At 37.4% G+C, this 288,358-nt stretch overlaps 3 protein-coding genes and 1 pseudogene across 5 annotated transcripts; 2 read left to right on the top strand and 2 right to left on the bottom strand.

Moving 5' to 3' along the window:
• Nucleotides 1–96,052: 96,052 nt before the first annotated feature.
• Nucleotides 96,053–214,225, top strand: LOC149815609 (alpha-glucan water dikinase, chloroplastic-like). Its single transcript, XM_089989342.1, has 33 exons — nucleotides 96,053–96,097; nucleotides 98,843–99,178; nucleotides 114,679–114,720; nucleotides 114,798–114,907; nucleotides 114,985–115,063; nucleotides 115,151–115,242; nucleotides 115,345–115,498; nucleotides 115,670–116,011; nucleotides 116,143–116,250; nucleotides 116,434–116,532; nucleotides 120,609–120,743; nucleotides 120,871–120,956; nucleotides 122,286–122,420; nucleotides 163,641–163,803; nucleotides 163,877–163,966; nucleotides 164,045–164,230; nucleotides 187,362–187,424; nucleotides 187,655–187,717; nucleotides 187,848–187,907; nucleotides 188,007–188,159; nucleotides 188,253–188,336; nucleotides 199,129–199,305; nucleotides 199,408–199,514; nucleotides 199,758–199,971; nucleotides 200,078–200,181; nucleotides 200,397–200,532; nucleotides 200,778–200,903; nucleotides 201,156–201,266; nucleotides 209,126–209,224; nucleotides 209,451–209,624; nucleotides 209,696–209,788; nucleotides 211,153–211,268; nucleotides 213,888–214,225. Exons 2-33 carry the CDS (start codon nucleotides 98,891–98,893, stop codon nucleotides 214,090–214,092), a joined length of 4,194 nt encoding a protein of 1,397 aa, XP_089845468.1. The 5' UTR covers nucleotides 96,053–96,097; nucleotides 98,843–98,890; the 3' UTR covers nucleotides 214,093–214,225.
• A 29,511-nt stretch (nucleotides 214,226–243,736) lies between these two features.
• Nucleotides 243,737–246,027, bottom strand: LOC149815608 (chaperone protein dnaJ C76, chloroplastic-like). The gene is made up of 6 exons (XM_089990676.1): nucleotides 245,633–246,027; nucleotides 245,295–245,469; nucleotides 244,836–245,028; nucleotides 244,602–244,708; nucleotides 244,299–244,497; nucleotides 243,737–244,043 (listed from the first exon to the last, which is right to left on the bottom strand). The coding sequence occupies exons 1-6, from the start codon at nucleotides 245,725–245,727 to the stop codon at nucleotides 243,916–243,918; spliced, it is 897 nt and encodes a 298-aa protein (XP_089846802.1). The 5' UTR covers nucleotides 245,728–246,027; the 3' UTR covers nucleotides 243,737–243,915.
• A 4,274-nt stretch (nucleotides 246,028–250,301) lies between these two features.
• Nucleotides 250,302–263,430, bottom strand: LOC149815607 (TMV resistance protein N-like). Of its 2 annotated transcripts, none has more exons than XM_089989646.1 (5): nucleotides 262,847–263,430; nucleotides 253,051–254,173; nucleotides 252,666–252,962; nucleotides 251,248–252,585; nucleotides 250,302–251,139 (listed from the first exon to the last, which is right to left on the bottom strand). In XM_089989646.1, the coding sequence occupies exons 1-5, from the start codon at nucleotides 263,326–263,328 to the stop codon at nucleotides 250,636–250,638; spliced, it is 3,744 nt and encodes a 1,247-aa protein (XP_089845772.1). In that variant the 5' UTR covers nucleotides 263,329–263,430; the 3' UTR covers nucleotides 250,302–250,635. The 2 variants fall into 2 exon arrangements, with proteins under 2 accessions (XP_089845772.1, XP_089845773.1); XM_089989647.1 differs by having other exon boundaries at nucleotides 252,699–252,962.
• Nucleotides 263,431–276,780: 13,350 nt separating this feature from the next.
• LOC149815606 (uncharacterized) lies at nucleotides 276,781–278,432 on the top strand (annotated as a pseudogene). The gene has a single exon (XR_016427952.1). The product of XR_016427952.1 is annotated as an uncharacterized LOC149815606 (transcript).
• Nucleotides 278,433–288,358: the final 9,926 nt, after the last annotated feature.

The raw sequence follows: 288,358 nt of genomic DNA, 5'->3' as shown, positions 1-288,358 counted from the left end.
GGTTTTAGGGTTTAGGTTGTAGGATTTAGGGTTTAGAGTTTAGGATTTTTAGGTTTAGGGTTTAGGGTTTAGGGTTTAGGGTTTAGGGTTTAGGTTTTATGGTTTATGGTTTATGGTTTATGGTTTATGGTTTATGGTTTATGGTTTATGGTTTATGGTTTATGGTTTATATTTTATGCTTTATGCTTTATGCTTTATGCTTTATGCTTTATGCTTTATGCTTTATGCTTTATGCTTTATGCTTTATGCTTTATGCTTTATGCTTTATGCTTTATGCTTTATGCTTTATGCTTTATGGTTTATGGTTTATGGTTTATGGTTTAAGGGTTTAAGGTTTAAGTTATAGGGTTTAGGTTGTAGGGTTTAAGTTATAGGGTTTAGGTTGTAGGGTTTAGGGTTTAACGTTTAGGATTTAGGGTTTATATTGTAGGGTTTAGGGTTTAGGGTTTTAGGGTTTCTGGTTTCTGGTTTAGGAAGTTACTGCGACAACGATATGTCTTTGTTTGTCTTTGTGAACGATATCGATATATAATATCGCAATTGACGAGATTTGTGTTTTAGGTTTTTGGGTTTTTGGCTTTAGAGATTGGGGTTTAGGTTTAGGGTTGACAAGCTTTGTCTATGTGAACGATATATCCTATCGTAATTTATACAATGACTGATTAATAAAAGGCAGAAAACTAAAATAATAAAAAAATTGAGACAATATTTAGAATAAATAAAGTAAATGTAACGCCCCAAATATTTAACTTGAAAATTTTGGAATAAATTTTTTTTTAAACAACAACAAAAAAGCTTTATTAAATTCTTAGTCAATTTATTTGGGCGGGTTACAAGTAATAGCACAGAAGCAATAACGGTAACCTCTTAGATTGAAATATTACAATTCATAATTTACATTTAATGAATTATTACAAGTCAGAGTTCCTCAGGACATCCAAAGAAGATATGGTCACATGGCACTGTCGCAGCGACGACCGCAATTGCTCGTCACTCAGTTTCCTGAAAAACATTAATTCAGAAAGGGTCAGACTACCACGTCTGAGTAAGAAGCATAATATCCATATGAATGTGCACAGTGTCACGTGTACAAGTATATGTGCAACATGTTTAGATAGAACTAATAACCATTTAACAAGTGATAAATGTACAAGTCACTAAAGTCAAGTATTTCATGATATATTCCATCAACGTCAAAGCATGATACATCATATGCATGAACCATATTTATATAAGCAATAACAACTTTGGAACTAATGAGGATGTACACATGACTTAACTAAAGCAATTCATGTAAGATGTGTATAAAGCACAAACATCAATGTTCAACACATCATTCATAAGTTATCACAATTTCCATGTAACGAAAAACTAATTTGAATCATGCACTACAGGAGTCACAACTTACTCCAACAGTTTCAACATCAAGCAGTATGCAATTACTTGAAGATTTTTCTTAATGCACTGACTTTATGTTTCATCTTGTTAAATAACCTGTGGGTACGCACATGCATTCAACATCGTAGCGGACCGAGACCACACGAGGGTCTATTATTTTATAACCTGTGTGACTAGCTGTACGGATATCCAAAAGGGACGGTTCACGACCGAGAAAGTACTCTCCAATGGCTAGAACTAGAATTAGGATGCACCTTGTACTTCTGTAGAAGACTTGGATCTACCACATAGGACGAATTGGTAGTCCTGGCCCCCTAACTTCGAGGACTGGGGACCGGGTGAGACGCCTAGCTCTCACAAAAACAAGAATGTCCACGAAGCTTGTACCACCTACTCTCTCCAAGGTAGACCATGGGTCCAGTAACATACACCGTCTTTCAGGTGTACCAAGAATCCTGGGAAAACCAGTAACATATACCGTTTTCAAGTATACCCAGTATCCCAAAAAAATAGTAACATATACCTTTTCAGGTATACCCAGAATCCCCCAATTTTATTTTATGTGTGCATATTTTTTCATTCTTATTTGTTTGGGTCTAGTAACATACACCGTCTTTCAGGTGTACCCAAAACCCCACACTTGTTTTATATGCATATTTCATACTTTGTTTATTTCTTGGTGCGAGTCATTGCACCACAGGGGATTTCCAAAATCCCAACCCATACTCTGAGTGATCTCAGTGTATGCACATTACCCATCGAATGCCCAATAGGCACCAACCAAAATTTCTCAGAATTTTGGCTCAACTCTGAGTCGGGTACTTAATTATACTTTCAACATCTTAAGGTTTGATTTTTGAGCTCGGGTGTACGTTTCGTACCCCACTGATCATGCACTTATAAGGCATATCTCAAGTATAGCCTTTCATAAGTGCCTGTATGGCACTATAACGGTCTCGCAAGACCGCAAGCTCAGTCTTAGGCCTTCACATGATCATGACATGACGAATGCTCTTTATTAAGCGAATATTTGCGGAACAAGCATATATCAATCGACACAGAACATGTCTTAACATTTACATGAAATCATAATTCAATTATATGCAATTCACTTAGCATCTTATGTGCCCATTTGGCACCACAAAGATTTTTCATGCTCAGTTCAATTTGTATTATCGTACACTCATAGTGTTTTTCAATTATGCAATTATAACAAAAATATGTATTTACCAACAAGCCACATACAAAACCATAGGCAATGTGACTACATCATTGTTATCTTGTTCAATCCTCAATACGTACATTCTTAATACGTACAACCATGTCCCAGTGTGTGTGTACACGGTGATAGGAACAACCATTTGAATTCTCATATTAATTTAAGTAGTCGAATAAAATGAGGGTATGTATAAAATTGAGGTCTTTCAACCCGACTATGATCTAAAGTTTGCATAAAAACCTTCATTGCTCAAAGAGAGTTATTATATGTATCTTTATACTCTTGAGACCATAGTCGGGTTGCAGCGAGTCATCAACATGTAGCAATCTCGCTTTAGCTAATACTAGGCATAGGAAGGTTTCTTAAAAACCCAAATATGAATATATATATATATATATATATATATATATATATATATATATATATATATATATATATATATATATATATATATATATATATATATTTGAACCAAACTCAGGTCAAGTTTAAGCATTTCCAAGTCCGACTTAAGCAGATATAAGGTAATTTGGTTTGGTTTCATAATTACGTTCGAATGAAACTAAATTAAACCAATCTAGGAATTTCCTATCTTCAAACCTGAAATCTACACTTAATTTGGTCAAGCAGTGTTTCGTCGTATTTGGGTTCGGGTTTGAATAAACAACCTGAATTCCATTATCAATCGGATATAAAGCTTCTTTCCAAACCAATGTGATTATATATATATATATTTAAGGTTAAGCTGGTACCGCAGAAAACCCCATAGAGATAACACGTAGTGCTATTCCGGTTTGCAGCACCCAAGCCAACCTAACGCCTTACATTGACTGTGAGCCAAAAACATGACAGCACACAATCCGAGAAGAGTTGATAGAGTCCCATGTCATGTTGGTCGGGCCGATCAGGCATGGCTGATATATCCAGCCTAAGCTACCATGTTGTGCAGCCCGCAGCCCACAAACAAGCGGAGCCTCTGTTGGTTCTAGGCAACCGATATCAGGCTGGATGAGCTCGACCACCATGATCAAATCTGGTCAGCACCTCATTGAAAAGTGAATATGACCCCAGTTCGAGTCGGCCCTAGTCACAGCTTGAATCGACGCAAGCTTTACTTGATAACTGGATTTGTGCCTTCAGCTACTTGATCCAGTAGTGGAACCATTACATGAATAGGTACATCTAGAACCATCATGCAGGTCAACACTTATAACTCATCTATATGAAGCTAAGTTCATATAAATCTAGGACGTCCATGTATATGCTAGTAAACAATCATCTGGTAGGTTTATTTCTAATTTCTTATAAAAGTGGCATGAATTGGACTGGTATGTCAACCCTTCATAACGACTGTGATTACAAAAAAAACAAAACAATCCCTTAAATAAAACTGGTACCTACTTTTCAAATGAATTCAACCAAACCACAATACAGAAATTATATCTTGTGGCATAAAATTAACACAAGATGCTGATAAGTATATGCACAACTAAATAGCTGATATCTCTATACTACATCACAAGGGAATGCAATCGTTCTTTCAAAAGGGAGACAACATGCATTGTTGAGAAACTCTATTTTGATGTCACATAATATGATACACTGTCGTATTTGATTTTATATAATATGATAATATGTATTCTTGAAAAATGTTATATTATGACTGGATATGTTTTGCCATATATCTAACGAGTATTTGATGCAAGGATATCTCACTCAAAAAGGATGGAGACCTTTTGTTCAAGTACAACTATGGTGCAATCATACTCCTTGAAGAAAAAGCTTGATGAGCCATGCATTCCTAAAGACCATCTAAAGAGATCGGCTACCTCAAGTTGAAGATTTTTTTCTTCTTTAGAGTCATATGTAACAGAACCTTCAGAAGCATGCATATTGCATATTACATACTCATTCAGAAAAGCTATTTCATAAAAGTATACGATAGTTTCAAAAAGCTCCTTTTTTGAAAACCAATAATTGTACCTTCTTACAAACCTATATGGAAAAGGTATTTTGACATGATATAATTCATGATTTCAAAAAGCAATAATTGTACCTTCTATCATACACAAGACAACTTGAAAAGTAATGATTTTAAAAGTAGGAAAAAGACAAAACATGGAAATCGGCTACACAAAGAAAAACAAATATAATACTTGTTGAAAAGACTTTAGTCACCTTTTTAAAGAAATGATTTCAAATGTGTAGGAAAAAGACAAAACATGGAAATCGGCTACACAAAGAAAAACAAATATAATACTTGGTGAAAAGACTTTAGTTACCTTTTTACAAACCCATAGAATGTCGACTTACTTGAAGTCATCATTCTCTTTGTATAGCATTAAATACCTCCTGTAAGAAATCCTTGTTAATATCCATCTCAAGAATGTCGACTTGTTTAAAGTCTTCATTCTCTCTGTAGACATTGAAAAACACATCATAAAGAAAACTCTTGATATGACTATGTACAAATAAATATCTCAAAGCATTTATTGTACTTACACTTATTTAAAGTAAAGAAGTACTTATGTATCACAAATCATTAATTAGGATAAAGACAAAACTACATGTCAACCTACAATCCAACGTTCAATGTACTATTGTAAGAAATAGACTTTTTACATCAAATATATATTACCTAAAATATTAGAACGACTATTGTACCCTGTATTTTACTTTTATGGAAAGAAGACTTTTTCGAAAACCCATAAATTTGGTTTTTGAAATGACATGACATTTCACATCTCAAAAAGACTACGATTTCAAATAAGTAACGACTACTTTTTTAAAGCTATATAAACACACTCTATTAAACTATTTCAACAAGAAATGGATATGTGAGCTTACAACGAGAAAAATTCCTATTCGATATTTGAAAGAGAGCCTAGAAAAAGAAAGAGAAAAGAAAGAGAAAAAGTCAAGAATAGCTCTTTGACAAAGAGTATCTTCTAAGTGAAAAGAACAGAACATTCTGAGAATTCTTCATTCGTGCATTCATATCATTCTGAAGGTTCTATATGAAGTATTGTAACTTTCTGTTATTAACTGTATTCCTTCTTTGTTGAAAGAAGTAGACCTCTGAGAAAGAGGGTGTTGCCCTTTTTTGTTGAGAGAAGAAGACCTCTGTGAAAGAGGGTGTTGTCCTTCTCTATTGAGAGAAAAAGACCTCTGTGAAAGAGGGTGTTGTCCTTCTCTGTTGAGAGAAGAAGACCTCTGTGGAAGAGGGTGTGCCCCTTCTCTGTTGAGAGAAGAAGACCTCTGAGGAAGAGGGTGTTGTACTATTTATCCGGTGACTCAGATGTTATAGTGGAAAGCTCAAGTGGTTTGCGTGGGGACTGGATGTAGGTCAGGGTTTTGACCGAACCAGTATATATTCTGTGTTTATGTGTTGTGCCTTTATTGCATCATATTTTTAATTTATCGATCTGTTTAGTAATTCCCTATTCACCCCCCCTCTAGTTGAATTTCATTTGGTATCAAAGCAGGTTTGCTGGTTTCGACATAACAAGTCCTCCAGCACAAATGACATCTACCTCCTATGCTCGTGATATTGAAGGTCAACACGCATCTCGTCCTCCTTTCTTCAATGGCTCCAACTATGGATACTGGAAGTGCAGAATGACTATATTTCTCAAGTCCATAGATTTTGCTATATGGAAAATTGTTAAGCATCCATACACATCTCCATCCACAGACTATATCTTATGGTCTAATGAAGAAAAGAAAATGACAAATCTAAATGCAAAGGCTATGAATGCCTTATATTGTGCCATTGATCAGAATGAATTCAATAGAATATCTATATGTGAATCTGCTTATGATATTTGGCATTCTTTGGAGGTTATTCATGAAGGAACCAACAAAGTGAAAGAAGCCAAAATCTCATCTCTTGTCAGAAAATATGAGTTGTTCAAAATGAACAAAGATGAACCCATCACAGAGATGTTCACCAGATTCACCAACATCACCAACGATCTAAAATCTCTGAGTATAACCCACTCTCAGACAGAAAAGGTGAAGAAAATCTTGAGATCTTTCACAACTGATTGGGAAAAAAAGACTACTGCTATTAAAGAAGCTCAAGATTTGTCCAAGCTTACCATGGATGGTTTAATAGGCAATCTTATGGCCTATGAAGTCCACATGAAGGAAAGAAGGGAAGAGGAACAACTTTTAAAGAAAACTCTAGCCTTCCCAGCCCCATCTGAGGATGAGGACTCAGAAAAAGAAACTGAGATTGCGCTACTCACCATAAAATTTCAGCGCTTTATGAGAAGGAACCGACTTCCAAATAAGCACAAAGAAAGAAAAGACCCAAAGGAAGATTCTATGTGCTACCAGTGTAATAAGCCAGGTCACTAAATACGTGACGGTCCTCTTCTCAAAAGAAAATCCAAGACTGAGAAACCAAAGAAAAGGTTCTTCAAGAAAAAGGCTCTGCATGCTCAATGAGATGATTCAGAACCATCCACAAGTGAAGAGTCAAATGATGATGAATCAGAAACTGCCAACATGTGCTTCATGGCAGAAAGTTCTATAAGTGAATCCCTTGATTTCTCCTTTGAAGAACTTCAAAATGCTTTTCAGGAACTTTTTGAAGAATCAAGGAAAACGATTTCCAAAAATAGACATTTGAAATCTGAGAATCTAGAGCTCATTCTGAAAAATGAAAAACTCAGTATTGAAAATTCTGTGTTACAAAAGAAAAATCTTCTTATTACTTCTGAAATCGCTTCTACTAGCTCCAAGACTAAAAAACTGCAAGTATAAATTTCAGAATTAAAAAGTAAAACTGAGAACCTTATGAAAACGGTTTTCAAGTTTACTAAAGAAAAAGAGAACTTGGATAAACTCCTATCCTCTCAAAAAGTCTCTTTCTACAAGAATGGTATTGGTTACTCTCATTTCAACAAGCCTTCTTGTATGAATCAAAAGACCACTTTTGTGAAAAGTTCTTCTGAACCTAAAAAGGAGTACTATAATTTTAATTCCTTAAACTCCTTTAAAGTTGTAGACAAACCTAAATCAAAATGGATTTGGGTTCCAAAATCTAACAAAAAGGGACCCGACTGGGTACCAAAAAGAAGTTTTACTTAATGTTTTGCAGACTCCAAAAAAGAAGAACAGATGGATACTAGACAGTGGATGTTCAAAGCATATGACAGGACATCCAGACCTTTTTGTTGTTCTTCATCATAAAGAAGGAGGAACGGTCACCTTTGGAGATAACAACAAAGGTTTGATAATTGGTATTGGTAATATTGATAAACCTCTTATCAAAGACGTTCTTCTGGTTAAAGGCTTAAAACATAACCTTCTAAGTATTAGTCAAATGTGTGACACAGGTTATAATTTTAGCTTTAATCATGATGCTTGTCTTATATCAGACACCAACGAGAACATCATCTTAAAAGGTAGAAAAAGAAATAATATATATGAACTATACCTAGAAAACATCATTGAACATTGCCTTATAGCTAATAATGACACTCAATATTTATGGCACATGAGAATGGGTCATGTCAACTCCAAATACATGTCTAAATTAGCTAAAGATAAGTTAGTACGAGGGTTACCCAAAATATCTTTTAAAAAGGATTATTTTTGTGATGCATGTCAACTAGGAAAACTATCAAAATCATCTTTCAAATCAAAAAATATCATTTCAAGCAAAAGACCTTTAGAGCTTCTCCACCTGGATCTTTTTGGTCCTTCTAGAGTAGCTAGTCTTAATCACAATAAATACGTTTTTGTCATTGTGGATGACTACTCAAGATTTACTTGGGTAATATTTTTGAAAAACAAAAGTGACACGTTTTGTGCAAAAAATTACAAAATGAAAAATCTTGTTCCATTGTAAAAATCCGTAGTGACCATGGAGGAGAATTTGAAAATAAACTTTTTGAAAATTTTTGTAACTTGCATGGTATTTCTCATAACTTTGCCTTTCCTAGAGCTGCACCTCAAAATGGGGTAGTAGAAAGAAAAAATAGAACCCTTCAGGAATCTGCTAGAACTATGCTTCAACATAATAATCTTGCTAAATCTTTCTGGGCAGAAGCTGTTAATACTGCATGCTATATATCAAATAGAGTTCTTATTAGACCCTTATTAAATAAAACTCCCTATGAATTATTCTATGACAGGACTCCAAGAATAGACTATTTTAAAGTCTTTGGATGTAAATGCTTTATCCTTAACACAAAAGATAGCCTGGATAAATTTGATGCTAAATCTATTAAAGGCATATTCTTAGGATATTCAAGTCATAGTAAAACTTATAGAGTTTTTAATAAGAGTTCATATACTATTGAAGAATCTATGCATGTCAGTTTTTGTGAATCTATTGATCAATCTGTTCTTAAACAGACTAACGATGATGATGTTGAAAGTACAGATTTATTCCTAGATAACACAGCCAAATCTAATGAAGATGATCATCAAAGAACATTTGTCGAAATCAAAGATCATCCTCAAAAGCATATTTTGGGAGACCTGACAAAGGGGGTTCAGACTAGAGCTCAGCTAGAACGGATTGCAAATATGGCATTCATTTCTCAACTTGAACCAAAGAAGATTGATGAAGCCATCATCGATGAGTTCTGGATGCTAGCCGTGACTGAAGAACTGAATCAATTCCAAAGAAATGAAGTTTGGGATCTTGTACCAAGACCAAAGGATCATCAAATCATTGGGACAAGATGGATCTTCAGAAACAAGCTAGATGAAACAGGTAATGTTATAAGAAACAAGGCAAAACTAGTAGCTCAAGGATACAACCAGGAGGAAGGTATTGATTTTGATGAAACATTTGCTCTTGTTGCTAGACTTGAATCTATTAGGATGTTTTTAGCATATGCAAGCTATATGGATTTTAAACTTTATCAAATGAATGTTAAAAGTGCCTTTCTTAATGGTTTTATAAATGAAGAAGTTTATGTAAAACAACCTCCAGGCTTTGAAAATGAACTATATCCAGATCATGTTTTCAAACTAAAACGTGCCTTATATGGATTAAAACAAGCACCTCGTGCTTGGTATGATAGACTCAAAACCTTTTTATTAAAAACCGGTTTTTCGGTAGGCAAAGCAGACTCTACTCTATTTGTAAAAGTTGTGAATAGTCATACCTTAATTGTTCAAGTTTATGTGGACGATATCATCTTTGGATCTACTAACAGCACTCTCTGTGAAGAATTTTCTAAGTCCATGCAGAAGGAATTCGAAATGAGTATGATGGGAGAACTCAACTACTTTCTTGGACTGCATATTAAGCAAACCAAGGATGGAGTTTTCATCAATCAATCCAAGTATGCTCATGAACTTCTAAAGAGGTTCAACATGAACTCAACAGCTTCAAAAACCACTCCTATGAGCACAACCACTGTTTTGGACAAAGATGAAGATGGTAAGTTTGTTGATACAAAGGTATACCGAGGTATGATAGGATCACTTCTGTATTTAACTGCTAGCCATCCAGATATTATGTTCAGTGTTTGCTTGTGTGCTAGTTTTCAGTCAAATCCAAAAGAATCACATCTCAAAGCTGTAAAAAGAATAATGAGATATTTAAAAGACATAGTTGATTTTGGATTATTCTATTCAAAATCCTCTACATTTGATTTAATCTCATACAGCGATGCTGACTTTGCTGGAAGTAAATCTGACAGAAAAAGCACAAGTGGAACATGTCATATGCTAGGGCACTCACTAGTTTCATGGTTCAGTAAGAAACAAAATTGTGTATCCTTATCAACTACTGAAGCTGAATACATTGCTGCTAGCCTAGCTTGTACACAAGTTATCTGGATGAAACAAACTTTGAAAGATTTTGGTTTAAATTTTGAAAATACAACTATTTTCTGTGATAATACTAGTGCTATAAACCTATCTAAAAATCCTATTTTACACTCACGAACTAAGCATATTCAAATAAGACACCACTTCTTAAGAGAACAAGTCTTAAACAACATAATTAAACTCGAATTCATACCCACTAATCAACAGTTAGCAGACATCTTTACTAAACCATTAAAACATGAAGACTTTACACTAATTAGAAGAGATTTAGGAATATGCAAACTAAGTGACTTATAATTAATCCCACCTACTAAGACTTATGAGTTCTATTAAAATTTTATTTTATTCGATTTCATTCTTATCTATTTCTTATATTTATTTAAAAACAAACAAACAAACTATGTTTCTATATTCACGTATACTCTAAACACTTATAAAAACACATTCATCATGACACATTCTTTATGTCTTTCAACTTGTCATCTTTCAAGTACACATCTATAATGACTCCTTGTCCTATTTCCTTTCACTTATATCCATAAGAACTAATTATATTAAGTAAAAGCTATCATGACATTGTTCACATCACTCATCTCATAACACTTTTTGTTATTTTTGTCATTTTGTGAAAACTTCTCTTACAATAAGTTAGTTCACCTTCAACATGATAACATATTCTTCTCAACTTGCCTACGTAACTTAAACAAGAATAGTATTTTATGAGAAATCTTGCTTTTCAAATTTTAGTCAAAATCGAATGATTATCTTTTTAGTTCTCTTTACCTTCTTCTAAAGATTAAGTTGTTGTATTTCACGTATAATTTTACTATATCGTTTGTTATATCATATATTACGTACACTCTATTTCTATCATGTCATCATTCACACCTCTTTATGAATAATTATTATTTTCAAAAACTTGTCCACCATTCTTTTTCTTATGTACTATTTAGTACCACACGTTTTTTGTCGCTCTTCATCCAATACAAAGTGAATCTCCATCCGTGACCATTATACATTTAAATTTATCGTTTTCAAAAACCATGAACTCCCTCCATTAAAACCATGTCCTCTTAGCCAAGCATCAATCATGACTTTATGTCATACATCAAGTGATTGTTGTCCTTTATAATCTCTCTCTCTCTCTCTCTCTCTCTCTCTCTCTCTCTCTCTCTCTCTCTCTCTCTCTCTCTCTCTCTCTTTCTCTTTCAAATTCGTATATCAACTCATCTATCTTTTTCACTCTCCAACAAAAATTCTTCTCAAATAAGAAATTATTGCATCCCTGCTTGTCCTATTCCGAATTCATCTCTCACGGATTTTGTATGCTTTCATATAAAGTAACATAATATTTGGCTTAAAAGGTTGTTTGTTTTATTAGGCCATTATTTCTCACTATACATCTTTTCTCACATCTCTTCATCACACGAAACTCTTTAAAATCCTAGTCTAATAAGATAGTCCATATGCATCACATGACACATATCAAACTTCGACAAACTCTCCCATAGTAAACCTTTCTCTATATAGAAAACTTCAAAAACTATGTCCTTCTTAACATACAATACACTATCATCCAAAAAAAAAACTGATTTGATTTGTCATTCACAAGCCTCTTTATTTCCAACTCACGCATTTCCTCTTTCAGATAAAATCTAAAAATCCTTCACTTCCAATGTCATTCATTTTTTATCACCATTACTTTTTTCCTTCTATTTAATAGATTGATTCATCTCTCGCCAATTCCCCACGAATATCTCTATTCTCTTACAAACTACTACTCCTTCCAAGCTCTTCTCTCTTGCTCGTTTTTCCTAAGCTCTTGCAATGGCTTTCTCTTGCACATCCGACTTACTCCAAGCTTCGGAGTTGAGATTTCCGGATCTCATTCACACTTATCACTCCATAAAATCCTTGACCATCCTACCAGGCAGTTTGGTTCACCTTGAAGCCTTTCCAGCTTTTGACTTACAAACTTCTCTTTCCGAACTTATTCATGTTCTAGCCTCTCCAAAACAAATGCCCATCTATCCTCATCTTATCAAAATATTCTACACCAACCTTTCTATCGACCATGATCACTCTTCTATCACTTCCATGGTACATGGAAAATTTTTCTCCTTCGACATATCTCAGTTAGGCAACATTTTGAATATTTCTTCTTACGGTATTGAGCTTCCCAACATTGTTCCTCTCGACCACTCTGTGTTTCAGAAAATCCTCCTCTCCACTCGCTCCACTCACTTCCCATGGCATGAGAGCAATCTCCAACATCATGCTCTATTGTTGTCCAAAATTCTTTCCTCCAATATCGTCCCCAAGTCGCCCTCTAGAGGATTTATTGCAAATGAAGTCTCCCTTCTTCTTTATGCCATCTTCTCTACCTTTCCCATCAACTGGTCCAGTGTCATCTTCCACAACATGATCAACTTTCGTTCCTTTAAGTCTCTTCCCTTCGGATATTTCATCACACTCATTCTTGAATTCTTCCAGATTCCTCTTGCAACAGATGTCGTCTACTACTAAAACAATATATTTGATGACTCCTCTCTCCATGAAGAAGAGTCCTCTCACCTAAACTTTGACGACGAAGGCCCTCAAGAAGAAGATCAAGCAGCAACTTCTGACCTTGACATCTTCTCAGCTCTTGTCAATGTCCAGAACACCCAGGATCTCCTTCTGAAGAATCAAGCTTCACTACAACTCGGCCAAGATGCATTACTCTGAAAGTTTCACCCTTCCTCCGGATCAAAATAAACTCTTTTGGACTGTAATAACTTTACATTATTTTGGTTTAACTTTATTTTTTTTTTGTCTGTAATAACTCTGCTTACTCTGATCCCTTCTTTTTTGTCCATGACAAAGGGGGAGAAAAACCTATCTCCATTATTGGAGAAAAATACTCGTCTTTGACATTTTTCAATATTTTTATGATAGTATTATTTCTATGCATAATGTCTTTTTGACAGGGGAAGCATATTTTGTCATCATCAAAAAGGGGGAGAATGTTGAGAAACTCTATTTTGATGTCACATAATATGATACAGAACAAAAACAAGAATGGGGACCGGGTGAGATGCCTAGCTCTCACAAAAACAAGAATGACCACGAAGCTTGTACCACCTACCCTCTCTAAGGTAGACCATGGGTCCAGTAACATACACCGTCTTTCAGGTGTACCCAGAACCCTGGGAAAACCAGTAACATATATTGTTTTCAAGTATACTCAGTATCCCAAAAGAATAGTAACATATACCTTTTCAGGTATACCCAGAATCCTCCAATTTTATTTTATATGTGCATATTTTTTCATTCTTATTTGTTTGGGTCTAGTAACATACACCGTCTTTCAGGTGTACCCAAAACCCCACACTTGTTTTATATGCATATTTCATACTTTGTTTATTTCTTGGTGCGAGTCATTACACCACAGGGGATTTCCAAAATCCCAACCCATACTCTGGGTGATCTCAGTGTATGCACATTACCCATCGAATGCCCAGTAGGCACCAACCAAAATTTCTCAGAATTTTGGCTCAACTCTGAGCCGGGTACTTAATTATACTTTCAACATCTTAAGGTTTGATTTTTGAGCTCGGGTGTATGTTTCGTACCCCACTGATCGTGCACTTATAAGGCATATCTCAAGTATAGCCTTTCATAAGTGCCCGTTGCCTATAACGGTCTCGCAAGACCGCAAGCTCAGTCTTAGGCCTTCACATGATCATGACATGACGAATGCTCTTTATTAAGCGAATATTTGCGGAACAAGCATATATCAATCGACACAGAACATGTCTTAACATTTACATGAAATCATAATTCAATTATATGCAATTCACTTAGCATCTTATGTGCCCATTTGGCACCATAAAGATTTTTCATGCTCAGTTCGATTTGTATTATCGTACCCTCATAGTGTTTTTCAATTGTGCAATTATAACAAAAATATGTATTTACCAACAAGCCACATACAAAACCATAGGCAATGTGACTACATCATTGTTATCTTGTTCAATCCTCAATATGTACATTCTTAATACGTACAACCATGTCCCAGTGTGTGTGTACACGGTGATAGGAACAACCATTTGAATTCTCATATTGATTTAAGTAGTCGAATAAAATGAGGGTATGTATAAAATTGAGGTCTTTCAAATTCGAGCATTTATGATCTAAAGCTTGCATAAAAACCTTCATTGCTCAAAGAGAGTTATTATATGTATCTTTATACTCTTGAGACCATAGTCGGGATGCAGCGAGTCATCAACATGTAGCAATCTCGCTATAGATAATACTAGGCATAGGAAGGTTTCTTAAAAACCCAAATATGAATATATATATATATATATATATATATATATATATATATATATATATATATATATATTTGAACCAAACTCAGGTCAAGTTTAAGCATTTCCAAGTCCGACTTAAGCAGATATAAGGTAATTTGGTTTGGTTTCATAATTACGTTCGAATGAAACTAAATTAAACCAATCTAGGAATTTCCTATCTTCAAACCTGAAATCTACACTTAATTTGGTCAAGCAGTGTTTCGTCGTATTTGGGTTCGGGTTTGAATAAACAATCTGAATTCCATTATCAATCGGATATAAAGCTTCTCACCAAACCAATGTGATTATATATATATATATATATATATATATATATATATATATATATATATATATATATATATATTTAAGGTTAAGCTGGTACCGCAGAAAACCCCATAGAGATAACACGTAGTGCTATTCCGATTTGCAGCACCCAAGCCAACCTAACGCCTTACATTGACTGTGAGCCAAAAACATGACAGCACATAATCCGAGAAGAGTTGATAGAGTCCCATGTCATGTTGGTCGGGCCGATCATGCATGGCTGATATATCCAGCGTAAGCTACCATGTTGTGCAGCCCGCAGCCCACAAACAAGCGGAGCCTCTGTTGGTTCTAGGCAACTGATGTCAGGCTGGATGAGCTCGACTACCATGATCAAATCTGGTTAGCACCACAATGAAAAGTGAATATGACCCCAGTTCGAGTCGGCCCTAGTCACAGCTTGAATCGACGCAAGCTTTGCTTGATAACTGGATTTGTGCCTTCAGCTACTTGATCCAGTAGTGGAACCATTACATGAATAGGTACATCTAGAACCATCATGCAGATCAACACTTATAACTCATCTATATGAAGCTAAGTTCATATAAATCTAGGACGTCCATGTATATGCTAGTAAACAATCATCTGGTAGGTTTATTTCTAATTTCTTATAAAAGTGGCATGAATTGGACTGGTATGTCAACCCTTCATAACGACTGTGATTACAAAAAAAACAAAACAATCCCTTAAATAAAACTGGTACCTACTTTTCAAATGAATTCAACCAAACCACAATACAGAAATTATATCTTGTGGCATAGAATTAACACAAGATGCTGATAAGTATATGCACAACTAAATAGCTGATATCTCTATACTACATCACAAGGGAATGCAATCGTTCTTTTAAAAGGGAGACAACATGCATTGTTGAGAAACTCTATTTTGATGTCACATAATATGATACACTGTCGTATTTGATTTTATATAATATGATAATATGTCTTCTTGAAAAATGTTATATTATGACTGGATATGTTTTGCCATATATCTAACGAGTATTTGATGCAAGGATATCTCACTCAAAAAGGATGGAGACCTTCTGTTCAAGTACAACTATGGTGCAATCATACTCCTTGAAGAAAAAGCTTGATGAGCCATGCATTCCTAAAGACCATCTAAAGAGATCGGCTACCTCAAGTTGAAGATTTTTTTCTTCTTTAGAGTCATATGTAACAGAACCTTCAGAAGCATGCATATTGCATATTACATACTCATTCAAAAAAGCTATTTCATAAAAGTATACGATAGTTTCAAAAAGCTCCTTTTTTGAAAACCAATAATTGTACCTTCTTACAAACCTATATGGAAAAGGTATTTTGACATGATATAATTCATGATTTCAAAAAGCAATAATTGTACCTTCTATCATACACAAGACAACTTGAAAAGTAATGATTTTAAAAGTAGGAAAAAGACAAAACATGGAAATCGGCTACACAAAGAAAAACAAATATAATACTTGTTGAAAAGACTTTAGTCACCTTTTTAAAGAAATGATTTCAAATGTGTAGGAAAAAGACAAAACATGGAAATCGGCTACACAAAGAAAAACAAATATAATACTTGGTGAAAAGACTTTAGTTACCTTTTTACAAACCCATAGAATGTCGACTTACTTGAAGTCATCATTCTCTTTGTATAGCATTAAATACCTCCTGTAAGAAATCCTTGTTAATATCCATCTCAAGAATGTCGACTTGTTTAAAGTCTTCATTCTCTCTGTAGACATTGAAAAACACATCATAAAGAAAACTCTTGATATGACTATGTACAAATAAATATCTCAAAGCATTTATTGTACTTACACTTATTTAAAGTAAAGAAGTACTTATGTATCACAAATCATTAATTAGGATAAAGACAAAACTACATGTCAACCTACAATCCAACGTTCAATGTACTATTGTAAGAAATAGACTTTTTACATCAAATATATATTACCTAAAATATTAGAACGACTATTGTACCCTGTATTTTACTTTTATGGAAAGAAGACTTTTTCGAAAACCCATAAATTTGGTTTTTGAAATGACATGACATTTCACATCTCAAAAAGACTACGATTTCAAATAAGTAACGACTACTTTTTTAAAGCTATATAAACACACTCTATTAAACTATTTCAACAAGAAATGGATATGTGAGCTTACAACGAGAAAAATTCCTATTCGATATTTGAAAGAGAGCCTAGAAAAAAAAAGAGAAAAGAAAGAGAAAAAGTCAAGAATAGCTCTTTGACAAAGAGTATCTTCTGAGTGAAAAGAACAGAACATTCTGAGAATTCTTCATTCGTGCATTCATATCATTCTGAAGGTTCTATATGAAGTATTGTAACTTTCTGTTATTCACTGTATTCCTTCTTTGTTGAAAGAAGTAGACCTCTGAGAAAGAGGGTGTTGCCCTTCTTTGTTGAGAGAAGAAGACCTCTGTGAAAGAGGGTGTTGTCCTTCTCTATTGAGAGAAAAAGACCTCTGTGAAAGAGGGTGTTATCCTTCTTTGTTGAGAGAAGAAGACCTTTGTGGAAGCGGGTGTGCCCCTTCTCTGTTGAGAGAAGAAGACCTCTGAGGAAGATGGTGTTGTACTATTTATCCGGTGACTCAGATGTTATAGTGGAAAGCTCAAGTGGTTTGCTTGGGGACTGGATGTAGGTCAGGGTTTTGACCAAACCAGTATATATTATGTGTTTATGTGTTGTGCCTTTATTGCATCATATTTTTAATTTATCGATCTGTTTAGTAATTCCCTATTCACCCCCCCCCCCTCTAGTGGAATTTCATGCATATCATTCTTCCTAAAACGTTAGATCAAACTATTTTCTCATTCTTTTTTTTTTCCAGATCAACCCTGACCAATACCCACCGTTGAGTGTATGTGTACAAGATCTATGACCACGGTGGGTGGTCGATTGTTTAGTACAGGGGTATAGGTCGAGTGGTCTGACCTATGCCTCCGGAAATTTGTGAGCAACCCGCTTGCACTTTAATAATCAGGTTCTTACGGTTATGCATCAAGGAAAATAATAACAACTCAACAGGGACATGCACGCTGAAAGGCGCCCGTTCATGATCCGATGACTACCCGCAGAAATTTAGATTTTGTATCACCCGGATGAAGGCAAATCTCATTGGATCGGGAAGAAGTGTAAGTTTATAACTACATTTCAAAGTATACTTAAATTTCTAACAGATTCGTGGTCGTAGGCGTTGGTCGTGTAGTATAGTCTACACATGACCCGGTTGGGTTTTCATTATTCTAGGAACAAATTTAGGTCTGCACCATATGTATAACTATACAGATCCTCAAACCCCTAGATCTGTATTTTTACACGTACCATGGTGCTCGTGAAGCCATACACAAAAATTCCGCACCAACCAAATCTATATGTATCATGGTATATGTAATTTGATTGTCCAACATATATACCTACCGCATAACACTATGCACAAGCATAAAGAGATTATGCCCCTACCTTGTTGAAGACCGAAGGAGTTTGCGAGAGTGATTCCTCTTGCTCCACACGTCTCCTTTCGTCTTTAGGTTCAGCATCAACAAGAAGCGAATATAGAAAGATGGCGATGGCGATGGCAATGGCTGGTGTAGATCCGGATTTGAGGATGAACGTTCGACAGCCCCGCACCACTTCTTCGCTGGAATCAATGGCGGAGTGCTCGATTAAGGTGGATCACGCGGCTGGCTGGAGAGATGAAGAGTTTTATATGGGAGATGAAGGGTTTGAGGGAAAAGGAGAAAACGTGAAACCAAAGAGGGGAGGGCGAGTTCCAAGGGACCTCTTTGTAAACCCACCAACCGTTCATACCCAAGAGCCCTTAATTTTTTTTTCTTAATTATTTGGTTTAATGCCCACCATTTTTTTTCTTTGAATTGGTTGGTTGGGCCTCCCATTTGGGAAAGACGCCCAGCCCTATCCTTCATTGTGCGTCCCCCCCCCCCCATTTAATCCTTCTTAAATGGGGAGGTGAAACGCCACTTTCTTAAAACATGTGTCGCCCTAAATTCTGGATTCATGAGGAGTTACAAAAAAAAAAGATTTCGTTGGTTTATTCTGTAAAAATCCTAGTGCACAAAGGGGATTTGAGCTGGAGACCTTCTCAGTACGAGGTAACGAGCCCCACCAGTGTGCCATACACAATTTCATTGCATATCTTTGCAACAAAATTTTATTTAACCACTTATAGACGTCTGGTGGATTTTTCCAAAAATGACGTCTTATGTATTTATTTCTTTTTCTCTTAGTAATCGACCTCCTTCTCCCAATTCTAAAATCGTACCTTTTTTTTTAAACTTCCCTCTGCCCATTTCAAGGAGCCTTCCTCTTTACTATTTTAAAACCCCCTCTTAATTGTCGAATTAGTGGAAGGGCCTTTCCAAAGGAAGATTTTTTTTTTTGTAAAAAGTATCCCTGGCACACAAGGGGACTTGAACCAAGGTTCTACTCCCTAAGGGGCAACAAACCCCACCAGTGTGCTATTTTGAATTTCGTTGCATATTCTTGCAACGTTAATTTATTTAACCTTTAGTAAGGTTTTGGCGGAAATTCCAAAAATAACATTTTTGACAAAGAGACACATTTTTTTTCTAAAATTTGTGTGAGTGTAGTTCATGGGATTTGAACTCAGGTTGCCTCATCACTAGGCAATACACCTCACCACAACACTGCTTCTCATCTTGTTGCACTATTGGCCATGTTTAATTCTTTTATATACGAATTGATTTTTTGACGAATTTCAATTACGAATTGTATTTTAGATCTTCTGAATCTTCTAACTAGATTTTTGTCTCTTGATCGAAATTCAATCATATTTGGATCCATTAAAATCCAATTGGATTCTAATTGGGTTTCGGATCCGTCCAGGATCCGAATCTGTTTGTTGTACCCGAATCTAGATACTGGATCCATTCTATCCAGTTTGGATTCAAGATCCATTCGGATCGACTCCATATCATTTTATCATATTTATTTTCAAGGATTTTATCCTTTATTTAGTTTGATAATTATCAAAATTTTGCGGGTTTTACAGTAAAAATTGAGGTTACTTCTTAAATACAAATCGATTTATAACTTGATACTGATTTAAGTGATAGTTGAAAATTGATTTCACTGCAACGATTTGTCCTAGTGTGATTTGCTTTGATGAGCTTTGTCTATGTTAATGATTTGTCCTATCATGATTTATACAATGACTGCTAAAAGATGAAAAAGAGGATAAAAAAATAAATCGACATGATGTTTATTGATAATGTGAATGATGTTCCTATCACGCTTTGTCAATGTGAATGATATATCAAGAAAAACCATAAATAAATCAACATGATGTTTAGACTTAGTAAACTACAAATTGAGACTTAGTTGCAAATCGATTTCATTGTAATAATATGCGCTATCGCGATTTGCTTGATATGTCCTATCGCGTTGACTAGTTTTGTAAAAGGCAGATAAAATGACAATGCAATTTATTTGCTCACGCTTTTTGAAAACTGGCAATATTTTCTGACATATCATGGTATGTGAAATGACGTTTCCTTTATATATGAATGACACATCGCACAAGTTCAGGACGGTGTCGCTTCGCTTTGCTTCATAAATAAGGAACAGACAAAAAAATGTTTCCTTTATAAACAACTTGTTCGTGAATTGAATATATAACCTGCTTCATCGTAAAGGGGGTATCGATGCGAGGAAGGAGAAGACGACAACTACACAACCAGCGATGGTGAATCAGAGATATATTTTCTAAACCTCATGATGAGTTTCTTTAAAATTTGTCTCTTTTATAGCGTATATTTGATTTGTGTTGTGTATTGTAGAAAGGAATTTTAATATCGTTTCTTGAATATTCTGTTAATGTCAATGAAACATCCACACAAAGCGGTGCCCAAAAACTGAGCAATGAACTCCAAGATAACATCAAACGGTTGCAAAACGAATTTGCAGAAAGAAACACTATCAATAATTTTGTACGTATGAAACCACTATCAGTTATATATTATGTATGTCATGGATATGTATGTCAACACGTGCATATTTGTTGCAAACAAACTATATCTGATTTCATCGTGTATATTCAAAGCAAGGCAACATTCAATACTAAACGCATTGTCACCCCTTATTTCATAGTATATCGGTTCTCTTATATGTTTATTTTCTTTTTTGATTTACTCTTGTTGCTTCATGTTTTAACCTTACTATTATCACTGTTTCGTTCAATAGAGTTTCGTCCGCTGATTTTCATACTCCATTGGATTTCAAGATGGACTACCATACTGGGGTAACAATGATCACTGCGAAGACTTTTGGTCAAGTGAAAGGGTAAGTGAAGAAACCACTTGTCTAAGGTTTAAGCATAACAGTCCTAACACGATTTGTCCAATCGATTTATAAGATATTTTATCGATTTACAGATATTGATTCCTACACTCTGGCAAACTGTTCAGCATTGGGTCTTATACATGATGGATCTACAGAAAAAATGAATATGGTCCTACAACTCATTGGTCTTTTACACTGGTGTAGATTGTGGTATTTTGCATTTTGTAAGTTTTCATCTATAAGGGTATCGTATCATGTACGGTGGTCAGGAATTTACTTGCTTTTGCATTAATCACACATGAGATTCATCAAAGATGTTTTGGTTGTTGACATTGGCGAGTGGAGGTTTTGCTCCGCACACGATGCTCCTTAACAAAATAATGGTGTCGATTGTGACGTATTTATAATGAAGTATATTGAAGTAATATACAATAGACGAGAACCTGATTTCGATGTTGTATGCTCTTTATTATGCTCTATTATTCGAGACTCAATTTATGTATTGATGTCACATTATATTTTTGTTGCAGGATGATATACCTGGATTTCACAAAAAAATATGTGAAAAATTGATGGAGTTTCTAATTACGGAAGAGAAAAAAACTCAGTCGGCAACAATATCTAGAAGACAATGAACGACGCGACCCCCCAAGTAGTAATACGATGTACATCGACTTCTAACAGATTTTATAAACTGTACAACCAAAATTTGTATACAAATTTTGTAAGACTTTGTATACAAATTATATAAATCTCTCTGGGTTGAAATAAATAAAATTTTAATTTTACTAAACACGCCAATAAGTTGGACTTTTATTAATAGTAAAGGCAAACCATTGTTATGTTTTCCCTTTGTAAATGAAAATTGTAAAAGTGATTAGCGTTGTGTATAGTGAAAATGTGTTATTTTCTTTAACGTGACATTCTTTAAGTGTAGCACACAAATGTCACTGAACAAATCATTGTAATGATCAGCCTTCATAAATTAAAATCGAGCAAGCATTTATATAAGTTTGAAATGATTTGCACAAATATTGATAAATGGCTGAAACGATTTGCAAAAACATTGACTGTGCACTTTTACAACAATTTGTACTCATGCACAGTGCAATTTTCATTCAGTTGTACCATCGCGATTTACACAATAACGTATGAAGGCTACGTCTATGTCAACAATATTTCCTAATCGCTTTTACGGGTGATTAGGGTTTAGGTTTTGGAATTTGGGGTTTAGGTTTTAGGTTTAAGGATTTTGGGTTTTACTTCAACGATACAAAATGATTTCACTTCTTAAATACAAATCAATTTCGTTCATAAAAAACAAATAAAATATATTGTTCTCGTTGTAACTTCGTAACTACAAATCCACATGATTTACAACCACACTCATATACAAAAAATATTAGTATTTAGTTACAATATGTATGGGAGGACATTTCTGTCAAGCGCATATCTATCTTTTAGAGACTCCCATTTTTACAGAAGCGATCACCAAAACATCTATATTGTTCATCGTCGAGTTCATTTCCTACTACAAAGTGATTCTATGTGCAGCTGAGGATACATCATCTCTAAGAAAATGAGCTCATTAGTAATGGCAGCCCACTGTACTATTTTTCTCGGACTGAGGTTGATTCTTAGAGACTCTAGCAATGGTGCACTCTTGAAAATATGCTTCACAAACTTCATCAAAGGCGTTATACCGTATGTGTCATGAAGTATATCGAAGATTAGGCAGTTGTTTTTTCAACTGTAAAGTATGGTTTGCAAACAATAGAGGGTCCAGCAGTAGGAATAGATCAAATAGATGGACATCAGCATCACCCCTATCATGCAGAATATCTGTGCTTGCTTCGATATGGCGGCAACGATTGAAGATGATTATGGTCGTTATACAAATTTTTTCTCACGGCATGAAACAACTACGTTAGCAGCATCAAACTCCATCTATTAAGCACAGGTAGAAGGAACACAAAAGAAGAAAGAATAATACAAGGAAGAAGTAGAAGAAAGAGAAGAAGAAGAAGAAGATGAAGGCGGATGAGAAAAAAGAAGAAGAAGAAGTTGCGCTGCCGCAGAAAAGAAAGAGAAAAAAAGGTTAAATAGATTAGGGTTTTAGACCTGGACAATGGGTCAGGTTGGGTCAGGTAGGTTTTTATATATAGATCTATATTAGGGTTTTATATTTTGCAGGGTTTTATGCACTTGTACACAAATCGACATGATATTTAGACTTAAAGTACAAATCGATTTACGTAACAGTTGCAAAACATTATGAGTAAATCATGATATTACATATCGATATCATTCACATAGAAAAGCAAAGACATATCATTGTCGTAATTAATTCATAAATACAATTAGACATCCCAATAATTACCTACTGGTGATGATATTTGTTTTTTTGATGATGATGGTAATGTATTTTATCTAAGCCAAACCATTGTGGTTAGGTAAAAAGGACTAGATTTTTTCGTAAATGATTATGGTTGTAAATCACATTAATTTGTAGTTTTAAAGTTACTGCGACAACAATATATTTTTGTTAGTCTTTGTGAACAAAATCGATTTGTATTTATGAAGTTACTGCGATAACGATATGTCTTTTGTTAGTCTTTGTGAACAAAATCAATTTATATTTATAAAGTTACCTCGATTTTTATCGTTGAATTATTCTCGATTTGTTCTTTACTAAGTCTATACAACGTGTGGCTTTGTTTATTATTTTTCTTTTTGGCCATTTATTAATCAGTCATTTCGGCCATTGGTCATGATGTATTGTAACTAGATACTAATATTTTTGATAAATGAATATTGTTGTAAATAATGTCAATTTGTATTTAAGAGGCTATGCGATGACGATATATCTTTGTTTGTCTTTTTGAACGATATCGATATATAATATTGTGTTTTACTCATCGATTTATAATTATTACTAAAATATTATTTTTGTATAAAACATAAATTAGTATCATGCTATAAATCACTTCAAATTTACCTCGATTTTTTTGTTGAACTTCACGTTGATTTGTAGACGAGACAACGATTTGTCCTTGCACTTTTATTGCGATTTATACTCATGCACATTATGATTTTCATCCAGTTGTACAAATCATTATACACATGGCAAAATATATTACAAATCGATAAGGAAATGCAGCATAATAACTTAAAAATCGATATTAACAAACAAAACAATATCACATAAATCAGTATTATGTTATTACAACCACGATTTGCGATACATTACATATACTGAGTGAATGGATGATACCGAATGGGTAGAGGTCCTCCCATATAATATGGACGATACAGTATATGTATAATGATTTGTATATGTGAAGGCTAAATGAGACAACGATTTATACATGTGAATGATATATATTACAACGATTTATACATGTGAAAGATACATTATTAAATAGAATTCACATGTGATTCCTGTGTTCCATAGCTTTTTGGATGAAGCCATTTTCATGAACGGTGATTCACAAAAATATTAACAATTCTATTTTATGGCTCATGATTCATGAAAATGGCTTCATCCAAAAACTTTTTCTTAATAAGACCATCCAGTGGATAAGCATATTCACCTTCTGTTTTGTTAAACTTTTAATAAATCCGATAATATGGAAATTGGGTCATGCAAAGAGGCATAACAACTAACTTTATGGTAAGACTTAAACAAAATTCACACATGATTCCTGTGTTTCATAGCTCGCTTTTGAATTGATCTGAGTGTGTCATGAAACAGAACAATATAAGACACTACATTAAGTTTCACAAGAAATGCAAACATCCTTCCAACATTGATTACATACCAAAAGATTTATAAAACTGAAGCTATCATTCCGGAAAAACTGGTCAGGAGGATTGAAGGTCACAACGTTGGAAATTACGTTTATAGGGTATTGTTGTATGTTGAAAATTACACAAGTTAGATATTGATAAGCTGCACGTAATGCAATTTATATGTAAAGCAATATAATGTATTACATACATATTCCATAGCTTTTTGAATAAAGTCATTTTCATGATCCACAAAACTATTATCAATTCTATTTTTGTGGCTCGCAATTCATGAAAATGGCTTCATCCAAAAACTCTTTCTTAATAAGACCATCCAGTATATAAGCATATTCACCTCCTATTTTGTTAAACTCTTAACAAATCTGATAATGTGGAAATTGGGTCATGCAAAGAGACATAACAACTACCTTTATGGTAAGACTTAAACAGAATTCACATGTGATTCCTGTGTTTTATAGTTCACTTTCGAATTGATATGAGTCTGTCATGAAACAAAATACTATAAGACACTATATTAAGTTTCACAAGAAATACAAACATCCTTCCAACATTAATTACACACCAAAAGACTTGTAAAACTGAAGCTATCGTTCTGAAAAAATTAGTTGGGAGGATTGAAGGTTACAACGTTGAAAATTACGTCTATAGGGTATTATTGCATGTTGAAAATTACACAAGTTAGATATTGATAAGTTGCACATAATGCAATTTACATGGGAAACAATATAATGTATTACATACATATTCATGTGAAGGGTTTGGTTGCTTTTGCTTAGAGGTTGGTTATTTCTTAAACCTTTACTTACTAACCAATTCTAGTGCACCCTTTGTCCTCCGATGACTGCGATCGGAGGCAGATTTTCTTTTGATACCATCCGCTAGGTGAATTTTTCTATCATATTCTATAATATTCACTCCTGACTTATTGAAGATAATGTTTACACTTCGGTGCAACTTTTTATGAGTGTTAAGAGAAGCTTGATTTTCACCTCCATTGTTCGCTCTTATTTTCTTGGACTGGTCTTCATGAGCTGCAACAGACTGATGGTGAATCAACTGCACATTTTCAAGTAACTCCCTTGACGCTTTTCTCATGCATACATTGGCTTCTTCACTTTTTGATGTCAAATCTGTAATATGCATAAGTGATCTACATAATTGTTGGTAATAGAAGGCTATGCGACACTTCTCATCAACACCAGATTGACTGACATTATTTGTATCCATCAGTTCAATCTTTGTTTGTCTCTTTCATCTTCACATTAAATATGACTCATGTATTTCTTGTATCTTCTCTTGATTAAGTGTCTTTAATTTATGATGACATAAAATACCTTTGAATTCATATTTTTTTTACGTACATTCAACTGTTTTGTTGTCAACATTGTACATGACATGCGCTTTTTGCCTTTTCTGATGCTCTTCGCCCTCCTATACAATATGGTATTTGTGCATATTCTCGATTTGCACATGTCCTTCTATGTTGCAATTCATGACCCGTATAACATCCTTCTTAATTCATTCAAATATAGTTAGTATAGACAGATCTGCAGGTCGCATCAATATTTTTATGTCCAAAGTTACAGGGCGTGTATTGAAGCATTTCACATCTTGTTCAAGCTCATTCTGTCTAAAATCGTCTATAAATAATTCATATTGTTCCATGAAGCAAAATATTGTTAAACATGAATACAGGGTTTTCTTCAGTGTGACATGCATAGATTCAGCTCTTTGTGTGCTTATCATACCTGCATAAAAGTATTGCTTCCATATGCCAATGCTCACTTCTTTTTTTCTGCATATAAATTTTGTAACCACGGACATTCTTCAAGGTCGTACATCTCAATCATTTCCTCACAATCAGACATAAAGGTGACATCGTCTACGCTCTCAAGTACACACCTTGTAAACTTTTTGTCAAACCCTGTCTTCTGATTAAATATGTGTCATATGTTCTTTGCTGCATTTTGAAAGATATGCTACAAACATAGGCGATGATGTGCATCTGGTCATACATGAGACATTGCAGCTGCAATTGCGTGATCACCATCTGTAAGTACAATTTCAGGTTGCTTCTCATTCATTGCCTGTGTAAATACTCTGAACAACCACTCAAAAGTTTCTTTGGTCTGGTTATATAAAAAAGCATCGTCTAATATACAACTTTGTGAGTGATTGTTCACTCTGACAAACTACACAAATGGCCACTATTCAATATTAATCTTTACTATCGTATAAAAAACAAGCACATCATTGAAGCATTCATAATCTACTCTTGACTTTAAATCTACCCATAACATATTCACAGCATATCCATCTTCATCTACTTGCATTGCACTAAAGAAACCAGGGTCAATGCTTGATTTCTTTTGTAAGTAATAAATCAAAGAACATATTTCTACATTCTTTGTGTTATCTGTCCTCTTCTTTCTCAAGTGGTTTCTTAGATCCATAGGTGTGAATGATACGTTCTAGCGACCACCATCTATGTGCACGCACAAATTGTACGTCTTGGTACAATGCTGGCATTATCAACTATTTCAATAATTGCAACATGCGCTTTAGTTACTTTATGATGTGACATTAACATAAAAGTCATAAATGAAGCAGATAAATCATGGTTATGATCACTAATTAAAGTATAAACTATATATTTCTCATTCGGAAGTCTTCTTAACACCATTCTCGCTTAACATCCACATCTTGAATCTGACTTGCTCCTTGCTGGATTTCCACTTGACTTCTTTCAACCTTCCTTAAAACAAATATATGTCTTTCTCACCACGACACCCTCTGCATTTTTTGACCAAGAATACCTTTTAACACTGAAGCCAAGTTTTAAGGCATAATCATTGTAAAATTTATATGCAGCTTTCTTATTATTAAACTGCGTTCCTTATACGAGAACAAAGTCAAGTGTACTATCATGCTCATTCTCAGTGTCTGCACCTTTATCAAGTGTACTGTTATGATCGTCTACCTCATTATCGAATTATATTTCTTCTGCTGGAACATTCAAGTCAAGAGTGAATCCAATGCATGCACCCTTCTTATCATGTGCATCATTAGTGCACATGTTCACTTCTCCATGACTTTCCAATGATTGATATAGATCATCTTCATTGCAACCAGGTGATAAGTTCACCATTGTCATAAGCAAGATACCATTTTGCGTTAAACGAATACTAATAAGGTTAAGCAAGTCAAAGAAATGATTGAATGAATCACATTATAAAAACAACCACGATTTCTTATTTGCTTATACCGTGCATCGAGTTGTTACTTACCATGCCAATAAAAGAAACGATTTGTCGTATATGTGTTAACGATAGCGATTTAATTATATCTACAACGTTATGAAGCAATTTCAATAGAAATCTTTAAATGAGCAGCGATTTGAATATGAAAATCGTCACCACAAGCGCACAATAATGTATTTTCGCACATACACGTTTTAAAATTCTTTTTACAAATATCTTACAAATCGATACTAGAAAATACATAATATCTTACAAATCGATATACATATCACATAATATATTACAAATCGATACGACACTTCAGCATAATAGCTTACAAATCGGCACTACAAAACACATAATATCTTACAAATCGATATACATATCACAAAATATATTATAAATTGATACGAGAATTCAACATAATAGCTTTCAAATCGACACTATAAAATACATAATTTCTTATAAATCGATATATATATCGCAAAATATATTTCAAATCAAATAAGAAATTCAGTATAATAGCTTACAAATCGATATTAACAAACAAAACAATATCTCACAAATCGGTAGTATGTTATTAAAACTGCGACTTGTGATACATTGCATATACTGAGTGAATGAACGATACCGGATGGGGTAGAGGCCCTTCCTTGCATCTGTAAACAAGCATTCTTGTCAACAGGTTCTAGCATCTTACAAATATTGTTAAGTTTTTAATCGTTGAAAGGACAAGATCGACCTGCAATAACAAAACAATGCTTTAATGACACTCACGATGACATGCGTTCTTCAACAATAGCATGATGACATGGAAAGATACTCACGATGCCTTAATAGCGCTTGTTGGAATATTTGTGCATCATTGATTTCTTCCATACTACCTAACGACAACGAAAAATAAGAGGAGACTGTAAAAAGAGATGGTCAACAAATGCCCCTATGATGCCCACCAATGATTGAATCAGTCGATCGCGAACCTGAAAATGTTTTGTAACACAAGGCATGAACGAGAAGGCGACAATGTGTTGTAACACAAGCTAAAAACCAAGGCGAGAACCTGAACTCGAGACGACAGCAAAGGCTGCTCCGACGACAATAAATGACGGTAAAGGGTGTGTCGTCAAAGAGAGCTCTTGCTACAGCAGATGGGATGCAAAAGTTTACTGCTTATGGTGAAAATAAAATGTTTGGACTTTGAAGAGTTAACATCATCCTTGACTTTCTGAATGAACATTTTTATCTTTTTCTCGAACCGTCGTTTCGTTATTTTTTGAATGAAAGATATTTTTGTCATTTTGTCGAACCATTGTTTCATGGCTAGAATAACAAGAAATGATACTTAAGTCTTTGCAATCACACAGGATTCCGATGCTAAGTGATGCCGAAACACATATGAGCTCCAAGAGCTCTTGTAAGTGACGCTCTTTGGGACCCCAACAAGCAAAGAATGACGCTCTTTGGGACCCCAACAAGCAAAGAGTGCGTCTTTTGGGAGAACACACAACACCCTCCCGTGAAATCTGCAACCGAATACCTTAATTGTCCTTGGATTTTGTGGTTTTGTGTGAAAGGTTTTAATTCCCTTCATAGCGTGGGCTGTAGTTGGTGATTCTTGATTTTCATAAATCTGCAATCGAATATCTTAATTGTCATTGGAATGCAGCGGATACCTTGATTATCTGATCAAACCGAATCGTCAGCAAATCCCTTGATTAAAACGTTGTCTTTTACTACAGCATCCCTACTCACAAATGCAAGAGCCCAAAATGAATCGTGATCGACAATTGTGGTTTTGTGTGAAAGGTTTTAATTCCCTTCATAGCGTGGGCTGTAGACTGTAGTTGGTGATTCTTGATTTTCATAAATCTGCAACTGAATGCCTTAATTGTCCTTGGAATGCAGCGGATACCTTGATTATCTGAATCGTCAGCAAATCCCTTGATTAACACGTCTTTTACTACAGCATCCCTACCCACAAAGACAAGCCCAAGATGAATCATGATCGACAATTGTGGTTTTGTGTGAAAGGTTTTAATTCCCTTTCTGATAAAATATGGACTTAGATCTTGTTAAATATGGTCCAATCAGATTGAAATCCGAAGACAGATGTGGTTGATCTGACCGTTTACTAGCATGAGGCGTCCGCCCTGTAAAAAGACAAACTTCTAGGCCCTCTCACCTCCATTATAAAACCCAGACGGTGAGTGGAAACTCAATACATAGAGAAGGATTTGTTTCCATTTCTCACTAACTGATACCAAGCAATGGAGGCGAAAAACAGTGGAAGAGGAGAAGGGTCATCCTCATCAAGGGATGAAGGATGGGAGTTTGATGTTTTCATAAGTTTTAGAGGAGCCGACACCCGCAAGGGTTTCACTGGTCATCTCCATAAAGCCTTAGTAGACAAGGGTATTCGTGCCTTCATAGACAGTGAGGACTTGGAGAAGGGAGAGAGGGTGGATGAGCTATTTGGGTACATCGAGAGATCCAGGCTGTTTGTGACCATCTTCTCCGAGCACTATGCCGATTCGAAATGGTGCTTGAAGGAGATCGCGAAGATCGTGGAGTGCGGAAGGCTGATCATTCCCGTCTTCTTTGATGTAGAACCAACCCATGTTCGTAATCAGACAGGACCTTTTGAATCAGCATTCACAACTTACCTGAATAACCAGACATTGGAACAACAGGAGGTCAATGGATGGATGTATGCGTTGAGGAGAACTGGGGAAATTTCCGGGTACAATCTCATGACAGACACAGATGGGTGAGTAGCTTCTCTCTCTCTCTCTCTCTCTCTCTCTCTCTCTCTCTCTCAATGCCTTTCTGGTCAACGAGCCTACTACGTCGAGCACTGTTCAGGTTAGGCTGGTGTTTGCTATACCAAGATCAATCTCGAGCTTCTGACAAGCTGAGTCTAGCCTTGTTAACAAAAAATATTATTTCCATCCTTTTTTTTAGAATAAAAAAGGAAAAATATTATTCTTCATATGAATACATTAGGGATGGAACACCCACTGACTTTCTTTATATATATATATATATATATATATATATATATATATATATATAGTTGGAGTCTAATGATACCAGTGGTTTTGACTCAATCTAACCTTATAGATGTATTTAACATGCTGGATTTAGCATAAATGGACTCTTGGATCATGTGTTTTTTGGCAAAAAAAAAAATAGTAGTTAAGAAAAATCACTATATTCATAGCCGCTGATTTTTAGATCTCTGAAAATACCTGTATACAGGTGGGATTCTGGCATTCCAAAAGCCTGTTACCACTAAATGAAACATGTACATCATCACATCTATGGTGTTAATTAGATGTGACAAGAAACAGAGTGAAGCTTTCATAGTTTGTTTGTATTATATTTATATATAGGGAGAGTGAGGGACACACGCAGGAGGTGGCCAATGGGCCAACTAATAGAAGTGGCTAAGAGAGAGATAGCGAGTGTTGGATAAAGGTAACAGAGATTCATTGCTTAGCCATAGGGTCTCACAAATGAAAATTCAAAAGTCACACGATGGTGGGTGCATAAGAAATTCACTCGAATTCGAGTTGGTTTATTTACAAAAGAAATTCAAATTTGAAATTGAAAATCATAGAATTGGAGTCTAAACCTACTGAGCCAAGCTCAAACAGGCTCATTTATAAATGAATGCATTGTTTTAATGTTGAAAGCATTTATTCCTATTTATCTTTTTTTTAATTGCTGGGGTTAGGCCGAAGTTGCTACTTTGTTTAATTGTCTTGTGGCTTTATTGGCAGGCACGAGGTGAAGCTGATTCAGCTTATTGTGGAAAGGATATTAGATGAAGTATACAAGGCCCCTCTCCATGTATCCAAATATCCTGTTGGTCTTGGTTGTGCAATAGCTGATTTGATGCAACTTTTGAAAATTGAAGAGGTCAAAAAGGATATTGAAGCTGATGAAGTAAGAATGATTGGGATATGTGGAAAGGGCGGCATCGGAAAGACAACCCTTGCCAAAGCTGTCTACAATATTTTGTTTTCCAGATTTGATGCCTGTACCTTCTTTGAAAATGTTAAGGAGGAAGCGAATCAAGCCAATGGACTCATCCGCTTGCAAGAACAGCTGCTTCGTCATGTCCTCAACGAAAAAGAAACAATTATCAGGAGCATTGGTGAAGGTGTCGCGGAAATAAAAAAAAGTCTTCGTTATAAGAAAGTGCTTCTGGTTATTGATGACGTTGATCATGAAAGCCAAATTGGTGCACTAGCAGGTAGCCGGGTTTGGTTTCGTACTGGAAGTAGAATAATCTTCACTTCAAGAGATAAGAGTGCATTATCTCTAGCTGGAGAGAATCTAGATGGTATCTATAATCCTAAAGAGCTGAACGACAAACAATCCCTCCAACTCTTTTGTTGGCATGCATTTGGGAAAAGTAGGCCGACAAGAGAGTATACCGAGTTTGCAGAGGAAGTTGCATCTATTGCTGGTGGGCTACCCTTGTGCCTAGCAGTATTTGGGTCACATTTCTTTCATATAAAAAATCCCGAAGAAGGGAGAGCGATGTTAAAAAAGATGAGAAAAGTTCAATATAAAGAAGTTCACAAAAAGTTAAAAATAAGCTACGATGACATACAGGTGAATTTCAAATGCATGACCACATTCGAGAGATGGGTAGACAAATCGTGATAGATGGTACCATTACAAAACCTGGAAAGCGGAGCCGGTTGTGGGAAGACGATGTGACATTGAGGGTTCTTAAAAACATGCAAGTAAGTAAAGAGTTTAATAACGCTTTCATTTTTTTTCCTTCAGTTTTTGTTCAAGATTTTGAGTCTACTTTGTTCAAGAAACAGGCTTTTGGTTAACTTAGTAGCTTGATATGAGTCGTTGATCTGTATATCACATGGTTAAAAGTCGGGTGTCTTCTTAATTAAAATAAGCATTGGTGATGTGAATATGTGAACCAACTATGCAGTCGAGATTTTCGTGGTAGGGATTGGTTCTTGGATCGTATTTTTTATAAACCATGAAAATATGATACAGGTGATTCCTTGTATATCAATCACGACAAACACATATACAGTGTTGGATTTTCAAAAACGTACCATAAATATCCACTTCACATGGTTGGTTTGCGTACTCTCATTACTGTGTGCGCATTTCTTTTTGCTAAAAATCAAAAATAAAGTCACATGGATTTCCCACATCCTATACTGAGGCTGATTTGGCTTTTTCATTTTAGGGTACAAATAATATTGAAGGTATCGTTCTCCATCTAGCAGAGGGCACCACCAGAAAATGTTTGAACACAAAGCAATTTAAAGAGATGCGTAATCTCAGACTACTCCATATGAGTCGTGCCACACTCGAAGGACAATATCGTTATTTTCCTAAGACAATAAAATGGTTGGAGTGGAGGAGATGTCCCTTGGAGTCATTGCCAATAGGACTTGATCTGGAGGAAGTTGTTATCCTGGACCTGTCTTTTGGCAACATCACCCAAATTTGGAATCAACAAAGATCAAGTGACATGATGAATCCGTCTCCAAACATTTCTTCTGAGGTTAGTTATCCATATAACTTCGACAGATTGAGAGTCCTCAATCTGGAGTCATGCAACAATCTCATCACTATTACAGATTTTACTAGCATGCCCAATGTAGTGAAGTTGATATTGGATGGATGTGTTGGGCTGGCTGAAGTTCATGAATCGATTGGCCATCTTAGGAGCTTGGCTTACTTGAGTATGCGAGGTTGCAGTGGTGTGAGGAAACTACCCGATAGTGTTTGCCAATTGAGTTCTCTTGAAACACTTAACCTTGTTAGATGCTCCAAAATTTCAACTTTGCCTGAACGGTTGGGAGATTTGACATCACTAAAATCCCTCATCCTTGGTTGGACTGGCATATGGTTTTTGCCCGATATTGTTTGCCAACTGAGTTCTCTTGAAACACTTGACCTTTGTGAATGCTACCAAATTTCATCTTTGCCTGAAGGGTTGGGACATTTGACATCACTAAAATCCCTCATCCTTCATGGATGCACCAAAATAAGAAGAATTCCAGAATCCATTGGGCATTTGACCAACCTCCAAATACTCGATGTGAGTTATTGCCGGCAATTAGAGGCTTTGCCAAGTTCGATTGGCCATGCAAAGAATTTGCGAAAGCTCTATTTAAGTTTTTCTAAAATTGGAGAGGTGCCCAATTCAATTGAATCATTGAGAAATCTCCAGCAATTACATATTGATTACTGCTATGGTATTACGGGACTCCCTGATGCTTTTGGAAGCCTTTCGAGTTTGAGGGTGCTGAAAATGGGTATTCACAATCTCAAAGTGCTGCCTCCTAGTTTTTTCCATCTGCACTCGTTGAAGGAATTGATTGTCTGGAACTGTAACTGGTTACAGGGGAGAGAAAGGATTGATTTTAGTAATCTGTCGTCATTAACTACATTAAAGATCCATGCGACAAATTGTTGCAGCCTACCAGTAAGTTTGGATAGCTGCCCTCAGCTCCAGTTACTGGAACTAATTGACTGTGAAAGGCTGTGGTCTATCCCTCCACTTCCGTCGTCACTGTTTTGTCTCTACGCAAGTGGTTGCTGGGATTTGAGAACAATCTCAGATGTCTCGAATTTGAGAGCCTTGAGTATATTACATTTGGAAAATTGTGCGAATCTTGATGATGTTCCAGGCCTTGAAAATTTGAAACGCCTGAGAGAGTTGTATCTTGTAGGACGGAGAAACCTTCCCAATGATCTAAGTGACAGAATAAAGGTAATAACTTCCTTGGCATTTGGAAAAGAAAAAAAAACAGTCCCGTGTTGGTTTTACTTGAAACATGTGGGTGTTACTCATTGATTTCCTCATTTTTGTTCAGGAGGCAAGTTTTGAACATTTGACAGCGTTCGCAATTTCAGGAAGCCTGAGGCTTTCTCCATTCGAGCGGGAAAGGATGACTTTCGTCCTTCCCAAAGGGTTGAACCTAAGAATGGTTAAAGTTAGGATAACAGGAGACTTCCATGAGCAGCAGGAACCAACTGGTCTTATTGAGTTCATGGAGGATGGCCGTTTGATCTTTCAGACTACCGTCAAAGGCGAGCCTTTGAGCAAGAGCATACGGAGTGATAGAATTCTCTTCGAATTAGGAGAGGAGGATGAGAATGATGAGATAAGGAGGGTAATATGGAATGGAAATGAATACTCCGTGATGATGCATGTCCACTGTGGCCTCATGATAGACGGTTTACTCACAGTTGGCATCTCTGATTGGGATGTATTTGAATATTAGGTGCAATGTATGATTGAACACTTTTAAGTGTGCTGCTGCACCTGATCACCCGTCATCTATGGAGGACATCCTGTGAGATGTGGGTCCAACAGTCGGGTGGTGGATGATGAGGTGTAGCAGCATACTTAAAGTGCACAATCCTGTTGCACCCCCTATTGGGGCCAGTATCTTGAGTTTTTGCATCAGGTTCGGTATTACAATCTTGTTGTGCAACATGATTGCACCTGTCCCGAACTCTCACTTGAGGAGCCCTCTCTAATTAGGATAAATGGCAATTCTAATATGTCACTACATGTATTTTGGATCAGGAAGGATAATGGTTGGTTTAGTTCTGTTTTGGAATTTAGTTAGATTCTTTTTCCCAAATATAAACTAATTTGAATTGTTGTGCTTGGTTGTAGTTACAGACCTTTATGCGTCATCAGATTGGTGTCTATATCATTAGCCACGAATCTTGTTATCCAGACTTTCTAGGCCTGGAAAATGTCATTAACAAATCAGAAATCTTGTTTGTTTAATAAAAACATTTAAGAGATTTCCATACATTTTAATTTAAACACTTAAACTAGGAAGCATCTTTAGTTCATGAAACTTTGCTTTATTTTCGTTGTTTTTTGTCAAATTATGTGGTTGGTAGGTGCCTGTTCTCAACATGAACCATTTCTTCTGTTGTTTATTAAGCTTTTAAAAATTAAATTATTTTCTATTTCAATAATTTAAAAATGATTGGTCAATACTTGATGTCATGGTTTGTTTTACTTTCGGAGCTTTAAATATTGGATTGCATTTGTATCAAAATTTTAAGAAACCCAGTCTCGATTTCATGAAAATCAGTATTATATCACATTCGGAAAGCTCCCGTCCAGCTTTGTGAGCATAGTGGTAATTTTTATCGATTTTCAAGGACAAATATGACATGAAAGTTATAGTTGGCTAACTTTACGTTGACCAGGCTCAGTTAGGGGTGGCAAAATTTGACATGACTCGCCAACCCGCTTCTTTGCCGGGTTCGGGTTTGGCTTAAATGGGTTTGTGTCGTAAATGGGTTGACCCGCCTAACCTGACATGATTGCCACCCCTAGACTCAATCAATCCCCTAAAATTTTTCTTTATTCAAACCATAACCTAAGTATATATTGGCCTATAAATGAAATAAATTTTTCATTAGGGGTTTATTTAGAAAAAGAAACTAGCTTAAACAACTAGATTGAAAACCTAATCAAACTAAGAACTAACCTAGTTAAATGTTGGATGGGTTTTGAAGGTGTGGACTTGGTTTTTACCCAAGGTCCAAACCCTTATAAGCACCACCATGGGCTAGCCATGGTTTTGGCCCATGGTATTCCAAAAGGGAAACGTGCCCCCCCCCCCCCCCCCCACCCTGGTCTCTCTACTTGGCCCAAAACCAAGTGGCAAGCTCTCTTTTCCACTTGGCTGCACCCTATCACCTCTACCCCCTATAAATACCTCCTCTCTTTTTATTTCTCTTATTCTAAGTTCAAAGCTCCCCATCTCTATTCTCTCTTCCCCCTCTCTCTCTCTAGAGTGGTGTCACTCTTGCGGTGGTTCACTATCTTCCTCTTTAGTCCCCATTGCCTTGATTTTTATGCTTAACCACTAGGTTAGAGAGAGCCCTCTTAGACCTAACTCGATTTTGGTTAGGCCTAGGTTTGACCAAACTCACTACTAGGTTTGGACCTAGCTTGCTTGGCTCCATTGTCCTCCACCAAAGTTAGGTTCTGCCCAACTTAGCTCCCAGTAAGACTCGATTCCATCAACAAAGTTACGCATTTAGAGGAATCATTGAAGCTACATAGTATTTTTAGAGGAAAATTCTCCTGAGTTATTTGAACAATTTTTTACTCTTTTTGATAAGCATTCAAAGGTAGGATTTTTTCTTATCAAATGCTCATAAAATGTATAATATTTGATATATGTAATTAAATTTATTCAATTATTTCTTTTGAATATTTGCACCATCATGACTTCACAAAATAATTGATCGGTCACTGTTATTTTCCAGAAGTAAGGGCATTTTCCAAACATTTTACAAGTAATGAGTGATTTTCAAGAAAATAAATATTCTCAAGAAAAAATAAAGTATTTTCAAAGAGATAAATACTTTCAAAACATTCACTTTACAAAAAATACCACCTTGAAAAAAATAAATGATATTTTCAGATAAATATTTCACAAGTATCTTGCAAGGTAAGAAATACTAGATAAAGATTTCTAAAAGAAATAGACATTTGGCTTATATTCTTTATGAAAATAACTATCCTTGATTCTTATAAACTCTATCCATACATAATTCACAAAGGGTATTTTGCGTAAACAACATAGATAGTTCAATAATACTGAGTTTGAATTTGTGAAACTTTGAGGGCCATAGTAACGACCTTTATTTATAAGCATACAGTCAGCTCTAAGAATAGAATCAAAGTTCAAGGAACCTCTGAGATTAAATCTAGAATACTTGTAGTGTGTGAAAAATATAATAGTTGGGATCCGCCTAAACAGGTGAAGTGCTCAGAAAGGTCAAAAGAACTAAAACAACACTAAAAGATAGAATAATTCATGCACACACTTAAAGTGATATCCGCTTTCACAAGCGCAGACTCATATATATAGAGATATCACTGAATGGGAAAAAACATATAACTGTGTCATAAAATATTGGCCAACCAATTGAGGTATGCAAGTCATCAATACCTTGGAATGCCCATAAGTGTAACGACCCCAAATTATACCCTTTGAAAATGCAGAATATTTTTTTTTCAATGCAGAGACCTTCCCAGAGATTCGGGGTCCTCACAGTTCCAATTTTCATTGGATAGCCCAAACACCACAAACGAACTTGCAACCATCATCCATAAGAACCAGAACAAATCCTTTATTTATGAGTAAATTTCAGAGACAAGGTTTTGTTCGACTAAAAATAAAGCAACAACTGAAAAAGTGATATCCGCTTTCACAAGCGCAGACTCATATATATAGAGATATCACTGAATGGGAAAAAAATATAACTGTGTCATAAAATATTGGCCAACCAATTGAGGTATGCAAGTCATCAATGCCTTGGAATGCCCATAAGTGTAACGACCCCAAATTATACCCTTTGAAAATGCAGAATATTTTTTTTTCAATGCAGAGACCTTCCCAGAGATTCGGGGTCCTCACAGTTCCAATTTTCATTGGATAGCCCAAACACCACAAACGAACTTGCAACCATCATCCATAAGAACCAGAACAAATCCTTTATTTATGAGTAAATTTCAGAGACAAGGTTTTGTTCGACTAAAAATAAAGCAACAACTGAAAAAGTGATATCCGCTTTCACAAGCGCAGACTCATATATATAGAGATATCACTGAATGGGAAAAAAATATAACTGTGTCATAAAATATTGGCCAACCAATTGAGGTATGCAAGTCATCAATGCCTTGGAATGCCCATAAGTGTAACGACCCCAAATTATACCCTTTGAAAATGCAGAATATTTTTTTTTCAATGCAGAAACCTTCCCAGAGATTCGGGGTCCTCACAGTTCCAATTTTCATTGGATAGCCCAAACACCACAAACGAACTTGCAACTATCATCCATAAGAACCAGAACAAATCCTTTATTTATGAGTAAATTTCAGAGACAAGGTTTTATTTGACTAAAAATAAAGCAACAACTGAAAAAGTAAGAAGAACTGAAACAAAAGAAAGAGTTATTTTGTCCCCTGCTGAAGCTGTCAAGACCAAGTATGACTCTCATCCATTTCCAGTAGCTAGTCCAACCTCATTGTTCACCATTTTCTGTGAAAAACCAATAAAGTAGGGTGTTAGAACCGAAATTCTGAGCACAACTACTTCTAAAGAAATCAGGTGAGATAAAGAACATGGATAAGATTTTATGTAATGATTTGAGTGAGTGCAGATATAAAAATTTGCAGAATTTAAATAATCATTAATGCAACCAGTTACATATGCTAAGCAGGAAGAAACAGTTAGGCATGAGCATAGACAAGAACTAAGTAATAAGATCTTTCAGCATGCTTCTTAGGAAGTAAATAACATACACCCATCATTTTACCATGAATTAAAAAACAATTCATTTATGCATAATCTAGTGCATAGCAGGAAAATGCATGATTATGTGCAATGCATGATTCCTTTTTGTTATCTTTCATTTAAGTTTCATCTTTCCATATGCATGCCCTATTAAATGCATACAACTTTAAGTTCCTCTTTTCTTTATTTACCGTTGCCCGCGGATACACCAAACGGGTATAATCACCGAGGTCAAGTAGGTTCCCAGGATAGCTTAGCACACAATTTATATTTTATTACTAGGTTTCAACTTAGCTCTCGACTGAATCATCTTCGGAACATTAGACTTCTGCATCTAATGTCGGTGACACAAGGGACACCCCACGCCCACATGTGTCACTTCCTTGGTACCATAAACAATAGTTGTGTCAAACATACCACTCTCGGGTAAAGTGGTGGACTCTCCCTAAAACCGTGGCTAAGAGAAAGAACCTCAATATCGGGTTCAGGGGACAAAATTACATCACACGGAGTTTTTGTATCCTTACAGTCTCCCCAACACCAGATCTCTAAGATTCTCATATTCTAGATAAGATATCCCAGAACGTATATTACATTGTTCTTATTATATTTTTATTAAAGTTAGTTCTTTAAGTTTGCAACACCATATGCAAAAGTAAAGTGAAAACCCGCATCCTCCCTTGCAAGGACCCATACGGGACTCCAGCCCGTATAAACAACTAGAACAGTGTATTAGTGTGCCATACCAACTTATGTGGTTTAAGTGATGCAGTTAAAAACATAAGTGAAAGGAAAACATACTCACGACTCTCCAGGCCGATGATGGTCCATTTAGGCCATCGATGCATCACATAATAAAACCAAGTAGTGTTTACTCATTACACTATGACAATGGTGCAGCATGTGCACTCATGCAACCAAAACCCAACCATATGCATGTCATTACTCAATCATATGCATTTTCACTATGTGTGTTACCTACATCATATACGTATATTAACCAATGCACATTTCTTTTGAGTGTGAGTGTACATGTAAAACTTCACATTTCATTAAGCATACATGCTCAAGAAGAAAATCAGTAACTGAGTCATGCTCGCATTCATGACTTCACAACCAGTATCATGAAATGCAAAAATAACATTTACCAATTACCGGGCAGAAGTGTAAGCTTTGCCATATACTAGGGAAGTTAGTCGGGCTTACCAATCCCAGACCCGCCAACCTCCTAGCTAGAAATATAGTCAATTCAACTCAACCAACACATATCAACCAACCATGTTGAAAGGACATAGATTTTCAGGAAAGAAAATACAGTTTGTATAATGCCAGTAATACTCTCGATGCCACCACATATTAAACAACATATTAAAAACCATATATCCCCATCAGCTATTCACATGATAACCAAATGAATGTACCTTAGTCAAATCATGCATCGAACATTAAATAACGAGAATTTTCACTAGAATTATACATAATACAACGAAATATCCATTTAAAACGTGGTTCAACAACCATAGATGTTGATTTCAGGTGAACAAGTTCACGACTAGGTATGACATGTAAAGCATTATGGTTTAATGTCATTGTCTAACTATATTATGTACTGTATCTACTTGTCATTTATTCCTACATTCTGAAACTCGATTAACAGAAGGAAAAATCTTGATTTTCAGAACATCAGTCAATGCAAAGCATGTCAGATCATAACATAGCTACTTAAATTTTACACTGAAAGGCATATCCGCAAGGAAAGGACAGATTCAGTCCTTTAACAGATCGAGTGTAAGGAGACAGTAAGAAAATATGCCATAAATACATTAGTAAATAACTCGTGACTGATTTCACAAGAACTGCAAGTTCGACCTGATTGAGATATCCCCTTTATATATATATATATCTATATATATATATATATATATATATATATATATATATAAGATGAACAAAACCCTTCTGTTAGGAAAAATCTGAAATCCACCATTCCCCTTTTTTTTCAATAGATGAAATCGGCCAACATATATTAACACATGTAACCAACAATAGAAATCGAAAACCCCCAATCTGGTTATTCAACCACGATAATCGAAACTCAAACTGGGTTTACCCGATATTACAGTCGTATACCTCCCGATTTCGAAGGCCAAGGTCGAAAATCCTCAAATCTGGGGTTAACCAACACTAAGAGTCAAAAAACCCCAATTCTTGGCAATACCCGATACTTAAAATCAGAAAACCCCATCCCTTTTCTTCTTTCAGAATTTTGAAATCCCCAAACTCTAAGGGATTTTCGACAGCATAAACCCCTCCTCTCAAAGGATCACACAAGATCAAGACCCATCTTCGATCCCTCGCCCAAAATCGTTAGAAGCACCATACCTTTTTTATGATTTTTTTGGCGATCGAAGACTAGAGACGCGAGTACAGGGTCGGCTGAAGTCGCCACTCACTGCTACCGTGACAGGGATGCTCGTCGTGGCCTTTAATGGCTACTGGTTGCCGTAGTTCCGGCGACCACCTCTTCTCCAGTGCACGCCCAATCGACCGAGAGAGAGAGAGAGAGAGAGAGAGAGAGAGAGAGAGAGAGAGAGAGAGAGAGAGAGAGTGAAGAGGGCGAGACCCCCTCTCCACTCCCCCTTTATCGACTCAAACCCCCTCCCCTCTTGTCGAGAGGCGCGGGGTCGGTTACGCTCTGCGTAACCCCCCTGCCCCTTTCTTTATCTGGCAACTTCAGTTAGGGTTCTCTCTCAGAACCCTAACCCCCCTCTTCTTTGCTTCAGATTTATCGGGCAACCCTTATCGGGTTGCCCCTTTTTTTTACTCTTATGCTCGTTACATAGGGTGTGGCCTGGGTTCGGACCCGAGATCAGGTAACCGACCCCGAGTGGGGTTCGTGTTTTACCCTTTTATATGGATCCACAAGGTTGATCCGGATGGATCCAACTTCGTATTAAGTTTATATATACATATATATATATATATATATGTATTTATTTGCTTTAAATATTTATTATTTTTATTTTTATTATTAGTTTTATTATAAATGTGGATATAAAGACCACTTTATGGGTCCTAGATCCGAAATGTGGATCTGAGGCCTAAATTACATATTTCGTAATATAAACAAAATTTATTAGCGATTTTTTTTTTTGGTTTTTACAATAAGAGGCAGACATAATAATAAAACACTTACAAGAAAGAAAAACTCTATGTTCTCTATTCAGATCAGGCTTTCTTTTATGATCGAGATGGTGCGAGATAAGGGCAACATTTAAAATCAAGAACTTTTAGGATCCCAAAACCACCTTAGGATACTTTTTATATTATTTTAAATCTTAAGCCTTCTTGAAGTTGTAAAACTATTTTTGAAACTTTGATATATAAAAATATGTAAATTTTGTTATGAAAATTTTGAATGTGCTCTGATCTCTGAAAAGTGTTTTTCCATCACTTGTCATCTACCGAAGTCATTCGACATGAGCATCAAGTCAAAAAACTCTGTTTTCTACTTCTTGAGAGTTTGAAATAAAAAAATTCATTTTTTTATGTAAAAATCTTGGGTGGACGGTTTTTGGGCATGACAATATATATAGGCTAAAAATAGGTCTTATTGCTTACCAATATAACCTTTATATAAAATTGAAGGGTAGCATAATTTTGACAGAATCTTGCTAATACACCATCAATTATAAGAGAATTCCTACATTATTTTTTATTAATATATATATATATTGTTTTATAGGGTTGTTTAAACATTTGAATTCATGACTTTGCTGATCAATCACAGTTTGCTACCTTGACAAATAATCGGGATTTTATGAAGAATTTTCATACTGAGTTTCGCTAATTTTTGTTTTAATCTATGCCAAATAGATACAACTGTAGACATGGGGATATCATGTTTTCAATATAACTTGCATATAAAAAGATACGGAATGAGAGTCAAAATAGAGTATCCCTGCACATAGGGCAGTCGAACTCAGGATGCCATGGAACCCAATCACATGGCCAGTGTTTTCAGTGGAGTCCACAGCCAGTTGTGGAACCCATTAACGCCCAATGATTGGTGGGCCTCTTTTTCATCCCTACTTTACAGGCCCTAGCCAGAAAGTTTGGCCACATGTACACGCTCTGGTCTCATTTTTGGATTGGACCTAAACTTTTGCCCATGCACACTTTGGAAATGGTTTGGTTCCTCACGTAAATATGAAAGCATTCATCGATACAGCTTGACGTTATGAGAATCCCACTTGCAAAGCTCACAAACTCTTATCGTGAATTGGCACTTGTTTGTTGGTAGGGATATCAACTGGTCAGACATCTGACCCAAATCTAAATACTATTAGTCGGATTGGGTAGCCAAATCTGGATTTGGGTTTGGTATTGAGTTTTAAAATTGAAACCCGACCTGAATCTGATTAAAGTCTCAATCCAACTAAAACTTGAACCCGATTAAGTGTAAATATTGTGTTTTAAGCTAGTCGGATTTAGATTTGGTTTTAACTTTTTCCATTCAACTTTGATTCTGAATCCAGACCTGATTATTTTTGTTTTATCTTTTTTCATTTGAATCCATCCTAAATTTGACATGCAGGTACCCACTCTCTCTAAAGTGAACCATGGGTCCGGTAACATACACTGCTATCCAACGTACCCAGAACCCGGGAGTCCAGTAACATACACCACCATGGTGTGCCCAGAAACTCTGTGAGAAACCAGTAACATATACCCTTTTTCGGTATACCCAATTCTGACGCAATTGTCTTTTTTTATTTTCTCATTCATTTTATGCACGGATCTAAATATCTAGCTTGATAGTATCCAAATCCATATCCCATATCTGGTACACTTTTCAGGATCCATCACTAGATTCGTCTAATAAAATGATTCAATAAGAAACTATCCAAAATATATATGCATCAAACCATGCATAATTCCACATAACCAAGATAAATAAAATTGAATAACATTAACTAATATGAAATGACAAGTATATCCCTGGGCACATGTAATGCAATCGAATAAAATAAACGTTATCAAATCTCATATGAATCCAATTCATATGTATCATGCACAAATTTTATTTGAATCATAACTCGGTTCATTTTATACCATGAGTTTTGAGTAAAAAACAATTCCAAACAAGATCTCAATACTAGATCCATGTTGAGTTATTTGCTTAACATCCAAAATAACCTCAAAAACTCATAAAACGACCAATTCAAGTATAATAATAGTTCAAGTAGGTTCAATATATTCAACATAACCCAATAGCATTACCTGGATCCAAACTATTATAACTGGATCTATCTAGATCCCTACAGGTTCAACTATATTCAAATAGTTTTACTAGATCCAAACTGATACAACTGAATCTATCTAGATCTATATAGGTTTTACAAGATCTAAATTTTACTGGATCCAATCAGGTCTATGTCACCTTGCTAGATCCAAGCATCTGATCTAATACTAATTAGATCCAATCTTGATCAAAACATCAGATTTAATGGATCCTAGTCTAGTTAAACTTAATTCATAAAAAATGGATCAACACTGATCTATATATTTATATGATCTGAAACATGAATATCTAATAAAATATATCAAATACAAACTGCAATTGTATACAATATTTCAGGATTCAAAAACAGATGCAGGCTAAAAATCCAATCTATTTTATACCAGGGTAAAGATCCAATCCAGATTATAACGGGATATAAGCAAACCGAACCAATCATGAGCTTTTGGAATTTAATATATATAAATTTTATGAATATTACCTCAACTGAATATCAAACTTGTGAAAATAATCTAAGATCCAACAATAGATCCAAACTTGTCTGGATCAAACATTAGGAGGTATTCTGCAAGCTTGAGATGCTTTTATGCAAAATAAGAAAAGTTAGAAGGCAATTCAAGAAAAAAACAATAAATGAGAACACTAAAATAAATTTTAGAACTTTTTGAGTTAATCAGAACATTGTAGGTGCTTTTCTATAATTTTAAAAAAGTTCTGTTATGAGTAAATCTTCAAATTATAACCCCGTCTTTGATATTTTCTAAAGAAAAGCTCTATTTATGGAATTATCTAGAAACAAAGGCCATTGTTCTTGTAAACTAGAGAGGCACAACAAGAATAATCCAAATAGAGCAGAGGCATTATGGTAATCTTGTAAAATAGGATACATACATGAATTATCAAAAAATATAAGGGCATAAAAGTAAAAGAAAAACACATTTAAAATGTATGAAAAGCAAAAAAAAAATAAGGGTCAAGTTTAGCAAATCATTTTTTTCTTTTTTTCTCTTTTCACCCTCTCTCATAAAAGGGGACACTACCAAAGGGGGAAAAACCTTATAGAGAGGAAGAGAAGGTGGGGGTGGCAACTGCCACTACTACCTTCGCTGCAAGTTCTGACAACCGCGTGGAGGATGTCATGCAAGCCCATCCGGTGGAGGGGTCTCCATCACCTCTGACGATTCTAGTACAACCACCGGACAAAAGGGGGGGGGGGGGGGTCTCCACCATCTCTGACTACTCCACATGGCTCTGGTAGCTCTGCTGCCCCTCATCTGAGCACCACCACCGTCTGCGGCATAGGGCACCACTTTGGCACCTCGCCACTCATCAACCGAGCACCACCATGGTTGGGTGGGTCTCCTCCTACCTTGATGCCGGCAACAACTACACGTTGGGACGTCTGTACTGCCTCAAGCAGCTTCACAGCTCTCCAGCACTTTCCAAGGTCGTTGTCAGCGCCATTACGGTGTCTGATCGTCGCTTCCTCCACCATTGACCTCTTGTTGACCATTCGGATCGACCATCGACCCACCAGATCGGCCTTCTTCAGCACGTCTGCCAAGGCCAACACGTTAGTGAGGGAGCTTCATGGTCTGTGTAGCGACAATGGTCAACGGCCGACGAGGGTGGACGTGAGGCATATGTTGAATGACTTTGCGTTCAACGTGGCTAGCTGGCCAAGCGGTTGCCAGAAAGACGTGGTCTGCTTGTGGCGGTGATGGTGAGGAAGCAGTGGCCTTCCTGTTACTCAAGTGTTTGGACTTGGACGGAAGAATTCGAACCATGAAGAGGTAGCTTCAGGGTTGAAAGCGTTTGTTGTGGGCTAGCTTGTTGAGCACAGCTGGAAGGGAGGCGGCTGAGGAGGGAAGCAAGACTTCATGGACATGCTCTTGTCCGTTGTCGAGGCGAAGGACTTTGACGCCATCATCAAGGCCACCGTTTTGGTAAGCACCATTGCTACAAGTTAAAATTTTGCAAGATCGTGAATTTAGAATTTCCTCTATCTTTGAATTTCGTGTCTCATGAAAAACTGAACAGATCCATCCTGAAATCTCTTGATTTATAGAGGCATCCTTCTTTGGAATTGACTTGGGTTTGGTCTAAGTCGGTTCTTTGCAGAAAATGTGACACAACATGGTTTTGCAGGATATAGTATAGTTAACCCCTAGGATCCACATGACATCCATCTCACTTGTTTGGGCCCTCTACTCTTTTGAGTTGATGGGTTCTTATGCTCGGATCGCTTTAGGAGCAGGATTCACATGAACTTCCTCTCGTCCCCAACAACACATCCTAGTTTCTTCAGGTGCAAGCTTCACAGAGACCCCCTACTGCAACGAAAAAGGAGCTTTTTCAATGCACAAGGAGCTTCAACTCTTCTGATTTTTTTTTCTTTTCGTTGCCTCGTGCCGATAGTGAGAACCGCAGGACAGCCATTAGGAAGACACGCCCTTCCAACATCGAGCCTCCCTCCATGTGTCTCCTGCATCTGCTACAGATTCTTGCATGCAGCACCATCGGCCAAGCCCGACGATTTTGGGGTTTTTCGACGAGGCCAGTTCACGTCTGCTGCCACCGCCCACACCAAATGTTTGGCCCTGTTGGGTTTCAGATCGTGGTGTGCACAATGATGGCGAGTATCAGTTTGACAGAAGAGAAGATAATTGGGTTGTGATTAACCGACATGCTTCGGAGGAGATCACCTGAGAGGAGATCACCTCAGTGCACATATCATATTGATAATCATCTTCCTGCTCAGGTTAAGTTGCCTCCTCGGATGAGCTAATTTCCAACCATAATTGTCTTATTGGATTCTCAAACATGTTGGAGTACTGGGTCTGCCATTATTTGAGTCGCTCATAACTCTAGGGCCTACTACGTAAGTGGGTTATAGGATTGTTGGCCCACCAGTCTGGGTCATTGGATCCTCTCGTGAGATATAATAATACACTCTGGATTCAATACATGAATTCAACTTTAAATCTAATACCTGGATCTAATATATGAGATGAGTTTCATGTTTGAGACCTACTGGCCACATTGGAGCCATACTAGGATCCAATTATTTTCACTTTTTCTTAACTTACCAACAAGTTTATGTCTGTTTAATAGGATCCACGAAGGAAGAAGAAGAGTGACAATGGTGGCAGGCAAAGAAGAAGAAAAAGGACAGTGGGGGGAGAAGAAGATGACGATGAGGAGATCAGAGGGATTGTTAGGAAGACCTTGAAGCTGGAGCAACCATTATTGACTTTGATTAAGCAGCCTTTGTATCAGATCCACTTTTGTACATGTAAACATATTTGGATATTTATCAAATTCGGTAGGAAAAAATCAAAACCATATCCGCATCCGATTGTAATTCGATATGGTTTTGACTTGTCAAATGCCACTAAAAGGCATCAAATTTGGTCTGATATATTGACATCCTACTGGTAACATGGATACCTAAGTTCTCTTCTTTCAATCCTTCTACAATGTTCAAATGGACCACCGCAGGCTGGGTGCCCACCCGCCCTACGAATTGTGGGGGCACTCTATCTTCCAAATTCTTGACCATGAAGGAAAACACATGACCAAGCTTTCTGAGTTCAGACCAACCAGGAAAGCATGCACATGCCATCCCAATTCACACCAACCCGTTCAGCAGGTTGATAGCACCAGACAACAACCCAGTTACCATTTATGACGCTTGACTCATTTTCAACCACTAGACGCATAGAGATGAAAACAGGTTGGATTCAGGTAGAATTGAGTGGAAGGAGCTATATTCAACTTTATGAACTGTGAATCCAGAAGGGGAGTCCTATAGAAACAAATGGCATGGAGTGAGATCAGATCCTTATTATTTTTTTAACAATAACAAATTCAGGAAAAAGATGTTTAACAGGAACTTCACAAAATAAAAGAAAAGAATTTGTCAGGTTTCACCCCAAATAAAACTTGAACTGCACGCAAAAATGTTTTGACCAATAATAATTCAAATCCAAGAAAATCCAGTCATATAAGTCTAAACTGATCCAAATGTTCAACTGGAATTTTTGAAACTGAATACAAGAAAATTGTACTTGAACCTCAGTCAGAAAACAAAATGAACCATATCCAAAAAATATGGTAGGTAGGTCTTTTCTCTTCTAATTGGTAGGTCAGCTTTAATTTTTACTGTTGAAAATCAAGCTTGCCTTGACTCGACAGGAACACAAACCCGAGCATGATATACATGAGAAGATAATGGGCAGAGCCCAAACAACCCAAACTCAAACTTGTTTGGTCTGTTTGCCAAACTGCTTACTTCTTGGAGCTTGCTGATCAAGTTTCAACATTGAACCGATGTCTCAAATCTCGGTATCCAAATTTTCTCAGCAATCTATCTGGATGTCCAAAAACAACAGGAAAAGTGAGCCTTTTAAAATTGAAAATTTTAAGAAAACACATAAAACCTAATGAAAATGTTTTAAAAATATAAAATAAAAAATGATTTTTTGGAAAAAAAATAAAATGTTTTTAAGGAATGAAGAAATAAGTTTGGAAAAGAGAAAAAAAATGAAGAAACTGGGTAAAGAATGATCACCCTTTCTAGATAAAATGTTAATATCTGATTCATATAACATTAAAATCATAATTTCTCAAAAAGCAGACCATAATTTGAAAATGCTTTGACTAGGGATGTCAACAGGTCGGATCTAGTTTAGACCCAACTCGGTCCGAACCAGGATTTGACTTTGAGGTGTTGGTACCGGGTCTAGACCTAGTTTCAATAAGATCCATCATAAGAAAAACCTTACCTGTGTCTTATAAGGATTACTTGAATCATACTGGGTCCATACCTGGTAAAATAATATTTTTTTATCTTTTTTACATTAAAAATCAGATATCATAATCGACACTCGAGTCGGATCTAGGTCTGGTATGAAATTTCACAAACCATACCCTAGCTACTCCATATACTAATCAAACTTTATGCGCTCAACCCAGATTCTAATCAGACCTTCTTTATCACGAAACCCTGACCTTATAGGGTTTGGTACGGGTCGGGTTCGTGTCAAACCTGACCCATTGACACCCTAGTTATGACCCTTTTTGGATTTTACTCTTTGAAAATAGTGTGATTATATCATCATAACTTTTTAACAGTTTTAACAATTTTAGGACAGTGGGCTCTATTGAAGTTGATAGCAGTTAGCCAGATATGTGTGGTTGGTCTAAAAAATAGATTCATTTAAACAAATGGACGAGTCAGCCTCAGACAATGAAACCAAGTCGAATCAAATAATTTTGGAGTCATTCAAACCAGGCTCAGGGAGCTTGTTTTAGCCTATATAGAGCTTTGGACATTTTGCTTATATGATGAAGAAACTCTTTGTTCTCAAATCCAAGAGGTTGAGCCATATATACTTCTTCCTTTAGATATTCATGCAAAAAGTCATTATTGACATCCAATTGATAAATTTTCCACCCTTAACCAGTGGCAATAGACAGAACACAAATTATGGTGGGCTTAACCACAGGACTGAAGGTTTCGAATAGTCGACTCTCTTTTGTTGATTGTACCCTTTGGCCACTAGTCTGGACTTGTATCAAGCAATCCTACCATCAGTATGACATTTTATTTGAAATATCCATTTGCTCCCAACGATATTGAAATCATTGTTGGGAGGGACCAACACCTAAGTTTGAATTTTGTATAGGGCTTCTATCTCTTCTCTCATGGCTTGGACGTCCCACTTAGGGTCTTGGAAGGCTTGTTTGAGGTTACAAGGTTCTTTTTATTCTTGGGAGAGTTCAGCAGAAGGAATGGAGTGAATGCTGGAAGAAAAAATACTTAGGTTTCCTAGTTTTGTCTTGAGACCTAGAGATCATGGTATGAGTCCGAATGGAAAACTAAGTGGTGAGATCTACCACAAGGCTTGTGCCATCAGTTTGGTTTAAGGGATTTTAGACTGATGGTTCGTGATCTGAAGAGGATTTATCAAGTTCGACCGCAACAAAGGGTTCAACAGACTTAGATGCAACATGAGGTTCATGAAGATCAGTTTCAACATTAGGATCATATTGATTTTGCGATGCTTAAAACTGATTTTCAGACTCGTAGAATTGATGCTAAAAAATGGTAGTGGAAATGGATGCAATATGTAGTATAAAAGAAACACTAGACTTGGTGGGCAACGAGAAGTCATTTTTGGAGTCCTAATTAAGAAACCAAGCATTCACTGCTATCAATTGTGGGCTCATTTGATCTTGCATATAGAAAATTCATCTCATCGAAGATGACATGATGCGATATAAAAACCTTTTTAAAAAATGGATCATAACAAATAAATTCCTTGTGGCAATTTCCATAACCAATAAACACACATGGCCTGGTCTTGGAAAGCAATTTTGTTTGATTATATGGGACAAGATGCGGGTAACATGTGCACCCAAATACCTTAAAATAGTCCTATTATGGAGTTCTTTTGAAAATCAACTCAAATGGAGATTTATTTTTAAAATTAGATCCCCCATACAAAAAATTCATCTCATCAAAGATGACATGACAAGATATAAAAACCTTTTTCAAAAATGGATCATAAGAGATGAATCCCTTGTGGCAATTTCCATACCCAATAAACACACATGGCTTGGTCTTGGAAAGCAATTTTGTTTTATTATATGGGACAAGATGTGGGTAACATGCGCACCCAAATACCTTAAAATAGTCATACTGTGTAAAAACCCCTCCGGCAAAGTCGCCGGAGGGGATAAGCTTAAAAAAAAAAAAAATTGGAAACTGCGGTTTCCCCTTTGGGGAAACCGCGTAACGGAGAGGGGAGGATAAGCCTCACCCCCGAAATCCGCGGGAGGGTGAGGGTTATCCTCACCCTGCGTGAGGGTTATAAAAACCCTCACGCAGCCTCCCTCCACCGCACCCAAACGAGCGGCAGAGGGAGAGAGACAGAGAGTGAAGGGGGAACGAGAGAGAGAGAGAGAAGAGTCTTACCCGGCGACGGCGGCAGCGAGGTAAGCTCCACCTTTCCCCCATCTCCTTCTTCGGCTGGAAGCACAGAGGGCCGGCAGCCATGGCTGCCGGCGAGTTTCAGTAAATGAAAAAAAAAAAAAAAAAACAGAGTTAGAGGGGGGGAAGTCGGCCGGCCCCTATGGCGGCCGACTCCGACGGCCGGCATCCGGCGACCGACCAACACCAATGGCCGGCCCCGGATGCCGACCCAGGTGGGTGGATGCAGAGAGAGGGTCGTCAGGGGCCGACTCTCTGCCACGGTATTCGGAAGGGGCACAGCCCCTTCCGCCCCTTTTATCGAGGGGACCGGTTCGGTCCGGTCACCCGGACCGAACCGGGTCGGTCTGGGCGCGACCCAGACCGAGCCCACCGGTCTGGGTCGCGCCCATACTGGGTACTAAAAAAAAAAAAGGTTTTGGTTCGGCCTGGGTGCGACCCAGACCGAACCGGGTCGGTCCGGGTCGCACCCAGACCAAACCGGGTTGTGAGAGTTGGATGAACCGGCTCGGATCGAACCGGTTCCAGCCAAACCGGTTCAAGCCGAATCGGTTCAAGCCGATTCGGTTCCAGTTGAACCGGTTCAGGTCGAACCGGTTTAGACCGAATCGGTTCAAGCCAAATCGGTTCAGGCCGAACCGGTTCAAGCCAAACCGATCCGGTTATTTGTGGGTTCAGGCAGAACCGGTTCAGACCGGATTAGATCTGTACCGATCCGGTTGAACCAAGGACCAAACCAAACCTTTCGGATCTGGATCTGGGTTTTTCAGTTCGGACCCAGTTCAATCTGGACCTCTCTCAGAACCAGATCAACCAGGTCCAGATCTGATTTGATCAGTCTCAGATCTGGACCCAGTCTGATGATCCTGGATCCAGTCAGACAGGTCTGGATCCAATCAGACTGACCAGGATCCAGTCCAGCAGGCCCAGATCCAACCTAGCTTTCCTGGATCCAGTCGGGCTATTCTGGATCCAGTCAGAAAGGAACGGATACAGTTCAGACCCGGTGAGACTTTCTGGATCCAGTCAGCAGTTTTGGATCCAGTCATGAGAAGGATCTGAATCCAAACAGACAGGGTTTGGATCCAGATCAAGATTGGATCTGAAAATAGTTTCGGATTGGCCCGAAATCCGAAATGCGTCATAGATCCATTTGGATCCGTGAGATCCATTTCAGTAAAATGGACATAGCTTCGCACTCCGAACTCGGAATCGAGCGAGGTTTGGTGCGTTGGATTCGTATTAAAGAGAGGAATCCATTGGTTTATGAACTTAAGTCAAAATAGTAATACAGAAACCGTGGTTTCTTTAATAAGATTCGGGAGGGGTATTTTGGTAATTTTAGTAAGAGGTTTATGAATTAATTCAAATATATTGCTTTAATGACCAGATCCTATTGTTAGAGCATCTTGAGACTCACCTTCGGTGGAAGTACAGTGTTTGCACTTGAGGTAAGGGATGTTATAAGTAATTCTAGATGTGAATAAACCCTTTACACGTTGCTTGTTATCGTAGTGCTATAGGGATCATGTGATTAGCATGATAGCTTTGTGTTAGACCTTGACATGCATAAATTCTATGCTTGACAATTATGAGTTACTTTAAATACATGTTTATTTTGAGATGCATGTTAGTGTTAATATGTCATGCATGATAGAAAGAGATTGTGTTTATGATTGCATGTTAATTGAGCATTTATATCATGCATTGTGATGAGATTGAGTTTGATTAGAGTCTCATTTAATTCATTCATGTGGTGTGAATGGATATTTAGAGTTCAGCATGCAGTACCTCTTAAATCCCGGAAGTGGCGACCTGTGGCAAGGGCTACCTAGTTCGCGGCCAGAGTGCAGCCACCATGGAGAGTGGGCCGCCGGTGATTTAATGATGTAGAGACACTACATCATTGCGTGCTAAGTGAGAGCGGTGTGAGTCCTAACGTCATCATGAGATTGAGAATGAGATTGTTGTGATTAGTCATGACACCACTCGTGAGGGAACGAGTGAACTTTGAATTTGAGAATATTGTTCAATGTGTGAACTTGGCTATGACTTAGGATTTCACTCACACTGGTTTGAGACTCTAGAGGACCATGGATGGTTAATAACCATCATGTTTAGGATGTAGCATGAACCATGCCGAGATTGAGAGCTTGATCCCCCGGCTAGCTACCGGTGGGGTCCCCGTGGTGGTTCACTGCAGTGCCTGGTGGTCTGGGGACCACTGGGAGTGTATGGTTCATTGTCTGGCCAACATGTAGAATTGGGGTGTTCTACAGGGTTGTTACGCCCATAGATGGCTATTACCGGTATAGCCAACCTAGTGATAGTTGTGTGAAAGAGAGTAATTAAGAATGATAATGGGGGAAATTAAAATAGACAAATATGTGTGGTGTATCGAGAATTAAAATAAGACTAGGGGCTTAGAGCCCACTACAGTTGTAAATTGTTTATTTACTTATGATTATCTCTTACTGGGTTGTAGACTCACCCCCATTTGTGTTTAATTACAACTGTAGGTTCCAGGTATTAAATCAGTCGCTTGTGAGCAGTTCTTTTTCAGTCTTCAGCAGAGCAGTGGTATATTTCTACTTTCCTTGTCATTGAATAAGATGTAATTGTTTTAGTTATTATGAATGATGAACAATTGTAAGAAAAAGTTTGATTTATAAGATTGAAATAAAAAGTTTTTTTTTAGCCACGTTTTCACTGTGTAAGCTTTGCACTCTTCCCTCTGGGAAGTAATACCAACCGAACTCGGACTCCTGAGGTCCCAGATCGGGGTGTTACAAAGTGGTATCAGAGCCAGGTTTACACAGAAAACTGTTTATCATTCATAATAAGACTCAATGACAAGACGTAAGTCTCTGCTTGAATAATGCACGTTAGTGATTAAATTATTGTGTAATTAGGAATGGCTAACAATCAAGGCAACAACGAAGTCCCACAGGCTCAAGACCCAGTTGAGCCTCCCTTTGTGGGAAGAGATGAATTCTTTGCCGCAATGGAAATGGTTACGGGAGTCATCACAAGCATGACTCAGGTGGTTAGAGAGTTGACGCCTCAGCCACCTCCGATCTACATAATTCTCGGGGACCGGGATGGTTATCGTCTGAGCTACCCGTTCACTACTCAGGGGCCACATCCTCCACCCTACGGGAGGAGGAATCGCCAATGCAACTGTCAGAGAGAGAGGGTTGCACGTGGACGAATGGGAAGAAACCAGATGGCGGCACGAGGAGGCATCGGGAGAAGAGCATCTCCGAACACCAACTTTGTGCCTCGAGGAGGTTTTCGTATGGCGAGAGGACGGGGACGACATATGTCCCGGGCTAGTTATATGGCGACCATGAGTGGGGGAAACCAGAGGGTTCCACCTCCATTCAATGAGCTTCTGGCTGAAGAAGCTCAGAGAGCGGCTTTCCAGGCAGCCGAAGCAGCTCGGCAAGCAGCGGAAGCCAACCAAGGTGACCCAGAGTTTGGACAAGGGAGAGAAAATTCATAAGAGAGAGGCGAGAATGAAGATCTTACGGTTGATCCTACTTCACCTACCTACACTCTTGCTTTACCCTAATATGACTTGAATACTTCTCCTCCGACCCACCTCCAACCAATGCAAAAGAGTAACATGACGATGAATTGAGGAATGTCAGATGCTTCAACTGCCAACAGATGGGGCATTATGCTAATGATTGCCCACAGCCTGATAGAAGAAACAACGCGCCACCAAAGCCGAGGCCAGCAGTACCAGGTCGCGCCTATGCGACTGCTCTTCAAGAAGCTCTTACCAACCCTGATGTGGTTGAAGGTACACTTCTTATTTCTGGTGTTCTTGCACGTGTGTTATTCGACTCAGGAGCCACACATAGTTTTACTACTTCAGCTTTTGGGAAAAGGTTGTCAGTGGCACCTTCTCGATTGAGCATCTCTTACTTAATAAAGACACCTATAGGAGCAACCACTATTGTGGATACTGTGTATCCTAATTGCGCTGTAATAATTAAAGATCGCGAGTTGCCTGTGAACTTGTTGCAACTCGACTTCAAGGATCTAGATATTGTTCTAGGCATGGATTGATTGTCAGACCATCATGCCACTATCGATTATAGAAGAAAGAGTGTCAGCTTTCAGATACCCCATACTCCAACTTTCACATACCAGGGTGTTAGAAAGTTGCATAAGCCAACTGTCATATCGTGTTTGAAGGCCAATATATATAAAAAAAAAAGGATGCATGGGATTCTTGGCGTACATGAAAACCTAAGAGAAAGAAGATCTCTCAATATCAGATGTAGACATAGTCCGTGAATATGATGATGTCTTTCCAGAAGATCTTCCAGGTCTCCCTTCTGATCGGGAGACTGAGTTCCAAATCAATCTAGTTCCGGGAACAACACCCATTTCGAAGGATCCCTATCGGATGGGCCCTGCAGAACTCAAGGAACAAATACAGGAGTTATTGGAGAAAGGATTTATTCGACCTTCAGTATTTCCTTGGGGTGCTCCAATTTTGTTCGTGAAGAAGAAGGACAAAACACTACCATAAAGAATAAGTACCCTTTGCCGAGAATCGATGATTTGTTCGATCAACTGCAAGGAGCAGCATGCTTCTCAAAGTTGGATTTGAGATCATGTTATCATCAATTGAGAATTAAGAAAGAAGATGTGGCCAAGACAGCATTCAGATCAAGATATGGCCATTACGAATTTATGGTCATGCCTTTTGGTCTGACCAACGCACCAGCTGCCTTCATGGACATGATGAATAGAGTTTTCAGACCCTATTTGGACAAGTTCGTTGTGGTATTCGTTGACGACATCCTCATATACTCCACCTCGAAAGAGCAACATGAAGAGCATCTGAGAATTGTCCTGCAGACATTTAGAGAACATAAGCTCTATGCCAAATTCTCTAAGTGTGCTTTTTGGTTGGAACAAGTGTCCTTTCTTGGACACATTGTTTCTAAAGACGGGATTATGGTAGACCCTGCAAAGATTGAAGCAGTCACCAATTGGTCAAGACCCAAGAATCCTACTGAGATTCGCAGCTTTTTGGGTTTAGCTGGTTACTATCGAAGATTCGTTGAAGGATTCTCGTTGTTGGCGGCTCCTATGACGAAACTCACAAAGAAAGATGTAAAGTTCGAGTGGAATGAGAAATGCGAGCAAAGTTTTCAAGAGATAAAGAAGCGTTTGACCACTGCTCCAGTGTTGGTCTTACCTTCTGGATCTGGAGGTTTCACTATTTATAGTGATGCCTCTCACAAAGGTTTGGGTTGTGTTTTGATGCAACACGGAAAAGTGATAGCTTATACATCTCGTCAGCTCAAAACGCATGAAGTCAACTACCCGACGCATGATCTGGAGTTAGCAGCAGTAGTTTTTGCCCTTAAGATATGGAGGCACTACCTCTATGGCGAGGAATTTGAGGTCTTTACCGACCATCAAAGCCTTAAGTATCTGTTTTCTCAGAAAGATTTGAATTTGAGGCAAAGGAGATGGTTGGAATTTCTGAAAGACTATGATTTCGAGTTAAAGTATCATCCGGGTAAGGCGAATGTTGTCGTTGATGCTCTTAGCAGAAAGACAGGAGCTCTAGCTAGACTTGCAGACTGGGAGTTATTTTCTTCGGTGGCTCATCAGAAGGCAGAAGCTCAATGTTTACCAGGTCGATTACTATTCGTGCAAACCACATTAAAGTCAGAATTGTGGGAGCAGATTAAGGAAAAACAACCCTTAGACCCAGAATTAATGCAAGTAAGAAAGAAGATTTCAGAAGATGAAAGATCAGAATTCAAAATTGATGATCAAGGACTTATTAGATTTCGTCAGAGAGTGTGCATTCCTAAGGACGATCAACTTAGAAAACAGTTGATTAAAGAGGTACATCATTCTAGATATGCCATTCATCCCGGTAGCACCAAAATGTACCGAGATCTGAAAGATACGTTTTGGTGGAATGGTATGAAGAAAGACATTGCTGAGTTTGTGAGCAAATGTCTAGTATGTCAGCAGGTGAAGATTGAGCACCAAAGACCAGGCGGTCTTTTGCAACCACTCCCCATACCCGAGTGGAAGTGGGCAGATATATCAATGGACTTCGTCTCGGGGCTTCCTAAGACGAAGAATGAGATGGATTCTGTGTGGGTGATTGTCGACAGGGTAACTAAGTCAGCACACTTTTTAGTTTGTAAGACAACTCACTCGTGTGATCAACTGGCTCAATTGTTTATTAGAGAGATTGTGAGACTTCATGGAGTACCAGATTCAATTGTTTCAGATAGAGACTCGAAGTTCACATCGCGATTTTGGCAAAGTTTTCAAGAAGCTATGGGGACACAATTAAAAATGAGTACAGCTTTTCACCCTCAGTCAGATGGTCAGTCAGAGCGAACCATTCAGACCCTCGAGGACATGCTCCGGGCATGTAGTTTGGAGTATAGTGACTCGTGGAATGATATTTTGCCATTAATGGAGTTTGCCTACAACAACAGCTTTCAAGCAAGTATAGGCATGGCTCCATTTGAGGCATTGTATGGTCGACGATGTCGAACTCCTTTGTGTTGGGATAAAGTCAGAGAAAGGAGACTGTTAGGACCAGAGATGGTTCAACGAATGGCAGATCAAGTGAGATTCATTCGAGAGCGTCTTCTCACAGCACAAAGTCGTCAGAAGAGTTATGCGGATAAAAGACGTCGTGAGTTAGAATTTGAGCAAGGTGATCACGTGTTTTTAAAGATATCTCCGTTTAAGGGAGTAATGCGTTTTGGTCGAAGAGGAAAGTTGAACCCCAGATATATTGGACCTTTTGAGATACTTGCGAGGATTGGTCAAGCAGCATACCGGTTAGCTCTACCACCTTCCTTATCTCGAATTCATAACGTGTTCCATGTCTCCATGTTACGGAAGTACGTGTCGGATCGCTCTCATATATTGGATACAGTTGAGACTGTATTAGACTTGCAAGATGATCTGAGTATGAGAGAAAAGCCCATCGAAATCCTGGATACGAAAGTTCAAAAGCTTAGAAACAAGGAGTTATCCTTGGTTTTGGTCAGGTGGAGCCATCACAACAATAAGGATGCTACTTGGGAGCGTGAATCAGATATCCGCGAGCAATTTCCACATTTGTTTCCAGGTAAGATTCGGGACGAATCTTCTTTTAAGGGGGGTAGAATTGTAAAAACCCCTCCGGCAAAGTCGCCGGAGGGGATAAGCTTAAAAAAAAAAAAAAATTGGAAACTGCGGTTTCCCCTTTGGGGAAACCGCGTAACGGAGAGGGGAGGATAAGCCTCACCCCCGAAATCCGCGGGAGGGTGAGGGTTATCCTCACCCTGCGTGAGGGATATAAAAACCCTCACGCAGCCTCCCTCCACCGCACCCAAACGAGCGGCAGAGGGAGAGAGACAGAGAGTGAAGGGGGAACGAGAGAGAGAGAGAGAAGAGTCTTACCCGGCGGCAGCGGCGGCGACGGCGGCAGCGAGGTAAGCTCCACCTTTCCCCCATCTCCTTCTTCGGCTGGAAGCACAGAGGGCCGGCAGCCATGGCTGCCGGCGAGTTTCAGTAAATGAAAAAAAAAAAAAACAGAGTTAGAGGGGGGGAAGTCGGCCGGCCCCTATGGCGGCCGACTCCGACGGCCGGCATCCGGCGACCGACCAACACCAATGCCCGGCCCCGAATGCCGACCCAGGTGGGTGGATGCAGAGAGAGGGTCGGCAGGGGCCGACCCTCTGCCACGGTATTCGGAAGGGGCACAGCCCCTTCCGCCCCTTTTATCGAGGGGACCGGTTCGGTCCGGTCACCCGGACCGAACCGGGTCGGTCTGGGCGCGACCCAGACCGAGCCCACCGGTCTGGGTCGCGCCCAGACTGGGTACTAAAAAAAAAAAAAAAGGTTTTGGTTCGGCCTGGGTGCGACCCAGACTGAACCGGGTCGGTCCGGGTCGCACCCAGACCAAACCGGGTTGTGAGAGTTGGATGAACCGGCTCTGATCGAACCGGTTCCCGCCAAACCGGTTCAAGCCGAATCGGTTCAAGCCGATTCGGTTCCAGTTGAACCGGTTCAGGTCGAACCGGTTTAGACCGAATCGGTTCAAGCCAAATCGGTTCAGGCCGAACCGGTTCAAGCCAAACCGATCCGGTTATTTGTGGGTTCAGGCAGAACCGGTTCAGACCGGATTAGATCTGTACCGATCCGGTTGAACCAAGGTCCAAACCAAACCTTTCGGATCTGGATCTGGGTTTTTCAGTTCGGACCCAGTTCAATCTGGACCTCTCTCAAATCCAGATCAACCAGGTCCAGATCTGACTGGATCAGTCTCAGATCTGGACCCAGTCAGGCAGGTCTGGACCCAGTCTGATGATCCTGGATCCAGTTAGACAGGTCTGGATCCAATCAGACTGGCCAGAATCCAGTCCAGCAGGCCCAAATCCAACCTAGCTTTCCTGGATCCAGTCGGGCTATTCTGGATCCAGTCAGAAAGGAACGGATACAGTTCAGACCCGGTGAGACTTTCTGGATCCAGTCAGCAGTTTTGGATCCAGTCATGAGAAGGATCTGAATCCAAACAGACAGGGTTTGGATCCAGATCAAGATTGGATCTGAAAATAGTTTCGGATTGGCCCGAAATCCGAAATGCGCCAGAGATCCATTTGGATCCGTGAGATCCATTTCAGTAAAATGGACATAGCTTCGCACTCCGAACTCGGAATCGAGCGAGGTTTGGTGCATTGGATTCGTATTAAAGAGAGGAATCCATTGGTTTATGAACTTAAGTCAAAATAGTAATACAGAAACCGTGGTTTCTTTAATAAGATTCGGGAGGGGTATTTTGGTAATTTTAGTAAGAGGTTTATGAATTAATTCAAATATATTGCTTTAATGACCAGATCCTATTGTTAGAGCATCTTGAGACTCACCTTCGGTGGAAGTACAGTGTTTGCACTTGAGGTAAGGGATGTTATAAGTAATTCTAGATGTGAATAAACCCTTTACACGTTGCTTGTTATCGTAGTGCTATAGGGATCATGTGATTAGCATGATAGCTTTGTGTTAGACCTTGACATGCATAAATTCTATGCTTGACAATTATGAGTTACTTTAAATACATGTTTATTTTGAGATGCATGTTAGTGTTAATATGTCATGCATGATAGAAAGAGATTGTGTTTATGATTGCATGTTAATTGAGCATTTATATCATGCATTGTGATGAGATTGAGTTTGATTAGAGTCTCATTTAATTCATTCATGTGGTGTGAATGGATATTTAGAGTTCAGCATGCAGTACCCCTTAAATCCCGGAAGTGGCGACCTGTGGCAAGGGCTACCTGGTTCGCGGCCAGAGTGCAGCCACCATGGAGAGTGGGCCGCCGGTGATTTAATGATGTAGAGACACTACATCATTGCGTGCTAAGTGAGAGCGGTGTGAGTCCTAACGTCATCATGAGATTGAGAATGAGATTGTTGTGATTAGTCATGACACCACTCGTGAGGGAACGAGTGAACTTTGAATTTGAGAATATTGTTCAATGTGTGAACTTGGCTATGACTTAGGATTTCACTCACACTGGTTTGAGACTCTAGAGGACCATGGATGGTTAATAACCATCATGTTTAGGATGTTGCATGAACCATGCCGAGATTGAGAGCTTGATCCCCCGGCTAGCTACCGGTGGGGTCCCCGTGGTGGTTCACTGCAGTGCCTGGTGGTCTGGGGACCACTGGGAGTGTATGGTTCATTGTCTGGCCAACATGTAGAATTGGGGTGTTCTACAGGGTTGCTACGCCCATAGATGGCTATTACCGGTATAGCCAACCTAGTGATAGTTGTGTGAAAGAGAGTAATTAAGAATGATAATGGGGGAAATTAAAATAGACAAACATGTGTGGTGTATCGAGAATTAAAATAAGACTAGGGGCTTAGAGCCCACTACAGTTGTAAATTGTTTATTTACTTATGATTATCTCTTACTGGGTTGTAGACTCACCCCCATTTGTGTTTAATTACAACTGTAGGTTCCAGGTATTAAATCAGTCGCTTGTGAGCAGTTCTTTTTCAGTCTTCAGCAGAGCAGTGGTATATTTCTACTTTCCTTGTCATTGAATAAGATGTAATTGTTTTAGTTATTATGAATGATGAACAATTGTAAGAAAAAGTTTGATTTATAAGATTGAAATAAAAAGTTTTTTTTTAGCCACGTTTTCACTGTGTAAGCTTTGCACTCTTCCCTCTGGGAAGTAATACCAACCGAACTCGGACTCCTGAGGTCCCAGATCGGGGTGTTACATACTGTGGAGTTCTTTTGAAGATCAACTCAAATGAAGATTTATTTTTAAGATTAAAGCTTGATAACATGTTGATAATGTGAACCGCAAATCAAAAAGCATCATCCCAAAAAACCATTTTCATGGAAGCAAACACTATTAGAATCATACTGATTTCAAGACATGCTTACACTTTCTTTCAATAACACCATTTTGCTTAGGTGTGTGAGGACGTGAAAGTCATTTTTTAATTTTATGATTTGCCAACAAATCTGAAAAACTTTTACTTAAGAACTCACCTCCCCCATCATTGTGAAAAATCTTTATTCATCTTTTAGTTTCATATTTTTTGAGTAGAAGAAATAACCAAGAAAATCGAGAATAGTCATCCACTAAGGGAAGATGATATCTGAAACCTTCTCTAGATAAGCATGGTGCAAAGCTCCACAAATCAGCATGAATCAATTCAAGGGGCTGAGAGGCATGAAATTCAACACATTTAAATGGTAATCAATGCATCTTTGCTATCAAATACATAGAACAAAACTAGATAATTTGCTCTTCTTAAGAGCCAAAAATTTATTTTTCTCAAGAGTTTTGAAAACATTATTTCCTGGACGGCCAAGCCAACAATGCCATATATTGGTTGTCACTTCCTTTACTTTGGTTGAGAGATGAACCTCTTTGTTGTTGCTATCGTGATTTTGAGAAATTCCATCCCACACATACAAACTGCCCCTACTCGGTCTTCTTTTGAGGATGGTTCCTCTCTGCAAATCCTTAATAATAAACTCATGACAAGCAAACTAAAAAATACAGTTGTTATCACGGGTGAACTTAGCCATAGGCAGAATGTTCTTTTTAATGTTAGGGATGTGCAGGACCTTCTTTAACATAAAAGAATTTAAGTTGGAGTTGAGAATAATTTTACCAGTATTAGAAATAGGTAGATTTGCTCTATTCTCGAGAGCGATAGAGTCATTTTCTTGGTACTTTTTCTTATCAACCATGCCTTGATCATCACCAATCATATGATTTGTTGCTGGTGTCAGGATACCAAGAATCATCTTAGGGGAACTTAGGGTCATAGTAGCAAATTCCTTAGGTATGTCATAGCACGTGCAGTGTGGTTTTTGTGACCACAAAATTGACATATAACACGATTATCATAGGATGTGTTAGAACCTTGGCTGGATCATCCTTTTTTGTCATGAAAATTGCTTTGAAATTTTCTTTTGAAGCCTCTACCTCTTTCTCCACAACCCCAAAAATTATTTTCGTGACCTCAGCCTTTTTGGGAGAAGAAAGCAATTGAGTTGGCTTCTATTTGATGGGGTTGTTTTGGTATCAATATTTTCAACCTTTTCTCTTGAGTGGAAAGCATGTCAAACACATTGACTGGTGGGCATAAATAGTTGTAATAAAACTTTTGGACTCAGTTGGAAGACCATAAGTGTATACACGACAAGATCTTCATCCTTACCTTTTCACCAATGGCACTTAATGAATCGGCAATAAACTTGACGTGGTTGAGTTAATCAACCATGGATTTTTCATCTTTCTTGACATTATGTAGGTCTCTTTTTAACACCTTCGATTGAGAAGAGTATGAATGCTCCAATGCGAGCCAAGTCTCACGAGCAGAAAAATGAATAATTTGGCCAAGAACAGGCTCAGAGACAGTAGCCTTGATCCAATTGAGAGCCAACTGGTCGGCTCTTTTCCAAAGCAAGAAACATGGAATGGAAGAGATTGCTCACCTTGAATGGCAACCTGATTCAGGGGAGGGAACAATCCATCAATATATTTAATTAGGTTGTGACTGTACATAACTAATTCTATCTGCGAATGACACAACAGATACTTTGAGCAATCTAATTTAATGGAGACCAGAATTGAAAAGGCATTTCACTAAACTGCTCGAGAAGGAGACAACAAGAAACTTGAGGAGAGACTTGACCCGGCCATGAAAATGCATTCAGAAACTTTGAGGTTTTTCTGAGTGCCTTGATACCATGTAAAATCAGAAAAATCATGATTAACACAAACAAATCACATACACAGAGCAAAGAAGGATTAACGTGGTTCGGCTAATGTCCACATTTTTTTTCCTACTTCCTCACTATTCTCATTCTTATTTTTCTCTCATACAAGTTCTCCTTAGAGTCTCACCTTATATACATATATTAAACTTTACATGTAAAGGGACTCACATAAGGTAGGTAACATTAGTTACCAACATTTAGTGAATGTAAGGTCATCTTCGCTCCTATGGAAACATAAGCTTTCTTATTGTACAAAACACCCTTGATGATGTACCTCTTATTTTCTCCTCATCCACTTTCCTTTCTCTTTTTTTTACCATGATTGACGTGCTGTCATTTTGCTGAAACTTTCTCAATTGAACATTCACATGTGGCTTACCTTTTTAAATATTGCCATGCTGCTATATAACCTCTCATTGTTGCCTTGTTGTGAATAACCACTATCTTCAACATTTCAATCTTCTTATCATGGCCAAGATCACATTCATCCTTCCTTGCATGGATGATAGCATCAACACCTTCCTTAGCAAGGCCTTCCTTCTTAGCAACACTTTCCTTAACATTTGGAACCCCAATCAATCGGATGTTTTTGTTATGACTTTTTCTAAAGCCTTTTCCACCAAAAGTGCATGGCAACTTGTTAGAAATGAAGGATCCAGATTTCCAAGCTCTAAACTTATATGGTGTAATGAACTTTGTCCCACGAGCTGCGAGTGTGCCTAAATTTGCCATAGAGCAGGATAGACTTTAAAAACTTGGTTATTTCTTACCTAGTAGATGTGCTTTCTGTTTACAAGCAGAGGAGACTTTCAGCCACCTTTTTTTTGGCAGTATGTTGTAAGCCTTTGGTAGATGCAGAATTCCCTATCTTGATATCAAGTTGAACTCTCAAAGTGGAGCAGGAATCTATTTCTTAACAAGATTTACAATGCATGGATTTTGGCTTTCCAAGTCGTAGTCTGGCAAATTTGACTTCTTAGAAACAAGCAAAATTTTCAAGCAACTCCAAAATCACCATCTCAGCTCATATCAAGTTGTTTCTATGTAAGTATATTATAGTTTGATTGTTTATGCCTGCAAGAATGATAATGGCCATTTTTTGTGTGCTGGCTTAGTCATGAAAGGAAATGATTTGATTATGCCAGAAACAGAGGTTCTCAATGACATTCTTTAACCTGAGGATATCCAGTTTTAGAACATTGATGCGTTTGCTGCTAATAAAAGATGGATTGGTTGGATAAAGAAGATTGCAACAGGGCATCAAGGATTGAGACCAGCATTTTCTATGGTCAGGTTTTTACAGCTTAGACCTACTTACAACTTTAGGAATCCGAGCATTCTTGTATGTGAGCTTTTTTACTGTATTTCTTTTGGTATGGAGCATGTTCAATGGAAGGACAAGTAGGGATGGCAGTGGACCGGGGCGGGGGACAAGGTCTCCACCCCCGCCCCGTCTCTAAAATGTAACCTTCATCCCCGGTCCACCCCCGTGACGGGGGAGACTTTGGAGCTCCACCCCCACCCCGTCTCAACATTCTAATCCCCACCCCCGCCCCATCCCCGTCCCCGCCCCATCCCGTCCCGTCCCATCCCCGTTTGTCAAATTGCATCACTCTTTGATATTCTACAAAGTCTGTCCTAAGCAATATTACACTCTGTCATAATAATGCTTATTTTCATGAGTGGCAGTGCGACATTACCAAGGTTTTGAGTGCGACATTACCAAGGTTTTGAATGGATCACGAAAGGTAACCTTCTTAACCATAAGCATCTCATAGGATTCCAATTAAACTAAAAGACCTTATTGTGGATTCAAAATATATGATATCCAACAGGGGTATCATGTGTTGGATTGGACTTCCACCTAAACTGTGATCCATTGAATTCTCATTTACAAGAATGCTCATCTCAAAATCTAAATGCACCCTGCGAAAAATCCATATGAGGATTTCTTTCCCTAACAATTCATCAAGCAAAGCTCTGTTATCACAACTATTCAACATTAATTGGAAATCTAACCAGTGTCATTCATAATTTTCAACATACAGGAATGAATAGGATATCACTTAGTCTGAGCTAAGCCAATATCAGAGTAAAATAAAAGTTCTACCTTTCCATATCCCAACATCCTCTTCATTCTTCTGGTTTTGGTAAACCGAGAGCAAACCATACAAAATAACCACCCAGACGCAATACTCGATTCAGCTCCAGCAAAAGTGCACCACCTGTAGGTACATGCAATCAAGTTTTTGTTTTGGTAGGTTAGAGAGAAGGCAAGTGCAAGACTGCAAGTATTCAATGTGCCACAATGATACATTGCTTCTTTCAAAAAATAGACTAAAAGGAAAGAAAAACTTTCATTGAAAAACAAACAGCAGGAGGCTGACAAGTATACAGCAAGTCTTAGAAATTGGGATGTAAACAGTTCAGATTCGGGTCGGATGTAGCCAATGCCAGATCCAACTAACCAGGCATTGGCTAATGTGAGTTGGATTTGGATTTAGATGGAGAAAAGGTAATATCGATTCTGATTGAATACATGTATTAGGATTCATATATCCATAAAATTCAGTTAAGAAATTCTAAACTGAATTAAAATCCAGTTATTAATCAGATTCAGTCTTCTTTACCAAATCTGACTAATTGGTGCCAAAATCGGGTTGGATGTTGGATAGCATCAGACCCATTGGCATCCCTACTTAGAAATCATTCACGTTAATATTTCAGTTAATGATAAATGAATTCATCCACATGGAAAACAGGAAGCTGATAAGATAGGGGTGGATCTTGCACTTTGTATGTGGAACTGGTCCAAATAGTTTTAGAGATAAGTCACATGAAAGCATTAGCTAAGAAAAATGAATTTATCTGCATGACAAATAGAATGCTGAGAAGATTGGGGCAGTTCTTGCACTTTGTAAGATTCCAACAAGTATGCAAATATGTTGCACGGTACAGAACTTTGCAATTCGATGTTGTAGTCATACAACAGTCAAACTAAACAAGGAATATGAGCTTGAATATTCACATCCATTTGCATGATGTTGCTGCAATCATTAATGATGTTGAACATGTTGTCTCCACTGATGATACATAACCACATTACCCAAGAACAATGGACCAAAATTGTCATTCTCATCACCTAAGCATGCTGTGGTCAGTACTTGCTTTAAAATAACATGACATCTTCAAAATATTCTCAATGTTTGTTATTATAGGTCTACACCATCAGTTTTTCATAATCACCATACTTTAAAATATCATTATCACAGTTAGAGCATGGCAGCAATCTAGATCTAGTCAAGAACGATCCTACACTGAACGGTGTTCTACAATCTATATTGCTATATTTTCAATGGTAGCTAGTCATCAAATCTCGTTGTGATTTCATCTTTCATCCTAGCCTTTCCACTAATTTCATATGTAGCCATTAAAAATATAGCCATTTTGTAACTTGTTTAAATGAAAGCAGACTAATAAAGTCAACAAGAAAGAAAGTAGACCAAATAAATTGCACTAGCAATGTATTTGTTCCAAACATAGTGTCTTCCTCTCATTCAAACTGAAAGAAAGAAAGAAAAAACAAAAACCATATATTCTAAGTTAGTATCTGAGACTTAATATATATCCTAATCTTCATTATCTACTGTAAAACATGATTGGTGTAACTTTTGAAGTTATTTGAGAATTTCATGCCCAAGAGGCTTTAGCAGAGACTGCAGGGAGGTTTTGTGATTGATAATGCCAATGTCATGTGAGCATGATATGTTGGAGGTATCCTATTGTGATCATGTGCAATTATGCCTAGGCAGTCAGGGTTTGAATAATGGTAGCAAAGCTTGTGATGTGGATATTTTCAGAGTTCTTAGAAGATATCCAAACAATCTTGGAAAGCTATGTCAAAAATAATTTTATGAATGTTTGAAAATGTTCCCATATTTATGAATATAAGTGAGAAAGTTTGATGAATATAAATGTGATTCTTGAATATAACAGTAGATAGAATGATTCTTGTAATAAATATATTTTCAATTTATTAGAATGTTGCAACAGAATTACATAAACGAGTGTGATCAAGTATTACATTACCTGCATTGAGCAACAATCTTCCCTTTCCCCATCTTCAAGTCATTTCTTACAACCAAGACCTATGGAATAGTCAAATGCACTATATCATTAGCTGCAATACAACATTAAGTGATTTTGTTGAACATCAAAGAATTACCATTAGCTCATTAAACTCTAAATATCATCAACATTGATAGCATTTGTATCTTCTACTTTACTTTCCTATGAACCAAACAAAATAGATTTTGTTAACAAGTAATAGTAGCAGATAAAAGGAGTAAAAGAATAAAATTTACCACATCCATATCTTCTAAGAATGTGTAACATTGTGGATCCTTCGATGATGATGAACCTATAAATAAAAAAATAATGCATTAGTTATACATTATAACATGAGCATTCACTAATTATAAAAAAATGAACTTTCATTACCTCGTGCTTCAGCCCACAACCAATTTTGAGAGCACATCAAAGCCTCTACTGTAGTTGGAGGAAGTTTACTACGATGTGGATTGATCACCCTTCTACCTGTACTAAAAGCAGACTCTGAAGCAACTGAGGAGACAGGAATGGCAAATATATCCTTTGCAATCATTTGTAGAAGAGGATACTTGGGACCACTTGACTTCCAAAATGATAGTATATCAAAATCTGGAGTTCTTGGCATCATCCCATCTTTTAAGTAATGTTCCAATTCTGATCTCCCACATGCTTTTTCAATATCTTTAGATTGTATAAACTTATCAAAGTCAGAAAGATCATCAATTAGTGGACATTTGGATCCAATATTTGATTGTGGAGGAGGAGGAAAAAGTTCAGGTTCATTGGAGTTGTTTTCTTGTTTTTCATATTCACTAATCAACTCCACACAAAGATTCTTAATCCTCATAATTTCATTTAAAGCCTCATTGTCTCCATAAATCTTCTTGTAATAATATTCCAACATGCTCAACTTGTATCTTGGATCTAAAACAGTGGCCACTCCCATAATACCATGGATCACACTCCAATACTTATTAAATTTTTCTAGCATTCTAAGCGCCATGTTTTTCACCACATCTTTTGGATCAATTAGCCACTTAGTCATCTCAACTCTAATCCCACAAATAGTTGGAAAGTAGGCATTTGTTGTAGGATACTTTGTACCTGAAAATAATTTTGTTGCACGATGAAATAACTCTAATTTCTCACAATTGTCTTGTGCCACCTCCCAATCCTCTTCCGTCGGACAACGCTTGTAGTGGAGATCTCGATATGTCAAACGAGTAAAAACATCTTTATAAAGCAACGCAGTTTGAAGCATGATAAAAGTTGAGTTCCATCGAGTTTTAACATCAAGAGCAAGTTTTTTGGTAATTGAAATATGCATTTGATGAGCAGACTCTTCAAATCTTTGTATTCTCATGGGAGATGATGTCCAATAAGCAACACTATCACGAATTCTTTCAATTCTTTCCCCAATCACATTCAAACCATCTTGGACAATCAAGTTGAGAATATGGGCACAACAACGCATATGAAACAACCGTCCATGTAATATTAATGAACCAAATGGAAGTTTATCCAATAAAATATCTACAACTGCATCATTAGTGGTGCAATTATCCATCGTCAAACTTATCAACTTTCTATCAAGGTTCCACTCAAACAAACAATCCATCAAACACTCTGCAAGAACTTCTTTGGTATGTCGATAAGGTACATATAAAAACTTGAACATAATTTAATAAGGTGATTACATATTGATATTGCAAAAACATGTTAGTAAGAATTGAAAAAAAAATGATTGACATTTGACAAGTACCTTATGATTCGACTTTGCAATCTCCAAGAATTATCAATGAAGTGTGCAGTGATAGCCATGTATCCCTTCTTTTGATTGGAAGATGTCCACATGTCTGTAGTGATGGCAATTCTACTCTTAGTTTTTTCCAACAATTTTATTGTCTTGTCTCGTTCCATATTATAAATTTTGAAAATATCTTTCTTTATAGTGTTTTGAGTAATCATTTTGAACAAGGGTTGAAGAGTATTAGAATATTTTCTAAACCCATAATGATCAACCATACTAAGAGGATATTCATGTAGAATAATCATCATAGCAAGATCCCTTCTTCCAACATCTTAAACAAATTGTCAATTCTCTATTGTTTTTTCGGCATTCACTGTAGCATTGTTTGTAGCCAAAATATATTGCTTCATATTATTATGCTTAAGCCTAGGACAGATCTTAATATGATCATACAAATGAGTAGTTCCAGCCTTGGCACCACCAACAAGACATTTATGACAATGATTGCACTCTGACTTATCCTTTCCACCAATCTTTTTCCTAGTGAAATGTTTCCATACAACTGATTTATGCCTACTTGTCTGTTCAAGTGCAAATCTACCTGAATCAATTGATTGATCTTCATTATCTTCCATTGAAACATGGTTGCTATCAACTGGTGTAACCAGAGCTTGAGACATACTATGTGAACTGGAAGGTTGAGAACTTAATTTATTGGTTAATGGTTCTTCCTTTTCCATATCAAATTACTGGCCACCAACTTATAGATCTACAAAACATTCACAAAAAAGAGACTATCAACAAATTTTCAGACTGCTTATCAAATATGAACTTTAATTGATTTATCTACAATTAAATTTTATACAAAAACAGAAACAACTTGAACCAATCGAAACCAACCAAAATTGAAATGCAAGAAACAAACAGAAACAGTAGCAACTTGAACAAATATGACCAATATGGAAAAGAAAATACTAATTTGATAAACCAATATGGCACGGTTAGACATCAATATGGCATTGAATTATATGCATGTCTACTTGCAAAATTAATCCGGTTATACCAGCCTGCAACACACACCCCGCACCCCATCCAATTGAAAGAATAGCCTGAACTAAGATTCTGAACAAAGCAATATCATTGATGAAATTGTCATTTAAAAAAAAAAGAACAAGAACCATTCTATTCCAGTAAGCTCTCTTTTTTTAACTGTCCAAATAGCAAGCACGACATGCACGTTGGTTTCACCTACAAGATTGCAAGTGCAAAGATTTCCATAGCTACCCAACAACCAACGGATGAAATCACGCACAAAAAAAGTACTATTGCAAAATTCTTTGTCTGCAAGGGTAACAAAAAAAGTACTATTCAAATCTCTTTGAGTCACACCATCATGACATATGCCATAAATATTATGCACGAAGACAACCAAATACACAACGACAATTATAAACAACGCCATTCTTATCTTTCAAAAGATCACCAACAATCATAAAACAATGGAAATCAGCCGAATTTTCAATCTTAACATAGAATTCCAAGATTGATTCATCCATCCATCAGACAAAAAAATGATAAAATTGACGTGATATTAATCCTTTCCGTGTATCCTTAGTTTCCTTCCCTTGAAATTAACATCAACCAAATACTAACACCCTACAAATGAGCATAGCAATCAGATCTACGCATGAACCTGAAGTTCTGGATCCAGCGACCAGAATATCGTAACATCAACAGGAATCACACCGATACCAGCAGAAAATCCACATCAAACGACTCTTCTGAAATCAAAAAAATGCATGGAGAATCGAGTTGCAACCAAATCACGTAGTCAACACAAATCTACTGTACACAACAGATACAAAACTCAACCACAGACCCGTAACAAGACGATACAAAACCGATAAACGATATTTTAAAAACCCTAATTCCGCTATAAGAGTTCCGGCACAGATCGGCTTAGAAAGAACGAAACGATATCACAAGCCTAAGAAAAGCGAAGCAAAGAAACAGGAAGACGGTGAGGAGAGGGGTCGGCGACGACGCTGCTCCGACGATGCAAGGCCACAGACGGGGAAAGGAAAAAGAAAAGAGGGAGGAGATGGCACCACAGAGGAGGCTCACGGCAATGGCACAAGGCAGCGGCAGAGATGGAAGGAGGGAGTGATCGTGTCGGCCAACGGTGGTCGGTGTCGGCAAACGGTGGTCGGTGTCGGCCAACAGTGGTCGGCGACGGCCCGACTCCAATGATAATGCGGATGGGGAAGGGGAAGAGGCGACGGCCCGGCTCGACGGCTCTAGGGTTAGGAAATTAGGGAAGGGAGTTAGGGTTAGTAAACAGTAAGAAAAATATAAAGGGTTGGGGGCGGGGATGGGGCGGGGCCGGGACGGGGATGGGGCGGGGCCGGTACGGGGATGGGCCTGGGGCGGGACGGGGATGGGGCGGGGCGGGGCCGGGACGGGGATGGGCCGGGGGCGGGGATGTGCCGGGGCGGGGATAGGGCGGGGCGGGCCGGGGCGTGGCGGGGGAACGTGCCAGTCCATCCCCGCCTCCACCCCCGGACGGGGATGGATTTTAACCTTCGTCCCCGCCTCCATCCCCGTTTCATACCCTCTATCCCCGGTCCAAACGGGGCGAGGCGGGGCGGGGCCCCGCTTTCCCCCGGTCCACTGCCATCCCTAAGGACAAGCCTCCTCCTGAGTGGCCATGTATAAGGAGGAATCAACACTAAATTGCTGAGGGCTGCAGGGATTTGGCCTTTTCCCCAGCATGATAATCAAGGAAAAAGATTAGCTCATTTCTATAGTTGAAGCTCATAACAAGCCCACGCTAAATGAGTTATTGATATAGACTGTTTAGAAAAAGAATGCATATCTCAAAGCTGGAGTAATAGGATTTATCTAAACGTATTGAGACAAACTCGAGCTGGTCCTTTTACAAAGAAAAATACATTTTTTAAAGCTATCAAGTTTATTGCTTGCATGATAGGCGCTTCAACTATCTATGGTACATTACGTTATGTCATATAAAAATATATCTAAAATATATTCATCCCTAATTAACAAGCCTAAGCAGAGTTATTCTGAACATTTGTTCTTGTTCGGCTCACCAAGCCTATTTCACGAGTTATTTACAAGCCAAATCATGAGCAGGTCGTATTGTTTCCCAAACCTAATTGTAGGTTCGACATGTATTGATTGGTGCAGGCGTTAAATGCCAACCATGCTAATTCGAGTCCTAAGGGCTCAATACACTTGCCAATGTGGGTTGGCTCAAAAGCATCCAAGTTGAAGAACATCACAAGTTCGATATTGGTAGTTGGGTTGTTCAAACTTGTGTCTTTAGTTACTCGTCAATTAGGACCATGGTACAAGCTTGGGACACGTTCTCTTTAAGTTGCAACATGTTCATGTGTCATTAATAGTCATTATGACCCCAATGCATTCTTTGACTGTTCATGGTTTACTTAAAATTGATGGTGACGGTTACTAATGTACTTTCCAGTGCAAAAAAGTTATTGAATCATTGGTAGACAATAGTGGTCACAATTATGTGATTTTTTTAATAATGGTAAATGTTCAAGCTTTTGGAATGGTAAAATTTCACATGCAGGTTTTGTCTGACCAAGTTAGTTTTTTTATCATAAGAAAATTCTAGTCTTTACAACTCTATTGTAATTTACATGATTGAAAATAGTATGGGCAGAGTTTAGATTTTGTCTTAGGTGGTTATTTTAGAAGTAAAGTTGTTTTTGTTACTTAATCGGATTTTAGATATTTTATTGCAATGATTCAAATTGAAATATGTTTAAATACCTTGACGAAAGGAATTAATACATTTAGTTGAATAAAAAATAATGGCTTAACCAAAGCCAAGTATGAATTATGAATTAAGAATAAAAATATTCAATCTTATTCTTCTATTGATTTTTGTAATTAAACTCATGAGTTTTTTTTTCTTTTTCTTTTTGGTTTTAAGTGTTTTATGATAGGTCTGAACCGCTGGATGTGTTTAGCATGCTCAATTTAGTGGTAATAGACTCTTGGATCATGTTTTTTTTACCAAAAAATATGTTTTTCTGAGCCAGAAAAAATTGGTACCTTCATAGCCATTGATTTTGGATCACCGGAAAAACCTGTATACAGGTCAGATTTCGACGATCCAAAAGCCGGTTCTCACTAAACAAAACCTATAGATCACATCTATAATGTTAGACTTGAGAAAAAATACTTAAAACTATAATTTTTTAATGGGCCTAACAAGATCTAACAGAAAATGAGGCGAACACACACACACACACACACACACTATATATATATATATATATATATATATATATATATATATATATATATATATATATAGAGAGAGAGAGAGAGAGAGACTACAACGTCACGGGATCTCACGAGCTCATCAAAAGTTACAAACTTGAAAAAAGAACAAGCAATCTTATGAGTTAAGCAAGATGTTCAAACTGGAGCTTGGATGGAACTCATACGACTTGTGATGACAAAGTCCTCGAGATTCTTTACATCAGCTACTACGATTTTCGATGCGCACAATGTTCTAAAAAATTCACTCAACTCAGACAATACCCCTGTATAGGTTTGTCTAACATGTCATGGAATGCCAGGGGTATCAATCGTTGCATAAAGATATGACAATCATGGCTCTTCAACCCATATAACTGTCTATCGTCAATCTTCGCAGCCCGAGCAATGTTAGAGACATATTCATCTGAAAATCTCAATTGTCTCAACCATTGACATACATGTTTTATTTGATCAGGTCCAAGCACGTACTTTGCCTTTGGTTTCAGTACTTTGCCATTATACTCTTTGAGTTCCAATTCTGGTCTTTTACATATTACTTTTAAATCCATACGGGCTTTCAGATTATCCTTCATTTTCCCTTTAACATTCATTACTGTATTGAACACATTATCAAACACATTTTTCTCCACATGCATCACATCCAAATTATGTCATATCAATAGGGCCGACCAATACGATAGTTCCCAAAAAATAGATTTCTTCGTCCAATTGCGATCCTTCCCAAATCCACGGAAGGGTGTTGGGCTGCGGGCATCTGTTAATATATCTGGAAAGTATCGCAATTTTCTTAGAATCTCTATGCCAGACAATCTTATGGATGAACCTTCCATTTCAGTTGTACTTGCTTTAAATGCATTCTTTTATCGTTGGAATGGATGGTCGCTGGGTAGAAATCGACGATGGCACTCAAACCAGCAAGGCTTCCTTCCATGCGTCAATCTAAAAGCTTTGGAATCCTCCATACAGTACGGACATAACAACCTCCCATGTGTACTCTAACCAGATAGCATATCATATGCAGGGAAGTCACTGATTGTCCATAGAACAGTGGCCTTTATGTTGAAATTTTATTTTTTGTGGGCATCATAGGTGGTAACATCATTATCCCACAGTACTTTTAGTTCATCAATCAATGACCTTAAATATACATCAAGATTTTGGCCAGGTGGGGTCGGACCAGGGATCAACAGAGACAAGAAAAGATTTGGATGTTTCATACACAAGCTTGGTGGAAGGTTGTATGGAGTTACAAATACTGGCCATCATTAGTATAGAGTTGATCTACCCCCAAATGTATTAAATTCATCTGTACATAAACCGAGTCTAACATTTCGCACTTTCATTGCGAAGTTCTGATGAGTACGATCAAAGTGCTTCCAAGCTTTAGCGTCAACAGGATGCATGATCTTGTTTTCATCGTGTCGAACTTTATTTGCATGCCATCTCATGTGTTTAGCTGTCCTTGAAGACATATACAATCGTTGCAATTCAGGAGTGATAGAAAAGTAGCAGAGCGACTTGTATGAAACTTCCTTTGATTTTGTGCTACCATTGCCTCTTGTCTTTGGCTTGAACCAAGGATGCCCACATGACGGGCATGATATGTTGTTTTCTTGCTCCTTGAAATACAACATGCAGTGATTTGGACAAGCATCAATCTTTTTGTACCTCATACCTAGAGCGTTGACCATAACTTTCGTACGATAGAAATTTTGTAGCAATTTCTCATCTTTGGGCAACATACTATTCACAATCATGCACAAACGGTCAAAACATGATTGACTCAGATTATACTCGGACTTCAAATTCATTAGTTGAAGAACTGCAGACAAGATGGTGTGACTCTCACAACCGTTCCAAAGTGGCTCGTCAGTATCTCTAAGTAAATCATAAAATCTACTAGCTGCATCGTTTGGTGATTCTTCATCTACGACAGTTCTTACATCACTAGAACTCATAGCAGAACCCAATTCTGTTCTTGCGGCATCAAATATCAAATCCATATATGGATTATCGTGCACCACATTCACCTGTGCATCAAAATTATTTCTAAATTCTTCTCAATGAAACGTCCAATTCTGATAATTACTCACAAAACTCTTCCTGTATAGGTGATATCTAACGCCATGAGGTTCTACAAATCGATTATTCTTACAAATCTTGCAGGGACACCTAATCCGACCTGTGGGATCCACTATACTGACACTTGCCGTTGCAAATTCAATAAAACTTTCAACACCATCCATATATCCATGCGATAACTCATTGTCCACTATCCTACGGTATATCCATTCATGGTTTGCAGTCATTTTCTTATGATATTACGAATAATAACCTAACCAATTAAAAGAGAACCATCAGAATGTTATGATAAAGAAAATATCAAACTTATCATGCAATATATGATGTCATACAATAACAAGAATTATGATGCATCTATTAATAACTTAATATTTTCATGTGCAAACTATTAATGCCACGATACAATCATTTAAAGCATGCTTTCATTATACAATTTCACATGGAAGTCATAATTAAATTGAAAGTAACTACATGCAAGCATGAATACAATTACATCAAACATTGCAATACATCGTAATCATTCATATCAAACAAATGACAAATATGTACCTACAACAAACACACTTCAATATTCCACTAACTACTATCATGCCTAGCATGGACTCCGTACTCCAAAAATAAGAACACTTTCATATTCATACATTAAAATCATGCTCAGCATGATCTCCGAACTCCAACAAAGCAACCCTAAATATCAACAATTAAGTGAGTGTGTGAACAATAAAGTGTTACATCTAATAAATTAAATAACATGTGATACACTTGCATCACTTACTCACCACGGGTATTTACCCGATTTGCATTGTTTTTGTCACGTACTTACCACGGGTGGCTGAGCACAAGCTGGTTCCGTTGAGAAATCTGCACAAAAAAATATTGTTTTAAAATGAAGTCACAAAAAAAAAACCCGAGGCAAATGAAAACATTTTGCATAGGCCTTAAGAAGCTCAGTACCCAATGACCAATCGAAAACCGCAGGGGGTCGGCCCCCTGCCTGTTCCGGCAGGGGGTTAACCCCTTGCTGGAAAGGGGGTTGACCCCCTGTCGGAATAGGCAGGGGGTTAACCCTTTGCCGGAAAGGCAGAGGGTCGACCCCCTGCCGAAAAATGCAATACAACTGAACCCCTTAATACCTGTCTCCGGGCGGCGGTGAACGGCGGGGCCGGCGGACGGTGGGGCCAGCGAACGAAGGGAGCGGTGGGAGCGGGCAAACGGTGGGAGCGGGCAAACGGCGGGAGCGGGCGAACGACGAACGGCGGGAGCGGGCGAAAGAAGAAAAGGAAAAGGATTCTGGGATTAGGTATATCGAAAATTAGCGACGGATTAATTCCGTCGCTAAGCCGTTGTAAATCAAATTCATGGACATAGCGACAGAATATATTCCGTCGTTAAATAGCGGCGGAAAAGTTTTTGTCGCAAAAAAAAGTCGCTAAATAGCCAGACATAGCGACAAAATATTCCCTCGCAAAATCCGTCGCTAATTAGCGATGGATTTTGCGAAAGGATATATTATGTCGATATTTTCGTAAATTTTATTTATTATAGCGACGGATGTGTTTCTCTCGTTAATCCGTCGCTAACTAGCGACGAAATTATTCTGTCGCTAATCACCTATTTTCTTGTAGTGTTTGGTGTGCATGTTCCTTTCATTGCCTTCTTTTAAATGATGTAGGATGTGAAGTGCTTCACATTCTCTCTTATTGGCTTGCATTTCAAGATCAAGTCCATCACGGTCATTCTACAAGTGAGTTTTTTAAAGTGGTTTGGTTTCTCAGTCTGCTTGATTGGATTTCATAACTATCCCTATGTTTCTCTATCTTTGCTTCTTGTTCGGCCTCTATTCTAGACTCCATTAGTTAGTTGATTTACTTGTAAAACTTTTAAAAAATATACATGAGACTCTATTGAGTTAATTTACTTGTAGAAATCTGAAAAATCAAATCTGATGGTCGCATAATGGAGTTGCAGCATATTAACCCAAGGACTAAGTACCTACATTTTCATAACTTTGTATGGAAGTGAGAGAGAGAGAGATGTAAATCGGTTGCCCGATTTATGAGAAAATCTAGGTAACTACGAGATTATCTAGAAAAAAACAAGAAAATACAGTAAATAAAAGAAACTAAAAATTAACTGGAAATTAAGGAAAGAAAATAAACTGATTTCATATCCAAGTCTGCATAAACATCTAAATTTTTCATCGTTTGATAGATGAGAATTCCTAATCACAATCAAAATAAATTACCTAATTGATATATTCTAATTAAGATAAGTTCCTATCTTAATTAACTTTCTAATTAAATATGGATTTCATATAGATCCAATATCCAAAATACAATCTAAAAAATTCAAAACATGAAAAAAAGGAATCCAAAATGAACCCTTGGACCTGATGTTTTTATTCCTACATAACACACACACACACACACACACACACACACACACACATATATATATATATATATATATATAGAGAGAGAGAGAGAGAGAGAGAGAGAGATGAACATATTAGGCCTCATTTCTCGTTATGCCCCATTCTGTCTCATAGGTTTTAAGTGTTTTATGATAGGTCTGAACGGTTGGAGTGTTTAGCATGCTCAATTTAGTGGTAATAGACTCTTGGATCATGTTTTTTTTTACCAAAAAATATGTTTGAAAAATTGGTACCTTCATAGCTGATTTTGGATCACCGGGGAAACCTGTATACAGGTCAGATTTCAACGATCCAAAAGCCGGTTCTCACTAAACAAAACCTATAGATCACATCTATAATGTTAGACTTGAACAAAAATACTTAAAACTATAATTTTTGAATGGGCCTAACAAGATCTAACAGAAAATGAGGCGAACGCATTACTCTCACTCTCTCTCTCTCTCTCACTCTCTCTCACTCTCTCTCTCTCTCTCTAGATAGATAGATAGATAGATAGATAGATAGATAGAGAGAGAGAGAGACTACAACCTCACGGGATCTCACGAGCTCATCAAAAGTTACAAACTTGAAAAAAGAACAAGCAATCTTATGAGCTAAGCGAGATGTTCAAACTGGAGCTTGGATGGAACTCATACGACTTGTGAGCTAAACAAGACATGAATTCGTGATCTTGAGCTCAAACCGAGCGCAGCCGGCTGGTTATGTCAAATGAGCTATTCGTGTGACAAGCTCGAACAACTTGCATTCACGGCATGGTGAGCAGACCTAGGTTTATGATTGGCAAGAGCAAGCATGGCTCTACTATATACTTGTCGAGTCGAGTCTGAATCCATTGTTTGGTTCATTTACCAGTGTGGATCTGAAATTTGATGCAAAGTTGAATTTTGAAATATTTGGATTCTAAATTTCAAAAGAAGGCGAGATTCCCGTGTGCAAGCCATGCGTCTTCGCTCTGTTGAGAAGGAATCAACCTAGTCAGTTACTCTTGTTCTTCCATTTTAGCTTTGGCATGCAGCAAGACGTAACACGTTATAAAAAAAATTTGAGTTCGATGGTGTAGAGACATTACCAAAGCTCGAAAAAGATCCAAAAAAGAACAAATATCCAAACCATTACGAAAATCCACACTTTCCTAATTCATGTTAGTGTGATCTCTGGCCAGAATTTATCTCTGGTATTTTGGCCTCGGATGGTGGTCAATCTTTGTGTAGGCGAACTTGCAACGCATCTGGGGAGTTATCTATAGCCTCAATGTATTTATCTTTGCTTGCCCCTAACGAAGATCCATTGCCTGTTGAATGCATTTGGGCTTCTGGATCGGCTATGGAGACATCCTCACACCTCTAAAATAACACGATATTTTAGGTCACCATTTTAAAAGTCTAAATATTGTGACTTAATTATGAAAATGTCATTTTTTTCTTAAAATTAAATATCATCATAGTATTTTGATATTATGTTTTTATTAACTATTTTTTTCTAATTTAGGTAAATGTATTTTCGTTTTTATTTCTACTTACAACTTTTTGTATTTTATATATTTTTTTATTTTGCTAATATGAAAATTTTCAATTCTTGATAAGTTGGCAGCAATTATTTCGTTGTTTTAAATATTATCACTATGAATATACCCATATTCTATGTCATGTGCTTAAGACTTGTATTCTAAAGCATCCTTCGAAGAAACACTTTCCAAGTATCTCTTCAAGGAATGAGTAATGTTACTGTGCTCCCATAGTACCTACTCCCACAAACTAGAAATCATGGTTGTAGGTTGCATCTTCTCAATCAAACCCTATGGATGTACTCAGCATAGTTTAGTTGATAGAAATCGTGCTTTGGATCATGTTTTTTAACATAAAAATAAGATTTTTTAAGTCATGAAATTTTGATACATTCTGAGCCATTGATTTTTAAAGGTCTTAAAAAAATACACATGTATGCTATAATCACATAATCCAAAACTTGTTTTCTACTAAATAATGCTTATAGATCATATCTATAGGGTCAGATTAACAACAAAAAATTCAAGAAATTTGAAAATCTAAAGCTTCAATTAAATATTTGCAAAATCATATTTATAGTGAAAATCCAGATAATTTTGTTGAAGTTATGATTCAAGGAGGTGGCAGCCATGCACACAAAGACGATTTTTCCAGGGATATTTTTTTTAGGGCAATAGCACATAAAGGCATTAATTTCAAATATTTGCAAAATCATATTTCCAGTAAAAATGCTGGTAATTTTGTTAAAGTTACGATTTCTTGACTAAATATACAAAAGAGGATATGAAATCACCCATTGACTTTGATTTGTACTAGAGTAAATCGTTTTTTCTCTATGGAAACCCTCGGTAAAACCCTTGAGGTCCCCCTACCCACAGGGGAGTACACCCAGCTTAGACCTTGCGGTAAAGGATGCCACCCACCCATGGGATTTGAACTTGTGATGTCCTGTCAGCTTGGTGGCATTTACAAGCCCCCATATGTAAACAGGAACGCCGAAACAAAAACAAAAATGTAAAGACCATTTTAAGATTTTAAAGTACATTTGTTGACTTCTATTTATAATGATGGTATTATGAAATAATGTTTAGTAGTTATATCAGCATATTGTAACAATTTAGGATTAGTTAATTGATCAAAACAAACTATTTAGCCAAATATAATTAATCAATGGCTAAGGAAAGAGTCAATCAACAAAAAAAAGTATAGCTTGGTGTCATTTTTTGACTCAACAATAAGAGAAAAATGAAGTTTTTAAAAAATAAAATTCAGCCAATCCTTTTACATTATTCAAAAGAATAAAAAATCTAATCGATATGGTTCTTTATATAGTTAGCTGGAAGCAAATTTGTAGATTGTCGATGATTCATTGTAATTCATCATTTTTTATGTTAATTTATTAGATATTGTAAGCATTCTCACTTCACTATAAATATTTTGTTTATTTACAAAAACGTGCCAAAAATTTATATTTCAAATCCATGGCCTAAAAAGTTGGTAATTCGAACGCACACCTCATTTATTTTATGGTTAACCAAAAACATACTTGTAGTTAGTTCTCAGAGTTGGCCTTTCCTATTTTCATTCAAATTCATGACAGTTTTTTTACTAATTTACTTTGATGGGAACTCTGCTTTTCTTTCATTCATGCATTATCTAAATGGACATACTTTTAAACAAAATGTCATGAAAAAAGGTACTGATTTTAGCTTCACATGGTCCATCTAATCAGAATAAAAACAATGCATAAATGACCTTTTCTTTCACTCATTCACAATTGTTAATTTAATTAGTGATTGCCGAGCACTAATATGGTATCACTTTAAGATAAACATATATCAATGCAATCAACAATTACAGTGTGTAGGTTTGACAGAAAATGTTATTTGCACGAGGACAATAATAAGATATGCTGCCAACATGAACAGACATTTTCTAGTAGGACGACCATAAGTGATAAGATATGCTGCCAACATGAACAGACATTTAGCTGTCTCTTACTGAATATTGACCATGACTATAAAATTGGCCACTAACGATAAAATCTAAATAAAAGATCAGAACCCATAATTCTGTAATTTACATAGCTTTTGGCTGGTAGCTAAATATAGGGATGTCATAGTCTATTCAAAGAACTTGCAGAAATATCTTATACTCTGAATAATAGAAAAGATGTACAAATTTGACTTCTAATGCGTATCACTTGATTTCTAGAATGTGCTGTTAGTAAAAGTACGTGATATATGTCTTTATCATCAAACAAAACAAAACATGAGGTGGGTATCACTCGCCACATGGCTAAAGCAGCATACGTCTTGGAGTACAATAGAGTGACTAAGGAGTTTTGGTGGTTTAAGGGTGGCCACATGGCAGGGCATCATCCTCTCTCAAACTGCACCACCTGAACCAGGTTTCTCATCATTGAAAATTTACAAAAAGAAAAAAAAAATACATGATAATTCTGGTTGAACATTATGCTTAGGAATGTAAACAGTTCGGATTCCGATTGGATGCTACGGATACCATGGCTAAACGGGTTCTAATTCGGATGATGACATCTGCATACTAGATCAGCTTTTTTTTTACATGTAAACAGATTTGGATATCCGTCGAATTCAGATATTTCTTGGATTCAGCAGTAATATTGTTTTAGCCTACCAAATGCAACTAAATGAAATCAATTTCAGTCGGATATTGGATAAAATCCAGTTCATTGACATCTTCAGCATTTCAGCTGAGATGAATACCAAAACTTCTACCCGATCACTACCAAGAGATTGGTTAATTAGTAACTGATCTTGGATATCAAACCCATCAGGGTGCACTCGAACACGCCGGTTCAAGAAAAGGGAAGCTCAAACCTGAGACATATATAATTTAAAGATAATATAAGAATGCCAACATCCCAAAGAGACCAATACGAAGAAGTTGGTTAGGCAAGGGATCGGCTACCTGATTTAGCCATACCCATCCAGCTATAACTAGGGGGGTGTCAATGGGTCGGCTTTGATTGGAACCCAGGTGGAACCAGACTTTAATCAGATTTTCGGGTATGGTATTGGGTCTGGACCCAGTTCAAATCGAGTTCACTATAAGAAAAACTATACCCGGACCCGATAAGAACTACATGTATCAACCCAGTAAAACCATATTTTTTATTATTTTTACATTGAAAATTTGCAGGTTTTAATCAGAACTCCAATTGGATCTAGATCTGGTATATACCCAGGTCCATGTACTAATCGGACCTTTAAGTCCAGACCCGGATCTTAATCGGGTCATCTTATTTATCACCATACCTGAACCTTATAGGCTTTGGTTCAGGTGGGATCAGGGTAAACCAGGCCCGTTGACACCACTAGTTATAACCCACCCAAATAGCATATAGTTGGTTTTGTGTTGGGATCCATATTATGTTGGTTTAACAAAATAGATGCCCATCGGAGACTCATCAATAGAATTAAAACATATTTTTTATTAAAAAATATACTGAATACTTAGGATAGAGCATGGGGACCCACCCCACATATAATCCTATACATCCAACAAACGATAAGGATTAGTCCACATTCTCACTTGCATGTGGATTGATCATAGCTGTCCAGACGCATCAGTTGGACGGCTAGGATCAACATAGGATCCTTTTGTATCATAATCCATTTTGGGTTAGATAGACGACTTCCAGAAATTTCTCAAATAATCATCGGAGACTCGGAGTTGGCTTTTCTTCACCAACTCTTGAAAATGACAATTTTAGCTCTTTCTTTTCATTAAATGATCAATGAGTCATTAATGTGAAGGACAGATGCAGTGCAGGAGGATAAAGTGTAATTTCACATTGGAAACTGACAATTTCCGAACTAAGCCAGTCGATTTCTAAAACAATGAGGTGTAGCTAAGGGTGTCAACGGGCCTGGTTTACCCGGACCAAACCCTATAGGGTCCGGGTATGGTGACAAATAAAAAGGCCAGTCAAGTTCGGACCCGAAGGTCCGATTAATACATGGATCCGGGTATAGTTTGTAAAATTTTGTACCAGACCAGGGCCTGACCCGAGTTTTGATTATGACCCACAAATTTTCATTGTAAAAATGATACAAAAATATTATTTTACCAGTATGGTCCGGGTCTGGTTCATGTAGTTCTTATCGGGTCCGGGTATGGTTTCTCTTATAGTAGACCCGATTAGACCCGGGTTCAGACCTGATACCATACCTAAAAATCTGATCCATGTCTGGTTCCACCTAAGTCTGAACCAAACCCGACCCGTTGACACCCCTAGGTGTAGGTATTGGAGCTACTTTATCAACTCAAAACCGTTGAGACGAAATAGCTTGAAAATTGGGTTAGTGTTTCACGCACTTGGGGAAGCATTTTCTCTTCCTGGGAAGAATGGAGCACATGTAAGAAAGAGAAACCCGACTTAAGTTGGCATTGTTTGGATGACACTTAGTTGAAGCTAATCTAATATAGTTGTGAAGTGTAGTTTTTGCCTTAACCCACATCAATTTTGCAAGTCAAGCTGTCTTCTCAAAGATATTGAACTTCAAAACTTATGTTGTGGGGAATTGGGGATACTCCAAACATAGCATTGAGACACATTCAAACATGCAAACATTCAAAGAGGAATTGGTAGATCCTAACCAATCTAATCTCTTAACTGCGCTAATTGGTTCCAAAAAGCATAATTGCAGGTACTTTTTGCTGAATTTAAGCTGTCAAGATTTATTATTATTTTTTATTTGCTTATCAAAGATATGATATATTCTCTAAAAAAAATCAAAGATATGATCTAAATCAATTTAATTAATTTCAGGAAAAAACTCGAGTTTTTATCATAAAAATTTAGCTCAATATGAGCTGTAGATTTTTTACCATTCTAAAGCACCTTTAAACTTAAGAACACCTGATCTTTTACATCTCCTTTTAACTTACAAATAATAAAAAAGGAAAAAAAAAAACACATCCACAAGTCTTTTTTTTAGAGAGTGACATTAAGCAAGAACTTGCAATATGCGCATGGGAACAGATTAAGAGAGATTACTGAGCTACTAATTATTGTAGCGGACGTTTGCATGAATTACGTAAAGAAAACCATTGTCCGAACCCCCACAAGTATGTCACAGTGACATGCCATTTATTAGTATGGGACACGAGTTGGACACGCTATGACACGCTGACAGTACTCTGGAATGCATAAACAATAATTTAATTTTTTATTAATATTTAAGGACTTTTTTTATATATTAAAATATCAAAAGATTTTTTTTATCGATTAGTCAAAATAAGTTTTTTATTGATTAAAAGATTAAAAAAACTGCTTCTTACTGTTCTTTTTCTTCAAAAATTCTTTGCACTCACACGTGGAACTCATGACGTGTCGTACCCATAACTCTGTGACATAGCCTGCAACCATGGCATGGGCCATAAGCATCGCATGTGCACCATGAGTACACAAGGCATGCACCACATCCAAGTAGGGGTGTCAACTGGTCGGATCTGGTTTGGACGCAAGTCAGCCTGAATTCAGATCTGACTTTGAGGTGCTAATACTGGGTTTGAACCCAGGTTTGATCGGGTCTGTCAATGTCATAAAAGAAATCATACTCGGGTCGTACAAGAATTATATAACCAAACCCGGTTCATACCGGATAAAAATAATTAATATGGTTTATTTTTTAATACTGAAAAAACACTGGCCTTAATCCGAACTTGGGCTGAACCAAGGTCTGGTATAAAATTTCATAAGCTATATCCGGCTCCAAATATTAATCGAACCTTTTGGATCCAACCGGTTTCCAATTCAACCCCTCTTTATCACCAAACCCTAACCCTAGAGGGTTTGATACGGGTCACGTCCGAGTCAAACCAGTTGACACCCTTACATCCAAACATGCTTTGCACGTGGCATGCATGTGGCACGTAGCACCTCATCTGCTCAAAAGGTTGAGATTGCGTGTACGGTTCAAAATGTGTCACGGACCAACGATCCCTTTTCCCAACGCCAAGCAAACAGATATCTTTTGCATTATGAATTTCTTCAGATCCGTTGCTTGTGAGAAGCAGATAATATATCGTTCAAAGGGGTAAAAACAAAGTACTGATATTTTGGGAAAATAGACCAAATAGTCTTTCGCCACCATTGCTTCAGCTTATTAGTTACAAATGAAAAATGTGATATTTTCAAGGTTTGTCACAAAAGGTAAAAGACAATGATTTGCATGTGGACAACCACAATTGGGTTTGAAATGAAGAATGTTCTCAAGGACTAAATAATAAACTCAAATGACAGAATTACTCTGAACATTTTTTTTTTAATACAGGAAAGCTGGGGTTAGGCAGACCCATACACGGTTTACAATTGTACCATTGTGTTTTGAACTTGCGACGTCCCAAACACAAGGTGACGTGCACTAACTGCTCCAACTAGAGAAGCGGAGCCCAGTTGTGAGAAAATCGGCACACAAGAGAAGAGAAAGGATTGAGGAAAACTTGCTTCTCTATCTTATTATTCAGCATATACATACAGGTATTTATACATGAGAAGAACAGAAAAAACTAAAACACCTATGTACAATGTTTATCTAAAACACTACAAGGTTATCTAAAATACTTTAATGCTATAAAAAAAATAGAGCTCTAATCAGATGAGAGTTCTGATAATCCTGAGATGTTGGACCGGATGAAAGTTATTAACACACCCCTCAAACCAGTGCGTGGAGATTGCACACACTGAGTTTGTCGAGAAGATAGAAAAATGATTCTTTTCTTAATGCCTTGGTAAAGAGGTCTGCCACCTGATCTTGATCTTGACTGTGAAGGTAACATGTCCGAATAATTCCTTGTGCCAACTTTTCTCGCACAACATGACAGTCAATGTCTATGTGTTTAGTGCGCTCATAAAATACCAGATTTGCAGCGATATGCAAAGCCGCTTGATTATCACATAATATAGTGAATGGTTGTGTGTGCTCAACACATAAGTCAGTTAATAATAACTTAAGCCATATAACCTCACATACATCATTCGCCATAGCTTGTTTCTCTGACTCGACTGACGAACGAGAAATCATGGTTTGCTTCTTTGTTTTCCAGGAGATAAGAGAAGGGCTCAAAAATATGCAGTACCCGATTACAGAGCGTCGTGTTTGAGGACATGCTACCCAATCTGAATCACAGAATGCGGTAAGGTGGAGAGGATTGTTGTTTTGCAGCAATATTCCTTGTTCAGGTTGTAACTTCAAATATCGAACTACTCGAAGAGCAGCTTGAAAGTGTGGGAGTTGAGGTTGCTGCATGAACCGACTCAAGACATGCACTACAAATTAGATGTTCGATCGTGTAACTCTTAAATATATTTATCGTCCAACCAGACGACGATTGTGATGAGGATCATGTACAAGGGCTCCTTGTTCTAAACTTAGTCCATGTTTTTGCTTTATAGGAAAGAAAACCAGTTTGGCACCTAAAAGGCCCATCTCAGTTATGATATCTAAGGCATACTTATGCTAGGATAAATAGATTCCTTTACTTGAGCGAGCGACCTCAATGCCCAAAAAATACTTAAGAACACCTAAATCTTTCAAGTGAAATAACTGTGAGAGATGCAACTTCAGCTTATCAATTTTTTCTGGATTGTTGTCTTCAATGACTAGATCATCAACGTAGATTAAAACTGTTACAAAGATATGGCATTGGATATAAGTAAATAGGGAGTGATCTGCATGAGACTGTTTGAACCCAAAACTTTCAAGAGCATTAGAGAGTTTGTGGTACCAGTTCTGCGTTGATTGTTTCAAACCATATAAGGATTTTTGTAGTTTACACACACGATTCTTCCCTTGTTGGGCATATCCCGGAGGGATCTCCATATAGACCTCTTCTTGCAAATCTCCACGAAGAAACATGTTTTGAATATCCATTTGACAAAGTACCCAATTGCAAACAGCCGCAATAGCAAGTAAAGTTCTTACCATGACCATCTTCGCAATCGGGGCAAAAGTCTCACTATAGTCGATGCTTTCTTGTTGTGAGTATCCTTTGGCGACCAGTTGTGCCTTATACTGTTCAATCGACCCCTTAGATTTATCTTTCACTTTATATACCTACTTACAACCGATAGGTTTCACATTGTCAAGTAAAGTGGTGATGGTCCAAGTATTATTCTCTTGCAAAACATATATTTCCGAGTGCATAGCATCCTGCCAAACTTTATACTGAACCACTTCTTGAAATGAATCAGGTTCATGAGTAGAAGCAACAAAGGGTAGAAAAGAAGAATGTTTACTTGAGATTTTTTTAAAGGAGACAAACATTGACAATGGAAACTAAGTGCTTAACGTGGACCCTTGAATGGAAGACGTGTTCGGACTTGGTGAAGAAATCAATGAGAAGTAGAATTCCTTTAACCACGTATTGAGTTTTCTTAAACGAATTGATCTTCTAAGGCCTCTCTCGAGAGGAGGTACTAAAGATGTGGGTTCAACGTTATTAAAATTTTCATTCACGATTTTTTATTGAAGCTCCATGAAAGAATTCAGAGTTTCATGGGTTGGTACTTCAAGTATTGAGTCCTGTAATGGATGTGATATGGTAACGGTTCCTTGGTCTTTGACATGATCTATAGGCTTAGGTAACATAGTTTCATCCTCATTTTCTTCAATAGATTTATAACAACAACAACAACAACAACAACTATGCCTTCATCCCAAAACAATTGGGGTCGGCGATATGAACCAACAAAGAAAATTATTATGGGTCTTCCACATGAATCCTTCTCCTCCATTCATTTTTATCCAATGCCATGTCCTCGGTGAGGTTCAAAGCATTCATATCCTTTCTTATCACCTCCATCCATGTCTTCCTAGGCCTACCCCAACCTCTTTTAACTAATATATTTTCCCATTTCTCCATCCTTCTAACTGGAGCATCATTAGGCCTTCGTCGAATATGTCCAAACCACCGTAAACGATTCTCTCTCATCTTATTTTCAATGGGTGCAACGCCTACCTTCTTACGTATCTCCTCGTTCTGAATCTTATCTTTTATTGTATTTCCACACATCCATCTCAGCATACGCATCTCAGCTACACTCATTTTTTGAATATGATGTCTCTTGGCAGCCCAACATTCCGTACTATATAGTAAAGCGGGCCTAATAGTCGTCCTATAAAACTTTCCCTTCAACCGCAATGGCATTCTACGAACGCACAACACTCCAGTTGCACTCTTCCATTTCATCCACCCAACCTTTATCCTATGATTTACATCTCCATCAATTTCTCCATACTTGTGAATGATAGATCCCAAATATTTGAAAGAATCATCCACCGGTATTTCATGCTCACCAAGCTTCACTACACTCCCATCACTACTTCGTTGCTTACTAAATCGACATTCCATGTATTCTGTCTTACTCTTACTCAACTTAAAACCTCTTGCTTCCAATGTCTGTCTCCATAATTCTAACTTAGCATTAACCCCAGCTCTAGACTCATCAATCAAAACAATATCATTAGCAAACAACATACACCACAACACATTTTCTTGAATTGATCTAGTAAGCACATTCTCTTCAATAGATTTATAACGAAATACATTTTTATGAAAGAACACATCTCTACTGATAAAGCTTTGATGATTTTCTAAATCGTACATTTTATATGCCTTTTGCACTTCTGAATACCCAAGAAATACATAACGTCGGGCTTTCGAGTCAAATTTGATTTTATTTTGGCCTGTGTCGGTTGCATAACATAATAAACCAAACACATGAAGTTGTTTATAATTTGGTCATTTATGAAGCAGTTTTTCAAAAGGAGTTTTTTTCTCGAGTTTAGGTATTGATGTTTGATTGATTAGATAAACTGCGGCTAGAACACACTCGCCCCAAAACCGTATAGGTAAGTTTGATTGAAAATGGAGAGCCCGAGCTACTTCAAGAAGGTGTCGATGTTTACGTTCAACTACCCCATTTGGTTGGAGAGTATAAACGTAGCTATGTTGATGTACCACACTATTGTTTTAAAAAAAATCTTAAATCTCATGTAAAAATAATTCAGACCCATTATCGGAATGAAAGATCTTGATTTGTTTACGAAATTCGGTCTTGACAAGATTAAAAAAATCTTTTATAATGGCAAAAGTTTCATACTTATGTCTCATAAGAAAAACCTAGGTTGTTCTTGTAAAATCATCCACTATACTTAAAAATTAGTGTGCACCATAAAAAAGTGGACTTTGAATAGGGTCCCCATATATCACAATGAATCATATCAAAAGCATTTTCTGTATTAATCTCACTCAAAGAAAACTTCAATCTAGTTTGTTTGGCTTCATGACAGGTATCACAATAATGAGATTCATCAAATTCTAAAGCTAAATTCAAATGTGATTTTACTAATTTCATTTTTGAAGGTGAAGGATGTCCAAATCGTCTATGCCATAGTTCATGATCAGTTCTGGTGGTAAGACAGACTTGGATATTATTGTTTGGTTGTAAGAAGTACAACCCGTTTCTTTCTTCACATTGTCTAATCATCATCTTCGATTTCATGTCCTGAATAACACAAGAATTAGGATAGAAAGTTATTGAATAATTTAGAGATTTAGTCAATTGACTTACTGACAGTAGATTCATTTTGATTGAAGGAATACAGAAAACATGATCCATGTAAAACTGGGAAAGAGAAATTGACCCTTGATGTGACACAAAAATATGTTTACCATTATGTAGTGAGACAAGTATATTGCACGGAACCAGATTGTGAAAATCAGAGAATTTGGTTCCCATATGTTGACTAGCACCAGAGTCAATTACCCAAACGTAATTAGAGAAAGCTGTGAGAGGAAAAGTCATACCTGCAAAGTTGATCGACGTGAGCTAGTTTTTTACAAGTGATAGGATTTTATGATACTTGTCCACAGTGAATGCAGAAGTAATATTACTTAACCCATCACCCTTACCAGTAACATTATGCATATTCGTTGAAGTGAGCTGGAGATCATTGCAAAAAGATGCAGCAGTAGTGTTGTGTTTAAAATTCAAGTCATATAGCCGATGGCCTGGAGGATCGATAGCCTATCAGCTTGAAACACTTTTATTTAAGGTGACTGACACCATTGCAATAACTACATATGGGTCGATTTTGCCGGCTACCTCTGAATTTTTGAAATTGGGTTGCCGGTTCTTGTCTGACCCCATTTGATAGTTCACGGATGGAGTTATTTCTATAGGGTACAACTAAGGCCGTACCTGTCTGGCCATTAATCGGCATCGTGAACCTGACTTCACGTTGTTTTTCTTCTTGAAGCACCAGTGCGTATACCTTAGTCACATTGGGTAAGGGTTCGAGTAAAAGAATATGCTCTCTTATTTCATTATAGGAATCATTTTGTCCCATCAAGAATTGAATAACCCTTTCCCTTTGTAACTGATCAAAAAATATTTTCATTGAGCTACATTTGCACGTTGGCACTTGGGAGTACGAACTCAGTTCGTCCCATAGAGATTTTATTTTGGTGAAATAACTAGCAACTAACATGGTTCTTGTTGCAAGCGACAAATAGAGCTTTGGATCTGATAGATCCATGGTGCCAGACTTTGAGTGTACCTTTTCTGTAGATCTTTCCACTCCTTGTGAGCCATGGTGGAGTAGATTACACTATTGACAATCTCTTTACTTACCGAATTCAAAATCCAGGATAATATCATGTTATTACAGCGGACCCAAGACGGGTGATCGACTGTTCCTTAGAGCCATCAATAAAACCAAGTTTATTTTTTTGCACTAAGAGCCATAATCATGGCTCTACTCCAAGTGTCATAATTATCCCCGGCCAACTATTAGGAGACCAGAACGTTGTTGGGGGTTATCAGAGCGATGAGTGAAGAAATGATTAGAAGCATCTTGACCTGATTCTGTCTTGAGAAACATATCTTTCGAACTTCCTTCTTCTTGCGCCATTGACATAATGAAAAAAAAAAACTCAGCCTTGATAATGTCGCTCCTCACGACAATGAGACTGAAGCAACAAGGATAGTGAGCAATGTAGGAAGCACCAATGCTGGAACCGGATCAGCTTGAATACTCTGGGGCTGATGAAGAACAATGGCACACGACCTTCACTACTGTCCAGGTATCTAAAGTGAACTTGGCGGAGTTTTGAAGAACCATAACCAATTTGTGCAAACACAACGCAAGCATTCAGCATTAGCGAATAGAAACCGATTTTGCTTGAAAGGCACACGTTGGTTCAGGCTAGCAGCAACACAGGGAGAACAATAAAAAGTGGTCCTTGAGGGTTGAATCTGACTTAGAGCTAGATCAACAAGGGAAGATCCGGTAAGAAAGCAATGAAATTGTGCCTAGGTCTTCAATGACAGCTGTATGGGAACAGGATCCACACTCTGATACCATGAGAAAACTGGCACACGGAGAAGATAAATGATTGAGGAAAACTTGCTTCTCTATCTCATATACATACATGTATTTATACATGAGGAGAACAGAAAAAACTAAAACAGGTATGTGCAATACCGGTTTATCTAAAACACTACAAGGTTATCTAAAACACTTTAATGCTATAAAAAACCTAATCTCTAATCAGATGAGAGTTCTGGTAATCCTGAGATGTCCTACCAAATGAGAGTACTTAACACGTTGGTAACTTTTTTTTTTTGAAAAAAAGAAAAATAGCATTAAGTTAAAGTAAAAAGTAACATTTTTTTACTCGAAGAAACCATCACAGAATCATACACCTAGCCGTGCTGACTCTATTTTCGGTATTTACGGTAGCTGTCCTAGCAGCGTAAAACTCCGAGGGCTTACTTTCAAATAAGCCTTGCAAGGTTGTGATTCTTGATCACAAGATTACATCACAAGGTTATCGATACGTCTCAATGAGGCATGAATTTGTGATGCAAGTCCGTATGATTCTTGAAAATAGAACTTTTTATGAGTTCTTTCATTTCGTCAGTTCTTATTGTGGGGCACAGATTTTTTTTTCTTGTTGAAGTACAATAAAAACCACTAAAAAACTATTACAAGGTTTTAAAACAATGTTCACACTTGTCCGGGTTGTGTTTGCCTATCTGATTCGCACCCACCTAGACATGGACCCTAAGTACCGTGTCACTGTGACATGGCTTAAAGGTGACAGCATAGAGCGGTCACCATGTAGTGTCCTTCTGGCAGAAAATCTGCCCCGAGGGATGCCAATGGGGTTAATGTGGAGAAACCCCATTCTGGTGAACTTTAGGCCTGCAGCTTCTTTCCACGCCTTGAGCCTCTCTCTTAATGGGCCCGTCCGCACACAGGACAAAATAGCACCGTCTAGGGCATGTTTGCTTTGGTCAAGGTGAGAACGAACAATCACAGTGTACTTGTGATTCTTGATCACAAGATCAATTTTACAACCGACTTTAGCGACACTCAAGGCAAAAACAGCCACACTTTATAATTTTTTGATGTTTCACCAATTTTGAGAAAGTATAGCGATTGTGATTTATACATAATCTTGAGAAAATCCAAAGATGGCAAGGTATTGCAAAGGTGTTTTTAAACAAAAAGTAAAGGTATGAAGGAAAAATGTATTATTTTTAGACTAAGAGTTTCTCTAAAAAGTATAATTTTGATAAAAGAAACATTTCTTCAAGGAGGTAAACTAAGGATTTACACTCTACATCACCCATCTCACTACTACAACCATCACCACCACCACCACCACCACCATAACCTCCACATCTCACCACCACCGCCATGACATCCGACGATGACAATGCTGTAGAAACTCTGGGTGGTGCAGAGGCTCGAGCCGGCCGAGATGCTCGATTGCCTCCGGGTGCTCTATTTTCACATTGGATCATAGATCCCGTCCGTCAACCTTCTGAGCAACAGTGTGAGCGAGGCTGCACAGATCTACTGTGAGCTAGTCAGCCTCGGTGAATGGGTGAAGGTGCTGGACATTGACGGTGGACTTGGAATTGACTATGATGGCTCGCTGTCAAAGACGTCAGACTTCCGTCGGATGCAACCCCGAGGAATATGCGGCCGTCCAGTACGCTTGCCACAGTAAGTTAGTCAAGCACCCGTTGCCCTGCACACAAACAAGTGAAATTTAGAAAAATTATCTTATCAAATCTTGATAGGTAATTTTTTTTTTCTTACGAAAAATTTTCTTGTTCCCAAACGTACCCTTAGATTCTAGAGAACGTCGGTGAAACTGTTTCATGATCATGAGCGGAAGCAAAAGAATTGAGTGGGGACTATTGCTCAAGGTATGAAAAAGGGCCGTGCTAGCATCTTGTACTTTATTGGGAAGTACTAAAGAAGGGTGGGTAGACTGGATGCAGTACTAGTTCTCAGTCAAAAAGTAGCCACTTTGATAAATCAAATGGATGGTTATGTTGCACGGATCTCAAGTTGTCCCTTAGCTTCACTATCAATAAAACAAAAATATTACTGTGCTAAATTAATCTCTCAAACACTCTACCATTGCACCAAGCAATGCAAGGATACACATTAGCTACAATCGCGACGATTAACTAACAATCATCAAGCCTAATGATGCAAAACCATGTTAAAAATAGCAGTAAGAAAAGCTCATCTGCATCCTCTCAAATGAATTTCAAACTGGATTTTTCACCGAAAAAGCAAAAGGAAAAATGAGATTGATTGCCGGAGACAAGCACTGGGCATAATAACCAGCATGGCAAAACGAGGGCCAAAATCGTGCAGAAATTTGACATGAAGGGTACTTTAATAATTCAGCTAAAAAAAGTAACGTCCCAGCCTTCCGCGAATAGGAAGTCGGTTACACAAACCATCGAGCCCCACATTAACCGCTTACACAATACCCTAAAATATTCCCAATTATTACGCATATGCCCCTTCCCTTACAAAACGGCACTCGCTATCTAATGTTAGGATTAGGAACCCGTTAATGATGTTCCGTCAACAAAAGCAAGAAAAAAGGCCGAAAACATCAAATAATAGATTACAGAAAAGGTTAGGTGTTCGAATGTAATTACGGAAAGATTAAGCTTTTTTTATTTCCTCAATATGGATGGGCGGGTTTCTGTAATTTTACATAAAACGAGACAATTTTACCGCGTCACGGGGAATTAGCCCCGTTCTTCTTTCCCGACCCCCCCAGCACGTGACACGGCAAAACTCTGGAAGTCCTGTAGACGTGGCAGCGGATTATATCGCCACGTGAGCGTCAATTTCGACTGTCGCACGTGCCAATGCCCGCCTCCCCCCCGTCGAGATAAAAAACTCACGAGCTCGTCGCCTCCCAACTCAGCTTGCCATTCGTTGCGTACGCGCCTTCTCCTCTCAAGTCTTATCCGATCTCGAGCCCGAAGGCATTGAGTTGGAATCCCGGTAACTTCCATTCCTCCATCACTATTTCTTCTCCATCTATCGATTCTCTTACTACCTTTCCGATGGCTCTGTATTTTTGTTGAAGGTATCGCGAATAAATTGCTTGCGATTTTATTTATTTATTTATTGCTTTAATCTGTTGAAAGTGAAAAACACGTGATTGGAGGACGTGTTTTGTGAGCTTTTTATGTGAAAGTTTTCTAGTTGTCATTTTTATTTTGGTCTCTGTTGCTTAGAAATGGAGAAGATTATGCTTGGAATCAATCATGGTGTTTAGATTTTAACTGGATAGATGTTAGGAGAATAATCGATTGGAAGCAATAAGAGTGTCCAATTTTTGATACGTGAGGGGATACTGATTAGAATTTGTACGTTTGGATGTTGTACTTGGTTTACAAAGATTAAAATGCATAGCAGATCACTATTTTTGCAGATTTCTTTTTTATGCACCTATTTCTCTATTGGTGTGATGGCTGTATGTACCAAACGAGCTTTGATGTGCTTATTCACGTTGTAAGCGCCGATTGTAAAGAGTTTGATCGATTAGCGATTTTTTTATCTTTCTTTTAGCTTCTCGTTCAATAATGTACAGAGTTTTTTATCTCTTGGGGATTGTCCGTAGTTGGATTCGAACCTGAGTGCGCTCTTTGATCGAATGCAAGTTGTTGAATCCGCTTTCACTGCCATTTTCTGTACTTGAGTTGGGAAGATAGGCTCTATGGATCATAGGGTTGTCCAGCTGCACTTAATTGTCCAATAATGCCACATACAATTTGGTATCTGTTATCTATTTATGGATCTCTATAATTTCTGATTTCAATCTTGTTTTCCCAACATGCACGCACACACACATACAATCCCATAAACTTTTTTGCATAACCACTTCTTAGACGTGAAGATTATTAAGGATAAATCAGAATCTTCAGTCATTCCCTTTCTGTGTTACATTGGATCAAAACAAGAATGTGTGGAAATAACAGTCACCATTATCATTCTCCGCAATTTCTCACTGAGGGTTCTCAGAAAATATTGGAAGATTTAAAATTGAAAAAGTATAAAGAATAATAAAAAGATAATAAAATATTAAGTTTTGGATTATTTTTCTTGCAAAAGTATAAAGAAACAAGTTTAAGAAGATTTTAAAATATAAAAGAAACAAAAAAATAGAAAAATTTGGCTTAAAAGGTATAAAAATAAGATTTCTTCAAAAATATTGTGAAAATATCATGATAATATCACAATATTATGTAGTCTTGTGATATTTTGAAAATATGAAAATATTATGTATTATGAATGATATTTTAAAAATATTGTGATTGTCAACAATTTCGGTTTACCTTGAAATGCCAATATTATCGTGTGACATTTTCAGAATATTAGCTATATTGGTGACTATGATGGAAATATTTATTGGATGGACAGCAGACCCACACATTTACATACTTATGTGAGTATGAACTTGGATACAGAGACTACAATTCCTCTTGCCTTGAACTCACACACATCTTAGTGTGAACTTGGGCAGATACCCACTTCCAATGCTTCATACTATTATCTGATTTTCACTATTGATGCACTTTGTGTGTGTATGTGTGCACAGAAAGAGTATATATTGTAGTGGCTGTCAAGTCCAGTGACTAAGGAGCAGAGTAGTAGTTTGGAACTTACATCAAGATTTAAAGTAGTTTTCTTCATTGAGTTTGTTTCTGAAAAAAATGTAAAGCTACACATCATCAACATCGAGGGTTCAAACATCACTTTTCACCCTATAGGTGATCTCCGAGACCAAGCAGAAGAAACAAAGTGCTGTCATATTCTCTTTAAAATCTGACATGGTGATATGGTTCCTCTAGAACAAATCATATTTTAAATGCATGTTTATGGGTACCAAAGTTGGAATATGACTTCTGTCAGAACATATATTAATTCTATGGTGCAATACTCTTAGTAGGGCATTCATTAATTATCCAGAAAACTTGCTACTGTTGTTGTCATTGTAATCATTGTTCAATAGCGAATATTCCTGAGTTGACTCTGGAGTCTGAACCCGAATTTTTGGTTATGATAGTCAGTCTCTTTCTCTCTCTCTCTCTATTTTTTATATAAATAATATATATATATATAAAAATAATATATATATTTAATATATATATATATATATATATATATAGAGAGAGAGAGAGAGAGAGAGAGAGAGAGAGTACTATGGTCCTAGACTATGATGTCATATGGTGGTAAACTATTTGTTTGTCTAGATCTGAGTCACTGACAACCAAAACTAATATCTAACTTTTCCAATTTGTTCGGCATAGATTTTGTATCATTCCAGGAGGCATGATCTTTACCTTTTCTAGCGATACTATCTTGCAATCTAAACCTGAGTTCAACATGAGCAAAGATAAATTATAAATAGAAAATTTGCTCAGAAAAGTTTATAAATAGCAATAAGTATGTTGTTTTAAGCTTCTGGAACATTGATTTCTGTAACAAGGTTATGAATATAGTTTCTAGTCTCTTATGATGATTTTACCTCTCTCTTTCTTTCTCAGCTGGGTGACCTTGCAGTTTATTGTCTGAGGTAAAAATGAAGTTCCATGCTTGATTATGTGGTCCTGATTCATTGTCAACTGTATCTAACCAGAAAACCACAAAACTGCATTGTCTGTCTCTTCTTTTGATAAATTAAGCAATTCTGCTGCTTTTAACTTCTATACTTCGATAAATGTTCTGTTTTTTAGGTGTTTGAATTCTCACTTATTTACTGAAAGGTGGCTGTTCAAAGTTTCATTTGTAAATCTTGACTAATTCTTTTGACATTTTGTATGTGCAGACTCACTGTTGTGGTGGTAAACTTTTGAATTCTGTGTGGTTGGGAAGCATGAATGGTACTCTGGGTAACGATTTATTCCAAAAAGTACTAGTTCATGATGTAAACACGCTTGAGCAGCATGGCAAAAGTTATTCTAGGATATCAGGCAGTTTACTTTGTCAATCCTCACCAAAGGTCATAGCTAGTCATGCAACACATCAGCTCTGCAAGCCACTTGTATCTGGAAAGTTTCAGGAGAATCTTAACTATATGACCAATTTGAGCTCATCTCAGGGAAAACGTAATTTGGTTTCTCTTGTCCCTTGTGCAGTCCTGACCACAAATCCTGCAGCTGAGGTGATATGTTTATTGATGATTTTTATTTTTTTCCTTAGCTTCTAAAACTTACATCAGATGCAGATCTTTATGAAATTAGTGTATTGACTTTTAGTTTTGTTATTGATTGATTTCACTTGTGGTTTTCTATAAATTTGTTGTTAACTAAAGAATGTGCCTGTTTGGAAAATGTTCTGATATGAAAACCAGCAGATAAGCCATTAAAAATATGAACATGGAGAAATAAGAGCATAGCAATGAGTAAAGAGGAAAATACTTGCATCATACCCTTCATCTCTGTGTAACGAAGAATGATAAATAAAATAGCAAGAGCTTGAACCAGTATGTGATAAATCCTAATAGTAATGAATCTTTAAATTTTATTTTGTGAGACCAACTAATTGAAATTTTCCACTTTGTCAAAATTTTTCTATCTATAAAACAACAAAATGTACAACATTTTTGGTGGTTGGATGTGTGATTTTGAAGGCATGTAGAAGGATCTGTCTGTTAAAAAGTATTGTATATATATATATATATATTGTGTATGTATATTTTCTGTGTATGTAAACTGAAATACCCATCAGGGGTATTTCAGTCATTTCAGCTTGTAATAGGTGTCAGTCCACTAGGGACTGGTGACTTCTCTTATTTCTTTTTTTATTTTTCTTTATTTTATGTTTTTTGACTGTTGTAAAAGAGGTATTGGGAGCTGGTAGCTGTTGGACCAGCCCCTTGTGTGTGGGAGTGCCATCCCTTATATTGTGCAATGCTTGTTTCTAAGCATATTTGAATAAAGGCCTATAATTTTTACTTGAGTTCTTGCTCTCTTTTGAGAGATTGTGTTAGTCCTTAGTGACTCTTTGTATTTGGCCCATTAGAGGCTTTTGTACTTGTGTATGCACCTTTGTAGCCACTTGTGACATTGTATTTGTGCACTTGTTAGTTTCATTACATGGTATCAGAGCCTTCGGTCCTCTTGTGTTAAAGTTTGTACGTAAAGAGGAGGATCGTGGGATTGGTGGAACATTGGTTTGTTGGCTCGTTGCCTCGGGAAGCGCACAATCAAACTTCAACACTTTTTTTTTGTTATCTTCTCCTCTTCTTTCTCTCTTTCTTTTCTTTCCTGTACTATGGCCGATAAAGAAATTATAACGGTTGTTTGCATCAAATTTGATGAGAAAAAATACATGTGGGCCATGGCGGTGAAAAAGATTCGTAACATTTTGTTGATGGATCCACATTGGAACCACAACCAATTCTCACAAAATTTGTTGTTGGAACTGATGGTGAATCCAAAGAATAAAGCCTTAAGGGGATTGAAAGAGAAAAAGCTAGGCTTGAATACAAAAAGGCCTATAAAGAGTGGAAAGTTCCGATATCCTTGAGTTTGAAAGAGCGATTGAGACTTGGGAATATGTTAGACAAACATATGCCCAAAAAGATGTGGCACAGAAATGGGATCTCAAAGGCAAAATATATATTTGCAAACAAGGTGATAAAACTGTAAGGGAATACTATAGTACCCTCAAAAGGCTTTTGGATCAATTGGCTAAACTTGAGCCTATATGGAAGACTCCTAATGATGCTCAAGAATGGAAGGAATACAAGCATGAAGAACAATTGTGTCAATTTTTTAGAGGTCTTAGGCCCGAATTTTAACAAGTTCGGGTCAATATTATTCATAGAAAAAAATATCGTCCCTTATAGTATGCATGGAGGAGACAAGATTACGGTCATCTCAAGATCGGGTGCCAATACAAATGTTTATAAACCACCATATTTTTCAAAACCTTACCATGAGAAGTCTAATGACAACAAGAAGAGAACTATATTGACTTGTCATAATTGTGGAGAATCGGGCCATATTAGACCATTTTGCCCCAAGTTCAAAAGAAGAGAAGACAAAAAACTGGCATCGGTGGAAGCGTCTCACGAAAAAAGAAGTGGAACCAATGAAAATTCAAAATCTATTGAAACCATGTTCTCTCAAATCATGGAGGCCCTCCATCTACTAATGAAAAACTCTTCTCTTTACGATGCCGCATTTCTACATCATCTCCTCCCGGTAAAGTTTAATGGCTTTTGAATCCGGGAGCTTCATTTCATATGACTCTACATTCCTCTTTACTTTTCGACTAAGTCAGACAAACTTGGCTATAAGGTCGACGCACCCGCGTTGACATGTCCCGACACGGGTGCGGACACGATCAACCAAGTGTCAGACTCGGTCAACGCACCGGGGCCGAGTCCATTCACATTTTGGACTCGATCAACTTTGACCGAGTCTATTTTGTCCATTTTCAGGGCAAAAGACTTATAAAAACTAAAAAAAAATTGATCTTTATATATATATATATATTTAAATATATATATATATAGCTGAGTCTTATTATTGTTATATATATATATATATATATATATATATAGCTGAGTCTTATTATTGTTATATATATATATATATATATATATATATATATATATATATATATATATATATATATATATATATATATATATATATATAGCCGTGTCCTCTAATGGGCACAACTTTGACTGAGTCTTATTATTGTTATATATATATATATATTTTGAAATATATATACATATATATAGCCGTGTCCCCTTGTCCAAAAATTTTGAAATTGCTTCGCACCCGTACTTGCACTCGTACCCGCACCCTTTGACATAGCTTTCTGAATATTGCACTAATTCAACACAAAATAATGTTTTTATCGCCGATGGTTCCTCTCTTAGCATAAAAAGCATTGAAAATTTTGAAAGTACTTTCAAATTCTCTATTTCAGATGTTAGGCTTGTTTCAAAACTAAATTTAAATCTCTTTTCTGTTTCTCAAATTACCGACCATGGGTGTAATGTCTATTCTCATCCAAAAAGTATTTTGTGCAGGATCTTCAGTTCAGGAAGCAGATTGGGGAAGGACATAGAGAAGGAGACCTTTACTTACATGGATCGTCTTCTTCTTCAAAAACATAATTTTTGTTATAATGTTGAAAATGTAAATTTAGCTTTATGGCATCAAGGATTGGGACTTCCTAGTTTATCAAAATGATCTCATGTACCCTATTTAAACAAATTTTGTAATGAAAAATTCTATAGTGAGGATTGTGTTTTTGGCAAAATGAAGGCTTTTTCTTTTCCAAAAAGAACCTTTTTCTCCTCTAAACCATTTGAATTAATACACTCGGATGTATGAGAATTCTCTCCTTTTTTTATCTAAAGTTGGTTTCGCTTATTATGTAATATTTGTTGATGATTATACTAAATACTCTTGGATATGCTTTCTTAGGTACAAAAATAAGGTTTTTGAAAACTTTAAAAAATAATATAACGTTATTAAAAACCAATTTAAGACCGAAATTTCTATCTTCCGCTTTGACTCTGGGAGAAAATTTATGTCAAACAATTTCAAAACTTATTTTGAAAATAATGGAATTATTTATCAAAGATCATGTGCCTATACTCCTCAACAAAACAGATTAGCAAAAAGAAAACATAAGCATATAATTGAAACTACTAGAACTCTTTTAATTGCAAAAGATGTTTCAAAACATTTTTGGGCTAAAGCATGCTTGACGGCTATATATCTCATCAACCGACTTTCGTCATCAAAGCTTCAAAATATTTCTCCTTATGAAAAACTTTTCAAAATCTCTCCCGATTATCTTAAACTAAGACCTTTTGGATATACGTGTTTCGTTCTCATCGACAAAATTGATAAACTCTCCCCTAAAGCCATATCGTGCACTTTATTTGGATATGGAGAAAAAAGGGGTTAGATGTTTTGACCTCAACAAGGATAAACTATATATATCCAGCAATGTTCATTTTCTGAAAAATGAAAGGTTTTTTCAAAATGTGCTTAAGAAAGTCTCCGAGTATTCTTTTTTGCTTGAATTATTCCTTTAAATTAAGGCTAATTCTTTGTTTAAGAATGATAGAAATGAAGAGCCTCAATCAAAACAGGATGATGAAAACATTGAAACTGGAGGACCTAGCATAATTCAATATAGAGGACAAAAAATGATAGTCAACCAATGCCTTGGAAAAATGCTCCACTTTAGAAAATCAACAATCTGAAGGAGTCAGATAGGACTTCTAGAGCTCCTGATAGATTTGTCTCATATGAGTCTTTTTTACCACAATATAAGGTTTGTTTAGCTAAAATTGTCTTATTTTTAACCTACCACATATAAACAAGCAAAATAATATCCCGAATAGATAAAAGCTATGAATGAAGAATTAGGGGCACTCGAAAAATCTATGACTTAAGAAATATCTAATTTGCCTAAAGGTAAGAAAACTATAGGTTGTAGATGGGTGTATAAAGTCAAAACTAAGAGTGATAAGACCTTAGAAAGAAACAGGGTCAGTTTAGTTTTCAAAGGATATGCACAAGAATACGGGATAAACTATGATGAGACATTTGCACCAGTAGCTAGGACTACTTCACTTAGGATCTTCATTGCTATTGCCGCTATTAAGTGTTGGCCTGTCTACCAGGTGGATGTAAAAAATGCATTTTTAAATGGAGACTTAAAAAAAAAGTTTATATGGATTCACCTCCTGGATATGAAGTCTCTTCTGGTAAGATACTTTGATTTAGAAAGACTCTTTATGGTTTGAAACATGCACCCAAAGCCTAGTATGATCGCTTTAGTTTTGTTATGCCGAAGTTTGGTTTTAAATCTTGTTATATTGATACTACCATGTTTACTAAGAAATCTGATGAAAACAAACACGGGATAAAATATATTAAATGTATTTTTAAATTTTTTTTGAAGTGACTGGTCTTGATTTTCTTAGATTTTTTCTTAGAATTGAGGTTGCTTACTCTCCTAGATGATACTTGCTTTTTCAAACCAAGTTTGCTAATGATATTATTAACATGTCAAGCATTACTGATGAAAAAAGGTTGGACACACCTTAAGTTATTAATGCCAAGATGAAGATTGACTATGGGATGCCTTTGGATGATCCTAATCCATATCGCCAAATGATTGATGCCCTGACTTATTTAACTATTACTAGGCCTGATATTGTGCATGGAGTTCATACTGCTAGCCAATTCCAATATTCTCTCACCACAGTTCACATGAGTATTGTGATGAAAATTGTTTAGATATTTACAAACCTCTACCTTTAGAGGTCTTCTGTTATCCTTCTCTTTCTGTCTTGAGTTAATTGCTTGTTTTGACTCAGATTGGGGAGAAAATACAAATAATCAACACTCAACTACTGTTTTTTGTATTTTTTTAGGTGATTCTTTGGTGTCGTGTAAGTGCAAAAAATAATAGAAAGTATCTTTATCATATACTGAAGTCGAGTATTGTGTAATGGTTACGTCAACATCATAGATCATTTGGTTGCGAAGATTACTAAGACATGAGCGTTCATCTTCAGACACCTTCCAGACTGTGTTATAATATTAAGAGTTTCATATACATAGCTGACAACCATACACTTCATGAAAGAACCAAGCATGTCAAAATGGATTGCCACTGTGTGTAAAGAATTTCTGAGGCACATCATTTAACGCCCCAAAATTTCAAACTTGTAAATTTTTAAAAATACATAGAAAACAAAAAGGTTTTTCAGAGTTTTTATTTTTAAAGAATCAACGGAAACGATTTATTTTGAAAACAAAACAAGTTGACAACTTTAGGCACGTTAACACAAAAATCCTTGATCAAAACCTCTATCAAAAGCATTTTTACAAGACAAATAGTGAGATCAAAATATATTCATTAGTAACTATCATTTGTATAAAAGTTTGGGGATTCTCTCTGAGACAAAACTGCAACAAGGAATCAGGACTCAAAAACTGTGAGTAGGAGAGTGAGGCCTCGTGTCATCTCGCATCGCATTATCGTCGTCAAGTAGATTGCCTAGTCGTCACCTGCCCATAAAATGGGTCAGTCGACAAAAACTGGTAGGTACGCAAGTAAGACAATAAGGAATTGAAATAACCACATGATAAGCAATTTAAGATAAATTACAACTATGAAAGCAAGAACAACTTGCTATGCAGGAAATGAGCTATATTAGCACAACCAATTGATATCATAAGCAGAGATGAACTAACATGTATAATTAATTCCGCATATAGAGAGTGACTAACTACCACAATTAAGCATAAACAATTCATATATCTCATAAGTAATCAAAATTGTGAACATAATATTTATTATTTCGATATTAGCTGACTTGTGGGTACGCACAGACGCGAAACGTAGAAACAATCGAGATCGATCCGAGGGTTTATTATGCCATGTGTTTTAGATAACTCAGATGACTGACTGAGTCCGCTTCTCAAGAGGACCGTCAGTGACCAAGAGAGATTTCCTCGAGGGCATTCGTGGCCACAGATGCATCCTACTTATGCAGAAGTACCTGGGAGCTAATACCTAGGATAATTACGGTAGTCCCTTTCCCCTAACTCCGATGACTGAAAAAGCCGAGTCATTTGCCCGTGGGGTGGTTGTTAATGACCTGTCCATCAGAGTTTTTGTACTATCATCATCTCTCTTGATGAACCGTAGGAGGCGAATGGGCACGACAGAGGTTTCTTAACTGCCGCCCCATTCTGCATGCTCTGGTCTGTTCGACCCACTCGAGCATCTTGCCTATGAAGGAAAATTGTAACCATAATGTATGAGTTTCATCAAGTGCGTCCTGCACGTTCGAGGTTTCCTACGACCTCTCATCCTACTCATCGTAGAATCATCCATCTAAGTAGACAATTACGATGATAGGGGTATGGGTTTCTCAAGAAGAACCCAACACAGTGTGTTGCAAGCTATGTCACATGGGTGCGGGTGCGGGTGCGGGTGCGACACGGGTGCGGCACAATTTTAAAATTTTTGGACACGGGGACTCGGCAAAAAAAAAAAAAAATATATATATATATATATATATATAATTTTATTTTATTTTATTTTTAAAATGCCACAGGTGTCTGTGCACAGTCACAGACTGTGACTGTGCACAGGCACAGCACTGTGCACTGTGCACAGGCACAACACTGTGCACAGTCACAGACTGTGCACAGTGCACACTGCAAAGACTGTGCACTGTGCACAGTCACAGACTGTGCACAGTCTGTGACTGTGCACACTGCAAAGACTGCACAGTCACAGTGCCTTTTTTATATATATTTTTTTAAATAAAAAATATAAAAAATTAGTTTTTTAGGGACATTTTTGGACTCGGTCAAAGTTGACCGAGTCCAAAATGTGGACGGACTCGGCCTGGACTCGTTGACCGAGTCCGACTCGGCGTTGACCGAGTCCGGGCCGAGTCCGAAGCCGCACCAGAGTCCGCACCCGTGTCGGGGCGTGTCGACTCGGGTGCGGCACCTCCTTAGCCGAGTCCGTGTGACATAGGTTGCAAGAGCATAATGTACAACAAGTAATTTCTAGCATGCTTAATATATTGCGAAACAGAAAGTATCATGCAAGTCTTAGGATCGCCCTAGATCCAACAACACACTTCTGGGTGCATCGACTCAGAGTGGAGCAAAGAGCTAGGGTGCTCCAGTTTTGCTTTGCACATCTGCGCTCTCGAGAAGCCGAAGCCCCGCACGAGAACCCTTTTCTCGAGACTAAAGCACCTATACCCAACTTCGCATCTTTCCTGAAAAGAGCGAAGTCGGTAGGTGCTCCTGCGTGCCCTATTGGGCAATGCGCGGAAGGAGCCACAAGGGCATGACCACGTATTGCGTTCGGTGGCAAGGAATGAAAAAACAACAGAAAGCAAAAGTGCGAAAGCAGAACCTATGCACATCAAGCGCGACGGCAAGAGAAAGCGTAAAAACAAGAAAGTAACGACAAGAATGTATAGACAGGAATTTAAGTGCAGAAAGGTAAATTACAAGAATTTAACTGCATGAAAAGTAAAGACGGGAATTTAAATGCAGAAAGGCGCATGTGCACATAAAAGCACGACGGCGACAGAAAACGTAAAGACAAAAAGGAAAAAGGACAAGGATCACGAAACCACGTCTTTGAGTTAAAAGTGCACGTATATAGATATACGTAAAAATATCTATTTGTTTTCCATTTTTAGATTTTTAGTCCATATTGTGTTATTTTAGTCTTTTATCGTCCTTTGCGCAACTTTCCCCTACCTTGGGGAGTTGAGAGGCTACGTGTGCCTACGAGCATAGGTGATGACTGTCTCGGGCCACAGGGCATGAGTGGGCTTCGTTGCATAAACTGCAAAGATACAAAGAGTTAATAGAATATCAAAAACAAGACAAAGGATGGGGTAGGAGCATAGTGCCCTGCCAGAAAATATTCGAGGAGGAAGGGGCCCGGTCCCTACTTACCGAAACCAGAACAGTCAGGGGTGAAGCCCTTGCCTGCTAGAGGCCGAAAATGGCAGGGGCCTCTGTTAAAATATGTAATCTCATATAATATCTCATATGTAATCTCATAGACATGTAATGTTTTATCTCCTTTCTAGTTAGGATTTTTCGTTTAATTAATTCTAGTTAAAATACAACTAGAATTAGCCAAACCAGTCCATCATTGGACTGATTTGGCATTTACTTTTTTGACTAGTCAAAAAGGTACCTTTTTGACCAAGTCAAAAAGGTAAATCCAAAAAGAGCTGTTGGACTCCCCAACAACTCTATTAGAGCCGTTGGAGAGTCCAACAGCTCTCTTAAGGCTTCTCTCTACCTCTCTATAAATATGGGGCTATTCTCCTTGTAAAGACTCACTCTTGTTTTGGGTTTTTATCTCAAATCAATAAAATTGTTTATTTTTCATTTTTATACCCGTTTCGGGTTGTGTGTATTCTTAAGTTCTCTTTGTGAACCTTTGTGGTTCTTATGGTGTATTTGTGAGAACTTGTTGAGAGACATTTGTTGTAGTGTATTTTTCACTTTCTTACATGGTATCAGAGCAAGGTCGGTGGATGTGTATTGGGAAGCGTGCCATGCAACTACTCTTCAAGAAAGTGAAGTCTCTTTGAAGGAGCGATCGTGTGTAGCCTTGAAGGGCGTGAAAGGCTACTTATTTTCGATCTTTGTGGTTAAAATATTCCTCTTCCCACTTGCTTTTTTTTCTTCCCCTCTCATTCCCAAGCTTGTAAAATGGATGACAATGATAATGTCACTATTAAGTCCATAAAACTCAATGATTCAAACTATGTAACATGGGTTTCAATCATGAAGCATCTTATTTGGGGAAAGGGTCTATGGGGCTTAGTTGATGGAACCGATAAGGAACCTAAACTAACGCTCACTAAAGAAGAAGGTGGAAGAGAAGTACCTCTTTCGTAGGTGGAAAAAACTAAGGCCATCTCCACATATGAAAAGGAATGGAAAGAATGGAGAATGGGTCACGCCAAGATCATGTCTTGGCTAATTTCTAGTGTAGACATAAAGAAGTGTTCAAGTCTCGCAAAATTTGAACATGCTAATGATGCGTGGGAATATCTTAAGAGAATGTATTCTCTTAAAGATATTGCTCATATATGTAACTTATAAGAAAATGTTTGGAATATGGTTCAAGGGGAGAGAAGTATTAGAGAATACTACAATAGCTTATCCGAACTATGGGAAGAGTTGGCTCTTCTTGAACCAAAGTGGCATTGTCCACAAGACATTGAGCTTTGCCAAAATCAAGTAAATGCGGAGCATTTTTTTCAATTTATAAATGGGTTGAGACCCGAATTTGAATCAACCAAGTCCGCTCTTCTACATCGAGGAAATGTTCCCTCTATTGAAGATACCATTGAAGAGCTAAGTATGGAAGAAAATAGACTCAAGAAACGAGTCGACAAAAGCGATGATGATACAGTTTTAGCTGTATCTAGACCAGGTAATCACATTCGCACATACAAACCTCCACATATTGGGAGAATAAACAATGAAAGGCAAGGAGGCGATTTTGAAAGGAGAAAAGTTATTTGTTATTACTGTCATGAATCCGGACATGTTAAAACTTACTGTCCAAAGTTGAAAAAATCTTATGAGAAGAAGGTAGCTGTTGTTGAATCAAAAGAATCAAATGAGACATCCATTGGAAACATGTCCCTGTCTCAGCTGGTGGAGGCTCTACAACCTCTTCTTAAAGGAACTTCTCCCTCAGCTGGAGTTGCGATCTCTTCTGTTGGCACCTCCGATCCAGGTAAACCCCTATAGCTTCTTGACTCTGGTGCTTCTTTTCACATGACACCAAATTTAAAATTACTGTCGCATTGTTATGACTCAAGTGGATCGAGTGTTTTTACTGCGGATGGAACATCCCTTAAGATAAAAGGAATAGGAAATTTCGAAAATAACTCTCAAAACTCAAAAGGATTTTGTGTTCCAAAGATTAGATATATCCCCAAACTTAATCTAAATCTCTTATCTGTTTCTCAATTAACTGATCATGGGTGTAATGTTTCCTTTTCTTCTCATGATTGTCAAGTACAGGATCACCAGTCAGGGAAGCTGATTGGGGAAGGCCATAGAGAAGGAGGCTTATATTACATGGATTTTTTGGAATTACCCAAGAAAACATTATGCTGCAATGTTCAAAAAGTAGGCTTGGATCTTTTACACCAAAGATTTGGTCACCCTTGTATATCCAAGCTTCAGTACTTTCCAAACATGGAAAAAATTTGTAATTTTGAAACTTTCACTTGTGAAAAATGTATTCTTGGAAAAATGAAACGACTAGCATTTCAAGAAAGAACTTTTGTCTCCACTCGACCACTTGAATTAATTCACTCTGATGTTTGGGGTCCTGCACCAGTTACGTCAAAAGGTGGGTTTTTATACTATGTAATTTTCGTGGATGACTTTACACGATATATCTGGATTTACTTTCTCAAACACAAATTTGAAGTGTTCTCTTTTTTTCAAATATTTCATAATATGGTCAAAAATCAATTTAAGAATGATATTTCAATATTTCGCACTGATTCAGGGGGAGAATTTTTATCAACTGAATTTAAAGAATATTTGAACTCACATGGAATTTCACACCAAAAATCTTGTCCCTATACCCCTCAACAAAATGGGTTAGCTGAGAGAAAACACAGACACATTATAGAAACAACTAGAACACTACTTATCACACATCAAGTTCCTAAAGTTTTTTGGGCCGAAGCTATTTTGACCGCTGTGTATCTTATTAATAGGATGCCCTTATCCTCAATAAAGAATATTTCTCCTACTGAAAAGCTTTATAAACAAAAACCTGATTATTCTAGACTGAGGGTGTTTGGGTGCAAGTGCTTTGTTTTTACAGATAAGAATGATAAATTTTCTCCCCGTGCTATACCCTGTACTTTTTTAGGATATGTAAATAATAAAAAAGGATATAGATGTTTTGACCCTAAAAACAACAAGTTATACGTTTCAAGGAATGTATCCTTTCTAGAAAATGAAAGTTTTTTTGAAAACAAAAATTCTACTGAAATAGATGAGTATTCTTTCTTGTTGGATCTAGTTCCAAAGGATAGTGTAAGAGAAATTGATCTAGATGATCAGATGGATGTGATTGATTCTAATCCTCATAGAAATAGTCAAGATTATATTCAATACTCTAGATGAGGAAATTTAGAAAAACAGTGTGCCCTGGATAAATACACAAGGGAACATGAATCTGCCTCTTCATCTAGAAAAACCACTAGGATCTCGAGGGTTCCTGCAAAGTTTGTGTCATATCAGTCTTTTTCACCAAAACATCAAGCCTTTATTGCTCTAATTCATTCCTATGAAGAACCTCCCAGTTATGATATAGCCAAGGATCAACCAGAATGGGTCAAGGCTATGAAAGTCGAATTAGAAGCCTTAGAAAAAGCAAATACTTGGACCATTCAAGACCATCCTCCAAACAACAAGAAACCTATTGGTTGTCGCTGGGTGTACAAGGTGAAAACCAAGAGTGATGGCACTCTTGAAAGATTCAAGGCCCGGTTGGTGGCAAAAGGCTATTCCCAAGAATATGGAATAGACTATGAAGAGACCTTTGCCCCAGTAGCTAGAATGACCATTGTTAGAATCCTAATAGCTCTTGCATCAATAAAGGGATGTCATATCTTTCAAATGGATGTTAAAAATGCTTTTCTAAATGGAACTTTAGCTGAAGAAGTATACATGGACCCACCACCAGGAATGAATATACCTAAAGGGAAAACACTTCGCCTAAACAAGGCTTTATATGGTCTCAAGCAAGCTCCAAAAGCTTGGTATGATAAGTTTAGTAAGGTTATGCTTGATTTTGGTTTTCGATTTTGTCTTACTGACACAACTTTGTTTGTTAAGAATTCTGATGCAGGTATTATCATCCTTCTACTCTATGTTGACGACATGATCATCACTGGAAGTGATAAACAGGGAGTTTATGATATTAAAAAATTTCTCAAAACACATTTTGAAATGAGTGATTTGGGTTTTTTGAAATATTTTCTTGGTATAGAAGTTGCCTACTCACCTAGAGGTTACTTGCTAACTCAATCTAAGTTTGCATTAGATATTGTTGCCAGGTCAGGTATTTCAGATGAAAGACACGTTGATACTCCTGAGATTGTGAATGTCAAAATGAAGATTAATGATGGAGAGCCACTCGAGAATCCGACTCCGTATAGGCAACTTGTTGGGGCTCTATCGTATCTATCTATCACAAGACCTGACATTACACATGCGGTCCATACAGCCAGTCAATTTCAACATGCTCCAACTTCTGTTCATATGGGAGCAGTTTTGCGTATTATTAGATATATCAAAAATTCTATTTCTCGAGGATTATTTTTATCCGCTTCCTCTAACTTAGAATTGCTTGCTTATACTGATGCAGATTGGGGTGGTGATCCAAATGACCGCCACTCAACTACATGTTTTTGTGTCTTTTGGGGAGAATCCTTGGTGTCTTGACGATGTAAGAAGCAACAAAAGGTTTCTCTCTCATCAACTGAAGTTGAATATAGGGCAATGGCTACAACTACTATGGAATTAGTCTGGCTTCGACGTCTACTTTCCGATATGGGAGTTGAAAGTCCCAAAGCATCAAATCTGTGTTGTGACAACAAGAGTCTATATTGCAAGCAATCAGACATTTCATGAACGCACCAAGCATATAGAAATGGATTGCCATTATGTTCGAGACAAATTTTTGCGTGGCACCATCAATCTTCCCTATGTTGCTTCAGAATATCAGCTGGCCGATTTCTTCACCAAGCCTCTCGCTGCTCCTAGGTTTCACTTTCTCTTAGGCAAACTTTCGGTTATCCAACCGTAAGTTTGAGGGGGAGTGTTAAAATATGCAATCTCATATAATATCTCATATGTAATCTCATAGACATGTAATGTTTTATCTCCTTTCTAGTTAGGATTTTTCGTTTAATTAATTCTAGTTAAAATACAACTAGAATTAGCCAAACCAGTCCATCATTAGACTGATTTGGCATTTACCTTTTTGACTAGTAAAAAAGGTACCTTTTTGACCAAGTCAAAAAGGTAAATCCAAAAAGAGCTGTTGGACTCTCCAACGGCTCTATTGGAGAGTCCAACAGCTCTCTTAAGGTTTCTCTCTACCTCTCTATAAATATGGGGCTATTCCCCTTGTAAAGACTCACTCTTGTTTTGGGTTTTTATCTCAAATCAATAAAATTGTTTATTTTTCATTTTTATACCCGTTTCGGGTTGTGTGTATTCTTAAGTTCTCTTTGTGAACCTTTGTGGTTCTTATGGTGTATTTGTGAGAACTTGTTGAGAGACATTTGTTGTAGCGTATTTTTCACTTTCTTACAGCCTCGCCCTTGCCCTGACAGGGCTCGAGAGGCAGGGCAACACCCTTGCCTGTTGGGCGGTGCAAGTGGCAGGGGCAGAGGCCCCTGCTCGTCGAGGTTAGGAAAGAGAGGGGGGGGGGGGCTGGCTCGACTGTCAGGTCGGACCCTTGCCCTGCTTAGGGACAGCGAGGAGCAGAGATGAACCAAACCCCTCTCTCTGCGAGCCAAGGGCACAAGGAAGCACAGGGAGGGGGGTTCGGTTCTTCCCTGCAAACCAGTTCGAGACAGGGGGCTGCCCCCCTGTCTGACGCGAAAAGGAGGGGTAGGGGCAAGCCATTGCTGAACCTTATCAGTGGCAGGGCTTCGGCCCTGCCTGCCGAAAAATGGTGAAGGGTAGGGGCATTGCCTCTGCCAAAAAAGCCAAAGGCGGCAGGGGCAATGCCTCTACTTGGCGAAGAGGATGGGAAGGCAAGGGGCGAAGCCCCTTGCCGGAAAAGCAGAGGCGGCAGGGTCTTCGCCACTGCCTGTCCTGCAAAAAGGAGGGTCGGCAGGCCTTGCCTGTCGGTAGCGAAGGAGAGGACGAAAAGGGGAGGAGTGGGGGAAGGAGGGGGCTCGGTTGATGGGCCGAGCCCAACCTTGCCTGTCGGACAGAAGGGAGAGCCCAACCTTGCCCGTCAGACAGAAGGGAAACGAGGAGGGGCCGAGCCCTTCTTCTGCGAGCAGAGGGCGCAGGGAGGGGGCTGAGCCCCTCCCCTGTCGCCCGTACCCTGAGAGAGAGAGAGGAGGAGGGTGTCGCCTGTGGTGGCTCCGGAAAGCTACAAGCCGATGGGGTGCCCGACGAACCGAAACGGGAGAGAGGGGGACTGCCGGGCTGCGGGACGTCGGAGAGCGAGTCCGAGAGGGCAAACCGAGGGAAAGAGGGCCGAACGGAGGGGGGGAGGGGTGCCGGTCGAGGTCGCCGACGAGGATGCCGTAGAGGGGAGCAACGAGCAACGAGAGGGAGAGGTCTGCCCAAGAGAGAGGGGAAGGGTTTCTCATACGAGAAACCCTAATCCTCGAGCTGTTTAAAAAGAGCTCGGGGGGTGGGTGGGTATACTCGATTCGGGTCCGGACCCGGTTCGGTTTTGGGTCGTACCGGGTCCGACCAAATTTTATTTTATTTTATTTTATTTTTGTAGATTTTACACATCATCAGTCTACCTTATATTAATTTTGAGTATCAACTAGCAGACTTCTTCACCAAGGCGCTTCCGTCACCTCAATTTTATTTTCTTCTTGACAAAATTTCAATGATTATACCATAAGTTTTTCGCTGTTGTCAAAATGTATTGCGTATATGATAAAATGTATTGTATATATATATATATATCCTTTTCTGTGTATGTAAACTGAAATACCCATCAAGAGTATTTCCCACTAAGGACTGACGGACTTTGCTTTCTTATTTTCTTTTTCTTTATTTTATGTTTTTTGACTGTTGTAAAAGAGGTATTGGGACCAGCCCGTTGTAAAGGCACTCCCTCCCTTGTATTGTGCAATGCTTGTTTCTAAGCATATTTGAATAAAGGCCTATAATTTTTACTTGTGTTCTTGCTCTCTTTTGAGAGATTGTGTGTTAGCCCTTAATGACTCTTTGTATTTGGCCCATTAGAGGCTTTTGTACTTGTGTGTGCACCTTTGTAGCCACTTTGTGGCATTGCATTTGTGCACTTGTTTCATTACACTGTCCAAGTATCTGTTTCTGATATTTCATGATTGTTTTGAATCAGCAGACAACAAAGTTCAATCTGGATGGAAAATCAGAGCTTCAGGTGCATTTTTTTTTTGTAAGTATGGTAATGCAACAAAATTTAGATGTAACAAGAAATTTTGTGCATGTGCCTAGCAGATTGAAGTTGGTGGTTCCTCTCCTGGACTTCTTTCTCGTGTAGACATTCAAGTTTCAAACAGTAACCTGTCTTTAGTCCTTCACTGGGGTGCCATTCGTAATGGGCAGAAGTATGTCTGGTGACAATTCTGTCATTTCCTCAGCTCATTATCATCTTTTCTTTCAATTATAGCTTTTCTTCTTGCAGGAATTGGTCTCTTCCTTCACGTCTGCCTAATGGAACAAAAGTTTACAACAACATGGCTCTTAGATCTCCTCTGAATAAGGTATACTTTTAGTGGTTATGTAACATGTTATCAGATTAAATCCCTCTTACAACCTCATGATTAGCAAAATTGTTACTTGCATGGCAGTCTGGCAACAACTCTGTTCTGACTTTAGAAATTGATGACCCTGAAATCGAATTTCTTGAATTTCTTCTGGTTGATGAGGCACAAAATAAATGGTGGGCTCTGGTTTTTTATGTGCTTTTGATTTTCACACACACACACACGTATAAGTATAAATAATTTCCTAACATGCTGATATAGACTTTTTTGGAAGCTAGGTTTAAAAAAGATGGTGAAAATTTCCAAGTTCGATTGCCAAGGAATAGCAAGTCAAAAAAATATGCTTCAATTCCTGAGGAACTTGTGCAGATCCAAGCTTATCTGAGGTGGGAGAGGAAGGGGAAACAAACATACTCTCCAGAGCAGGAGAAGGTAAGCAATAACATCAGAGAACTGGTAGAGTTGCACCATCTTAGCTGGGGGTTCTTGGGTTTGAATCTCCCTGAGGGCTAAGTCCAGCTAGGTCATGAAAATGATGATAAAACAATGCAGTGTATTGCAGTTTTTCATTTTAAGAGAATTTGGTTTATTTATATTTGGCAGATGGAGTTTGAGGAAGCTAGAAAAGAACTGCAGAAGGAATTGGATAAGGGAATAACTCTAGATCAGATCCGGAAGAAAATCCTGAAAGGAGATACTGATATCAAAGTTTCAAAGCAGTTGCAGACCAAAGATCGTTTCTATATTGATAGTAGGAAAACTCGAAAACAAAGAGACATGCTGAAATTGATTAACAAGTACACTTCTGAAGCTGTTGAAAGAAAGCATGTTGTTGAGGCAAAAACTCCTAATTTACTAGAGCTCTGTTCGAAGTCCAAGGAAGATCAAGACGGTGGCCAAACTCTGTTCAAGAAAGTTTTTAAGATTGAAAATGGGGAACTTCTGGTCAGATATATATATATATATTTATATATATTTCTGTTTTGATCCATAATTCTGCTGTAGGCATTTTTGAGTCATGTCCAGACTCCAAACTCAGTTTCTTGGCATCCTGAACTTGAGTTCCTCTTTTGAAGGTCATGGTAACCAAGCCCAGTGAAAAGATGAAAGTATATATTGCTACAGATTTCGAGGGGCCTCTTACTCTTCATTGGGGATTATCAAAAAAGGATGGAGAATGGATGGTAAGCAAAATATTTATTGAAAATAGCCATTGCATTATTAGTATAATTGATTTTGTAGTTATATTAGATGGCAGACTTTTATCTTTATTTTGTTATGTCATACTGCAGAAAAAGAAACAATTTGAAAACTTTATCTTTATTTTGTTTATGCATTTGGAAGTTATTCAAGAGATTGTTGTACAGGCTCCTCCTGCCAATGTTTTGCCTCCAAAGTCAGTGGTGCTTGATGGGTTCAGTGAAACACAATTCATAGAAAGCTTCTCTGGTGAACCTTCTTTAAAGGTAAAGTTTCAGGGTAGCTGCATTTATATTAAAGTTCCATAACTGATGGTGGTATGTGTTTTCTTTTTTTTTTAGAGAGAAGGTATGTGTTTGCCTGTTCATATCTTCAATCTGTTCACGTTCATAGTACCTATCTATTTAAATTTCACCATTAAGTTTTCAAATATGTAACATTTATTATTAGTTTTGTTGTACATGTCCTCAATAATGGACATGATGGAATTTCTGTCTATATTGGCACAATAATATTGGATTGGGTAGGAAAATCAAAATTAGAGATTGATAAAAAATGGAGGATATGGGACCATGTAAGCAGGAAACAAAAAGCTTTTATTCTGGTTCTATCATCAACTATAGGTTGAAGCAGAAAAATTCTAGACAATGTTTGCTTCCCTGAAAACTTCTTGTCTTTACCAAGCAAGAATGAGAAAAATAAATGGTTCAAAGGAAAATGCCATTTTGGAATTTTATCAAAAATTTGCTTGTGTAGGTGGTGTCTTGATATTTTTGACTCGTGTGGATCCTCACATTTTGAAAACTAAAATGAGGGTTTTATCTGAAAAAGATTTGGATTCGAAAAACAGACCCAAATATTAGAAACAAGAGATGTGGGGTCTGCTCTTCAAGTTGCGCGCCTTTCCTTCTCTGCTGAGCAGGGAACAACTGTACTAGGAGCTCAAAATCTTCAACATCGGGCTTTAGCTTGCGAGTGGTTGTACCTTATATGCGGATTCTATGAAAGAAACGAGCTTGATGGTGTGAGCCTCCAAGACTTGGAAAAAACATGAAAACACGAACACGTATGCAAAAGTTAAGCAAATCCACACTTATAATATTGAAATAAATGAAATAAATACACAAAAAGGGTATGAATCTCACCTCGGGCTTAGTAACCCTTTCTTATGACGATGTCAAGCGCACTGGAACTCGGGCAAATCTTCAGCTAAGTGCGGGCTCTGGGATGCTAGGTGAGACAAGGGATCTAGACCTAGACTAGGCTTGGGTTGGCTCAGCTGGGATGAACTCGCGTGGGTAGAGTTTGGGTGTTGGGCTCTAGGATGCTAGGTTGGACGATAGGTGCAACAACGTTTCTTTACTTAGGTTTTAGATGCTGAACTAGGGTCAGGGATCAAAGAGCAAATCAAAAGAGAAAATCTTGGGCATAACCAAGCTTGAACTGATCACTCCACCTTGTCAAGATAAAACTCTAGCATGGAGTCCCTTTCCTGCGTTCATTGAGAAATAAACTGATTTATCTCAAGTCAAAGGGTTGAGAAGCTCAACACCACTATTCTACTATTCTTGAACACCTGGCAGCCGATACTTTTTGCATTTATGTACAACTTGACTATATGTGGACTAGAAAACAGATAGACGAAGAAGCTATGTCACACGGACTCTTCTAACAGGGCACCGCACCCGCATCCTGGTGGGTGCGACACTTGGACACAACTTCCTTTATGTTAAGTGAAGTCAACCACACTGAGGTCCATTTCTATCAAAAAGTAGATTCAGTTAACCCTAATCAAGTCCATTTTTATCTATATTATATATATAAATACATAAATGCACACAAATACACATAGTGTTAACTTAAAACTGTTAAAAATTATATATATATATATATATCAGATTTGATATCTGGTACAGTTTCCACAGTAAACAGAGAGAGAGAGAGAGAGAGAGAGAGAGAGAGAGAGAGAATCAATGGCTGGGGCGGCTCTGTGTTACTCGACCTCCAAGCCCTAATCCTTTTATAAATCAAACAGGTATACAATGATCCTTGTAATATCAGAGATATTACAAGGATGCCATTAATGAGTAATATTCAGCATGTGTTCATTTAACATATCATGCGTATGGATCTGGATCCAGATCCATACGCAAGTTATATTTTAACAATATATATATATATATCATTCCCGCACCCCCGCACCCAAGTTTTTTTAAAGTGCCGTACCGCCGCATCCGCACCTGTACCCGCACCTATGTGACATAGCGAAGAAGTTGTTACGTTATGGTGCATATTTTGTAATAGGGTTTGCTCCTAATATTTCTATGTAGAATTATATGCAAAGATACTTAAATAAGTTCCCTGTAAAGGCCTGTGTTTAAGATATGCATTATGAGTTCTATCTGGTTTGTACATTGTGGTTGAACAAGTATGACTGGTTAACAAGATGTGTATGTCGGTCTATGTTCGAATTTGTGAATATAATGTTAGCTTCATAATGCATGAGATGAATGTTACTCTATGTTCATATTTGTGAATATACTGTTAATTTCTCATTCACCATGAATTACTTTTTGATTATTTTAATTGACCTGCCTCAACAGTTTATAACTTTCTGTATAATTTTTACCTTATCGTGCAAAGTTGGATTCACTTGACCATTAGCGCTTTCTGCTTAAGTCTTTGGTCAACAGGTTAAGCCACAAATTTCTCTTGTTTCTGTGTGACATGAAGTAGTAATTTTTCCCAGCCATTTCATATAGAAAACAGGAATGTCACAACATGATAAAATATATGACGTGTCATCATGACTACTGCACTAATCTTGACTACATAAACATATAGAACCTAATTACCTAAGTCTAATACCTTATATACTTGTTAGGAATAGAAAATAACCTTTTTCTCAGGTCTGATTTTGTAACACCTTAGCAAATTGGTTGAGGATAATACTTGCATATGTTACTGAGTGTCGAGAAGTTAAAAACATCATCATTATCATGTATATCTATGACCTTTTTGAACCTAATCATGGGAACTGATATATATATATATATATAAATAATTAATTAAGGATTGAAAAAAAGTCTTAGTTGAAGCACTTGTATTGGGTTATCGGTGAAAATGTGGGTTGGATTTGCAACAAAGAATGGACATCTTGGAGACACAATGGTTGGAGGCAAGTACCAGGGAAAGTTGGATATACAAAAAGATGAAGATATTGTCTCTCATAGATAACTGGTGGACATGCTTATCTGACACTTAGGCATCATTTGCTTATTCTAGTCATCAACCAGTTCATATAGACATCTTGGCTGCCTCATATTGATACTATCCTTTTAGATCTCTCAAATTATTTGTTGATACATACATTGAGAAGTTCAACCGTGCTGCAAGGCCTGGTATCACAATGAGCCTTAAATCAAAGTATATTGCTCACTGACTTTTATGGTGAAAAATAAGGTTTACTGATGCGAGATGAGATCAAGAACCTTTAGAAATAAATGATTGATTTTGAAGCTGCTAGGCATGTCACTTGTATTCACTGGAATAGAATACATTGAGGTGTATAGCCATTTTATTAAAGCATTGCATTATGAGAAGTTCACAAGCAACTGTGATAAGAAGGCGTAATTGTTGATTCCTTAGTTGAAGCCCTTGCGCAATATGGGATAGACAGCTTTGACAACCTGGGAGCTTCTGATATTCAGGCTCCAGTTTTAAGGAATGATGAACATTATTGTATGCTTGTAGGGTAGAGGCATGTGGATATTAGTAATAATTCTTTCCTGTTGGAGATGCGAGAATAATTTCTACCAAGATTTTATGCCCCTAATAGGGAATTCCTCTCCCTTTCTTCTCTCCCATCAGTTAATCATTATTCTCTCTAGGGGTTATAATTTATAAACCTGATTCATAACAACAGCGAATCAAAGTACCCAAGTTTTTTTTTCTTTTTTTTCCCCTTTGCTTGTAACTCTTCCCTTTTTTGTAATATTCTTTCTGGGGCAGACAATAATGACTTTGTGGATAATCTGATGCAATTTTCAGTCCTCACAATGTGACTTTTGTTAAGTAAATATACCAAGTTGAGCCCCTTGCTAAATGTACATTCTATCTGGGAAGATTTTCCACTTTTACAAACAGTACCTTTCTTCCTTTGAGATTGTTCGCAATAAGTTCTTGTTTGTGATTTCACTATAAGTCTGTTTCTTAATGATCAAATACATTTTTATTGCAAACTTTTGTTTTTCATGTTGATGAATTCAGATTATACTGCATTCAAATTGTCAAGAAATGAACTTGAAGACATTGATCAAGTTGTCATTTTCTTTCCCTGCAGTCTGTTGAGATAACGATTGGGGAAGAGGGCTTCCTTGGGATGCCATTTGTGCTTCATTCTGGTGAAAACTGGATAAAGAACAATGATTCTGATTTCTATGTTCAATTTGGTGCCGAAACTAAAAAGGCTAAGAAGGTTATGATCCAATATCAAATGTTCGAGTTTGTCGTAATTACTTTTCTTCAAAAAATCAACTTGCATTGTAAAGTTTATGACCTTTTGTTTCTGCCTTTTGACATATGAGCCTTGTTTTTTGTGTTAGGATGTTGATTGCAAAGGGACTGCAAAGTCATTATTGGATAGGATAGCAGAACTTGAAAGTGAAGCTGAGAGATCTCTGATGCATAGGTGAGATATTGCACTTAAGGCATTTTTTATGTAGGTTAATTGGCTTTCTTGCTTTTCAGATCTTTCCTCCTTTTCTCAGATTACCATTTCCATGCAACCTGATTTGGACATGATAATTCTTTATTCTGGTTTGCATCAGGAAAAAAAAAATTTTGCAACATGGGATGCATATAGAATTATTAGAAATGCATGCTGCATAATAGTTTTTCAAAGGTTACAAATGGTCAACCCTATGTCAGTGTAATGAATAAGATGACCTTAGAACGGATGAAAATTTATAAGATTACGTGTAGTGGACTTGTTCCATCATATGTTTTTTTTGTTCCGCTAATCTACTGCAGGATACATCACCGCATGCATTTAGTTTCCTTGACATCTTTTTCCTAGCATTATACCATTAATGGTAACCACCCATCAGTACAGAGGCATCATTTGTCATTCACCCTGACTTTCCATGTGACTTTCATTAATCCTACTAGTAACTCTTTCTGCAAATCAACCGTAATGTCACATGAAATGAATCCTATCCACTGTTTAATTGACACTTGCCTCCTATTTTATTTCAACATTCCCCACATTTTCATGTCTACTAAAACCTTATTTTTGTTCTATTTTTTCTTATAGTGTTTTAGACCTCTTTTTAACTACTGTTTTTTATACTCATATTTTTTTTATTGTGTTGCACTATATCATTTCCACCCTGAAGCTTTTTCCATTGTATGCCATGATCTCATCTATTTTTAGTTGACACAGGTTTGAGATCACTTAAATCATCATGCTAGATCCTTGCATATGGATCTTACACCTGCTTATACCTTCAAATAGCGATGCCATTCAGCACATGCCAATTGTGAGAAGGCTTTGCAAAAACCATTTTAAATTTTCCCTGGACTAAAATTTTGTAACGCAAATCACTTCTATGTAATTTTAATAGTTCTTTGAGGTGCTCTTCCACTTTTTTGTGCAAGCTTCATGGTGTGCCTTATAATTGATTTGATTTATGACTCCATTCTAGTTGTCATGAATCATCTATGGACCACATTTCACCAATTTAGTGGTTACAAACAAATTTCCAAAGCTAATATTTATATATGGGTTGCACTGGTTTGCTTTTAGGTAACATGATAAAAATGAGAAAAGAAAACAAAGGTTATGAGGTGCTATGAACCCTCTTTCTTTTTTGTTTATCACAGTACCTGACATATCTCATTTTTATTTACTTCATTACGTTATCAGGATTTCATTTCTTTTATGCCATCATTTGTGCCAATTAGAAGATGACATAAGTAGGTTCGTATTCTCAGTAGTATGCTTATTTTTCTGCTACAGATTTAACGTTGCAACAGATTTGGTCGAGTTGGCCAAAGATGAGGGGGAACTGGGACTTGCTGGAATTCTTGTATGGATGAGGTTTATGGCAACAAGGCAACTAACATGGAATAAAAATTACAATGTGAAGCCACGGTAAACAGCTTAATATTTCTCCAATCTATTTATGATTATCATACTTCATTTTCTAGTTGGTTGCTGCCATAGAAAACTGCCTAAAAAACATGTTCATTTCTCATTGTGGAATCAAGTTGTAGAAATTATAAATACTATATGAATTGCCAAATTTCTTATTCCGAAGGTGTTCTTGTTGCATCAATTTTACAATAGTAGGATTGCATATCTCACAACTTGCTTTTTGCAATTTCTGCAATATTTGTTGAAATTTTGGTTTTTTACTTTCAATCTTGATAAATGTTATGTACAAAGAATATATTGAACTTGTGTTGATCTTAACGTTGTAAGGTCTTTTTGATACCCTTCATGTGAAATATTCTCTTTAGGACCAAAACAGCCCTAGAAGATACAGAAAATAACTTACACATATGGCTATGGGTAAAAAACAAAAATGTCCAACTAAAGATCCGTCCGATTGGGCTAGGGATCCAGACACATTAAGGTCTATCTCATGATACTGTACACATTTAGGACCAAAACAGCCCTAGAAGATACAGAAAATAACTTACACATATGGCTATGGGTAAAAAACAAAAATGTCCAACTAAAGATCCGTCCGATTGGGCTAGGGATCCAGACACATTAAGGTCTATCTCATGATACTGTACACATTTGGGCTCTCATCTGGTTTCCTGAAGAAGCAAGAAGCAACACATAATTGTGAGATCGAGTATTGAGACTAAATGTAGATCTATGTGTATCCACTGCTGTTAAAATTTGTTGGCCGAGGCATTTACTCACCACAATCAGGCAGCCTATCACATGATGTATTTTATATTGCAATAATAAGAGTGCAATTGCCATTTCAGTTAACTTAGTCCAGCAAAATAAAACAAAACAAATAGAGCTAGAGAACATTTTTATCAGAAAAAGGTTGAATATCAAGAAGTAGAAACCAAATTTGTGTTTGGTGAACATCATCACTGATTTATTTACTAAGCTGCTATCTACATGAAGCCAAGCTGCATATGGTCCTTACCCATGCATAGCTTGAGGGGGGCTGACATGAAGGGTAACTAGCTATTTAGCAGCTTGGATGTGTTAACAATAAATTATTCTATCTTGTACTTCATTGATAATATAACTTCTGTAACATTGTCTGTCACCAAGTGTATTTCTATTATTTACCTTATGACCCCCCTAGAAACCTTACACGTAATAAATACTAACAAGAAGACAACATTGTGATTTTCACTCTTGCTGCCACCAATAGTATGAACAAGTTTCCTATTGAGTGTTTTCTCATGAACACACAAGAGGAGAGGTTCTCGCGTTTACGAGTTTCCATTCAATAGTTGCTAAAATGAGAGTCCCACATTTCTTATATGGGTCGACTCTCTCAATGTTACAAAGTAAAGGAAACAATAAAGAAAAATAAGACTAAACTACCCCTTTACAATATTGTAATGTACAAAAGAATGTTTATCACAAGATGTAGTATAAGAACAGTAAGACACTTATATTACATAAGTCTCAACACTCCTCTTGAAACTTGGGATGATACAACGGAATCATTCAGAGTTTGGAAAGGAAAGAATTGAAATGCGAAGGAGAAAGACTCTTAGTAAACACTGAATAATCCTTGCAAACAATCAAGTTTTCAAATAACTTGATACTTCAAATACTCAAGACACAAAATAAATGCACAGTGTTTATAAGCTTTCACAACAAAAGAAGTGCAATAAATGCAGTGTTTATAAGCTTTACAACACAAAAGAAGTGCAATAAATGCACAATGTTTATAAGCTTAAGGAGACAACTCCTTGCTGTAAAATACATGCTTCAATGGGCTCACATAGCCCTTATTTATAAGCACTTAAAAGAGACGTTGGGCTATTCCTAATGGCTCTTATTAGAGACGTTAGGAATTAGCCCAACGTCTACCTTTTAAACTGTGTACAACATGGTTGACTGTTGTACACTGTACACAGTCAGTGGCACTGTTGTACACTGTACACAATCGGCTGACTGTGTACAAAAATATTACATAAAAGAACAAAAAAAAGAAATGAAAAAATACAAAAATAAGAAAAAATAAAAAGGAGGAATTACAATCATATTCAAAAACATGAATATGCGTAAAAATGTAGAAATGACAAAAATACCCCTACAACTAAAGAAATATATATTTTATGTATATAAGTAGATGGATACATGTACATATATATGTATATGTATCTTATTTTATATATATAATATATATAAAAAATACATTGTCTTATGAATTACAATTTAACACCCCCCCTCAAACTTAGGGCAAGATGACCGAAAGTTTGTCAAGGAGAAAATTGAATCGCGGAGCACACAAAGCTTTGGTGAAGAAATCTGCCAATTGATATTCTGAAGTTACATATGGAAGATCTATAAATCTTTTCAGATACACTTCTCGAACATAGTGACAGTCCATCTCAATGTGTTTAGTCCGCTCATGAAAAGTATGATTTTTTGCAATGTATATTGCACTCTTGTTATCACAGCATAACTTGGTGGGCTCTTCTATTGAGATCCCCATGTCTTCTAATAGTTGATGAATCCATACAATTTTCATGGTAGTAGTCGCCATGGCATGATATTCAGCTTCTGTTGAGGATAGAGACACTTTTTGCTGCTTTTTACATCTCCATGAAATCAGCTAGTCTCCTAAAAACACACAAAAACCAGTAGTGGAGTGACGGTTATTTGGGTCACCTCTCCAGTCAGAATCAGTATAAGCAATTAATTTTAATTCAGAAGAAGAGGATAAGAATACTCCCTTGTTTAGTGTGTTCTTTATGTGTCTCACAATCCGCAAGATGGCACTCATGTGAACTGATGTTGGTGCATATTGGAACTGACTTGCAATATGAACTGCATGAGAGATATCTGGTCTAGTAATACTCTGATACATCAAAGATCCCACAAGTTGTTTGTAAGGGGTGAGATCAGAGAGATGAATACCATCATCAATCTTCATTTTGACTCCTACTATAATAGGAGTTTCACAAACTTTATCATCCGTAATACCTGACCTGTCAATAATCTCAGAGGCAAGCTTAGTTTGAGATAAAAATTACCCTCTATGAGAGTATGCTACTTCAATACCCAAAAAATAAGTTAGAAATCCCAAATTAGACATTTTAAACCTATCATTCAAAATTGATTTTATGCTTTTAACCATGGTTGCCAGTTGAGGAAGCGGGAGCGGGAAGCGAGGCACTTTCAAAATTTTAGGAAGCGGGAAGCGTGGGACCACTTAGGAGCGACTCGGAAAGCGACTTAGGAAGCATCTCGGAAGCGACCTAGGAAGCGTCTCGGAAGCGAGGGAGAAGCGAAAAAAATAAAAATAAAAAATAAAAAATACAAAAAATTGGAAAAATAGGGGAAGCGTGGGGGAAGCATGATGGGAAGCGCGCTTCCCAAAAAAAGGGGACGCTTCCTGCACGCTTCGGAAGCGCGACGTTTCGCGCTTCCGAAACGCGACGTTTCGCGCTTCCGAAGCGCGCTTCCCCTTTTAGCTAGGTGCTTCCGGTAACCCTGCTTTTAACCCTTTTAGAATCACTTTCGGTTATAAGCATATCATCCACATATAAGAGCAGAACGACAATCCCTGCATTGGTTTTTCTAACAAATAAGGCAGTGTCAGTGAAACACGAAGAAAAACCATTTTCTAACATTACGGAGTTAAATCTATTATACCAAGCCTTGGGGGCTTGTTTTAAACCATAAAGTGCTTTTCGAAGGTGAAGTACTTTCCCTTTGAGAGTCTTTATTCCTGGTGGAGCATTCATATATACTTCTTCATTCAAATCACCATTTAGGAATGTGTTTTTAATATCCATTTGATAGATGTTCCATTTATTGATTGAGGCAACGATAATGAGACATCGGACAATGACCATTCGAGCCACAGGGGCAAAAGTTTCTTCATAGTCAATCCCGTAGTCTTGACTATATCCTTTTGTAACTAATCGAGCCTTATATCTCTCAAGAGATCCATCGCTCTTAGTTTTTACCTTAAATACCCATCTACACCCTATTGCTTTCTTACCCTTAGGAAGATCTTGGAACTCTCAAGTCTTTGCCCTGTTGAGAGCCGAAAGCTCATATTCTATTGCTTTCAGCCATTCATCATTCTTTTTGGCTTTTTCAAAATTTTTGGGTTCTATATAGGAATGAATGGCGCTAAGGCAGACTCTATGTTTAGGAGTAAACGAATCATATGAAATAAACCTAGAAGGCATCTTTCTACTTCTCTCAGTTCTTCGTAGGTTTTCATCATTTGTTGAATTGGACCCAGTAGGTTCGTTGAATTTTCAATTGCACTCCTAAAACTGTTTCTCTCTCTATGGGTATATGTTATAGGATCTCTCAATGCTCCTTCATTTCTATGTTGAGAGATAGGTGGATGGGAAGAGTCATCTTCTTTATCATTGACGTCATTATGAATGAAATCATCATCACTATCATCATCATGTGCTAACATTTCAAATAAAAAAGAGTAATCCATGTTTTCTTCAAAGGGTTCACTCCTTTCAAAACCATTAACATTTTCCAGAAAACTCACATTTTTGGAAACATATAGCTTGTCATTCTTAATATCATAACAACGAAACCCTTTTTGGGTTTTGGAATATCCAAGAAAAGCACAGGCAATGACTTTTGGTGAAAGTTTGTCGTTCTTGTCAGTAAGAACGAAGCATTTACAACAAAAAATTCTCAACCTACTATAGTCGGGTTCTTTGGTATATAATTTTTCAAAATGCGAGATATTGTTCAAGTTTTTAGAAGGTTGCCGATTTATCAGATAAACAGATGCTAAAGTCACTTCAACCCCAAAACCTTTTGGGATGTTTTGAGAAGCAAGTAATGTTCAAGTTGTCTCTATTATATGTCTATGCTTCCTTTCGGCTAATCCATTTTGTTGAGGGGTTTTCAGACAAGATCTTTGGTGAAGAATACCATGACTTTCAAGATAATTTTTGAATTCACTTGAAAGGTATTCTCCACCAGAGTCAGTTCTAAAAATTTTTAGTTTCCCGTTAAATTGATTTTTAATCATCATATGATAGGTTTTAAAAATCGAGAAAACTTCATATTTGTGTTTAAGAAAATAAATCCAACAATATCTCGTGTAGTCGTCAACAAAAATGACATAATATGCAAAGCCTCCTTTTGATAGGATGGGTGCCGGTCCCCGTACATCTGAATGAATAATTTCAAAAGGTCTTGTTGTAAACATAGATCTTTGACAAAAAGACAATTTTTTCATTTTCCCAAGAATACAGTCGTTACAAGTGAAATCACTTTTACATAGACTTTTAACAAAAGGTAAATGAGAAATTTTTGCAATATTTGGATGTCCAAGTCTCTTGTGCCACACATTAATATCATTTTGTTGGACAACATTACAAAACGAGTTCTTTGGAATTTGAAGGGAGTTGACATAGTATAGATCACCCTTCCTAGAGCCTTCCTCAATCAATCTCCCGGACCGGCGATCCTGTATCCAACATTTGTTAGATGAAAACTTTATATCACACCCATGATCCGAGAGTTGAGAAACACACAACAAATTTAAGTTTAATTTGGGTATAAATCTAATTTTTGGAATAAAGAACCCTTGTTTTTCAAAATTTCCTATTCCTTTTACTTCAAGAGATGTTCCATCCGCGGTTGAAAAAAAAGATAGAGAGGGATTTTTTGAGTATTCGAAAAAAGAACTAAAACTTGGGGTCATGTGAAAAGAAGCACCTGAATCTAAAAGCCAAGAGGTCTTATCAGGAGGAGAAGAGGTTGACATGGCGGCTCCGGAAATAGCCCTTTTTAGAAGAGGTTTAAGTGTATCCACGATTTGTTGCAATGAGAGAGCTCCATTTGAAGATGACGAGCATTCTTCCTTTTGAGGTTGGAATGTAGTAGCCATGACAAGTAACTTTTTTCACTTTGGGCAAATAGGCTTGATATGCCCCGGTTCCTTACAAAAATGGCATAAAAGCTTGCTATAATCCTTCTTCCCTCCTTGACCACTTGAGTTTTGATTCTTGAAGTGAGGAGGCTTGTAGGTCCTTAAGTTGCTCCCCAGTCTTGAGACGACATTAACTTCTTCATTTTCTTCATTAGTGGAAGGTGTAGCTAGAACACTTGGGTTGTTCTTGCTTATACCCATACGAGTCTCTTCCCCACTTAGTTTAGTAATTACATCTTCAAGAGAGGGGGAAGTGAAGGCGGATAAAAGAGAAGACCGAATTTGTTTGAATTCAGGCCTAAGCCCATTCAAAAAATTAAAAAATCTATCTTCTTCCAATTGTTTATGACGAAGCTCTATGGCTTCTTCACTCCACTTGGGTTCGAGCATAGCAAGCTCATCCCAAATAGAAGAAAGTTCGGCAAAATACTCCCTTATAGTCATCTCTTCTTGATGAAGAGTTAGCGCCCTCTTTTGGAGGTAATATTTATGGGATAAGTTCCTAAAGGTGTATATCTTCTCAAGGTACTCCCACACTTGAGAAGCCTTCTTAAACTTGATAATATTGGCGTTAATTCTTGTTTCTACGGATGAGAAAATCCATAAGAGAATTTTAAAATTCCTCATCTGCCATTCTTCATGCTTTTTTGTGTAGTCTTCAAGAGCCTTGGCTTTTTCTTCGCCTTCAAGGATTTTTATTTCTCCTTTCTCCATCAAGGTTATCTTTGGCTCCGGTTCAAGAATTGAGCCTTAGACATAGCCCCAAAGCCCTTTCCTTTTAATATGAGCCTCCATGTTTCCGGCCCAAACGTGATAGTTGATCCCATTGAGTTTGAAGCCGAGAGAAAAATGAGCCTTTTTCGCCCATTAGAGAGGAGAGATGATGAAAAAGAATGCGTACCACAAAGGATTTTTAGACCTTTCTTGATAGAAGAGTCTTCTAAAATATTGGATGAACAAGAGGATCCACTCCAATCACCAAAAAATTGAAGGCATACTTTTCGAGGCACCCAAAAAGTGAGAATCCACACGATCGTTCTTTTTCCAACCTTGCTCTGATACCATGTGAATAATCCTTGCAAACAATCAAGTTTTCAAATAACTTGATACTTCAAATACTCAAGACACAAAATAAATGCGCAGTGTTTATAAGCTTTACACCACAAAAGAAGTTTAATAAATGCACAATGTTTATAAGCTTAAGGAGACAACTCCTTGCTGTAAAATACATGCTTCAATGGGCTCACGTAGACCTTATTTATAAGGGCTTAAAAGAGACGTTGGGCTATTTCTAACGGCTCTTATTAGAGACGTTGGGAATTAGCCCAACGTTTACCATTTAAACTGTGTACAACAGTACACTGTACACAGTCATAAAAGAACAAAAAAAAGAAATGAAAAAAATTACAAAAATAAGAAAAAATAAAAAGGAGGAATTACAATCATATTAAAAAATATGAATATGCTAAAAATGTAGAAATGACAAAAATACCCCTACAGCTAAAGAAATATATATTTTATGTATATAAGTAGATGGATACATGACATATATATGTATATGTATCTTCTTTTATATATATAAAATATATATAAAAAATACATTGTCTTATGAATTACAATTTAACAATCTGCAATATGATTCTTTGAGCTCACATGCTCCAAAGCATATGACAATCTGTTTCAATGTATTTGGTTCACTCGTGAAATTTTGGATTCTTTGCAATATGAATAATACTCATATTGTCATAATATAACTGAGTCTTGTCCACAATGGAGATTCCCAACTCATTCACTAACCATCATATCCAAATAATCTCAGCAGTTACTTGAGCCATAATTCTGTATTCTACTTTTGTTGTGGATAAAGCAACCCTCTATTGTTTCATGCTTTTCCATTAAATCAGGGAGCTTCCAAAAAAAAATACAGAAGCCAGTAGTAGAAAGCCTATCCCAAGTAGAACCTCCAAAATTAGCATCACAAGAGGCTCTTAACACTATGTCAGATGAGGATAAGAAGAACATACCATAGTTCATTGAGTCTCACATACCTGATGATCCCGAGTACAACAACTAAGTGAATTGTCCTGTGAGCACTCATAAATTGATCGACTACATGAACTGCATAGGTGATATCCAGCTTGGATTGTAAAGAGTCTTACACACACTCAAGTCTACAAACAACTTGACAAAACATACATTCACCCAATATGCTAAACCAAAATAGCATACAAAATGCTCCACAGCACAAACATAAGAATAGTGCATAAATGCACTTGAATCTGAATATGTAAGAGGTAAAACCCTCTACCTTCATATTTAAATTACAATGGGCAGCATGCCCTTATTTATAGAGAGATTACATGAGAAATTACAATGGGCAGCATGCCCTTATTTATAGAGAGATTACATGAGAGGAGCTATTGGAATAGCTGTTGGGATACTCCCAACAGCTCTAATTAGATCCGTTGGGAGTAGCCCAACAGCTCTATTCAAACAGTCAACATTTTGACTGTTTGACAGAACCTGACAAAAAGGCTGTTGGCTGTTTTGACAGCCCAACAGCTCTAGTCAATTATGACTGTTTGACAAAAAGACAAAAAAAATAAGAAAGAAATAAAATTACAAAAATAAATAAATAAAAAAGTATTACAAGAATATAAGTATATACTTTAAATATATAGTTATATATATACATATACATACTCTTGTATTACGAAAAGTATGTATATATATAAATAAAAAAAAAAAAAATATATATATATATATATATATATATATATTCAAGTATATACATATATATGTTATTTTCTAACAGTCTCCCTCAAACTTATGGTGAAATCACCGAAAGTTTGTCAAGTAAAAAGTTGAATCTTGGTGAGCACAGTGCCTTGGTGAAGAAGTCAGCAAGTTGATATTTTGATGTCACATAGGGAAGATCAATAGTCTTCTTCAAATATTCTTCACGAACAAAATGGCAATCCATCTCTATATGCTTAGTTCTTTCATGAAACGTATGATTTCGAGCAATGTATATATATCGAACTCTTATTGTCACAACACAATCTTGTAGGATTCTGAAGGTGAATCCCCATATCTGAAATCAGTTGTTTGAGCCACACGACTTCCATAGTAGTAATTGCCATTGCTCTATATTCAGCTTCTGTAGATGATAATGACACCTTTTGTTGTTTCTTGCACCTCCATGAAATCAAAGATTCACCTAGAAATATACAAAAACCAGTTCTTGAGCGCCTGTTATTTGGATCTCCTCCCCAATCAACATCAAAATATGCAATAAGATCTAAGGAGGAAGAAGAGGACAGAAAGACTCCCTTATTTATAGTGCCTCTGATGTATTTAATAATTCTCATGACTGCACTCATATGAGTTGATGTTGGAGCATGTTGAAATTGACCGGCTATATGTACAACATGGGTTATGTCTGGTCTTGTAATACTTAAATACATAAGAGATCCTACTAGCTGTCTGAAGGGAGTTGGATTGTCCAAAGGAACTCCATCATCGGCTCGCATTTTCATTCCGACAATCTCTGGAGTATCAACAACTTTATCATATGAAAGTCCTGACCTGTCAATAATATCTGAAACTTCTATACCAAGAAAGTATGTTAGAAACCCAAGATCTGTCATTTCAAAAGAAATTTTCAAAAACTGTTTTACTTTCTTGATTCCCTCCTTGTCACTACCTGTAATTAACATATCATCAACATATAAAAGTAAAATTATAATACCAGCAGAAGAGTTCTTGATAAACAAAGATGTATCAGTATAGCATGGTTTAAAACCATACCTTGTAATAACATTGTTAAAAGTATCAAACCAAGCTTTAGGTGCTTGTTTGAGGCCATATAATGCCTTTTTTAATTTAAGCACTTTACCTGAAGGAATTATTAATCCAGGTGGAATATCCATATATACTTCCTTATTGAGATTCCCATTTAAAAATGCATTTTTAACATCTATTTGAAATATATTCCAATTTTTAATAGCTGAAATAGCTACAAGCATTCGAACAGTGGTCATCCTGGCAACAGGAGCAAAAGTTTCTTCGTAATCTACTCCGTATTCTTGAGAATATCCTTTGGCAACTAGCCTGGCTTTATGCCTTTCAAAGGATCCATCACTTTTGGTTTTTACTTTAAAAACCCATCTACAACCTATTGTCTTCTTTCCTATAGGTAAATCCAGAATTTCCCAAGTATTAGCATCTTTAAGAGCTTCTAATTCTATGTGCATAGCTTTTATCCATTCAGGTAAATTTTTTGCTTCATTGTAACATGAGGGTTCAAAATATGAGTGGATAGCTATAAGACATGCTCTATGTTTAGGAGAGAATGAATCATAAGACACAAATTTATTTGGGATTCTTGAGGTTCGTTCTGATCTACGAATAGTGGTTTGTTCTGAAGGAATTTCTGATGCTTCATGATTACTTTAATTTACACCTTCATTGGATGCATTTCGATTTCTTCTAGTGTATACTATTGGTTCAACTGTTCTATTTTCAATAAGAGGTTCTACATAAATATTTTCATCATTAGACAATAGTTTAAACAAGAAAGAATAATCAGAGTTTATGTCTTCCGACATGTTTTCTTCAAATCCACTTTCATTTTCAACAAAATTAACATTCCTTGAAATGAGAAGTTTATCATTTTTGGTATCATAACATTTAAATCCTTTTTGTGTTTCTGAATAACCAATGAACGCACAGGAAATAGCTTTAGAAGATAGTTTATCTCCTTTATCATTCAAAACGTAACATTTGCAACCAAAGATTCTCAGTCTTTGATAATCAGGTTGATATTTGAATAATTTTTCAAAAGGAATTTCATTAGATAAAGTTTTGGAAGGCATCCTATTTATAAGATATACTGAGGTTAATGCAGCTTCAACCCAAAGATTTTTTGGAACATTTTTAGCAATAAGAAGAGTCCTTGTAGTTTTTATAATATGTCTGTGTTTCCTTTCTGAAATTCCATTTTGTTGCGGGGTTCTAGGACATGATCTTTGATGTAAAATTCCTTCGTTTTCTAAAAAATGTTTAAACTCATTTGACAAGTATTCTCCTCCAGAGTCAGTTTTGAGAATTTTGAGTTTACTTTCAAATTGATTTTTAATCATGTTATGAAATGTTTTGAAGGTTGCAAATACATCTGATTTATACTTAAGAAAGTAAATCCAGCAATATCTAGTGAAGTCATCAATAAACACAACATAGTAGGAGAATCCTCCTTTAGAGGCTACAGGAGTAGGACCCCATACATCCGAATGAACTAATTCAAAAGGCATTGAGGAGTAAAAAGTTCTTTGACCATAAGGCAAGACTGTCATTTTACCAAGTAAGCATTCTTTGCATTTAAAATTATCTTTACAAAGATTTTTGGTAATAGGTACAAAATTTAATTTCCTTATATTTGGATGCCCAAGTCTATGATGCCAAGTCCGTATGTCTTTTGTTTGGGCAGTGTTGCAAAATGATTCCTTTGGAATACAAAGGAAATCCATATAATAGAGATCTCCTTGCCTAGAACCTTCCTCAATCAATTTTCCGAATTGGCGATCCTGCACCCAACATTTACTTGATGAGAAAATGACATCACATCCATGATTCGAGATTTGAAAAACAAAAAGTAGATTAAGATGAAGTTTTGGTATAAGTCTTATTTTCGGAATATAAAAGTTGTTATGTTTTGACAAATCATTTTTAAAAATTCCAACATCCTCTATTTCCAAGGCAGTACCATCGGCAGTGGAAACAAATGATGCATTTGAATTAGGTTGACATTCAGATAATATAGATCTATGTGGAGTCATATGAAAAGAAGCTCCTGAATCAAGCAGCCAAGAGCACATACCAGGAGTAGAAGAGGTTGCAATGGCCGCTCCTGAGGTAGATCCTTTAAGCAGTGGTTGCAATGCTTCCGTTAGTTGAGATAATGATTTGGTGAGGTCTTTGAGATTCAAAGTATCTTCATCTTGTTTTGATGGTGCAACGGCAACACACTTTTCTTGAGGCCTATATTTGTATCTAGGACATTAAGGCCTAATATGACCGGGTTCGTTACAATTATGGCAAATGATTTTTGATTCTCCTCGATTCTTATTAAAATGAGGAGGTTTATATGGCTTGATATAGTGTCCTGGTTTTGATGCGGCAAGTGCACAATACTCTTCTTGACCATTGCTAGAAGTAGCAAGCACACTAACATTTTTACTCATGTTTAGCCTAGGCTCTTCTCTACTAAGTTTAGTGAGAATCTCATGAATAGGAGGAGGTGATGAAGATGATAGCAAGGAGGCCCTTGTTTGTTCAAACTCGGGTCTCAAACCATAGAGAAAAGCGAAAAGTCTATCTTCTTCAACTTGAACTCTCCGCATTTCTATACACTTTCCTTCCCATTTTGGTTCAAATTGGGCAAGTTGGGTTCAAATGGAAGATAACTCCATAAAATAATCTCTTACATTCTTATCTCCTTGTTTAATGTTTCTAACTTTTTCTTGGAGATAATACTTGTGAGCCATATCTTTTTCGGTAAACATACCTCTAAGATATTCTCATGCTTTATTTTTCTTTTTGTAACACAAAAGGTTTGAGGCAATTTTTGTCTTAACTCCACTAAGCATCCATGAAAGAATTTTGGCATTTTTCATTTCCCATTAATCTAATTTTTTGTAGTATTCTTCCGTGGCTTTGTTTTCTTCTTCAAGACTAGTCTCAACGTCATTTTCAACTAATATAATTTTGGGAGTGGGTTCAAGAATAGTACCTCTTACAAATCCCCACAAACCTTGACCCTTGATGAATGTCTCCAAGTGTCCTGCCCAATTGTTATAGTTGCTTTCTTCAAGTTTGAATGGCGGAATGAAGTTGGAGTTGCTTGTATTGTGCGGAAAAAATTCACTCATGATGAATCCAAAGAAAAAAAAGAACCACCAATCACGAAAGAGAGAAGGCACACTTTACGTGGCAGCTCACCAATGCACGGTTGATCATACACCAAGCTCTGATACCATGTAAAGAGTCTTACACACAATCAAGTCTACAAACAACTTGACAAAACATACATTCACCCAATATGCTAAACCAAAATAGCATACAAAATGCTCCACAACACAAACATAAGAATAGTGCATAAATGCACTTGAATATGAATATGTAAGAGGTAAAACCCTCTACCTTTATATTTAAATTACAATGGGCAGCATGCCCTTATTTATAGAGAGATTACATGAGAGGAGCTATTGGAATAGCTGTTGGGATAGGGCTACTCCCAACAGCTCTAATTAGAGCCGTTGGGAGTAGCCCAACAGCTCTATTCAAACAGTCAACATTTTGACTGTTTGACAGAACCTGACAAAAAGGCTGTTGGCTGTTTTGACAGCCCAACAGCTCTAGTCAATTATGACTGTTTGACAAAAAGACAAAAAAAAAATAAGAAAGAAATAAAATTACAAAAATAAATAAATAAAAAAGTATTACAAAAATATAAGTATATACTTTAAATATATAGTTATATACATATATATATATATACATATACATACTCTTGTATTACGAAAAGTATGTATATATATATATAAATATATATATATATATATATATATATATATATTCAAGTATATACATGTATATGTTATTTTCTAACATGAACTGCATAAGAGGATAAGAAGAACATACCATAGTGCATTGAGTCTAACATACCTGATGATCCCGTGTACAACAACTAAGTGAATTGTCCTGTGAGCACTCATAAATTGATCGACTACATGAACTGCATAGGTGATATCCAGCTTGGATATGGTCAAGTATATGAGACATCCAACTAATTGTCTGTATACTACTGGATCTTACTCAATGCCTTTTGTGGCTCTCATCTTTAAATTTGCTTGTATGGGAGAATTGACTCTTTTTAGGTCATTCGCCAGTCTTGCCCTCACCACCAAATCTGTAGCATACTTATGTTGAGACAAGTACAATCCCCTTGGTGATAGGGGTGGCAAAACCTGACACAACCCGCCAACCCGCCTCTTAGGCGGGTTCGGGTTGGGCTTAAGCCAACCCGTTTAGTAAACGGGTCGACCCGCCTAACCCGTTTATTAAACGGGTCGGGTTCGGGTTGGGGGTATGCCAACCCGCCAACCCGTCTGCCAACCCGACCTGCCAACCTGACCCGCGAACCTGAGAACCCGTTTACCCGACCCAACCCATTTATTAAATGGGTTGGCGGGTCGTGTCGGGTTACCCGTTTATTAAACGGGCCGGGTTTGTGTTTGCCACAACCGACCCGTTTAATAAACGGGTCGGGTTTGGGTTGAGGTATGTTGACCCACCAACCCGTTGGGTCGACCCGCCAACCCGACACGATTGCCACCCCTACTTGGTGAGTATTGTAGCGCCTCAAAATTTGAACAAAAAAATTTGGCCATTTTTTTTAATGTGCAATTTAATGTGAGGTCTCATCTATGACATTGCCTAAATTGAACTATGCTCTAAGGAGTCGGTTTGTGCGCAATCGCTAGCATTTAATATCCCCTTAGAACATATTTCGAGAGAAGACGACCAATGACAAGTCCGTGGGGTATTGCTCTATAGAACTAAGTTTTAGGGAGTCAGCTTTTGCGCAACCGCTAGCATTTAATAGCTGCATAGAACCTAAATCTAGAAAGAGACTACTCGAGACAAAATATCAAATACAACGAAAGATTTCAAATGGGCCACGGGTTACAAATCTTGGGCAGATTACAGGTAAGTGAACACAATAGGGGGATTGGATCCAAATCCCTCATATTCGGGTCCACATCCAATCTCAAATTACGTTTTTTCATGGACTATTCCAAACCATAATCAAACCATTCAACATAATCCAACATGCGGTTTAAAATAAAGGTTTGGCATTACTTCAACCTAAACAAGTTTAGGGAATCAAATGTTCCAAAATGTATGGAACTAATTTCTAAGGCCAAATAAGGAATGATAAAGGCTTGGTTCGTTGGCGCCACCATTGCATCCCTCTATCACAGCTACTCATCACCTGGATGGTTTATATAAATATTGGTTCAGACTTCATCGAGTCTCGATGGGGTACAATTATCCAACATGCATTGTAAATAACTAAAGCATACATAAAATCTATATGCATTCAAAACATAACATCATATAAGCATGGTGCATTTATTTGCAAGGCATTCCTTAATCGTGATACACAATCAACAATATCATGCTCTCAATCATATAAGTTCACAATATAGGCATACTACAACAATGTAAACGTAACTGATAATTAGATTTCGCAGCAACTCATATTACTATTCTTGTCATGCAAGCTTCATCGAAACATGCTCATGTCCTTGTTGGATTGTTTCACTAAGGCATAAACTGGGTGAATATAAAGCCATTGTTTTCCTTGATTACAATTCCCATTGGGTACTCGTGGAACAATTCATCGCAGAGAGCCGAGACCACATGAGGGGTATATTATTCTATGGATTGTATGATTGAATCGGATCCTAAAGCGGTTAGTCCATGACCGAGAGATAAAGCCCGCTAAGGCAACATCAATTAGTATGTTTCTCGAAATACTACTGCAGAAGTCTTGACCTACCATCTAAGACACATTGGTAGTCCGACCCCTAACTTCGAGGACTCGGGACCAAGTGAGACGCCTTGCTCTCAAATAACATATAAGGTTTAACGAAGTTTTGTATCACCTACCCTCTTTAAGGTAAGTTGTTTCATCAATGGGTTATTGGGTTCACTTTATTAAAAGGCTTCTATATACTTCATCACATGTGTCTCTTAGGCATCCAAGGACTCAATAGCCCAAGTGTAAGGAAATGGGTGAAAGTGTAACCCAAGAATGTACAAGTACTATGACATACAAACAAGAAGTCCACAGAGGGATAATATGAAATCCTAAAAAGGCTACACAAGCATGGAAAAATAATGGAATATTTATTGAAAAGAGCCTTAAAAGGCATACACATACAAGTGAGGGAACCCCATATTTATACAAGAGGGAAGACCCAAGGAGGGGCTCCCATATAGGCGTTGGAACCCCTCCAACGGTCATATTTATGACCGTTGGAGGGGCCCGATGTCTATATAGTGGGCTCCTCAATGCCTAAAAGATAAAAAACATAAAAAGAAAAGAATGATAAAAAATACAAAAAGAAATAAAAAAATATATTAACAATGAATATGCAAGAAATGATGAAAAGACTATTTTACCCCTATCGGGTATTACAAATGAATTACATATTATATATATATATATATATATTTAATACTCCTCAAACTTGATGGGAAAAGTTATCCCGAAAGTTTGGAAATACAAAAAGAATCTTGGGAAGAAATCCAAGTCTTCAAGGGAAATCTCCATCTTTATGGTATCTCAGAAAATTCTTGCAAATATAAGTCTTCAATACGCCTTTATTGGTGATCATCCCTGAGCACCTTCATTGGCTATCTCCATGAAGGCATCATATCTTAAAGATCCTGCATAAAAAGAACAAACCAAAAGAAGACTCCAAGTAAAAAAAAAAATTCTAGCCTAAGAGTTGCAAAATTTTTTTTAACAACAATATATTGTAAAGCAAGAATGAAATGGTTTAAACAAGATAGTGATAATTTTTCGAATCATTAGATAGTAAGAAAGACAAGAGGAGTATCCTTCAAAGATGAAATTAAATCATAATCAACTTATTTTTCAAAAAACCATAATATTGATTATAAGAAGATTTGATCATTTAAAGGACATATGATTCATCAAGAAGAGATAAACAATTATGCATAACAATTATCTTAAATGAAATAGTTGTCTTCCAAAAAGCATACTAAACTCTCGAAAGAGTGTCTATTAGAGACACTTTAAACAAACCCCATAAAAGGATATAAATGGAAAGACAATAAAATAATGAATCTTTGTTTATCACAAAAAATGTTTAAGCATTTCAATCAAGCACTATGTGAAAATGTCCTAAAAAAGGAATCAAGTCCGAAAAATGACTTCAATGTGAAAATATCTTCAATAAGATTAAGTTCAAAGATGACTCGATTAACCCACAAGAATCATAACGAGGCTAAGTGCACAAAGGCACAATGAAATACTCACAAAGGAGTACAAATGCACAAATTCAAAAGTAATAATAGTAGGTTACATGCAATGAAGAGAACTCACAATCTTTATAAAGAGCTAATTAGCTTCATGCATGCAATTATGTGAAATCAATTAGAAACATAATTCACTCACACATATTTTAAATATAAAGATCCAAATATCAATATATGCATATATATATATATTATCAATGAAATGCATGAACTTTTATTGATAAATATTTTTTCATACAAGGAAAAAACAAGTAGTAAATATCTAAAAAATTTATTAAAGAATTAAAGAATACCATATGACAAAGGGAATAATATATGCAAATAAAAAACAATCTGCGGAAGATGATAAATTTAAAAAATCACATAAATATCAAGAGATGATATTTTGCAAATCTCAACAATAGTTTATCCACTATAAGCAATCATTTCATTAGACCTTCAAAGCTTACAAATCAAGTGTATAAGCGACTAGAACAAGAGCATAAATACAATGCCACTAAAGGGCCAAAGACACACACGAAGGTGTGAAAAGAAGTCGTCATTCACATCTGGGTTTGGATCTCGGATCCAGACCCAACTCGAGTTTATTTAGTCACATGTTCATTAATGGTTCATTGTAATTTAGCTTATTGTGTAATGGGTATTTTCATACCCTAATATTTGTACCAGCCTATACTTAATAATAAGCCATATACCACTGACCCTAATTGAGGATTCTGTAGCAGCCACGCTCTCTCTCCTATTCTATTTCTCTTCTTGTGGTTGAATAATGGAACCCACGATTTCTATCATGGTATCAGAGCAAAAGATCCAACCTTGAAGATCGTGTTCTTATGAGCATCCAACCGAGTTTCTTTGTCTTCTTCTGAGGTATCTCTCTATTGGTTCATATCTATTCTTCCTACCTTCTCTCTTTCTATTGTTTTTATCGTTCTTTTCCTTTTATTCCAAAATCCAAAATCTTGGATTTGCTCACGTTGACATTCTTTCTTTCCCCTGATTTTCTGTTCTCTTATGGTTCTTCTTTTCATATTGCTGCACGTAATTTCACCCAAACAACAAGTTTACATAATCACACAAGATCAGATTTGATCTATGCGTGATTTCAAAGGTTGAAATCACTTCAAACTTGTTCTCTATACTTTTCTAAATTGACGTCAGATCAAATTTTGATCTGGATGTGATCTCAGATCTGTCTTGATTAACTGATATCACCTTTGAACTTATTCTCTCTCTACTTTGGATTTCTTCTCATTTGGAAAAGAAAACACATTATTTTCAAAGTAACGTACCTCTTACTGGTTGAATTTTTAATTTTTTTTATTCAGAACGGTTTTTACTGCATAGTCTGGTTTTCTGCCTCAGGTTTGCAGATCATTTAAAAAAAAAGTCGAGTTCTCTCAAATTCAAATATCTGTTCTGAATTTTATTTGTTTGCTCTAAAGTAAACCTTCTCTCTGGCCTTTTACTCTTTCTTGTTTTTGTTTTCTCGTCTCTCATTCTTTCTTGTTTTCGCTTTCAATCGACTATAAATTCATTTTCCTCTTCTCAGTTTGGTCTTTCTTCCAACTTTCTCAATCAACTTGTGTATGAGAAACTGAACAATTCTAATTTTCTAACCTGGAAGAGACAAATCATCCCATTCATAAGAAGTCAGGATCTTTCTGGGCATTTGGATGGCTCTGTTCTTGTTCATCTAGAGTTCATATCACAAGGAAAGAACGGGGAGGGTGACACTTCTATTACTTTTGTTAAAAATCCAGAGTACATATCCTGGATGAAGCGAGATCAGGCTTTGGTTGCCTACATCACTTCCACTCTGTCGTAGGAGGTGCTTGTGTCCATCCCTGATGACTGCTCAACTATGAGGTTATGGCATCGTCTTGTTCAGACGTATTCTCAAGTTTCTCAGGCCAGAGTTCTATTTTTAAAGAAAGAGTTTCAAATGCTGAGAAAGGACTCCATGACTATCATGGAGTACTTAAACAAAATGAAGACTATCACAGATAAGTTGGCCATCATGGGTTGCGCGGTCTGTGACAAAGATATGGTGCAACAAACTTTGAGCGGGTTGGGACCCGATTATCATATGATGGTTCGTTTCTTATTGTGTTTGCCAGACTTACTTACATTTGAAGATCTTCGTGCTAAGCTCTTACAGTATGAGATGACTTTGAAGGGATTCTATGAAGATATTCAAACTCACATTAGAGTACAAGACGTTCTTGCCACAGGAGTTACCTATGGTCGAGGACGTGACAGGTATGAATCTCGGGAAAGGGGAGGTCAAGAGAGGAATGGACTAGAAACTCGTGGAATATTACCTACACCCAATATTCTTCCTAATTTGCAGAGACAAAAAACAATACTCACTTGCTTTCTATGCAACAAAAAGGGGCACATCAAAGCTAATTGCTGGTTTAACCCTCAAAATAGAGGAAAGCAATCCAAGACAAGGGAACAGATAAATTGAAGAATAGTGGAGAAGTCAAAGAGTTATTATCTGCCTTGGTTGCATTGAATTTAAAACAGAATGATCAAGGCACTTGGTATGTTGATTCCGGTGCAGCCACTCATATCACTGGTGATGCTGGTAAGCTCCTAAATCTTGTTCTTTATGTTGGTAGAAATAGTATAGTCACTAGAGATGAGTCTCATCACCATATTTCTCACGTTGGAAACTTTGTCATTCCTATGCCCAACTTTTCTCTTGCTTTTTCAAATGTCATTCATGCTCCTAATACAACAACAATAACACTTTCATCCCAAACAATTGGGGTCAGCGATATGAACCAAAAAGAAAATCATTTTGGGTCCTCCACATGAATCCTTCTCCTCCAATCATTTCTATCCAATGTCATGTCCTCGGTGAGGTTCAAAGCATTCATATCCTTTATTATCATCTCCATCCAAGTCTTTTTCGGCCTACCCCAACCTCTTTTAGCTAATAGATTTTCCCATTTCTCCATCCTTCTAACCGGAGCATCATTTGGCCTTCGCCGAATATGCCCAAATCATCGTAAACGATTCTCACTCATCTTATTTTCAATGGATGCAACGCCTACCTTCTTACGTATTTCCTCGTTCTGAATCTTATCTTTTAGTGTATTTCCACACATCCATCGAAGCACACGCATCTCAGTTACACTCATTTTTTGCGAATGATGTCTCTTGGCAGCCCAACATTCCGTACCATATAGTAAAGCGGATCTAATTGTCGTCCTATAAAACTTTCCCTTCAACCGCAATGACATTCTACGATCGCACAACACTCCAGTTGCACTTTTCTATTTCATCCACTCAACTTTTATCCTATGATTTACATCTCCATCAATTTCTTCATACTTTTGAATGATAGATCCCAAATATTTGAAAGAATCATCCACCGGTATTTCTTGCTCACCAAGCTTCACTACACTCCCATCACTACTTCGTTGCTTACTAAACCGACATTCCATATATTTTGTCTTACTCTTACTCAACTTAAAACCTCTTGCTTCCAATGTCTGTCTCCATAATTCTAACTTAGCATTAACCCCAGCTCTAGACTCATCAAGCAAAACAATATCATCAACAAACAATATACACCACAACACATTTTCTTGAATTGATCTCGTAAGTTCATCTATCACTATAGCAAAAAGGAAAGGGCTTAATGCAGATCCTTGATGTAACCCAACCGTTATAGGAAAGTTGGTTGTCACCCCTCCACAAGTGCGGACATTGGTTACTACTCCTTCGTACATATCTTTAATTATACTAATGCACTTGAGAGAGATACCTTTCTTCATCATTGTCCACCAAAGAACATCCCTAGGTACTCTATCGTATGCCTTCTCCAAATCAATAAAAACCATATGCAAATCTTTGTTCCCCTCTCTATATCTCTCAATAAGTTGTCTGAGAAGATGTATAGCTTCCATAGTTGATCTTCCAAGCATAAAACCAAATTGATTCTCCGATATCATGACCACCTTCCTCAACCTATACTCAATCACCCTCTCCCAAAGTTTCATAGTATGACTCATGAGTTTTATACCACGATAGTTTGCGCAATCTTGTATATCACCCTTATTCTTATAGAGAGACACCAAAATACTCTTCCTCCACTCATTAGGCATCTTATTTGTCCGCCAAATCTTGTTAAAAAGATTTGTCAACCATACTAAGCCTTTCTCCCCAAGCATTTCCAAACCTCGATAGGTATACCAAGATCAAGAAAAATATTGTTTCTGTCTCTAAGCTTGTAGATGACATTAATGCTTCAATTGAGTTTACTCCTAATATCAAGAAAAATATTGTTTCTGTCTCTAAGCTTGTAGATGACATTAATGCTTCAATTGAGTTTACTCATTTTTCTGTTCGTGTTAAGGACCTTCACATAAGAAAAACGTTCGTTGAAGAAAAACGATAAGAGAATATGTACGTGTTCCAAGAGAATCCTTTCACTCGTGTTCAGCCTGTTGATTCCACCTTGAAGCTTACATCACCATCTTCTTCAGTTTCTCTTGAGAGTGTTTTTAGTATTTCTGAATGTATTGAGCTGGATCTTTGGCATGGTCATCTGGGCCATTGTAGTAGTCGTTTTATTGAAAAGCTTGTTTCAAGTAGTCTTATTCCCAAGTCTAAGTCTAAATTTAAGTGTGGATAATAAAAAATGTTCTAGTTGTCTTCAGTGTAAGAGTCATGTTATTCCGTTTCATTCTATTAATAAAAGAGATTCAAGACCGTTTGAAATTATCTTTTCTGATGTTTGGGGTCCGGCTCCAGTTCCTTTCATGTCTGACATTAGATATTATCTCATTTTTGTTGATAGCTATTCTCGGTATACGTGGATCTTCTTTATGAAATGTAAATCTGAAACCTTCAAGTTATTTCAGAATTTTCATTCTTTTGTTCAAAATCAATTCTCTGAGAATATTATTTGTTTCAAATGTGATGGAGGGGGTGAATTCTCTTTAAATGACTATTAATTTCCTTCAGACAAATGGAATAAGTAGGCGAGTGTCTTGTCCTTATACACCTCAACAGAATGGGATTGCTGAACGGAAGGACTCACGATTATGCATTATTTGCTTCTTTTGTTAGTATAATTTGCTTCTTTTCTGCTTGTTTGATTGATATGCAATCTGCTTAACTTGACTTATACTTCATAGTTAATTTGATTTATTGCATGAATTTATGCATAATGAATTGATATTGTTTGCTATAGTGATGGATGAGCTTACGAGATCAATTCAAGAAAATGTGCCATGGTGTATGTTGTTTGCTGATGATATTGTTTTGATTGATGAGTTTAGAGCTAGGGTTAATGCTAAGTTAGAATTATGGAGACAGACATTGGAAGCAAGAGGTTTTAAGTTGAGTAAGAGTAAGATAAAATATATGGAATGTCGGTTTAGTAAGCAACAAAGTAATGATGAGAGTGTAGTGAAGCTTGGTGAGCAAGAAATACCGGTGGATGATTGTTTCAAATATTTGGGATCTATCATTCAAAAGTATGGAGAAATTGATGGAGATATAAATCATAAGATAAAGGTTGGGTGGATAAAATGGAAAAGTGCAACTGGAGTGTTGTGCGATCGTAGAATGCCATTGCGGTTGAAGGGAAAGTTTTATAGGATGACTATTAAGCCCGATTTACTATATGGTACGGAATGTTGGGCTGCCAAGAAACATCATATTCAAAAAATGAGTGTAGCTGAGATGTGTATGCTTAGATGGATGTGTGGAAATACAATAAACGATAAGATTCAGAACGAGGAGATACGTAAGAAGGTAGGCGTTGCACCCATTGAAAATAAGATGAGAGAGAATCATCTACAGTGGTTCGAACATATTCGACGAAGGCCTAATGATGCTCCAGTTAGAAGGATAGAGAAATGAGAAAATCTATTAGTTAAAAGAGGTCGGGGTAGGCCTAGGAAGACTTGGATGGAGATGATAGGAAAGGATATGAATGCTTCGAACCTCACTGAGGACATGGCATTGGATAAAAATGATTGGAGGAGAAGGATTCATGTGGAAGACCCAAAATGATTTTCTTTTTTGGTTCATATCGTCGACCCCAATTGTTTTAGGATGAAGGCTTAGTTGTTGTTGTATGCATAATGAATTGATGATATAATAAATATTTTTATTTAATTAGTAATGCTAATTTAAAATTGTTGAAGTATATATATATATATATATATATATATATATATATATATATATATATATATATATATATATATATATATATATATATATATATATATATATATCCTCCTCGCACCCGCCTCCGCACCTATGTGACATAGCTGCTGAATTAAACTTCTCAAACCAGCCTCGTGGTGCCTGTTTGAGTCCATATAACGCTCTGCAAAGTCTACAAACCAATGTTTCCAAACTAGGAAGCGGAAATGGGAAACGATACGGGAAGCAGAAGCGAGACATTTTAAAATTTATAGAAAGCGGGAAACGAAGTATCAATTCGAAAGTGAAATAGTTATAAAAAATAAAGCGATATATAACTGAATAGGAACTAAACAAATGAAAACTAAAATAAAATTAATTATGCTCATATTTCATGATTTTCAGTAGGAGTTAAATTGTTGTTAAAATCTAACAATGATGGTTACCAATTTAGAGAAAGTACATGAGAAGTGAGTGAAAGCATGAGAAAAAATACATGAAAAACATGAAAGAATCATATAGGAAGCATAGACCATGTGTGTGGGAAACATAGAAGAAGCATGGGGGAATCAAGATTCCCATGAAGTTTTGGAAGCGAGGAGTATCGCGCTACAGAAGCAAGTTTTCGGGAAGCGTGCTTCCTACTTACCTAAGAAGCCTACCTTCTGGATCTGAATATCCTTGTGGTAGTTCCATATACACTTCCTTTTCCAGGTCTCCATTCAAGAAGGCATTCTTAACATCTAACTGCCACATATTCCACTGTTGTACTACAACCATAAAAAACAATGTACGGATAATTGTTATATGAGTTGCAGGAGCAAAGGTTTTAGCAAAATCAATTTCAAACCATTGTCTATAGCCCTTATTTACTAATCTTGCCTTAGATCTCTTAACTGATCTATCTACCTTGGTCTTTATCTTATAAACCCACTTGTTCCCAACAATATTCTTCCTTGGTGGAGGTTTTACCAATTCCCATGCCTGGATCTTCTCAAGTGCACTCATTTCTTTAGACATATCTCTTTTCCACTTCTCTTTTCTTGCTGCCTCTATATAAGGCTCGGGCTCAACATAAGAATGGATTAATGCTAAAAATGTACGATGTTGAGAGGAGGAAGATGTTAAAATGTATTCCTATTGTATATATATATATATATATATATATATATATATATATATATATATATATATATATAGAGAGAGAGAGAGAGAGAGAGAGAGATTTTGTATGTATATGTACACATATCTCTATGTATTTATATATATATATATATATATATATATATATATATATATATATATATATATATATATCATTTACTAACCTGATAAAGGGTAATTTTGTAACGCCCCAAAAATCTAGGACTTGTAACTTTTAGAATAGTTTAGAAAGCTTTGAAATCATACGATTATCAGAGTTTAAATAGTAATTCAGCAGAAAATGATATTTTTAAAACAAGTCAATAGACCTTGAGCGCATTACAGCGTAAACCTTCCTTTGTCGAATTCTGCACAATTATTGAAATCAAATGGTTTCAAAATGTTGTTTCAATAATTGAGAATTTGCTCATGGGATTTTAACTCATTATATTTGTTGAAACCAAAAAAAAGTTTACTAAAACAGTTTTAGTAACTCAAGGTTTAATTAAAAGAGAATTTTTGAAATACACTTTATACCAATTTACCAACATGTCCTCAGGAGCAAAACGTTAGGGAAAGAGCTCTATCTTGATCTCATCACGTCATCGTGCCATCGCAGACTGTATCACCTATACATCACCTGCCCATAAAATGAGTCAGTTTCACGAAAAACTGGTAGGTGTACATACAAGACAATATAGAATATAATTAAGCAGAATAACTTAATATGTCCAGTGGACATACAATTAAATAACAATTTAATTTCAACAGAGTCGTGGAGCAAACTATCCTGAGCACAATGCATAAATTATTACAAGCATTTCACTGGCACAAGTAGGCTAACTAGTACCAGCAACGAACTGCATAAGTAATTTAACTAGCAAAATATAATGATACATCAACCACACACACAATTCCATAAGTATTGAAACTCGTTGCATATTATAACTTTCATACGTGCATAACTCAACACATTGTGTGATCAAATTTAAATTATATTTCGATATTAACTGACCAAGTGAGTACGCACAAGGCACGATTCTAGAAACAACCTAGACTGATCCGGAGGTTTATTATGCTATGTATTTTATGATAATCCGGATAGCTGACTGAGTCCGCACCTAAGGGGACGGTTCGTGACCAAGAGAGAAATCCCCAAAGCAGCATAAACAATGGATGCATCCCGAACATGGAGAGCTACTACCTAGGATAATTATGGTAGTCTCCTTTCCCTAACTCCGATGACTGGGAAAGCCGAGTCTTTTGCTCGTAACTGCCATTAATGGATTGTCCATCGAAGTTTTTGTACCTTCCCATCCTCTCTCTTGACAGGAGTCAGCAGTTCAAATGAGTACATCAGGGTTAGTTAACTGAAGACCCATTCTACATACTTTGGTCTTTCGACCCAACTCGAGCATCTTGCCGATGAAGGCAAAATCATCATCTATTTAGGTGATCTCAACATTTTGTTATTTGCACTCATAGGTTGCCACAACCTACTCATCCAATCATCACAACGTAAGAAGATGTACTTGTCAAAAAGTACGACGGCTACGACGAAAAGGGAAATAGTTTCACAAAAGAAACCCCAACAGATATTATCTGCAAAAGAAGTAATACAACGCAGTTTGGCAAGATAAGTCTTGAATTTATTTCAACAATATTTTGCATATTTCATGATACAAGGTCATCTTGGATCTCTCGTCCGATCAACAAAGTACTTAACATGTTGTGCATGTCTAAAAGTACGCTACACCGAGAAAGGGGGGTGTATAGGCTTCTCAACAGAAAACCGCAACACAACTTCATAACGATCCAAAGAATACAGAGGTGCTCATTTGGCACGATTCATCCTTAAAAGCCGCAATACCACATTGAGTCATTCATACAAGGCACATCGCTATCGATCTTGCATCCAAAATTTATTTTAATATCAACATGATTCGCACAACACGCGACACTAGGTTTGATAAATGAAGAATGGGTCCTTTAACAGAACCCCACTCGATCATAGGCTCATGCCCCTGATAGGGGTAATTCAAATTGAGCCGCAACTCGGATCGAGGTTATAAAACATTTCTCCCAAGTGTGTGGACTTGGGAGGGCCCAAATGTGACTTCACAATCCTGCAAGACTTAAACTTAACTTTGCAAAAGTTGTGCGTTTTGAAGAGCACTGAGTTCGCAGAAGGAAACTCGCTTTTAAAGAACTGCAATGCACAAGCACAACTTCTAGTGTTTTGAAAACAAGAGAAATCAGGATAGGCACAAGACTACATTTATATAAGTACATATTTACCATAAGTGTGAGCATATACAAGTTATAACATGAAGACAAACAACTCTCGACTTGTGATGCCGCACATCGAGCGAAAAGCACATAACACACGAGGTACCAAGACCATACCTTGACCACTTAGATAGGCAAACACACAAGGTCATAAGTAATACATGAGACACGAAGTCGTACCTCACTCAAAGGAAACATGCAGGCAAAAATGTATGCAAGCAAACAAGGGCATAGGTATTTCAAGAAGTACGAAACCACACCTCAAACTCATAAACAATTACGCAAAATAATAATCGAAGAATGAAATTGTACCTCGACCCATGAGCATGCAAACAAGAAAATACTCAATGCAGAAGCAATATAACTCTAAGCATGTTTAACATGCATCTTAATTATTTCAACTTAATTAGGTTCATTTATTGCCCTTTGTGCGACTTTACCCTACCTTAGGGAGTTGTGAGGTGGCGATCGTCTTCGAGCGTGGGTGATGACGACTTAGGATGTGGGGGCGAGCGTGATGTGTTGCAAAAGCTGTGAAAAAGAATAGTTAGCATTTTATAAAAGAAACTAGAGGGGCAAGGCAGGCGTCCAGCCCCTGCTGGAACAACCAAGGGGCGTAGAGAGACAGGGCTCCCTACCGAACAAGCCATCGCAGGACAGGAGTTGTGCCCTCCTGTTGAAAGGAAAGGTTGAGGCAGAACTGGGGCAAGCCCCCTGTTGGAGAACTGCCACAAAGGCAGGGAAACCCAAACAGAGGCAGGGACTTCGCCCCGTGCAGGAAGAATGATCTGAGGCAGGGCTCTGCCCTTGTCGGAAAAGAGACAGAAGCCGGGGGCCGCAGCCCCCTGCCAGAAAGCCAGACGAAAGGCAAGGGGGCGGAGCCCCTTGCCAAAAACCCTACAGAGGCAGGGGCGCAACGCCCTGCTGGGTAACAGACCCGAGGCAGGAGGGTGCTATCCTTTGGCGAAAAACCCCAAAGGAGACAGAGCAACGAATGGCAGGGGTCTCGGCCCCTGCCTACCAAAACGACAAATGGCAGGGGCCTCAGCCCCTGCCTGCCTAAACAACAAACGGCAGGGGCCTCGACCCCTGCCTGACGAAAGCAACCTGCCTGACAAACACCCAATGGCAGGGGCCTCGACCCCTGCCTGACGAAAGCAACCTGCCTGACAAACACCCAATGGCAGGGGCCTCAGCCCTTGTCTGTCAAAACAACCAACAGCATGGGCCTCGACCCTTGCCTCACGAAGGTAACCAATGGCAGGGACCTCGGCCCCTGCCTGACAATACTGAATGGCAGGGGCCTCGCCCCCTGTTTGACCATACAAAGGATGGCAGGGGCCTCGGCCCTTGCCTGACGAACCGATGATTGGCAGGGGCCCCGGCCTCTGCCAACAGAACAGTGGCAAACGAGGGGGAAAGGGCATGGCAGGGACCGTCGCCCCCCCTGCCACCCTACAGGTAGGCACAGAGGGAGTGGGAGGGCACGATAGGGGCCGTGCGCCGCCTGTCGGCCTCCTGGCAAGCCCTCAAGGAGAGGGAAAAGAGGGAGGACACGACAGGGGCCATCGGCCTCCTGTCGGCCTCCCGACGAGACGACATAGAGAGGAGGTGAGACAGGGGGACAATCGACCTTCCGTTGGTCATCCGATAGCCCATAGGGGAGGGAGGGTACCGTAGGGGCCACTGGCTCCCTGTTGGCCCTCCGACAACCTCAAGAGAGAGAGGGAGACGACAGGGGCTCGTAGGCCACCTGTTGGTCCTCCGATGGACACAGAAGGAGAGGGATTAGAAGAGAGGGAGGAGAAGGGGGAAAAGGCGTACCTTTGAGGTCGCCGACGGTGGTCACAACGGCGGCGGCGATTGAACCAGTAGGAGGAGGTGTCGGGCTTTGGCAGGCAGACGAGGGAAGAGGGAGCGAGGGGGAGGAGGATGAGAGAAGGGAGGGTGCGCCTATCCTCCCCTCCTGTGATGCTCTTAAAGAGCTCAGGGAGGGCCAAAAATCGGGGAAACCCTCAAGGGTTTCCCCTTATGCTGTCGTGTGGGTGGAGCGGCATGAGTGGGGGGGGGGTGCGACACATAGGGGAGAGGTTCTGTTTTTAAACAAATTCTCCCCCTGCGTCTTGTTTTAAAGCCCTAATGAGAACAGGCCCAGGTCGGGTCTAGACCCGACCCAACCCAAGTCCATTTTTTTTTTCACGTGGGTTTTACAAATTTAGACTTTTCACATTTTACGCAGGAATATGCTTGTACCTTTTTTTCTTCTTTTTTTCTTTCTTTTTTACTTTTTTTACTTTTCTTTTTTTTGTACTTGCATTGGGGGGGCCAATCTAGTCATTGGGCCCCTCCAACGGTCACAATAGTGACCGTTGGAGGGGCTCCAACGACTAGATTGGAGCCTCTCCAATGGTCCCTCTTTGGTTCTTATAAATAAGGGTTCTCCCCTTATACAAAACATAGAATTTTTGGTGTGAGCTAAAGCTCCTTTGCATTTCAATAAAGAGATTTATTTTTATGCCTTTGTGCATGTGTGTGCTACTTTTATGCCTTTGTACATAATTATCAAGTGTTCTTTGTGTGTCTTTGTGCACATCTCTTGTGAGGAATTAGTGCTTATATGTATATTGTCTCTTTGAAGACATTTTCACATGGTATCAAAGCTTGGTTATTATAGAAATGAATAGTGTGCCACTTCATTTCATCGTGCACCTTCAAAGTCATGCACTCCTCTCTCTCTTGGATTTCGGCGTGAAGACCTCTTGCCATTTGTATCAAGAAGTATACTTCATCAAGTAAGCTCCAAGGAACTCTTTTTGTGGTAAGAATTTCTTCTCTCCTCTTTTCTTTTCTTCTCAACGGAGGAAAAGGATTCACACTTCTCTCTTGGGTTCAAATTATCATGTCTGGGCCGGAAATATGGAAGCCCATATCAAGGGTAAAGGGCTTTGGGGATATGTCCAAGGCTCAATACCGGAACCGGAACCAAAGATTACTTTGGTAGAAAGAGGAGAAATAAAAATTCTTGAAGTTGAAGAAATAAAGCTCTTGAAGACTATTCCAAGAAGCATGATGAATGGGAGATGAGAAATTTTAAAATCCTATCATGGATTTTCTCATCCGTTTAGACAAAGATCAATGCCAACATTATAAAATTTAAAAAAGCTTCTCAAGCATGGCAATATCTTGAAAAAATGTATACTTCAAGAGATTTATCTCACAAGTATTATCTTCAAAAAAGGGACTTGACCCTCCAAAAAAATGAAATGACTATTAGAGAATATTTTGCAGAATTGTCATCCATTTGGGATGAACTTGCCATGCTTAAACCCAAATGGAGTGGTGAAGCCATTGAGCTTAGGCATAAGCAATTGGAGGAGGATCGATTTTTCAATTTTCTAAATGGGCTTAGACCCGAATTCGAACAAATACGATGCTCCCTTCTTTCCTCCTTCAGTTCCCCTTCTCTAGAGAATGTTATTACCAAACTAAGTGGGGAAGAAACTTGTATAGGTATAAGCAAAAACAACCCAAGTGTTCTTGCAACTCCCTCCAAACAAGACGAAAATGATGGTGTAAATGTCGTTTCAAGACTGGAGAATAATTTGAGAACCTACAAACCTCCCCACTTCAAAAATCAAAATCAAGGATCAAGTGGTCAAGGAGGTAAAAGAGACCATAGCAAGATTGTGTGCCACTTTTGTAAGGAACCAGGACACATGAAACCGATTTGCCAAAAATGGACAAAGTTGCTAGCTATGACTACCACATATCAACCCCAAAAGGAAGAAAGATCATCTTCTTCAAATGGAGCTCTTTCCTTGCATCAAATTGTGGAAGCACTTCAACCACTTCTCAAGGGGGCAATTTCCGGAGTGGCCACGTCCACCTTCTCTCATTCCGATAAGACTTCTTGGCTTTTGGATTCGGGTGCCTCTTTTCATATGTCTCCAAATATTTGTTCTCTTTCCGAATATTTAAAAAATTCCTCTCTAACTTTTGTTTCAACCGCGGATGGCATTTTTCTTGAAATCAAAGGAATCAAAAATTTTGAAGAACAAGTTTTTTTTATCTCTAAAATTAGATTTATACTAAAATTGAATTTAAATTTGCTTTCGGTCTCTCAACTCTCGGACCATGGATGTGATATAAAATTCTCATCTAATAAATGTTGGATTGTTGGACTGGAAAGTTGATTGGGGAAGGCTCTAGGAAGGGAGATCTATACTATATGGACTTCCTTCGTATTCCAAAGAATCCTTTTTGTAATGTTGTGCAAGATAAAAACATTAATGTATGACACAAAAGACTTGGGCATCCCAATGTCACTAAGATTTCTTATTTACCTTTTGTCAAACGTCTATGTAAGAATAATTTCACTTGTAATGATTGCACTCTTGGAAAAATGAGAAGTTTGCCTTTTTATCAAAGATCTATGTTTACTACAAAACCTTTTGAACTTGTTCATTTGGATGTTTGGGGACCAACACCCGTTATCTCAAAAGGAGGGTTTGCATATTATGTTATCTTTATAGATGATTATTCTAGATATTCTTGGATATACTTTCTCAAACATAAACACGAGGTTTTTTCAACTTTTAAAACATATCATATGATGATTAAAAATCAATTTGACAAAAATTTGAAAATTTTTAGAACCGATTCCGAAGGAGAATATCTCTCAAATGAATTTAAGAGTTATCTTGAAAAACATAGGATAATCCATAAAAAATCATGTCCCAAAACACCTCAACAAAATAGTTTGGCCGAAAGAAAACATAGATATATCATTGAGACATCTAGAACCTTATTTTTCAAAACATTCCAAAAAGATTTTGGGCCTCCGTCTATCTAATCAATCGTCTTCCATTCAAAAATTTAAATAAGGTTTCACCCTTTGAAATTTTGTATAAAAGAGACCCTGATTATAGTAGGTTAAGAATTTTTGGGTGCAAGTGTTTTGTTCTTACAGATAAGAATGATAAACTTTCACCAAAGGCCATTCTATGTGCTATTCTTGGATACTCCGAAACTCAAAAAGGGTTTCGATGTTATGATGTTGAAAACGATAAATTGTATGTGTCTAGAAATATAAGTTTTCTAGAAAATGTTAGTGCGTTTGAAAGATATGAATCTCATGAGGAAAATGTATGTTACTCTTTCCTATTTGATCTATTATCTAAAGATGATGAGATTAGTGATGATGAGTCCACACAAAATAATCTTAGCAATAACGAAGTATAAGAAAATAACAACTTTCCTCATCCATCTATCTATCAAAAGATTGATGATAGAACATACAAGGAGCCGATCACCGATTCACATAGAGATAAAAATAGTTTTAGAAGTGCTATAGAAAAATATAGTGAGCCTAATGAAACAACTACATTAAGTAATGAAAGTTCGCAAAGAACATAGAGAAATAGGAAACCCCCTTCTAGGTTCATATCCTATGACTCATTCTCTCCCAAACATAGAGTCTGTCTTAGTGCCATTCACTCATACATAGAACCAAATTTTTTTGAAGAAGCCAAAAAAAGTGATGAATGGATAGAGGCTATGAAAAATGAACTTAGAGCCCTTAGAAAGGCTAAGACATGGGAATTTCAAGATCTTCTCAAAGGTAAGAAAACTATAGGGTGTAGATGGGTTTTTAAGATCAAAACCAAGAGTGATGGGACTCTTGAGCGATATAAAGCTCGTATAGTTGCTAAGGGTTATGGTCAAGAATATGGGATAGACTATGATGAAACATTTGCTCTCGTTGCACAAATGATTACAATTATGTGTCTTATTACCATTGCATCAATTAAAAAATAGAACATATACCAAATGGATGTTAAAAACGACTTTTTAAATGAGGATTTAAATGAAGAAGTTTACATGGATGCTTCTCCTAGAATGAATTGTCCTAACGAAAAAGTTTTTTGCTTACGAAAATTACTCTATGGTTTAAAACAAGCTCCCAAGGCTTGGTATGACCGTTCTAACAACTTAATGACAGAAAATAGATTTATCTCATGCTATACTAACACTGCCCTGTTTATGAAGAAATCTGATGCAGGAATTGTAATCTTGCTATTATATGTTGATGATATGTTAATTATAGGTGATGATGTCAAGGGAATAAAAAGAATTGAGCATGCATTGACAAAAAAATTTGAGATGTCAGACATAAGGTTTCTGACATATTTTTTAGGCATTGAAGCTGTTTTTTCTCATAGAGGATATTTTCTATCCCAAACTAAACTTGCTTGTGAGGTCATTGACAGGTCAGGTATTATTGATGACAAAATTTGTGAAACCCCAGAGGAGTTGGATCAAAAATGAAAATTGATGATGGGATTCCTCTGGATAATCCCACTCCTTACAAACAACTGGTTGGATCATTGATGTATCTTAGCATCACCAGGCCCGATATATCTCACGCAGTTCATATCGTCAGTCAATTCCAACATGCCCCTATATCGGTACACATGAGTGCCGTTCTTTGCATCATCAGATATATAAAGGGGACAATAAATAAGAGAGTCTTTCTTTCTTTATCTTCTGAGTTAAATTTAATTGCATATATTGACTCTGATTGGGGAGGTGACCCTAATAATCATCACTCCACCACTGGTTTTCATATTTTTGTAGGAGAATCATTGGTCTCTTGGAGACACAAGAAACAACAAAAGGTGTTTCTATCCTCTACCGAAGCCAAGTATCGAGCCATGACATCTACAACCATGGAAATAGTATAGATTCGCCTTTTACTAGAGAATATGAGAGTTTGTATTCAAGAACCAACAAAGTTATGTTGCGACAACAAGAGTGCGATATATATTGCCAAGAACCACACCTTTCACGAGCGCACGAAGCATATCGAGATGGACTGCCACTATGTCCGAGAAGAATACTTGAAGAAGGTCATCGATCTCTCATATGTGACATCTGATTATCAACTAACTGACTTCTTCACTAAGGTGCTATGCTCTCCTAGATTTAATTTTCTTCTTGGCAAACTTGCGGTCATCACCCCGTAAGTTTGAGGGGGGGGGGGGTGTTAAAATGTATTCCTATTGTATATATATATATATTTATATATATAGAGAGAGTGAGTGAGAGAGAGAGAGAGAGTGTGAGAGAGAGAGAGAGACATATACATATATTTCATATGTATATGTACACGTATCTCTGTGTGTGTATATATATATATATACACACACAGAGATACGTGTACATATACATATGAAATATATGTATCTCTCTCTCTCTCTCTCTCTCTCTCTCTCTCTCTATATATATATATATATATATATATATATATATATATATATATATATATATATATATATATATATATATATATATAGAGAGAGAGAGAGAGAGAGAGAGAGAGAGAGATACATATATTTCATATGTATATGTACACGTATCTCTGTGTATATATATATATATCATTTACTAACCCGATAAAGGGTAATTTAGTCTTTTCATATTTTATACATATTCCAATAGAGATACGCTTGTATCTTTTATTTTCTTCTTTTACTTTTCTTTTTTTTGTACTTGCATTGGGGGGGGGGGGGGGCAATCTAGTCATTGGGCCCCTCCAACGGTCACTATTGTGACCGTTGGAGGGGCTCCGACAACTAGATTAGAGCCCCTCCAATGGTCCTTCTTTGGTTCTTATAAATAGGGGTTCTCCCCTTGTACAAAACATAGAATTTTTGGTGTGAGAGCTAAAGTTCCTTTGTATTTCAATAAAGAGATTTATTTTTATGCCTTTGTGCATGTGTGTGCTACTTTTATGCCTTTGTGCATAATTATTCAAGTGTTCTTTGGGTGCCTTTGTGCACATCTCTTGTGAGGAATTAGTGCTTATATGTAAATTGTCTCTTTAAAGACATTTTCACATAAGACTCATAAGATACAAAACAAGAAGAAAGAGTCAAAGTTCTAGAGCTTCTACGCACCTGATGAGGATTAGGAAAGGAAGATGAAGACTTTAAATTTTGGTGACCGGATTCAGCTGACCAAGGAATATGATCAGAATTGGCCTCTTCTCTTCCCTTTGGTTGTTCCTTCACTTGATCTATAAAAGGGATTTTAACCACATTTTCATGTCTTCTGGAGTAGGTTTGTCCAAACCGACTCTCTCTAGGAGAAACCTGCTCCTCTTGAATCTCCACCCTTTCATTCACATCTTTTTTTTCACCAAAATAAACCAAGAAGGTCAGTCAGTCTCATTTCTTGTCTTCTCTCTATGCTGGCTGAAATGTAACACATCATTATGAAAGAACATGTCGGGATATCCACACCCTCTTTCCAACAAGATAATAACACTTGTAACTCTTCTTACCGTTAGCAAAACCAAGAAAGTAACACTTAACAGTTTTAGGGGACAACTTATCTCTATATCTATCAAGTAACAAAACAAAACATATACATCCAAATACTCTCATCGTATCATAATTTGGAGTTTTTCTATACAATTTTTGAAAGGGAGATATACCCTTAAGCACACTTGAGGGCATATGATTTATCTTATAGATATTTAGTTGAACTGCATCTTCTCAAAACACTTGGGGCGCTTCACCTTCAAAAAGAAGAGTTCTTGCTGTTTCTAGGATATGACTATTTTTTCTTTCAGACACTCCATTTTGCTCAGGAGTGTAGGGACATATATTTGATAAGCTACACATTTCTCCAGCAAAAACTTTTCAAATACACAGGCAGACATAGAAGAACCACTTGTAGTGCGAAAAATGCCACTGCAAGGCCGACAGTTAATTAGAATAAGCTCATGGGATGTCGTATGACATGAAGCCCTTGAGTCTATTAACAAACCAGATGAACAACCTGAGATACCTAGTAGAGAAGGGGATATGGTTAATTAGGCAAGAAGTTGCAATTACTGAATCTATTGTTGCACATTTTCCAATAATTGAAGTTGACCACCACCTAACAATTCTGACGATCTTGCAGCTGAAAGATCGAGTGCCAATATCAGAGTAATCATCCTTGGGCTTTATGCCCTTAGCATCAGAAGATGCTGCATAGACTCCACCTTTCTTTTTCTTGAGAATTAAACAATAATTTTTTATGACCAATAGTGACATTGAATAGAGCTCAGGTCACCTCTCCCTCCAAAACTCAAATCACCTCTTTCCCCAGCTCTTCCACCACCTTTGCCACCCAGTTGTCGAGAAACTGCCATGATATTGTCACCAGATGAATAGGTTCCAAGAGACCTCATCTTGGTCTCTTCGTCAATCAACTCGGCTATGACCTTGATGATAAAGGGTAAGTTAAAACGATGCAAAATGACACTCCTTGTTCTATCAAACTCTGGTTTGAGCGCCATAAGAAACTCAATAACCCTATCAGTTTTCCTATGTTGGTTAAAATGTCCAAGAAAAGTTTGACATGGGGTACATGTCTCACACTTCACACGTTTTTCACATGTTGTTTGGCCCTCCATAAGTGCAAGGGCATCTCAAATTCTTTGCATATCCGAATAAAATTCTTCAATTGACTTATTTTCTTGATGCATACTCCTCAATTCTTGAGTGAGCTGATAATGTTTTGCCTAATTCTCTTGCTTGTTAATTGTCTGAGGTACGCTCAAGCTTCTTTGGCATACTGAAATTTGGAAAGATTCATAGCTATTCTTTGCTCTACAGAACCCAGAATCCACGCCTTGACCTTTGCATTATTTATAACCCATTCCTCTATTGCTTTGTCAAAATCATTACTAGTGGGCTTGGGTTTCACCTTCGAGCCATCCAAGTACTCTCCAAGTCCTTTCCCTACTATTACAACTGTTATAAAGTCATCTCAATGCTCATAATTTGTTTCATCCAACTTCATTGGGATAATCTGAATCCCTTCCTTCTCCATATCTTGCATAACCCCAACTGCACAATTTAAAAAGGCTGCACAAGTCTGAAATCGATGCGAGACATCCCTATAGATATGGAACGATAAGAAAATCTCAGCCAACCAAGAAAACAAGCACAATAACCCAACATGCTAGTCAAAATACTCAACCCAAAAGTGCACAAATTTGAACACACAAACAAAGCACACCAATATGCAGGCAAACTGCTAAGAACACCTCACCTCATCCACCCAAATAGGTCTGACAGGGAGCACGATTCTTGAACTAGCACAAGCACAACACTATATGCAGCAAAATCAGAGAACCCACAGTCCAAAACTCGAGTTCCAAGCATAGGACATGTTACCGCTAGAGAGGAACCACCCAAAATGACGTCAAAACTCAGTGAAAATCACAAAATGTGCACCCACACTGATTCCAATCCCTCTCTAAGGTCAAAATGACCAGATTAGGAACAAACCCACGCAAAAAAAACCATTGACAAAGGCAGAATCCACAGTTTTCTCGAATCTGGACACTATTCATCACAATATCCAGAAATTCTAAGAAAAATCAGAATAAATCCAAAACAAAATCGATGAACACTATTTTTTATTTATACATCTTCTAAAATCATAAACTAGCAAATGCCCAAGTCACAACTCTCAAATCTCAACTGACTGTACAATCCGAGCCTTCAAAGATGACATCAGCAGAAAATGTGCACGAGTTCCAGCAAGGTCCTCTTCTTCCTTACAATAGCATATTCAAATCTCCTCTTTAGCTTGCATCCATGACTCTGAAACCATGAACAAGTTTTCCTATGTTTAGGGTTTTCTCGAGAACACACAAGAGGAGAGGTTCTCGTATTTAAGAGTTTCCATTCAATAGTTGCTAAATGAGAGTCTTCACATTTATATATGGGTCTACCCTCTCAATGTTACAAAGTAAAGGAAACAATAAAGAAAAATAAGACTAAACTGCCTCTTTACAATATTGTAATGTACAAAATAATGTTTATGACAAGGGGTAGTATAAGAATGGTAAGACACTTATTTTACATAAGTCTCAACATAGTACTTTTTCCTTTTTTCTTTATTCCCCTTCTCTTCTTTCTCTTCTCCCTTCTTCATGGTGAATGCACTCCTGGTTCTGACGGGTCCTGCATCTTCTACCTAATGCATTTGACTGAAACAAGTAAACATTGGGTAGAGAAAGTTACTTCCTATAACTTCATAATGCATCTATATAGAGCTGTAACAATTTTGATAAAAATAGATGCTAGCTTTATTTTCTCATGGGCACTAATTCTTATAATTAGCTTTTAATAGGCTTTTCACTATAATTATATCCTTATCTATATGTTCAGTTAAGATAACGACCCCAAACTAACCCTTGAAAATTTTGCAGAATCTTTTTTTAAAAGAATGAAAAAATTTAAAACATTGTGGAAAGATATCCCCCACACCTGGGGGGCACATTGCAGATTTAATATACTCAACTCAACATACATCCCATACATAGAATAAACCAAATAATGAATTTAAATTGAATTGAATTTAATAGAATAGTTCCAATTTAGGGTTCAACTAGTTCCCCAAAACAATAACTTCAAAAAACTATCAGAATCTGGTCCACCATATCATAACCCTCGATCCTTCCAGCAAGTCGGTCCCTCCATCACTGTGCCTCAGTACCGGAAAAAAGGTTTTTAAAAACGAGGTAAGAACCAAAGTTCTTGTATGAGACCCTCTCAAAATCGAACAAGAAGGAAGATAACATAAATCAAACCAAACATGAGTTTAAGAGAGCTCTAACCAACAATTCACATTCAGAACAATCTTGCAATACTGGTAGTTTAATTAAAAACATAAAAAAACCACCTGCTAAAATAAACTTTTAGGGATGCATGAACCAATGCAACACAATTAAATTTCATCTTTTATGAGACCCACTGTTACTAAAAATGGGTCAAATTCTCGTGGTCCAAGGCAATCCCCAATTGTATTTTAAACACACGATTTGTATTTTATTAAGTGAGTTCCACACATATCCCTCAACCAACGTCAGACATCCCCACCATAGGCTGAAACATCGGGCATCCTCACCTGATGCCAGGACAACAAGGGCATCCTCACTCTCGGCTGCCATTATGACATCATCATGCATCCTCACCCTAGCTAACCACCGTCAGAGCATCCTCACCTTGAACGGCCACCGTTAGAGCATCCTCAACCTAAACGCCATTGCTCGATATACAAAAACGCGGCAGCTCACGGTCCTCCATGACTGTTATCTCAGGTTTCCAAAATCCATAGGGGTCAAACAAGGAAGAACAATTATTACATTGTTTGATATCTTTTACCATTTTTAATTCATTAAGGGTTCTTTACACAAGAACAATTGTGTAAATCAACATGCATTAACAAATTTTAGGCCTTTGTCCTGTCGATCTCAATAGTGTAATTAATTCAGTAGCATAACGAATCAATATTGCAATGCATTTAAAACTTGTCATTTCAATAACAACACGAGCACCTGGCCTCCAAAGGCCCGCTAGTGGTCCGACCAAAACCACTATGCATCAACATAAAGTGCTCAAGTAACACTAATCACACATAAATATGCCAACTAGTGTTCATAGTACACAGCATCAATGCATATTCATAGCCAACAAATGAATGCACATTGAAACAAGCAAATCGGTTTTACCATGCCAACCGAAAATCCAAACTTTTATAACCAATCCAATTCAGCATCCATTAGATTCCAGCTTGACCAAATATTCAAGACATATCAGATTTACTAATTTCTAAAGAAAAATCAGACTTAATCAGGTTAAATAGAAATTCAGATTGTAGGATCTTTAAGAAAAAATCAGTTTTTTCAAATTGAATTCCAATCATATTTTCAATACATTATTTAGTTAATAGATCAATTTTTTTGAATGGGTATGAAATACAATTTATACTAATAGGGTTAGGTTCACCTGAACCGATTCAGGCTTGTCATAATGACACAGAATCAGATTCATCGAAACCCCCAAAAGGATCAGATTTGCTTGACCAAGAAAACTCAGGTTGTTCAAAAAACTTTTGGTTTTAAAAACACTATTTTACTTAACCAAAACACAACTTTACAAGCCTTAATCAGGTTTCACTTTGAATGCCTTTAAATCTGAGATTTACTAAGGTAAGTCCCGAAGTCCCATCTTAAAATTGAACTATGCTATTCCAACTATTTAAGATACACCAGCATCCAACAGTAAAAGAGGGAACTAAATCACCCGAACCCAGTGTTAATATATATATAATAATAATAATAATAAAAAAAAACAATACGGAACTGACATGCCGACAAGCCTGAGTCAGTGTCAGCCCCCATGTGGTTTCTAGTACCAGCAAACTGATTCTGTTTAGTACAAAAATTAACCCAAGGAAGATAAATATATATCAAAATTTCAGTCTGTCACGCTAGGTATTTTCAAAACTGAGAAGCCACCCAGATTTCCCCGTTCACACTAGAAAATCGCAGCATCAATCTTAGATCATTAACAAGTTCAGTTTGTATAAATTCAAAACTTTAATGCAAGCATCGATGGATTACCATGTCAAGAATAAAAAATATGTTCACTATCGTAACCAGAACAAATGACAATCTTATATGAGTTAATCTGAACATGCGGACCAACTATAACAGAAATTTAATCAACTTGAAACAACTATTAATTCAAACTTTCTGGATCGTGAACCCAATTCAAAGAGGAAACATGGATCAGAATTTATAAGCCCCACGTGAAACCAATCTTAGAAACACGCAGATCCATTATTAAGCCAATAAATCTAATTAAGATAGAGTTTAAAAATCTCATCTAGAATTTCTAACAGGAATTATATCTGTTTTTATGTTCACAAAAATCCAAATCAGAAACTAATACAGGCAAGATTTAGAAAAACGTAAATCTGTATATGGCTTCACAGATTCAGCCCTTCTCTTAAACCCATGCTGATTTAATCAAAACTAAATCCCTTCCTATGGAATCCCAAGAGGAAAAGTCCCGTACCTTGCCGATTCGTGAAGAAAAGGAGTCGTTAAAGAAGAAGAGGGAGGTCATGCCGCAGCCTCCTCGCTCCCACTCATTGCTCTCTCTCTCTCTCACGATTTGCAGCTCTCTCTCCATCTCCAAGTCGTGATTGAGAGAGAGAGGCTCACCAATTATAAAATAAGGACTCCTCATGGAAGGATGTCCCTTATAAAAAATAGAAGGTATTCTATTTCCATAAGGAAATAGAAGTTTCTTCTAAACAAAACTCCAACTAAAAAAAACTATCTATAATATATATATATATATATTATTTTACTATTTTTATTTTGGTTAAAATTCTTTTTTTTTTAACTTATTTATCCACACCCATATGGATCATGGATCTCAGTTAACGAGTCCAAGATCCATATGTGTGTCCAAACTCAATGTCAGCTCTTATTATCAATACCTTATATATGTTATATTAATTCAAGACATCGAAAATATAATTATTTAAATAAAAAACATATTTATTAAATTTAAAATAGAGGAAAAATTGCGAGATATTACAGTTAAAATCGTTATTTGTTTTACTTGCTGCAGTGACATCAGCAAGGCACAGGATGGTCTTACCGACTCGCTTCAGAGAATATATCAAAGATACCCTCAGTACAGGGAGATTGTGCGAATGATAATGTTTACTGTAGGTCGTGGAGGCCAGGGGGATGTTGGACAGAGGATCCGAGATGAAATCTTGGTCATCCAGGTATTGCATCTGTTTTGTTGTAATTTGTTATATTTTATCTCTTGCATATTAAGCATCATTATCCATTATGTAGAGAAACAATGATTTCAAAGGTGCAATGATGGAAGAGTGGCACCAGAAACTACATAACAATACAAGTCCAGATGACGTTGTTATCTGTCAGGTACCTTGTCCAAAACATTGTGGGATTTTAGAGTTGAATTTCCCTTATGAGGAATATACTGAACCTTTTTTTTTTCAGGCATTAATTGATTATATAAAGAGTGATTTTAATATCGATGTTTACTGGAATACCTTAAATTCTAATGGCATCACAAAAGAGCGCCTTCTGAGTTATGATCGTGCAATTCATTCTGAACCACAGTTCAGGAGCGACCAGAAGGAGAGTCTTCTACGGGACTTGGGAAACTACTTGAAGACATTGAAGGTTTGTCATAGAATCTGTTAGGCAGTTCCAACCTATCTTACTACCAGAAGCTTGTGTAATTGTAAACACCTAGATGACTTATCTCACCTATCAGGATAATATTTCTAAATTTCGCATGTGTTGTTTTTTCATGGTCATTTTGTTTCTTTTTCTTCTTCTTGAAGTAATACAGAATCATTTGTACATAAATTGTTCAACATGTGATATTATGTTGTTATTTAGGACTTTGATATTAATTGTCTAAATGTTAGGTCTGTAAGATGTGGCACGAGTAGTGTGCAATTGGTTTTACTTTTTAATGTTCTTAAGAACATCATATCTTTGCTACTAATGTATCGTATATGAAATCATCTGTTCTTTGAAGATAAGTTATTCTGAATATTTTCATGCTCAGGTGTTCCCTCTTGTATGAAATTTAGGATTGTCTTTGTTACAGTTTTGTCATGTGGCAACTGTTTACTTGATTTAATATTTAGATCACATAAATGTTCAAGAAAGTTGTATGCATGTCATTTACTGTTCCACAATTAATAATCATACAAATAGATTTTTTTATGCATTGTCTTATATCCTTGCAATCCATGAATTCATGCCCTCTGCGTTTGACGCTGTATGGCTCTATGCTTTGTTTCCTGTAACAGTTATTATCACGTCACAAATGTTTTGAAAAGATTCCATGACTCAGTTGGATCTGACACATGAATATATATGGACTGATTTCTTAGCATCTCTACAGGTTTCATCATTGCCAATTTATGAATTCCACTTTTGAACAATGAAAGTTTAACTGCAGAGTCACACTGGGTGACTATTTAGTGATAAATGTTAACAGTTACACACTTCAGACATGTTCAAAGGATTAACTGGAGAAAATGAAACACTGGACCATGTTAATTATCAAGAGCAATCGGTGAGACTCAAGAAGAGAAACTCAAAAGAGAGGAAGGAGAAAAACTCGTATTCCATTTAAAACGGAACGAAATAATACAACCCTTTAAAAGGGGAAGACTTCTTTGTTACACTACAGGACAAAATACAACTAACTATAGAAGAATGACAGAAATACCCCTGTAAATTAGAATATGTACACTTATGAGGGTTTGCACAAGACTTATATGAAAACTATATTACATGTCAGCACTCCCTCTCAAACTTGGGATGATGCTATCAGAATCATTCCAAGTTTGGAAAGAAATGTTCTAAAATGGGAAGGAGAAAGACTTTTAGTGAACACATCTGAAACTTGCTCTTTCGTTCCCACATGTGAAAGTGATATTATGCCATCTTCATGAGCATGCCTGGTGAAATGACAATCAATTTCTATGTGCTTTGTCCTCACATGAAATTCAAAATTCTTGGCAATGTGGATTGCACTCATGTTGTCACAATAGAGAGGAGTCTTCCCATGAATGTCTATGCCAAGATCTTTTAGTAGCCATCTGATCCATGTGAGCTATGCTGTCACCAGCGCCATGACTCTATATTCAGCTTCGACAGTAGACAATGTTGCACTTTGTTGTTTCTTGCTCTTATGAAATCATTGAGCTTCCAAGAAACACACAAAATCCTGATGTAGATAATCTATCTCTAGTGGATCCCCCAAAATCAACATCACAATATGATGCAAGTGTCACGAGCTGAAGTATATGTTAAATAATGTAACATAATTTAATATGTAATCTCATAGTTTTAGTTTACTTTTAAGTTTAGTTAGGATTAGGTTAATTTATTTAAGTAGGTTAGGTTTCTTTTTCTTTTTTAGTTTATTTTTGGACTTATTTGGCTTTATGCTTTTTTTACCAAAGTCAAAAAACATAAAGTAGAGAGAGATGTTGGACTCCCAACAGCTCTATTTAGAGCCGTTGGGAGCCCAACACTCCCTCATTCCCTCTCTTCCTTGTATTATAAATATGGGGTGTTACTCCCTTGTAACTTGCACTTTTGTAAAGCCCCCTTTTGGGACTCAAGATATTGAAGTTGATATTTTTTTACGTTTGTGCATTTGTATCTATGCCTTTGTGCACTTGTGAGAGTTCTCTTTTTATGCCTTTATGCACACTTTTGTGTTTCTAGTATTGTGTTTATACACAAAATCTCTTTTATAGAGATTTTCACATGGTATCCAAGCAAGGTTGCTTGGGAAGGAAAATCTTGTGATTCTTCACAATATCAAGTGCCTCGAAAAGCATGCCTTCAATTTTTTCGAGATTGGCGTAAAGGCTTCTTTTCATCAAATATTTTAGAAGATTACTACAACAAGTAAGAGTTAAAATCTCTTTGTGGTACATATTTTTCTCCTTCATCTTATCTCTCTAATGGGTGAAAAAGACTCCCATTTCTCTCTTGGCTTTAAGCTCAATGGTTCCAATTATCATGTATGGGCCGAAAATATGGAAGCTCATATTAAAGGAAATGGACTTTGGGGATATGTTCAAGGTTCCATAACGGAACCCGACCAAAAAATTACGATGGTTGAAAGAGGAGAAATCAAAATTCTTGGAGAAGAAAGACAAAAAGCTCTTGAAGAATATTCAAATAAACATGAGGAATGGGAAATGAGAAACTTCAAGATCCTATCTTGGATCTTCTCATCTGTTAAAACCAAGATCAATGCTAACATCATCAAATTCAAGAAAGCCTCCGAAGCTTGGCATTATCTTGAGAAGATGTATACTTCACGAGACTTATCTCACAAGTACTATCTTCAAAAGAGGGCCTTGACCCTACAACAAAATGAGATATCTATTCGTGAGTACTTTGCCGAATTATCCTCTATTTGGGATGAGCTTGCCATGCTTGAACCCAAGTGGAGTGGCAAAGCTATTGAACTTAAATACAAGCAATTAGAGGAAGATCACTTCTTTAACTTCCTAAATGGTCTTCAACCTGAATTTGAACAAATTCGATCCTCTCTTCTATCTTCTTTTACATCTCCTTTCATTGAAGATGTTATTACTAAGTTAAGTGGAGAGGAAACTCGTATGGGCATTAGGAAGCAAAATCCAAGTGTTCTTGCAATGCCCACAAATCAAGATGAATGTGAAGGAGCTAATGCAGTGTCTAGGCCCAACAACAACTTGAGGACATATAAACCTCCTCACTTTAAAAACCAAAATCAAGGATATAATGGTGGTCAAGGCGAAAGAAGGGACAATAGCAAAATTGTGTGCCACTTTTGCAAGGAACCCGGTCACATCGAACCGGTTTGTCTTAAATGGAAGAAACTACTTGAAATGACAACCATATCTCAACCACAAAAAGAGGAATCTACAAGTGAAACTCTCTCTCTAAATTAAATTATGAAAGCTCTTCATCCTCTTCTTAAGGGAGCTATTTCTGGTGCCGCCGTATCCACTCCTTCTCTTCTAGGTAAAACTTCTTGGCTTTTAGATTCGGGTGCATCTTTTTATATGTCTTCAAACATCTCTTCTCTTTCCGAATATTCTAAAATTTTGTCACCATCTTTTGTTTCAACCGCGGATGGCACTTCTCTTGAAATTAAGGGGATTGAAAAGTTTGAAATTTTGAAACTCAAAATTTCTTTATTCTCAAAATTAGATTTATATCTAAATTGAATTTGAACTTACTTTTCGTCTCTCAAATCTCGGACCTTGGATGTGACATTCAATTTTCATCTAATAAGTGTTTAATACAGGATCACTGGTCCGGAAAGTTGATTGAGGAAGGCTCTAGGAAGGAAGACTTGTACTATGTGGATTCTCTCCAAATCCCTAAAACCCCTTTTTGTAATTTGGCCCAACATAAAGACATAAATGTTTGACACAAAAGACTTGGTCATCCCAACATCACCAAGTTATCCTATTTGCATTTTATTAAAAATCTTTGTAAAAGTACTTTCTCTTGAAATGATTGTATTCTTAAAAAAATAAGAAGTATGCCTTTTGAACAAAGATCTATGTTTACCACAAAACCTTTTGAAATTGTTCATTCGGATGTTTGGGGACCGGCACCTGTCATATCCAAGGGAGGCTTTGCCTATTATGTGATTTTTTGTGGATGATTTTTCTTGATATTGTTGGATATATTTTCTTAAACATAAGCACAAAGTGTTTTCATGTTTTAAATCATATCATATGATAATTAAGAATCAATTTAATAGTAATTTAAAGATTTTTAGGACCGATTCCGGAGGCGAATATCTTTCTAATGAATTTAAGAAATATCTTGAAGACTATGGTATTGTCCATCAAAGATCGTGTCCTAAGACCCCACAAAAAAATGGGTTAACCGAAAGGAAGCATAAACATATCATTGAAACCACTAGAACCCTTCTTATTTCCCAAAGTATTCCAATTTTTTTTTGGGCTGAAGCGGCTCTTGCTTCAGTTTATCTTATTAATCATCTTCCATCCAAAAATTTAGACAAAATCTCTCCTTTCGAAACTCTATATGAAAAAGAACTCAATTATAATAGATTGAGAGTTTTTTGTTATAAGTGTTTTGTCCTTACAGATAAGAATGATAAACTCTCACCTAAAGTCATTCCTTGTGTTTTTCTTGGCTACTCCGAAACCCAAAAAGGGTTTCGATGTTATGATACTAAAAATGATAAGTTATATGTCTCAAGGAATGTAATATTTTTGGAAAATGATAGTGGTTTTGAAAAGAATGAATCTCATTTAGAAAATGCCGACTATTCCTTTCTCTTTGATCTTTTATCTAAAGATGATGATATCTTTAGTGATGATGAATCAACATATAACAGTGACAATGAAGTGGTTGAAATCAACAATAATTCTACCTCTCAAGAAGAAAATATAACTAGAGACCCTATCACCTATACTCATAGAGATAGACGCACTTTTAGAAGTGCTATTGAGCAATATAGTGAATCTAGCGAATCTATCCCCCCACATGATTCAAACCCTAGAAGAACTGAGAGAACTAGAAGAACTCCCTCTAGATTCGTATCTTTTGATTCTTTCTCTCCTAAATATCGGGCTTGCTTAAGTGCCATTCACTTATATTTTGAACCAAATTTTTTTGAAGATGCCAAACGATGTATTAAATGGAGAGAAGCCATGGAAAATGAACTCAAAGTGCTTATGAAAGCCAACACTTGGGAATTTCAAATGCTTTCCAGTGGAAAGAAAACTATAGGATGTCGATGGGTGTTCAAAGTCAAAACCAAGAGTGATGGATCTCTTGAGAGGTATAAAGCTTGTCTTGTAACTAAAGGGTATAGTCAAGAATACAGGATTGACTATGAAGAGACATTTGCTCCAGTAGCTCGTATGGTTACTGTCAGATGTCTCATCACCATTGCTTCTATTTGAAAATGAAATATTTACCAAATGGATGTCAAAAATGCCTTTCTAAATGGTGATCTTAATGAAGAAGTCTACATGGATGCTCCACCTGGTATGAAAATTCCTAAAAATAAAGTTTTTCATCTTCGTAAAGCTCTTTATGGCTTGAAACAAGATCCCAATGCTTGGCACAATAGGTTTAACAATGTAATGACTGAAAATGGTTTTACTTCATGCTATACTGACACCGCATTGTTTGTTAAGAAATCTGATGCAGGGATTGTTATATTGCTATTATATGTTGATGATATGTTAATAACAGGTAATGATGTCAAAGGAATCAAGAGCATTAAATCTATTCTGTCTTCAAGATTTGAAATGTCAGACTTAGGATTTCTGACATATTTTTTGGGAATTGAGGTTGCCTATTCTCACGGAGGCTATTTTTTGTCTCAAACTAAACCTGCTTGTGAGATTCTTGACAGATCAGGAATCACAGATGACAAGGTCTGTGAAACTCCTGAAATAGTAGGTTCAAAGATGAAGATTGATGATGGGATTCTCTTAAAAGATCCTACACCTTACCAGCAACTGGTTGGATCTTTAATGTATCTCAGCATTATGAGGCTTGATATTTCTCATGCAGTACATGTTGCTAGTCCGTTTCAACATGCACTTATTAAAGTTCATATAAGCGTCATTCTCCATATCATCAGATACATAAAGGGCACAGTAAACAATGGGGTATTTCTATCTTCTTCTTTTGAATTGAATTTAATTGCTTATATTGACTCTGATTGGGGAGGTGACTCAAATAACCGTCACTCCACCGCTGATTTTTGTATTTTTTTAGGGGAATCTTTAATTTCTTGGAGATGCAAGAAACAACATAAGGTCTTACTTTCATCCACAGAAGCCGAATATAGAGCCATGGCATCTACTACCATGGAGATTGTTTGGATTCACAACTTACTGGAATATATGAATATTCAAGTTCAAGGGCCCACAAAACTATGTTGTGATAATAAAAGTGCAATTTACATTGCCAAAAATCACACATTTCATGAGTGCACAAAGTGTTAGAAATCCACCCGTACCTACGTTGAGAAAGAGAGAGAGAGACGAAGAGATGAAAGCAAGAGGTGAGCGGATGTCACGATTTCTGTATGAAATCGTGACCTAAACTATTCATTTATAACTTAATTTTACAAAGGTATGGATCCGGGTCTGGTGTATCCAGACCCGATTAAAATATAACGTATATTGTACACATTTTTTTTTACATGGATCGGGTCGGATCCTTTTGCACCTTTTTCACCCCCCTCAAGTTGATCATGGTTTTGGACCATGAACAACTTGCCTTTAAGCATCCAAAAACGATCCTTTGTTAACCCTTTGGTAAATATGTCTGCAACTTGTCTTTCAGTACTAATGAATTCAGGTTCAATCTCTTTTTCTTCAACCTTCTGTCTCACAAAGTATTGGTCAATCTCAATGTGCTTAGCACGACTGTGATGTACTGGATTGAATGACATGTTGATAGCACTTTGGTTGTCACATAGCAAGGTAGTGTGAGAGATCATTTCTCCTACTTCAGTTAGTAGATGCCTGATCCATGTGACTTCTACAGTAGCAGCAGCCATGGATCTATACTCAGCCTCAGTGCTTGATCTAGCGATAGCCTTTTGTTTTCTATTGCTCCAAGAGACTAAATTTCTTTCAATGTAGACACAATATCCTGATGTAGATCTTCGTTCGTCAGGATCTCCCGCCCAGTCTGCATCACAGTATACTGTAAGTTCGTGCTCATCTTTGCCATATGACTGTGGTGAATATATCAATCCATCCCCAATAGTCCCTTTCAGATATCTAAGGATTCTCTTGACCGCTTCCATATGTCCAGTACATGGCGCATGCATAAATTGAGACACTTGATTGACTGAATAAACGATGTTAGGTCTAGTGAATGTGAGGTACTGTAACATTCTTATTATGCTTCGATACCTGGTGGGGTTATCACACAGATCTCCATCATCAGTGCTAAGTTTTTGATGAAGCACACTTGGAGTTCCTAGAGGTTTGCAGTCTTTCATACCTGCCTTGTTGAGAACGTCTACGGTGTACTTATGCTGAGTGAGTGTCAAACCATGAGTCTGGTTATCAACTTCTACACCAAGAAAATAACGTAGAACTCCAAGATCTTTCATTTTGAACCTTTGACCTAGCAAGCCTTTTACTTCTTGACTGTGAGCAGTAGAGTTTTCTGTGATGATAATATCATCGACATAAATTAATAATAGAGTGGTTACAGTCTGACTTTTAAAAATAAATAATGAGTGGTCCAGCATGGAACGTGAAAATCCATGTTTCTGAATTTCTAGAGAGAAGCTATCAAACCAAGAGCGAGATGCTTGCTTCAGACCATAGATAGCTCTGTTTAATCTGCACACATGGGTTTTACAATTTTGTTCTTGATATCCAGGGGGTTGCTCCATGTATACTTCCTCCTTCAAATCTCCATGCAAGAATGCATTTTTCACATCGAGCTGACTCAGCTTCCATCCTTGTTTAACGGCCAGAGAAATAATAATTCGAATTGTTCCCATTCTTAAAACCGGACTAAAAGTCTCATCATAGTCTTGCCCTGCTTCTTGAGTGAATCCTTTTGCCATAAGCCTTGCCTTATATCGTTCAATGGTTTCATCTGGCTTGTACTTTATTTTGTAGACCCATTTACATCCGACAACATTTTTGTCAGGTGGTCTGGGAACAACTTCTCAGGTTCCACATTCATGTAAGGCTTGCATTTCATCATTCATGGCTTCTATCCATTTGGTAGAAGTGGCTGCCTGATAGTACATAGTGGGCTCATCTTCCTTATTGAGTGCAGTTAAAAAGAGTTGAAGATCCAAGGAGAAGTTGTTATAGCTAACCCACCTGTCAATGGGATGTCGTATGCAGTTTGATTTTCTAACCTCAAGAGTATGAGGAGTTGGATTGGCGACTGAGACATGATCTGAATGACTTGACGCTGTCGGTCTCTATCTAGAATAGACAATGCCTTTGTATCTGCCTGGTACTTCCTCTGCATTCTGTGATCCCGACGTCCCAATGTTCTCAAACATCTCTTCTTCTTGTTGTACGCAATCTGAGGAACATGCTTCATTGGAGCCAGCACAAAGTTCTGAACTCAGCCAAGGATAGTAAACTTCAGTTGGCATGTTTGTTGCGTCAGCTCTGTCATCAAAGTTTTGTTCATCAAAGACAACATTTCTTGAGATTCTGATATATTTGTTGGTGGGATCATAACACCTATATCCTTTGTAGTCATCTGCATATCCCACAAACCTACACTTCTGGGCCTTGTCTTGAAACTTGTTTCTCAGAGACTGATCAATATGCACATAGCAAACACATTTAAAAATACGCAGATCATGATAACTAGGATGAGCTCCAAAAAGACAGTGATAAGGAGACTTATTTTCCAGAACAACCATGGGCATGTTAAATTATATACCTAATCATTCAAATGTAATATATATATTTTATATATATAAGGTAATACATATACATATATTAATATATATGTATATGTATCTACTTATTATATATATAAAATATATATTTCTGTTTTGTTTAGCCATAGGGGTAGAATAGTCTTTTCCTCTATTTTACGCACATTCATTTTATGAATGTGATTGTAATTTGTTTTTTCTTTTTCTTTTTCTTTATTTTCATTTTTCTTTTTGTAAAGTACCAAAAGGTACCTTGGGGGGCCCACTAGCATAGACGTTGGGCCCTCTCCAACGGTCACATTTGTGACCGTTGGAGGGGCTCCAACGTCTATGAGTGGAGCCCCTCCAAGGCTCCTCTTGTGTTGTTATAAATAAGGGTTTCACCCCCTTGTATTTTTCATGGCTTTGAGTCAAAGCCCAAGTTCTCAATAAATCGATTCCATTGTTTTTATGCCTTTGTGCATTTGTGAGTTATTTGTGGGTTGTGCTTTTTGTGCACAAGTGTTCTAAAGTGTTCTTATTGTGCTTTCGTGGTGGGTTTAATATCAAGAATATTAAGGTCTTGATATTAGTATCTTATTGAAGATACTTTCACATGGTATCAGAGCCAGGTTGGAAGAAAGAGGATTGTGCATCTCGTCTCTTGTGAAGCATCTCGAAAAACGTGCCCTCAAGCTAGTGAAGTTTTTGAGTGAAGCATTTACTTCGGGCAATATTTTAGAAGCAACTTTTGTCAAGAAAAGGTTGAAAATCCGTTAAGGTACGCATTATTTTCCATCTTCTCTTCTCTCTAATGGGTGAAAAAGACTCATTTTTCCCTTGGGTTTAAACTTAGTGGTTCGAACTACCATGTTTGGGCCGGCAATATGGAAGCCCATATCAAAGGAAAAGGCCTTTAGGGTTACGTTCAAGGCTCCATATCAGAACCCAAACCCAAGCTTTCTATTATAGAGAAAGGGGAAATTAAGATTCTTGAAGGAGAAGATAGACAAAAGGCCTTAGAAGAATATTCCAAAAGGCATGATGAGTAGGAAATGAAGAACTTCAAAATATTGTCTTGGATTTTTTCGTCCGTAGAAACCAAGATCAATGCCAACATCATTAAGTTTAAAAGGGCCTCCGAAGCTTGGTTGTACCTTGAAAAAATGTATACTTCGAGGGACTTGTCTCATAAATACTATCTCCAAAAGAAAGCCTTGACTCTTCAACAAAATGATTTATCCATTCGGGAATATTTTGCCGAATTGTCATCTATTTGGGACGAGCTTGCCATGCTCGAACCAAAACGGAGCGGAGAAGCTATTGAATTAAGGCACAATCAACTAGAGGAAGATCGATTTTTCAACTTCCTAAATGGTCTTAGACCCGAATTTGAGCAAATTCGGTCCTCTCTTCTATCGGCCTTCACCTCCCCATCTATTGAAGATGTCATCACCAAGCTAAGTGGTGAGGAAACACGTATGGGGATTAGTAAAAGTAACCCAAGCATCCTTGCTACACCTTCTCAAAGTGACTATGAAGTGGTTAATGCCGTGTCAAGACCCGGAAATAATTTGAAGACCTACAAACCGCCCCATTTCAAAAATCAAGGGCAAAATGATCGATATGGCAAGAGAGATTATAACAAATTAACTTGCCATTTTTGTAAAGAACCGGGACATATCAAACCCAATTGTCCCAAATGGAAGAAATTTCTTGCCGCGGCTTTAGCATCCCAATCGGAGGAACGGCCTTCAACTTCAAATGAACCTCTTTCGCTTCATCAAATTGTGGATGCTCTTCAACCTCTTCTCAAAGGAGGCATTTCTGGAGCCGCTATGTCATCCTCTTCCTCTCTTTGTAAGACATCTTGGTTACTTGATTCTGGTGCTTCGTTTCATATGACTCCAAGTCATTGTTTTCTTTCTGATTATTCTAAAAATTGTCTTCCATCTTTTGTCTCAACGGCGGATGAAACCCCTCTTGAAATTAAAGGAATGGGCAATTTTGAAAAACAAGACTTCTTTATCCCAAAAATTCGTCTTATACCAAAACTAAACTTAAATTTACTTTCCGTTTCTTAACTCTCGGACTGTGGTTGCGATATAAAATTCTCTTCTAATAAATGTTGGATACAGGATCGCCAGTCCGGGAAATTGATTGGGGAAGGCTCTAGGAGAGGAGACCTCTACTATGTTGATTTTCTTAAAATTCCCAAGAATCAATTTTGTAATGTTGCTCAAAACAAAGATATTCATGTATGGCATAAGAGATTGGGTCATCCCAACATTGTTAAAATCTCTTATTTGCCTTTTATTAATCATCTTTGTAATGAAAATTTTGTTTGTAATGAATGTATTCTTGGAAAAATGAGAAGTCTTCCTTTTCCTCAAAGATCCATGTTTACAACAAAACCTTTTGAAATTGTTCACTCCGATGTATGGGGTCCGGCTCCGGTGATATCCAAGGGAGGTTTCTCTTACTATGTTATCTTTGTGGACGATTTCACTAGGTTTAGTTGGATATATTTTCTTAAACATAAACATGAAGTTTTCTCAATATTTAAAACATTTCATATGATGGTTTTAAATCAATTCAATGAAAATTTAAAAATTTTTAGAACCGATTCGGGTGGTGAATACCTTTCCAATGAATTCAAAAGCTATCTTGAAAACTATGGAATTCTCCATCAAAAGTCTTGTCCCAAAAACCCCCAACAAAATGGGTTGGCTGAACGAAAACATAGGCATATTATTGAAACCACACGAACTTTGCTCATTTCCCAAAATATTCCGAAAAAACTTTTGGCGGAGGCCGCTCTTACTTCTGTCTATCTCATAAATAGACTTCCATCTAAAAACTTGAACAAGATTTCCCCATTTGAAAAATTATATGAAAAAGAACCTGATTATAGCAGGTTAAGGGTTTTTGGATGTAAATGTTTTGTCCTTACTGATAAAAATGACAAACTCTCTCCTAAGGCCATTCCTTGTGCCTTTCTTGGTTATTCTGAAACTCATAAAGGTTTTCGCTGTTATGATGTTAAGAGTGATAAACTATATGTTTCCAGAAATGTAAGCTTCTTGGAAAATGTTAGTGGTTTCGAAAAACTTGAAACCAGTGACGAGAATATTGACTATTCTTTTCTGTTTGATTTATTAACTGAAGATGATGATACTAGTGATGATGAAACAAATCAAAATGATGAAACTTATTCTGATCAACACATCAATGAAGAACCACATAGAGATCCTATAACTTACTCTCATAGAGATAAGAGTACTTTTAGAAGTGCCCTCGAAAGATATGATAGTGAGTCTACCCCTCCAAGTAAAGGAAATCTTCGTAGGACCGAAAGATCAAGAAGACCTCCTTCTAGGTTCATCTCATATGAGTCTTTTTCACCAAAATATAGAGCATGTCTAAGCGCCATTCACTCATACATAGAACCTAGGGATTTCGAGGAAGCACGAAAATGCTCGGAATGGATAGTTGCTATGAATAATGAACTTGAAGCCCTAAAGAAAGCAAAGACCTGGGAGTTTCAAGACCTTTCTAAAGACAAGAAAGCAATAGGGTGTAGATGGGTATTTAAAGTCAAAACTAAGAGTGATGGGTCTCTTGAGAGATATAAGGCCCGCTTAGTTGCAAAAGGATATGGTCAAAAATATGGGATTGATTATGAGGAGACTTTTGCCCTCGTTGCTCGAATGGTCACCGTCTGATGTCTTATAACTGTTGCCTCAATCAATAAATGGAACATCTATCAGATGGATGTTAAGAATGCGTTTTTAAGCGGAGATTTAAACGAAGAAGTATATATGGATGCTCCTCCTGGTATGGAGTATCCTAAAGGAAAAGTGCTTCGTCTTCGGAAAGCACTTTATGGTTTAAAACAAGCTCCCAAGGCTTGGTATGATAGGTTTAACTCCATAATGTTAGAAAATGATTTCTCATCCTGCTTTACTGATACTGCTTTGTTTGTTAGAAAATCTAATGCAGGGATTGTCATTCTACTACTTTATGTGGATGACATGCTTATAACTGGGAGCGACTCTAAAGGGATTAAAAGCATAAAATCCATTTTAAAGGATAAGTTTGAAATGTCTGACTTAGGCTTCTTAACTTATTTTTTGGGTATTGAGGTAGCTTACTCTCATAGAGGATATTTTCTATCTCAAACTAAGCTTGCATTTGAGATTATTGACAGGTCAGGTATTACAGATGATAAAGTTTGTGAAACTCCTGCTATAGTAGGAGCTAAAATGAAGATTGATGATGGTGTTCTCCTCTCCGATCCTACTCCCTACAAGCAACTAGTAGGATCGTTGATGTACCTAAGTATCACCAGACCAGATATCTCACATGCGGTGCATACGGCAAGTCAATTTCAGCATGCACCAACTTCTGTTTACATGGGTGCTATCTTACGTGTCGTAAGATACCTAAAGCACACTATTAATAAGGGAGTTTTTCTGTCTTCTTCTTCTGAGTTAAGATTGATTGCATATACTGACTCTGATTGGGGAGGTGACCCAAATAACCGTCACTCCACCATTAGTTTTTGTGTATTCTTAGGAGACTCATTAATCTCATGGAGATGTAAGAAGCAGCAAAAGGTGTCTTTATCATCAACTGAAGTGGAATATCATGCTATGGCGACTACTACCATGGAAATTGTCTGGATTCATCAGTTGTTGGAAGACATGGGGATCACTATTGAAGGGCCTACCAAGCTTTGCTGTGACAACAAAAGTGCAATTTATATTGCTTAAAATCATACTTTTCATGAGCGGACCAAACACATAGAGATGGATTGTCACTACGTTCGGGAGGCATACCTCAAAGGAATCATTGACCTACCATATGTCACATCCGAATATCAATTGGCGGACTTCTTCACTAAATCCTTGTGTGCTCCGCGCTTCAACTTTCTTCTTAGCAAACTCTCGGTCATCCTGCCCTAAGTTTGAGGGGGGGTGTTAAATTATATACCTAATCATTCAAATGTAATATATAGATTTTATATATATAAGGTAATACATATACATATATTAATATATATGTATATGTATCTACTTATTATATATATAAAATATATATTTCTGTTTTGTTTAGCCGTAGGGGTAGAATAGTCTTTTCCTCTATTTTACGCACATTCATTTTATGAATGTGATTGTAATTTGTTTTTTATTTTTATTTTTCTTTATTTTCATTTTTCTTTTTGTAAAGTACTAAAAGGTACCTTGGGGGGCCCACTAGCATAGATGTTGGGCCCTCTCCAACGGTCACATTTGTGACCGTTGGAGGGGCTCCAACGTCTATGAGTGGAGCCCCTCCAAGGCTCCTCTTGTGTTGTTATAAATAGGGGTTTCACCCCCTTGGATTTTTCATGGCTTTGAGTCAAAGCCCAAGTTCTCAATAAATCGATTCCATTGTTTTTATGCCTTTGTGCATTTGTGAGTTATTTGTGGGTTGTGCTTTTTGTGCACAAGTGTTCTAAAGTGTTCTTATTGTGCTTTCGTGGTGGGTTTAATATCAAGAATATTAAGGTCTTGATATTAGTATCTTATTGAAGATACTTTCACAGGGCTGTCTATTTATCACATGCACGGCAGAATGGAAAGCTTATGTCCAGAGGTTGATGGGAAGATTACTGTCATGAAGCATACTTATGGTACTTTCAACGATATGTCTATGTTTTCGTTCAACAATTTCATTTTGTTGAGGAGTGTGAGGGCATGACACCCTTCTTCCTATTCCGTTATTTCGAAGAAAAGAAATAAAATCACAAGATGAGAATTCCCCACCTCCATCATATTGGAAAAATTGAATGGACTCAGAGAATTGATTTTTGACCAAGGAAAGAAAATTTTGAAACAAAGAGAAGACTTCTGACTTATTTTTTATGAAATATATCCAAGTGTATCGAGAATAACTATCAACAAATATTAGGTAGTATCTGCTTCCAGATCCAGAGACAATTGGGGCGGGTCCCCATACATCAGAACAAATAATCTCAAAGGGTTTTGAAGCTCTCTTATTAATTGAATGAAAAGGCAATACATGACTCTTGCATGAAAGACAACTGGAACACTTATGACTGCTCTCATCCCCATTGAGACTTTCTTTTGGAATGAGATTATTAGAGGCAAGTTTTTCAATAAAATGACCCTCACAATGTCCTAATCGACTATGCCATAAGAATGGCTTATTACATTCAGAAATACTAAAAACATTAGTATAAAAGGGTGAACATGACTCTAATGAAGGCTTCGAATTCAGATGAACAGGGCGAACACCATGACATGGAGCTTCTTCAAAGATGCCTCGTCTCTTTTTTGCAGCGAATGTTTCCCTCGTGCGTAGGTCTTTGACCTGCACAGAAGAGGGGGTAAATTCAACTGAAGCATTATTATCATCAATAAATTTGGAAACAGAGACAATATTTTTCTTGATGTCAGGAGCATGAAGAACGTCAGAAAGAGTAAGAGTAGAATATGACATGGGAATGACAGTTTTTACAACATGAGAAACAGGATGGTGGGATCCATCTCTAGTGACAATCTTACTTTTTCCAAAATAAGGAATAGGGTTAGAAATTTTACCTGCATCGCTTGTCACATGAGTCACTGCCCCTGAGTCGACAAACCAAGTGCCTTCATCATTCTGCTTCAATTTCAACTCTGACAAGGCAGATATCAGCAAATCTTTAATTTCTCCACTGTCTTTGGTATTTGTGAATCTTCTTTTGGTTTCTGTCTGTGGACCCTTTCCTTTATTTTCTGGTTATGCCAACAGTTCACCTTGATATGCCCCTTTTTGTTACAAAGGAAGCAAGTAGGGATGGATCTTGGTCCTTGCGCATGAGCTAACATGTTTGGAGTGAGAAACAGACCACACCCTCCGTATCCACTTCGCCCTTGTCCTCCTCGTCCCCGTCCTTTACCATAAATCACGCCTGTGGCAAAAACTTCTTGAGAATTTGGGTGAATGTGTGTTTCTTCAGAGAATCTCTTCAGAGTCATTTCATACTGGATCAATTTGGCTCGTAGCTCGTCAAAGTTAGGAAGAACAATAAGGCACAATAGTGAAGTGACTATCATATTGTAGTCAGCTCCCAATCCACTCAGAGTTTGTTGCACCATGTCATTGTCACTTACGGCACATCCTATAACTGCAAGTTGATCTGTAATGATCTTTATCTTGTTCAAATATTCCATGATGGTCATGGAGTCTTTTTTTAACAGCTGAAATTCTCTTTTCAGAAAAACCACCCTTGCTTGAGAAACCTGCGAATACGTCTGAACCAATCGTTCCCAGAGTTGTAGTGTTGTACAATTCTCGGGAATGACAACAAGGACCTCTTGAGACAGGGTTGAGGTGATGTATGCAACAACTGATTGATCTTTCTTTTCCCAATTGAGAAATTCTATATTTTTGACATACACGATCGAACTCGCCCCTTGATCATCTTTCTCTTCTCTCAAAGCAAATTCTGGTGGGACTGGGGTGGTTCCATCCAGGTAACCTAAGAGACCTTGGCTCCTTATAAAAGGAATGATTTGCCTCTTCCAAATCAAGAAGTTTGAGGTATTCAACTTTTCAGAAACGAGTTGATTGAGAAAACTTGAAGAAATATGTGATTGGGAGGAATAAGGATCCATAGAGAATGAAATTCAGCAAGAGTGCTCACGAAGTGCTCAGCCCCTTTTTTTTTTACGGCTGTCAGGTTCGGAGAATAGAGAGAGGCTGTTAGATTCAGAGAATAGAGAGACTGATCCCCTTTGTTTGCACTCGAGAAAATTGATGTTGAAACTTTCCCACGTTAAATGTATTTTCAAACAAGTATCCAAAGAGAAACAGGAAAGAGAACTTCACAACAAATATATTTGAATATGTAGAAATATATGCGTGGAGGGGATTGGACAAACGATAGCAATAAAAAGGAGTCACGCAGGCAATATCCAACAAAAAAAACTGAAATGGGCACTCGATAGGTCTGGGTTTCAGCCACTCGTTTTTGTTTTTTGTTTTTTTATGATCTGGGTTCACGTGAACAGGATTCACGTGAATCTCAGATCCAAGAGATAAGCAAGCCCACGTGCGATGTGGATACACAGAAAAAAATTTCAGAAAAGGGAAAAGAACGAGGAGGAAAGAACGAGAGAAGAAGGAAACGAAGAAGAGTAGAAAAAAGGGAAAAACCTCAAAACTCCGATGGTCACACCTGCCGGAAGCCTCCTTCCTTTTTTTTTTGCCCTTAGACAGATCTTCGCTCTGATACCATGTTAGAAATCCACCCGTACCTGCGTTGAGAAAGAGAGAGAGAGAGAGAGACGAAGAGGTGAAAGCAATAGGTGAGCGACTGTCACGATTTCTGTATGAAATTGTGACCTAAACTATTCATTTATAACTTAATTTTACAGAGGTATGGATCCGGGTCTGGTGTATCCAGAACCGATTAAAATATAACGTATATTGTACACATTTTTTTTTACATGGATCGGGTCGGATCTCGGGTTGGATCCTTTTGCACCTTTTTCACAAAGCACATTGAGATAGACTGCCATTATGTTCGTGAAGAATACTTAAGAAGAACCATATACCTTCCATATGTTACATCAGAATACCAACTAGCAGACTTCTTCACCAAAGCGCTGTGCTCTCCAAGATTTAACTTCTTTGGTAAACTTTCGGTTATGTCACCCTAAGTTTGAGGGGTGGTGTTAAATAATGTAACATAATTTAATATGTAATCTCATAGTTTTAGTTTACTTTTAAGTTTAGTTAGGATTAGGTTAGTTTATTTAACTAGGTTAGGTTTCTTTTTCTTTTTTAGTTTATTTTTGGACTTATTTGGCTTTATGCTTTTTTGACCAAAGTCAAAAAGCATAAAGTAGAGAGAGCTGTTAGAGCTGTTGGGAGTCCAACACTCCTTTATTCCCTCTCTTCCTTGTATTATAAATATGGGGTGTTACCCCCTTGTAACTTACACTTTTGTAAAGCCCCCTTTTGGGACCCAAGATATTGAAGTTGATATTTTTTTACGTTTGTGCATTTGTATCTATGCCTTTGTGCACTTGTGAGAGTTCTCCTTTTATGCCTTTGTGCACACTTTGTATTTCTAGTATTGTGTTTATACACAAAATCTCTTTTTATAGAGATTTTCACAGTATATGCTTTGGTGTGCCACTTATGGGCAAGAGAATACTTTGAGAATATGACCTCTTATGGGCCAACACATGAAAACACAAGAATGAGCCACTAAGGGCTGAGAACACGCATAAAAACAATTAATATTATTGTGGAATAATCCCTTGGCGAAGACTTAAATAAGGAGAGGGGGCAGACCCATCTATATATACATGTGAAGGCTCATAGAGAGTCGTTGGGACCTACCCAATGGCTAGAATTCTCATAGAGAGTCTGTGCAACTGTTAACGTATACAGCAAGATATTTGGTACTCACTTGGAATGTTATCAACATCAAGACACATGATCTTAGCCGTGTCCTCCTATATATATAGCCGAGTCCCCGTGTCCAAAATTTTTGAAATTGCGCCGCACCCATGTGACATAGTCTTGAGACAATTGATATCTATGAGCCTAGTTTGATTGCTCATACACTTGTTTCAAATACTCCCAACATTCCCTTGCTTCCTCAAACTTCACAATATTCAGGGCAATGTTTTGCTTAATCGGGCTCGAAAGCCTGGACTTGACCTTGGCATTGTCTCTGTCCCACTCATCAAATGTCTAATCATAGTCCTCATTATCAACTTAAGGCTTTCATTTTTAGCCATCTAGGTATCCTCCATACCGCAACTTAGTTCTTATTGCGATTTTAATACAACTCCATCAAAATTGAGAGATAACCCCAAGAAACTTATATGATCACACTCCTTAGGCCAAAATGATGCTAACTATGCCAAACCCAATCATCAAGGCATACCAAAATGCACTAGAGAATCAAAATTTTCAAATCTGACCCTCAACTATGTCACATGGGTGCGGGTGCGGGGATTCAGCACTTCCAAAAAACCCGGGTGCGGGAGTGCGGCAGGGGAAAAAATGTAAAAAAAAAAATTATATATATATATATATAATTTTGAAGTTTTAACAATTTAACATTTATTTTAAATTATTTAAATGTTATAAGGCACAATAATTTATTTTAATTTTTCATGATTTTCTCCTAGGTTTCATCTAGGTGCAGTATGGAAATGGACCACTGTTTCTTAGTCATTGTCACCAATCCATGTGTTATATTCTAGATAATTAGCAGTCTATACCACTCAATGAACTTCTTCATGGAAATGAACGAAAAACTCGGTTTAAGATTAAGCTAAATCAGGACTTTCACCATGCTTCTCCATGAATGTAAAGGCATCTTCTAGAAAATAAAAGCTCTTAAAGGAGAGGAATATGAATGTCACTAATCTTCTTGATGGGTACTAGTGACCTTACTTGGAATCAGGCATGCAAGTGGTTTCATTTAAGCATCCATTAAATCAAGCAGACATTCATTTAGTGGTCAAGACATTGACAGTTGACCCATTACTTGCAGGTTTTAAAAACAGATTGAACCAGAACATCAATTATGTGCTAACCCTCCAGGCAAGGAGCTTCTGCATTCATTTCTACCACCAAGCACACCCTTGAATTGCAACATGCATTTGAACTTATTTATTCTTAGTCATGCATTTGAGCTTATTAATTCTTAGATATACACTGCATACTTAGTTAATTCCATGGCTGGTAGCAAGCGCCTAGTCCCACCACGCAAAATAAAAATGAAGAAGAGCAGTGAATAAGATTACTTCCACTGTTGCCATGCTTCAAGACACATACGCAACATTCAACAGTGGATGACTTACTAGATACCATTCAACAGTTTATAACATTTAAATAAAGGGGAGGGGCTCGGCCCCTCCCCTGTCGACCCAAAAAAGAAAAACATAAAGGGGAGGGGCTCGGCCCCTCCCCTGTCGACCCAAAAACGAAAAACATAAAGGGGAGGGGCTCGGCCCCTCCCCTGTCGACCCAAAAAAAGAGCTAGATGGGGGAGGGTCTCGGCCCCTCCTGTGCCGAAAAACGAGGGAGCAGGGGAGGCTCAGCCCCTCCCCTGCCGACCCAACAAGAGACCGAGAGAGGGGGGGGGGGGGTGCTCGGCCCCTCCCCAGCCGACCCAAGAAGAGAGTGAGAGACATACCTGCGAAAGGAGAGGAGGAGCCGAGAGGATGAGTCGAGAGGAGGAGCCTGGGAGGTGGAGCTGGGGCGGCGGCGCTGGGGGCGGCGATGGGAGAGCTCGAGCTTAGGGGGAGAGAGAGGAGAGATTAGGGCAAAGAATTTTTTTTGCCCTAATCCTCCTTTTCATCGGGGGATTTTTTTTTTTTTACGCCCAAATTATGGACAAAAATGACCCTGGGTGCGTTGACCGCACCCAGGGTCGTGTTGACTGCACCCGGTGCCGCACCCGCACGCAAACCCGCGTCGCGTCGACGCGGGTGCGGCATCTGTTTTGCCGAGTCCCTGTGACATAGACCCTCAAGAATGGAGATAATAAGAAAAGCTTCAAAAATTCATATAAGATCATATATACCTTTGATGAAGCCCATCCTTGATTCTAAAAACTTAAAAATTTGAGCTTTAATGAAACCCCAACTCAGATTGCCAAGATTCACAACTTCGAATTTGAGCCTGCTGACGTCCCCACTTCTGTGCACGAGTTCCAATGCAGAGAATAACCCAGCAGCGATTAAGCCCCCTTCTTCCTCCTTCACTCAGCAACAAATCTCTCTCTTGAGCTATGGCTCCGATACCATATCAAGAGCAATCAGTGAGACTCAAGAAGAGAAAATCAAAAGAGAGGAAGGAGAAAAACTCAAATTCCATTTAAAACAAATGAAAGAATATGACCCTTTAAAAGGGAAAGACTTCTTTGTTACACTACAGGACAAAATACAACTAACTATAGAAGAATGACAGAAATACCCCTATAAATTAGAATATGTACACTTATGAGGTGTAGCACAAGGCTTGTATGAAAACTATATTACATGTCAACATTAATATGGTAATAGTACTATCATTGCAGTACATGCACAAGCAAGTATAAAAATATAAAGATATACGTGTATTTGCATGCACACATATGTATGTGTGTCTGTGTGCACATGCATGTGTATATGTGTGCCTACGTGTGTCTGTGTGTATAAAGATGAAACCCAGGGAAAGTACTTTTTAAAAGACCATCTTTTTGCACCTTTTTAGCATGAAAGTTTGAGGAGAGAAGGATTAGGAATTGAATGGGTCCTATGCATAGAAACAAATGTTACCACCTATGTCACATGGGTGAGGGTGCAGGGGTGCGGCACTTTAAAAAAACTTGGGTGCGGGGTTGCGGCAAAAATAATATATATATATATATATATATATATATATATATATATATATATATATATATATATATATATAATTTTTAAGTTTTAACAGTTAACAACAGTAACACTAATGAAATAAAAAACAATTATCACAATATCATCAAATCAATTCATCATCATGCATGAAATAAATCAAATTAACAATCTACAATTCTATTCTACATCATAAAAACCAACACTACAATTATAAAAACAATCAAATAAGTAAAGCAAAAAAGAAGTAAATTATATAGTATACTAACAAAAGAAGCAAAATATGCATAGTAACCTTGTTAATTATTAAAATTTGAACACTAGTAAATTAACCAATTTACTTATATTAGTCACATCAAATGGTATACTTGTTTAAGCAAAGTATCAAACAGAAAGTTTGTATAAATACAGGGTCAAAGACAAGACCTAAGCACCTAATACTATTCACACTCTACATGCTAGAAACGTCAAACCACATGAATGAGGCCTGCATGGCTTTCAAATGAATTTCTGCGAATTCTGGTTATTGAGTTTAATGCCTTTCATCAGTGCTGTTCATGAAAAGGCTGAGAACTGTCTTCAAATGAAGTCTTGAAGTGTGTTACTGATAGAATCAGTAGTTTGCACTGATGTGTTCTCAGTGTTTGCAAGAAATTGCAATTGGATGTAAGAGACTTCAAATTACTGAAGATTCATTGTGTATAAATAAATGCAAGTAAACATCACTTTTTCATTGGGAGTTCATAAGACTGACATGTTTTTTCATAAGATTCAATATGCAGCCATGGAATCATCGGAGCCACTTGTGGTACAACATTGGATTTACTCTTATTACATTGTTCTAGAAAAAACCTGTACATTGAGATTCTTCTTCTTCTTCTAATCACTTACAATTTTTTTAATGTCAGAATAGTCACTGTATCCAAGTTTATGATGATTCCAAAAGTTCGAAGGGGCGAGAGATAGAGAGATTGAGAGTGAGAGTGAGAGTGAGAGAAGAGATAAAGATGGAGCGAGATTGAGCAAGAGACAGAGGGAGAAGAGAGATGGAGAGATAGAGAGAGCGAGTGAGAGTAAGTGAGAGATGGAGAGAGCGAGAGAGGAGAGAGCAATAGTGAGAAAGACAGAAAGATTGAGAGTGAGAGACGGAGAGAAGAGAGACAGAGCGAGTGAGAGAAAGAGTATATGAGGAGGAGAGGTCCGGCAGAGAGGTCATCGTCGTCGTCGGGGTTCGGCGGAGAGGTTGCCATCGCTGTCGGGGTCCGGCAGGAGAGGCAGGGAGGATTAGGGCAAAAAAAATTTGCCCTAATCCTCCTCTCCGCAGCCATTTTATCGGGCGTAATTTTTTTAAGGTCCAAAAATTGGACAGAAATGACCCTGAGTGCGTTGACCACACCCAGGGTTGGGTTGACCGCACCCGGTGCTTCACTCGCACTCGCACGCTCACCCGCGTCGCGTCGACGCGGGTGCGGCACCTGGTTGGCCGAATCCCTGTGACTTAGGTTACCTCATGGCAACAGCTTACTGTTCTTGCCTGAGGCATCATCCTGCAAATGAAATGTGCAAATTTTGTAAATTGAGACCACTTTTGCTGGGAACCTGTATTCCAGGAAGTGAGTTGGGTGTCTGGGGTGCTTCATCTTAGAGACCTGATACGTGCTTTATAAATGAAATATCAATACGAGTTTTGTTCAACTTTGTGATTTCAATGTATTGATTCATTGATGACTTTTTATCCAGTCATGAAATGAAATTGTTTTTGTTTTCATTATATCACCTATGTCCTTGCATATTGGATTTCTGCACAGGATTTTGTGCTGCCATATTTAGACCAGATTACCTAATCTGTCATTTATCCTCTGATTTTGCTGATAAAACAATTCTAGCCACATCCACTTTAGGGATATCACTAGATTAATTCCTTAATTTTTTTCCTCGGCCTATGTAGGCTGTTCACTCAGGTGCCGATCTTGAGTCTGCCATTGCAACTTGCATGGGATACAGTTCTGAGGTAATATGAAAGATTTCTGAGTGCATTTTGGTTATCTTGGACTTCATATTCCACTTAGGATTCTGTGGTTTAATATGCATGAGGTCTGAGGTAAAGCAAACCCAGAATCTCAGATCTCCTCATCAGATTTTAGATGAACTTTGCTCTGAGGATCTGAGATCCTTAGATCTCAAATCATTTAAATATTGTTTACTTCTCGATGCTTGATGTGACTTTTATCTTTCCTGCAGGGGAAAGGTTTTATGGTTGGGGTTAATGTTCACCCAATACAAGGGTTGCCATCTGGTTTTCCGGTAAGTTTTCCTTTTCCTTTTCTTTTTATTTTTTTGAACCTTACTGATAGAAAAGGATATTTTTGTGTTGCATGTGCTTATGTTATTACAGATGCCATTGACTTAAAACTTTGTTTCAATGTATGAGCAGGAGTTACTGCGATTTGTTCTAGATCATGTTGAAGATAATAATGTCCAACCTCTTCTAGAGGTCTAAAACAATATGTTACGCCCTTTTCCAATACTGGCACCTTTACATTTTTTTTCTAATCATATTCTTCCCTGCTAACAAGAAGGAACATCACTGCAGGGGTTGCTGGAGGCTCGGGCTGAGCTTCGTCCTCTGCTTCTTGGATCACATGACCGCCTGAAGGATCTTGTATTTTTGGACCTTGCCTTTGATTCTACAATTAGGACAGCTGTGGAAAGAGGTTATGAAGAGCTGGATCATGCTGAACCACAGGTATCCATATCTATATTAAGAATGTATCTGCTTAAGAATTTGCTGACCCTAATAAACTGTATTTATTTTAAGCTTGGCCTTTTGTTATCACAGAAAATCATGTACTTCATCACTTTAGTTCTTGAGAACTTAGCACTTTCATCAGATGATAATGAGGATATCGTCTACTGCTTGAAGGTATATCGGTGTAACCTTAGTGCTCGTCACGACCTTTTGAATACGTTAGTTATGTGGTGGTAACCATGTCTGAAGGCTCTTTTAGGATATGACAAGCATGATAATCAATCAATTTCCATTAGACTTGTTATAATTAACACTGATTTCAGTATGATTGTTCATTTATTATATTTAGTCATGATGAATGTGGCTCCTATTAACTGATCAAATGATAAGGATTTGGCTTTTTTCATTTTCTAGATCTATAGTGTGCCAATTTCTATGTAGAAATGATAAAATCGGGCCTAATATAAATTGATATTCATGTTCAAGTTCTAATAAAAATATTGCAGAGGAAGATTTGGAAAAAAAAAACTGCTCCCTGAGCACAGATCTGAACGGCAAATCCTAGCAACATGAGTTTGTAGGAAATTAAGATGGAAGATTGGATGGTGAGTGAAATGGACAAGTTCCACAGCATAAATAGGAGTGCAGACTATCCTCACATGTATAATCTGATTATGAATTTTGCCAATTAATTTAGTTGAAGACGAGCTGATCAAGCTGTATAATTGTAGAATTTTTGAATGATGATTATGAACATCCTATTATGAAAAGAACTCATCCAACAAAACCTAGAAATTTCTTGAAACGTGTCATGAAGTGACAGCAAATGGATATTTTTCATGGGATGACATTTTACTAGATAACCTGAAAAATGAGCACTTAATCATACAAGTTGAAAAGGTACCAAGATGTTCATAGTTGATGGTCATTATTTACATTTATGTTACTGGATGTCTTTCATTCTAATTGTTCTAAGGAACATTAGCCACTTACTGTTTTTCATTTCGAGATATTTTTCGTCTGAAACTTGCTTCAGATATTATATTTCATGCAGGCGCTAAATATATGGATATTGGTTATCATCTTATTAGATAGTTTGTACGAAGAAATGAGCGTATGTAACCTCCAAACAAGTCTTGCTGCTTTGTTATCAAGGATTTTATTAAAACCAATTATCTTATCATCAACGATATCAAAGATTGTCCCAGATATTATTATCTTTTGTGAGAGTGATGACAGATGGGTATTTCTGCCGTCTTCATTATCATTAACTGGCAGCTTGAGAAGTGGTGTCTTTCATGGTTAGGTTATCTATTCTTATATTAACAGCATGTAAAACTGGTTCCTATGTCACATGGATACGGAAACGGGAACATGATATTGTCATGAAATGGCATGGAACCCAAGACACAACCAAATGAAAAATAAAAAGGGAGTAAATGGTGACATATTCATACATGCACAAGAACACCAATAAATAAAATAACTAATAATTTTATTAATGAAAAAAATTATAAAAATTACAAAGTAACCTCACTACAACACTCAAGCACACACCCTATATACACTCATCCTCTCTCAAGAAGCACATGAGGCATAGGCCTCATATATATAACACAAAAGCCACATACTAGCCGTTAGGATAGTCTGCCGGCTAGTTTGACTAGCCGTTAGACTAGCCTAATGGTTAGTTTAACCCATGGTTGCCAGTTGAGGAAGCGGGAGCGGAAAGCGATACGGGAAGCGGGAGCGGGAAGCGAGGCACTTTCAAAATTTTAGGAAGCGGGAAGCGTGGGACCACTTAGGAGCGATTCGGGAAGCGTCTAGGAAGCGAGGGGGAAGCGAAAAAAATAAAAATAAAAAATAAAAAATACAAAAAATACAAAAAAATAGGGGAAGCGTGATGGGAAGCACACTTCCCATTAAAGGGAAGCGCGCTTCCCAAAAAAAGGGGACGCTTCCCCGCACGCTTCGGAGGGCACATGCCTCATTTCTATGTAGGTTAAATGAGGTAAAATGCCTCATTTGTCCCAAAAAAAAAAAGAGAGAAACAAGAGGGTGGGGAAGGCCAGATGTTAGGACAACTCCCCCCCTTCATCTCCTTCACTCTTTGCTCCCTAGCCTCACCACCGGTGGCAGCCACCATCGACGGCAGCCAACGGCGCCTCTCTCTCTTCTTCTTCTTCTCTTCTTTCTTTTTCCCTCATTTTTCTTCTTCCCTTCCTCCTTCCTCTGTTCTTCTTTCCTCCTTTCGTCCTTTTTTCTTGTTCTTATTTCCTCTTTCGTTTAATTACATGTACATGTGTAGGTCTGTAAAGACTATGCTTGTGATTATGTTCTTCATAGGACTATGGGCATTTGCCTATGTTTTTGTCCTTCATTTGCACTTTTGAATGTTGTAATACTCTCATTTTGGAGTCTTGGACAAATACATTAACTTTTGGTTGTTAATGCTAGTATGCATTATATCGTGATGACATGATGTTGAGGAATTTCATTGTTAGTGATTTTGTTACTTAAATTTTCATTGAATGCTCATATTTTATTTGTTGGATACTTAGATAGATCAAGTTGTTGCATTAATGTTACTTTTACATGTTATTCTTATATTTTCAATATTTATTTGATATTTTCTATTGTTTATTGGTTGTTGCTTCATGTATAAAGCATTTTATTTATTTATTTGTTTTTTCAGATATTTTTTAAAAGATTTTAAAAGTTTTTAAAAATATATTTTTGAGGCTTATGTTTTATGACTCGAGGCTTACGCCTCGCTTCATGTTTTGGTGGAGCGCTTCGCTTTGCCTCAACGCTTTTCACAACATTCGGCGTATCCCTGTGACATGGACTGGTTATGATTCTTTGAACAAAAAGGTAACACAATACACAAACTGGATGAACCCCAAGCATGGGATTTTTCTCTTCTTTGTGTACTTTTCTCTATCTACGCATCTCCTTCAGCTGGGTATATGCAAACTGAGAATTACTCTGTGCAGAGATGGATGCAAGAATCAATCTTATTTTTTCTTGATATTGCATTAGATATGAATCCTTATTTGTGCGCACTAGTATGTCCAGATGAAATAAATTTCCTTGACACTTTCAGAAACTAAATTATCAATCATGATGTACAGCTAATGCATCAATATTATATTTTCAAGAAGTAGGTGACTTTTTTTATCTTTAAAAGATGAAACTAGTGGCTGTTAAGATATGCATATTTTCATATATATATATATATATATATATATATATATATATATATATATATATATATATATATATATATATATTATCATTGTAATAGTTAAATACCCAATAGGGGTATTTTAGTCTTTTCAAAGCCTTGTAATAAGTTGTACCCATTAGGGGTACAATAGTCATTTATATTACTTTTAAGGGCACTTTAGGTTTTTATTATTTTTATAATTTATTCTTTTTATCAAGGGCATTATAGTCCGTATAGTGCTCTTGAAATAGAGTCCTTGGCAGTGTTCCCAACAGCTAGAAATCGAGTTGTTGGGAAGTGCTCCCAACATCTATATTTCTAGCTGTTGTGAGCACTTTCCAATGGCACTTCTTTGCTTTCTTTTGTGTATAATTAAGGGGTATAACCCTTCTTGGCCCCTAAGTGGTCCATATGTATGTGCTTGTGTGATTGACCCATAAGTGGCCTTTGTGTTCTTTGAGATTGTGTTCTTTTAAGCCCATAAGAGGTACTCTCTTGTTATATTTCTTGTTTTGTTACATGGTATCAGAGCCATTGGATCTCTTGGATTGTGGCTTGTACGGACCGTGAGTGGAGCTTGGTTCGTTGGTTCATTGCCTCGGGAAGTGCACCATCAAACCTTTTCATCTCATTTCTTGTTATCTCTTTCTTTTTCTTGTCTCTTATTTTTGCCCTTGTTCTCTCTCTCTATCTCTTGTAAAATTGTGCAACTGCAATTGCACAGTCTGTGACTGTGCACAATCACAGACTGCATTGCATAGTCTATGCAACTGCAGTCTATGCAACTCTGATCCATTTGATTGGGGATGTGTGATCTTTAAGGGGAAGCGTGATTCCTCCAGCGAAGGGTGTGCACTACCAATATCATGTTTGAGTGGGCTCTGCTTTCATTTGGCATACACTTATTAAACAGAAACATACTTTGACTGGTTCATGTAGTGCTTGTTTAATGTTTATCTGCCCCACCTCTCCCCAAAACACACCAACACACACATACACATCTGGATGCTTTTGGTTTCTTTCTCTCCATCTATCTTAAGGGTGATTTGTTTTATATATTGTGCTTCTTTCGATACTATGCAAATTCTTCAAATGAGCATAAATGCTTGAGCTGCCTACTAGAAAGTTGCTTCTTAGTGTTCAGGACCAATACTTAGTAGTTGTATATGCATAATTTTATATTCTTGAAATATCTTTCAATTTATCAATTTAAAGGAATATAAATACAATACAACCAGAATTTAGCCAGAGCAAAGGTAACTGAAACATGAATGTGCCCTCTTCCTGTAAGATGTATATTTTCATATGCAAGTCATATTTTCTCTACTGAAAAACTTGATATTTTTATATATTCATGTACTGATAAATGACAATGAAATTGCTAATAAATTTTTTCTGTTGCTATGTTATTGCTTATATATATATCTATGCCACATGGGTGCGGGTGCGGGTGCGGGTGCGGGCGCGGGTGCGGGTGCGGGTGCGGGTGCGGGTGCGGGGATTCGGCACTTCCAAAAAACCCGGGTGCGGGGTGCGGCAGGGGCAAAAATATAAAATATATATATATATATATATATATATATATATATATATATATATATATATATATATATATATATGCGACGCGGGTTTTTTCAAATTTCATTTTATATACAGCTGCACGCACCCATTTCGTCAGGAGAACAGTGGAAATCCTTTACTAAAAAAACCATCATTATCATTTATTATGGAGAGAGAAAATCCTTTACGAAAAAGGATTGAAAAGGCAGCTGCTGTCAGCTGTCATTTATTGTGGAGAGAGAAAATCCTTTACGAAATTGAAAAGGCAGGAGCAGCAGCTGCTGTCATTTATTGTGGAGAGAGAAAATCCTTTACGAAATTGAAAAGGCAGGAGCAGCAGCTGCTGTCATTTATTGTGGAGAGAGAAAATCTTTTACGAAATTGAAAAGGCAGCTGCTGTCAGCAGAAAAAAAATTTTAAAAAAAAATTCGCAGCCCATTTCGTAGGGCAAATTTTTTTTTTTTAAAAAAAAAATCCAAACAAAAATGGACCGAAATGATCCTGGGTGCGGTCAATGCACCCAGGATTGGGTTGACCGCACCCGCATCTGCGTCGAGTCGCGTCGACGCGGGTGCGGCACCCTGCTAGCCGAATCCCTGTGACATATATATATATATATATAGCCGAGTCCCCGTGTCCAAAATTTTTGAAATTGCACCGCATCCGTGTCGCACCCGCACCCGCACCCATGTGACATTGGGTCTATGGGGTTTGGTTGATGGTACCTAAAGAGAACCCAAGCTTATGCTCACCAAGATTAAGAATAACAAGGAAGTAACACTTCAATGAGATGAAATGTCTAAGGTCGGGTGAGAATATGAGAAAAGATGGATAGAATGGAGGATGAGCCATTCAAAAATTATTGGGTGGCTCATCAATAGTGTTGATATCAAGAAGTGCTCAAGTTTGACAAAATTTGATTTCGCTAGTGATGCATTGAAATATCTTAAGGATATGTATTGTCTAAAGGGCATAGCTCATGTATACAATGTGCAAAACAAAGTTAGAACCATGACCCAAGGAGAAATGAACATTAGAGAATATTATAATGATCTTTCTCTTTTTTGGGATGAATTGACTCTTTTAGAGCCTAAGTGGCATTGCCATCAAGATGTAGAACTTTGTGAAAATCAAATTAAAACAGATCACTTGTATCAATTTATAAATGGGTTTATAGAGAAGGAGTTTCTATCATAGTTGAAACTCTTGAAGAATTAACTATGGAGGAAAATAGACTAAAGAAACCCTCCTCAACTAAAGATGAAGAATCGGTTTTTGCTATGTCAATGCTCGGAAACCACTCAATGGCTTATAAGCCTCCTCACTTTGGGAGAAACAATGATTATGGGAGAAGCTCTAATGAGTATTGGAGAAACTCCAATGATTTTGGAGAAGCTCAAATGATCATGGAAGAAAAGACTATGAATACAAGAAGAGTGGCAAATTAATATGCCATTTTTTTTTATGAACAAGGTCACATCAAGCCGTTTTGCTCAAAAAGGAGAGAACAAAGAGATGAAAAGGTGGCTTCCGTGAGACTATCTTTTACAAAAAATGGTATAAATGAAAGCACAACTCATAGAAGCACTACAACCAATGTTAAAAAATAAAGCTTCCTCTATCTCCGGTGCAACCGTATCCACATGTATTGATCTCTGTAAGACTTATTGGATTCTTGATTCTGGAGTTTCTTTTTGTATGACTCCAAATGAGTTCATACTATCCGAATGCCATACTAATCCAAATGATTATTATGTTTTAATTGCAGATGGAACCTCTTTAAAAATTAAAAGTTTTGAAACTTTGCAAAAACATCAAACTTTTCATATACTAATTGTTAGTGCCAAAATTAAATTTAAACCTCCTATTTGTTTCTCAAATTGTGGATCATGGGTGCGAAATTTCTTTCTTATCTAATGGTTGTTTGATACAAGATCTCCAGTTTGGGAAGCTAATTGGGCAAGGCCATAGAAGGGGAGATCTTTATGTAATGGACAACATTGAATTATTAAACCATCTTTTTTGTAATTTTATAAAAAATAAAGATATAGAAAGTTGGCACAAAAGACTAGGACATCCTAGTATATCAAAATTATATTTGTTTCCATTTCTTACAAGATGTAAAGAACAAAATTTAGTTTGTGAAGATTGTATTTTTGGTAAAACGAAATCCTTGTCATATCACTTAGTCATTTTATATCTAAAACCATTTAAATTAGTGCACTCGGATATATGGGGACCGGCCCCGGTTGTGTTTAAAGGAAGATTATCATACTATGTTATTTTCGTGGATGATTTTAGTAGACACACTTGGATATTTTTCTTAAGCACAAATCTGAAGTATTTGATTGCTTCCAAAAATTTCATCGTTATGCAAAAACGCAATTTGAAGCCAATATTAAATTTTTTAAAAGATCCGATTCTGGAGGAGATTTTTTATCAAATAACTTAAAAAATTATCTTGATTTACATGAGATTATTCATAAAAAGTCTTGTCCCTATATTCCTCAACAAAATGGACTAGTCGAAAGAAAACATGTACATATTGTTGAGACTACTAGAACACTTTTATATCTAAAGATGTTCTTAAATTTTTTTGGGCTGCTCTTATAGAGGTCTACTTAATAAATAGAATGTCTTCAAAAACTATTGAATTTTTTTTCCTATTGAAAAATTATTTAAAACTCCTCCTGATTATAAAAGGTTATTGTCCTAACCAACCAGAATGACAAACTTTTCGTAAACGCTATACCTTATGTTTTCTTGGGATATGCCAAAAACCAAAAGGGTATAGATGTTATGAAATTAGAAAAACAAACTATATGTTTCAAGAAATATCACGTTTCTTGAAAACAAAAATGAGTTTGATAAAGATAAAAAAAAATAACATTATGATTATTCATTTTTTTTATCTAGCTAATGAGCATGATAAAGTTGTCAATTATGATAGTAATGATGTGCATGAGAGTGACAATGTAGACACTCATGATGCACATGAGAAAGGGAACGAAGGTCTTGATGGTATAGACCATTCACATAACGAAGTTCAAACTTATTTTTGATGCATCGAAGATTATTCACTATGTACCCTAGAAAGATATTCCCAAACTGAAGACAGATTCATCTAGTATTAGAAAATTCATGAGGATTTCCAAATATGACTCTTTTGAACCCAAGTATAGAGCATGTTCATCCACTCATATGTAGAACTAGGGGTGGCAATTTCTGACACGACCCGCCAACCCGCCTCTTAGGCGGGTTCGGGTTGGGCTTAAGCCAACCCGTTTAATAAACGGGTCGACCCGTGTAACCCGTTTATTAAACAGGTCGGGTTCGGGTTGGGGGTATGCCAACCCGCCAACCCGGCTGACCCGTTTAATAAACGGGTTAGGCGGGTGGGCCAACCCGTCTGCCCAACCCGTCAACCCGCCAACCCGACCCGTCAACCCTTCAACCCGACCCGCCAACCTGCCAACCCGATCTGTCAACCCGCCAACCCGACCCGCCAACCTGAAAACCCGTTTACCCGACCCAACCCATTTATTAAATGGGTTGGCGGGTTGTGTCGGGTTACCCGTTTATTAAACGGGTCGGGTTCGGGTTGAGGTATGCTGACACGCCAACCCGACCCGATTGCCACCCCTATGTAGAACCATCAAGAATGGATTATAACCATGAATGATTAATTAGAGACTTTAGAGAAGGCAAAAATTCGAACATTATCTAAAGGAAAGAAAACAATAGAGTGTAGATGGGTTTATAAAATTAAAACCAAGAGTGATGGGACATTAGAGAGGTATAAAGCTAGACTTGTAACCATAGGATATAGTCAAGAGCATGGAATAGATTGTGATGAAACTTTTGCTCTCGTTGCTTCAATGACTACAATTAGAACTCTTGTTTTTATAGCCTGGATTAAAAAATGACCTATTTTTCAAATGGACGTTAAAAACGCCTTTTTGAATGGTAACCTTAATGAAGAAGTTTATATGAAACCCCTACCTGGATTAGGGTTGGCACATGAAAAAGTCTTCCAGTTGTGCAAGACTTTATACAGTCTAAAGCAATCTTCCAAAGCTTGGTATGATTGATTCAGTAGTGTAATGACACAACTTTGTTTTAAATCTTGTTATGCTGACACTGCATTGTTTGTTATGTCTTCTAATGCAGGCATGATAATACTACTTCTCTATATTGATGACAGATCTTGTTTTCTTACGGTATTTTCTTGGAATTGAAGTGGCTTACTTACCTCATGGTTTTTATTTGTCACAGACTAAGTATGCAGCAAAGATCATTGAACGATCCGAGCTTTCTGATGAAATACAAGTTGATACTTCAGAGTTTATTAATGCCAAAATATGGAAGGATGATGGAGAACCTCTAAAGGATCCAACTCCTTACAGACAGTTGATTGAAATTTTATCTTATCTCTCTATTTCTCGTCCTGATATTGCACATGCTATTCACTTTGCTAATCAATTTTCGCATGCTCCTACTACAGTACATGTAAGTATTGTAATGAGGAGTATTAGATATATCAGAAAAACTATTAATTATGGTTTATTTTTATCATCTTCTTCCCCATGAGAAGTTATTGCTTATTCACTCTGATTGGGGAGGAGATGTAAATGTTCATTGCTTAACTACGAGTTTTTGTGTTTTGTAAGAGATTCGTTGATTTTGTGAAATTGTAAGAAGCAATAAAAGGTGTTTCTGCCTTCTATAGAAGTAGAGTATCGAGTTATGACAGCCACTACTTCTGAGTTGGTATGACTGAAACAATTGTTCGAAGACTTGGGAGTTCATGTAGTAGAACCAGAGTTACCAAAAGCGCCTAGGGTAATGGGGAAGTGCGCTTCCCCGATACGTGCTTCGAAAGCGCGAAACGTCGCGCTTTCGAAACGCGTGGGGAATTGTCCCCCTTTTTTGGGAAGTGTGCTTCCCATTTATGGGAAGCGCACTTCTCCCACGCTTCCCCCTCGCTTCCCCATTTTTTTCATTTTTTCGCTTCCCCCTCGCTTCTGGTTCGCTTCCGAGACGATTCGTAATTTTCTTCTAAGTGGTCCCCCGCTTCCTACATTTTTTAAAGTGCCTCGCTTCCCACTCCCGCTTCCCGTATCGCTTCTCGCTCCCGCTTCCTCGACTGGTAACTCTGAGTAGAACCCTCAAGATTGTGTTGTGACAACAAAAGTGTAGTTTACATCACCGACAATCATATATTTCATGAACGGACCAGACATATCGAAATTGACTGCCATTATGTCAGGGAGGAATTCTTGAAGAAAAACATTACATTGCTTTATGTACTAACCGAGTATTAATTGGTGAACTTCTTCACCAAAGCACTTCTCTCACCAAAATTTCAATTTCTCCTTGTCCAACTCTCAATTGTGGCGCCGTGAGTTTGAAGGGGAGTGTTAAGATATGCATATTTTTATGATATGCATAATTGCATATATATGTATGTATGTAAATATATAATGTATATACATCGTCATTGTAATAGTTAAATACCCAATAGGGGCATTTTAGACTTTTCATAGCCTTGTAATAAGTTGTACCCATTAGGGGTACAACAGTCCTTTATATTACTTTTAGGGGTACTTTAGGGTTTTTATTATTTTTTATAATTTTTTCTTTTATCAAGTGATTATGGTCCTTATAATGCTCTTGAAATAAAGCTGTTGGGAAGTGCTCCGAACAGCTATATTTCAAGCTGTTAGGAAGTGCTCCCAACAACTATATTTCTAGCTGTTGGGAGCACTTCCCAATGGCTATTCTTTGCTTCCTTTTGTATATAAATAGGGGGTGTAACCCCTCTTTGCTTATTCAAACATATTTGTTATACAAATTCTATATTTTTTATGGTATTTATGGTCCCTAAGTGGCCTATGTGTATGTGCTTGTGTGATTGACTCATAAGTGGTATTTGTGTTATTTGAGATTGTGTTCTTGTAATCCCATAGGAGGCACTCTCTTGTTATATTTCTTGTTTCATTTCAGTGGCCTACCTAGGTAAAATGGTGGATGAGCAAAACCTGCTAATGTTCACTTGTCTTTGCCTATTATTTTAGTATTTGATGGTGCATTATCATTACTTCTGTTTTCATGTCTTTATTTTTTCCCTGCAGAAGGTTCTGAAATTATTTTAACATTTTTGTTACTCTTTTGAAGGGCTGGAATCATGCCATTGAAATGTTGAAGTCTAAAAATGATCATTGGGCACTTTATGCAAAATCTGTTCTTGATAGGACACGGCTTGCTTTGGCAACTAAAGCTGAGCACTACCAGAATGTTTTGCAACCATCGGCTGAATATCTTGGGTCGATGCTTGGAGTTGAACAATGGGCAGTAAGTGATTGTTATATTGACATAATGTCTGTCTCCAATATGTTTTCTTTGCAGAATATATTTAGATGAGCTTCATCTTAATCTTCAATCATCTGTTTACAGATAAGCATATTCACCGAAGAAATTATTAGGGCTGGGTCAGCAGCTTCCCTATCAATGCTTGTGAACCGGATTGACCCTGTTCTTCGCAAGATGGCTAATCTGGGCAGGTTGATACCTCTGCTTTTGAATTTCTAGTTACACATGAAATACATATCTGTCTCTGTCATTGCTATGTGGGAATTTTGTTGCGTCATGTGGAAATATATTTGACACTCTTTTCCTGATCTTCATTGTGATACAGTGCATCTGGAAATCTTCTCCTTATTCTTTTGTTTCTTTTCCTCTGTAATGGAGAATCTGGTCCAAGGGGCATTAGTTACTTATGACGCTCTTATTGATGTTTGAATCAGTTGGCAAGTTATAAGTCCAGTTGAAGTTATTGGGTCTGTTGTGGTTGTGGATGAGTTGCTGTCTGTTCAGAACAAATCCTATGGAGTACCGACAATTTTAATTGCTAAGAGAGTTAAGGGAGAGGAAGAAATTCCTGATGGTACAGTTGCTGTTCTGACATCTGACATGCCAGATGTCCTCTCTCATGTTTCAGTAAGAGCAAGAAACAGCAAGGTGATTCTTTTCTTCCTCTCTTTTCCTGTTTGTACATTATGAGAATACAAATAATTTGCTAGTTGAATTAAGTCACAACTCTAAGATGATCATGTTTTTGATGCAGGTTTGCTTTGCTACATGCTTTGACAACAACATTCTTGTTGACCTTCAATCAAAAGAAGGAAAGATTTTAAGCTTAAAGCCTACTTCATCAGATCTTCTTTATAGGTATTTTAGTTTTTAAGGAATATATTTCAGTTTACAAGCTTAATATGGTGAAAATCAGAATATTCACATTGACGTGTGGGACCTAATTCTTTTCATCTTCCTGCATCTCTATTTTCTGTGAATCCTGGCTGCTGTTTGCTTGGCAGTTGGCATCAATCCAAATTGAAATAATAGGTAGACTAGTATGTTTAATGCTTCATTGTTTTGGGTGCCAGGGAGATCAAAGATGGTGAAGTTTCTAGCAGCAACATAGTAACATTAAAAGAAGTATTTGCTCCATCTTTAACCATAAGTAAAAAGCAATTTGGTGGGAAATATGCAATATCCTCTCATGAATTTTCCAGCGATCTGGTGAGTTAAATATTTGTGTTTTTTACACTTGAAAATTTGTTTCATTCTGCTTTTCAGATTATATATATATATATGTATATATATATATATATATATATATATATATATATATATATATATCCTTGGACTTGTTTGTTTCATTGTAAACTATATAAATTGGCATAATGTATGGAGTTAGACATGGATTACGCTTCGATAATTATTCACAGGTATTATCTATTAAAATTGGAATTCCAATTTTGTAGGTTGGAGCTAAATCACGCAACATTGCATTCCTAGAGGGTAAAGTACCTTCTTGGGTTGGGATTCCAACATCAGTTGCACTACCATTTGGAGTTTTTGAAAAAGTCATATCAGAAGATGCAAACAAGGTTAGCCATCTATTAACCAAAGGGTCGTCTCTTTTCTGTGCACATATTATCAGACGTTCTGAATATAATTATGCTGTAGTGGACATTGGTTCCTACAGTTTAAGTCAATACCAATATATAGCAGAGTAATAAAAAATAATTGGATAATGAGTCCTGGGGTTCTTTTTCCTTCTAAATCTTTTGTTTGTTTGATATTCTTTTTCAATTCATTTGACCGTATAGAATTTCATGGCCCTTTTATGTTATTCACAGGCAATAGCTGTTGAAGTGTCCATCCTGAAGAAAAAGCTAGAAGAAGGAGATTTCAATGTCCTTCATGAGATTCGTGATACCGTCCTGCAGCTTGTTGCACCACATCAGCTGGTATTCATTCAATTATATTGCATTTTTGTTGAAAGATAGAAGTGACAGTTAATTGAGCCTAAACACAGTCTGTCCATTTACCTTAGCTTTACAGCTGGATTGTCATCAACAGTGGTATAGTTTGAAAAAATGAGTTTAATTGGTGGAAAACTATAATTTTCTCATTTTATTGCTCTCTAAATAAAAATATGAAGTACTTCAGCTCTCTCAAAGCACCATCTTATTTTAACTGTAATAGGGTGTAAAGACATTGTTACAGCCATCACCCTTTTGTGAAGGGACTTTTGGTTGTTGGAGAAATATAGATTGTGTTGGAAATGCTAAATCAGAGCAGAGAGTTGAGAGTAATCAAGTTGTTCAAAAGAAATTGAAGATATCAATCAGCAATAGCTGCATTAAAGATATGATGTAATTTAAATGGGTCTTGGATTTATCAATCACTTAACCAAAGATCCCTAGCTAACTAAACAAGTGAGTAAATATGAACCTGAGTTACCAGTCGAGGAAGCGGGAGCGGGAAGCGATACGGGAAGCGGGAGCGGGAAGCGAGGCACTTTAAAAAATTTAGGAAGCGGGGAAGCGTGGGACCACTTAGAAGAAAATTCCGAACCGTCTCGGAAACGACCTAGGAAGCGAACCGGAAGCGAGGGGAAGCGAAAAAAAATGAAAAAAATGGGGAAGCGAGGGGGAAGCGTGGGGGAAACGTGGGGGAAGCGTGAGGGAAGCGCGCTTCCCATTTATGGGAAGCGCGTTTCCCATAAAAGGGGGACGCGCTTCCCATAAAAGGGAAGCGCGCTTCCCAAAAAAGGGGGACGCTTCCCCTCACGCTTCGGAAGCGCGACGTTTCGCGCTTCCGAAGCGCGCTTCCCCTTTTGCCTAGGCGCTTCCGGTAACTCTGATATGAACAAAAACTAGAAAGAAAGAAAATATTGTTTGTTGAATAGAATCCTGTTAATAAAGTTCATGAGAACTTTCATTCGGTTAATTGATTGAAAATGGTTGCTTTGTATGCTAATAATAGTGACAAGATGACACATATCTTTTAACGCTTCAAAATCTTGAACTTGTAAACTTTTTGAATTTTTTTTTGAAGCTTTGCAATCAATCTTTTTTCAGTGTTTGAAATGGTAGTTCAGGGAAAAACAGTGTTTAAAAGAACAAGTCAACGGACCTTGGGCACATTCCTTTACACATACAATCATTGAAAACCACAGATTTAAAACAAGGTTTTTGATAATTAAAGTTTACACAAAGTGAGGTATTACAAAAGAAACCCTTATACAAAATTACAAAACATGCTCAGGAGCGAAACAACAGAGAGAGAGAGAGAGTTCTTGATATCATCACGTCATCGCCTGCCGTATCAACCTAATCATCACCTGTATCCCATAAAACGAGTTCGACTCATGAAAGCCTGGTAGTTACATAGATATCAAAAGTCAGAACAAAACTAACATATGCGTCATTTTACAATGTGTAGGTTCAGAATAAGTAAAAATGAGCATGGTGAATTTGTTTTAATAATTACTGACTTGTGGGTACGCACATGATAAAACGTAGAAATAATTGAGACTGTCCGAGGGTTTATTATTCTATGTATTTTGATATTCTGAATAACTAGTTGAGTTTGCTTCCAAGGGGACGACCAAATGACCGAGAGAGAATTCTACAGGGGCTACTTGTTACTGGGGGATGCATCCAAACTTTTGAAGAAGTCATTGAGGTCTGCCACTTGAGATAATATTTGGTAGCCCAGTTCCCTAACTCCGATGACCGGGGACACTGAGTCATTGCTACTCGAGGAGCATAGTTGTTAACAACTTATCCATCGAAGTTTTTGTACCATCTTATCTTCTTCCTTGACAGAATAAAAAAATAAATGGGTATGTGACGTCTTATTTTATCTGACAATCTATTCAATATGCTCTGGTCTTTTAAACCAAATCGAGTATCTTGCCTGTGAAGGCGATCATCTCCATTTATGTGATTTTTTTTTAATCATCGTGCATTGTTGCACTATGAGGTTACCATAAACCTCCGGTCCAATCATCGTCGTATTAATATGCCGTGCATGTCTGATAGTACCACTATGATGAGAAAGATATTGCTTTCTCAGAAAAAAACCCAAACACAATATTTGAAAATTTTAATATCCCGTACCTTAGGATGGGAAATATCCCAGTCATTCTGGATACAAAAAAGGACATGATGTACGTATCACCAAAGGTTACGTAGTCGAGGCTTTTTTGTTATGTTGGTTCAAAGAGAAAATTCAGTTGTGAATATGTAAACGCAAAACACTTGTTTTGCTTTTTGAGACATCGAAGAATGCGAGCTTGAAATCTTGCATGTGAAATCTATCAAAAATCGAGTTTCGACGAGGATGCACAAATCTGTCTTTAAATACATACTAGTTAATTTAAAGCAGGCAGGAGTACGCAAAAATTGTATACTTTATAAAATTATATATGTATGTATATAGAATATATATATATATATATATATATATATATATATATATATATATATATATATATATATATATATATATATATATTAAAGCATAAGCCTGTGCACATTATAGCATGACGGCAAGGTAAATGGCGTAAGGCATGACTCAATATATGAAACCACACATCGAGCTAAATAAATTACATAAGTGAGGCCCGGTGTACGAAGCCGTGTATCGGGCTAAGTAAATTGCATAAAGAAAGAGCCTGTGCATATTACAATGTGACAAAAAAGTAAATGACATAAAGCAAGGCCCGATGTGTGAAACCACACATCGAGCTAAATAAATTACAGAAAGCTAGAGCATGTGCACATTACAGTGCGACGACAAAGTAAATTACGTAATTTAAAATGGACAAGAATACGCAAAACTGCATTCTTATGTTAAAAGCATATATATATATATAAGTTAGAAGTATTTTGACATTGTTCTCTAATGCAAATTTTTTCTACCTCAAAGATGGTTTAGATCTCTGGCGATTCCATCTGTGCCTCGGTAATTGTGTCATAAATATGGAGTCTTGTCTGTTATGCCAATGTGGTACGTTGCAAATGGTTTTTATTGTACTGTGTTAAGTTCTTACATTTTGACGAAAGTTGCGACTGCCGTATCGCAACGGACGAACTTGAACCCAGTTCGAACTGACTGGATCGAGCCGGGCTTGGTAGAGGTTGAGCCGATCTCGACGGCTAGTCGGGTTGAGCCAAGGAGAACTGAAGGAGCGAGATAGGACTCGACTGAGATGGCTTGGTGGAACTGAGTCAACTCGATGCACCTGAGCCGACTTGGGGCGGCTGTACTGAATCAGGCTGAGCTCGGCTTTAGCTGAGCTCAACTTGGTTTGGCTCGACTCGAGGCAGCATCACCAGTAGCTGCCACTGCTTGGGTGCAAGAGGGGGTGAGGGCTCAGCGGCCAGCCTGAGCCGCACCCGACTCGGGATATGACCGAGTTTGGCTTGGTTCAACAATAGGGGGAAAAAGGGTGAGAGGGACGAAGGCCAGGCCACTGTCGGAGGCAGTGGCTACTGCGGCCCTTTTGACAAAGCATGAGAAAGGGGGAGGCCGACGGCCAGGCCACTGCTCCGGCAGTGGTCACTGCGGCCCTTCTAATAGAGCAGTGGAAAGGGGGAGGCCGACGACATGCCACTGTCTATGGCAGTGGCAGCCGCGGCCAGCCGAAGGTGGCTGCTTCGGCCACCACAGGAGGACAAGGGGCATGCGCAGGTGAAGCTTACCTTTGGCCAAAATGGAAGGGAAGGGGGCACCAGTGGGTGCCTCTGTTCTGTTGAAATTAGAGAGAGAAGGGCACCTTCGGATGCCTGCCGGAAAATCAGAGGGCGGCAGGGTCGCAGGTCACGAGGGTGTCGTGAGCACCCAACAAAATAGAAGAAGATGATGGTTGGTGGCCAACTGCCACTGTGGTGGTGCTGTGTGCACCCACTAGGAAGGGTTTACGGTGGCATCGACAGACGTCCAGCCATCCTGCGATGGTGGTGAACAGTGCTGATGACAACTCGTTGACGTGAGCAAAGCAACTCGAGATCTGCTTGGTGGTTCCTATGAGGAACAAGAAAGGAGGGAAGGTGACAGTAGGAGGGGAGTGGTGTCAGCCACTCCTTTAAGCCGCCACACCAAAAAAGTGCGAAGAGCACACCCGCTCACCTGGCGAGCCAGAGCCATCGCCGCTGGTGTCTCTGAGTTGCCCGAGAAAAGAAATAGAAAAACAAGGAGGAAGGGGAAGAGGGAGTGTAACGACCCCAACTCATACCCCTTGAAAATGCGCATTTTTTTTTAAACCAGTGCAGAAAACTTCCCAGAGACCTAGGGTCCTCACAGTTCCAATTCCAACTGGATAGCCAATCACCACAAAAGAACTTACAATCATCATCCATAAGAACCAAAACAACCTCTTTATTTATAAATCAAGAATCAATTTCAGAGACAATGTTTTACTCAACAGAAAGTAACGAAACAACTGACTGAAACAAAAGAACTAAAAAGAACAGTAGAACTAAAAGACAAAAAGGAAGAGTCATTCTGTCCACTAGTGAAGCTGTCAAGAACCAGGTCTAACCTTTGTTTCCTCCTAGTAACTGTCGACTTTATTGATCATCTGTTCCTATGAAAAATCAATAAAGTAGGGTGTCAAAATCGAAATCCTGAGCACAACTACTTAGTGAAACAGGTGAGACAAAATGTTAAGATAAAATATCATGCAATATTATGAAGGGAATGTAACATGACATTTATAGCATTTAAGAAATTTTTCATGCAACAGTTATAAGTGCTAAGCATGCAGAAACATTAAAGTTGTAGCAAGTAACAAAACTTCAGCATGCAATAAAAAGTTAATATTACACACCCACCATCATGTAATGATTGAGGGAACAATTAAAATATGCATGATCTAATGCATAACAGGAAAATGCATGATTTCTGTGCAATGCATGAATCCTTTTGTTATCTTTCATTTAAGTTTCCTTTTTTCCATATGCATGCCCTATTAAATGATACAACTTTAAGTTCCTCCTTTTAATTACCATTGTCCGCGGATACACCAAATGGGTACAATTCTCGAGGTTAAGTTAGGTTTTCAGGGTAGCTTAACATACAATTTGTATTTTATTATTGGGTTTCAAACTTATCCCTCGACCGAATCACCTTCGGAACATTAGACCTCCACATCTAATGTCGGGGATACAAGAGACACCCCAGACCCATAAGTGTCACTTTCTTTGTACCAAAACAATAGTTGTGTCAAATACGCTACCCCCAGGTCAAGTGACGGACTCTCCCTAAAATCGTGGCCAGAAGAAGGAACCTAAATATCGAGTTTAGGGGACAAAATAAGCCCACAGAGTTTTTAGTATCCTCACAGTCTCCCCAAGACCGGATTTCTAAGATCCTCATTCTCCAGATAGGAGATCTCAGAACGTATATTACATTGTTCCTAATTATTATATTTTATTAAAAGTCAATTCTTTAAGTTTTGCAACACCATATGCAAAAATAAAGGTAAAAGCTTGCATTTCACCCCTGCGAGGATCCTTACGGGACTTCAGCCCGTGGAGACAATAAGAACAATGTAGTAGTGTGCAATATCAATCTGTGTGGTTTAAGTGATGCAATTAAATATATATGAAAAGCAATCAAACTCACGGCTCTCCGGGCTGGTGATGGTCCATTTAGGCCATCGATCCATCACAAGCTAAAATCAAAGCAGTAACAAAGAGTCTCATATCACATATGCACATACACACATGCAATGCCTTATCGTGTATGCAAATAGACTATTCATAAGCATGTGCTTTCTAAAGGTATATGCATCTTTGCTATGTGGAATTATGCATTAACATACATGTATTCGTGCCAAACATACTCCCTTGAGTGTGTGTGCAAGTGAATGAACCTCATCCCTTATGCATGTTCATGTTAAATGAAGCATCAACCATCTAGCATTTGCATGATAACATATTTGCATGATTTATTGCATAATCATAACACTGCTTCTGTCAAATTAAAATTTTCATATAGTGAGTTTGCATTCCACCTGCTTAACCAAGCAATTCATCATAAGATTGAGCTATTGGTCGGGTGTGTCAACCCCAGACCGAATGACCTGTTGGCCAGCTAACAAAACCAATCCAACTCACATGAGCATACACAATTTGCAATTACAACAAAAATAAGATTTGGATTTACATGTATACATCTGTATACTAATAAAAAAAAATTGAAACAGGTGAAAAACACTGAAAAATATCTATATAACACAGTGGATTCGAAAATCCACTGTTCTGCCATGGATTTCCCTCAAGCGCATGCATGGAAATCCATCTCTACCCGATCCCTCAACCATTTCACATAGAAGAACCCGTACCTTTGATGAAAAACATGAAGGAAAAAACACAGGGATGCCGATACCCAATACTAGGTGACGCGCACTAGCTGTTCCACCAGACAAGCGGAGACCCTGTCGGCATTCCCTGGAAAAACGGAATCAGGCAGGGGGGTTGCCTGTTGGTCTGAACAGAAGGGAAAAAGAAAGGGCGACAAGGCCCCAAGGTCGAGGTGGCCAGGGCGGCAGGGTGCCGCCGGTCACCTGCCGACCCCCTGCAAGCTCCCTAAAAAGATGAAAAGGAAAGGGGGAGGGCACGGCAAGAGCCTCTGGCCTCCTGCCGACCTCCTGGCGAACACTGTGAGGGGGAGAGGGACACGGCAAGGTCACCGACCTCCTGTCGGTCTCCTGGACACCCCAATCAAGGCAACAAAATGGGGAGAGAGAACCAGCAAGGGGGCCGCCGGCTCCCTGCCGGCCTCCCGGCGACCTCGAGAGCAATAGGGGGAGAGAAGAGAGGGAGAAGAGAGAGGGAACAGAGGGGGAGAAGGAAGGAAGGACGGCGTACCTGGGATCGGCCGGTGTCGTCGACCGGCGTGGCTGGTGCTGTCGCACGCAGGGAGAAGAACAAGATAGGGGAGGAAGAGGGAAGATGATGCATGATGCCTCTCCTCCCCCCCATTGCGATTTCTTTTAAAAGGGAGAGGGTCGGGCGGTTATAGGGTTTACTTAAAACCCTATTGGGTTACGGATCCGGGTCGGGTCCGACCCAGGTCTGAGTGCTTTTAAAAGAATTTTTTTTCTTAAAACATGGGTTTTACAGCGAGGGCGGCACTCGAGGGGTGCCGCAGCTTCTCATGGAGGAGAAAGAGAGAGAGAGAATTTACTGATAGAGGGAGCTTCCGACGAGCGGTGAGAGAGGGGGGTACGGAAAAGGTGAGAGAGACGGTGCGTACGAGGGTGAGAGACAGATTTAGGGTCAGGGGGAAGAGAGGGGTACGCAGAGAGAGAGGCAGGGTGTCGGGTCTTCTTTAAAAAAGAAATCCCCCTATGGGGTGTTTAAATAGGCTAACGAGGGGGTGGGGGGGGGGGGGGGATGTCGACTGGTTAGTTGACATCCAACCTGGATCCAATCCATTTTTTTTTTTGAAAAACCCTTAATAATCCACGAATTTTACATATCTGATGCTTTCATTGTGTTGGTGTGTGTAATATGCTTGCTGTGTATGCTAATAATAGTAGTAGGATGTCATATATTTGATGTTTTCATATATATATATATATATATATATATATATATATATATATATATATATATATATATAGAGAGAGAGAGAGAGAGAGAGAGAGAGAGAGAGAGAGAGAGAGAGAGTTTGATGCTTTATTTCTTTCTCAAAATATGATTCAGCTTTATTTTGCATATGTTGGCTCTTGAAGGTTCTTATTTATGTATGCTATGAAGAATGATCTAGTTTAAGAGATGGTTATGTGTGAAATTTCTCTTTTCAGGTTCAAGATTTGAAGCTAAAAATGCAAGAATCTGGAATGCCATGGCCTGGTGATGAAGGGGCGAAGCAATGGGAGCAAGCTTGGATGGCAATAAAAAGGGTAAGAATCATCATAGCATAACTGGTTGCTATTGATGGTGGTGACAAACTGGTATTTTCAATGTATTTTGTTGAATAAGGACCTTTGATAGATACATTTATTTATATGTTTCTTTCATTGTCTTCTTTGGCTGATTGTTATGTTCTCTTTCTGCGCTATGATCATTGGACTATCTTATTATTACATGGAAGACGTTTTTCATGGAGATTAAGTCTGTGCTTTCCAGGTTTGGGCTTCAAAATGGAATGAAAGAGCATATTTCAGCACTAGGAAAGTGAAATTGGATCACGATTCTCTCTGCATGGCCGTCTTGGTTCAGGAAATCATTAGTGCTGATTATGCATTTGTCATTCACACCACCAATCCTTCTTCTGGTGATTCATCAGAAATATATGCTGAGGTATATTGGATTTGCTAAGTAAACATGATCTCCAACTTTATCACACTGAATTTTTTGTTCACACCATGCAGGTTGTGAAGGGACTAGGAGAAACACTTGTCGGAGCATATCCAGGGCGAGCATTAAGTTTTGTCTGTAATAAGAACGACCTGAATTCTCCAAAGGTGAGTTAATGATTGTAAACTATACATGTTTGAAAGGATGTGAAACACGGTATTGCAAACAAAAAATTGAAGTACTTCCTGATATGGAATGGAACCAGTGGCAGAGAATGTCAAGGTTCCTTTTCAAAAAGGAGGAAGACTGTTGTAATGTTTCATTATAAAACCAAAAATACTATAACGTTTATGGGGATGCTTTATGAAACTTATTTAGAAAAGTGTAGATGAGCTAGGCCCACCGTGACAAGGAATACAATACAATACAATACAATACCATGGCTTATCCGTTTTCCCTAGATAAGTGGGTTTGTCCAGACCCTTCCTTTGCATGACTTATTTGAGGCCTTCACCAAAACATACAATTGAAGGATAAGATAGACTACATTTTGGGTACTGAACTATTCACTGCAAATAATTCACAGCCAGTAAAATAACAATCAACAATGGTGCAGGCACTCTGGGATGACATTAGCATATAGAAATCACATGGTAAAGGCTATATTCTTGATATCACATGCAAAGTGCATCCATATGCATCATGGAGTTTGCCTTTAAGTAGCATGTTTCCACATAAAGAGAAGTGCAATTAAGATATTGGCATGTTAATTCTTCATTGGAATAATCTTTACTGTTGACCATGAAACTTTCCCATGAATGACACCTTTTTTTGTATTTATTATGGACTGGAGTTGGAGAGCTTATCTTTTGTGGTATCCATGAGATGAGAACTTGAGCTCCTCAAGATACTTTTGATGGCTTCTCGGTGTTTCTAGGATCATGCATGGATTTCTAGAGCTTGCAACTAGGATCTTATTTCCATTCACATACATGTGCATGCTCTCTAAATTAAGCATGAGTTATCAGCAGGCAACAATTCTTGCTACTTGTCCATTTTGCTTTTTAGTTCATAGTTTCTTGAATGCATCAAACTCAGTTGTTCTTAAGAAAACTATGTCTGCCCATAATTTATGTTGTTATTATGAGTTAAAAGCACTTGGTGCCAAATATTGCATGATTTTGTGATCCTTTCTTCAATCGTTAGAACTGACATGCATTTGATCAAATTGTAATTATACAATGGATTACGAAGTTCATGGGAGAATTGGCTTCTGTCTACTTGGGATTTTGTCTGCAGAGGGGGAAATGATCTTGATATTTATGTGCCTATTGGCATGTGTATGAGCTTTTACACTTTTTTATTCTTTTATCTGCTAACTTACAATTAGTAGACATGGTTGAACTTATTTTTTTCTTTTCATATAAAACTAAATTGCATATAAGTTTGTTTTGTTGTTCAATTTATAAATCTTCATGGAAAGGTTAAACTTTTTATCTGCCGAATGCATTTATTGAATTTTATTTTTCAGATATTAGGTTACCCTAGCAAACCTCTTGGCCTCTTCATAAGACGGTCGATTATCTTCCGTTCTGATTCTAATGGTGAAGATCTTGAGGGCTATGCTGGCGCTGGGCTTTATGACAGGTCAGTTACTTGACCATGAACTTGTATTTGTGAATTAGGCAATTTTTTGTCTGAATGACAACAAATAAGCCTCACCAAGCATTCATTGGCATATGCGCATCCATACAGACAGACACTGTCTGCATTAACATATTTTGATTTGATAATTGATAGTTGTTCCTGAGGGTAGAAAAAAATTGATTTAATTACTTGTTCTAAATATGCTTGCTTATGAAGGATGTGAAATTGAAGAGGAAAAGCTCTTCTACTATGCATTTGTTACTGCCTCGTTATTCCAACCTCATTACCTAAAACCTAGCATGTTGGAAAGGATTATATATGCTATCTTTACCTGGAAAGGCCTTTCATTCATTCTCTTTTCTGCTTAATTATATGGTTGCTCTTTTCCCAGAGTGTACTTTATTTATCCAACATCATAGTCATCATGGTTCATAACTTGTCACATGAATTGCTCCTTGGACAAAAAATTCCAAAAGTTTTGTTACCTAGAGGCTTGTGGTCAGACTTCATAGAATGCTAGTTATATCATATTGAGTTGTCTAGTAATGGATTGCATGCATTTTCTTCTCTTTCTTCTCAAATCGGCAATGCTACTTTTTTTTCAATCACTTAGCCTCTGTGTTATGGGTCAACACATCATGACATTGACATGAATAGCAGACATGCTGCAGTACTTGGTGGGTGTAATTAAACAAGCTAAATGTTAGACATGACTGAGCTTCCATGTTATGATTTTTGCTAATAATCATGAGCTTTGAGCTGGTGGCTGTTTTGTGCATTAAGAAATTTGAAGGCAAGCACTATGTATAAACTTTAGTCATGAAACCATGTCCTCTTCAGATTTCTGTGTTCTTATACATCCATACCATATCCACGGTCCATTGCAGTTATCTTTCCTCGATGAATTCTCTTGCTGTTGCAGTTATTATTATTATTATTTTTTATAAGCTCAACTTCTACTTGAAGCATGGTAACATCAAAAGCTTGCTGTCTGAAACATAGTTTCTGAAAGCTTCTGAAATCATCAGAAACTCGCTTCCTGAAAAGCTTCTGAAATCATCAGAAACTCGCTTCCTGAAACTATGTGCTTATTTTGCGCTTCCAAAACATTGTAGAATTTCAACCTTCTTGATATTGAAAATGCACTTTTCATGATAGAAGGATTGTATTTTCTTTTCTAATTATGCTTTTATTGTAAAATCTACATATATGCTAGGATTCTTGGCCAAAAGGTTTAAAAGATGCATTTAACTAAAGGCACAAGTTTTTCCTTTTCGTCACTTTCTACGTCATGTCATTGTCACTTCTTCCTCGCTTCCACTTCCTAAACTTTCATTGTTCACCTATTAAGCCATTTCCTAGGTTCTTGCTTCAGATTTTGTGCATTGCTTCTCACATGCACTTCTTACTTTGGTAGCTATGGTCTAAAAACATTTGTTCTCATTTGTACAGGCATTCTAGAGTGCACTTCCTATATATATATATATATATATATATATATATATATATATATATATATATATATATAGAGAGAGAGAGAGAGAGAGAGAGTAGGTGGTAGTTGCCGACCACTTTTCTGGCCTACCAGACTTTTGAAGGGGTTTTCCATGTTTTCCTTAAATCTGACCATATAAATGTGGTCTACATGCTTGATTTTATAGAATCTACTCTTGGATCATCCGATTCCGACACATGGGTAGGTTTTTATAAGGTTTAAAAATCCATGGTCTAAAATTTTTATAAATTTTCAAGGTTTAAAAAATCATATTTTTTATCGAGAAAACATGTCCAAGTGTCATTTCCTAGCAAATCGACCATGCCAAACACATCTGAAGGGTCAGATTTACGGAAAACAACATGAAAACTCCCTTTCGCTCGTGGTAGGTGGCTACCACTTTTCCTATATATATATATATATATATATATATATATATATATATATATATATATATTCTAAACATCCACCCATGTCCTTATTTCCAACTGTTTAGTGCCATATATCCATATCATACCCGTCTTTCAATGCTTTTTTGCCCTTCTTTTTTGACTTTCAAGAATTTTCATGCCATTGCAGCTTATACCTGATGTAACATAAACATCACAAAGTTCTACTGGAGATCACCATCACAAATTCAGGTTTTTTGTTGTACTATGACTACATATTCAACAAATAGCATATTACTTTACAGTAACACGTACATGTGCGTATTATGCTTATATTTAACAGTAGAGGTTTCAATGGAACAAAATTTAATTATTTTAGTTCTAATAAAGCGTGTGTTTTGGACGCACACATGGACTCTTTAAGTCCTCTGCAACTTTATGATCCACAACCTTGATAAGTATTACCCTGCGACTAAGTTTACTAAAATCTAAGTGGTGATTATTCATTAAAGAGAAGCGGTTAAAGATGCAAACATGGATAGATCAAAAGAATGAGGTTTATGTAGTCTATTCTGTTTCTTTTTTGTCCTTTCATTCTGCTTCTTTCTAATCTGTCTTATCTGGTTCTGGACTCTACATATGGAGCTGCTTAGACAGATCTGCATATCAATCTGTCGCTTCAGTTTTTTGTGTAAAATATTTTGACATGCATATACCTTTTGATGACATTAACAGTGTACCGATGGATAAAGAAGAGAAGGTATTTCTGGATTACTGTTCAGACCCATTAATAATCGACGGCAACTTCCGAAACTCTATGCTCTCATCCATTGCACGTGCTGGGAGTGCAATTGAAGAGCTGTATGGATCTCCTCAAGATATTGAAGGCGTGGTGAAGGACGGGAAAATTTTTGTTGTCCAAACTAGGCCACAGGTGTGATTAGTTTTTTTCTTCTGTTTAATCTGTACTGTATTATTATAACTCCTTTTGGATATTAGTCTTTTGGTTTATTATTATGATGGCAATAAAAAGCAGCGATAAGAAAGGTGGCTGCATGGTCCTCCATTCCATGAGATCATTGAGATGTGATTCTTTGTTACTGAAAGCAAGAGTTGTATTTCCCATTTTCTGCCTCGTTACCATGAACATATTCAACAGGAAAGTCCCTAGCGTGATATGCTGTGCTGTCATTGTAAAGTTGGTGTAAATTCCATCATATTTTGTTACTTTCAAAACGATTCCCATCTTCGTACTGGTAGCATCACAAGCTCTGTTCGCGTGAAGGAGTGCCCATGGCATATGGAGCATAAACAAAGGTGTATGGTATATCAAGTTGGTCATAGTTTTAGTCACAATCTCACATAGTGAATCAAGTCACCTGATAACGTTTCAAGAGGATACGAAAACAAATGATCGTGTCATCTGAGTAGGCAACTTAGCTGATATCAGTCCCCCTATGGCTTAACGATCGAACCCAAGGTAAAGCTGATTGCTTTTTAGGCTGTTAGGCAATTTGGTGATATTTACAAGTTGCCCCTACCAGATGAGTGAAACCTTTGTGAGACTTATACTGCACTTTATATAATCTCAACTTGTTAAGGCCTCGCTTGGATGGTGGCCAAATCACTATAAAAAGAACATCAACCGCCAATATGGCATGTAACCATGTACCTAGGTATTACAAGCTTTATATTTCAGTGTTCAAATTTTTTTTTTTAATTCACTAGCAAATTACCTGTTTTTTTTTAATTCACTAGCAAATTACCTAAGTAGCCATGAAATATCGGGCATTTCCAAAAGTCCCCACCCAATTTTGGCCAAGATTTTAATCAGCCGGTATCTCGTTGACGATTTTCCGTTTTGCCCAAGTTATAGGCTAAGCTATTGTTAGTCTAAGTAATGGGTTAAGCTACTGTATTATAATTTTCTAATACATTCTGAACAGAAAAGCAATTTGCGTAGGCCCGAAAAGCACAAACCCCTGTCCTCCGTGCAGCCTTATAGGCGAGAACCATACACATTGCCAACAAACATTTTTGTAAGTCGCTTAACATCTCAGCAAAATTTTTTATCGCTGATATGTTTAGAGATTTTTGGTAGAAAAGCACTGTTACATTTAGCGGTACCAACGATTTTCGAAAATTACTTTTCTGTTTATTAACTCCTGTGTATAATTGTTTAGTTATACACCGTCGGTCTCAAGCCTGGATAAAGGAGGAGGGTTGTGGTAGGCCAGTGACAGCCAGCATAAAAACTTAGTCATACCCTATAAATATGAACCAATATGAGAATTTTGTTGGGGCATTCCCTACTAAGTGACACATTGTACTCTATAGGCCCGGAGGCAGTAATAAATGGGCAAGGGTTGCTAGGTCATCTCCCGGAAGTGACGCGTCACACCGGCGCCCGAGTGTGGTGTCAAATAGGCAAGGGTTCCATCACTTTGTTGGACGGGTGGGGGTAAAGAAGTTAGTCCAAGACCATAAAATTAGGTTAGCCACTTGGAACATAGGGTCTTTAACTGGTAAGTTGGTAGAGTTAGTAGATGTTATGTGTAGGAGAAAGATTGATATTTTATGTCTACAAGAGACCAAATGGGTAGGTGAGAAGGCAAAAATGATAGAACCTTGGGGATATAAGATTTGATATACAAAAATAAATAGAAATAGGAATGAAGTAGAGATTGTTATGAGTCGTGAGTTTATAGATAATGTAGTTGAGGTCCGTAGGAAGGGTGATAGGATTTTACTTATTAAATTAGTATTAGGTACGGATATTCTAAATATTATTAGTGTTTATGCACCTCAAGTAGGTTTAGATGATTCTATTAAGCGTCAATTTTGGGAAGATTTAGATGAAGTAGTACAAAGGATATTTTATGGAGAAAAGCTTTTCATCGGCGGTGACCTTAATGGACATGTAGGGATGGATTTGAGAGTATCCATGGAGGCTATGGTATAGGAGAAAGAAACGAAAGTGGAGAAAGGATTTTAGATTTTGGTTTGTCCTATGATATGATCTTAGCAAACACTTGGTTTAGGAAGAGGGGAGTCTCACCTAGTAACATTTAAAAGTGGGGTTAATACGAGTTAGATAGATTTTTTTCCTACTTAGAAAGAGAGATAGGGATTGTTGCATCGATTGTAAGGTTATATCAGGAGAAAGTGTAGCTACACAACATAGAGTCTTACTTTTAGATCTTAGAATTAGACAATGCTGCAAAAGGGATAGACATAGGATAGATCCTAGAATTAAGTGGTGGGCACTGAAAGGAGCTAAACAAGGAATGTTTGTAGAGCAAGTAGTTAAGAAAGTTGATTGGTGTTTCGAGGAGGATTCAGAATCAATGTGGAATAAGATAGCGGGTGGCATGAGAAAGGTGGCTAAGGAGGTATTGGGTGAGTCTAAAGGCGGTGCATCGCTAGGTAAGGATACATCATGGTGGAACGAGGATGTCAAATTAGCTATTAAGGTTAAAAGAGAGTGTTATAGAAATCTAAGTAAGAGTTGTTATAATGAGAATTTGGAGAAGTATATGATAGCAAAGAAGGAAGCTAAAAAAGTAGTTTGAAACGCGAGAAATAAGGTATATAAGGAGGTTTATGACAAGTTGGATATCAAAGAGGGCGAAAAGGATATTTATAGGTTTGCAAAGATGAGAGATAGAAAATCGAGGGATCTGGGTATGGTTAGATGTATCAAAGATGAAACACAAAGGGTTTTAGTCAAAGATGGGGAGATTAAGGAGAGATGAAAAGATTATTTTGATAAGCTATTTAATGAAAGTCATGCTCAAGATCTTGGAGACTTGTCCATTCCTTTTCATGAGATGAATTGTGATTTCATGCGCAAGATTCAAAAGAAAGAAATTGCAGAGGTTTTGAAGAAAATGAAATCAAGAAGGGTAGTTGGCCCATATGGTGTACCTATCGAGGCTTGGAAATGCTTGGGAGAAAAAGGTTTAGAATGGTTGACAAATTTTTTTAATAAGATTTGGCGGACAAATAAAATACCTAATGAGTGGAGGAAGAGTACGTTGGTGCCTGTATATAAGAATAAGGGTGATATACAAGATTGCACAAACTATTGTGGTATAAAACTCATAAGTCATACTATGAAACTTTGGGAGAGGGTGATTGAGTCTAGGTTGAGAAAGGTTGTCATGATATCGGAGAATCAATTTGGTTTTATGCCCGAAAGATCAACTATGGAAGCTATACATCTTCTTAGACAACTTATTGAGAGAAATAGAGAGAGGAACAAAGATTTGCATACGGTTTTTATTGATTTGGAGAAGGCATACGATAGAGTACCTAGGGACGTTTTCTGGTGGACAATGATGAAGAAAGGTGTTTCTCTCAAGTACATTAGTATAATTAAGGATATGTATGAAGGAGCAGTAACCAATGTCCGCACTTGTGGAGGGGTGACAACCAATTTTCCTATAACGGTTGGGTTACATCAAGGATCTGCTTTAAGCCCTTTCCTATTTGCTATAGTGATGGATGAGCTTATGAGATCAATTCAAGAAAATGTGTCGTGGTGTATGTTGTTTGCTGATGATATTTTTGATTGATAAGTCTAGAGCTGGGGTTAATGCTAAGTTAGAATTATGGAGACAGACATTGGAAGCAAGAGGTTTTAAGTTGAGTAAGAGTAAGATAAAATATATGGAATGTTGGTTTAGTAAGAAACAAAGTAGTGATGGGAGTATAGTGAAGCTTGGTGAGCAAGAAATATCGGTGGATGATTGTTTCAAATATTTGGGATCTATCATTCAGAAGTATGGCGAAATTGATGGAGATGTAAATCATAGGATAAAGGTTGGGTGGATGAAATGAAAAAGTGCAACTGGAGTGTTGTGCGATCGTAGAATGCCATTGCAGTTGAAGGGAAAGTTTTATAGGACAACTATTAGGCCCGCTTTACTATATGGTACATAATGTTGGGCTGCCAAGAGACATTATATTCAAAAAATGAGTGTAGCTGAGATGCGGATGCTTAGATGGATGTGTGGAAATACAATAAAAGATAAGATTCGGAACGAAGAGATACGTAAGAAGGTAGGTGTTGCACCCATTGAAAATAAGATGCGAGAGAATCGTTTATGGTGGTTTGGACATATTCGACAAAGGTCTAATGATGCTCCGGTTAGAAGGATGGAGAAATGGGAAAATATATTAGTTAAAAGAGGTCGGGGTATGCCTAGGAAGACTTGGATGGAGATGATAGAAAAGGATATGAATGCTTTGAACCTCACCGAGGACATGGCATTGGATAGAAATGATTGGAGGAGAAGGATTCATGTGGAAGACCCAAAATGATTTTCTTTGTTGGTTCATATCGCCGACCCCAATTGTTTTGGGATGAAGGCGTAGTTGTTGTTATTGTTGTACTTTTCTGTTTATTGATTTTAGAGAGGATTTTGTTGTTTTTTTTATTTACACAGAGAAATCACCCATAGAATCGGAGATCTAGCCGTGCTGGCTCTGCCTGCCATACTTACAGTCGCTGTCCTGGCAGCATAAAACTCTGTAGGCTTATTACCCCTTGCCCACAGGAAGTCGCCACGCTTTGGATTGCGCAAGAGGTGATGCCCATGGGATTTGAACCTAAACTGCTTGCCCAACGTCTTAGACAGACTCCATCCCACTATGCCAAACCCCTTTGAGGCGGTGGATTTTGTTGTTATGGTTAGTGATTTTTGAAACCACTGGTATGTTTAGACGGGTAGGAAAACATTGTTAACAATGTCTATAGCGTGTGGGCACAATGTTGGGCAGCATGGTGATCATGCATAATTTCTACACATAAAATCATATATTTTTCATGCATGATCATGTCAATAATTGCTTAAAAAATGCTTGTTTGCGAAGGTTTTCAAAGTTTTCTATCAGATAATAAATTGAGCAATGTGAACCCTTTCTGAGCCTTTTTGAGAAATTAATTAAGTTTTTGGAAAATACTTTCAAAAAAATGAAGTTGTTTGAAATATTTGAAAAATATATAGACTCCTTTTGAAATTATTTTTCAAAACCTAATTAAAACATTATAAATTAGATGTTTGAGAGAAGAAAGGGGTCTCTCTCTCTCTCTCTCTCTCTCTCTCTCTCTCTCTCTCTCTCTCTCTCTCTCTCTCTCTCTCTCTCTCTCTCTCTCTCTCTCTCTCTCTCTCCTTCCAACCAGTTTCTTTTTCCCTTCTTCTTCTTCTTCTTCTTCTTCTTCTTCTTTATTCTACGTCTTTCCTTCCTTCCTCTACCCTTTTTTCTTCACCAGCATCTTCTTCATCGTCTACCATCAAGGGGTGCAGCATGACGGGCATAGATTGTGAGAGGCCGCTCTTTCCTCAACCCATCCAGTTGCTCAGGTAAACTTCTTTTCCTCCATCTCCGTAGCGTAGAGTGTTCTTGTGTTTAATTTTTCTTTTATCGTTTTAGATAGTAGATGAAAAGAATAGATTTTCTTAGTGATGTTCTGCATTTTTGTCGTTACTTTGTTCAACCAGTTGCTATATATTTTTTTTGTCATAGGTTTATTTGAATCATTCATGATCTAGTAGAGGTCTTGGTTTTTACAAAAGAAAAATTACAGCGTTTCAAGCTGTAGAAAAAAAAAACTTGTTTACCTAACAGCGTCAACCACACATACAACGTGTGATTGACGCTGCTGGACATACAACAGCGTTATTTGGTTTCTGTGCTGGGCATACATTAGTTGTTCTGTTTTGTTTTATTGCATTGACGTAGCTGCATTAGTTAGTCATTGTTTAAATGTTGCATTAGTTTTTTTTCTGGATTCATTTTATTGATTCATTATTATGTTAGTTCATTATTTGCTAAAGGCATTAGTTATTTATTAGTACATTGGGTTAGTGTTCCTGTCCACCATCGTTGACAATCAACGTGATAGACGCATGTTACAGTTTTCTTATTTCTTTGTTCAGCTGGTGTAGTCTTTTACATGTAGCATTGTTTTTGTTAATAAAATTTTGATTATTATTAGTCGGTCTTTGCATATAGGATCTTAAATTGTTTTAGTTTTCTTGAATCAGCGTCCTTTGCTTTGGTATTTCTGTGTTAGTTAGTCGTTGTTCCACATATCAGTTTCACAACTCATTGCATTTAGCGTTTATTCTGTTTGCATTAATCTTAGTGTATTAAATTTTTAGTAGCATATGGCATTAGACTTAGTTGTCAATTTGATTAAGTTGTTCAGTTTTGGTTAATAGTCCACATATATTTCATTAACTAGTTATTATCCTAGTTAGTTCACTCACTGTAGTTAGACGTTAGTCATCTCATTGCATTAGATGTAAATTTGATTAGTTTTCTAACTTAGTACTATTAGCATACATAGTCACGTAAATATAGTATATTCATGGTAAGTCATTTTCCTATTCATTAGTCATGAGTGATTTCTCCAAACGTTTAATGTTTCCACCGTATAGGTTCACTGTTAACTTCTTTATGTTGCTGTAGGTAACGTTTAGTTTGCTCTTCCATTGTGTCTTTTAGGGTAGTTGTTATAATTAGTATTATAGTTAGTTCGTGTTATTCATTTATATGTTTGTGATTTTTGGCATATGTCCTGTTGATATTTTTCGTAGATTTCTTGTTTCTGCTTCGCATTTGTTTTGTGTTTTGCAAAGAAGCGAGTAAACGTGCGAGAAAAGTGATTTTGACTCTCAGAAGTGCCCTTAGGGAGCCCTCAGAAAAGCAAAAGTTTAAGAAAACATACATTACCTCAAGAAGGGACAAGAAGACTCGAAGCACTGAAGCCTTTTCTTTTCTTTTTAGATTAGGGTGTTATTTCATTTTATTAATTGAGGTTGTAATAAAACCATTTAATTATTTTGTTTAAGCCCTCTGCGTAGGGACGTACTCTCTTAGTTAGTTAGTTATTTAATTAATTCTTTTTATTTTGGCAATAAAGAGTAGTTTAGCTTGTGTTTGAATACAAGTATTTCTCGTTCCCTGAGATCGACCCGGACTCCACCACTTGTGTGAGCCGGTTTTTATTATTTGGTGTCTGGCCTTCACACTTGTTTTTATTAAAAATATTGTTTTAAAAAGCAGTTTTCAAAATTCACACCAAATTTTTGGCGCCGTTGTCGGGGAACGACGAAATACTAGTATTCACTTTATTGCCTTGTGTTTGTTCTCGTATTTATAGGTTGTTAGTTTAATTCAGTTCATTAATTAGGATTGTTTAGTTTTCTTTTCGCATTTAGGCTTAGAACCACGTGTGTGCATACTGTAGAGACAAGCTTACTTTTCTGCACAGCTCACCCATTAGGATCCCCTTAGAAGTGACTATGTACGATTGGTACCGTGCACATAGATTTCATTTTCGTAAATTCTCTACTGAGTGCAACTGTGTGGTGCTTGTTTATTTCTTGTTTTCAGTAATTGATTTTGTTACTCGCTTTGTGGTTTGTGTGGTTTGGCCGCTAGCGCGTTAGTTAGGTAGAAAAACCCAATTTAGGACGGTTGCTGCACCGGTCTACCCTTTGGTGCATGCACGGGCGACGTTCGCTTGAACCTGAGCTTGCCGAATTTGTTGAGGATCCTGAATCTTTCTTTAGGAGAGCCCATCAATCCAGCCCCATGACTGAAGATCAGCAGTTGATCCGTCCTCTTAGGGAGTACTTCATGCCCAACACATACACTCCTGCCTCATACACTCCTGCCTCCTGTATCACAAGACCTGATGTGGGAGCGAACCATTTTGAAATCAAGGCTAGTGTCATCCTGATGTTACCCTCCTTTTATGGCCTTAGCAACAAAGACCCATACCGTCATCTCGACGAATTTCTCGAGATCTGCTCTATGGTGCGAACCAACAATTTTGGAGATGACGTGTTAAGGTTGACGTTATTCCCCTTCTCCCTTAAAGATAAAGCCAAGCTGTGTGCTAGCCCTGCACACCATGTTGTTGATTGCCCCGTTGCGCCACAGTACCCTAAGTTTGTCCAGGAGCAAGCTCAGATGGCACAGAGTTTCGCTAGGCCCACATCCAATCCATATTTCAGTACATATAACCCGGGCTGACGGAACCATCCCAATTTTTCATGGAGAAATCCACAAGCCCAACCTCCCAACCCGTCTCGAAGCCAACCCAGGCAAGGCGGTTATGCGCCTGGATTTCAGAGAACTAGCTACCCTTCAGCTCAGCCTACTTATAATTAACCCCAGTCTCACGAGCCTTCGTCCAGCCAGTCCTTTGAGGACAAGATGTTGCAAGCCTTCTCGGATATCAAGGCAAATCTGAGCTCCCATACACATTCTATTGCGAAGCTTGAGACGCAAATGGGACAACTCGCCGAGGCGCTTAGCAGGCGGAGTGAGGGGGCTTTACCTAGCCAACCGGTGGTGAACCCTAGGGGTAAGGAGCCGATGCATGGCCTGCACATGACAGATGCCCATCAAGAGCAGGCTCAAGCGGTAATCACCCTTAGGAATGGGAAGCAATACCAGGCGAGGGAGGCTGCAGAAGAAAGAGAGAGAACGAGTGAGAAGCAGTCTGTCCCTACCGTCCCACTTCAGGAAAGCGAGAGGGCTCTACCAACTGAGCCTTCAAAGTCCTATACTCCCAAAGCCACCTTTCCTGAGGCGCTAGAGAGACTGAAGTCATTAGGCAAGCATGGAGTGAACATGGAGGAGATGCTTGAGATATTCAAGCACGTCCAGATAAACCTCCCCTTGCTTGATGTCATTCAGCAAGTCCCTGCATACGCAAATTTTTTAAAGGAGCTTTGTACGCAGAAAAAAAAGTTGAAGTCACAAGTGCCGAAGAAGATATACTTGACTAAGCAGGTGAGTGTGGTGTTGCAGCACCAAACCCCACCAAAGCTTAAGGACTCAGGGACTCCAATTATTTCGTGTGTCATAGCAGACATCACTGTCGAGCGTGCATTGCTCGACCTTGGAGAAAGTGTCAATATCTTGCCGGGTTTTTTTTATGACAAATTTGGATTAAAGGAGATGAAGCCAACACCTATGACCCTGCAGCTTGTAGATAGATCAATCAAGGTCCCGCGAGGGATTTTGGAAGATGTTCTAGTCAAGGTAGAGGACTTCTACTTCCCTGTTGACTTCATCATTTTAGATATGGAGGGAGTTAATGATATGCGACAAACCCCCATCATTCTTGGATGCCCCTTTCTGGCCACTGCCAATGCGTGCATTAATTATCACACAGGCGCGATGGATGTCTCATTTGGCAACAGGAAGATAAGGCTGAACATTTTACATGCGGCGATGGGACCTGCCGGCGATGAGGCTTCTTTCGAGGTCGACTTCATTCAGGACCTGGTAGAAGCAGAGCATACCTGGTTATTGAGTGATCCACCTCAATAGAAGATTGATGAATCACTCGAAGAAGATTGCCATGGGTCGATAGAGAGTCAGACGGGTGATCTAAGTTGGACCTGGCACTTCGAGCCGCTTCCCGAATTGGCAGAAAAGCTGGCCCGACCATCCATAGAGAGTCTGTCTGAGCTTGAGTTGAAGCCCTTACCGGCCTCACTCAAGTATGCCTTCCTAGGCAAGGATCAGACTCTCCCCGTCATTATTTCCGCAGACCTGACTGACACACAGGAGTGTCAGCTTTTACAGGTCTTGCACGAGCATAAAGAGGCGATTGGATGGTCGGTGGCAGATCTGAAGGGGATAGACCCCTCCTTTTGCATGCATTGGATTATCATGGATGAGGGGGCTAAACCCTCAAGAGAGGCGCAAAGGAGACTAAATCCCCATATGAAGGAGGTAGTCAAATGGTTGGATGCTGGGATCATTTATCCCATCTCCGACAGTTATTGGGTGAGCCCTACCCAGGTTGTCCCCAAGAAGTTTGGGCTCACTGTAGAGATGAATGAAAAATGAGAAAGTGTCCCCATGAGGACTACCACGAGATGGCGAGTATGCATAGATTATAGAAAGTTGAACAGTGCAACTAGGAAGGATCACTTCCCTCTGCCGTTCATCGACCAGATCTTGGAGAAACTCGCGGGTCAGCAGTATTTTTGTTTTCTGGATGATTATTCAGGATACAACCAGGTGGCCGTTCATCCCGAGGACCATGAGAAGAAGACGTTCACCTGTCCATATGGCACTTTTGCTTATACGAGAATGCCGTTTGGGCTCTGCAATGCCCCGACAACATTTCAGCGGTGCATGATGGCTATCTTCTCACATATGATGGATGATGTCCTTGAGTTTTTCATGGACAATTTTTCGGTCTATGGCTCTTCATTTGACGATTGTCTCCAAAAGTTATCTCGTGTACTTCAGTGTTGTAGGGAGACAAATCTGGTTCTTAGTTGAGAAAAGAGTCATTTCATGGTGAGACAGGGGATTGTTTTTGGACATATTGTGTCTGAGAAAGGAATCAAGATTGATAAGGCCAAAGTGGAGACCATTGCTAGATTAGCTTCGCCGACCTCTGTGCGGCAGGTGCGATCATTTCTAGGGCACGCAGGTTTTTATAGAAGGTTCATTAAGGACTTTAGCCAGATTTCTCAACTGTTGTGCAACCTGCTAACGAAAGATCAATCATTTTTGTTTGATGATGCCTGTCTGAAGGCATTCTTGGCCCTAAAGGAGGCTCTGACTACTGCTCCTATTCTTCGATCTTTTGAGTGGTCAGTGCCATTTGAGATTATGTGTGACGCGTCAGATTACGCGATTGGAGCGATTCTCGGTCAGAAGATTGAGCGACGATCTCATGTGATTTATTATGCTAGTGGGACCCTCTCTGATGCGCAAATGCATTATACCACCACAGAGAAGGAATTACTAGCCGTAGTTTTTGCTCTTGAGAAGTTTCGTTCATATTTGTTAGGCTCCAAGGTCATCATTTACTCAGATCATGCAACATTGCGATATTTGATGAGTAAAAAGGATGCCAAATTGTGTCTCATTCGATGGATCTTTCTGTTACAAGAATTTGATCTCGAGATTCGAGATAAGAGTGGATGTGAGAATCTTGTAGCAGATCATTTATCCAGACTGACAGTGGAGACATCCACTGATCAGGGGCAAATTGATGATTCATTTCCGGATGAGCAGCTCTTTCATGTCAAGCATCTGCCTTGGTTTGCGCATATCATCAACTTTTTAGTGACTGGAGAGTACTCTGCGCACTGGAACCGCAATGAGAGAGATCGATTTTTCTCGCAGGTAAAGCACTATTTTTGGGAGGAACCAGAGTTGTTTTGATTATACCCAGATCAGATGATTCGGAGGTGTGTTCCTAAGGAGGAGTATGACTCTATTCTATCATTTTGTCATTTCTTGGCTTGTGGAGGCCATTTTTCTAGTCGAAAGACCGCCGCGAAGGTCCTCTAGTCAGGATTTTGGTGGCCGACACTGCATAGAGATGCCCATGATTTTTGTAGTTGGTGCTTGCGTTGTCAGCAGACAGGACACATTGCCAAGCGTGACATGATGCCCCTTCTTCCTATTTTGATTGTTGAGATTTTTGATGTGTGGGGCATTGATTTTATGGGTCTTTTTTTGCCATCGTTTGGATTTGTATACATTTTAGTGGCAGTTGATTATGTTTCAAAATGGGTCGAGGCCGTAGCCACCCGAACCAATGATCATAAGGAGGTGCTTCGATTTATCAAGTACAATATTTTTAGCCGGTTCGGAGTCCCTAGAGCAATCATTAGTGATGGTGGTACGCACTTTCGTAATGTGTAAGTAGCTTCTTTACTTAGGAAATATTTTGTGCATCATCGGATTGCTACACCTTACCACCTGCAGACCAGTGGTCAAGTTGAGGTCTCTAACAGAGAGATCAAGCAGATTCTTGAAAAGACAGTCCAACCAGACCGCAAGGACTGGTCTCAGCACCTTGATGATGCCCTTTGGGCCTATAGGACTGCTTTCAAGACTCCGATTGGCATGTCCCCATACCGATTGGTTTTTGGGAAACCATGCCACCTTTCTGTTGAATTGGAGCATAGGGCATATTGGGCTATCAAGAAGTTCAATTTTGATATGGCCCAAGCTGGCGCTGAGAGGAAGTTGCAGTTGAGTGAGCTTGAGGAGTTGCGCGATGAAGCCTACGAGAGTGCCAAAATATACAAGGCTCGAACCAAGCATTTCCATGATCAACATATTGTGAGGAAGCAGTTCGAGCCTGGTCAAAAGGTGTGGCTTTATCATTCACGTCTCCATCTTTTTCCAGGGAAGCTGAAGTCCAGATGGGATGGACCATTCATAGTCCATAGAGTTTTTCCACATGGAGCGGTAGATCTTTTAGACCCTCGAACGAGTAGCATTTTCAAAGTTAATGGGCAGCGACTGAAGCCCTACATTTCTGATATGGTGGTGCTGCAAGACATTGAGGCTATTAACCTCGTGGATGCATGAGGGGGAGCACAGGTTTGTATGTTGTATTTTTAGTAGGATCTAGTAAATATCATAGATGGTTTTTCGTTATTTTGCTTTGCTTTCTTGTATCTCATGAGTATATTGTTAGATCAGGTATCTATTCTTGTGCATTCATAGGACATGCATTCATATGTCAGGTGACTTCTACTTTTTTCTCCCGATTATCTTGTTTTCATATGCAGTCCCTTAGTTTCATATAAGCATGGGGGAGTGCCACTGAGGACAGTGTCATTCAAGCATGGGGGGGTATAGTTTGCACACCCAATTTTTTTCATGTCTTTATACTTGCATTTTTATGTCAACTCATAAAAATTAAACTTTTAGGGAATGAGTTTGAACTTATATGACTGCTTTGCAACATCTAACGTTTTTAGAGAATTTTTAAGCCCCACGAAAAACTTATTCTAACACGAATCTAGAAAACCATGGTTATTTATGTGGATTTCAAAGAAATGATTATAGATGCATGTTAGAGTTTATTTTGAATCACAAGTATGGATATGCACAGTTTTATTTTTTTGAAAAACTAAGCAAATGAACAATATTGCATTTAAGAGCTCAAAAAGTGAAACGAGCATATGTTTAGTTGTTTGATATCTTCGTACTCCCTAGTAGCTGGGCTTAGACACAAGTTGAAGTGTTTGAGTCCAGGTTGAAAAGGATAACGAAGGAAGTCAATTCTTTGTCTACGTTGATATCTGTGGCCTATTTTGTTCGAGCAAGTAGAGCCTGAGGGGTGTTTACACCTGGTGCCCTAAAGCCATCTGGTTTGGGAGCCATCATCCCGAAAGCTCGTTACATGGACTTTATAGAGAGCCTAATAGATATTGACATTGCACATGACAGAGAAGTAGACTATACGTAAACTATAGAAAATTGAAGGTCTAGTGACTCGAGCAATTAAGTCTGAGGGATACTTTGTATCTGGTGCCCTAAGGTCGTATGGCCTGGGAGTCACTGACCCAAAGCTCGTTACATGGGTCACAAAAACTGGAAATTGGGTATAGTGCTCGGAAAAAAAATTGAAAAATGTGGAAAATTGAAAATCAAGAAAGAGAAAAGAGCGTAAAAGAGAAAAGTTCATTGCTTAAAAGCAAATATTGAGAAAACCTATGCAGAACACATATGAGTGAGGATAAGTAAATAATGATATGCATGTATTTGAATTTCTGAGGATGAAACATAAATGATTATGCTATTTAGAAAAGTGAAAGAAAATATTTTATTCTGTGGTGGCAAGTAGAAGACTCTAATCATGTTTTGATGATGCAATGGCATGAAATATTTGTGGAAATGAACTCCTTAACTGCCTAATGCTTTGTGTTTTAAAATTCTTATGCATACTTGACACAGATGTTTGTGGGTAGCATCACTGCAAACCCTCACGAGACCTTACTCGTCCACTGGGGTAACCCAGGGGTTTAAAGGGCTTGTTGCATACGCTAAATGCAACCATGATTCCAACGAAAGTGAGTTAGGTTTTTTTAGTTTATCCTTTTTGTTTTTGCTTCAGTTTGCTCGAGGACTAGCAAACGATAAGCATGGGGGTATTTGATCATGCATAATTTCTATACATAAAATCATATATTTTTCATGCATGATCATGTCAATAATTGCTTAAAAAATGCTTGTTTGCGAAGGTTTTCAAAGTTTTTTATCAGATATTAAATTGAGTAATGTGAACCCTTTCTGAGCCTTTTTGAGAAATTAATTAAGTTTTTGGAAAATACTTTCAAAAAAATGAAGTTTTTGAAATATTAGAAAAATATACACTCCTTTTGAAAAAAAATTCCAAAACCATATTAAAACATTATAAATTAGATGTTTGAGAGAAGAAAGGGGTCTCTCCCTTTGAAACTCATGCCTCTCTCTCTCTCTCTCTCTCTCTCTCTCTCTCTCTCTCTCTCTCTCTCTCTCTCTCTCTCTCTCTCTCTCTCTCTCTCCTTCCAACCAGTTTCTTTTTCCCTTCTTCTTCTTCTTCTTTATTCTACGTCTTTCCTTCCTTCCTCAACCCTTTTTTCTTCACCAGCATCTTCTTCATCATCTACCATCAAGGGGTGCAGCATGACGGGCATAGATCGTGAGAGGCCGCTCTTTCCTCAACCCATCCAGCTGCTCTGGTAAACTTCTTTTCCTCCATCTCAGTAGCGTAGAGTGTTCTTGTGTTTAATTTTTATTTTATCGTTTTAGATAGTAGATGAAAAGAATAGATTTTCTTAGTGATGTTCTGCATTTTTGTCGTTACTTTGTTCAACCAGTTGCTACATATTTTTTTTGTCATAGGTTTATTTGAATCGTTCATGATCTAGTAGAGGTCTAGGTTTTTACAAAAGAAAAATTACAGCGTTTCAAGCTGTAGAAAAATAAAACTTGTTTACCTAACAACGTCAACCACACATACAACATGTGATTGACGCTGCTGGACATACAACAGCGTTATTTGGTTTCTGTGTTGGGCATACATTAGTTGTTCTGTTTTGTTTTATTGCATTAATGTAGCTGCATTAGTTAGTCATTGTTTAAATGTTGCATTAGTTTTTTTTCTGGATTCATTTTATTGATTCATTATTATGTTAGTTCATTATTTGCTAAAGGCATTAGTTATTTATTAGTACATTGGGTTAGTGTTCCTGTCCACCATTGTTGACAATCAACGTGATAGATGCATGTTACAGTTTTCTTATTTCTTTGTTCAGCTGGTGTAGTCTTTTACATGTAGCATTGTTTTTGTTAATAAAATTTTGATTATTATTAGTCGGTTTTTGCATATAGGATCTTAAATTGTTTTAGTTTTCTTGAATCAACGTCCTTTGCTTTGGTATTTCTGTGTTAGTTAGTCGTTGTTCCACATATCAGTTTCACAACTCATTGCATTTAGCGTTTATTCTGTTTGCATTAATCTTAGTGTATTAAATTTTTAGTAGCATATGGCATTAGACTTAGTTGTCAATTTGATTAAGTTGTTCAGTTTTGGTTAATAGTCCACATATATTTCATTAACTAGTTATTATCCTAGTTAGTTCACTCACTGTAGTTAGACGTTAGTCATCTCATTGCATTAGATGTAAATTTGATTAGTTTTCTAACTTAGTACTATTAGCATACATAGTCACGTAAATATAGTATATTCACGGTAAGTCATTTTCCTATTCATTAGTCATGAGTGATTTCTCCAAACGTTTAGTGTTTCCAACGTATAGGTTCATTGTTAACTTCTTTATGTTGCTGTAGGTAACGTTTAGTTTGCTCTTCCATTGTGTCTTTTAGGGTAGTTGTTATAATTAGTATTATAGTCAGTTCGTGTTATTCATTTATATGTTTGTGATTTTTGGCATATGTCCTGTTGATATTTTTCGTAGATTTCTTGTTTCTGCTTCGCGTTTGTTTTGTGTTTTGCAGGGAAGCGGGTAAACGTGGGAGAAAAGTGATTTTGACTCTCAAAAGTGCCCTTAGGGAGCCCTCAGAAAAGCAAAAGTTTAAGAAAACATACATTACCTCAAGAAGGGACAAGAAGACTCGAAGTACTGAAGCCTTTTCTTTTCTTTTTAGATTAGGGTGTTATTTCATTTTATTAATTGGGTTTGTAATAAAACCATTTAATTATTTTGTTTAAGCCCTCTGCGTAGGGTCGTACTCTCTTAGTTAGTTAGTTATTTAATTAATTCTTTTTATTTTGGCAATAAAGAGTAGTTTAGCTTGTGTTTGAATACAAGTATTTCTCGTTCCCTAAGATCGACCCAGACTCCACCACTTGTGTGAGCTGGTTTTTATTATTTGGTGTCTGGCCTTCACACTTGTTTTTATTAAAAATATTGTTTTAAAAAGCAGTTTTCAAAATTCACACCATAGGGGACACAGTGTCACACATTGGGGGCGAGTAGGGCTGAGAAACAGGCTGAGCTACTCGTGGCTCGGCTCATAATCAGCTCGTAAAGAGCTCCTTTGACTCGCAGAATAAGCTCAGCAAGATGAATACAAACAGTAAGTACTCAGCTTAGCTCAACTTGTATAGGCTCGTTAAGTATTAAAAAATATATTTTAAATATATTGTATGTAAAATGACTGTACTGTATGGATAATTTGACATGTTTTTCTAAAAACCCTATAATTTTTATATTCTCATGATGTCCAGAATCGCAAATATCCGACAACGTTAAGACACTTTTACCCTTCGCAACTACAAATTTAGGGATTTTTGCGATAAAATTATACTGCCCATTGAATATGTCTAACACCCACTTAAATCCAGAATCGTAGGGTTTTTTACGTGAATTTAGACCTCACAAACTTGCATAAATTTATTTGTGAAATCTTGGTGAAACTGAAATCACAAAAAATCACAAATATCATACTCTTTTGCATATATTTCATGAAATCACAAAAACATATTTATGAAACTCTACTTACCACTAATTTTGTAAATATCTTACTGTTTTGCATATACTTCTCAAATTCACATAAATTTGTGTGCAAAATTGCACTTACCACCAAATTCATAAATATCTTACTTATTCGCATATACGACACGATATCAAATAAATTTATAACATTGTTCTATATTGTGAATAACCACTAAATTCATAAATATCTTACTTATTTGCATATACTACACTTTCTCACATAATGTAATTTGTGAATCACCCTTATATTGCAAATATTGTACTTAACTATTTGCGAAAGCATGACACATATGTGATATTTCTTATTTGTTGCAAAATATTTTCTCAAAACATATATAAACTCGTTGTGGTCTCCAACCTGATTATTTTTGCATAATCTAGTTTTTTTTTTATCTTTTGTCCCCAATCAGTGGTCTCCAACTTGCTTTCCTTCAAGCAAGTATTTATGACAACTATTCACCGGAGGCATTTCATTGCTGTTGAAGTATCGATGACGTGTTTTTTTAGTAAGCACAGTGTGCCCTTTTGTTTAATGGTTGAATCAAACACTATTTCATTTTGTTTAACGGCTGAATCAAACAATGTTTACTTTTTTTAAATGCTTTTTGAAACACAAATATGTTTGTTTTTTGTAATGCTTGTTCAATATTCTCTATATTGTTATTATAAAAAAAATTGAATATGTTTATTAATACAATATAATCAATAAAAAAAGTCACATCATCTAAAAAATTTCAAGCACAACAACAAAAGTCAACGAAGAAGTATGAACTGAGTCATCCTAGTAATTTGAAAGCACAACTTAATGTGCATAAGTGAGTAGAGGGGAAGTAACATCCATTGTCAAAAAATGTGTGTGTCTAACATTTTTCACAAAAAATGCACCATCAATAATCACATACAACTGCAGTGAACAACTACAAGTTTCAAAGTGTCCCATATCTAAGGTATAATGTGCAAAAAAAATTAAGTTGTTTGTAGGCACAATCATATCTCCCACCCTGGAAGCATGTGAGGGAGAGTGACTCATTGGTTGGCTATAAGGTTGTTGCTGACCTCAACGCCAAGGTTAATGAAGTTGGAGATGCAGCCATCAGTAGTGGCACAGGTGAGAGGGCAGAGGAAGTACCTGACCAAGAGATTGAGGTTAGTGTGGACCCTCCTCAAGAAGTAGATGCAAGAAAGGGACATGTAGCTGGGTCAGATGCGAACATCACTCATGAGTCTGACGCTGCTCTCCATATGCAAAAGAAAATTCATGCTCCAACGAAGAGGTCGCAGTGGGGAAAAAGGTTTGATGCTCATGGACATGTAAAAATTCATTGCAATTGATTAGTTTGTCATGTATGTGTGCAAAATATAAAAATTCATTGCAATTGACTAACTTTATTGATTATATATATATATATAATATTATTGCTACTATGTATGAATGTAATTGATTAGGTTCTCATGTATGTATGCAAAATATAAAAAATCATTTCAATTGACTAATTTCAATTATTAAATTGATATATATATATATAGTAATTACTTCTATACATGAATTCATTGAAATTGAATGATTTGAGTAAAATTAATTTGGATTGTAGGATTCGCAGTCAATTGATTCAGAAGAGCCAATATCCAGCCAAGGTTTTTAACTAAGCATACCAATGATTTTTAACACTACCGAAGGAAACAAATGTGTTATTGGATTGAATGCATTTTTGCAAATTCTTCGAGATCACACCATAAAACATCAGTCACTCCCTCTTAGAGACCATTATGCAATTTTGAAATTCAGCAACCAATACATTCCAATTTCGAGATCTTAAGATGACCATCACGTTGGAGGACATGACACGAATCACCAGACTGCAGTGTCATGGGGAGCCAGATAGTAAACAACGGTGAGAAAATTTTAAGCATTTGTGTGATATTTATTTACAAGTAGATAATGAAGTGTTCGAAGCTAATAAGATCAAGTTTTCATGGCTTAGGAGCTATTATGACCCTAGTAAAAGAAGCAAAATGAAAGCAAAACTATCGTGTGTTGGAAGGAAGGGCGATAGTAGGGTCGACAAGATGGCAAGAGTATTCTTACTATATGTCTCATGCTTATTCATTGACTCTGATTAAAAGTCGGTTCATGCATCGTATATCAAATTGTTGAAAGATCTGGATCGCATCGATCAATACGCATGGGGAGCAGTCACACATGTACACCTATATACAAGTTTGAGTAGTACGAGGAGCGAAAGAGAAAACCTTGATGGGATGTTGGTGTTGTTGGAGGTATTTATTTTTTTATTATACCTAAATATTTTATTTATAATTATTCTTATACTTACATATTGTGTTTTGATACATACTATGTATTAATCCTTGTTAATCATTGTTATATAGGTTTAGATATGAGAGCACATATCCATTAAAAGGCTCTAGATGCATGACGTTGCCCATGAATTTTCACATGCTGTAATGCAAAGTCATTCATGCAACGAAGAGGGCCGTAATCGAAAATTGGTGGGTCCTCGCATGTCATGTGGCGACTGTGCTACATCGCTTCGCAGGCTGACTAGGGTAAACATAAGTGTTGTTGTTGATATTTCGTATATTTTTTAATAAATGCATGTTTGTAGGCGTAATCATAAAGGAAATGTAGGTAAACTGGCACCTCTATGAAGGTGCATTGGAGGAAGAGGAGAATGCTAATACATCACTAGAAAGGACATTTGGATACACAACATGCATGAAGTTGATCACCAAATGGCCAGCCGAGTTATTCGGTAGTTTGAGTTTGTTCAGCAACTAACTAGTTGCTCTCGCATAGTTAGTAAATTTCTATTGCATGCTGCGAAGGATTAGATGAAGGATTACCTTATGATATTCTTCTTCGAACTTCAAGACTGGAGCAAGGGTGGTGAAGACATCGGCTTTTCATTCATAGAACGTGTCACCAATGATGATTTTCTAGCCGCCTAGTAGGTTGTATGTTCTTCAATGATAAAGAGGGTCCTTTAAGGAAAGAAGAAAGCTAGAGAAGCACAAAAAGAGCGTAAGTGGATCGGAAAGAGAGTTGGCTCTTGCACTTGAAGAAATTCACGTGCTGAAGAATATTGTACATACTCAAGATGATATGATAAGTACTTAAGCTGGCTTTATGGAGAATGCAAATAAAGTCATTGAGGAGCTACGATCACGACAATCACAATATCCTCAGTCGTAAAAATGTATTTGATTATTTTTTGTTGTTTTGTATATATTCGAAGATCAACATTGTAACTTATTGACTTACTCATTGATTTGTATATAATGTCATTTGAATATTTTTATGACTAAATTTTTGTATAGTCATTTGTTTATCATTCATTTGTATATAATGTCATTGATTGAATCTTTAAATGATATGAATATCAAACTGAAACCACTGCTCTTACACTTTAAATGATTTGAATGTTCAAACTAAAAGCATTGTTGAATGATTTATGTATAATGTCATTGTTTATATGTTTATATGTTTTCAAATGATTTGAATGTCTATTTGCTTACATTCACTGTTGTTTGGGTTGTTATATGCGAAAATCTTGAATAATAAGTATTTATGAATTTAGTGAAGTTTTGCAAAATGGAACAATGTTATAAATTTATGCGATATTGTATCATATATGTGAATAAGTAAAATATTTGTGAATTTGGTGGTAAGTGATAAGTATAGTTTCACACATAAATTTGTGTGATTTCGAGAAGTATGTGAAACAGTACGATATTTGTGAAATTAGTGGTAAGTGGAGTTTCACAAATATATTTTTGTGATTTCATGAAATATATGTGAAAGAATATGATATTTGCGATTTTTGTAGTTTCGGTTTCACCGAGATTGTGCATATAAATTTATGCGAGTTCGTGAGGTCTAAATTTACTTAAAAAAACCTGTGATTTTGGATTTAAGTAGGTGTTAGACATATTCGACATGTGGTATAATTTTATCGCAAAAATGCTTAAATACGTAGTTGCAAAGGTCAAAAGTGTCCTAACGGTGTTAGATATTTATGATTTTGGACATAAAAAAATATAAAAAATTATAGGGTTTTTTAGAAAATCGTGTCAAATTATGCATACAATACAATCATTTTTTGTATATTTTACATATATATTTTTGTAATTTTATTTCGTCCATCTCTAAGCCAATGTATCTTTTCTATAAACAAGCCATCTCGAACTCGACTCATTTAACTTGAGCTCATTATGAGTTTCAACTTGGTTATGGCTCGCCACAGGAATGAGCCAAGCTTGAACACAAGCTTGGCTCGTTCAGCTTGTTTACCAGCCCTAGGGGCAAGTACCTTGCTAAGTACTCATCCTAATCGTTGGATCATGCTTTCTTGAGAGATGCACACTCCCACCCATAGTGACTAAAATTTTAAAAGGCAACAAGTATTGTATATTGAACATTTTTATGTTTCCCACATCTTTTTAGACAAAATTCTAGCCGAAATAAATAAATTTGAACAGTTACATGTTATAAGACAATGAAATATATAAAACATGAAAAGACAATTTTTAATATATATAACCAATGCAAAGTGAATGCCATGATACAACAATATTTTTAAAATGGATGAGGAAATATCATGTGAGTTTTTTAAAAAATCTCGCAATATTTATCACTATCATCTGCTTATAAATGGACGGCAGATAACTGCAAAGTGCACATGGCTTGGTACAAATTATGTGTTTCTATTTTCCATTTCCCTATTCCCTAATAACAAGAAAGCGGTGTTATGGTTTGGATGTCCCAGCCAGAGGTGCCACATTAATAGTGACCCTGTTTTGGTATCCATGGTGTAAAAATCCACAAGTACTTTCCCCTGCTAACCAGGTATATGGTTTTCTGTTGGCTTTGACCTTGTGGCAAAAGATTCACATCTTGAGTGTTGAATTGGTGATATCCCTAAGCTTAAATGCCTTAAATCGACCCTCCTAGCCTGGTGTGCAGAGCCCTTGCAGGCACATTTCTAGCTTCAGTTGCCTCAAAACTCCACTATATAACCTATAATTTGAATGTATGATTCCATCCTTTTACGAAGAGTGCTTCGGAACACACTTTCCAAAAACATAAACTTCAATATATAGGTATGTAAATGATCCAGGCACAATCAGATTCCAACTAATTCTGAGTTTATTTAGTCAGGTTTGGTAAGCAAAACCATTCCTGGTTCTTGTTCAAACTTAGATTCAGATGTAGCATTCTCACATCCATGTAGGAATCTGAATCGAAGTCCAACTTAAAAGGATCCAACCTGGTTATATTTCGGATCTATTAGTGTCTATGCTATAAACAGATTCAAGTTTAGTATAGGCTCCATGCATCAAGTATATATGGATTAGACTCTGAATCCAATTATCTTACACTTCATAATATCTGACCAATTTTTTAGCTATTTACATCCTTGTACTTGGCTGGCCTCTTGATGTAGACCCAAGGGGTTTGGCGTAGTGGGATGGGGCCTAGACCTTTTGATGGGCAATCTAGGTTCAAATCTCATGGGCGTCACCCCCTACATAAGCCGAAAACTTAGTGACTCCCTGGTATCAATGGGTAAGCCCTCAAAGTTTTATGCCAATATGGACAGAGGTGGTTTCTCCAAGTTAAAAAGAAAAAAAAACTTGGCCCCTTGGTGTAGTTGCTCCTAACACACACCACCTGGGGTTGCTCGTGTGGCTAGTTGGCGGTGTGTGAGGGCGTTGAGATGAAGATGTTGGACCAATCCCACTAGCATGTGAGTGTATATGCAACTTTTTGACAGTAGTGGGGCATGCAAGAAAAGGAAATGTGGTCATGGAACGTCACAGAGAGGTGAGCCCCGGATATCAAATTACTCACACCCGTTCATATACCAATCAGGAAAGATGACTGTGTCATCTTTGAGATTACATGTGCAGGCATGAGTTGGATATAAACAACAACCAGCAGTGAAGCATGAGTTGTGTTACGAAGAAAAAGAGAACACACAAAGTTTATGTGGTTCGGCTGACATAGCCTACATCCACGATCAAAATGGAGTCGACCTCCATTGATTTTATTTTCCTTATATCCCCTTCATTCCTCTTGAATAGCATATATAGAGGGAGGGAAAAAGAAGATTACGATAGTACAGACTCAATCTCAACAAGGCAACAATATCCCAACTGTAACAGTATGATAAGAATAAGGAAACAAAAAAACAAAAAAGAAGGGAGACTCCAGCCAGATCACGAATCTAACTTAACACTCCCTCTCAAGCTGAGGGCGATATATATCCAAAGCTCCCAACTTCTTTAAGATATACTTGAGACGTGATCCAAAGACGGTCTTTGTAAAAATATTTGCAGCTTGCTCTTCACTTTTAGTATATACTATTACTATTTCACCACTTTGCACATTTTCACAAACATAATGACAATCGATTTTGATATGTTTTGTTTGTTCATGAAAAACATTGATTATCACAATGAAGTTGTATGGGTTGTTTTGGTTCAAATCCCATATTCTTGAGAATAGCTTTAGTCCATATAATTTCGGAGGTAACAACAGCCATAGCCCAGTACTCTGTTTCTGCACTAGATCGAGATACAACCTTCTGTTTCTTGCTTCGCCAAGAAACCAAGTTACCACCCACAGTCACACAGAAACCCATTGTAGATCTTCAATCTGTACTATCCCCTGCCCAGTCAGCATCAACAAAAGCTTCAATATCACAGTGATTGTTCCTTCTCATACAAATTCCCTGTCCAGGAGATTGCTTTACATATTTAAGTATGTGATTTATCGCATTTAGATGTGACAGTCGTGGCGCCTGCATATGATTGCCAACCTCACTAACAACATAGGTAAGATCTGGACGAGTGATTGTTAGATAAATTAACTTTCCAACAAGCCGTTGATATTGCTTAGGGTCTTCTATCAATTCGTGTGTAACTTTGTCCAAGTTGTGATTTATCTCTATCGGTAAATTGACTGGCTTTGCTCCAAGTTTTCCTGATTCACAAAGTAAGTCAAGAGCATATTTCTTTGTGAAAGATATATACCTTTTTCTGAGTTCCCAACTTCGATTCCTAAAAAATATTGAAGGATACCCAAATCTTTAATGTCAAACGTTGTTTTAAGATATTTCTTGAGTTCTAATATTTTTTTGTGGATCATTGCCAGTAACAAGAATATCATCTATATAGACCAATATATGAACAATCTTGTCATCTTTTTTCCATGAGAACAATGAATTATCGGATAGACTTCTACAAAAACCAAAACTCAAAAGAGATGTACTTAGTTTTTCATACCATGCACGTGGTGACTGCCTCAATCCATAAATTGCCTTTTTAAGTTTGCATACCAACGTTGAATCTCCTTTATTGTCCAGCCCCTGTTGGAGTTGCATATATACTTCTTTTGTACGGTCACTCTGCAAAAAAGCATTTTTCACATCTAATTAAAAACATGTCCCAATTAAAATTACTAGCCATAGATAAGAGAATTCGTAGAGTATTCATCTTAGCCACATGAGCAAACGTTTCTATATAATCTATCCCTTGAGTTTGAGAGAACCCCCTTGCGACCAATCTAGCTTTATAACGCTCCAGAGATCCATCACTATTATATTTCAACTTATACACCCATTTGCAGCTTACAATTTTTTTTCCTGGTGGCAATGACACTAAGGTCCATGTTTTATTCTTTTCAAGGGCTTGAAGCTCTTCTTCCATGGACTTTCTCCATTCAGTGGAGTCATTTGCTTCTTCAAATGACTCTGGTTCTTTACCTTGGGATATACTTGAGAGAAACACCACGTATCTTGGAGAGAGATGAGTGTATGCAATATGAGCCTGAATCGGATATTGAGTTGCCTGGAATAACATATAATCTTGGAGCCGACGTGGAGGATGAATTTCACGATTTGATCTTCTCTGACTAACATTTACTTTCTGAGTATTATCTTCTTCCTGAAGTTGAGAATCAGACTCATTATGATGTGAAGCAACACCATTTCTATCATTCTCCCCCTGAGATTGATCCTCCTCGATGGGTCCAGAACCTGTAGAAGGAGAATCAAACCACTCAATAGGTAAAGCATTATTGTTAGTGGTCATAGAGGATGAATGATTATAATGCTTATCAAAGTATGGTCGATCCTCAATAAATTTAACATCCCAAGAGATATACATCCTCTTGTTGATATGATCGTAACACTTGTATCCTTTTTGAAAGGGAGAATATCCAAAAAAAATACACTTGATGGCTCAATGATCAAGTTTGTGACGATTATGAGGATGTTGCCAAACATATGTTGTGCTTCCAAAAACTCGCAGATTATGGAGAGAATGTTTGGTTCCTTGAAGAACTTCTATTGGAGACTTGTAACTTAGAGTGCTAGTAGGGAGCCGATTAATGAGATAGTTGGTCGTACAGATAGCCTCACTCCAAAACTCAATTGAAACATGAGTCTGGAACAAAAGAGAATGAGTAATGTCAAGAAGATGACGATTTTTACATTCCGCTACTCCATTTTGTTGTGAGGTACTAACACAGGTTGTTTCATGCTTAAGCCCATGAGCATCACGAAACATAACAAATTTCTGGTTCACATATTTTTTTCCATTATCTGTCCTTAAGATTTTAATATGGGTAGCAAATTGAGTTAAAACCAGATTATAGAATTTTTGAAATTGAAAAAATACCTCATCCTTAGACTTAAGAAGATATACCCAAGTAGTCTTAGAATAATCATCAATGAATGTCACAAAATATCTGAATCTGTTATACGAGAGCACAGGTGTTAGCCCCCACACATCAGAGTGAACTAAATCAAAGGCATGAAGCGATTGAGTTTCAGAGGATTCAAATGGTAACCTTGCAAACTTAGAAAATGACACACTTCACATCGACCGTAATCAAAACTTAAATCAGAAAACAATTTTGAGAATGTTCGGCTTGACGGGTGTCCTAGCCGAGCATGCCATCGCTCTCCAACAGTCGTTGATGATGCCTTAAGAGCCATTGGATGTGCATTGAGCACATATATCCCGTTACGTTCCACTCCTTTACCAATCGTTCTCCTGGTTGTTTGATCCTGAAAAATCACCTTAGATAGAGAAAAAATAACATCACAGTTGTGAATTTTGGTGATCTTACTAACTGATAAGAGATTAGAAGCAAGTTGAGGCATAAACAAAGCTTGGCTCTCGTTCTCAGAATCAAAGAAAGAGACTAAACATTCTCCTTCAACAGATATTTTTTCATCGTTGGCAATGGTCACAGATTTATGTGCAGTGGGTTACATATTGGTGATGTCGTTTTTTGAACCAGACATATGATCAGAGGCTCCAGTATCTACTATCCAACTTGATGGATCGATAATGGAAAGAAAGGCTAAAGAAAAAGTACCTGAATCATCGTCCTTTACAATAGTTGCAGCAACGGTCTTCTTTGAGAAATCACTCAGGATTTGGGTTAACTGATCAATTGTAAATGTCGACTCGCTGCCTCTGACAGCCATGTGAGCACCCTTAGATCTCATATTCTGATACTGGTTTTTCTTATTTAACTTCCAACACTTGTCTTTAGTATGATTCTCCTTTTTGTAATAAGTACAGAACAACTGGGTAGCTGAATTGGTATGACTGGTCTTATGTTGATCACGAGAGTTATCAAGATTGGTTTTAACCAATAGAGCCGATTGATTTTCGTTGACTTTGGAGGATGTCTGCATAACCTTTCTACAACATTCTTCACGCATGACAATAAAACATGTTGTATTTAGAGATAGTAATTTCGGCGTGATCAATATCTGGCTACGTAATTGCTCATAGTCATTGCCCAAATCGGAAAGCATTTGAAATAGTTTCTCTTGTTCGCGCCACTTATTCATAGTAGCCAGGGAGTATAAGAATCTAATTTATCCCACATTGCCATGAGAGCCCCAATGTATTCACTGAAGGATTGATTTTACTTTTTGTGATCTTTTATTTGCATGGCTAACTGATATCGACGAGCAGCATTGAACTGCTCACCATACAACTCTCGGGCTGCATCCCAAACAGCCTTTGTCGAGTCTAGGAACAAAAAAACACCAAAATTTTTGGGCTCCATTGAATTCAGGAGCCAAGCCATGATCATGTGATCAGAAGAGATCCATTCATCGAGTTTAGGATCATCATCAGAGGGTTTTGGTATCTTGCGAGTAATATGACCCAACTTCGATTTACCACTCAAAAATAGCAATGCAGATTTCGACCACGATAGATAATTTAATATGTTCAAAGGAACAATGGTAATCTTCATAGTATGACTAGACAAGTCGTGACATTGAGGTATACATGTAGCCATTGGATTTGAAGAAGTGTTTGTGGTCCGTGAAGCTGCTCCTCGGTCGTCGGCCATGAGATAAGAAGGAATAATCCATTAACAAAAAACCTGCTCTGATACCATGTTACAAAGAAAAAGAGAACACACAAAGTTTACTTGGTTCGGCTGACATAGCTTACATCCATGATCATAAAGGAGTCGACCTCCATTGATTTTATTTTCCTTATATCCCCTTCATTTCTCTTGAATAACATATATATAGAGGAAGGGAAAAAGAAGATTACAATAGTGCAGACTCAATCTCAACAAGGCAATAATATCCCGACTCAATCTCAACAAGGCAATAATATCCCAACCGTAACAGTAGGATAAGGATAAGTAAGGAAACAAAAAACCAAAAAAGAAGGGAGACTCCAGCCAGATCACGAATCTAACTTAACAAGTTGGATATAAACAATCAGGTTAATGTACGACACTGTTTCTCTTCCCATCATCTCCTTTCATTTAAAAGCCACTGTTTGTTTCATTCCCATGGAAAGGAAGAGTCTTGCATGGGAAAGAGCATGGATTTTTAAAAGGTCCTGCCAGTCTTCCCATGTGTGGGAGGAGGCATGAAAGATTTATACATGAAAAGAGGATGGTGGGAAAAAACTAAGGCTCACTTGTGCCAAGATCCCTCTATTAAGATATTATCAGTGTAGCCCTGCCCATTCGTTTGCCACCGTGGTGTTTAAATTTAGATGCCACGAGTGATTTCGATCTCTATTGATAGTTTTAAATAAGGTATCTATAGAAATTTCAGAGTAACATGAGCTATCTTTGGCCTCTTTCATTTTTCTACAAGATATTTTAATGTCCCTGACCTAAGTTTCCGGGAGGAGAAACTGCTAGAAGGATTCAAGTAACATGACCTTTTTCAGGAAGTATCCAATTAGATCAAGGACAGTCACTAAAGGTGGTGTAGGTGCAGGATTTCCTGTGACTTAAATCCATTGCAAAGTCAACATAGGTTTTAGGCTTTCAGCCATTTATAAATACGAAGGCTACGTAGATTTTTTATTATGCATGACTAAGGTGGCAGATTGGCATAAAAACCAGTAAAACAATTATTTTCATATTTGATTGTTAAAATATTAGTAGTAGTAGTTGGATTTCATTTAAGAATTTTTACGTTAACTCTTTATTTGCAGTCCCGTGTTGCATTCTTTCCGATTAAATAGATTTCACCATGTATCAGAAGTCAATACAGTATAGTGACTAGAGTTTTATAATTTTTGCATGATGCTTTGAATGATAGAATTGCTTGAGTCATGTTACTGGAGGTGCTGATGAGTGTGTAGTTTGTTAAATGTTGTGATTTTGTTATTTAATTTTCTTTCAATGGACATAAAAAATTTTGATGAATAAATGTAGATTTATACTTTTAGCACTGTAATCAGTAATGTGCTTTCCTGGGGATAGAAATCATTCCATAGTAGAACCTTTTTATCCTCTCGGTGTTCCACTCTTGGACGAGTTGAGCTGAACCATGCATGTATGGCATTGCTTATGTTTCCCACTGTAGTTCTTAAACTTGGAACTCATATGCACGCCTTTAACTAAGCTCAAAGAATCCAACACTGATACACCATAAGCAAAGTGGCAAATTGGTACGCATGGTCATCATCTCTTATAATGCTGATATGGGGCAATCAAGCAACGAGATAGGCTCAAAACTCACAGGTTAAACAGAACAAGTCTAGGGCTTCAAAGATTTAGACTTATCTCAGCTAACTTAGAGGTACAAGCCAAATGGCCTTGTGCATTTTCTGGTAAGTCGTGCAAAGCCATTGTGTTAATCCTCTCTCTCTCTCTCTTCTCTCTCAAAACTCACAGGTTAAACAGAACAAGGTTGAGCTTGGCTTTGTTGTTTGTTGCTAGCTGTCTGTAGTTTCTTTTTTTTAGCTTTTGTTTTTCTATATTTTAGTTTTGTTTTCTATTTTGTTCGGTTCATGGGTTCAACATTTTGTTGATCTTCATGAGTGATAATGTTGATCTCTCTCTCTCTCTCTCTCTCTCTCTCTCTCCAAAGCATAGTTTACTCCTTGAAATTACATATTGCAGGTAGAATAATAAGAGTGGATCAAGTCTACAATATGGTCCCATCCAGAAAGTGGAATCCATATCCCACCTGCAAGGCTAAGTTTAGCGTTGGTCAGTTTCTCTAGGTTCAGATTGGTGCAGGACTGTTGACCACCGATGGCTTCTAGACCTGATCCTCCTGCCATGAGTTGACAGTAGGAACAAATTATGTACTCGCTCAAAATTAAACGAGTGATCTTACACCATCCAGTATATAAAGATCCATTCTTACTAGATTTGCTTACAGGTTATTCATTAGGGATATCCAACCAGGGGAAGGCGAACAAGCTGATATGTGTGAGTGGAGACAAATGCAGAACCTGAACCTTTATGCGTTTTTCACTTGTAAATTTTGCTCAACCTTCGAAACTAAATTTATGTACAGAAATTATGGTGCATACTCGTGAATAAAATCATAAGCAACTAGTATTTGTATGGTTACAAACTTCATAATTTTGAGGTTGATGTATTCCATAAACATTGATCCATCTGGCTTCATCTGCAAGTCTTTCTTCTAGGAAAAAATGGTAAAATTTGTAATCCATGACCACATTTTTAGAAACTCCTCCATCTGCAGCTTTAGCACAGCATCCTTTTGGGCCTTGACTTGTGCTGGTGACTCTTGTTCCAGTGAATCTTTCTCTGCAGTAAGGAGAACATAACCAGTGATAAGGAAAGTATGGAGAAATAAGTTGGATTGAACTAGGGCCACAACTTCAAAGGTAGCCAAGATAAGCACCATGAGAGAGAGAGAGAGAGAGAGAGAGAGAGAGAGAGAGAGAGAGAGAGAGAGAGATTCGTCAACACCCTGATAGTGGCAGTTTCATTTTCGCAAGGAAGCTATACAAGGTTACTTCTAGAACGATTGATGTTTGAGGGCTGGCTTTAGTGTGTTACCGTATTGCTTTTGCTGATTTTGGTTGCAGAGCTTCTTGAAAGCTTTAGCAGCCATAAAGGCATCTTGTGGCCTTTCCCACCCTCCTCCAAAGACACCATGACCTGGCTTTGGCTGGGGTTTGATAAGGAATTCAAGCACAGGCAAGTCTTCCCTATCAACCCAATGGATGCAATTGACAGGGCATGAATCCACTGACACCTGTCACCATGTGATAGCACTAAATTTTCATTTCATATCCATAATTCTCATCAAAAGAAAAAGATGTGTACACGCACGCGCGCACACACACACACACACACAACCTCAATCTTCTTATCATCATCTCCAAATTGAAGTTTGACACGTGCGCATCCTAGAGCTTCATCCATCATGAATGTATTACTGGCATGATGAACGCATTCTCTGCAACCTGCGACCAGTTTAACACCTTTATAGCTTCAGTTCTGGAAGAGGGGTGCTTTTGAATCAAGTGATGTTGGAACACAAAGAATTGGCACACCTTGGTTGATCTATATCTTAGAAAATGATAAGGTTACCTATACATGAATTTTCATCCACAAATAGAGCTTGAGGTCTTAGGGGTCCATTCCATAAGCTAGTAGCAAAACCAGAAAAATTGCTGCTGACTCCTGCTAGACCTTTGCCAGTAGAAGCATCATATCTCCTTCTCAAGTCATCTCTCATCAACACATAATAAGCTTCATTCAAGAGCAGAGTGAAGTCATGACCCTGAGAAGCAATTCTTTGTAAGTTACAAAATTCCAAGCCTATAATGTTCAGTAGATTTCTCCTTGAAATAAACTATGAACTGATCAAGTTGCTAAAACCGCAAAAGAGACGGTGGAGAGAAGCATTAAATTATTGGTCTTTTAGTTTCACAACCAGAACTTAGAATATATGTTCAAGGAATTCATCTTATTTGTGTAAGATGGTTGTCCTACGGCAGGGAAGAAACATGAGAAGCAAAAAGGGTGGGAATAAAAAAAGAGCATGACCTCTTGACCAGCAATGTCAGGGTGGTATTGCTTCTGGAGCTTCCTATATGCCTTTCTGATTTGCTGAGGAGATGCATCCACTTCAACACCAAGTAGTTTGTAGTAGTCTGTCCTTGTTGCTTCCCTTTCTTGATTTATACTGCAGCACTTGATCCCTCTGTATCTTGGGCCCATTCTGAACCAAAATCATTTGCTAAGAAAATTTTATGGGATATAACTTTGACATGGCAAACTTCTGAACTGCTATTTTTGTTTGCATGGTACCTTTTGGTGCCGCTAAACTACCCATGAATTTTTTATGCGGATGGTGATGATTATGAAGAAGATGATGATGATACCTGGACATGGTGTTCTGCAAAGTGGCGGAGTTTTTATTTGTTAAAATTCTTGGAAGGTGAAAGGGGTGGATTGAGGCACTTAGGTTCCTTGCCATCCTCTCTCTCTCTCTCTCTCTCTCTCTCTCTCTCTCTCTCTCTCTCTCTCATAAGGTCTTTGCTGATGTTACGCATATATCTCAAAGACCTGCCTCTGCCTTCAACCGATCCTCATCATCTAGATGTCTGGTCCTTGATGAGTTTTATGTTTTGTGTTAGTTTTTTCTGTTTTTTGTGTAAATGGTGTTTTCGGCTCTCTCTCTCTTTTGTTTTGTTTTCTATATTGTTCGGTTCATGGGTTCAACATTTTGTTGATCTTTATGAGTGGTAATGTTGATCTTCTTTCGTCTCTCTCTCTCAGCCTGCGAATAGATATCTCCCATAAATATCTTCGAAGAATATTTTAGAAACAAGAAAGCGACACATTGTTGTGTTTGGGAAACAAGCCCCATTCGCTGGCTGCTGCCACGTTCATATGTAATTAGCTTTTATGCTTCCAAAGTTGTGGGGGCAAGGGCTAATCATTTGGGAGGGGCAACTTGTGAATGTCACGAAGTTGACTGGACATCACAAGTTCCAACCCATGGAGCGGTTTTGGAAAAAATCAGAAGGGATGATTTTAGAAGAGTCAAACATGACCATTAAACCTCAACAAATAGGGATGATTGGCTTCCCTCCCTCTCCCTCTTTAGAGGTGCATCCATTTTGATTCATTTTCTTGGGAAAGTTCAGTGGATTCTTGCAAGTGCATGACAAAACCCATAACCACGGGCGGCCAAGTGCCATGGCTATTTGACACAGTCAAGCCAATCACATGACAGCATTTCATGTGGGGGCCTGCACTCTGTAGTTGTGAACCCCGTACAATCTTGTGATGTTATTAGCTAGCGTCACCTTTGATCTCAACTCTCCTATCTGCTCACAAATGGATTTTTTAACATTTCCGTACAACCTCCTGCTCATTCTTCTTGTGGTATGAGGGCCTATCCTTTCCAGGATCGGATCCAATTAAAGTCTTTTTTTTTTTTTTTGAAAGGCAAGCTGGAGTTAAGCAGACTCCTACCAGTTATACAACTATATCATTGGTTTTTGAACCTGCAATGCTCCAATACAAGGTGACTCGCTGCTCCTACCAGACAAGCGGGGCTCCGGTTGGTGGGATCCAATTGAAGTCTTGTTTAGCGATCGTGTTCAAAACAATTAAAATAGGCATTAAAACATGAAGGAACTGGATTTAGGTGCTTTGGTGATAGCCTATGTCCATAAGAAAGTCCAATTTACTAATAAAGAATCAATATACATGATCCGGTCCACACGATGCATTCTTCAAAAAGGAAGGCATTTCTTCTTAAACTATACCTACAAAAGGTCTTTGACAGTATCGTGCATGAACATGTCTCTTCTCTTGGGAGCACATGGTGTGATTGGATAAAAGCACTCCTTGAGACCTCTATGGCTAGCATGAGATAGGGAACACAATCATGCCTTCCTTATGAAATGGCCGCGGTTGTTAACAAAAGAAGAGAAGAGTTGGACTAAGTTCATTAAAGCCAAATATGACCTGCTTGTCCTGCCATGAAGATGGAAAGGGGGATACGAATGTAGTAAGGGTTCAGGTACATGGAGGGGATGGTTGTAAGTCCTAAATGTTTTCCTATAGGCCATCCAATTGACAATTGGAAATGGTGAAGTTTCTTTTTGGAAAGACCCGGTTGAAAGAGATATTGTTTTGTAAGTGAAGTTCTTTATTGGATGGCATGTGAAAAGCAATGTCCGGTGTGCTCCTTTTGAAATTCTAACGCTGGTTGGATTATTTACTTAAGAAAGAAATCCCTCTTCACGTGGTTGGTAGGAGCTATCAGTGCACGTCTCCTTGTGGTGTGCAACGTTCAAAACTCAGTGGTACGTTGAATAATAACTGGTGGGTATGCCTAACTCCACCAGCTTGACTTTAAAAAAAAATATCCCTTTCAACATACTTAAATCAGTGGTTTAGTCTTATGAATGCCTTGTAATTGATCTCACCTGCGCAAGAAATGGATAAAAGATTTGGTGGATATGAAAATTATCCCAATAGGAGAAAAAAAAAGATCAGCTGCTAATTGCTGGGGTCCACATTAAAACCTTTCTTTTTAGTTTTCTCGCTTTCCTCCGCCCTCCATGTTGTGTATCATGTGAAGAAGGATAGGATCCTTTTCCAGTCAATATAGGATAACCAAATAAAATTGTATTGTAGGTTTAATTTGACACGTTTTCCAAAATACTTTAGAATTTTCGCTATTCTCTTCATGTCCAAAATCATAAATATCCAACTTTGTTAGGACTTTTTGTACCTTTTACAATTGCAAAATAACGGATTTTTATGATAAAATTATACTGCTCATCGGCTAGTGCAAACGCTCGCTTAAATCCAGAATCGCATGTTTTCTTACGTGAACCTCACGAAACTTGCATAAATTTATTTGCGAACATTCGGTGAAACTGAAATCCCTAACATCACAAATATCCTACATAAATCGCATATATAATACGAACCTCACATAAATTTATTTGCGTACATCTTGTTAGACTGAAACCACTAAAATTATAAATATCCTACTTATTTGCATATACTTCACGAATTTGCATAAATATATGTGTGAACCTACACTTAAACTGATCGTAGCAACATCACAAATATCCTACTCAAATATTTGCGAATTTATAACATATATGCAAATTCTGTAAATATATGCAGACTTTTTGATAAATATGCAAAATTCTTCAATACATCGCATATGTTTGTGTTGAATAATATATGAGTTTTCTTATTATCTGCGGAGTTCTTGAATCATATATAAACTCATTTTTGTACTTAGGGTTTCCTATTTTATTTGTGTCTGTAAAGAACTTTCTCCAACAACACCAACATCCCAGCAACATTTTTTTTCACTTCTCGCACAACTCAAACTTGCATATAGGTGTGCAAGTGAGGTTGCTTCCCATATGTATTGATCAACGTGATTCAGGTCTTGCAACAGTTAAAAAACAAGTTTATATATAATTCGTGAACTCCACAAATAATAAGAAAACTCACATATATGTCATAAATTTGCAAATATTTAACTAGGATATTTGCGTTGTTGCGACGTTCAATTTAATTGGAGGTTCGCACATATGTTTATATGAATTCATGAAGTATATGCAAATAAATATGATATTTGTAATGTTTTGAGTTTAACCGAATTTTTGCAAATATATTTATGTGAATTCATTAAGTATATGTGAATAAGTAGAATATTTGAGATTTTAGTAGTTTCAGTCTAGCTGGATGTGCATAAATAAATTTTTGTGAGATTCAAATTATATATATATATAAATTATGTACGATATTTGTGATGTTAGGGGTTTCAGTTTCAGTGGATGTCCGCAAATAAATTTATGTGAGTTTCATGAGGTTCACATAAAAAAATGTATGATTCTAGATTTAAGCAGGACTTTGCACTAGCTGACGAGCAATACAATTTTATTGTAATAATCCATCATTTTGCAATTATAAATGGTAAAAAAGTCCTAACAAAATTAGGTATTTGTGAGAAGATTGTAAGGCATTTCAAAAAACATGTCAAATTAGCAGTGTAATAGGAACACTTTTCTATAACATAACCTTAAACCACACTTTTGTTTTTTTTAAATCTCGTATTTTCATTATTCAGTCACCGGTCAGTGGTTATCTGATCTCCCACTATTCCCCTTTGAAGAAAGCTTCGAGAGAAGAATCTAAGAGAGAAGGGTAATTTTCAAATAGCCGTCCAAGTGTTCTCTCTAATTAATATGCCCACCAAAGTTTTTAACGTTTTCAAATGCCCATTCTCATTGCTAAGCAAATGCACCCAACTGTGAACCCGCTGAACCTTGAGTCATTATTAAACTCATGGGTTAAAATTTTCATTTTACCCTTATAAAAGATGTTCGCCCTTAATCTTAGTGTTCAACTATTACTTTTTTTTGTTTTTAAGTTCAATTTTCTTTTCTGGCAATGACATAAATGTTACTCACTTTTGGCACCATTCTTTGTTACTAGAGAAATATGTCAAACATGGTCGATTTTCAAAATATGTTAAACATGGCTACTTGTTTTTTTGTCATGATTTTTTACCTTTTTGTTGCCTAAAAAATTGACGCCTTGGTTGAACCACTTGTCTAAGTACATCGACTGAAAAAACAGGCGGCATGTAAGTTGTCGCCTGAAAAAACTAGGCACCATCTAAGTTTGTCTTTTGAAAAATCATGTCAAGTAAACAGTAAGTTGACTATGTTGGTTATATTTTCTAGCTTGGGGTTAGTAACATTATTTTCAATAAAAATGAGAGCTATCAAGGTAATTTCCTGTTTTACTTAATTAAAGGCTAAAATGACCTTATTAATAGAAAAAAATAGATTTTCACTATCAAGAACTTACCCAACCTCCTACTTTGACTACCCATGATGAAAGGAAAAAAAAAAAAGTAAAACGGATATGCATTTGTAAATAACCCCTTTCAAATTGCTATTGTTCATAACCATACTCACTTGTTCAGCATTTAGTAAATGCCATGTCACAGGGACAAGCTACTTAGAGTGCTTATCAAGACACGACTCTGACACTTGGACATTATTATAATATTTTTTAATGATTTTATTTGTAGTTCATTAAAATATCAGAAAGGTTTTTGAGTTGATTAAAAAAATTAAAATAAGAATCGGTCTCCATGTTTCATATTTTGCAAAAGAATTACAAGTTTTTGCATCTCAAAGTCGTGTCACGTGTCGGGTCGGGTCATACCCTGTATCATCGTGACAACAAAAATGTAGATCGACTTTTCCCTGGTCTGCATTCAGATTTTACAAGAGTAGAATTAAACTGTAGAACGATCGAGACAAAGTCACTGGGGCGCTGATAACAGGCAGCATCCAGTCCAAGGCCCCGATCAGCAAACAGCACCCCATCACCACCTCCCTGCTCGCCGAGGTGGTTCACAGCATGCTCCTTCTGTCCAGCTGAAGTCATCTGCCACCACCGAGTAGCTAAAATCACAGCGATCAGAATGGTTAAAGAATTGAACCGTAAGACGGGCTCCCACATCTTCTGGACCGGTTGCAATTCGAGTCCCAGCAGTGATTGGCTCATAATAGGCATGGATGTGGTGCCCACACAGGTTACAGGCCTCATCCTGTCGAGCGCTTTCGAGCTTTGCACGCATGGCATGTCCATCCCATCTTAAACGAAGTAGACGATCATCCTCTTCAAAGTGCGCAGCAGTACTACTCCTCCCCATAGACTGACAATCCATTGGTATGGAGAAGCTTTCGGAGCACAAAAGAACGTGTATGGCCTTAGTTTCGCTCGTCCATGCTTTTGGCAGCACGTAAGTTGACATTTCATGTGTAGGCCAGCCAGAGGCCTGTCTTCCAGGAACACTGAATTCCATCAACCGTCCAGGCGTTGCCTCCTGTAACATTACAAACAGGAACATGTCAGGAGTCATAAAATGCATCAACTAACATAATCGCAAGATAAAAAGTTCAGATGAAGCCCCTGAATTTAGAAAGAAGGCAACCTTGAGAAGTCCCATCATCCATTCAACGCCAATGCCTCCACAACCACTAATATCTAAAGTTATTAAAAATCTGAGACTTTCTAGGCCACCAACAACGGTTAGATTGTTGCAGTTACAGAGAATAAGTTCCTTCAATTTCTTCAAGTCTAAAACATTTGATATTCTTTCTAAAGCACTGCAGGATTTGACTTCAAGCCGGACAAGAGACGAGGGCAGATGGGGGAGTGATTTGAGCTTCTGGCAGCTGTCTATAGATAGATTCTTTAGCTGAGAAAAGTGGTTGATATTTGATGGTAAACTGTGAACCTTGCTGTTATATAATTTCAAGATTTTCAATGAAGATAGAACTCCAGAAATACTTGGGATATCACTTTCTAGTAAGTTACAGTCACTAATACTCAGTTCTTCCAAGGAGCAAAGTTGAGAGAAACTAGAGGGAAGCAAGATGGAATGGTTGCCACATAGTGTTAGTACCCTCAACTTTTTAAGGCATCCAAAGTTTTTTGGAAGTTTTTTGAACTGGCAATAGTCTGCTTTCAGTATAGTTAGGTTCACAAGCATCCCAAGATCATCAGGAAGTTTTCCTACTTTAGTTCTATACATGAATAAATGGCGCAGACTTTTCATGTTTCCCATTGAAGCAGGCAGAATTCCAGGACTACCGCACCAATCTATAGACAATACCTCAAGCTTGTCCAAAAATCCCACACCACGAGGCAGCTCTTGGATGATGTTGTGTTCTAAATGAAGCTCAACTAGGTTGTATGCTTCTCCAATCGAATCAGGCAATGCAGCAAGAGACTTGCAGTCATTGGCACTGAGTTTTCGGAGCTTCTTCAAAGATCCTATGGAGCATGGTAATCCTTCAATGGCACTTCCATCCAATATCATCTCTTCTAGAGAGCACAAACTTCCAATTGAATCTGGTAGTTTCTTCAGGTTCCGACACCAAGCCAAGGATAGCCGACGGAGTTTCTTTGAAAGCACTATGGAATCAGGTAAGTTCCTAATATTTGTGCCATCAACAGCAACCTCTGCTAAACATTTCATTTTACCCAAATGTGTGGGCAAAGCAGAAAGCATGGAGCAGTAAGAGAGGACAAGAAATTGAAGAGAAGCCAACTGGACGGTGCTGTCTGGCAGTTCACTCAATTGCCTACAGCATTTCATGCTCAAGAAAACCAATTTTGTGAGGTTCCCAATGGATTTATGAACTTCAACCAGCCCTTCACATTCATCAAGTATCAGCTTCTCTAAGTTCGGGAAATAAGAAAGATCAGACGTCGTGACTAGATTTTGGCATCCAACAAGAATGAGAGCTTTCAAGTTGTCAAAACTCTGCCAGTAATATTTTCCATAAGAATCGAAGTAAACAAAATATTACTTGCAATAATTAATCTCTGGTGTGAAAAACTTACCTTATTTCTTGATGACAAATTGTAGTTCCTCACCTGAATGATCCTGCTCCTAGAAAGGTCTAGGACTGCAACTTTGTGCAGATTGAAGCTATCAGGAAGCAGATCCAAAGGACAACCGTGCCACTCTAACCACCTGAGTTCCATAGGAAGATTGCAGAATTTGTTCTCAATGTATGCATAATTGATTCGGAGGAGTCTAAGATTGGGCAAATTTTCAAAAGATTTCAAGGTCAAGCATCTCTCCTTTCGGTCTCTACTTTCCAAGTTCAGAATAATACCTTCAATTTTCCTTGTACCCTAGGGAAAAACACACAAATCACCTCGAGAAAAGTCGAGAGCTAAACTTTGAAATGGTAAACTAGAAAAGTATGATGTTGATTCTCACCTTAAGATTGTTTAGAACATCCAAGATTTCTTCATGATACCACAGCCTACTACGCATCCCAGGATCAGAAAAGCTTTTTTGTTTCACAATCCATCTACCCATGTCTCGGATTTGATCATGCATGTCCAATTTATTCTTATCATTTATTCTTATAAGAGACTTTCTCAAGAGGGATTTTATAGCCCATTTGGGTGCAAATCCACAGCCCTCCCATATGTGTTCTGCAATTTCAACATCCATTCCAATAAACAGACATGCAGTGTCAAGAAATATGCACTTCTCTTGTTTTGAAAGTCCATCATAGCTTATTTTTAGCCGTCTTTGAATATCACCATGAGGATACAGAGTCAATGCTTTTAGCATATCCTCCCAATCTTTATTACTTTCTAAGTCAATAAAACATGATGCTAAGACTTTCACGGACAAAGGTAATCCACCTATAGCCCGTACAACTTTCTTTGATAGCTCTGTGTACTTCTCTGGTGGTTCATTTTTCTTAAAGGCTTGATAACTAAATAGCTGAAGAGATTCATAATCATTCAATTCTCCAGGCCAGTAAATATCATGTGCAAAGAACTCATTTGTGCGCAACAAATGCTCATCTCTTGTGGTAATGATAATCCTACTACCATTTTGAAACCAAACTAATGTACCTAGCAGTGCAGTAAGCTGATTTATATCCGTAACATCATCAAGAACAATTAGAACGCGCTTTTGACAAACTCTTCTGTTGCTTATGCTGATTCGATAAGTGAGATTACTTATCAAGGGTCTTTCATGTTGGAGAATCTCAGAAATCATCTGGTTTTGCAATACAACAAGTCCTCCAGGCTGTGCTGATGCTTCCCTAATATCATAAACAAAACTGCTACCTTCAAAGCAGCGAAAAATTCTGTTGTAAACAGCCTTGGCAATAGTTGTCTTACCGATCCCGCCCATGCCAACAATCCCAACCATTTTGACATCATCATCTCCCACACTCAAAAGCTTCATCATATCCTCTACACGAGATTCAATACCAATGTACTGTTTAGTAACATCCAGTGGAGTCTTACCTTTTAGCTCAACCCTAACCCTTTCAACAACAAGATCAAGCAGCTCTGCCTCATCTTCACCAACATTTCTGATAAAAAGAAAGCAGCCAAAAAGTACATCAAAAAGTTTATTTTATGATACCAGAGTCATATTTATATCATTTCTAGAAGCTACTTTAAGACAAAAAAATAAATCTAAAGAATAAAAACTGAAAAGCAAAGTAGATTAACTAAAACAATGTATAAGATAAGGTAACATACATAAATTTTAAGCCGCAGGCGCTTATCAATCATATGGATGCCACAAAAATTCACCTGTTTATTGATTTATTTTTTCACTTATTCTAAGCATAAGCAGTGAAAAATGTTACATGCACCTGGGTTTTTTTTGTATTTTTCCTTAATAATGTCCCCATGATAACAGATGGCATTAGTTGCCATGCATACTATCATGCTTAGCCAAGAAGGAAAATTTTACTAGGGGCCAGAGCAGACCTAGTTTGCTAGATTCCCTACCAAGCACAAGCTCAGGTTGGTTTCAGATACTGGACCAACCGTAGCCAAATTGTGTATGTACAAGACCTTACCTCTTTTTTTCATTTTTTTTCTTTTTCTTTCCTAATAGCCAAAATCAGAGATTACCCTGGTGAGACTTGACCCTTAGAACATCAGTCCAATGATGAAGTGCCTCTGCGGTTCCAGAAATTAAATTTGGCCCACAAGTAAGGGACAGGTGTCAACGGGATCTGGTTCGAACCCACTAAGTTTGAATCTGGAACTGACTGAGGTTTTAGATCCAGGTCCACACCTGGTTCTGATTAGAACCAATAAAACAAAAATCATACCTGGGTCCTATAGGATTACATGAACCAGACCCTGTCCATCTCAAGTAAAATAAAATATATATAATCTTTTTTATTAAATATTTCAGATATTATTCGGATTCGGGTGGAGCCTGGGTCTGATATGAAATTTCACAAACTATACCCAGCTCCATATACTAATTGGACCCTTTGACTCCAACTCAAATTCTAACAGGAGTTGTCATCTGCTTATTCCTACCACATCCAACTCTCTCTCCTCCATTTAAGTACTAATGTTAATAAGGACTGTTGCTGCAAAGAGGAAGAACACACACACCACTATGCACATGATGTAATTCCAGGGTTACCGGAAGTGCCGTAGGACATGGGAAAACGTGCTTCCTTTAAGCGCATTTCGGAAATGCAAAATGTGGTGCTTTCGAAATGTGTTGGGAAGCACACTTCTCATTTAAGGGAAGCTCGCTTCATATTTAGGGAAAACACACTTCCATAAAGCACACTTCCCATTTAGGGGAAGCTGGCTTTCCTTTCTTTTTTCATTTTTTTGTTTTTCATTTTTATTTTTCTTTCTTTTTTCTCTTTTATCGCTTCCTAGGTCGCTTTCGGTTCGCTTCTTAGGTCGCTTCTGAGATGATTCCTGGTTCGCTTCTAAGTCGTCCCGCACATCCCGCTTCCTAAAATTTTGGAAGTGCCTCACTTCCTGCTTCCCGCTTTCGCTTCCCAAATCGCTTCTCACTTCCCCGACTGACAACTCTATGTAATTCCAACTAATGATGAAATCTTCTAGATCAGGATCTGCAGCCATCATTAAAGAAGTGTTTACTAGGAGACATCAATGCTACCAACAATAATGTGTGCTACACTGTCACATGGGTGCGGGTGCGGCTCAATTTCAAAAATTTTGGACACGGGGACACAAGTATATATATATGTATATATATTTTTAAAAAAAATATATCTAAAGACTGTGCTCTGCGCAGTCTGCTAAAGACTGTGCTCTACACAGTCTACTAAAGACGGTGCAGATGCACAGTCTTTCTGCTAAAGACAGACTGTGCAGCTGCACAATATATAATTTTTTTAAATATATATATATATATATATAACAACAACTACGCCTTCATCCCAAAACAATTGGGGTCGGCAATATGAACCAAAAAAGAAAATCATTCTGGGTCTTCCACATGAATCCTTCTCCTCCAATCCTTTCTATCCAATGCCATGTCCTCAGTGAGGTTCAAAGCATTCATATCCTTTCCTATCATATCCATCCAAGTCTTTTTAGGCCTACCCTGACCTCTTTTAACTAATATATTTTCCCATTTCTCCATCCTTCTAACTGGAGCATCATTAGGCCTTCGCCGAATATGTCAAACCACCGTAAACGATTCTCTCTCATCTTATTTTTCAATGGATGCAACGCCTACCTTCTTACGTATCTCCTCGTTTCGAATCTTATCTTTTATTGTATTTTCACACATCCATCTAAGGTATGCATCTAAGCTACACTCAATTTTTGAATATGATGTCTCTTGACAGCTCAACATTCCGTACCATATAGTAAAGCGGGCTTAATTGTCGTCCTATAAAACTTTCTCTTCAACCGCAATGGCATTTTACGATCGCACAACACTCCAGTTGCACTTTTCCATTTCATCCACCCAACCTTTATCCTATGATTTACATCTCCATCAATTTCTTCATACTTTTGAATAATAGATTCCAAATATTTGAAACAGTCATCCACCGATATTTCTTGCTCACCAAGCTTCACTACACTCCCATCACTACTTCGTTGCTTACTAAACCGACATTCCATATATTCTGTCTTACTCTTACTCAACTTAAAACCTCTTGCTTCCAATGTCCGTCTCCATAATTCTAACTTAGCATTAACCCCAACTCTAGACTCATAGATCAAAACAATATCATCAGCAAACAACATACACCACGACACATTTTCTTGAATTGATCTCGTAAGCTCATCTATCACTATAGCAAATAGGAAAGGGCTTAATGCAAATCCTTGATGTAACCCAACCAACAACAACAACAACAACTACGCCTTCATCCCAAAACAATTGGGGTCAGCGATATGAACCAAAAAAGAAATTCATTTTGGGTCTTCCACATGAATCCTTTTCCTCCAATCATTTCTATCCAACGCCATGTCCTCGGTGAGGTTCAAAGCATTCATATCCTTTCCTATCATCTCCATCCAAGTCTTCCTAGGCCTACCCCGACCTCTTTTAACTAATATATTTTCCCATTTCTCCAACCTTCTAACTGGAGCATCATTAGGCCTTCGCCGAATATGTCCAAACCACCGTAAACGATTCTCTCGCATCTTATTTTCAATGGGTGCAACACCTACCTTCTTACGTATCTCTTCGTTCCGAATCTTATCTTTTATTGTATTTCCACACATCCATCTAAGCATCCGCATCTCAGCTACACTCATTTTTTTGAATATGATGTCTCTTGGCAGCCCAACATTCCGTACCATAAAGTAAAGCGGGTCTAATAGTCGTCCTAAAAAATCTTAACTAATATATAAAAGATTTTTTTTTTTGTTTTTATACATTTTTTGTCCTAAAAAATGGACAAAAATAGACTCGATCAAAGTTGACCGAGTCCAAAATGTGGACGGAGTCAGTCCAGGTGCATTGATCGAGTCTGACACCTGTTGACTGAGGTCCGCCCCGTGTTCGAAGCCACACCCGTGTCCGCACCCGTGTCGGGGCGTGTCGACGCGGGTGCGTCGCCTCCCAAGCCGAGTCCATGTGACATAGGTGCTACAAAATTAAAGAAGCAAAACAACTTTAAAAAGGAGGAGGGTTTATGACAACAAGAAATGAAGGCGGTGAAAGAAGAATCAACTTGATCGTTGAAGGATACAATCAATTCTCTTTCTTTTCTTTCCTTTTATTTTTTCTGGAAAGATTCAACAAAGACATCTAAATTTGGAGCATTAATAAAAAGGACACCTAAATTTTCCAATGAAAAGGGTATATTATTTGGTGGTTAACCCAAGAAAAAACATTTTTATCTTAAATAGCACTTCAAGAAACAGGCCCTTTTCGCTAATAATGAAGAATGCGCCTAAGATTTTCCAGTAATGACAAGTTTCACTACGTGTTTGGTACTTCAACAGTTCAACAAGTTATCTTCTTTCACTTTCTGCTGATTAAGTCCTAAAATGGGTTATTTTGAAATTTTGTTGGAGCTAGAAACCAAGGATAAAATTGACCATTGAGGTTGAATATTAGCAACAAAAGTTTTCACATAAAAGGCACCCTAGGCTCTTATCAATCGGAATCTCTTCAAAGAATATTTTATTTTAATATGTTACAGATATGGGAATAAATGTGGCAAAGGTGTTGAGAGTGTGTGAGTCTATGTAATATGCTTCTGCACCTCCAAAGCACTGATGTCAACACAGTGCAATGCAGGTGCTGCACCTAATATGGCTGGCGCAAATTATCAAGTGTTGGGTGCAATAAACATTGCATCCAACCATTTTTATCCAACTTTTGCCTTAGTCAACTTCGACCAAGTCCAAAAATGTTCAAGTTTATAAAAATCATTAATTCTATAGTTGAAAATGTATTATGACACACACACACACACACACACACACACACACACACACATATATATATATATATATATATATATATATATATATATATATATATATATATATATATATATATATATATATATATATATATTTGAATCCCGCAGCCAAGGTTTTTGAAATTGCTGTGACCCTTCCCACCCGCGCCAACATTACATGGGTAATTTAGGAACTGTTTGAGTTTAAATAAGCAACTTAAATGTGAATAAAAAGAGATAGGATAGTTGATTATTCAAATGTAGGAAGAAATTGGGGAAAATAGGGTACCTAACAGGGTCAAAGGAAAGAAAATGTATGTGGAATGTTTGCTTTATGTATCTGCACCATGGAGGCCAGGTTGCATGATTAACACATTCATCTTTAGTTTTAGTACGCTTTATGCTTTTTCATCAAGATCACTATGAACAGTTATACTTCGAGATACCTATGGACGGTTATTTTGCATTATACATTATGCATGAATCTATCAAGAAAAAGTACTAAAATAGAAGTTTGTGTTCTATGAGTGTATGTCTGAAGTAACCTACTTTCTTTTTCTGGTTCAATACTCGTTCTTTTCAGAATAAAAGGAATAAAGAATGAAGTATTAAGACTCCTTAGTTTTTCCCTAGAACAAAAAAAAGGATGCTCCAAGAAGACGACATGCCTAGAAGTACTTTTTAACATAAGATCATAACAATGATATCCTTTTTGGCCTTCAAGGTATCCAATAAAATAACACTTAACATTGTCTGTCAATTTGTTTCTTTTGTGTTGACGCAACAACATATAACAAGTACTACTGACACACATGAAAGAATAATCAAAAGGATACCCATATAACCTATAGAATGCATCTCTTGGAAGGAGACAGTACTGCATACAATCGATTAAAAACACTCCTACATTAACCACTGCAGCCCAAAATATGCTAAAGACAGCAAAAATAAAAGTGCATGAGTTGTTTCAAGGATGCACCTATTCTTGCATTATGCTTTGAGTATAAGGACAAGACTTATGCTGAAATATTCCCTTTTCAACTAAAAACTATTCCAATTTAGTATTCATATACTCTCCAATGAATTTGAGCACTAAATTTTTATGAGTAGAAAGCTATGTTTCACCATAGCATAAAATCATCTGAACATGTCAAACAAGTTACTATAATTTTTTATAAAGTTAACCCATGTAAACCTTGTGCAATCATCTATAAAGCAAGTAGACAAACCCTCCTTTGGAAAAAATTGGAGATAGCCCCCATACATCAGAACACACAAGCTCCAAAACATGCTAAGATTTAGGGGTCGTATGTTTCATTCCTACCAATAAGGAAAGACTCCATGGGAAAGGCATCCCATGATGGGAAGGCCATCCCATGTGTGGAAAAATGCATATATAAAATTCATTCATGGGGGGAGGGGTGCATGGTCAATGTGAAAAGAAACCCATGATCAATATGGGCCCCATAGGAAAATGGAGTTGGCATCTTTGTTTCACCTGCGTACGAAAATGAAGAATTTCATACATAAACCCCCATTTTCATGTGTAAATTGGGTGAAACAAATGACCCCTTAGAACTACTGACTCCAAATGGCAATGCATGAATTTAGTTTAGTTGGCCTATAACTGTCACAATCTTTAATTAGATCAGATACAATCAATATTGATTCATTGACCATACTAGTAGACAATATGTGCTGTAGCATTGAGCTAGATACATCCCAAAATGCCCACAAAATAGACAAGTCTAAGGATGTGCTATATACAAAGGTAGGAACAAATTGTGATCCCAAAGTCAAGAAAATACAAATTACCCTTCTTGTGTCTAGTCCCAATCTTCCTCTCTACCAATCTTTAGAATACAACCATTAGGAGAGAAAAATCACAGTTATGATGTGTTATTTGGCTGATAGAAATCAAGTTCATAGCAAGAGATTAGACACGATACATATTTCAACTATGTTACTGGTGACTGGAATCAAGTTGTAATGAAATTGATCCCACATGGGATACCACTATGATGACACTATTTGCAGTATAAAAGGAACCATGACAAGGTCTATAATTAGTTAATATAGATTCATTTGTTGTCATATGACATGATGCTTTAAAATCTATCAATCAACCAGAAAAAGAACTAAATGTAACTATTAAGACTGTACAGGGGGAAGATGCATGAGAGGCAACATGATGAATTGACTGTGCAAGATGATGCTTACTCTACTCTAATAGCTGATTAAGCATACTAGTGTGGCATCTGTGGATACAACTAAAATTACAGATGATCCATGGTCGCAATCAGCATTGTGCTTCTTCTCCAGCTTAGTGTAGGTGCTTGATATGGCCAAACATTTTATAATAATTGCACCTAATTACACTTAGTGATTCTTTTAGATTCTCATATAGTAAATGGCTATTGTTCAAATATCAAGCTTCAAAGGATTATCAGAGATCACTTAACCAAAACATCAAACAATTGGGACCCATTTGGATGACACCCAAAACCAGGTTGAAAACCTAGTTATGGGTGTAAACCAGGTTTTCAGAAGAAAACTTGGTTTTATGGATCACTTCGATGCCACAAAATCAAGTTTTCACACATGGAGTTTGGGTCGAAACCTAGTTTATGAAAACCCATCCACCCTTATTTTTCCAAAATAAAACCCAATTTAAAAACATGCTCTTAGGCAAACAATCAAGGTTTTGGCAAATTGGATTTGCAAAACAACATGCGCTTAGGCAAGCCTAGACTTTTCAATCCCAGGTCTTGCCTCATGTCATCCAAACTGAGCCTTAGTGTGCACTTAGCTAAAATCTATCACTAACTTCTTTACTGTGCATATGTATGCTACTCAAGTCTGTCCATCTCAATAAACATCAATTGAAATTTTGCTTCACATGCCAAGCATAACATCTAACATACTTCAAACAAGTACAAATAACCAATATTTTGTCACATAAGCATTTGAACAAGAACTTGTTCTGGAAGCTCCTAACCATCAATTTAACCGCTTCAAATTCCAGACACAAGTGTTCAATATTTGCCAAAAGAGGACCTCACTAAACATCAACAATCCTCTTGACACTGCTTGCTAGACTTCTTTTTAGTTGAAGACATTCTAGCGTTCAATCCTAAGTGCATGCACGTACCAAGTCCCACATCCAAATGTATCAAACATTTCCAGACAAAGGATACATGTCAGAAACACTGTATAAATGCAGCTATAGCACCAAAAGACACCCTTAGCTATCCAGTTACAATTTCAGTCCTCAAGAATTATGTTGCCACGAGGTAGAGACATATAAACTTCAATAAAATTCACAGAAAACCACTCAAATCAACCAAAAATACTTAGTTTATTGTGTTCCTGTAGTAAAAACGATCCTAGAGGAACCAAATCCAAGCATCAAAAACCACCAAACAAGCCTGAAACCTTAATTATTCAAATCTGGTAAGAAAATCCCAAACTGAACCGGAAAATTCTTTAAAAACCCAAACTAAATCAATACAGCTCCAAAAAACTTGAGATTTTTTTCTAGAATCTTCTTACATAGTGAGCTCTGAATGCAATCCGACAAAGAAGCAAGCTCCAATTTCTGGGCATCACAACAGGGGTTGATGTGATGCCCCAGAAACTGAGTCTGCAACTCAACTCTTGTGATTTAGAGAGTTGTTTCGAGCCTCTCATGTGCCTCCCACACTCTGATACCATTTCGTGTTGCTGCGTAGAGGAGATGCATAAACCACAAAATAAAACCGTTGGCCTCTTCTCTTCAGCAATAAATTAAACCTTTTTCTTTTATATTTACACCGAGAAACCGCCCCAAGATCAGAGACCTAGCCGCACTGGCTCTGCCTGCCGTACTTACGATCTCTGTCCTGGCAGCGTAAAACTCCGTGAGTTTACCCCTTGCCCCCATGGTTCGGCTTGCGCAAAAGGTAAAGCTAGGAATAAATTAAACTTAAAAACGAAAAAAAATAAAAAATGAGCTATACCACCCATCACAGAGCCGATTCCACCTTCTCATCCAATAGACACTGTATCTGTATTCCTTATTTCTTTCCTTATCCACTTGCCGGGTGTGGTTTCTTCGAGTTTTATATACTAAAACAAACAAAAAAAGTATAGTAACACTTGACTACTTAAAACGAAGGCTCTTTTGGTTGGAGTAGGAAAAAGAAAATCTAACCCAAGGTGAAATACGAGAACAGTGAAACAGAGTTTAAAGAACAAATCAACTTTCAGAAAGAAGTAAAGGATGAGTTAATTAATTACAACACCCACACAAGATGGAAGGAATGGGAGAAATTCAGTTACCCGTCCACCGAATCGTCAAGAACATATCCTGCGATTCCTCCTGCATGACTCAACGCTTTCCTCCACCTGTCAACCATGGCTGCAAGCGAGTGTCTGCGGTGGTTCCTGAATGCCGCTTCGAACGGCCCCGTCTGGTTTCGCACATCCCTGGGATGGACGTGGTAGAAGATGGGAAGGATCAACCGGCCACAGTCGACCATCCTGGCGATCTCCCTAAGACACCACGTGGACTCGGCGTATTTCTTGGAGAAGATGGGAATGAAAATCTCCGACGCCCCGATCGCTTCAACCAGGTTCTTGATCTCGTCTCCCTTCTGCAGTTCCTCCCTGTCAAGGAACGCAACGATGCCCGCCCGCAAGAGCGCTTGATAGAGATGACTGGTGAAGCCCCTGCGGGTGTCCTCACCTCTGAAGCTCAGAAACACATCGAAACGGAACTGACTGCTCTTTGGTGACGACGTAGACGGCTCCCCGCCTCCCATGATCCGAACCTTCAGTAGTATCTCTGCAGTCTTCTGTTTCTATAGACGCGCAAGGTTCTCAGCGCATTGGAGCCTAATCTAAAGCTGATTACTTTTGTACTAAGTCACTCTGTTTGGAAAAAAAAATGGAAGGGTGCCGTATCTGTTCGCACTTTTATAAAAAAAAAAAGGTTGGCTGACTACGTAGCAGATAGTTTGTACCATTGAGCCCTCCATTTTACGTTCACGCGTTTATACTTTATAAAGTCAACAAAGGAAGTCGATTTTTAAAGATAAACTTAATATATAAACTGGGAGGTGTGCACGCAGAAGACTTTTCTTAATGGGAGAAACCGCTCCCAGGTGCAGCCTGCTGTATTTAAGGTTGCTGTTCTGTCAGCGTAAAACTTTGAAGGTTTATTCTTCAACCCAAAAGAATCGCCATGCTTATGATGCTCATGGGATTTGAACCTAGACTGCCAGTCAAACTGTCTAAGCCCCATCTCACTTTATGAAAAAAAACAACTAAATATTTGCCAAATAGCTTCGGCTGTTTGAAAGTGTGCTTTCGAGAATTTTGTTCCACTGCACTTGGGCCTTTTTAGCCTTCAAAGGTTGAGAGGGTGGTGTATGCTCTCCCCCGATGATTCATTGAATCCCACGTCTGTGTTTGGAGGTCTGGATGAGCACCACATATATAAGCACATGGAGCTCGTATTCTCGTGTATGTTGACATTACTTAGTATTGGAGTCGGTTGCAAAGACTTAAGTACACTTTCTTGCTATTCTTGTCATAAAACGACGGTTTGAGAAAATAACAAAAATGTCCTTCATTCAAAAAAGGAAAACGGTTCAAAAAAAGGACAAACATGTTCTACGTCTAGAAAGTTGAGGATGATGTTGACTCTTCAAAGTCTACACAGTGAAACGAACCTTAGCTGATGATTTGATGGTGATCCGGCGAAACGATGGTGAGCCGGCGATCAAATGGTGATCCGGTAAAACAAACCTGAGCCATAAAAAATGTATGTTTAAACTTTTCGTCGTCATCTTCTTCTTCTTCCTTCTTTGTAAAACACTGTAAAACCCTCTGTCTTTCTAGAAAAGAAATCAATGGAGGCAAAGAGCCAGCAATCCGATGGTCATCGTCATACTCTTTCTACTAACATTGGCCGGAATGTTGCTCTCATCCTGCGGGCAACCGACTATGGCGGCTCCTCCTCCGCCTTTGAGGGACACCTACAACAGAATCTTCCTCCAGTACACCTACAACGGAGTACAGCCTCTGGCTTCCCCGTCATGACGAAAATCACAAAGCAAAAAAAAACAAAAAAAATCGTGGGAAAGGGTGTTACGAAAACCTCGAGAAAGAAACAACCGAAGAAAACATGAGCACCACGATTAAACAAAACACTTTATTGCTCTTTTTCAATATTTACAAGAGGGAAAGAAAAGAAAAAATTTATACAATGCCTCAAAAAAATTTCATAGTATCAATTTACAGTAGAAATCAGATCAATGAGTAGCGATTTGCAATAGAAATCAGATCAGAGATTAGCGATTTACAGTAGAAATCAGATCAGAGATTAGCGATTTATAATAGAAATCAGATCATAAAGTAACGATTTATAGTATAAATCAGATTAGAGAGTAGCGATTTACAATAGAAATTAGACCATAGAGTAGCGATTTACAATAGAAATTAAATCAGAGAGTAGTGATTTATAGTAAAAATCAAATCAGAGAGCAGCGATTTACAATAGAAATCAGACCAAAGAGTAGCAATTTACAGTAGAAATCATATCAGAGTAGCGATTTACAGTAAAAATCAGATAAGAAAGTAGCGATTTACAGTAGAAATCAGACAAGAGAGTAGCGATTTACAGTAAAAATCAGATTAGAGAGTAGTGATTTGCAGTAGAAATCAGACCATAAAGGAGCGCTTTACAATAGAAATCAGATCAGAGAGTAGCGATTTACAGTAGAAATCAAATCAGAGAGCAACGATTTACAGTAGAAATCAGACAAGAGAGTAGCGATTTACAGTAGAAATCAGATAAGAGAGTAATGATTTACAGTAAAAAACAGACCAGAGAGTAGCGATTTACAGTAAAAATCATATCAGAGAGTAACGATTTACAGTAAAAAACATATCAGAGAGTAGCGATTTACAATGAAAATCAGATTAGATAGTAGCGATTTACAATAGAAATCAGATCAGAGAGTAGCGATTTACAGTAGAAATTAAATCAGAGAGCAGCGATTTACAGTAGAAATCAGACTTGAGAGTAGCGATTTACAGTAGAAATCAGATCAGAGAGTAGCGATTTACAGTAGAAAACATATTTGAGAGTAGCAATTTACAGTAGAAATCAGATCAGAGAGTAGCGATTTACAGTAAAAATCAGACCAGAGAATAGCGATTTACAGTAAAAATTAGACCAGAGAGTAGCGATTTACTGTGAAAATCATATCAGAGAGTAACGATTTACAATGAAAATCAGATCATATAGTAGCGATTTACAATAGAAATCAGATCAGAGAGTAGCGATTTACAGTAGAAATCAGACCATAAAGTAGCGATTTACAGTGAAAATCAAATTAAAGAGTAGTGATTTATAGTGAAAAATCAGATAAGAGTAACGATTTATAAAAGAGATCATATAAAGGCCCCAAAAAAATTTGGTCCAGGGAGCGTTTCCCCCCGCCCGCTGACCGCGCAGCAGGACCCGCGTTAAGGAGAGCCCCCGTACCCCCCTCTTGTAAGGGCAAAAACTCTGAATCAGGCTCCACAACTCATCAAGTTGAATGATGCTACCCACGTTGGGAAAAGCTCCAAACCCCCTCCTGTAAGGGCAAAAACTATGCTACCCACGCTGGGAGGAGCCCCCAAACCCCTCTCCTGTAAGGGCAAAAACTCTGAATTAAGCTCCACAACTCATCAAGTTGAATTATGCTACCCACACTAGGAAGATCCCCCAAACCCCCCTCCTGTAAGGGCAAAAACTATGCTAATCATGCTGGAAGGAGCCCCCAAATCCCCCTCCTGTAAGGGCAAAAACTCTGAATCAGACTCCACAACTCATCAAGTTGAACGATGCTACAATCAGTGTGCAGGTCAGTTAGTGTTTGATGGAGCAATGTAGGATCGTCTGTTGGATGTGCATATAAGCAGAAAGAGAAGGGAGAGAGAGTGAGAGGGTTGATGTTCATGGCCTTCTCCAGGGGGAATGTCTTTCTCATATAATCCTGCAGTGCAAGGACTGGATCTTAAATAACCATCTCCGGGGTACTTAAGTCTTTACAACCACTCCTTTTTCTAGAATCGTCATGTTTTTTGGCACCAGTGGAGGAAAGGGTACTTAAGTTTTTGCAATCGCATCAAACTCCAACACTAAGTGATGCTGACAAACATGGGGATTCGAGACGCACATGCTTATATACGTGGTGCTTTTTTGGACCCCCGATCATGAGATGCCATGTTCGGAGTAACATATAACCTGATTCGTCAAAGGTTTGACAAACTGTATGAATTTGTTTGGTACAATATATCAAATTGTTCTTTTCTTTTTTTTTACTCCTTCGGTTAGGTACATCTTCAAGTGCTAAACACTATAGAACAGACAAGTCTCAATCCTACGCTCGACTAAACCTATCAGCTTTAGTGGGTCAGACCTATATGGGTTTGAATTGTTTTATTTTTTTTACATGGTCCACATGTGTGCTAGCCGCTGGATTCATTGTCAATTGTCTCGGACCTTGAAATGTGTGTGTGATTTCCTAGCTTACTAAAAAATCAATGGATATAAAAATGTTAAAATTTATTAATTGAAAAAACTTTATTTTTGTCAAGAAATTGATATTCAAAAGTTGATTCATATCAAGTTGGTCATGTTGAATCTATCTATGAGGTCATATTTGGTCAAAACAACCATCAAAGATCTTAATATAGGGGCATGATGATGAGCATGCTCATTTTTTGAATGGATGAATGAATATATGTATGATCAAGGTACTTTTTGAAAGAATGAAATAAATATATATATATATATATATATTAGTAGATTTATTTTTTAATAAATAAAATAAATATATGTATGAGCAGATTCATTTCTTGATGAATGTATGTATGGATATAAATACATATCAAAGCGTGCAAAACACTTGACATTATCACATTAGATTTGCGAACCTGTGAACACCCAAAAATTTTCACCCTCATTCACAAATTTCTCACTTTTGCCATTGGGACCCACTCTCTAAGTCCTTCAGGGAACCAGTTGATGGATACCTGAGCCAGGGTCATTTGAAGCCCGAATCTTCAAGCAAAGTTCAACATTTTATCCTGCAATCAAAATTTAGTCTTTCTTTTGGCTCAATCCAAATATCAATCTTTGTCCTCAGACAAGAATTTTCAATTCCTTGTCTCTGTCAAAGGTCTGAGACTTCAAATTCCTCCTCCAGGGTTTGCATTTTGCATGTCATTTCATGTAAATTTATTGCATTTCATATCATTGCATAGCATTTTCGAGATCAAGCACTCTTGTTTTCAAAATACCACATACAAACTTGATTTTAAAACCTTTCTTTCGAAATCAATTTCAAAAATCTAGGTTTTAGAACCAATTTTTGCCATTTGGCCAACCCTCAGGGCTTTATATCCCCTTATTTCAAAAGCATTTCTTTAGAAAGATGAATTGGATTCATTTTAAACTTGATTTTTAAACCAATTTTCAATTTCTACCAATTTTCTTCAAGTGGGACCCACCCTACAGGTAATTTCCAACCTTTATTCAATTTCAGTTTATTCTCATATTTTATTTATTTCAAAAATATAATTTTTTTTACAAATATAGGTGTCTTTTAAAGTTTCTTGAAAATCTTGTTTTAAACCCCTTTATTTTTACCTTTTCAAAATCGTTTTTTCAAAAACCAAGTGGACCCGCCTAGGTAGTGCCACTTGGTTTTTTAAAAATTTTAATTAATTAATCCTAGGTCAAAGTCCAACTTGGACTTGACCTTAGACTCTTTAGAGGGGTCAACCTCCTCTAGAGAGCCTTATCTCTTTTAATTAAGAGAGCCCCACATAGGTGGAACTCTTTAATTAACCCTAATCAAGGCCCTTAAAAAAACAAAAATAGAGCCCCATAAGGGGGGTCGACTCCCTATGCGCTCTCTCTCCCTCTCCAGCCATCTTGCTCTCCCTCTCTCCAAATTTCAGCAACCTCCATTAAAGCCCCAAAGTCATTTGCTATTTTATTTTAATCAAGAATCGGGATCTGTCTTTCTTGAGTCGTTAAGCGTTGGTGAGAATTAAGCGCATCTTGCCAAAATGATATCTTCCTAACCTGAGATATTTTTTCTGATTTGTAAAAAGGATTGTCTTCATTAAGATGACTTGTTTATCTTCGTTAAATTTCATAAATTTTTATCTCTGTTTGATATGTTGTTATGGTCTGACATCATGGCAAGTATGGAATAATAAGTAAAATAGCATATTTTTTCTTTTTATTTAATATTTATATCCAAAATAATCATAAAACTTTATTTTTTGATTGCATGTTATTTTTAGAATTGTTAACAGTGTCCATGTTGATTTTCATGATTTTTAAAGGTCGTTTGATATGTTTTAGTTGTTTCTCAAAAACAGGATGCCCGTAGAGTCTTGATTCAACTGAAATACGGGCAAAAAATCAATTTTTTCTATTATTTTATTTTTTTCTTAAATTTTTTTATATTTTTAGGATTTGATCATCTTCATAATTATATCAGGGTGCTCTTCACCCGATTTAGCATCATTTTGAATCTGTTTGGTCTTTAGATTAAGTGTATTACAAAGATTTTTTCTGAAAATCCCTGTTTTACAAATAATATCAATTTTTAATGATATTTTGGTCATTTTCCTCTAAATTCCAAATTTCTAATTTGTCTACTCTTATTATTTATTTAGTCCTACATCATTCATTATGCTATTCAAAGATTTTATTTTACATAAGCATAGGAAAAGGACTTTAAATAAGACCAAAGATTTTATTTTATTTCAGGATAAATCCCTCAATTTTCATATATTGTTAGATAAATCCAGAAAGCCTATATTTTTCTACTAATATGTTTGCTAATTTTGTAGAAAAGTTCAAGAGTTTACCTTCTTTATTTCTTTTATTTCTTTAATTTATTGTAAATTGTATTTATAATATTAGAATAATAATATTTTTCTTTCTGCATAGATTAGGGCTATATTTGTATATAATTTATTTTTTATATTAAATTGCTATGGTTGATGATTCATATGCATATTTCAAATTCTATAATGGTCAACACAAATGATACGTGCACCTGCTTCTAAGGAGTTGATAAACTCAGTGAAGTTCTTATTTGTGGCCATAGTTAGAATACGAATAAAACTCAGATTTATCATCTTCTTTTAAGTTACAAATAACCTACATTGTTAGGTTATCTTAAAAAATCATTGCATATTTTCAAAAGCCTTTCAAGATACTTTTAAAACCCTCATTTTAGAATTTAATGGGATATATTCAAAGCGTATTTGTGGCCATAGTTAAGGATATATAGCAAATTTATTTCGTTTAAATTCTATAAGGCACATAAAATCCCTTTATACAAATTTGATTTTTGAAAAAAAGAGGATTTTTTCAAAGATTTTTCAAATATGATTTTACAAAACCATATTTCATTTATCATATAAGTTAGTTAGCATCATCTTCTCAGTCCTTTTTTGAAAATTGATTTTCTTAAAATCTTCAGTTTTCAAGAATTTTCCAAATATTTTCTAAGTCCAATTCACAATTTTCCCAAGTTTTCTTTTCTTCAAAAGAGTATTTTCCAAGTTTGAATCACGATTTTTAAAGCATCTCTTTTTTCAAGTATTTTTCAATAATTTTGAAGCATACATCATGTTTTCAACCAGTATTTTCCAAAGTTTATAGCACATGTCTGCTTCTTCGTGCATTTAGGAATAGAATAACGATTTAGACAATTGAGAAAAGTAAAGCACATGATTGATCCTTGGTTCGATTACCCTTGGTTATGGCGTCAGGAACGGTTGAACCTCGTACCAACAGGCGAGTCCCATTCTACAGAATTTTCCCACATTTTAAAATGGGGGCAAGTTATTTTCAAAACTTTTTTAAAAGATCAATTTGACTTGCAAAAGTAAAATTTTGTATGATAACATAACCTTAGGTGATTCATAACTGAGAATAACCTTTTCAATTGGACGATATTCGCATATCATAATGTACTAAGCTTAGGTCATTCACAACTAATGACCTAACCTTAGCATTTGGATGGCATTCAAACATCAAAATATACGAACCTCATGATAATTGAATGATATTCACACATTATAATGTGTGACCCTCATGACATTTGAAATTGAGGACCTAACCATATCAATTAGATGATATTCACATATCATAATGTGCAAACTTCATGACATTCAAACATAAAATTGCGTGAAAGTCATTTTTTAAGGTTTCCATACAATCAATACATTTTTTCGAATCTGAAACCATATTTGTGAATTTTGTCTTATATTTGCGAATGTCCATCTTCGAGAGTTGTGAAAGTCGAGATGTTTCCATAGCATATTTATGAAGTACAACATGTATTTGCAGATGTCTCCACATCTGCAAATATATGTCTACATTCGCAAATATATGACCATATTAAAAAATAATGCATGAAGGTCCCCACATCTGCAAATATGTGACCATATCAATTAGATGATAAGAACAAACTGGGTTTTGGGACTGACAAAGCCGAATTGAAAAATAGAGTTCTATGTACAGAAAGCTCAATTAATCATGAAACTCAAATGGTTGAAACTAAACTCCCTAAAGTGTATTGGGTCCAAATTCCAGACCGAGACACCTTACAATTTGGATTAGGTGAATTTTTGAAGTCTAACACTTTTAAGGGTTAGTCAAAATTTAGGTTTAAGCTGAAGTGGGTTCGGTGGGTTCTAAACTATGTCTAGGTTGAAGTAAGTTTGAATGATGAATGAATATATATATGAGAAGGTTCATTTTTAAATGAATGAAATGAATATATGTATGAGTAGGTTCATTTTTTAATGAATGAATATATATCTACGAGCAAGTTCATTAGTTAATGAATGAATATATATATATATATATATATATATATATATATATATATATAATGAAGTTTATTTTTGAATGAATAAAATGAATATATGTATGAGTATGTTCATTTTTTAATAAGTGAAATAAATATATGTATCAACAGGTTCATTATTTAATGAATGAATATATGCACAAGCATGTTTGTTTTTTAATGAATGTATGTATGAATGTAAATACCTACAAGAGTATGTGAAACATTGAATATTCTCACATCACACTTGTGAACCTTAGGTCATTCATAACTGAGAATAACCTTATCAATTGAATGACATTCGCATATCAGAATGTGCGAACCTCACGATAATTAGACAAAATTCGCATATCATAATGTGCTAACCTCAGGTCATTCACAACTGAAGACCTAACCTTATCATTTGGATAACGTTCAAACATCAGAATGTACGAACCTCGTGATAATTAAATGACATTCACACATTACAATATGCGAACCTCACAACATTCACAATTGGGGACCTAACCTTATCAATTGAATGACATTCACATATCATAATGTGCGAACCTGAGGACATTCAAACATAAAATCATGCAAAAGTTATTTTTTAAGGTTCCCATACAATCAATACATTTTTTTGAATTTGAAACCATATTTGTGAATTTTATCTCATATTTACGAATGTCTATCTTTGAGAGTTGTGAAGACCAAGACGTTCCCATAGCATATTTGTGAACTACAACAACATATATTTGCGGTTGTTCATATATCTGCAAATATATGACCACAATCGCAAATCTGTGACCATATTAAAAAATAACGTGCAAAGGTCCCCACATCCACAAATATATGCTGAAATTCACAAATATAGTTTTAGGTTCACAAAATTGTTTGATTGTATACAAGCCTCCTATTTATTAAAAAATAACTTATGCACACTCTTATTTGTAAAATGTTCACACAGTCTGATGTGTGAATGCCATCCAATTGATAAAGTTAAGTCATTAGTGGTGAATGTCATGAGGTTCGTACATTTTGATATGCAAATGTTATCCAATTATCATGAAGTTCGCAAATATCGTCCAATTGATAAAGTTGTCCTTAGTTGCGAATGTCATGAGGTTCAAACATTATGGTGTGCGAATGTGATCTAATTATCACGAGGTTAACACATTATGATGTGCAAATGTCATCCAATTGATAAGGTTGTCCTCAATTGTGAATGACTTAAGGTTCATAACTCTGATGTGTGAATGTCCATGATTTCACACCTTTCGATGTATATTTACATTCATACATTTAATAAAAAATAAACTTGCTCATATATATATTCATTCATTCATTCATTTATTAAAAAATGAATCTGCTCATACATATATTCATTTCATTCTTTAAAAAATGAACATACTCATAAAATCATGTATTCAATCATTAATTAAAAAATGAACATGCTCATAGAATCATTTATTCATTCATTCATTAAAAAATGAAATTGATGGTATATATATTTATTTCATTCATTAAAAAATAAATATACTCATACATATATTCGTTTCATTCATTCATTAAAAAGAGCATGATATATATTCATTTCATTCATTCAAAATAAACATGCATAACTTTGTAATCAAAGTAAATTTTACATAAAGGTAACAATAAATAGTAAAAGTGCATAACTTTATAGTTAAAGTAATTTACAAAACATTTGATTACAATGTTGTCAACAATGACTCATAATATCTCACATTTACTTCATATTAACTTCCTCATCAAGGTCCTCCAGCGCCAGCGCCTCTTCCCTGGAAGCTTTCATTTGTCATTTTCTATCTTTTGTTTGGCCTATGCACCATTTAATGTCTAAATCTATGCAAACAAGAGTGTACCATCATATGGTATCATGCTGCATAACAAATATATATATTTCCTATATATGATTAATATACTATTAACTAGTTATAACTAACATTATATGGATTCAACTTTACTCAAATAACTAAAATATCCTTCAAAGAATAATATTTTTAAAAATGCATAGTTGCCTTTTAGGTTATAAAAGTAATTTTTAAAAATATCATTCTTTTAAGAATATTTTAGTCATTATAATTTGGTTGAATGTAGCTGAACAACTAGTTTAATATTAAATAAACCCTATACACACAAAGAAAAATACCCATAGATGACCAAGCATAAGATTACATAATTACAAACCAATAAGTGCTTATAGCAAAACACAAAAACACCTAATAAAGGTAATTAAGGAGCATAAAATGCTCATGAATACAAAAATCTAAAAAGAGAATTTCACAAACAATAAACATACTTAAGAGAGTTATTTAAAAAGAAATAATAAAGGAGCCAAAAGAAAAAAAATCAAAAAATAATTTTAAACAAACACAAACAACTCAAATTTTCAAAAAACAATTCACAAGAAAATAAGTAGTATCTCGTACATAATGTAAGAGAGTACTAAAAACAGAAACAGCACAAACTTTAAGATACATCTGAATCAAGAAGCCCTTCGAATCTAAGCTACACTTTGATTAAGGATACGTCATGAAGCACACTCCTAAGTCGAAGGATCTCAAATCCATTGTCAAAAACCAAACACCAAGTGGCTTACCATGTATCCCATGTAGAACTCTTTTGTACCCTTCTTTGGCTAACAACTATATGTAATTCAACCAATTTTATTTTCCAATTTAATGTGATATTATCACATCTAAAGGCTATTGGCATTCCTCTTAACTCTTTCTCTCGTTTCTCGTTGCTTATGATTTTTGCCTATCATACATTGGGGAGATTAGGGTTTTTCTTTTTAGATCAGGTTTACAACGGTCTTGAAATTGAATAGCTGAGACCTATGGTTGTTCGTTGCTTTAGTTGAAAGCAAATTTTTGATGATTTGATGCATAGTTACATTAGATATCATGTAGATGTAGTTCGTGGTTGATATCAAGTAGTTTTAGTTAGGGGTGGCAATTTCTGACACGACCCGCCAACCCGACCCGCCAACCCGCCTCTTAGGCGGGTTCGGGTTGGGCTTAAGCCAACCCGTTTAATAAACGGGTCGACCCGCGTAACCCGTTTATTAAACAGGTCGGGTTCGGGTTGGGGGTATGCCAACCCGCCAACCCGGCTGACCCGTTTAATAAACGGGTTAGGCGGGTGGGTCAACCCGCCAACCCGTCTGCCAACCCGCCAACCCGCCAACCCGACCCGTCAACCCGACCCGCCAACCTGACTACCTGCCAATCCGATCCGTCAACCCGCCAACCTGACCCGCGAACCTAAAAACCCATTTACCCGACCCAACCCATTTATTAAATGGGTTGGCGGGTCGTGTCGGGTTACCCGTTTATTAAATGGGTCGGGTTCGTGTTTGACACAGCTGACCCGTTTAATAAACGGGTCAGGTTCGGGTTGAGGTATGCTGACACGCCAACCCGCCAACCCGACCCGATTGCCACCCCTAGTTTTAGTTGTAGTTATTTTTTCGTTTCATTCTTGAAACTAATACACGTGCAGATTTTCACTACGGATCTATGATGCTACATTTTAACGGGTAGCATCATAGATCCATAATTAGACCCATGTAGATTAACGGGTAGGGGTATGATTGCTTCGGGTCTTAACCAGTTTGAGTTTCAGCTCAGGTCTTCATTGGTATTCTAGACCTAATTACACACCAACAAAAAATGTAAATTATTGGTATCAACTATTTATTAAGAAGATTGTATTCTTACAAACGAGAAGTTTATTAACTATTCTAAATATTGCAAAAATATAAATATAAACAACTCGTGTCTAAATGGGTTTGGGTTTTTATTTGTAATACTTAAGACCCAACCCATTTTCATTACTGGTCTATATTTTGAATCCGACTTGAACCCATGGGTCTGCTTAAAGCAAGTCGGGTCGGGTTTGGGACATCAGGTTGTGTTGCCGGTATAACCCGACCCAGTTACATCCTACTTGTGAATTCCACCAAGTTAACAAACAAGATGTCACAGGTTCCAAACCAGCAAGTGGCATCCCTTGCAGCAAGGTTGAAGCTGGGTGTACTCACCGGTGGACAGGGAGGAGCTCAAGGGTTTTGCCAAGTGGAGGCCAGCCAATGTGCAAGAGGGCTATGTAACAAATATCGTGAGATTTATGAAAATCTTGTAATAATATCTTGAGAAATTGATTGAAAGTTTAAAACGGCAATTTCTCGTCGTGAGATTTATGAAAAAAACATAAATACTGCAATTTAAACGTGATATTTACATTTTAACCAGCTATTTATCATGAAAAAACTGTGTATATTTATTTTTACATAATTTTTATTAATAATTTTCATATTTTTTAATTACATTTTTTATTATCAAGATTTTGCCCAAAATACGCAAGAATTCTGAAAAATTTTCAATTTCTTGCCAGTTTTTGGCAAAAGAGATTTTGCGGAAAAAAACGTTTGTTACTATAGCGGAGGGGTGATGGGAGTTTTTCTTTTCCTTAGATTGTCCAAAAAAAAAAAGGGTTTCCCCAGGAGAAAAAGTACGAATTACATTTTACAACCCTTGATTGTCGGGTCTGATCTAATAAGTGGTTTGGGTCGGGTTGGTTGTCGATCAGGAAGGTTTCTCGGGCACACGAGTGCAGAACCGGGTACCCAGTTAGCGTCGTGACAAATATAGCGAAAAATATGTGAAAAAATTAGGGGTGGCAAAACCTGACATGACTCGCCAACCCGCTTCTTAGGCGGGTTCGGGTTTGACTTAAACGAGTTCGTATCATAAACTGGTCGACCCACCTAACCCATTTATTAAACGGGTCGGATTTGTGTTAGGGATATGCCAACCCAACAACCCGGCTGACCTGTTTAATAAATGGGTTAGGCAGGCGGGTCAACCTGTTTACCCGAACCCGACCCACAACCTGTTTACCCGACCCGACCCGCCAACCGCCAACCCGTTTATTAAACAGGTTAAACAGGTTGTGTCGGGTTACCCGTTTAATAAATGGGCCGGGTTCGTGCTGAGGTATGCTGACCCGCCAACTCGCCGACATGACCCCTCAACCCGACCCGATTGCCACCCCTAGAAAAAATCATGATAAATTTAGTCATTTTTGAAAGTAGATTTTATATTTTTTCATGTAAATTTTACTTATGTAATTATCTTCGTTTTATTTGATTTTTTTTGATAAATTATTTGTTTTTTTTTATATTTTTTCCGATAAAAAATCGAGAAAAATTAAACATTTTGAAAATCTCACGAGAAATTCACAGCCGAGAATTTGCCGTTTTAAACTTTGTCACTGTTTAGGGTTAAGGACCGGTTAAAATGGAAGAAGTGAACTCGTTAATGGAGGCACCCTACCTCCAATAGCGGAATAGGGCACTCTTCACCCCTCTCCCTCTCTTTTCTGTTCTCTTCCTCTTCTTTCCTTCATTCTTTTCTTGTTTATCATATTCTTGTTTGGCTGCGGGCAGTAGATATCGTCCCTAATCGTGAGAGGAGCGATCGGCTGCAAAAAATTGGGTGCCCAGTCGAAGGAAACGGAAGGAAATTGGGGAAAAGGAGGTCCGATTGCAGGTGGTCATCTCGTTAGGGATCTACCTGGATTCTGAGTCCATGATGCATCTTGTGAAGGGAAAAATCGTCTCTTCCGAATCGGTCTCCCTCTCATCAGTGTCTTCCGTCCTCAAAAGATTCCTCTCCTCCGATAACGGCACCGGTGCCGAGGTCTTCGCCTGCCTGAAACGGTCAGCTGCTGCCATCGAGGAGCTGATCCAGGCGACAACCCTATCTGGAGAAGAACGCAAGGAACACCATCGGGTCGTGCGGAGAAAGTTGCAGGAGGGGAACCTTGGGAAAAAAGAAGAACACCGATTGAGCATTCAAGAAAGTGCGGATGACAAGAGTACCGCATTGAACGAGCTCGGGAAGAAACACTTTAGCGAGTGCGAGGAACGCCGGAAAATCAAACGATGCCCAGACATGGATGAGGATGTGGCGTTGGATCGGCTTGAGGAAGGCCACAGACGAAAGCACAAGAAACAGAAAAAGAGCCAAGAAAACCTAGATGAGGACGCATCGTCGGATGCACTGGTGAAACACACTGAAATAGAGAACAAGAAATGGCAGGAACTTCAGCAAGGCCATGATCAGAATGTGGAATTAAATGATCTTCAGAAAGAGCCCAGAAAAAAGCACAAGAAACACCTGCACATTCAAGAAGGCCTGGACCAGGATGTGGCATCAAATAAGCTGCAGAAAGAACCCAGTAACATGCACAAGAAACACCAACAAATTCTACAGGGCCCCAATCAGAATGGGGCTTGGAATGAGCAGGAAAAAGAACCCAGAAGAAAACACAAGGGACACCAGCAAAGTCAAAAAGGCCTAACGCAAAACGTGGTGTTGAATGAGAAGGTGAGAGAGCCAAGAAGAAATCATATCGACCAACAGAAAATTCGACAAGGCCTAGATAAAAATGTGGCATCAGATGAGCAGGAGAAAGAACCTGAAAAAAAACGCAAGAAAGGCAAACCAATTCAAGATGGTGGAAGTCTTAGAAATGGGTGCAGAGAAGAGGCAACCACTTGGTGAAAATTTTATTACTATCAGTCAGAAAAACCAGGAGGATGCGAATGAGGATGGATGTTCCAGTGCTGAGCACAAAGAAGATAAATATGGAGAGATGGCTGTGGTGAAGAAAGAGGATAAGAAGAGGAGGAAGAAGGAAAGGGTTGAGGAAGGTGAGGATGGAGAACTGGAGGGTGGGCAGCAGAGGGAGAAAAAGAGAAGGAAAGGAAAGGAAAGGAAAGGGTGAAGTTCAATGGTGATCACCATTTTTAATTCCCCCCATGGAACTGGGAGTTTTCACTTTTTGTTCTATTTCTTGTTTTTGTTTCCCCCCTTTTTGCACTGGTCAAAAGGAGACAGGAGATGATGTTTACTTCAGGTATTGTAATCTGATATGATTGGAACTCATACATGTTCTTAGTAATGATTTTAAGGATTATGAGTATCAATGTTAATTTTCCATTATTCTTATTCAAAATTGCCCGCTTTTATTTCCCCTTTTATTGTATCACACTGGCTTTGGTGCTAGAATATATATTAATATTAGTATGGTGGGTTTTATTGTGAATTATTGATTGAAGTGGTTCAACCATGGTATCATTATTGATATGTTTATTCCAATGGAATATTGTGTTAACCTTAATAATACATTATTAGAATTGAAAATACGGCAGCCTACTTGTCCCTGTTTTTCTCCTCTGGTCAGTTGTCACTGGGCGTTGGGTTCACAGAATAGGGTGTGAAATTTCCACTACATGAAAGAGTTGGTGCTATAATTTTGACCTCTGAGAATGTAAATGTGTGCTTAGATATTTAGGTAGCTGATAGGACTAATAATCAAGAAAAGGCAAATAGTGACAGATCTGGTAGCAGCCTAGCTGTTCACCGGAATGCACAATGTTTATATCTCATGATTTGAGTAGCAGTCTGATGAATCTGTAGAATTGTCATCGGGGTTTGTGATCAGAGTTTAGTGAGCTTTTTACTTGACATGCTATTCAAAAGATGTGGGGTTTTCTTTCATCTTCATCTAACACCCTAAGGAGGAAAAGACAAAAAAGAGATCCTGTTTATGCACCAATTCCCTCCCATATTAGTCATTCTTTTATTATAATTTATTTATTATGTTAATATTTGGCCAGTAGATTCAGTACTATTTTGGTGCAGAAGTCTTGATCCTAAGAAGTTGAAAAGCCTGCCAATTCAACAAAAAAGAAAGAAGCTAAAAATCCTTTATCCAAATTTTCAGGTGCTGGTCTTTTTCTGTTTGGTGGTTGTCCTATATGAGAGTGCTATTTTAGTCAAGGGCCATCTTAAGCTGATTTGAAATAAGCAAGCAAAGTTATTTACGTTGATTTCAACAGGAAAATTTTCAGTGGAAGAATTAGTGCACCAAATCTATCCCTGGTTGGCTGGCTTTAGTAGATGCATTAATTATTTTTGACCAAGCTTGATAGTGAAAGTCAGGTTCATGGCTGGAAATGGGCTAACAGCCGGTGCTTGAATATTTTATTGCAGGAATTGGTTAAGCTGGGGAAGATTACCTCTAGATATTGAATATGGTGTAAAATCAGATGAGTTGAATACTTAAGAAAGAGTTCTAGAGTCATACTACTTAAGAAAGAGTTCTAGAGTCATACTTTCCCTGTCAAAGTAAATTCACTGTTGAGTAGTTCTCAAGTTTGCAAATATTTCAAACTGCTCGTTGTTCTCTTCTAATGATTTTTTTTTTCACTTGCTATAAACAAATTCTTTTCCACAGTAACTACTACTGTTGCATGGTAATTGCTCTCCGGAGTGATAATTGTGCAGGCTTTTTTGTTTACCCTTGTTTAAAGATGCCCCACGGGGTATGCAATTCACTTTCAGTAAATCTTTCATGACTTCTTCCATTCAATCTTTCAAGTTGTAGATTGAGGAGGTTGTGCCTTAATTACTGTTTAGTTATTGACTTTTCTACATGAAGGGATCACCCGGAATGAAGATTGGCCTATGCTATATGGATAGAAAGAACGTATAAGCAGATGTCTGGTATACAAGTTTGGATTGGGTTAAGTTTTGGTTACCATAGCAATGGCAGTTGCATGGATTTCCTTTTGGATGCAGATAGGACACTTGCGTTTTGGAAGATCCAGATACAATGCATTCATAGCATAAGTATATTGGTAGTTATGTTGTATAGGTATGTGTATGGGTAGGGAGGGTATAAGATGACAATTTTTTTAAATTAAAATTATGGGGATATATATTAATGAGCGAATTCCGGCTTGCTTGAGCAATACCCTCCTGGCCAGCAACCACCAATTCACCAACCTGATTTGGCTATATATGCATCAGCAGTGGAGATTTTCCGTTGGTTATGAAATAGCTTAGCTGCTTTTCTTTTCATCTAGTAGTGAGAAGTAGGCACAAGAGAGAGAGAGAGAGAGAGAGAGAGAGAGAGAGAGAGAGAGAGAGAGAGAGAGAGGACGATATTTTAACACAACAAAAGGGAGGGTGGTATTTGAAATTTCTTACTTTTGATGCTTATTTCAACTCAGTTTTAGCCCTGATCAGCTTGACATTTACTTCAGGGAGATATCTACTGAATATCCAGAATCGGCATTTTTGGAACTCACAAAGAATTGCTTTTTAAGGTCATCAGTTCATTCTGCTCCTGATTTGAGGAGATATGATAATTCTATTGACAAGGATTTAGCAGGAATGGGCACCGATTTTCTGGGTTCGCTAGTAGCTCATGGAATGGACCACTGGGCCACAGGCTCTATTTGTGGATGAAAACTCATGTATAGGTAATCTTCGTTCATTTTTCAGATATTTTCATTGAGATAAGATCAACCAAGTGTGCAAATTCTATTTATTTCAACATTGCTTGATTTAAAAACCTCTTCCGGAACTGAAGCTACAAAGGTGTTAAACTGGTAGTAGGTTGCAGAGAATGCCTTCATCTAGTAACACATTCATGATGGATGAAGCTGTGGGTTGTACATAGCAAACTTTAATTTGGGGATGTCAATGTTGTGTGTGTGACACCTTTTCTTTTCTATTGTTTGTAAAATAATTATGCATATGGAATGAATTTTGATTGCTAATACATTTAGTGAGGTACCAGTGGATTGTCAATTATGTCCTTTGGGTTCATAGAGAAGATCCGTGTATTGTTGAATTCCATATCAAACCCCACCTTATTGCATTGAACGCCACAGAACTTGAAAGAAGGTGGTCTCCCCATTTTACCTAAACCAGACCATTGCATTTGAAGTCTCCAAGGATGGTGCAAAGACTGGGAATCCCAACAGTTGTTGCAACTCAACCAGGGATAAGTTGTGAATCAGCTCATAAGGATGATATACCCCCACAGCCATGAACTCTTTACTCTTGTTCAACTCACGGAGACTGCCGAACAGCAAAAAATAGTGAGATAAAACAGTTGCATCTTAACTTCAAGAGATCCCACATGCAGATGATGTGTCCCTCCCCTTTTCCAAGGTGGGCATTTCAGATCTGGAAATAAGAGAAGACCCTCCTCCCTAGGTGTTGCAGATCGCCTAAATGCATCATGGAGTTAATGATGTAGATGATTGAAGGTTGGTGGTGTTGGATCATGTTGAGAAGATCGCCCTTAGCAGCAGGCCTAACAAGGCCCCTCACATTGGACGTGAGGATCTTCATGGATTTTGTTGTGGCATCCACCTAGGCGCCCTATCTTGTGTCATTTGCCTCCTCCAGTGTCCTGGTATCACATTAAGACAGAATTGTCAACTCTGGACCCTCTTGGAGTTCCTACGGGAAAAATTCCTAATTGGCCCTAAGCTGCTGCAGCCCTTGCCTTACAGGGAGTTGCTGATGTCTCCCTGGTGTGGGGAAGGGAAGTTTTTTCTTTCTTGGTCGAGGGAGGGCCAGGGTTGCTGGCTTGTTACCTGGGGAGCCTTTGTCTTGATGTCATGGCCGAATCCAGGCTTCGGTGGTGATGGCCAAAGGCTTTGTTGGTGGTTGGCAAGCCACATAAGATTGAGGGTAATTTTACCTTCCAAGCTGGTGCATCAACTAATATAGAAGATGATCAGAATGGAATGTTGGTGCTAGTAAATCCTAGGGGGCTGAGCTAATCCATGACCTGCTTTCCTAGGGATGAAGCGGATTTGGATAGTGGCTCTGGTTGGTCAAAGTCAGGGAGCGAAATCTGATCACAAATTGGGTTCAAATCAATTTGTAAATGGAGTTTGACACAAAACAATGTTAACCAGATGGTTTTAGCTTTGGGAGGAATCTAGAAATCATGAGACTCAAGAAGCTGGTATTGTAGCTACTATGCAACCAACAGTAGATCAGTCATTTTCTCCAAACTAACTCCAGTTTGCTAATAAAAAAAAAACTCATAAAACCCCTATTTGTACTAGTGGGTACCCTGTTATCTAATTAAGTTATATTTTAATTTTTCAAATTAGGGTGAGAACCTGCTACTAATTACAAAAGAAAATACTTACTCGATTAGGTGAGTTACATGTTCCAATTACATGAATCCATATCTATGTAGAGTTCATTTGTTAAACTCTTCTTAGATAAGAAGATAAAAACCTTATCAAACTTTACTATATATATAGGATGTAAAACTTTTACCAGCCCATTTATTCAACTAAACGAGCTCGGTTGGGTCTTGAAATGGTGGAGAATGAGTTCCATTATTTGCAATTTGTAGCCCTCAAAATAGCTTTTGAGTGCCAGAAAAATTGTTAAATTCTTGAAATCGGATGACAAAGTTATGCCCTTTCGAAATTACATGTCTGTTTTATCTCTTTATGCTAAAATGTCGATCCAATTGATTAAGGTTACCCTTGGATCAACCTTGACTCATTTTACCTATCAAAGCATCGGTATAAAAAAGAAGAAAGTGAGAAGAGCACAAGGAGAGAGATCAAGAAAATACTTCATTAGTTAGAAAACTAAAAAAGGATGCACTATTTGGGGTCAACTCTCTTGAGGACACAAAAGGCAAATTCTATCGACCTAATAACCTCATGACAAATTACAATAGTACCCCTAATAAATAATGTTATTTACATAAAAGTGGGGTAGCACAAGAGACTAGTAATACATAAGATACACACAAATATTATAAACTTGAGATACGTAAGAGAAGACTTTTGGTAAAAGTATCTGCTAGGGCTGGAAAATAAGCTGAGCAGCTCGATGTTCGGCTCAGCTCGGCATATTGGCTGGAAGCTGAGCCACAAGCCAGCTCGTATAGCTTGGCAAGCCGAGCATGAACATTCAGAGCTCGGCTCGACAACAAGCTTGTGAATTCAATCATGAATTTGAGCTCGTCAAAGCTCGTCTACTGTTTATACTCAATTTTCTTAAATTTGATCATTAATTCATTGTCAGTTGTGACTTTATGACATCTTTTGTTGTTTCCCTTATCATAAGTTAAAAACATGTATTTAAAAATTGTAAGCTTGCAAAAACCACAAAGTGGCAAAATATTTAAAAATAAATGAAGTGAATTTATAGTCTTATTTAAAATTGTTTATTACCATCATAAAAAACATCCGTTCCTTTCGGTTTAGTTAAAAATTTGAGCCATATACCTGTAAACATACAATATCTGATAGATAAAATCACATAAACATATTACTAATTGATTAGGTATAGGTACCAACATTTCACCTAGAATCAATATAACTATATTGATATAATCATGGAAATATAAATATATACAAAACTCCACACACAAACTATATTGGCAAAAATAACTTTGGCCTGTAAATTTCATGTTGTCACTCCATGAACCTTCAATACATGCTCGTCCCTAGTTGTGATGATTATCCTGCTCCCTGGACAGAACCAATTCTTATCTCCAGCCAATGCTTCAAGTTGTCTTCCATCATCAACATCATCAAGAATAATTAGGACTCTCTTGCTACCCATTCTGTGTTTGATCGTTGTGATCCTGTGAGGGGGAGGTATACCAAAATCCAAGTTTTATTTTCAAAGATAAAATCTATTTTGCTCTCTATAATCTCTTTTCAAGAAACGACATCAAGAGAGGTCATAGTTTCTGACAAAGAAACTGAGTCTATCTATTATAGAGAGGTGAAAATCACGGTCAATTTTTTTTGGTTTTCTCGATTTTTTACTTTTTAGAATTTTAAGATTTTCAAGCTCACATAAGATCAAGTCATTGGTGTAATGGGCTATATACAACCTCGCTCCCAGTATACAACTAAGCTTCATCTACTCATGATGGCCGGTTCATGCACTGCACTAAGTGAGACCAAGCTTACTTGACATGAACCACCTTTTAATAGCCTCTTGACTCGACTAAACAATGCTTTGAGTAAGTCAAAGCTTAAAATCTCAAAATGAGGGCAAGAGAGATTAATCTAGAGAGCTTTGAGGGAGAGATGAAGAGAAGAGAAGAGAAGAGAAGAGAAGAGAAGAGAAGAGAAGAGAAGAGAGAGCTCGAGAATCGATGATCGAAATGAGAGGAGGGGCTCGGCTTTATATAGACCCAAGCTTCAATGATCAGGAATAAATGACACTTGTTGGCAAAAACGGCTAGTCAACAAAGGGCAATTGGCTGAGCACGGTTGATGGGCCAAAAAGGGTAAGAATAGTGTTCAAATCAACCTCAAATAAACTAAAATCACCTAAAAAATAAGCCAGTCAAAGGTCATTCGAGAAGGTCAAATGGCTAAGCCAGTCAAGGGTGGCACTGGACCGTTTGACCATAAATGCACCACGCAGTAACATTGGATAGGTTAGGTCGTAGTCAAAGGTAGCTAGAATGGTCAAGTTGACTGGGTCCAAGTTAAGAATGGTCAAGTTGACTGGGTCCAAGTCAAGAAGGATCGATCAAGCTTAATAAATAGGTCAGCCAAAGTCCCAGGGGTTAAAGTCATCTCAAGATTCAAAAAGATAAGTCAATGGTCCAACATGACCAAGAACAAAACCAAACCGAATTGAACTGAGCTGAGCTGAAACCAAAACCAAAACCAAAACCAAAACTAAGTCCAAGTCCAAGCAACTCTACCCTATATAAATCTATGTGAAGGTCCACCTCTTCAATGTGGGACTAGACATTTTGAAAATAGTGAAGTTGCCCTTCAAAATTAAACTTAGAGAAATGATGGGAAATAGGTGGACAATCTAAATGCAAACCAACATAATTTTGAGACAGACCAAACAAAAGATTCTAAACAAGAGAACAAGGAATGACAGGAACTTCAGGAACGCCAAGATCAGAATGTGGAATCAAATGAGCATAAAAAAGAACCCAAAACAAAGCACAAGAAACATCAGCAAATTTGAGAAGTTCTGGACCCGAACGTGGCATCAAATGAGCTGCAGAAAGAACCAAGTAAAAAGCAAAAGATACACCAGCAAATTCATCAAGACCCTGATCAGAATGGGGCATGAAATGAGCCGGAGAAAGAACCCAGAAAAGAACACAAGGGACACCAGTGAAGTCAAGAAGGCCTAGATCAAAGTGTGGTGTGGAATGATCAGGAGAAAGAGCCAAGAAGAAATCATATGGGCCAACAGAAGATTCAACAAGGCCTAGATCAAAATGTGGCATGCTATGAGCTAGAGAAAGAACCCTGTAGCAAGCACAAGAAATATCAGCAAATTCAAGAAGAGCTGGCACAGAATGTCATCAAATGAGCTGGAGAAAGGACCCACAAGAAAGCACAAAAAGCGCCATAAAATTCAAGAAGGCCTAGATCAGAATGTGGCGTCAGATGAGCAGAAGAAAGAACCCAGCAAAAAGCACAAGAAACACAAGCCAATTCAAGATAGTAGAAGACAACCACTTGGTTAAAATTTGGCTACTCAGTCAGAAAAGGAGGATGATGTGAATGGGGATGGATTTTCAGTGCTGGGAATAGAGAAGATAAATATGAAGAGATGACCATGGTGAAGAAAAGTGATAAGAAGAGGACGAAGAAGGAAAGGATTGAGGAAGGTGAGGATGGAGAACAGGAGAGTGAGCAGCACAGGGAGAGAAAGAGAAGGAAAGGAAAGGAAAGGGTGAAGTTTGATAGTGATCACCATTTTTCATGCGTCCCATGTCACTGGGTGGTTTCATTTTTTGTTCTATTTGTTTTCCCCTTTTCTGCCCTATAAAAGGAAGACCTCATACCTGTTCATCGATTTTAAGAATTATGAATTCAAATGTTAATTTTCCATTATTCTATATCAAACTTGATACTATGTTTAATATTCCCCTTTGTTGCATCAAACTGGCTTTAGTGCTAGAATATGTTAATATTAGTATGGTGGGCTTTATTGTGAGTTATACACTGCCGGTCCCAAGCCCGGATAAAGGAGGAGGGTTGCGGTAGGCCTGTGACAGCCAGCATAAAAACTTTGTCATATCCTATGAAAATGAACCAATATGAGAATTTCGTTGGGGCGTTCCCTACTGAGCGACGCGCTGTACTCTCTAGGCCCGGAGGCAGTGATAAATGTGCAAGGGTTGCTAGGTCGTCGCCCAGAAGCGACGCGTCACACCGGCGCCCGGGTGTGGTGTCAAATAGGCAAGGGTTCCCTCACTTTGTTGGACGGGTGGGGGTAAAGAAGTTAGTCCAAGACCATAAAATTAGGTTAGCCACTTGGAATATAGGGTCTTTAACTGGTAAGTTGGTAGAGTTAGTAGATGTTATGTGTAGGAGAAATATTGATATTTTATGTCTTCAAGAGACCAAATGGGTAGGTGAGAAAGCTAAAGTGATAGAACCTTGGGGATATAAGATTTGGTATACAGGAATAAATAGGAATAGGAATGGAGTAGGGATTGTTATGAGTCGTCAGTTTATAGATAATGTAGTTGAGGTCCGTAGGAAGGGTGATAGAATTTTACTTATTAAATTAGTATTAGGTACGGATATTATTAATATTATTAGTGTTTATGCACCTCAAGTAGGTTTAGATGATTCCATTAAGCATCAATTTTGGGAAGATTTAGATGGAGTAGTACAAGAGACATCTTATGGAGAAAAGCTTTTCATCGGCGGTGACCTTAATGGACATGTAGGCATTAGTAGGGATGAATTTGAGAATATCCATGGAGGCTATGGTACAGGAGAAAGAAATGAAAGTGGAGAAAGGATTTTAGATTTTTGTTTGTCCTATGATATGATCTTAGCAAACACTTGGTTTAGGAAGAGGGAGTCTCACCTAGTAACATTTAAAAGTGGGGTTAATACGAGTCAGATAGATTTTTTCCTACTTAGAAAGAGAGATAGGGGTTGTTGCATCGATTGTAAGGTTATACCAGGAGAAAGTGTAGCTACACAACATAGAGTCTTAATTTTAGATCTTAGAATTAGACAATGCCGCAAAAGGGATAGACATAGGATAGATCCTAGAATTAAGTGGTGGGCACTGAAAGGAGCTAAACAAGGAATGTTTGTAGAGCAGGTAGTTAAGGAAGTTGATTGGTGTCTCGAGGAGGATTCAGAATCAATGTGGAATAAGATAGCGGGTGGTATGAGAAAAGTAGCTAAGGAGGTATTGGGTGAGTCTAAAGGCGGTGCACCACTAGGTAAGGATACATCATGGTGGAACGAGGATGTCAAATTAGCTATTAAGGTTAAAAGAGAGTGTTATAGAAATCTAAGTAAGAGTCGTGATAATGAGAATTTGGAGAAGTATATGATAGCAAAGAAGGAAGCTAAAAAAGTTGTTCGAAACGCGAGGGCTAAGGTATATAAGGAGGTTTATGACAAGTTGGATACCAAAGAAGGCGAGAAGGATATTTATAGGCTTGCAAAGATGAGAGATAGGAAATCGAAGGATTTGGGTATGGTTAGATGTATCAAAGATGAAACGCAAAGGGTTTTAGTCAAAGATGAGGAGATTAAGGAGAGATGGAAAGATTATTTTGATAAGCTATTTAATGATAGTCATGCTCAAGATCTTGGAGACTTCTCCATTCCTTTTCATGAGATAAATCGTGACTTCATGCGCAAGATTCAAAAGAAAGAAATTGCAGAGGCTTTGAAGAAAATGAAGTCAAGAAGGGCAGTTGGCTCAGATGGTATACCTATCGAGGCTTGGAAATGCTTGGGAGAGAAAGGTTTAGAATGGTTGACAAATCTTTTTAACTTGATTTGGCGAACAAATAAGATGCCTAATGAGTGGAGGAAGAGTACTTTGGTGCCTTTATATAAGAATAAGGGTGATATACAAGATTGCACAAACTATCGTGGTATAAAACTCATGAGTCATACTATGAAACTTTGGGAGAGGGTGATTGAGTCTAGGTTGAGGAAGGTTGTCATGATATCGGAGAATCAATTTGGTTTTATGCCTGGAAGATCAACTATGGAAGCTATACATCTTCTTAGACAACTTAT

Source organism: Nuphar pumila, chromosome 15 (assembly GCF_984573655.1).
Source record: "Nuphar pumila chromosome 15, dmNupPumi1.hap1.1, whole genome shotgun sequence".
In the NCBI taxonomy this organism is placed as follows: Eukaryota; Viridiplantae; Streptophyta; class Magnoliopsida; order Nymphaeales; family Nymphaeaceae; genus Nuphar; species Nuphar pumila.
Note: the sequence above shows the minus strand (reverse complement) of the source record. Positions and strands in the feature narration are given on the sequence as shown.

Coding starts and splice junctions, on each gene's coding strand:
- LOC149815607 (XM_089989646.1), bottom strand. CDS start 263,328: ATGGGAGGCGGGGAGCCGTCTACGTCGTCACCAAAGAGCAGTCAGTTC. Junction 254,174..262,846: donor CTTGACGATTCGGTGGACGG/GTAACTGAATTT, acceptor TCTTTTTATCAG/AAATGTTGGTGAAGATGAGG. Junction 252,963..253,050: donor ATGTTCTAAACAATCTTAAG/GTGAGAATCAAC, acceptor GTTTTTCCCTAG/GGTACAAGGAAAATTGAAGG.
- LOC149815608 (XM_089990676.1), bottom strand. CDS start 245,727: ATGGCAAGGAACCTAAGTGCCTCAATCCACCCCTTTCACCTTCCAAGA. Junction 245,470..245,632: donor TTGCAGAACACCATGTCCAG/GTATCATCATCA, acceptor ATTTTGGTTCAG/AATGGGCCCAAGATACAGAG. Junction 244,709..244,835: donor GGATGAAAATTCATGTATAG/GTAACCTTATCA, acceptor AACTGGTCGCAG/GTTGCAGAGAATGCGTTCAT.
- LOC149815609 (XM_089989342.1), top strand. CDS start 98,891: ATGAATGGTACTCTGGGTAACGATTTATTCCAAAAAGTACTAGTTCAT. Junction 115,499..115,669: donor ACTCTCCAGAGCAGGAGAAG/GTAAGCAATAAC, acceptor TATATTTGGCAG/ATGGAGTTTGAGGAAGCTAG. Junction 209,625..209,695: donor CATCAGAAATATATGCTGAG/GTATATTGGATT, acceptor CACACCATGCAG/GTTGTGAAGGGACTAGGAGA.